This window comes from Plectropomus leopardus, chromosome 12, assembly GCF_026936395.1.
Source record: "Plectropomus leopardus strain MGB_pleo_1.0 chromosome 12, ASM2693639v1, whole genome shotgun sequence".
Classification (NCBI taxonomy): Eukaryota; Metazoa; Chordata; class Actinopteri; order Perciformes; family Serranidae; genus Plectropomus; species Plectropomus leopardus.
The window spans coordinates 14,003,071-14,224,835 of NC_142187.1; the positions used below are offsets into that span (position 1 = coordinate 14,003,071).

General features: G+C 38.6%; 13 protein-coding genes across 18 annotated transcripts; 11 read left to right on the plus strand and 2 right to left on the minus strand.

The window, feature by feature from the left end:
* The first annotated feature begins 71,334 nt into the window (after nucleotides 1-71,334).
* Nucleotides 71,335-79,330, plus strand: rgs18 (regulator of G protein signaling 18). The gene is made up of 5 exons (XM_042498017.2): nucleotides 71,335-71,612; nucleotides 72,099-72,203; nucleotides 72,409-72,470; nucleotides 73,897-74,063; nucleotides 76,557-79,330. The coding sequence occupies exons 1-5, from the start codon at nucleotides 71,491-71,493 to the stop codon at nucleotides 76,809-76,811; spliced, it is 711 nt and encodes a 236-aa protein (XP_042353951.1). The 5' UTR covers nucleotides 71,335-71,490; the 3' UTR covers nucleotides 76,812-79,330.
* Nucleotides 79,331-84,626: 5,296 nt separating this feature from the next.
* On the plus strand, nucleotides 84,627-87,213 carry LOC121951939 (regulator of G protein signaling 21). The gene is made up of 4 exons (XM_088085194.1): nucleotides 84,627-84,789; nucleotides 85,008-85,092; nucleotides 85,176-85,342; nucleotides 86,524-87,213. Exons 1-4 carry the CDS (start codon nucleotides 84,757-84,759, stop codon nucleotides 86,698-86,700), a joined length of 462 nt encoding a protein of 153 aa, XP_087941320.1. The 5' UTR covers nucleotides 84,627-84,756; the 3' UTR covers nucleotides 86,701-87,213.
* Nucleotides 87,214-92,637: 5,424 nt separating this feature from the next.
* On the plus strand, nucleotides 92,638-94,400 carry rgs13a (regulator of G protein signaling 13a). The gene is made up of 5 exons (XM_042498320.2): nucleotides 92,638-92,796; nucleotides 92,912-92,971; nucleotides 93,064-93,125; nucleotides 93,212-93,378; nucleotides 93,481-94,400. Exons 1-5 carry the CDS (start codon nucleotides 92,726-92,728, stop codon nucleotides 93,664-93,666), a joined length of 546 nt encoding a protein of 181 aa, XP_042354254.2. The 5' UTR covers nucleotides 92,638-92,725; the 3' UTR covers nucleotides 93,667-94,400.
* Nucleotides 94,401-102,102: 7,702 nt separating this feature from the next.
* LOC121951821 (regulator of G protein signaling 21-like) lies at nucleotides 102,103-106,064 on the plus strand. The gene is made up of 5 exons (XM_042498304.2): nucleotides 102,103-102,741; nucleotides 103,528-103,596; nucleotides 103,705-103,766; nucleotides 103,857-104,023; nucleotides 105,011-106,064. The coding sequence occupies exons 1-5, from the start codon at nucleotides 102,632-102,634 to the stop codon at nucleotides 105,281-105,283; spliced, it is 681 nt and encodes a 226-aa protein (XP_042354238.1). The 5' UTR covers nucleotides 102,103-102,631; the 3' UTR covers nucleotides 105,284-106,064.
* Nucleotides 106,065-107,855: 1,791 nt separating this feature from the next.
* ro60 (Ro60, Y RNA binding protein) lies at nucleotides 107,856-116,449 on the plus strand. Of its 2 annotated transcripts, none has more exons than XM_042497626.2 (9): nucleotides 107,856-107,977; nucleotides 108,911-109,514; nucleotides 110,195-110,415; nucleotides 110,549-110,695; nucleotides 110,796-110,933; nucleotides 111,035-111,151; nucleotides 111,465-111,581; nucleotides 113,283-113,429; nucleotides 114,542-116,449. In XM_042497626.2, the coding sequence occupies exons 2-9, from the start codon at nucleotides 108,929-108,931 to the stop codon at nucleotides 114,692-114,694; spliced, it is 1,626 nt and encodes a 541-aa protein (XP_042353560.2). In that variant the 5' UTR covers nucleotides 107,856-107,977; nucleotides 108,911-108,928; the 3' UTR covers nucleotides 114,695-116,449. The 2 variants fall into 2 exon arrangements, with proteins under 2 accessions (XP_042353560.2, XP_042353562.2); XM_042497628.2 differs by lacking the exon at nucleotides 107,856-107,977 and adding an exon at nucleotides 108,084-108,249.
* A 1,191-nt stretch (nucleotides 116,450-117,640) lies between these two features.
* cdc73 (cell division cycle 73, Paf1/RNA polymerase II complex component, homolog (S. cerevisiae)) lies at nucleotides 117,641-145,271 on the plus strand. Its single transcript, XM_042497637.2, has 17 exons — nucleotides 117,641-117,810; nucleotides 118,718-118,823; nucleotides 119,018-119,087; nucleotides 119,604-119,666; nucleotides 119,926-119,978; nucleotides 121,245-121,333; nucleotides 121,852-122,065; nucleotides 123,605-123,703; nucleotides 124,191-124,269; nucleotides 125,683-125,747; nucleotides 136,241-136,298; nucleotides 139,912-139,947; nucleotides 140,144-140,231; nucleotides 140,770-140,931; nucleotides 142,755-142,855; nucleotides 144,128-144,269; nucleotides 144,408-145,271. Exons 1-17 carry the CDS (start codon nucleotides 117,680-117,682, stop codon nucleotides 144,442-144,444), a joined length of 1,593 nt encoding a protein of 530 aa, XP_042353571.1. The 5' UTR covers nucleotides 117,641-117,679; the 3' UTR covers nucleotides 144,445-145,271.
* On the minus strand, nucleotides 128,658-133,025 carry LOC121951351 (beta-1,3-galactosyltransferase 2-like). Its single transcript, XM_042497638.2, has 2 exons — nucleotides 132,132-133,025; nucleotides 128,658-130,555 (listed from the first exon to the last, which is right to left on the minus strand). Exon 2 carries the CDS (start codon nucleotides 130,329-130,331, stop codon nucleotides 129,063-129,065), a length of 1,269 nt encoding a protein of 422 aa, XP_042353572.1. The 5' UTR covers nucleotides 130,332-130,555; nucleotides 132,132-133,025; the 3' UTR covers nucleotides 128,658-129,062.
* A 120-nt stretch (nucleotides 145,272-145,391) lies between the features above and the next one.
* On the plus strand, nucleotides 145,392-151,613 carry LOC148188055 (uncharacterized). Its single transcript, XM_088085198.1, has 5 exons — nucleotides 145,392-145,491; nucleotides 145,993-146,213; nucleotides 150,010-150,196; nucleotides 150,296-150,428; nucleotides 151,598-151,613. The coding sequence occupies exons 1-3, from the start codon at nucleotides 145,482-145,484 to the stop codon at nucleotides 150,127-150,129; spliced, it is 351 nt and encodes a 116-aa protein (XP_087941324.1). The 5' UTR covers nucleotides 145,392-145,481; the 3' UTR covers nucleotides 150,130-150,196; nucleotides 150,296-150,428; nucleotides 151,598-151,613.
* On the plus strand, nucleotides 151,525-158,670 carry LOC121951426 (complement factor H-like). Of its 2 annotated transcripts, XM_042497748.2 has the most exons (12): nucleotides 151,525-151,674; nucleotides 151,762-151,953; nucleotides 153,499-153,675; nucleotides 153,835-154,026; nucleotides 155,023-155,049; nucleotides 155,156-155,254; nucleotides 155,488-155,586; nucleotides 156,128-156,184; nucleotides 156,764-156,925; nucleotides 157,027-157,188; nucleotides 158,204-158,229; nucleotides 158,393-158,670. In XM_042497748.2, the coding sequence occupies exons 1-12, from the start codon at nucleotides 151,617-151,619 to the stop codon at nucleotides 158,417-158,419; spliced, it is 1,278 nt and encodes a 425-aa protein (XP_042353682.2). In that variant the 5' UTR covers nucleotides 151,525-151,616; the 3' UTR covers nucleotides 158,420-158,670. The 2 variants fall into 2 exon arrangements, with proteins under 2 accessions (XP_042353682.2, XP_042353683.2); XM_042497749.2 differs by lacking the exon at nucleotides 155,023-155,049 and having other exon boundaries at nucleotides 151,598-151,674.
* A 1,502-nt stretch (nucleotides 158,671-160,172) lies between these two features.
* Nucleotides 160,173-166,322, plus strand: LOC121951425 (complement factor H-related protein 1-like). 3 transcript variants are annotated; one of them, XM_042497746.2, is made up of 14 exons: nucleotides 160,173-160,314; nucleotides 160,418-160,609; nucleotides 161,016-161,195; nucleotides 161,337-161,528; nucleotides 161,651-161,707; nucleotides 161,938-162,099; nucleotides 162,191-162,352; nucleotides 162,999-163,085; nucleotides 163,187-163,245; nucleotides 163,662-163,760; nucleotides 163,949-164,012; nucleotides 165,267-165,428; nucleotides 165,895-165,920; nucleotides 166,083-166,322. In XM_042497746.2, exons 1-14 carry the CDS (start codon nucleotides 160,254-160,256, stop codon nucleotides 166,107-166,109), a joined length of 1,530 nt encoding a protein of 509 aa, XP_042353680.2. In that variant the 5' UTR covers nucleotides 160,173-160,253; the 3' UTR covers nucleotides 166,110-166,322. The 3 variants fall into 3 exon arrangements, with proteins under 3 accessions (XP_042353680.2, XP_042353681.2, XP_087941323.1); XM_042497747.2 differs by having other exon boundaries at nucleotides 162,999-163,079; XM_088085197.1 differs by lacking the exons at nucleotides 165,895-165,920; nucleotides 166,083-166,322 and adding an exon at nucleotides 165,012-165,127 and having other exon boundaries at nucleotides 165,267-165,421.
* A 491-nt stretch (nucleotides 166,323-166,813) lies between these two features.
* On the plus strand, nucleotides 166,814-171,251 carry LOC121951428 (complement factor H-like). Its single transcript, XM_042497750.2, has 11 exons — nucleotides 166,814-167,120; nucleotides 167,206-167,397; nucleotides 167,636-167,815; nucleotides 167,910-168,101; nucleotides 168,939-168,992; nucleotides 169,109-169,192; nucleotides 169,357-169,413; nucleotides 169,826-169,987; nucleotides 170,073-170,243; nucleotides 170,756-170,781; nucleotides 170,966-171,251. Exons 1-11 carry the CDS (start codon nucleotides 166,979-166,981, stop codon nucleotides 170,975-170,977), a joined length of 1,272 nt encoding a protein of 423 aa, XP_042353684.2. The 5' UTR covers nucleotides 166,814-166,978; the 3' UTR covers nucleotides 170,978-171,251.
* Nucleotides 171,252-171,403: 152 nt separating this feature from the next.
* On the minus strand, nucleotides 171,404-183,780 carry zbtb41 (zinc finger and BTB domain containing 41). The gene is made up of 11 exons (XM_042497745.2): nucleotides 183,436-183,780; nucleotides 180,833-182,095; nucleotides 180,229-180,436; nucleotides 178,728-178,797; nucleotides 178,442-178,589; nucleotides 177,599-177,728; nucleotides 177,340-177,435; nucleotides 177,120-177,226; nucleotides 175,888-175,993; nucleotides 175,703-175,791; nucleotides 171,404-174,095 (listed from the first exon to the last, which is right to left on the minus strand). The coding sequence occupies exons 2-11, from the start codon at nucleotides 182,061-182,063 to the stop codon at nucleotides 173,461-173,463; spliced, it is 2,820 nt and encodes a 939-aa protein (XP_042353679.2). The 5' UTR covers nucleotides 182,064-182,095; nucleotides 183,436-183,780; the 3' UTR covers nucleotides 171,404-173,460.
* LOC121964406 (protein crumbs homolog 1-like) lies at nucleotides 174,783-200,880 on the plus strand. Of its 2 annotated transcripts, XM_088085195.1 has the most exons (10): nucleotides 174,783-174,981; nucleotides 177,331-177,386; nucleotides 179,626-179,822; nucleotides 186,123-187,088; nucleotides 189,468-190,018; nucleotides 190,166-190,331; nucleotides 192,863-193,781; nucleotides 193,897-193,938; nucleotides 194,053-194,175; nucleotides 199,988-200,880. In XM_088085195.1, exons 3-10 carry the CDS (start codon nucleotides 179,723-179,725, stop codon nucleotides 200,238-200,240), a joined length of 3,120 nt encoding a protein of 1,039 aa, XP_087941321.1. In that variant the 5' UTR covers nucleotides 174,783-174,981; nucleotides 177,331-177,386; nucleotides 179,626-179,722; the 3' UTR covers nucleotides 200,241-200,880. The 2 variants fall into 2 exon arrangements, with proteins under 2 accessions (XP_087941321.1, XP_087941322.1); XM_088085196.1 differs by lacking the exons at nucleotides 174,783-174,981; nucleotides 177,331-177,386; nucleotides 179,626-179,822 and adding an exon at nucleotides 185,651-185,805.
* Nucleotides 200,881-221,765: the final 20,885 nt, after the last annotated feature.

Sequence of the window (221,765 nt, forward strand, 5' to 3'; positions counted from 1 at the left end):
CAGCAACATCACAACTACTTGATGCGCAGTTGACAAATCTCTCAGACGTGTGAGAGCTGAATGACGTTAGAGGGAAGTTAGCTGCCACAAGCCTTCAAATTAGGGTGGAGGAGGTAGCTGGGATGAAGCTGTGTGTGTGTGTGTGTGTTTGGGGGTCGACAGGTACAGCAGATGAATCTCTAATTAGACTCCAGTGTCTGCTCTTCGGGGACTATACAATGAAGAAAAAGCTAAATTCCTCAGCCAGAAGTTGTTTGATGTTGGGGCAATTATACTTTATGTTTGCTAGGAGAAGCTTTTGTCTGGCACTTTCTAGCCATCTTGTCATTATGCTTGTCATTCACACTGAAAACCGGATTGACAAAGGCCTCCCTGTGTTAAATGGGCTGCGAGGAGAGTGTCTGTTATCCATGATGGGGTTGAATCAATAGCCTGCTTCCATTGATTCCCTTTTGCTTTAATGTTATTTGGCAAGCTCCCCTCCGGATGCCAGGGGACGTCTTGTTTTTTTTTTTCTTTTTTCTTTCAAGTTCAAATTAAGACAGTCAGTTCAATAACCAGGGATCACATCTTCAAAGCCTAAATAGCTGTAGTCACCGTCGGTGCAGCTGACCATCTCAATCACCTGAAACACTTTGAAATTTAAAGCAGGGGAAAGTGTTTTTCCTGTAATCTTCCAGCAGAAGCATCTGACTCCCCTGGTACCTGATCTTGGGACATCTATAATGATACAGAAGCCTGCGTTTTGCTTGTGCAACAAAAGGATCGCATTAAATATTCCAACTTGTAATTTGTGTGGAGAAAGGATAGGAGAAATGAAGGAGGCTAAATGAGCTTTTCCCTCCGGGCTGCAGACTGTTATAGTCTCTTGAAATCTGGGTCTTTGTTGTCTGTGTGTGCTGTAATTGAAAAGTTCCAGCCCCCCCGTTCCTCTCTTCCTTCCTTTGCTTTCCTCTCTCTATCCTAGTTTCCCAGCCTGACATCCCTCACTTCCCTTCCACCACCCCGAAACCAGCAGTCTCTCCTTTTCTTTCGGCGTCTTTGCTTCTTCGCTCTATTTGAATTCTCTGTCATCTCTCGTTTGACTCATTCCCTCCCCCCTCCATCTTCCCTCCGCTCCTCGGCCGCCTGCTGAGCTTTAGGACGAATGTAGCCGATTCTGATCATTTGCGCCCCAGCCGTACCGCTGAATCAACCTCTCCCGGGCGGATGAGAAAAGGGCGGGGAAACTCAGAATTGTCCAGGAAGATGATGTGAAAGGGCTTGACGTGGCGGTGGTGTCAATATGCCTCAACACAAATGCCTGTAGCCCGGTAACATGCAATGTGCCAAAGTAATCACAAGTCAGGGATGACATTGTGATTTCCTCCCACATTAGGGAGTCAGGGGAAAGAGGTTCAGCTGCACCTCATGACATGAAGGCTTTGGCATGAAACAGGACTGTCTGTGTGCATGTGAAGCTTGGCTTCGTCTCTGTTGACATGACATAAAAATGACTAATTTTTCTCAAGAGCTCTGGCATCTCTCACAGAGCTCTGCACACTTCTTTCTGTTTCAACTGATAACACCCCCTCCCCGACAACAAATGTGTTTTTACTAAGTAATTACTTTTCCTGCACCTTTTATTGTGAAAGAATGAATTGAAGTTGATGAGCACAGTGTAAAGCAGATCATAGACACACTGTGTGCCGCGTGCCCATTGTTCTTTGAAAGTCTCTCCAAAATGGAAAGGCTACGCAACTTGGCAGGTGGTGAATGTGAAAGCACGAACAAAACGGAACGGATGATGATGAGGTCTCGGCTTTGTTAATTCCATTTAACCCCGGAGTGAAGACGGCGATTGGACCGAAACCTCTCTAGTGTGAGTAATTGGACAGGCATTACAGAGAAGATGTTTGGAAGCGAAACAGCAAATGCCCCCCTGCGCTTGCTTGCGAGTGCGAGTGGGGCAGAGGCACATTAGCAACCGTCTCAGCACATTAAACATGATCGCAACGCTGAAATTTATTAAAATAAATGAATTCAGGTTTGATTAGCTTCCCTTTTGTTTTGTGAGTGAACAAAATAGTGTGTCAGCTCTGCTCCTGCTCTTGCCGAAAGTTGGGGGAGCAAACAACAAATGAAAAGTGCCGATGGATGTGAAAAGAAAAATAGTGTTATTTTCCAAACGCGTCCGGGGCCTACCTGGTTGAGCGCTCCGCAGCTCTCTTGGTTATTCAGGTCAGGGAACACACATGTCCGAGGCTTTGTCAAAGCTTTGGCTTCTGTGGCCCAGCTGCTATTTTTGCTTCTTCCCTGTACATGCCCTTTCATTCTTGAGTCACACCGGAGCATTGGAGGGCTGACCTAGAATACTGAAAGCTTGTCACACAACAGGACGGGAACATATGTGCTCAGAAAGGTAACTAAATAGCAAAACCACTCAGGAAATAAAACTGCTTTTCCATCTATTGAATAGCCACATGATACAATAGTCATGCTGATAAAATGTACTCGGAGATGATTGGTGCCTTTGAATGACATTGGAAAAATGTGCAAAAATGCACTTTGTGGCCTCGCTGGGTAATTATTTATTGAGTGCCACAGTTCAATCTGCTGCTTATGAGGACTTTTATAAAGTGGTGGCACTTCTCATAAGCACTTAATATTGTTTTTCAGCTTATGTTTCTCTGGTAATGTGGTGAAAACCAAACAGACCCGCTTTAATCTGTATATGGAAATGAGTTTAATTTAGAGGCAGTGTGTTTATTTACACACTCCTGTTACTGTTGAATAAATAAGAGTCTCTTAGTCACTGTGAGGTTATGGCACATAATGAGAGCCAAAGGGTCAGGACATTCCTGATAAATATCCGCAAAAATGCCTGGAGAAATTAAGCTCAGGAATTTTAGAATTTTAGCACAATTTACATCAAAAAAATGTGGTAGACTAGGTCTTGTGGCATGTTTTGGTTTTAATTAAATTTTTAACTCATGCCACCAGCCCACTTTTCCACTCATCACACAAATTGCCATTGTCCAATTAAAAAGGAATTCAGTATATTTCCAACGCTTTGCAGGCACGGTGCAATCATTTTGAAACCACATGTGCAGCAGACGCTACTACTAACACTACTGCACTGTCTGAGCCATTGCAGGATTACAATTTCCATTTAATATTTTTTATATTTCAGTTAACCAGCAGATAAGCAAAGTTCACGGTTCGCAGTTTGTTAGGACCCTCAGCTAGTGTTTGATAGCTAGCTGTTACCATGTGGTATGTAAATTTGCACACAACCCACATTGATTGTATTCTCAATGATTCTCCATTAGTTAGCTGACTAGCGTGCTATCTCACAACACTGCACATTTTTTATATATATGTGTGTATATATATTATATATATATACTGTATATACATGTAATTTTGGGCCTTTTTGCCTTTATTTGATAAGATAGCTTAAACATGAAAGGGGGAGAGAGAGGGGAGCTAATGGGCGTCCCACTTGAATGTAATTTGACAAATTAATGGATTTATTTGGCAAATATCTGCTGATGATATTTTAAATAGTTTGTCTCTAACTGCATTGTAAATACAGAGTTTTACTAGAAATCGGCAACCCCTGCCTCCAGTTTTCATGCTAGCTAAGCTAACCAGCTGCTGGTGGTATAGCTCCATGTTCAGCGTACAGCCACTGGCACTGACTCAGACAAATATCAACTAAGTAAATTTCCTAAATGTCAAACTTTTCCTTTGACATCTTTAATTAACTCATCTCTTTGTATGTCGGCGTGTCTTTTTGTTTGGAGGAGTATAAATAATTTATGCAGAGGTAACCTTTTCTAATGTGAGAACTTTAAATTGCTGACAAATGTTTAAGTTCAAAGTCACTTACAAGCAAGTTACAGAGTTACTGTGCTCTGAAAAAAATCATTTAAAGCAATAGGAGCATAAGGTTTGGAAGGAAAATGAATAAAAAGAAACTGAACGTACTTTGCCATTATGTAAATTCTCTCTCACTGGGACGCCCATGCAGTCACCAGAGTTCAGGAGAGGACAATATAGTTACTGTGAGTCACTTTTGTGTTCAGAGGAGTTTTTTTTTTCTTTGTTCCCTATACCTCTTTTAATGTGATCATTATTGGGAAATTGGCTGTTAATTTTACTGCATTTAAAAAAATAATGAAAAGCTAGTAAAAAGCCAGTTAATTCTTCCATTCCTGTTTCGTTATATAACTGAAACCTAATTTGAATGGACTGAATGTAAAGTAATTTGAAAGTTTTCTAAAAAAAAGAAATGCATGCATGACTCCTTGCCGTAAGAGCCTATTCTATGGTGAAAAGATTCAAAAAGTCACATTTTTTTGAAGGTACACACCAAACAGCCAGAGCCTTGTGTGCTACCTTTTGGCATATTTTATTATATTTCTGTAAGGCTTCAACATTTTGTTTAACAGAATAAATTAAAGCTATTTTCCTGTTAGAAGATGAACAGTCACCATGACCTAAGGCCCATGCCAGGGTTGTTTTATTGTTCCTTATATAAAAGAAAAATTCAGCACTGTTGAATTTCAGTTTTGGGTTACTAGGAAAAAAAATAACTATTCATCTAATACTTGTCAAGCAGAGATCATTCCCGACATGGAGACAATGAATGAAATAAGCAATTGATGTTCATCAGTTAACACAAATTCTGCTCTTTTCACTCTCAGTCGACAAAACAGAGTAAAAAAAAAACAGTGCATGATAATAACCATTTTAGGTTTTCTGTCATTGGTACAAAGGCATGTCCTCTGCTGTATCACGTCTCATTGCAGACGTTTTTGTTGTGTGTTTTAGCTTACAAATGTGCATTTTATATTTAGATTTTTTTTTTTGTTTTTACTATGATCAGTTAGTCACTTATTTCCATTAATTTTTAGTCAATATGAAATACAAATTGTACATTACCTTGCACTTCTCAGTGACCCTTCATTCTATAACCTTGATATTGTTGGGATCAGTGAGTGTTTAATACATGCTAAATACTCTCACTATTTCATAGTTTGTGTTTTTTGGGAAAAAAAATTCTCATTGAAATGCTCTTTTTTAAATGATATCTAATTGAATTTGTAAGAATTTAATGATAGACTGAAAGATTTTTATTTTGGCCGTTTGGCTGTGAGCTATTTGTGAACCACTGACATATTAGCACTATTTTTTATTGATGGGGCAAACTTGTTAGAAAACAGTTGCCTATTTAGACATCTAACAGTTTCGAAACAAAAACACATTCCCATCCTGAGTTTTCAACTATTGACACTTTTTTGTGCCTTTGGCGTGTGACATTGACGCTAAAGGCACCCTTTGGTGTCTTAATGTGATACACCCTTTAATGTCTGCATGTGACCAACAGCTATCTCCCGGGTAAATCTCAGGCTTTTTAGGTTTAAAAACACACATTTTTGGGGGGTTAATATAAGTAAGTAACATGATGTAAATATGTCTACTGTCACCAGTGCTTGACAGATGGACATACATTACGTTGTCTTAGTTTTAAACACCACTGGCTTTTGGTTTAAAATAAAATAAAAACATGGACCTTAGAAACATTATTAAACATTATTACATACAGTGAGATGGGTAAGAGCAATAGAATCCAAGGCTATAGTAAGTTTTTCCTACTTTCCTGAATCCTTTTATCCCATATTAGTACTGGCAAAGTTTACCTTTAAATATGTTATAGTTATACTGCTGTTTAAAGATTTAAAAAACTGGCGTATCAAATATTTTATGAGAACTTTTTTTATTCCGTTGGTTTACTAATTCATTCATTTGTTAGACTGCATCCGGTTGTCCCAGAAGCTATAAATATGATTTTTTCATGCTTTCCACTTTGAGCTGTGAAGAAGCACTCTGTTGCAGAAATGTCAGCTTATGAAATAAAGTCTTTACGCTTCATACCTGTCATTTTAAAGTGCTTCCTCTGCATTCCTCTCAAGTGACTGCACTTGTTTTTTCCTTAAAGTTCAACATGCTTTCGAACAATATCCCATGACAGCTACCATCTTGTGTGCTTTTTGTCTCTGTTGATTTATCATCATGGGATAACGCAGCTGTAAGTGCGGCTTGATTTAAAAGCTCTGCACTGCATTACAACGTTGACTTAACCTTGGCAAAAACAACAGCACATACAGTGTGATGTTCACGGTGATGGATTATTGATCTCAGGCAGGCTACACATCTCTGCGAGTTTTTATATCAAAGAGACAACAGTGGCGTCAGATGGCTGTGTGGAAGGAGGTAAAAAGTACAAATACACCTGATTTGTAAAGAAGCTAAAACATGCACAAACACTGGCATAGTCTTACAGCCATAGCTCCTCATCAATAAATAACTTGTGCTTTTTCTTTTTTTCTTTTTTTTTAAACTTTAAATCATTTCAAATCATTACTGCTCAGTTGCGACTGTGAAACACTAATGAACTTGCACTTCCCATGCTGGGCCGCTCCATTGATTGGCACAGTTGACCTCAGAATCAGGGTCGAGCTCGCCGGGTGTTTGAGTCAGACAGCCGACCACTCAGAGACACAAAGAGAGCCACTGAGGATTATTTGATGGACTATTCCGTACTATAAGGAAGAACAAAGTCATCATTTGATTATTATATAAGATGAATGTTATGAGTGCTCTATCTGACAGCCTTGCAATGCTCCTCATGCATCATAATTGCTCATAATGTATTTTTGTGAGCCTTAGCACAGGAAAAGCTTTGCAGTGAATGTGTAATGATTCCTCGGTCAGTGGCGCATTAACACGTGGAAAGAAAACATCATGAGCATTTTTTCCAGGGCGGTGCCATTTGAATACATCACATCACGTCTAATCCAAACAATTGCTAATATATCCATCCTCACTGTGGGCAAAGCTGTGTACACACTCTGAAACCTCTCGCGCCGTTTCCAAATAAACCAGATTGCTGGCTCTCCTGGGCCACTCCAAACTTTTTTCAAACTGTACAGGTGGCAGTTTTCTGAAACAAAGTGTGACCTTCAGCTCTCATTATATTTGGTAGTGTTAGTAATTTGCTCGAGATGGGGAATTCAGTTGCCAAAAACTCTCCTGCAAGAGACACCCACTGGCTCATTACACCAAAAGAATATATAATGATGTATTCTAGCGGCAAGGTCAGACTTATTGTCTACCCTTTGGTCAGAGGAGACAGATAAACATTTTTTTCTCCTGTCATGGTTTTATAACGTCCTCTTAGTTTGATTTTAACGATGTTGTGATGCTTTGTTCGTATTGTCAAAGTTGCCAAAGGACCATTGTTTGTACTTTTTAACCACATTATGACATGTCTCAAGGGAAGACCATGTTGAAATATCCCAGCAACTATTGAAAGGATTGTCCAAAAATTGTGTACATGCATTCATGGTCCCAGAGGATGAAACCTAATGACTTTGGGACTGATGTTTCCACTAATGCCACCATGAAGTTCACATTTCTAATGCTTAAAGAAATGTCTCCAAAAACTATTGGATGGATTGTCATGACATTTGGTTCAGTCACATCCTCCTCAGGATAAACTGTAATAACTTTGTTGATCCCTCAACCTTTCATCTAGCACAAAGTTTCCATTTTCCCCATACTTAGTGCTTTATGACTATAAATATTTTTCCAATGTAAATGTTCATTTAGAAGTCTCAGCAGAATAAAAGTCAGCTACTTTAATATGCGATTTACTGTTTCAGAGCTATATTTTACATCTGTGCTTCAGTGCTGGTATTTGAAGGGATAATCACACAGAGAAGCAATGCAAATGTCAGCATTCAGTGATTGAAACTATGGAACGTTGTTTTGATATGCATTTCCATGGTAGCATGTTGCACTTTTATTGATGTTTTTTTATTTATAGTACAAAGGTTTAGGTGTAGAGAGTGATAGAGCTGTTTACATTATGATAGGTATGCATTTGTATTTATTTATATGGTTATTCTAACATTTGAGATTTAAGGTACGTGTGTTTCTCAGTACTCCTCTCTTTACAATAAAGTACAGTAATACAATAAACTGCTGAACTCTGCACACTAAACAGAGAGACTGTTTAATAATGGACGTAGCTACTGTGACGTCACTCATTGGTTTGATGAATGCTGTTTTGAAGCCTTGAGTTTGGCATTTCAGCCGTTGCTGTCTTGGTTTTTTGAGGCCAGAAGTGCCCATGTTTTGGATGAGAGGTCGGCGCTGTGGAAGAACGAGGGATGGATCTGACTCCGCCTGGCAGACAGCTATAGAGACCAAATCTGTTTTTTTTGCCACTTATTTCTGCTATAAAGTTGGGCGTTTTAATATGGGGGACTATGAGGATGGACTCGGTTTTTGAGCCAGCCCCCAGTGACCATTGGAGGAACTGCAGTTTTTGGCACCTTTACATTGGCTTCATTTTTCAGCCTCGGAGGTTGCCGCTTGGCTAAACATCAACATTTTGTCACTGAGCATGTTAGCATGCTAACACTAGCAAGTACAGACTTGCAGAACCACTGGCATGACTGTAGACTGGTAATCTTTTTTGTATTTCATTTTAATAAAGCACATTTTTGCTTCTCAAGCAAGTTAAGTCCTTGTTTCAGAACAATACATGGGGCACATTTACACCAGGAGATCATGTTACATTTTATATTTGGCAATGAATTATGCAGACTCCACAAAATACGACCACATAGGCTATTACAGTTATGACTATGTTTGCGCTAGCATCATCTTACAATACATATTTAGGCTTTGTTTATTGCAGCGTCTAGTGGCTGTAATGATCATGATGACAGCAAAGGAGAAAGTCAGATCATATAATATAAAGAGCAACAAAATCAACACAGGGATGAGGTGTTGGGGGATGGGTCCAACAAATATAGGACTTTGACCCATTACACAGCTATTCTTGTTCTGTGTGAAACCAGAGGTCAACAATGAGTTGACCGAGGCTATTTTAGCGTACTTAGCTTAAATCATGTACTTAACATTAAGTATGTAACGTTAGGTTATGTTTTTATGTAGCTGTTTATTATGTACCTTAAGTTATGTCACAAACATATTTTAACCCAAACCCTTATCTTTTTCTAAAGCTTACAAGATGAAACCCAACCACAGACATTTCATTTTAACCACTTGTTTAAAAATGCGTCCATTCATGTTGTTTTTGTGTTGATCTCCTGCTCAATTTTAGAGTGCAAATTCAAGTAATGCTGCAGTGGGTGGGTAGAAACAAACAACTTACGTGGGTTGGAGGACTTGTTGGTTATGCCACTGTTATTGACGTGAGGAATTGTTGGGTTTTGTGCTGAAAGACAGACACGACATTCACTCTGACCTCCTTGCTGTCAGGATAATCTGCCCTGTCAGCTTTCATAAAGAACCAAAGGACACTAAAAAGAGTCTTTTGACTCAAACTAAGCCTCTTACTTGAATTTTAAGTCTTTGCTCTTTTCATGTGCTCTTCCTCTCCCATTTCCCGTCTCTGTGTATATCTGTCTGTCTACTTATCTATTAATCTCTGCCCTGCAGCCTCTCACACTTAAACCTTTCTGAAACGTGTTTGAGGAGAGAGCAAATTTGTTGTAAACACCCCGATTCACTTTGCAGAGGTTAGTTAAAAATCCGTAAGCATCTGTGCCCAGATGCAATGTTTTCTGTCGCTCAGTGCTCCTCCTGTCTGCAGCACACCTCTCATTATATGGAAATCACTCCCTCCCTGTCACCATTACCTGTGTATGAGCCGCTGGTCCTCATTAACCTCTTCAGCTGCAGTCGTCTGTTTGTCATGACAACTCTAGCACCGCACATACCATGCATGACACCCGTGCTTTCATGTACTCAGTTCTTAGGGAGTTGGAGACAGCGGATGTGAGATTACGCTGTCCAGTGGATGAAGTGTGTCCAATCCTGGAAAAGAGATCGAGAAAGAGAGAGGCAGACTGTGTGTGTGAGGGTGTTTGCATGTGTGTTTGCGTGTGTGTGTGTGTGTGTGTGTGTGTGTGTGTGTGTGTGTGTGTGTGTGTGTGTGTGTGTGTGTGTGTGTGGACTAGTTTTGTTTTGCTTGAGCGTGTCATTTGGAGCTTTGGACTTTTGGGGGAAGTGAGGTCATTTTGGCCAGTCCTCAATTCACCCCGGTCCACTTGGTAGTGGAGGATTAGGATTTTTGGATTAAGGATTAATTTTGAAATTAGGTTTTTTTCTGGGTAAGAATTCACGGCAAGAATAAACTAGAGAAGTAATGTTAAACACCTGCACATCGAAGTAGTTTACATTCATCAGTAGGTCCTCCACTTCACTTGCTTTGGCTTTATTAGTTATTGCAATAGAGAAGTGTGCATTTTTTGCTGCATGCTCCATTTTTAATGTGTAGTTATAATTACTGTACAAGAAACGTCAATAAAAACCTCAGGCTTCAGACTCTGCTGGAAACTCTATAGTTTTTCTTTTACTATTGAAATGTCAGACAGGGAAACATGTCATCTTAGCTGTTAATGTTATTAATTTCTCCCCAGTTTCGGATCACATTCCTGCTGGAACATGTACAGTTGTGTTTAGAAGCTTTACTTGGTCATTTTTTTCAAGCTATACTTCATTACAGTCTACAAGACACATCAAGATGTAAAAGACCTGGAAATGCTGACCAGTCAGAGCAAACCATGGATGTATTAAGAGAACTGGTTACAGAGTTGAACACGGGGCTGCGTTCATTCCTATGAGAGTTGCTCAGTGTTGCATGATGTCAAAATGGTTCAAATGCTGCTTATAAAATTAGCCAGATGATTCTGGGGTGTGGCCAATAAATCATGCGCAGCTAACTACTGCTGGCTGAAAGGCCAACCTCAGGTCTTTTGCTCTGCTAACTTGGATGCGTTTAACTGTTTGGCTCTTCTAGATTTTTGAAATGTTACGGTATTGAATAGATCCAATCTTAGTAGGAAAAAAGTCATTCTGCTGGCATTGACCTCAAAGCACTACTGTGCCTGAATGCAGCCTTACAGAGCTTAAAATGAAAATATGTAATTATTTATTTAGTATTTTCCACCAGAATTGTGTTAAATAATTGAGCAGTTAAATAGTAAATAAAATATTCTGATTTTTTTCATCATTTTATAGTTTGGTTGTTGGCTAGTCGAACAACATCTTGTGTACAAAGTTCTACTGGAGGGAATTTTGGACTCATTATTTCAGTATTTCTCAAACCGAAGTGCCTTTTAGAGAAATATTGTGGTATGGGTTAAATGTCTGGAGTCAAATAAACCAAGAGTTCAAGTTGCCTAAACCTAAAAACGTAGAATGTGTACTCAAGTTCTGTGCATTGTAAGAAAAATATAAACACAAGGCAGCAAATAAATTCATTCCAAAATGCATGTGGAAAATCATAAAAAGTAGAATATGAATGTATTTTGTCTGAGACAGAGTTGTTATGTGTTAGACCCCTATCTGGCCCTCAGGCCTCTGAGCTGCACACTCTGTGTGGGTTAATGAGTCATGATAGTCCAAGAAGTGGAGTCTGGATCTACATCAGCTGGACTGTGTCCACTCTGCAGCCTCTGCATTTTAATAGACAGGTTCACTGTAGGACAGTGTTATCACCCAAATACAAATAAAGAGACTGGAGTCTATCCGTCTGAATTATGAGCCACACTGATAAGTGTGTTTCAGTGGGTGCTATTATGCTCATTTTCAGGTTCATATTTGTATTTTGGGTTTCTACCAGAACATGTTTACATGCTCTAATGTTCAAAAGCACTTTATTTTCCTCTTTCTGTCTGTGCTGGAACATCTGTGTTCATGCTCTGTCTGAAATGCTCTGTTTTAGTGCCTGTCTTTTAAGCCCTTCTCCTGAAAAAGCCCAGTATACTCTGATTGGTCAGCGTTTTCAGGTCGCCTGCATCTTGGCGCCTCTGCACTGGGAAATGACTGTGGCGGAGAATAAAGGCGCCTTCAACCCTGAAAAATTACAACCGGAAAACAAAACACAACCGGGCATGTTAATTTCCAAAATCTGGAAGAAACTTACAACATTGACAGCCAAGATTCCATATTCCCCTGACATCAGCATATACCCACATGTAGCCACATGCAGCATGGTATTTGTAGTCCAGAGGTAACTGTCGACCGTGAAAAACCACTATTAAAATCTAACAAAACTGGACATGTTCCAACAAGATTATGATTCAGAAGTAGGGAGAAATTAACAACACTGACAACCAATATTACAGGTTTCCCAGATGATAGCATGTATAGGCACATGCAGCATGGTACTTGCAGTCAGGAAATGACTGTAGCAGATAATAGCAGTACTTTCTATCATGAACTATTACCAATAAAATCTCTAAATACAACCATACATGTTCCAGCAGGAATATTATGTAAAATCAGTGCGAAATTAACAACACTTGGATTAAACATTTCTATGACGTTAGCATGTAGCTACATTGTTTTTGCAGTCAGGGAATGACTTTGATGGTGAATAGTGGCACTTTTTATCATTGGAAAAATCACCAATTAAAGCTTCTAAACATAACTGGACCTTCCAGGGACTCACAGGGATTACTTTTATATACATTTACCTTGTTATCTGAATCTTTGGCCACATTTAAAATGAACAGCTGACATTGTAACGTTATGTGACATCTAAAGGCATATCAGGTCAACTTTAAAAAGGCCAGCGATGCATTAATTCAGGTTATTATTAGTTACTTTTTATCAAAAAGGAGGAAGATCTTCTGCTGCTGAGTTGTTAACGGCTGACCTGAGATTACTCATTTCCCAAGGGCATACACTAACACATCTTATTACTTCTAAAGAGTGCAGTCACACGGTATTTTGATATCTGAATGCTTTCAGGTGTAATGTCAGCTTCACCAAAGGTCTCTTTGATTGCTAGTTGTCAGTTATTACTGCTGATGTTGACTTTACGGTGACCAGCATACAGATCAGAGCCCTGGTCTGGAGGTGATGTGAGACTGCTGACATGACACTTGTGGAAATGAAACGAGAAAGCGCCATCACCTTTATTGTCAGGGGTTACATAGAATGAAACATTAGTTGTATTGGCGTCGAATACTGGAATCTGAACCGAATGAAAGCGCTTGAAGATTTGGAGATATTAAACACAGGCTTTCAGATAAAAGAAGACTTGTGATTCGTTACAATAGCATGCGATGGCCTGTTTACTGCAACTCTCTGATCAAAAGGATTCTAATTTTTACAGCTTTAGTTATTAAGATTAACAAACTTAATATTAAAATGTAAGTGATGATATAAATAGAAGGGGATCAAAGTGTTGTTTTTTTTGTTCTTTGTTTTGAAGTGGGATGCTTTCATAAGCCCCTTGGGTTTTTAATATCACCTGCACTAGTTTCACTCTATTTCCCCTCTGTGCATTTTTTTCCCCCTGCCACTGTATTTTAATCGTGTTTTTCCTCTAACTTTGTCCCTGTTGCGATAAAATGATCTAAACTTGTTAACCTTGGTTGAGCACTCTTCAGCACCACTGATATGACAGATCATCCCACACAGCTGAAACCTGACAAAGTTCAGCAGCACTTTAAGGTAAATTTCCACCTCGCTTTCAACCTTTTGTCTAAGATGGCACTCTTGTATGTATAAGTGGATTTCAAGGGCCTTTCGTGGCATTGAGTGCATAAAGCCGCAGACATTTTTCAGAGCGAGTATCTCATTTCACGGTGAGTTTGTGGTGTGCGTTTTTTTTATTTTTTTTGTCTCTTGGCTGTTGGAGGCTGGAGGAGAGGTGGCAGGGACTCAGAGCGCAGGTCATCGATCCCTCTCAACTGGATCCCTGGGAGCTCTGGAGACTGAGAGTACATCTGAGGGGAGTGTGTGTGTGTGTGTGCGTGTGTGTGCGTGTGTGTGCGTGGGTGTGTGTGTGTGTGTGTGTGTGTGTGTGTGTGTGCGAGTGTGTGTGCGAGTGTGTGTGCGTGCACTGACAATATACATGCCTGTGTCTGTATGATGGGGAGTAGGTGGGTGCAGTCTAGCTTGCAGTGCCTCAAAATAGAGTGAAATTCCTTCTGGGATGTTAGAACAAATATTAGTTCAGAGAGATGTGACACTCAGCAGCTCAGCACTGATTTTAATGTGAAAGTGAGGCAGCAGTTTAACGTTAAAGCAACACTGCCCTGGAGGAAACATGAGTCCACTTATCACAGGACTTTGCAAGCTATCACACCTAATGACAAGATATCTATCTGCATATCTATATTGGAAAGTCTGAGCTTATTAAGGTTATCCAACTGGTCTGTGTCAACATATTTCTGTGTCTTGCCTCTGAGCACCATATCTGTTGTAATAGAAACTCATTTACTGATACCTCATTAAGACTAAGCCAAACAGCAAGTGCTAAAACACCAGCAGTGAAGCTCATCTGCATTCCAAATGTGCAATACAAATGGGAGTATGAAATGAACACCGGCACAAGGCGTGAGTCCCCATGCTTCACTAAGCTAAATTAAAGAATTTTTGCGCGCGCGCGCACACACACACACACACACACACACACACACACACACACACACACACACACACACACACACACACACACACACACACACACACATATGTGCCACTCACGCAATTTCAGCTTCCCCGACACAAACAGATATTGACGCACAAACATGAACGCACACTTGCGATTTGTCTGCAGCTTAAAAAGAAACCCATCAAAATATTTCTTATAGCCATGGAAGCCACACGATCAATATCGAAAGTGGTGGAGTGGAAAACTATGAGAAAATAAAGAAGAATGCAGTTCAGAAGAGGAATGTTTTTGTGTTTTTTTTCAACTGTATTGACAGCTTTGGCGTGGCAGGAATCTGTATTTCTGTCTCTCACATTGCAGTATTGATTTGGCTGTAATCATGTGGGCTTCATATCTTGTGAGTTCTCATCACATTAATTATTTAGTCCACTGGCCTAAAGATACCTGGAAGCAACAGATCTGACTGCAGCCACTGACTCCAGGATATTACACACAGTTTCTTTATCAGTGGTGCCGATGAATTGTTGGCACAAAAGATTGATTTTCCACTAAACTTCTCAGTTGGTTTTATTTGATCAACAGTTTGAGGCGCAAAGAGATAAAGTTATTTTCCAAAAAAGAGAGTAAAAAATAAAGCTTGTACAAATTTGTCTAGCCATATCTTTTTTTTCTGTCCTACCTCAATAATCATTATATGAACCCATTGATTTATTTTGTGACCCTTGGGTCGGGGCCTGACCTTTGGGTTGGCAACTGTTGGACTAAACTTTCTTGTAGAGTTGCAGGTGGGAGGAGGCACAGTTGGATCACTTCAGAGCTTGGATGCAAATGACACTTGAACACTAGTTGATTCAGTACAACAACTTAAAAACTGTGTTAGATGATAGCTGTTTTTTTTAATAAGAAGTTGAAAAAACAATTGCAGGACTATGACTGTGCAATTTGAAAAGAAATGTCCAATCAGAAAGCTTTAAAATTCTATTAAATACTGTACATATCAGTATGGAGGCTAGGAATGACCCCGTTAAGAAAACTACATTTACTATTTACAGTTTAAATAAATTCTTTCGGATTCTGGGTCGATTTTGATTCTCCAAATATAGCGTGCTATGTTTTGTTTACAAATTTAATGATGAAGCGTCTTGAATTTGCTTTCAGTCTGATTAGTGCCTCTCGCTGGCTTCTTCTCCATTGCAGTGGGTTCAGGGTTCCAACAGTCATGGAAACTTGTTTTCCAGGTGTGGGAAAATCCTAAAAATAGTTGATCCTTCAAAAGGTTTTGGAAAAGTCACAGAATTGTTTTTTTTTGTGTCATGACATTAATTTTTGCTTTAATCTTCCATTCATGTAATGTAATAACTGCAAGATTTATTCTCTGTAGCTGCTGACACAGTGAAGGTCTCATATTGGACATTTTGTTTGCCATCATGTATTTTTCTTCATTTTCTCCCCACGTTTGTTTTGTCTTTCCATCCATATATGTCAACCACATGCTATTGTGTTTGGATAGAATTTTAATCTGATATTTTTGAATAAGAGAAAGCTAATATTGTGACAGTGTCATTTAACAAGTAGGGTCATGAATAATGAAGTTTTCATATGTATGCTATGCCCCACTACTAAATTGTAAACTGCATTTTTGGGATACTGCAATGCATCATACATTGTGAATACTCATGGAAATTTTATTATGGGTCCTCGAAAAGTCATGGCAAAGTTTTGGAATTTTGTCCATGAAAATGTGTAAGAGCCCTGTATGGGTAGTGTAGCATTTAGAACATAATGGACAAACCATAATTTCTCAGAAACAAAGCTGAAATAATTCCAGCTGGGGCCCATATCATAAACCTATAGGACTGTTACAATACCTAAAGGAGACCGCTGTTTTTCTATGTTAAGCAACATTAAGGAAATCCTAAACAAAAGTATCTGAAATAGGAATTCAGTAGGGGGAAAACTCTTAAGGGACCAGAGGCTCCTCCTATGTTACAAACTTATTGTACATGGTGAAATTAGAATTTGCTCCACCATGACCAGCTACACTGGTACAATGTTACTTAGGCAATGCTTCGGTACCAATCGATCAATGTAATTTACTGTATAAAAATGCAACACATACGGTGGGCATTATTGTGATTAAACTAATGTTATTCTTTAAATTTAGGATACATGAAGGTGTTCATTTTAATCAAATTGTATTTTAATACTGGTCTTTAACTTGTAAAGTATTTTTTAATTGCTTTATTGGCACTTTGACCTGAATAAGGAATCTGAATACTTATTCCACCACTGCTATGTATTCTTCTCGTGAATGACTTCTGGCTGATGAATGTGAATGACCTTGATCTGCATGTAAACATGAGTCATTATTTTCACCGATTAGACCCCATTGTCTTTTGAGTCATGCTCAACACACTTTAGGGTTGATATTTACATTGTGAGGCAGACGCCATCAAGGTCCAAGAGTCTCAGTAAGTGCAGCAGGTAAACAGATCCTTTCAACAGTCATCACTTGAAGCGAAGCCGCTGCACTCAGGTCTCTTTCTTTACATTTGTGACTGTCGATGCCAGCAGGAGGTAGTTATCAAGGCACAAAGCGTTGTTTCAGATCATTTCGTCTCTCAGTCTCTGTTGATTGAACTGGGTTCAGATCTATGTGTCGTCTTGCATACAAACACTTTCGCTTAGAATGATTTTGATTAACAAAACAAGAACAAGGATTTGCAATGAAATCGTGTATGATATATTCAGAACAAGACAAGGTTAAAACCCAGTATATGGCTGGACCTTGTAAAGTGGTTCCCAATCTTTTCCTTTGGGGACTTCTTTACTGCCATTAAGTAAACACGGCTGTTACTTAAACTGATAAGGTGATTCTTTCTCTCCTCCGTCCAAAACTGACACAACGACCGCGGATGGCTAATTAACGGTGTATATTGCTGTTTCCATTATGCTGCCATGTTACACTGGTTACAGAGAATGAGGAATAATGTTACAGTACTACAGACTGTCAGCGTCTGTCCACCTGTCCACCTGTCCACCTGTCCACCTTGTCCGTGCCTATTTATTTTAAAAGAACAACAGAGAAACAGCAATGTCACACCATTACTCACTGACCAATACTACAACTTCATCACTCACTCACGCACAGAGTTTAGCATTTTTAGGGCTGGCCTTGCATGTTGCAGTCCAGCTGAAAATATCCTCTATTTTTCCAAAATAGAGACTTATTTTTCCCTTTCAAAGATGTATATTTTGTCCTTGTCCAGTGACATTTTAAGTAATTAAACAACAAATGTCATTCACACATTAATTTTGTGTTTGGAAACCTTGACATAATGGCATACATGATGAATATGAGTTGTAAAAATTGTTCATAGCTTGGATGCCTAAAGGCTGAAAAAGCTATTTTCACCTTGAAAAACATCTTGTTTCTTTTTTGTGTCTTTTATGAATGTTTATTTGCCGAGCAAATAAGACACCTCGACTGTCCTTTCCAATTCATTATGAAACAATTGCCTGAGGGGATAAGAAAGAAATAGCTGCAAATAATTCATTTAAACTAAAAGAAAAACCCATCTCAGTTCTGGCTCACTGCTAGCAACAAAGGCAGAGATAACAACCTGATGGCAGCGATTAGAAACCATGTGCAGGAAAAGAAGAGACAAAGGAGCTCAGCTATAACAAAGACTAAAAAAAATAATGCAGAATCCTCTCCTTAGATCAGTGTCAAACTATTCTCTGTGTCTTTTTTTTTTTTTTACAAATTAGACTAACTTGGCCAATACAACCCTTTACAGAGTGTAATTTACCTGCTTACGGGCGTCACAAAGTGAATTTTGTCCGGAAGTGAGTATTAGGATAAAGAATGCAAAAGCATACAATTATGTTGTCTCTTGCAATTTGCATTTGTTATTTATTAACAGATCATAAATGCAGCTACCGTACAATTATAATGACTGCAGAAATCAGCTCTTGGTGTGACTTGTGTTCTCTGGGAAGGGAAAGCACACTTTTAATGTGATTGATGTCAAAGTTTCACCATTAATTAATGTATTGTGATTTTATAGCGTTAGAGCTTTGGCAGCACTGGGGTTCATAGCACCATATGTTCAGCACTGAGATCTCATGATGTTTTTATAGCTCAGAGTGTGCAACAACCTGGAATGATTATTATGTAGTAAATGGTTGAAGTGTCTCGGAAATAAGCAGGCAGTACTCATGTGTCACTGGTTTGGTCAGAGGGTTTGTCACAGACAAAGCAACCAGAAAAGGTATTTTTCTCCTTTGACAGACAGAATGATCTGCTGCTGTCTGGATGATTACTTAGAGGTCACAAAGTTATTGACACTAAAATTGAAAAGTTTGAGTCAACAATTGCTTCAAAGCTGTTAAGATGCAGGGTCACTTTTAGCTTCAGTGTAGTCTAAATGAAAATAGACTGCTGCTGCGTTTCTAAAGCTACAAGTCAACAGATTGTATGTCAGCCTGGCCTCATACCGAGGGTATCAAATAGGGCAGCTCAGTCAGTGGGTGTTGGCGTTTGTTTCCGACGCACAAGGCACCATTTAGGTTGCATCCTCACCCAATCAGTGATTAGCTGCAAGGCTGTGCCGCGCTATGGGGGTGTCACCTAAATGGCCTATTGGTGGGGGAGTGATGGAGGAAGAAAAAGCCGTTCTCCCCATATCAGCAACTGAGTATTCAGCCCTTTTTACACAGAGATTGCACTATAGGGCCAATATAAAGTCCCTTCCTTACGCTGCTTTTGCAATTATGCACAGAACCAAACATCAGGAGCATCATGCTGCTTTCAAGCTGTGATTTTTACACAACTTGCCAGCATCACAGAAGCAAAAGAGGCACCATGTTTAACACAACAGCATCATTATTATTTGGCAGCTGATCTTTTCCTCTGCTTGGAGGGTAAGGAGCTCCCCGACCTAATTTTTTTCCCAATTTGTGGACATTTATGCTGCTGCAGTCAGTGTAAAAGGGGCTTTAATCTTCAGTAAGTTTGTTTGTGTTAGCTTAAAAGATCTGTAGAATTCCCTTTGATTATTACCCACTATAATATTAGAAGAGAGATAGAGACTGTAGTACTTGGTGGTCAGCAGACGTCTTTCTGGTCTGATCTCTGGTTACATGACATGTATATCATGTCACATACATCAGGCATCATGTGACATACTACTTACTTAATTTCCATAAAAATTTAAATTATTTGAACCCAAACCATAGTCTTCTTTCTAAACCAACTTATTACTTTTTTTTTGCCTAAACCTAGATATGTTTTGTCCCAAAACTTTCATCAGAAGATGTTTCATAGTATCATATAACTACCCCCGGGGTAGTTACAAACATATAACTACCCCCGGGGTAGTTACATGATACTATGAGTACCAAAAGTGCCAAAAAACTGCAGTACCTTTAATGGCCACTTGAGGCTGGCTCCAGAAGCAATACAACACATATAAACCCCCTGGATAAAATGTCCAATTTACAGCAGAAAAAGCATCTTTAAAGCCTGGTACAAGCAACAGTTTTGGTCCCAATAACTAATTTCCTCGGTTAACACACTGTGCTAGAGGTAAATTTTTAAATAACTCACTTATTTGAATTTTATTGACTTGAAGTTAACCATTAATAAGGGCAGGGCTGGGTCTATTATTTTTACACAGTCTTTAGTTGAGAATGAGACGGTGTTGTGTATGTTACTAGTTAGTTTGGATATCAGACATATCAGAAACAAAAGGACACTGTGTTCAGTTTTCCTCAACTTCTATACCCAGAAAGCAACATTTGGAATTGGTTTTGTCGGTAGCTGAAGGAATTCTCAACACACCAGTAGTTGGTTTTTAGCAGAAGGACATATTTTGATCGCACAAAATAGCTGTCTAATATAATTTGTTGGATACTGTTGGTACTCCATTAGTGAGAAAAAACCTGAACTTTACCGTTGAGTTTATCCTTCCTGAGACTGAAGGAGTTCATTGTGTGATGTCAGCCCGCCTGTAGCACCATTTTCTCAATTATTACATTTTCAGTTCTAAAAAGTGACATCCAGTTGCAAGGATTTCATCAGCAAGGACAGTGTGTCATATTTTCCCCCTTGAACCCATTCAGCAACAGCATTTTTGTATTAATACACAGCACTGTGTTACACAAATGCATGGTTGGCACCTAACCTAAAAAAAATATTCTTAAATAGTGTATGTAGGCTTATTCATAATAAAACAGTTTCACCTTGCTCTGTTGCTGTTACTATTGCTGAAAGACAAACTATAGGACTAAGTAGTGTTCGTAAACAAACATGCGCATACAAAGTACTGATGGGCAAAACCACTTTCATCACACAAAATATAACTCGAGCAAAGCAGGGCGTGGTCATGGCGAGCTGTCACGCTGCACAATCCATGACGTGAACCTAAGTTAAAGTGTGACACTGATGTAACCAGTTAGAACTCAAAGTTGCAACGTGGGCCTAAATTGTAGGCTGTAGAAAGTGTCTTCAAAAAGGTCTTAAAAGGTTTAACTTTAGGATTCCTGCATACAGCTACCCCGTCTTCCTTCTTTCAAACATATCAAATAGTTTATTTTTGATGGAGCAAACATTTTGCCCTTGTCTATCATGTAATGTTTAATCCTTAATACAGCTGATGCAACTGTATAGTCTAATGGGCTGTTTGGTGACAGGTGACAACCCTATCAATAAAAAAAATGTACAGTTTTTATATAAGTAATATTAAAGTAGAAATGGACTACTTGAGCATTCAACATTTTAAGTTATTTTTCTTTAACTTAAAATGTTTAATGCTCAATGAAATGGCTAATGAACCATTGGTGTTTAGATTGGTTCCCTATAAGCCTCGCTTTCACTATGCAGGTCTGTCTGCTACCAGCAGGTACAATCTCCTAGGGAAATAAAAGGCTGGATTCAACCACTGTGCAACCAAAAAAGGGGAGGATAGCGCTTTAGTTTTCCCCAATTGCCATAGAGTATCAATAGTTACAGTTTCATGCACACTGAAATTCCCCCATTATTGTAAATATGACAATAATCTGAATTTGATGCAGGTCACATAAACAGCATGTTCGTGTGAATATTCTGAATTAGGCAGTTTTTTCAATTCAGCATTTTTTCATAAAGACTCAAGACTTTCCAGGTTTTACGAGCGTTATTTGTACTTGTAGACAGCCAATTTGGAATATGCATCATAACTGGAGTTTGTACTGCAGTTTGCAACACAAGGCCTCTCCTTTTTTAAGGTAAAAACTTGGATATCAGCAGGTTTTTGGATAGACACAGCTATAGCAGCACAGACCTTTTTTAGAGGGTGAAGGAGGGAAATACTATTATATACTACTATTGTACTATTTTGGTACAAAGAAGCAAAATGACAAGCAGCTCCAGCTGTTGTACTATCCCATATTTTGACATGAGAAATAACATGTTAGGGCAAGCTTCCATGTAAACATAAATATTAATTTTCATTAGTCATGTAAACAGAGTAGTAGGACTATTGCCTTTTTTCAGAATAACGGCAAGAAATGGACTGTTTTGTGCATGTTAACATACTCAGTGTAAGTTCTTTGCAGTAATTATCCCCAGTAGTGGAAATAATGGACGGTAGAACAACAGAAGTAACTGTAGCGGTGTCTCTGTTATCACCTGGATGTTGCAGGTTCAGCAGAATTCAAAGGAATACAAGCAAAGGCATCAACTGACCCAATACATTCATTTGTCTACTAGAGACCTTTGCAGCAGCAGCCTTTGCATTCAAAAGAATTATTCTACTCTGTTTTGATCACACACACACACACACACACACACACACACACACACACACACACACACACACACACAATGTGTTTTAGAGCTGTACTTTCACTTTCTTAGAGAAACACTTCTCTTCCCCTTGGCCCACTATGTCATTATTCTTCTGAGTGTAACTGAATAAAGAAATATTTTTGAATAAAGAAATGTCTCACTTTGAGAACTAAAGGGCTTCTCACTTCTCAAATGATTTTCTTTTCACTGCTTTATGACTTCTGTCTCCTTATTTCATTTATTCAAACTTTTGATAATAAGAAACTTAAATTTACTTTCAGTGACATTGTGTCAAGGCAGACCTCAAGGCTGCACATTGGTCATAATGTTCCCCCAAGCAGAGTTAGCATATTCTTTCTTTGTTTGGGTTGCTTTCTCTGCATTCATTTTTCAGACATATCCCCTTAAGTATTTGGAACACTATTGCCCTTGAGCAAGGCATTGCCTTGAGTGCTGCAACATGGCTAAACCAACGTTTTGTTTTCTTCGTGTGTAGCATAAAGAGGTTACATTTCATTGTGCAACTCTGCATTGTAGAATGACAACAAATGGACCTTGTAACCTTTTGTAACCTCAGGATAAGTCAAATGCAGAGGAAAAATATGACCCATGACCACGGAAGTATAAAGAGAACTGGAGGTGGGGCCTGATTCATTCCTATAAAAGTTGCTCAGTGGCGCATAAAGCCAAAAAAGTTTGACTTCAAGGTACAAAACTTGCTCCGCTCGGGGGGGCACTTTTGCAAAGTGACAGGAGGTCACGAGCCACACGCACCAGCTCGGCATAGGTCAGGTGTAGCCAGGGGCATTTTTAAGAATTGAGGATATTCGGTGCTCAGAGTCGCCCTCTGTCAGGGCGTCTAGGGGCTCCTCTCTGGCACCATATAATCATACAAAAAAAAGGCCGGTGTAATCAATTTATTTTCATTATAAATTAGAAAATGGTTGGTGACCCACCTAGCGCCCAACCAAAAGTTGTAGTTCCACAGTTTGGCCACTATTCCAAATTGGCCTCAAAGCCCGACTCTGTTCCTGGGGGCTTGATGTAGATAAGGGTGGCGACATACCAAGCTGATTGTTCGTGAGCACTTGCAGACTTTATTGCCGCGATGCGGCATGCACTATTAGCCCTCGTTGACCCATGTCTGCTTTTTCCCCGCAGATTCAGCATGCCGAATTGGCGGTAGTGGTCGTGGAGCCTTTTGGTGAATGAAATCACCAGGGAGGTTGAAACAAACTTTTTATATGAGGTAAGATTGTTTTTCTTTAATCATTGAACTCTTAAAAAAAAATTCCTGCTGGTTTGTGTTATTCAGTGGTGCACAGTGAATATGCTTCATTCTTTAAATATTGGTAATGTGCTGACTGGCTAACTAGAGTCATGGTGGTTTTCTGATTTCTCAGTTTGAAAGACTACTTCAGACGACTGCTGTCTGATGGTACTGAGGTGCATCTCCTCTCATGCAGAGGCAGAATATACAGTATGTGCTTGTTGGTTGTTTGGCGATGCAGCGGGGGGCTTTTGTCGCTGCTACCTCTCGGATGTCAGCTTGGTGTGTATGGTTCAGATTTAGATGTATGCCCATTAATGTGAGCTGTCTTCAGTAATGATTGTGAAATAAACCAAATATGTGAGAAATATTCTGACATTTTGAGAAAATCATTTGCTCTTTAGTTGAGAGGTTGACGAGACAAGAATAAAGACTTGAACCAGGAGGGTTTTACACTTTGGTTTTTGTGTGGATACAAAAAAAGTATTTGTAATATTAATTAAGTGAGCTTTAGAGTTGATGGTGGGTGGATTTTGTTAGACAGAGCAAGGCTAGTTGCTTCCCCTTCTTGACTTTCTGCTAAACTAAGAGTCTCCTGGCTATATGATTAACTTACAGATGAGGAAGTGGTATTGATCTTCTCAACCAACTCTTGGAAAGGAAGAAAATAAGCATATTTTCTAAAATATCAAACTAATATTTTAAAATTACTCATCTGTTTTTATTTCCCATATCTAAACCAGATTTCCAGAAATATTCCCACAAGAATGCGCATGCAAGAGTTAGACTTCAGACAGGGCAGATATCGCTGTAACAGCAGTGCAGAGGGATTAAAAGAAAAGCCCATTACTTATTAGATTCAAAAGAAATACATCCAAAGTCCAATAAGAACTGAAACCAACAAGACTGAGCAAGTCAGTTCAGTAAAACACATGGACACACAGTGAGAAAAAAAACCTACGCTAAATATAGATTGTCTTCTTGCTGTGTTGTGGAAATACTTAGACCTAAAATCTTCACTCATGTCTCTGTTGTCACTTTAGGTATGACAATTTTTGTTCAAGAACATGCCACTGTGTTGCAAAGTTTTACTATAACCAGGTTATTGCACTGCATGTAAATGCGTTTTCTGATTTCTTACCTTAACCTGATTTCTCCCAGTAACATGATTTTATGTGCACACATAAATGTAGTCATCAACTCCATAGTTAATTTGCATATTTGTGTTGTTGTTTTGGCATTTCCAGCATCTGTGGTGTGATTTAAAATTAGCCGCAAAAGGATTGTAAAAAAAAGTAAAAACATTTTCCCGGTCATTACCGTATTTTTATGCATCGTTGTCAAGAAAAGGAAATAGTATGACTTGACAAGACATTTCCTGTTCTCTCACACATGCATGAACACACACACACAGCATTAACATGTAGGCGTGTGAATTTTATTACCATCTGCTTCGCCATTTCACGGGCACATAAAAAGTGGCAGCATCCCTCATACATATAAACATGCCCTCATCAGGTATTCCTCCGATGCAGGATTATGTGTTAACTTTCTAGACCCCAAGGTAAATTCCACCTTTGCCGTCTCTGCTCATGGGTTCGGCCATTTAATGTTAATTTAGTTACTGCGCTGACATTAACTCCAGTGCTGCTGTGATTTGTCACGGGGTGGAGAGCCAAAACTAAACTTCAAATGCTCTGATGCAACCCTCCCATATATCAAATCAGTCCGCTCACCAACTTCTCCTTCTTTTTGACCCACTTTTCCCGATAGTTACTTGATGCCTTTTGAATAATGACATTGAAGTGATGGATGCAGCCATCAGTCACACGCTAACATTCAAGTAGGCCACTGCCCACATAAACCCTGCATTCATCAATTGCCTCATGTTGCCATTTTAGGCCAAACACAGATTGGAAATTGAAAAAAAAATGACATAACTTGTGGAGGTCAGGGGGGATGTCTGTGTGTTGGGATCATAATCCGCACTGTTTATCACTCGTTGGTGATAAAGTTCACGTGAGGTCAAAGCCGTTTTCTGCACAACCCAATTGCTTGAATACATGTTGGCATCGTACGTTTCAGCAAACTATGGAAACATTACATTTGTAGCTTCTTATTTAGCAGGTTTGTTAAAACTTTAAGTTTCCCAGGGTTTCAACGATGCTGTGCTGTATTTATTTATTTGTTTTATTTAAAAGGGACCATGTTAAGTTTCAAAATGTTACCATTTGATGCACCGAACCAGATTATAGTTTAGAACAAATCTGCATCTGCACGCCCTTAGCAGGTCAGAGCAAAGACAGAGCACAACGACATGATAATATAAAGTTGAACAAGGAGGAGAGAAAAACACACACACACACACACACACACACACACACACACACAAGACAAACAACACAAACAATAGCACATGATATAAAGTGATACAAAGAGGAAGACAATGCAAAATAAAAACAAAAGCACAAAACAGAATAAAAGGCTATACACAGTAATGCTTCACAAGTGAGCAGGTTAAGATATTTTCGGCTAAAAATATCAAGTTTTGGTGCCACAATCGCCACTGGAAATGCAGCAATTATTTGCTAAAAATCACCTAGACAGTCCTAGCAGGATATGCAGAGATTTCTTGCTAAAAACAGCCAGTTTTGATGCCTCAATTGCTGCTGGAAATTTGGTAATGTCTAACTAGAAATCACCAAGTTTTGGTGCCATAATGATGTGCAGCAATGTTTCGCTATAATCATTCAGTTTTGGTGCCACAGTCGCTGCTGGAAATGCAGTGATGGTGCAGTTCTTCTGGCGACTGGGGTTCTAAAATCCACGAGCAGTCTAGCTGGAGGTGCACTAAAGGAGCTGTGATGGATGGATGTGGACCCAAAAGCAAGGTCTCGTGCCATGTATTCTCAATGACACTGCACAGTGTTACAGCATGTGGCCATGTAGACACAGTGGCAGGTAAAGCCACTAACAAATGACAAATGAAGCTGTGAAGTTGAAGGGCAAAACTGTCATCACTCATCGTGTTAATTTAACAGTTTGACACTGATATCCATCAGCTGCTCGTGTAGTGAAATCTGTGACATGGATTACAATGTTACATTTTAAATCAGTTTCAGTTACTTACAGGAAATGTAAGTGCATCGGGATCAGTAAAACACGCAGGAGCTCAGCCTGGTGGTGCATGTTAATGTACAGCTCACAGGGGATCAATTATTGCAATTTTTAAATGATACTGTGTTGTATCATTTCTAGCAGCCAAATGCTGTTGCCTGTTTAGGCTCGATTTATGGACAGTTATAAGTGTTTCGTCATTACATATTTGTTTCATTTTACATTTTGGCAGTATTACACACATGCACACACAGATACACACACACTCCGCACCACACACCCACATACATTTACCCACTGAATAGACTCTTCACAGATATTTCATCAAACATTATGTTTTTATCTGTACTGAATAGTTCTATTGAAGCTGTATATTTGTATTGATGCTGTATATTTCTATATTGTACATAGTTTATTATTTTGTTATCTCTCATGATATGTTTTTATTTTATTCTTTTCTTATACTCTTATATTTTTCACCAGTCATACCTTGTGTTTCATTGTTAAAATGGCATTCAGAGTGGAGGGCAAAGGAAGAATTTCATCAAACAGGGAAACCTGTTTCTAAGTGTGCATATGACAGTAATCACCATATGAGAGTAGTCACCTTGACTTTTCATTCAGCCTCAGTTGAAAGTGTCTGATAAAGACACGGTTCATTTGGGCTCTTTTAAATCTCTGTTACATTGGATTTTTTCATCTAGCTCTAGATTTAACTCTAGCATTGTGGCAACATGGACCATCACAGACACAAAACGCATAAGTGGAATAATCCTTAAACCCCAAAGATTCAAGAAATATATATTCCATCCATATTATGTGTGGGTGTAAAATACTCTCTATTTTCAGCCACAATCTCAAATTACAGCACTTGAATAAAGAATGAAGATGTGGTTGGGTGGATGTCAGATAAAGCAAGGGCAGAAAAGTCATGCAATAAAATATTTTCATTATGAAACCTTTCAAGCATAATTACAAATTCCCCTCAGCAGTTCCCAAAATCAAGTGATACCTCCAAACTGTATTTTGTACCACAAAAAATCCCCCCCCAAAATAAAACAACAAAAAAAAAAAAAGGAAATTAAAGCTCCCCTTGGATCCATTGTTGTGATTTTGACGAAATGCTATAATGTAATAATAATGTGTTGCATCATTTCCCACAGCCATTATGCAGTTGTGAAAAGGCTCATTTCCTCATGTTTCTAGAATATTAAACTGGCAGCTTCAATGATGCTATATGTGATGGACGGCAGAGTAAAAATGTGTGTAGACCTTCCTTTGGGTCACAGAGTGTAAGATCAGGATTAACAAGCATGTTTGATTTACGCCTGCTGAACCTGAATGTGAGTAATTATACAAACACTTTCTGATGGATTGCAGCAGTAAAAATCCCCTGGTCTCTCTTTCCCTTCCCTCTGTCTGACTCATCTGTATAAAAAAACAGTAATGTCACAGCCACAATGAACTGTTTGATTTATGATTTATACAGTTGTTCTGCCTGGCGAGTTATGGGCCTGTTAAAAGTGGCATCTGTCAAAGCGGGGGTGAAGGCTGAACCCCATTGCTTTCACATGGTGACTCAGTCTGGATGTCTGGCTCCCTGCTGCGCACAGATCCTATTCACCATTAGCACCAACATGGGTGATCTGATTACCAGAGTGAAACTCCAAACAGCTTGAGAGATGTAATGAGAACACAAATTAATCCCAAAGACTGTATAAATACAGGACATAGTTACTGTGACATTACCTATTGGTTTGTGGGCTCCTGCTTTGAACCCTCTGGTTCAGTATTTCGACCATTGCCATCTTGGTTTTTTAGAGCCAGAAGTGACCACATTTGGATGACAGGGTGAAGCTGTGGAGGAGTGAGGGTTTAATCTGGTTTATAGACTGTTGCAATACCATGCTGACGGCCTGTTGTGCAAGTGACCCTGCCCTTAGATATGAGGAACTTCAAAAGGACAGTTCACCCAAAAGTGAATTTCAGTCATTTTCTCACCATCATGCTGATGGAAAGTCGGATGAAGTTTTTTAGTCCACAAAACACTGCCGGAGCTATACAAGGAAAAGGCGCACTCATCTCCCAAACAACAGGAGCTACAGGCTACAACAAGGCTAAACACACGCCAGTGATGTTTTTCAAAACTTGGCGTGTCAGGGCTTGAGGACACTTGTGGTTTTATTATGTTTTTTTTTTTTTTAACATTTAGATCCTGGTCGCCATTTGTCTCAATTGTTTGGTAGACGAGTGCTTGGGGGGTCCATTCGGATTGACTGTTTTGAAGTCAGCCTCAAGTGGCCATTGGAGAAACTGCAGTTTTCGGCACTTCCGTGTTGGCTTAATCTTTAAGCCTCTGAGGTTTTATTATGCTGTTTTGATTGTTTTATGATGGAGTTTTAACTAAATCCAATTCAATACAACTTAACACAGCAAGGTCATGTGATTTTGAGCAAGTATGTTCTACCCCCACGATGTCATGGGCCTTTGTTCTGACCTGCTGCTCATAAAATGAAGCTAAGGTTCGGTGGGGCACTCGAGTGACTTTGAAACACAGAATACTGTAGATGGAGTTATCAGTTGATACTGTTGGATGTATTTTTGGATATTGCATAAATTGAGTCTCCTGAGGAACATTGGTGTGCGTTCTTAATGATAGTTTCTGGGTTTTGCTCAAACTTTAAGGTGTTAAAAAAAGATGATACCAAGATATTTATACTTGTCCGCAACATCCACCTCCTCGCTGTGCACAGCTCAGTGGTAGATGTTGTGAACCAGAATAAAGTCTCTCAAAGTCTCATATTCACATTGGCCTGTTGTTTTTTATTGTCCTTCCTCTGAAACTACTTTGTGCAGCCTGCTGAAAAGGTTGCTTTAGTAGGTGCACAAACAACTTCTTCTACAAGACACACAGACTTTGCGGTGGTTTTGCCAGTTTGTGTAGTTATTTTGTATCTCTTCACAGTTCCTTTGCATCTCTTTTTAGTCTGCTTGATTTCACTGCAGTATTTAAAAAAAATTAAATGCGGGTGGAAAGACACTGCATGAGCAAGTGAAAATTGCAAAAAAAGATTGCATTTTTAAAAAAAGTGTATTCATTACACACACACACACACTCTTCACACACACAGGCAAGCACACTTCTATCACTTGGTGATTTCTTCTAACGTGACCACTTGATTCTTTTGGCACGTTGTAGGTCTGGATGCAACAGCCTCTATCATGGGGATTTTGTCTTGTCTGTTGACTACGTGCTTCAGTCATTCTCAGTTTTTGCGGTAAAAATAGATTTGTGTTCCACCACAACATTGTATGAAGTGTATACCCGCTTAACCTGCTTCATTCACAGCACACAAACATTCATTGCTGCAAGCGAGTTGGCCGACTTGCTTTATGTCTGCTATAAAGCGTGTTTTTTTTTCTGATCTATAAGTTAAGTGAAAATTTATGATATTGTGCCACCACACATCAAGGATGATGGCACAATAACATGCAAGACAGTAAGTAAATTAGTGATGAATCAACCTCATGTATGAATCATACATCTGTAATAGCCGGCTGGCATGCATAATCCAATGATGAGGAAGACAAAAAAATAGCAATGCATCAGAAAAATTGCGTATTGTCCCTCCCACCCCACCCTGCAACCGCAACCGCAACCCCCAACCCACCCCACCCCACCCTGCAACCGCACCCCCCAGGAAGAGACTTAAAATGACTACAAAGAGATGCAAGGAAACTACAGACACCAAAAACACCAAACAACCAAAAAAGGAACAAATTCACCTTAAAGAGACCAAAAACAACTACAAAAAAGGCAACCACAAGAAGAATCAAAATGACTTCAAAGACAAAAATATCTCGGAGACCTAAACAGTGCTACAAAGATACAAAACAACCACAAAGAGACACGAAAACCACCAAAGTATTATCAATCATCTTGTCTAACTCTCACCAAGTGAATGAGTGTCGACCTATTCCTTCAAATTGTGTTAATTGAAATCATTGAATTCCCTTTGAATACTAATAATCAGAATGTTTAATTAGGATTAAATACCTAGGAAATATTGATAAAATGTAACGCATCCTATATTTTGATTCAATAACTGTATTTACGACATAGGAAATGTTTTTCTTTTAGCAGAGCCTTTTACTGTAGTTGTTCTCAGTCATCGTTGGTGTAATTTTGGCATGTAAAAAAGATGCACTTTCAAATGAAGAAAGATGTAATTTCTGGCAGATTTTATTCTGGCAGATAATTTGAAACAGTCTCATTATCATTTCTTGTCTTAGCTGTACTGTAGATATCAAGTAAGACTGTCATAGATTATGTGCAGATTCTTGAGACAGATGATATGGACACAGTTGGTTGAAGACAGAACGGTGTCATCCAGGCAAACATTTTTAATGAGACACAAACAGAGATGTGGTTGAGAGGTGACTGAATGCTGCCTGCCTGCCGATGTGCAGCAGGAAGAACATCTGTGTTCAACTGTGTGTGTGTGTGTGTGTCTGTGTGTGTCTGTGTGTGGTGCTGATGCTGCTGGAGTGTAAAATTTACAACGAAAACTTGAGCGGGGATTCCAATTTTAGGATTCCTTTGTCTTTCCTGAAGATGACCAGAATATCATCCAAAACTGAATTAAAATAAATATCACATGGTTATTTCATAATTTGCATCTGCGGGTTTTCTCTGTTTGAGGAAAAATTTGGCATCGATGGTCGCTGATGATGTGACAAGTGTGACATTTACACACAAATCTCTTGGGGCTGTGAGAAAGCACAGACACATTTTCTTTCCTGACAAACTTTGATGAAAGCCAAGAAGACACAATTGATCGTCTCCTGCTGCGTGTCTCGGCGTTGGTGTCGGCATCTGTTTTCTGTGTCAGCTTCCGTCTTGTCACTCTGTGTCTCGTGTGATGCTCACCTTCAAGCTGGCAGACTGATCTGTGTCCATGTAAACCTTTTACTTCCAGTCTGCCAAAGCAGCTGAGAACAAGGTCTTGATTGCTTGTGCTTTTTCCAGACCATGTTTCACCAGATGGCTCCCTCTCCATTATAACAGGAGCTCTCTCATCCCTGTTCCAGACCTTTTTCTATCTATTGTAATCACACAGATTAGATGCAGTACAGTTTTTTGACATGCTGTTTGCAACCCTATTTCCGTATGTTCCACTATTCTGGTGGGTAAAATCATACATACTTTTTTCTACTCTGGTACTTTAATAAAAATATGTGCACACATTGCTGTGTGCTATTACTACCGAGAGCAGTTCTTTCCTATGACAGGAAATACATAATTTTCTTGCAAAATGAATGCGATTAACCAAATAGGTTATAGGAGGAGCACTGGAGCCCTCCAGTACTTGTTTTCTAGAGGAGACCCTATAGAGACAGTCCTTTAAAAAAAACACACACTTGAGTAGCAGAGTGCCTGCTGTGCTTTCAAGCACGCTTTAACTCTGTAATTTCTTCCTAAATGTTTTCTTTTCACATGTCGAGTCATGCGGTTCCTTGGCTGAGTTCACTGTTGTAATGACAGAAGTGGAAATAGTCTTGATAATGACTGATCAGCAAGGCATCAAATGCTGAAAAAAAGGGGAATTATAGATGAGAAGATGCAAAGGAGCAATTTCCTCCAGGCCCCCTGTAAGCATGATTTTCACAGCAGTTGAAGCCTCACGTACAATTATGATGTACAATTATGGACCATATATGAAGTAGAACAAAGTATCTGTGCCCATTGTAAGGTGCAGCAGCATAAAAGGCATTCACTGCAGGGATCAGAAAACTTAAAGGAATATGCCACCCCCAACCATCTGTATATACAATACCATACAATACCATACCATACCATCTGTATATTCTTATCCAAAGTTGTCATATATTGCTGCTTTACAGTGGGCTTCCACGTCTACATATTATGTTTTAGGAATCCTTTTGTATGTGCTGTTTAAGTTCCCGGATTGCGCTACCATATCAATAAATTCATATGGTGGAATGACGCTGCTCGTGGTTACGTTTAGGCAACACGTACATGCGAATCAACACTGGGACGACATCAAAAGCACATGCTGGCACATATGATTAGGATTAGGCAACAAGGGCACAGATAGTTAGGTTTAGGGAAAGGAGGCACATGATAAGATGTAGATTAAAACATCACATTCAAACAGGCAGTGAACACAGCACTCCTGCATGAAAGTCTGGCGTCCTCCGTGTGCTAAGCATGGAGAAAAACTATGGTGGCTGATGTGAAAACGCAAATCTAAAGCCAGTGTTTGGTTTGTCCATTCTGGGCTACTGTAGAAACAACGTAGAGGAGATAAACATATTTCCGTAACTAATAATGCACGACAGCCCAACACAGGTAGTGTGCCAAAAGCAACTTAAAAGGGTAGGCCTATCTATTAGTTACACATTTAGTTCAGATCCTTCTTAGAAAGAGCTGTCTGGGAATTACTAAGCATTGCACGAGTTTTTAAAAAGAAGTTTTGATGTAGTTTTGCTTTTGTTAAACATGAACCCCTTTGCTGGATTTTTGGATTATTTGTACTGGAGGGATGTAAGAAACAAGCTTTCTTCACAAATTTATTGTAACATGGGGTGAGTAACTGATATAAAAATGATCGTTTGGGAGATGAAGCGTTCCATAAATGCATTTGAGGTTTCCTGTTGTCACTTAAATGTATATATGTACTAATTTAGTTATTGTGTTTTTCATTCTTAAGTCCATACGTCTCTGTATTTTGAGTTTAAGTTAAGAAATACAATTTAACATGCAGAACAGAAGCAGAACATATTCTGTATTGCCAACATGGGATTGGGTTGGTTACAAGACATTTGTGCTTTATTTAGACGGGCTTCCTCTTTAGCAATCTGTCACTGCAGACAGAAACCGTACTGCCATCATCCTCGCAGCATGGACTGCAGAGAAAGATGCAGTCATGTGGCCATGTCCCCTCGCCTACTGCCATCTGGAGACACTGTCAAATACAGACGGACTCCAGTGATTAGAGTTGGATCTGCAGCCAAACAGCCATATCTTAATTTTATTATTATACTGCGTGAGTTGGCCATGATGTTCGCCCGGATGTTCAGAGTTCATATCGAGGAGAATACTTGACCCAATCTGCCAGTCTCAAAATCTGCATGAGCTCAACACTCTGACCTTTCCTGCCACGCTGTCAGCTCAGGGTGCAAAAATAAGGCAGAGTAAGATTAGAGTGCATAATATATATCAGGTGAACTGCTGTTTGTTGAGTTGCTATGTTTTGGTAGGGGTTCGGTTTTTGACCTTAATGCCAAAGTATGCTGACATGAGGCACAACTAATCATTGCTTACTCACAGAAGTCCCCAGAGAGTAGTGTTATTATGAAATGTGAGAGAAAATTACAAACCCTTCAGAGAGGAAAGTGATGCATCTTTTTTGGGTGTATGGAAAGTGCAGCAGCAGGAAGCAAGGGTTAGATACTCATAACCTGAAAAAAACTTGCATCTTGGGTAGCAATCTGATCTCTAAAAGCTAAGTGTAAATGCATCTAAGAGGCATTTGAGAAGGACTGAAATTTGATGCCTAAACCCCCCCTGGGAGGTGGTGTGCATCATTCTAGCCAGATGTTGTAAAGGCGTAAGTGCATCCCTCTCACCAAGTCACATACACAGTCAATACTCCTCCCAATAAGCATTGAACAATTCCCTAAAAATGTTCACATACTGTAACCCTTTTAGAATTACGCATGCAGGTACAACCTTTTTCCCTAGCCCATATCTTTGTTCTCTAGTAGACTTATTAATGTACGTTGCTTTGACGATAAAAAAAATTAAAATTCCAATCCAATATCCAATTAAAAAATTTTAAAGGGATAGTTCACTCCCAAATAGAAAATATGTACTGTTCCTTTTAACTGTAGTGCTATTTATTAGTCTAGATTGTTTTAGTGTGAGTTGCCAAGTGCTGAGATAATGGCTGTTAAGTTGTCTGCCTCCTCTCCAATATAATGTGACCCGGCACTTGACTTTTAGTGCTCAAAGAGCCAAAAAAATACATTTGAAAAACTCAACAGCAACCATTCTTTTCAGAAATCATGACCACATTACTCAAGATAATCCACTGACTTTCTTGTGAGCTCTGTGCAGGAACTATTTTCTTTCTACTGAACTACACCCATCAATCAAATCACTGCGCAGAGGGAAGCATCTGCTGCTTTAGCGCACCTAGCACCAGTGAGTATTACAGCTCAGCTGAGGTCTACCCAGAGTCCTGTTTCTTCAAAAATACACACACAAAAATACACAAGATAAATCCAGTCACCAGAGAAAATTTCATTGTGTGTTTCTGTAAACCACGCATGAATTATTTCTCAGTAAGTTTGTCAATAAATTTTAGCTAAATGTCTGGTTAGGTTTATTATGGTTTAAAATACTCACATTTAGCAGCATGTGAATTACTTGAAAAGAAGGGATGGGTCGATGAGAAACACCTTGGATCGTTGGTTCAGAGGCTGCTGAGAAACTTAAATTAATGGAAAAGATGGTGCATTTTGGGTAGATGGTAGTAGATGGATGCTCCCTTCTGATTAGGTTGGTGGGTGTGGTTCAGAAGAAAGAAAAAAGTTCCTATATGAACCTGCTCACAACAAGGTCTGTGGATTATCTTGAGGAACCGGCTCGTGATTTCTGGAAAGAGTCATTGCTGTTGAACATTTTCAACAATCAATATTGATAAATACTGCCACAGGTAAAGGGAAACATATGTATTTTTGATTTGGGGTGCACTGTCCCTTTAACAATCCCAGAGAAAATGTTTTAATAAGAATTTTAAAATAAATTATATTATGAAAAATTTCATTGCAATTACTTATACTGCTCTGGTTTCCTGTTTTTCTCTAAGTTGTTATCCGTAAATGATATTACTGTTACTTTGTAATTATTAAATAAGTACTCAATAATTAAAAAATGCAGCCTAATTTGTTTCTGTCCATCTTTATACACAGCTGCTACACCCTTATTAACTGACCTCTTGTCTTCTTCCAGTGTACTTAACGTGTTAATTACAATGTTATTTGTAAGATGAAATCCAAAGCCTGTATTATATTGGCTTTATTTTCTACTTTCAGTCCTTGGGTTTCATCATATTTCAGAACAGAAGAACACGTTGCACATCTATTTCATAACTGGTGCGTAGGAGAGGGACGAGCTGGACAAAATTTTCAGACAATTTTCTGCACACTAACTTGCAAATAAAAATCTAACAAAAAATGACAAGGTCTAGCACTGAAGCATCACGATAAATATATGTCTATATTACAATGCAAGTAAGACTGTGCTGGAGTTTGTCTGCAAATGTTGTCCTTTTCATCATATTTCAAAACATCTCAAAGTGCATGAGCATCTATACCAGAGTATCCTGGTGTGGCACTGCTGTTGCATACCCTAATTCAACATGTGGCGTGCCAGCAGCTTCAGCACTCACATCCGTGGTGAAAAACGACAAATGGTTGTTTGCAGTCCCACACATTTGATACAGAAAGACACAAATAAAGTCTAAAGTAGGTTGTCAGCATTTATATTGTTCCAGCTGTGTTAGCATCATTTAAAATCAGCATGCCGCCCAAGTAAACATGAGCAATGCGTAATGACGATCAGTTCCAGCCTGCAGGAGTTAACAAGGAGAAGAATTACAGCTCAGGTGTTCTGCGTTTTGAGAGCGCCGTTGGAGATAATGAGCACATCTCGTAGAGAGGATAACAGAGTCGAAACCAACACGCACTGTAGGTGTCATTAGTCCTTCTACAAGCACCACCAGGGAAGTGAAATAAAAGCAAAGAGTGGCAACCAGTCATTTGAGCCTCGGAAAACTATTGACAGAACTATAGTCTATAAATAGAGAGAGGTTAAGGTTCAGGTGCACTCAGCTCCGTCTCTCTCTCTGTGCCTTCAGGCCTGCGTTCAGACCCCGAGGCTCAGATGTTTGAGTCTGAATCAGGGCAAATTACGATAAGCCCGGGGCTAATTTTGTACATGCAGATTTTTCCTGTCTCATTGTGGCTTTACACTGTGATTTTTATAGAACGGGAGAAACTGTGGTGCTGAAGATAGGGGGATTTGAATTCCTCTCAATAGTTGTTCATTTTTATTATCGGGCAGGACTTAATTTTAGGTGGCCATCTGCACAGCGCTAATTAGTCCTTTCATTTTATCTTGTTGAAGGAAGACACCAATTGAGTCATCTTGGGTCAAAGTGATTTTGTATGCATTTTTTATGCTTGTGAATCCGTCCTTTAGGCCCTTCAAATGTGAACATCAGAAAGCTGTTTACCCCACAGAGGACAACAATCTATCTACAGAACCGCCTTCTGTACGTACTCCCAAGGCATGATTTCCCTGTTCTAGAGCTGCACCATAATTTGATTATAGCTTATCTTCCCTGCACAACATAGCAAAAATCAAATTGGATTGGGGTTGGGTTTTATTGTTTGCACACAGTCCACCTGCTACACAAACAAACTACAGTATGATTTGGCACAGACATATGATCCCTTTCCCAGTTGATTGAGTGAACATCTGAGCCCTTGTGTTTGAGCAGCTCCAACTTTAGAAAACTTTTAACATGATACGCCTCAGTGCTCTGGGAACAGTTTCATCTCCGATCTAAAGAAATTCCCTCTAAAAGTAAAAAAGAATGAAAAACATTGAGCTCTCATTTTGCTGAACAGTATTGTGGGGTTTTTGTATTAATTTTTACTAGCTTTGGCATCAGTGGCTGAAAGACACTGCAGCTTAAGAAAACACATCCAAAAAAATAAAAAATAAAAGCAAATAAAAGTTTTTCGTCATCTTGAGAGCCCATATGTGGCATAAAAAAGCTTTAAGGCTACAACGTAGGCAAGGACGTTTCCAGTCTGTCTTTCAGTTCTGCTTAATTTTGTCAAATTTGAGCTAGATGTTTTAACTATTGGTGATGATTTTTGAAGTTGGTGGACAGTGGTGCTGTGTGTCTGCAAGTCCCTCATCTGGAAATCAACTTGTGAGTCTATAAACTCTCCTCCTGCCAAGCTCTGCAAGCTGGCCAGGTTGAGGTTTTCAAATGAAAATAGAGGAAAAGATGGGAAAGTTTGGCACCAGCTGAACTAGCATCTTGGAAGCTACTGTACAGCCGAAATACTGGACGACCTCTATGCCTGCATCGGTTTCCAACAGCTATCAGTCAGAGTGATATCCTGTGTATCACCAAAACTAAAGTCTGGCTAAATTCTGGACCGCACCATTCAACCAGGTGACTCTTTTTCCATGTGCCAATCTGACAGAGCAGAAGACTCTGGCCAGAGAAGGGGAGGACGTGTCTGCTTGAAGGCTCAGACATACTTGCCGCATTAAATGTCTGCCGAAAGGTGCGCTCACACAGACACACACACGCCATCACCAGTAAACCGGAGAGCTGGGAGGTTCCCTTCTGCACCAGAAGGGGAATAAATACTTTAAACCGCTGCTTAACGCCATTCAGAGGCAGCTACAGAGCATTGCTGCTCATGTTCCTGAGGATCGACCATGTGGCCACCTTGCTGAGTTCAACATATGTACAAAACTACGATGCATGCCCTCGCTGACGAGAGAGATGGAGTCATTCACATTCCAGGACCCCACTGTTGAAATCCCCAAAGACAGCAAATTGATGGATTTAATTTGCAAAACAGCAGGAGAAACTTTGCTCAAAACTACGGTTAAGTTGTTTCACAACCAGAAAATATGGATCACTAGAGCTATCCAGGATGGATAAACACAAGCGCTGCAGCCAGTGAGAAAACAAGGAGGACAGCCTACAATGAAAGAAGAGGCCAAAGAGGACCAAATTACAGTGCACAAGCTGATGGAGCTGACAGGATCGCATTTCAACCTTCACTGAGTTCAACCTTTACTGAAAAAAGAGAATTGTTACTAATTACTGCAGTCGGTAACACATAAATGAATTAGGTTTTCTCAACTTGTTTTCCAAGCAGTTGTGTTTATTGAACTTGACAGCTTAATTCATGTATGGGTTACCTACTGAAGTAGTTGTTAGTATAACATATAACGTTTTCAGGTGCAAACCTCGTATCTCGACATTTCACTGTTTTCATTTTTTCTTTAAATTTATTCTATTAGTCCCACTGTACGTCTGTCAGTGGGTTTTACCATTTCTCAACTCATGAAATGCAATTTAAAAAAGCTTTTGACTAAACCTCCTATCTCCACTGGATCCTTTTAAAAACACAGTGTTTTTTCTGATTTCTATAAAAAATTGTAATTTTGGAGATAGCAGCAATCATTTTTTGACATGTTTTTAATGACATGTAAGTGATTAAACTGGATTGTGCATGTCATGTTGCATTATGTTTTGCTTCAAATGCAAGCTCATGCACACTGCATTTTATATGAATCTATGCACCAGGCAGAAAAAAATGAGCATTATGATGCATAATAAGGTAAACTACCTACTTATATCTCCAGACTTGAATCTTTTCTAAACAGCAGCTTTTGCACTCCATCGACAAATTAGATTCTTCTAAATGTTGACAGGGTGCACTCGGATCTTTGTAAAACTGCTCTCTCTCTCTCTTTTTGCACCCTTGGCATGTAACAATCTCCTAAATGTCATTATCTTAGAAGTAATCCTTCCTTTGAATGCTTTAAAGGTCTTTTACAAACTTCCCTGAAGGAAACTTGTAGCAGTTTTACATAATCTTCGACTTTGGTAAAATGTGTTACAGTGTATCAGTATGGCCTGTATACGTCTCTTTTTTTAGGTGCTTTTATGTATTCCATTATGTAAACTTGTTTTTGTTTTTTTTAATGAAACTGAATATGCTGCCGTTTTGACAAGGAATCTGTGGAAGAAATCATCTTGTTTCTCAATAAGTACTTTCTGGCTTAAAAAAGAATAAACAAATCAAACATAATATTACATGGTCTTGATCAGTGGATCATCAGTGATTTCTGATGCATAACAGTTTAGTTTGCTCTTCACAAAATCCGTCACAACTTAGTACACCCTAACTACTCATGAAAACCTTGTGAGTGGAACTTGAGTTGGGATTGTTTTACAAAACACAAAAACAGAGGAAAGTAAAAACCCGACAGACGTGCTTGGAGGTCGGTCACAAAAGGGAGCTAGTGGTTTTTATTCTAATAAAATGATAGTATGATTCTGATTTTTAAAAAAACTTTATTTAATCAGGGATTCTTATTGAAATCAAGATTTTTTTTGCAACAGGGACCTGAATGCAGCAGCACAACTAAAAAAGAGATGACACGCAATAAAAACACACCCAACATCAAACACATGTCTAAAAACGTTCAAAATTAAAAGTTTAAATTCAGCCAGTGGGGGATGAAACTTTCAAGTTTCTGTGTTTTTTTAAGTTAATTCCACTTCTATGGTGTAAAGTACCGGAAGGCAGTCTAACCAAGTTCAGCACTTACTTGCGGGTTATAAAAAGTTACGCAGTCCTGGGATCAACACTGATGAACTGTGGTTCTAAATTTGAGAGGAGATGGTATGCATTTGTAAAAGCCATGATATTATTTATATGATACTTGAAATATGGACTCTTTATCCAGTGTTAACCCTAATCACAAAATTTTTACTAAGGCTTCTCATAGGAACCTGTGTTTTCCTGTTTGCAGTGCATTATGGACTTTTGGGCCACCTAGGGGCAGCACAACAAGCAGTTCTCATTTAAATGAAGCTAATTCGGAAGTGCCAAAAACTGCAGGTCATACTCTGATGGCCACTTGAGGTTGGCTCCACAGACAATCCACGAGAAAAGCCCCAAAGACCCCCATGTTAAAATGGTGAACTTCACAGCAGAAATAAACCCATTTACAGCCTGATAGAAAAAAACGTTTTTGTAGTTAATTCCCCAGTTTATGAGAACTGTGTATTATTTTATTACTCCCCCATTAAAGCTTAAAATATTGTATGATTGAGGGACTTGCTGCTTCAGGCTCTCAGTCAGATCCACCCCTCACTGATGCCATGACTATTTCATGTCCATTATTTTTATCCAGTCTTTGGTTTATATAGCTTACAGTTGGCAGTTGCCTATTAAAGTATCCAGCAGATAAGGGGAGCAACGTTAGCATTTAGCATTAGCTGTGTTTCTCTTCACCTGCCAAATGTTAAGTCCAGTGCTCACAGCTGAGGGAAATATGTCTCTTTTGTTGATAAATGCAAATCTATATTTAACAACTAGTTGCTATCAACTTTATCTTTAGCTGCTTGGTCCAGTGGGTTTTTATACCTTTTTCTCTGAAAACAGCTGTGATGAGATCAATGGGACTGAACCAAACAGTATTTGCCATAAAACCAACTCTGATTGTAAAAGAAGTCACTTCCATCCAAACTTAGTGCAAATTTGAAATGAATTTTCACAAAAGCAAATAGATGTATGTGCCTTTTTACGCTTTGTGCAAATTTTGAGATTCTGTTAATTCTGATAAGCGATAGGTGGCGCTAATTCTCCAGCTAGAAGTCTGCAGAAAACTAGGGGCACAACAAGATAATGTGATTTAAAAAGCACCACTCAAATTTCTAACAAAAGCAAAACAATGGATGCAATAAAAGGGATCATATTGGACAATGGAAACAGAGTTTTGAACAACTATGGTAATATTATAGCTAGGGTATGTAGTCCTGGAAGAGGTCTGGTACAGCCCTGTGTGCATACATAAAGCAGCTTTCACACTTTCACATTGTAACCGCCTTGACAACCGTCTACCTTCATGAGCGTTCCCTCAAAAAATCAAAGCCTTTTCTGCTGCTGCTACAGTCCGCGGATACGATGACAGGAGGTGGCTTTGGTGAATGCTGGCAGAATTGCAAGCTAGCTTGTAGCTGCATGCTGTAGCAAGACAAAAGAGATCACTGAAATTCCCAAAGATTTATACATATTTGGACAATTTACCAGTCATCTTAAGTTTGGTGGAAATGTTTTTCCAGGCCCAGTTTTTCATGTAGTTGTCCTGATAAGTTGATAGCACCATGATTCCCTGTATTCCATGTAATTTCTGACAACAACATGATCAGCTTCTCCATCTTATCTTCCTTCTGCTTTCGTGATGCTGCTGTTTAATCGGCTAAAGCCAGGTAGAAAGTGGCAGGAGTTAAACACTCTGAGCGAAGTCTGCGTGTGTGGGTGGCAACTGCTTCATATCTCTGCCGTGTTTAAAAACTGCTCCTGTCCTGCCGCCCTCTTCTCATGGCAGCGGGTTAACATGCAGTGGTGTTAAAGCACCAAAGTCGTATCAAAAGCCATTCTGAGACAACTAGAGAGAGCTTGCAGTGGAATATTTGCAATGACAGTGCGTCATGACGCCGTCATTTTTTGCTGAATCTGTTTCCATTAAACTTAGTCACATTTACCTTTAATTGATACATCAACTACAACACTAAGTGTAAAAACATCTTTGTGATATTTTAGCATTCCTTTGAATGTTTGGCTTTTCCACGCAGGTTTTTTCTATGCACATATTAAGCATGTGCATAAAAACAGGTAGACAGAACACACCGTCACTCTGCAGAGCTGAGTGCGGAATAATTGTTATTGCAAGTGATCGCTGTCACACACACTTGTTAATATTGATTAAAGCAGCTTTAATTAGATTTCCGTTTTTCAGGATTTCCTCTTAATGCAATACATGTGTGATCTGTGGTGAGGACCCGTCATAAACTCTTGTTTCTGACGGGTCCTCTTGTTGGATTCAGAAAAAAATGTATTCAATTTTTGTCCAAACCACTGTCATCTTTGTGTCAGACCTGATGCCACATTACCCCCAGAGACCCCTCACTCACTCACCGTGCATTATGTGTTCCCAAAGCAGTGCCCTTTAAACAGATGAGATGTTTGTTCCTGTGAACCCGCCAGGAGCCGCCACCGCTCACTGCTGCAGTGAGGAGGGAAAATAATGACATGTCATCTGATAATGGCTGCATTGCGGACGAACCAGCCCTTTTAATGGATTTATAATTAATGCTTGTGTGTTGGCCGATGCCACTGATGGCTGCGGAGAGGCAGGATAATGTTCTGGAACTACAAAGTCATTTTAGATCAGTGTGGATCAAGCCGAGGCCACAGAATCAGAGATAAGAGGTGCATTTTTATTCTATGAGAGGTGCTGGGCTGCCAGCTGCAGCCCAGAGAGCTTTCTGTCCCTCTTCTCTTTCCCCTTCATCTCGTACTCCTCTCAGTCACTGCATTAGAGGCCAATGACTCTCCAGGCTGCTCAATACTTACATCTTTAAGGACTGGGGGTCGTTGTTGTTCATGTTTTTAAGGTCAGTGATTCATACCTGAATAAACATAGTCATAATTGGTCTGCGTGGAAGGATAAGATTTCAGAAACTTCTATATCCTTGTTACAGGCAGAGTCAGATAAGGGAGTTTGTATATTGAGGTCTGAGGTTGTGTTCAGGGCTTTCCTCCCTCAAAAGGGTCTTTTTTAATGAGCAGAGATAAAAGGCACAGGCAATAAAAGAGAGAGGTTTTTGTGGCCATCTGGTGTCCCGTGGTACAGTCTACTGTACAAAGACAGGCTCGAGAGGCTGCCTGATTCTTTGATATCGTCTAGATTTATTTCAACCGCTGTTGAGCACATTCAGTCCAAGGTTAACTGGACCTGTGGCTCCCAAAGTGAGTGCCTTGACACTTTGGGGTGCCTTGAGGACAGACCAAGGGTCCCACAAGATTTATTGTTGGCACCATTTACGTTAACTACATTATTTTTGTTAGATCTTCAAACTACAGAAGCAGAAGTAGTGAATATTAAAATAACTGTATTGTAAAAATGACAACTCGCAGATTTTTCAGCAAAGAGACATCGGAACAAGCTAAACAATGCTTAAACATGATGACCCCCCCATTCCCAAATGACTCACCGCTTGTGACCAAGACCCCCAAACCAGCACCAAGATTTGAAGCCAACTTTACATAGTGGCCAAAAGTGGAATTTCACAGTCACGTAATACCATTGGTCACAAAAATATTTTTTCTTAAAGGCTTTCATTGGGAAAAAGATATCTGTAATTTAGTGAAAACTTTTGTTTTAACGTCAAAACCCGTAGTATTGGTATTTGATCAATTCTGTCTGATAAAATTTCGAAAACCTAGAAGAGCTGCAAGATTAAATCAATTTATCCCAATTCAAGTTAGTGGAGTGCTAAACTGAAATTTAGCCACTCGGCAAAAAAAAAAAAAAAAAAAAACATAAAATAAAATAACATTTTAAAAAAATGAGAAAGAAGTCTGACATACTTTAATGGACAGATTTTGGCTGCCTCTGGTACAACAGCGCAATCACTGTATTGTGATTCCTAACATCATATATATGTGCATATATATGTGTGATCTGGCTCTTTGATCCCTGGATCACATGAAACAAGACAAGAAACTGTCAGTGGAATCAGACCTGTGGGTTGTTCTCTCTCTCCTCACATCAACAGTGTGCTCACATGTCTCATTAAAAAGCCTACGACCTTTTGTATTGCTTGAGGCAATTTAAATTTAGAAGAAAATAACAGATATACATCTCATATATCAGCATATTGAATCACATTCATTGTTTGCTTTAAGTGAAATATTTATCTGTAAATCTATAGAGCACCTGGTGGCTTTTAGTCTGATTGAGAAATTATATTGTTTAACTTAAAAATGCATCTAAAGTTAAAAACTGTAAGCATTCAGATTTATGCTTGTTACAATATATTGGGGTTTTGGTGGCTCAGTGTACCATTTTAATAATTTACTTCTGCAGGGGTGCTGTGGAACCACTCAAGTAGAGAGTGCATATCTCTGCCAAGGCTGCACAATTGTCAAAGTTTAGCATTTTAAGAAAAGAACATTTAAGCATTTGGATACAGATTTGCATCAAAATGCCGATGGTGAAACATAGTGAAGACTGTCAGAGAATATCGAAATCCTGAGAATATAAAGGCTTGTGTAAGAATAGATAGTCCATGACAAATATATGCACCAAACAACAGGAGCTCCTTGCTGGAGGTAATAATTAATTTGGAGGAAGATTACACTGACAATGACACAAAAATTATATGCAATTAGGAAAGAAAAAAAACTGTTTTTCATACATCAGCAAAATCACCCACATGACACAGTTTCAGATTAAAGTCTAAATAGATTTATGACTTTTAGTGGAAGTTGTGGCATTTGAACAGCTGTCATAGAGAGGTCACACTTGAATAAGTAAATAAGAGATGGATGCCAAGAAGTGAGCAGCTATGATTATATCTGATTAAAGAAATCAGTTCACATTTTATAGTATCATATAGTATTGTCATCTGCTGTATTACCTACAGCAGATGACGGTCGGCACAACCTCAGTTTGGAGAAGCAGGCAGGAGTACCGCCACTGACGCCACCTAAAGAATTTTTCTATTCTAACCACGAACCAAGAAAATCCATATTTGTTTAGGTGTACACTATATTTAAATGATATTTTCACTTTACTTTACTTTACTTTACCTTTCCATCTAACACAGTCTCACCTCCAACTCTTTAAAAACAACACTTGGTCAGGGGCACGGCAGGTCAAAATATGACGTACTGAGTTCCCTTCCTGCATCAGTTTTGGACGTTAAGGGACAGTGTGTCAATTTATGCTTGTTGCAGGCATTGTGTGTTTTCAAAACAAACTTCAGTTTTCACAGGAAATTTACAGTTTCAGTTTGTTAAATGCATGCGGTCTTTTCCAAAATAAACTTAAATCATAGGTCAAAAAATTGTGCAGACTTTCATCTACTGTATGTAATACACTGACATTAGAAAAGTACCTCATACAGTCCCACTTATTAAAAATCCAAACTACCTTTCTGAATTCCCAGATTTGTGGATTGATCATTTCATTTCATTGTGTATTTGATCAGTGAGGTTGGAGGCACAAACAATGCAGATGTGGCTTATTTATTAGCACTGCGACTTCTAGCTATTTGTAGACACTTAAACGTAATTCCTTTGAGAGGTTGCGAGCTCTGTGTAATCAAAACTCCTGTATGTAAAATCCAGCTCTTTACATGGCATTTGTTGCACGTGCTGTTTGGATTGTGTGTATTATCTACTATAGAAATCAAACGTTGATGACTGTGTTATTCCTAGCACTTTTAGACTTCTTCTAGCCACACACACACTCACACACACTTTTTGTCTCAGCACACAGACCCCATCTCTGCCCCTGAATCTCAAATATCTCCTGCTTCATCACATAAACTTATTTTCAGAGCTTTCGGATGCTGCGCCCTCCTTTGATGCACAACAGCAGGCTCACCCTTTTTATGACTGAAGGAGTGACAGGTGTGCAAATGTTTCCCTCTCTCATCTTGTCGGAGGCACGTCAGACTGGAATGAGGCGCGCCGGTGTCGACGCCGGTCAGTGAAACTCGGTGAATACTTAAGACACATTCGCAGCCTTTTATCCTGTGTTGTTGAAACAATAATGTCAGCAGAGACCCTCGTCCCCCCACCCCAACATCTGAGAGAATATGTGTGCTTCATCTACATGACTTGCCACATTTCAGCATATGAGATAGAAGGTTGCATCACTTAACTTCCTCAAAACAGCTCAAAGGCTTCATCATTTGACTGGCAAGAATGCGCTGCCAAGGAGTACAGCAGTGACACCAGCCTGTAATATGAAATGGGATTTTTTTTTTTTTAGCAGTGATGGGATGTGTTCTTGATGATCAGTGCCAAGAGTCGAGGGTGAGGAGAGTGTAACTCCTCACCTACCCTGCCCACATTTTCCCATCCAGTCTGAGGGTTTGAACCTTTGAATGTCTGAGCATCTTCTCTCACCTTTAGGCAGTCGTCAGTCAACTACGGCGTGTTTTCTATTCATGTTTTCACATACCAGCGCAAGGCGTTCCAGATTCTCCCAGTGGAGATCCTTTCTAGGACACGCACTCCTTCCTAGATCAAAAAGACTACAGCAACGATTTGGCCCTATAGCAAGCATGAAAAACACTTTTGTTTCAACTTTTCCCTCACGATGAACAAAGTACAAAAAACAAGCGGGGCATAATTCCAAATTTAGCCCTTTAAACACTTTTCACAGAGCAATTGTGAATTTTATATCTTTTTTCATCATTTGTTATTTGAACTTCTTTTTCTTAAGATTTAAGTGAACATATTTTATGCACACTTATTCTTGTTTGAAGCATATTAATGTGTTTAACCTTCAAATGAAGGATGGCAAAATCTCTGACTAAACATTGGACGTTTCTCCTTACTTTATCCTTTAAAATCCCCGAGCACCCAGTTTAAATTTCAAACAGGATCAAACTGAAAGCCCATCTGCTCGATATGCACCACAACGCACCCAAACATGACTTATTTTTAGTTTAGTTAAGTTGAGTTTTAGTTGTAATATACTTCAGATTATTCTCTTTCATTTTTCATACTGACTTATTTCTCTTCAGGGGACAGAGGGGTTTGGCATAATAAAGAAAGCTACCTTTTAAAAGCAAACTGCACTCAGATACAACATGGAACTGTGAGTATCAACATTATTTCTTGGCCTAATTTTGCTCATTTGCATTTAAAGCTGCATTTTGCATTATTTTTGTAAAAACGGTCCATCAAATGACTATGTTAATTTGAAAGGGGATGCAGTGACAAACTCAGAGAGAATTATTACCCAAATCTGCAGTTAGCACCAGCTCTACAGAGCATTTTAGTGTCTTATAGGTCATTGTTTTGGTTTTACAGTCAATAGCTGTAATGTTTTGGTCCACTCTATCATATCTCATCGGCTTAGTTTCAAGGCAACGCAGGCTGCTGTTTTCAGTAAAAACAAAATGATGCGCCTGATATCAAAACCAAAACAGTTTGCTGGGGGGTGAACATAGTGGAATATTTATTAGCTACACAGCCAGATATTTCCTCTGGAGTTTGATTAAGATCAAAAACATAGCCAAAAGGAAAGACTATTGGACTTTTATTTGTCAGGTGGCCAGAAATGCGAGTTTTTCATATAAACTTTATTTGTCTTTTAATGCTTGTTGCACTGCACTCAAATAGACACAAAGACAAAGCAGCAGTAATCAGTATTTTTATGATAACATTGTATGAAATTACAAAAAAAAAAACCCCAAAAAACAATGTGACATCTGAATCTACTGCTTCCCACAACTTTACAGAGCTATATAGTGAGTTTGAGCTCATTGTTTATCTGTCCAGCCCACAATTTCACTGTTTTGGGCGATCCAATCACCAAGATAAATTTGGCATTGTACGTTTCTGAAATCAATGAGGACATAACCTTTGTTTGCTTATGGTTAGGAAAAAGTCATGTTTATGCTCAAAACACCTAAACGCCCAAAACAGAGTGAGTGGTATGTTGGACTTCCACTCATCAGGTGGCCAGAAACACGACTCTAAATGAATGCTGCTATAACTGCTGGATGTGTAGGTAACAAACTGTTTGTGAACGAGTTCACCAAAGCAGCATCAGATGATTTAACAAAGCTGTGTTCATAATTATTTTCTAAAAGTGGCCAAACCCTTACTGACACAGTTAAACTTTGCTTGTGAAATTTTGTGGGAATAATGACAAAGAGATGTTTGACTGTAATTAAAAGTACGTTTTTAGAAACTTAACCCATTTGCATTAATTGTAATTTAAAACACTGTTTCGCGGCAACCCCAATGCTATGTAGTATAATAGCTCTGTACTGTCATTAATCAAACTATTTTTAGCTGTTGTATAACACATCATAAATTTTCTCTGTCATATAATGACAGGCCTCATATTAGAAAACCTCAATTAATAATTTTCTGATTGATGGATTATATATTTGGTCCAATAAATCTCTGGATAAATAAAGCTGTGATTATACATTTGACCTTTAAGGAACTTCAAAACAGTTTTGAATGTCCTATTTTCATTTCAGATTCAACAATCCAACATTTATCATTTTTATGAGATAAAGTTTTTAGGCTTAATCATTTTCAAGTTGCATCCATAACATTACAGCACCCACACATCTGTTTCTGTAATTTTCTACAGTCAATTTATAATGTCTTCCTATCAAAACTGCATAAAGTTTTCCCATAAATAGAATTAAAATTACTTCAGCGGTGCTTGGAGCACAAACATATCTCTCTGTAGAGCAAACCACACTTAGCAAGGTTCAATATGGAAACTTTATATCTGTTGTTTTGACTCAGAGGCCGGTTTTCTTAATCAGTTAACTTACAGAGGATCAGTCTCTGCTTGTTATCTACCCTCGCTTTTCTGTGAGTTGAATCTAAAACAGCCACATGTGATAGAAGTCTGGGAAACGGCAGGAAAGATTTACAGTTTGTTGAAAGCTTAACGATATATCTGGATTGCTTTAATTCGTATAAGTGTGTGGTCAAAAGCTGACAAGCTCTAAGTATAGCCTTTGGTGTGGGGTGAAAAGTTAATTGTTAAATCAGTCGAACAGTCCCACAAACATTATCAACTGCATGCAAAACCCGTCTTGTTTATCAGTTGTCAGAAAGTCCGTGCTGAAAAACAGACATTCTGATTAAAGGTTTAAAGCTGATTTATTGATTGTGCTCCTTTCTTCTGTCAGTGAGCGATATGGCTGCATTTTGAAGATCTCTGCAACTGATCTATTCCTCCTTTAGATAGCAAACACCTGAATTACTTATTCATTACTCAAGTGCTTGACTGACACACAGTTTGAAGTACTGACTAATTCACTTTGCACAAAAAAAATCTATTGGGCACAAACTGACATTTTCAGGATGAGTGGTCTCTGCAAGTCTTTTGAATTGAATAGAATGAATATTTGAGGCTGAATGTTTTTGCTGCCTGTTAATTAGTTCTTATAACAGGAATGTGGGAAATGAAGGGTGTCCTCTATCACACCCAGAGTTAATCCTCCTGAATATTAGGAGGGAGGAACCTCGATGGGTCCCTCATGGGCTCACATGAATACCAAAGATGGACTTTTTTGAAGAGGAGAAGAATGCCTCACCTATCTAATTTCCTGTTTTTTGTGATAGCGGTTTGCTCCATTGAAAGTAAATCACGTTGTATGATGCTCCCCCCCCCCTCCGCTCTCTCCACATGCACAGACAAAGAAACAAAAAGAGCAGAAGGAAACTGGCAGACTGATGCACAAGTCATCGATTCATAAGCGGGCTCTGACGTGCTTCGGTCCTGTGTCGCCTCAGTTGGCCAGACTCCGAGTTATACAATTGGTAAACCACCCAGTGTGTTGTTCTTTTACCCTTGACTTAAAACGGGGAAGATTGTGTCCTGAAGACAAATGAGGCTGACTGCTGGCACAGAATGAAAGGTATCGTTTAATCTCGGCCTCGGATACAATCTAAGTGGGTTAATTAGGGCAAAACACCACTCCTTCCACCACAGGGAAGATGTTGTGTTGATACATCTCAACAAGGGCAGCATTTGAAATGCATAGTTATGGAGGTGATTTGCATAGATGTTTTTCAAGTTCAAATGTAATCTGAAAAATATAAAGAATGAGGCATCATTCACCAAGTTTTGTGATCCACCAGTGTTAAATGTGTGACCTCATCGACCTGATGTATAACTTCTCCAACTTTGTGTGGATAGACTCTACTATATCAAATGACCAAAAACTTCAAAGCAGATTCCAGCTCAACAAAACCACTCCATCTGCTTGATACAATGTGTCTGAACTGTGAAACAACTTTATCAGTGATTTGCCTTTCTGGATTTCCAAAGAACTGAGAGATTTTTTTAATGAGGACTATAGCCAATTGAAAGCTGCATGACAGTAATACCCCTTTTCCAAAAAAACTTTTTAAACATGGGTAAACCTGCTGAAAATAGGCTAGAGACACCTTCCCCATAGAAGACCCCAGTAATGACCTCCAGCACCTCCAGTCCCCTCCTCTCAAAGTCAGAGGGGTTTTTGAATGGGTTTTCAGTGAGAAGCCTTAAACAAGGTCTGTGGTTTAACACTAGCAAGAGACTTTCACGTTTTGTTCTACGACTTTAAATCCATCAATAAATACCCCACTTGTAAATTTTGAAGCTTTTGTGTGTCTTAAAAGAGGGTTGCTAACAAGTGGCTAAATGAGACTGCAAAACATTGTAACTTTATTTTCTGCAGTTATCCAAAATCCAATGGAAAAATCCCTAAGGCAACTTTAGCTTCAGGGTTGGCTTACAGAAAAACATCTTTGCTGGCGCACACTACTGCCAGTAGAGCAGAGCTGTGTACATGGCTCTACAGTAGACAAGTATGAGATTTTTAGGTGTGTGACACACCAAATGTTGTTGACATCATGGACAGCCCTGAACACAGGTTAAGAGGTAAACAGTAGAAAGCAGCATCAACGCCTGTGGTGGTTTCTTCTTTTTAGTAATCTGCTTCAAGCTCATTGCTAACTAATATGGATTGATGTTTCAGCGCGGCTTGGATGGAGAGGGATGGTATTTTGTGGTGGTACATCATTGTATCTTGCCAGTAACAGGGCTAAAATGAGCAAATTTACTCGGATGTTGTGTTTCCATTAATGCCAATCAGAGCCAGAGACGATAAATATCAATGATGACATTCATTAGTTATTGTGGTTATTTCTATTTGTCTGACAGACATTTATTATTTCCAATGTGGCTAAAGCTTAAGGACATCAGCCTGACGTGTCTGTATCACACTGTAGGAGTCGGGAAGAAAGATGTCAAGCTGAACTGTTGTTTAATATCTGAATTTCCACTATTAGGTAAAAGTTTGTTTTGGAGTTTCTTTCTAAAGATGTTCTTCAGTAAGCGTGGGCTGATGCCTCGCCCAGCATGAACTGGACAGGAGCAGAGGGCTCTTCACAGGTCATTGTCCACACACACATACACACACACACACACACACACACACACACACACACACACACACACACACACACTTTGACTCGCACTCATTTTTGCAATTTAGAGTCTGCAGTCTGCACTTCTCGACTTGCAAGACTTTGGTATGTGGGAGAAAAGTGCAGCACCTACACAAAGGAAGCCCACATGGATGCAGGAAGAATATAGATTTTTTTAAAGTCTATACATATTGCATTCATGTTAAAAATGACCTTTATCACTGTGAACACTCTTTGAACGCACAATGATAGGCTAGCTGATATAGTTTTGTGTGAGTATGTGGGAGTGAATAGTACAACTTGCCATTGTCCTTTGGCCTCTCATGTCTGTGGCTATGAATCACCAGGTATAGTGCTGCTGTAATAGAGCAACATTTAAATTGATACACTGTGAAAAGACAGGCTGCATTAGAGATATATTATTGGGAATATATTATGAGATATGCTGCTTTAATTAATTAACATTGAAAAAGATAATTTCTGACATCACAGTGGGACTTAAATTCAACCATTCATTTATAAGAGGAAGTTACATAGTCTCGCTTCAGTGTGCTAACTCCTTTACTGACTCTTTTTCACTCTTTTACTCCCAGAGAAAGTTAACCAAGGGTGCTACATGCTGGGAATTAATATCCATTCATTACACTTTCAGGGGGAGGGGGGCTGCTAGAGTCTGTCCCAGCATGCCCTGATCTGGTGTCGCCAGTCTATCAAGGTTAATGCATACAGGACAGGTAAAAAAACTTGCACTCTCACATTCACTCTTAAAGGGCAACCTACATGTCAAGCCCAGTCGCCATGAGAAAATGTTGGCATTGTACTTTCCTGCAAACCATAAATCGATTATATTTGGATTTTTCATACAGACTCTATATTCCATAGACTATATGTAATGGATGTAGCTACTCTGATGAAACCCATTGGTTTGTGGACTGCCATTTTGAAGCCTTGAGTTTGGCATTTCGGATGTCTTTATCTTGGTTTTGTGGAGCCCAAACTGACCATATTTGGAGAGAGGTAGGAGCTGTGGAGGATTGAGGGCCTTAATAAAATGTAAACCATTGAGTTATGGAGAAAAAAACACCCCACACACAGTTATCATTAAAGTTGAAATTGGCTGTAGAGACAACAAACTTTTTTTTTTTTTTCTCAAGCTGGGCGTTTTAACATGGGGGTCTGTGGGGATTAACTATGTTTTGGAGCCAGCAGTTTAAGGCACTTCTCTGTGTGCTTCGTTTTTCAGCTTCAGAAGCTGCAGCTTGGGATCACATCTGTTATTAACTGACATAGTTATCAGTTATTAACTGACATATCCCTGATTACATGTTGATGAGCTGACGTTCTCCACGTGAGGTGGAAGTGATAGCGGATGACGTGATGCCTTATGGTTGCCAAGCTGTTTGAGATTAACAAACAAAAAAATGCTTTCTTTAGCAAGACATTGTCAGCCTTTCCAGTGAAAGGCCATCAAAAGTGGATGCTGCACAGAGTGCTGATGGTTGTTTATTCACAGTTTTTTTTACTATTGAACGTGTTGCGTGTCCAACCCCCACCCACCCCACCCCCCAAAGGCCTTACTCTCTAACCTCTGGGCTACTGTGCTGCTAACAGTCTTATTTTACCTTTAAAAGAACTAATTCTTACCATAGTCAGCTCTGCAACCATGAAAATGGCACAGAGGGCCAAAATGTCAGGGGCCCCACTGGCCTTCACCTGTAAAATGTCAAATAAACATCTACTAGCCAGGAAGAGACTTGAAATGGCTACAGAAAGACAGAAAAAAGCAACAGAGAGATGCAAACAAACTGCAAAGAGAAAATAACTAAAAGCAACAAAACAAACAACTAACAACAAATTTAGGCAAAACATAGACCTAAAACACAATGAAAGACACAAAATTCCCTCAAAGACACCCAGACAACTACAAGAAGACACAAAACAACCAAAAGGAAACACAAAATGACAACAAAGACACACAAAAGACAAACACACAAAACTACCTCAGAGACATAAAAAACACAAAAGAAGATGCATAATGACGACAAAGAGATACAGAACCACAGAGTATGTGTGTCTTGCCCCTGTGTAGGAGAGGTGGCAGGGCCCTCTGCATATCTGTGCCCAGGGGCCCATTGTCTCATAATCCACCCATGAATGTGGGACATCATCAGTGTAATGTGGGTGAACTTTAAATTATATGAAGCTGTTTGAGTTGAGGTTTAGAGGTGATGGATACAGAAAGTTGCTCTCTCTGTCGGGGCACAGACACACTCACATCATTATCTGTTGAACTTGCTTAACCTTTCTTTGATTTTGCAGTCAGCACTTAATAGATGGTCTATTTTTAGACTTGTTTTCAGACTGCAAGAACACGTAATTAGCATGAGCCACCAAATCAAAACTGAGCAGATCATTTGTAAATCTAACATGGCTTACAGTAAATGACAGGGCGGCATATCCTCTGTTGTATTTCTGGAACTTGCTCATTTAAATAAATTAAATAGAATCATAACTAAATTAGAGTCAGGTCAGTGATCGTTTAATTCCCAAAATGCAAATTGGGTATACGATGTATTAAAACTTGACAAGGCCGCTGATATATACTCATGGTAGCGATGTTAATTTACCTTTTTTTTAAATTGAAATAGCACAAGTCATTAAAAGTAATGACATACAAATTCACAGGGTCAGTTTGAAATAATGAGGAGTTGGATCCATAAATGTGAACCCACCTGTAGTATCTTTTTTTCTCTCACAGTGAATGAAACTGCATATTGTGTGCAGGTATTTACTTTATATGGGATGTAATTACAATAAGAAGCACACTGTAAACAAGCCACTTTTCACTTGATGTTCATTAGGTTTTTAAATGGATTTGTGCACATTCATGGTAATCAGCCAGGATCAGCCTACACTTAAACTGCTGGTGATGCTAATGATGTTCTCAACTATCACAGGTCACTACAGCAGCACATTAAGTCGCTTCTTTAGTCATTATAAACACTTTAATGAGACCCAAATGAATTGTGTTAACTAGAGCAAGAGCTACTCAGACTCACTAATAAGATGAACTGCTGTATCGTGGGCTGGCGATGAAAACAAAAAGTGCAAAGTAAACATTGTTATTATTCTATAACATCATGAGTTTAGCTGTTCTTAGCTACTGCAAGAGGAACGATGTTCCTGGTATCTAAGGTGTTTCTACAGGTTGGACATTTAGGTTTATAACTCAATATAAACACTACTAAGGAGTCAAAGGGACCCACATTATAGTAAAAGTCCAGCCCAAAATTAAAGTTGCACATGATTATCTCTACAATACTTTATAACTCAGTTTTGATGTGTTAGTTTGAACCAGTTTCTGCCCAGCTGGTCTTGCATAGCCAGACTGCACTGTTTCAACTTGAGACACAGGTTTGGGACAAGTGTCAACCTCCGATGCTGAAAAATGAAGCCAAGTGCTGAAAACTGCAGTTGAACAATCGGCCACTAGAGGCTGGCTCCATAACAAAGTAAATCCCTATAGACCCCCATTTTAAAATACCAAACGTTTCAGCAGATATAAACATGTTTACAGCTAATTTCAACATCCATGACAACTGTACATGGGGTGATCTTTTTTTTAGTTTTTATACCTCACTCGTTGAGGTTAAAAACCCCAAATTATATATACTTAAGGTTGGGGCTGCTTGAGTGACAGACTGTCTGCTGATAGTGTCCTTGGCCTCAAGCCAGATCCAATCCTTCACTTCATTCATCTCCACAGCTCCAATCATGTTTCCAAATACTTCATACTATGGCCATTCATTTTTATATTCTTTGGTTTAAAGCCATTATCATTCTGGTATAGGGGGAAAATGCTCTGGCTTATTTGAATATCTTTAAAATGGTCATGGGCAGTGCTAAGTCCAGGATGTAGCGATGGTGCTGTGGCAAAATAGTGTGGAGAGGAACTTGTGTAGGGAGGAACTTTGATGGAAGATTTGCACGTGGGGAGGTGAGCACTGTGTGATTCAGCTTTTAGTGATAAAAAAGACAAACATAATTTGATAACGGGTGCCCTGGAGGTGAAGCCTAACTATACTTTAGCTCTGGAGGAGCCCCTGGACCCATTAAAACTGCAGACGATTTGCTGGCTTTTTGTGGCTCTTGCAGATCATTATGACAATATCACAGATATTTGTGTGAAGTGAAACTGATCATTACTTTCATCAGTGTCACTGGCACATGCTGCTGCAAGAGTTAAAAGATGTGGTTAATTCATTTCAAGTGGATGTGTCCTGCAGACTGAGTCTGGGCTTTTCCAGGGTGCGTTCACAAGCTGTTTAAGTGGTTGTAGATCTTAACAATAATTCATCTAAAGAGCAAAGCTGGCATACCGCATTGTACGATCGTCATCAAAACTTGTCATTTTTAGCATTAAAGTTGTTTCTTAGGAGATAATTGTTGTTGTTTCTCGAACGAAGAGAATTTTGTACATGCAGACAGCAAAGGGGGTGGGGGGGGTACTGGCCTAAATAGCCAGCCAGTGGGAGGTTTATAGCCATAGTCTATATCCGATGAGTCAGACTACTGTCCAGTCGGAGTAGGAGGATGAACTTTAATGATGGTGTTGTCGTCTAGGAGTGATTCCTGTCTCTTCAGTGAAAAACGTATCATTACTCAAGCCCTTTCCTCCCTTTTTTACTGTTATCAGGCCTGTAAAGTTGCTCACTCACTGTTGCAGCTTCCAGTTATTATAATGGCCGATTTTATTATTTTATTATTGGTATCTACCTACAATGAGTTAATTTCAGACCAGTGATAAAAGCGTATGAACATAATGTTCATAATGTTAAGTAACTTATGTACGTGACATACTTTGATTTACACCATGTAACATACTTATTTTAACACAAAACATGATCTTCTTAAAAACCTTAAACCTTAAAGTATTTTGTTGCCTAACCCCGCTGTGACCGTTTGACAGTGTTAACTACATGTTACAACATCTCTCACCCGGAGACAGCTGTGCGTTACATGCAGATGCTTAAAGATGCCTTGTGTGTCAGTATATGAAGCAGAGGGGGCATGGCAAAGCGTTGGTAATTGACCATCTGGGAATGATAACAGGTTGCGTTATGAGAGGATTAACTCTGAAAAGTGTAACTGAAGACATCCATTATACAAGCCTTTGTAAAGACAATTTTGTGTTTGTTTTTCTCTGTTCTGCATTGCTATTAGAGACATATTTGAGTCCCTCCGACTAATTTAATGATTTGATGGCGGATGACTACCGTGGTTGTTGATGCGTCCCTTTCAAAACAGATGTTTACCAGCCCTTAAACAAATACAACTATAAGTTAATTATTAAATAAATGATATTGATAGAACCTTTAAAGGATTAACATAATCCTTGACTAAACATTCACAGCCTGTTTAGCTACAGCTTATTGCCTCTGTATAAAAATGCGTATTTTTAAATGTTTTAACAAATAGTCAGTAATACACTTAATGACACTGTTCAGAATCAAAAGCGGAGACCACAGCAACCCCCCCCCCCCAGTAGGAGTCTCCAGTTTGACCGATGGATAGTTTTATCTGTGACCTGGTTTCCTTGCATATTAATCACGCCTCCATCCTCGTCTGCTCCCAGGCAGAGGGATTTCACAGATAACAGTCTGTTTATAGTACACTGATAATTGCCGCAATGTGTTTCACAGACCATCAGCCAAATAATTCACTCTAATTAGACTTGCCTCATACAAAGTGAGAGCAGGAGAACTGAACTTTCAGAGATTGTGGGCCACTGGGATGAGAGACAGAGAGGGAAGGGGGATGAAGAGGGGCAGGGTGACCTCAATGATGAGTCATGAAACATTCAAACCTTCGCAAGGGTTCAGAGAAAGAGAGGGGGAGAGAGGAAGGACACAAAGCAGGTGGCACTGTGGCAGCATTTCACGATTTACCATAAATACTCCAAATGAAAATATGAGGATGTACCCTCTGTAATTACAGATACAATAGTATGCAGTGGGATGAATGTGACTCACTTGGTCCTACATGGCCAAGAACAGATCTGACATTGCATTGGATATTTATGCAAACCAACATTGTTTAATAAAGATTTAAATTTAATCAAGTCCAGTCACCAGAAGAAAATCTTGTATGTTTATGAAATGTGCCCAACATAATCTTTTGACTTTTAGACACTTTGCAGAGCAATTACCATCCTTTCTAAAAAACAAGTTACAAACTCAAGACACTCAGTGGATGAAAGAATAATAATTAATGCAAGATATTGCTGGGGTATATTGAGAAGAAGTGTACCTGGGGTGACTTTTGGCCAGCAGGGTGGCACACTGAGCAGGGTTACCGACCTTAATTCCAGAGGACTCTGCAAGAGACAATCTTACCAAGATGACCTTGGGAGTGTCACTAAATCCCCACCAGCTCTAGAACTACTGGCCTGTGGCTGACTCTGACCTCTGACCTCAGACAGAGGGGAGTAAGTGAATCAAAAAAATCTCCCTGCTTTTAGGTGATACACTATCTGCTTCCCCCCCGGCTGCACGGATGAGATAGCACTGCTCAAACAAATTCAGTGAGAAGCAGCAGCACTCTGAAATATGCAAGAATTTTGAGCATGTGAGGGATTATTTTTCTGTTCGCAGAGGCTAAATTGACACACATTGGTATTCATACCTAAAATAATAATGACAGAAAAATACAGAAAAATAATCAAGTCCATTTCCCAAAGTCCATTTCTGGCAATAATCCGTTCACCTTAGTGTTAAAATGATTACTTGAGGAAGCATGGCAGGGGATGAATATGTTTTACATAAAAAACAAATATTACTGATATAAAATAGGACAGCTGGAGATTGCTCAAACTGCTGGTCCTGCACAAAGGCTCTTCACAATTCGAACTCCAATCTGTGTCACAGCGTGAGTCTGTTCTCTCATAGTCCAGCAGTCAAACATGTATTACATTACTTGCTATGGAGCTGCACTGAGGTCGAATGTGAAATATCAAGCGCCTGTCTGCAAAGTTTTAGCAGTCCAGCAGCGTGCAGGCGTGCTCCGACATCTGTCAAGGCTGAAATAGGGCAACTTCCTCCTCATCCAACCTGAGGAGCAGGGCTATTTGTTGCTTTCCTCTGTGGCTTAATCAGCGACGCAAATGCTTTCAGCTAACTGATTAAAATGATCTCTGTATTTTACAGCGATGGCATTAGCATACTTCTAATTCTGGCAGCTGCCGCAACCACTTCTACCTGCATTTGGTCTGTGTCTAGCGGTCGATTCTTGTCTGCGCTAAGATTTAAAAGTATACACGCTGATGTGACAAAAGGAGATTTTGTTTATGTGCATTGACAGAAAATATCTGCTGTGAGGTCATCCCATTTATGCATTTTCTCATGTATCAACAGAAAGTTTGATTTGATTACAAAGACAGGCCTGCAGATGCAGTCTCTCCTCGGGGGTAAATGTTTATTGATCAAGAAAGATCTCGGCATGTAAATTCTGATTTGTATGTGTGTGTTGTCTGGGCCGCAGAGTAGAATCCATCACTATTGGCATGTGGACCTGATTACTGGAGAGACTCTGAAAGTCTCATAGACCTATGATAAAGAACTCTGTCCAGGCCTCTTTACAACCACATCACTCAGGGTGTCTGCACAAAGGAACAGTGCATTGCAACAACAACAACATAAAAAAGTCCTCCTCTTATTGCAAACCTCGTCTTGGCACAATCGCCTTAACTCGGCTCCATCCCAGCAGAGATTCTTGTTTCTGGCCTGCAGGAGCACATCTCCAAAAGGCATCATTTAAGGAAGAAAAATAAACATGAATTGGATAAGAACCTAAGCTTAAAAATCACTTTAAAACATAAATGTCTTGAAAAATGTGTGTGAAAACAGATGTAATATTCATGAAGGGAGGCAGAGTGGGGGAATCTGACTTGCATTTGATTTTCATTTGAAATGGAAGTAAGATGCTGCGGCAGAGCCAATTTGTTCACGAGAGTAGGAGGGGTGGTCCATTTTGATTTCAAACACCACGCTGGCAAAGTAGAAAAATAAAATGTGAAAAACGATCTTTCCAGCAGCAGGTATGGTAATCAGGACAGAGTTAGCATTTTGCAACTGCAGGCAGAAAAGCCCGGTCTGACTAAACTGCTGGCTCACAGAGCAGGTACAGACAGTGCATCTTATATGTGTTTCTGGTTACGGACATAGAGATACATCATTCTGTTTAGAGTCTCCACCCATCCAACTGAGGAAAATATCTGTTCATGTTCCACAGTTGCATGAAAACTGGATTACTCAAAAGAACGTGCAACTTGGTTTCACATTGTGTTGACGATGCTCATCTTTTCATTATATTATGATTACTCAATGTGTCATGAGGTGGCGGCATTGAGTCCGTTTTGACTGTCAAAGCATCTCACACAAAACTGTCTTTACTGCAAACAAATACCTGCTGGGCTGTGTTCATTAAGGTCGATCAGAGGGCAATCATTAGAAATAGATGACCACTGATAGATAATACACATCCATATTATTGTGAAATTAGAGCTGCAAGTAATTTGGTTCATTACTGGTAAATCTGACAATAAATTATTTAAAATAAATGTACCTGGGACAATTTTCTTAAGCTCAAGATGATCAAATTGATTCTTTTGTCTGAACAACACTCCAAGCCTAAAGTTATCCTAAAGTTTTTAATCATATAAGACAACGTTTTTGACTTGTGACCTCTCCAAATAAAGCAGTGTCGACTTGTGACACCTCATTGCAAGTTTCAGAAGTCCGCAAATTACAAATTTTAACCTCTAATCTTCCTATATTGTCTAATTTTAATACATTATCAAGGTCCAAAGAGGTAAACTAAAGTAATAAAGACTGGAGATAAGAATTTAAGCTTAAAACTGCAGAGACAAATTAATTGTAATATCCATAGATGACTCCTTCTCTTTCAGAACAAATTATTATTTTACAGTCAGTTACTGTGAATGACTAGCTTTTGTGATGCTATCATTAAATATTCTGATGCTGTAAAGACAACCTTGTACATTGAATCATATTTTTAACAATATGTCATGGCTTTACCCATCGGTCGAACCAGATATTGCTGTTTAAAACAAATATTCAGGGAAGTTATGACAATTTTGACAGCTGAAGATTTTCATCTTCCTTCATACATAGCAAATTCCTGCAAATGTATTCACTATTTTGTTTGCGGGAAATTACGTATTATGTTTTTAATAGTCAACTGCTATTACATTTGTGGGGAAGTTATTATGTTTGTGGGATAATTACATTAAATTGAATTATGCACTGTACTGTACACAGAGCTATGTGGAAATGAGTTCATCCAGAACAAATGAATATTTTTTTTACAGTCAGTTACTGTAAGTGACTAACTAATCTGACACCATCATGAAATAAAAATGATGCGGTAAACCCCACCTCGTAGCTTTAAACAAATTTTAACAATATTTATAACAATATTTGAGAAAAATACCTCACTTCCTGATTCGGATGTTGTTGCTGCAGTACCAGAGAACCAACACATTCTGAATATGTTTGAGTCATTTCCCATATCACAGCCATTTCACAGTTAACCAGAGCAAACACTTTTTTTCTGTGCTTTACTGTACATTCCCCATTCACTTCATGCTGTGAGCTGACAATTTGCACTGAAACGCGATGAGCCTTTCTTCTCTGGAGGGAGCACCTGTGTGACTCACTGACAGGGAAATGATGTCATCTGTCTGCAGCCATGTTGCTGTGTGTACAGTCTGCTTCTCAGACACATAAACTAAACGCGGAGCTTGTTTCCTGGAAACTCTCAGCCTTCTTGTAAAGTCTATTGAGGGGGATCCCACGCCTGATCGCAAAGCTGTGATCCAATCAAACCCGTGGAAACCATTTAACACATACAGTGTATGTGAAAAGATTTGAACCTTAAAGCAAGCGTGCTGCATATTAACTTAACCTACAAAAGACAGGAAACCAACTAATGCTATTACACATTGTGATATTATTCAAACTTTCTTTGTCAGGTTGTGTTATTTAGGTTTATTTCTCTCTATTTTTGGAGGGATCCATACTCTCTAGTTTATATACATCTTGTAAGATCTTGTAAAATTAAAATTTATCACAAGTAAGGCTACCCCTTGAAAGTCGGAATTGAAATAACATTTGGAGACCCCTCAGTCGACTGAGACTGCTTCAAGTTGAGCAGTTTTTTTGGGGGTTTTTTTTGCCAGTCAGTGTGATGTGTACTGTACTTCGGGGACATTTTGGTCCCCAGATTTTGCTGCGCAGTGTGCACTCTTGACTTTCAAACTGCTCTTTGGCACAAGAAGCCCTGGATATGCCAAGTAGCATGGAGGGAGAGAGAGAGACAGCAGTGTAAGGTGAAGAAGTGGTGAATTTATGGCTCACAGCAACTTAATACAATACACTCTCTGGCTTTCGTTTCACATCTTGTGATTGTTGCACATTTGCAATCTTTTGTTAGCGCCATTAGCTTATTTACTATGCTAAAAGAATGCCACTGTCACCCTGACCATCAAACTTTAAAACTTTATATTTATATTTAGGCCCTAATCACAGGTTATAACATGATATTTTAATATAGATCCCCTTGCTTTTCAATCAGTCAATCAGACTTTATTTATATAGCACTTTTCATACAAGCAAAACTGTAACACAAAGTGCTCCATACAATAAAAACAAAATTTCCATTTGTTCTTTTGGTGTTCTGTCTGCTAGTAATAATGACTGGGATTATTAAATAGTCACTGAGTGTAGGTTGACTGCAGGGGGAGTTAGTGGCACTTTGGAGGGTAGTGCGGAGTGTACATGGATCATGTGAGGTTGGTAGTCAGTCACGTGAAGCGGTGGATGATGAAAATGATAATGATAAGCAAAGCTGGTTTGCAGCAAGCTGATTGTCCATGTGGTGCAAAATTGTAGTTTGTATTGGCAGAAAGCAGCCACAATCCTCGAAGATTTAGATGGAGGCCATCGCATGCAAAAGAGTCCTTGCGTTCCCATAAAAGATTAAAATTGTCAATAAAAACAACACCGTGCCCTCGGCAGGCGGTGGAGAGCCAGGTACTGAGGTTAAGAAGCCTGGAGAACCGCGCTATCCCGCGGCCTGAAGTCAGGACAGGACCGGAGATGAAAACTCTCATTCTGGATTGTTGCAGGATGTTAAAGAGACATGAACCACCACCATTCATCAAGGGGTGTGCCTCCAGTGCACCGCGGATCTTGGCAGCTATGTAATTGACGGTGGCACCAGGGAAACACAGAGTGGTGGAGGATTGTGTTTTCACATGCCTGATAATGGAGTCCCTGATGATGATGGTAGTGGAACCAAGCCGAAAACCCAGACCACAGCAGCGGTGTGGTGGAGGCAGCCGAGGGCTCCGGTTTGGCTGCGACTCTCTGGTGGTGGAGGTAACGGTGAGGTGAGGCCAGGCTGGGTGGAGGACCCGCTGGAAGGAGGTGATGACCATGGGCTGGACACATGGCAGTCTGATGACCCAGCCATAAGAGGATTTACCCGTGCGGTACAAAAGAGAGCACTAGCAATGTGATTGGCAGCGGTGTGAGCCGCCAGAGTGGAGTCTGCCGTGTGCTGTCTGCAAGCCCAGGGAGGACCTCCTGAGTATCTGTTGACAGCCTCCTGCAGCATCCTCCGGCGGTTCCTAGTTGTGGTGGAGTCACTGCTAAACCAGTATAGTTCACAGTTGGAGTCTGTGCAGGGTGGAGCCGCTGGAGCCACGACTGCTGGGACATCGCCAGGTTGGGCAGGAGCCATGTCCACCAGAGAGGTCACGCGGTTTGTGATGGTTAAAGGAGTTAAAGTTGATTGCCCCAATCAACTCACTCTTAGGGCCACAGCGCCCCACCTCTGTCTAGGATGGCTGGGTGGCTTCGGAGTGGAGCTGTGAGCCGGTGCCATGGGCTTAGTTTCCGTGCCAGCCTCCGGATCATCTGGCACTGTGTTGTCTGGGTCCAGAGGAGCAGTGGTGTTCGGGCCCAGTGCCCCTGCATTCAGCGTTTGCATGCTGGCCTCTGCTGCTGGACCCTCCGCGTGGGCAGTGTAAATGCAGGCATGCGTCGAGGGCAGCCAGGGAAGGGTTACCGCAGAAGCTGAGATGATAGATGACACTGAGGAGCAGAACGATTGAGTTCGACAGCCAGACTGGGAGTAGGAGATATGCTTTGCTTTAGCAGCGGCTACGGTGACAAATCTGTCCAACAGCCAGTCCTTCTCCCGAAGCTCCGACTTTAGGCACTGGATGTCCTCCTTTAAAAGTGAACTCTCCGGTGCGTGCACTTTTCCACGTGAGGTCAATCGAGGCAAGTCCATGAAACAGGTTAAAAATCCAAGTCCAATGACTAAAATCCTTCATCCAGTTAAAAAGTATAGTTAAAATGACCAAGGTTTAAAAGTACATATGGTGTAAAACTTGATAAAAGCTGGATAAAAAGTCAAATTGCTCTTATCTCTCTGTATGTCCACGCTGCTCTGCATCTCCCTCATTCGCAGTGCTTTCTATGTGTCTACTGTGAATACACATAGTCATGTGATGTGTAAGTGAAAAATTGGCTATATCCATTATGGAACTAGTGTGTTTCTGTATGGTAACCCAGCTTGAAACCATAAACTGAGAACACTGGGCAGAGTTGGCAGATGGTCCAGCCATATAAATACATGTAGGCCTGTTTGATTTGAAGAAAAAATTACTTTGAATAGAGATAATATCATCTATATAATTTATAATATATTATGTAATTCAAGAAGCAAGACCTAGCCAACATATCTATGTGATGGGGCTCATTTGTCCACAAACTCCATAATGCAGATGCTTCATAACAGCCTGTGATTTGCTAATGGAGCTAAGGAGCCTCAAGTCGGGCCCATGTGAATAAAGCCCAGGCCTCACATGGACTGCTCACACCTCCATTTAATTGGGCTTATGTTTCAAACGATGAACCCTGCAATGCCCATTAGGTTACATATACAATTTTTGTTTTTGCATTCACTGCACAAGCAAGTCAACCACCCAGTAGGAGTCATTAGTGCAGCAACACCATCTGCACAGATTGCAAGACTGAAGCCGAAAAGCACCACAAATGGGTATTGAGTGGTGGGCAAATGTTCCTGTGCACCATACAGCCAGGATTTTGCTTGTGCAAGCAATCAGTGTTGAAATACAGCTTGGTTAGGAGTGGGAAAGAATTGCAAATAAATTTTATTTTCAGTTTGGATTTCCACGCTAGTTAACTGTACAGAAACTCATGTGTAGCCCTCATAGTAACCAAAAGAAATCTTACTTATTGGTCACTTTTGTCATAAGAGCTACACATCTTGTTAGTGACCAACCAGCTCAGTCTCCAGAAAAGAAGTTTGGCATTGAATTTCTGCAAAGCACTGATTTTTTTACATTTGTATATTTTATACACACAGTGTAGTTCAGATTACCTGTATATGAGCTGAATCTCAGGTGGAAAAGGGGATAATAAATGGCATGAGATCTAGGTGAGACCTTCAAACAGCAGACTGTTGAGACGGACCAAAAGGAGTATTTTTTTCATGAGACGTTAGGATATTAAAAGCAGTGTTTGTAGTGACAAAAGTAAAGTATTTTTTGATAAGAGTTCAGGCCATTTCCATCCATGTCTGCAATGACAAAAGTGATTTTTTTTACTTGAGTTTGGGACATGTCCATCCATGTTTAGCATCAAAAGCAAGTATTCTTTTAACAAAAGTGTGGGACGTGAATACTGTCATGTTTGTAATGACAAAAGCAGGTATTTTTTAACATGACTTTGGGACATTTCCAGCTATGTTTGTAGCAACAAAGGTAGGTGTTTTTTTAAACAAAAGTTTGGGACATGTACAGCCACCTTTGTAGCAATAAAACCAGGTATTTTTTAATGAGAGGTTACGATATCTCCAGCCTTGTCTGTAGTGACAAAAGTGGATATTTTTTACCCTGAGTTTGACAACAACAAAGGCGGGTATTTTTAATATGACTTTGGGACATGTATAGCTGTGAATTCAGGACTTGAATTCAGTCCACAATAGAAGCTTGCAGTGTAATAACAAGTAGTGTAGAGTGAACACTGACTTCAGTTGTGTGATGGCCCACAACACAAACTCTAGTCTCCTTTGTAAAAGTCAGATGTAATACAGCTACCATAAAAGGCTCACTGTTTTCTGCATTTGCTGAACTTTGACAATAGAGGTACATAATGTGGTGCAGAATTGTCCAGAATAAACATAATTCCTAGGAGAGTGGGCTGCAGTCAGTTAACCACGCCAAACCTAGATCATATTTATCAAAATACTGAAACATAAAAACATTTTTAAACTTAACATTGACTCAAAACACCCAGCGTCTATGACGCCACACTATTATTTGAAATCAAGCTTGGGTGAATGGCGAATTGTCATTTTCAGTCTGACATACATTTCCAGAGAACTTTTCCTTTTTAAATCATTCAATGAATGAATGAGTGGATAGCACAATTTTGACATCAAAAAAATGGATAGAAAGTGATAATAATTCAAAGCTGATGTCATTAAATAGAATGACTAATTTGGCAAATGATGGGCAGAAACAGAGGAAGTTCTTCAGTCATCCATTCTGGTTTGACATACTGTACCCTCTTGGGAAAGATCAAGGCCTTATCGATGCCCAGCCTCTCTGCTCAGCACCCAAATGCCTTTCTCTTCATCACACTTGCAGTGTCCCATTTTTAGATGAAAGCAATCCCACTGAGGCGCATTGTTCATTTGGCATTTGAATGCATGAACTCTGATGGAATGTTGCAAATTATTTTGAAGAAATTTCAGACCTTAACTTTGTTTCCATGTTTGTTTATGTGTGTGTGTGTGTGTGTGTGTGTGTGTGTGTGCAGACATGCCAGGCAAGCAGACAAGACCTACGTGAACAGATGTTTTTAGACAGGAAGTAACAACACCCTCCTTCCCCCTTAACCGCATCAGCAGTTTTAACGTCATCACTTCCCCTTTCACCAAACAACATCTAGCACAAAATAATTAAGAAATATTTACATATTATCGCTACCTACAGATGTACAGTTGTGTTTTGTGATGCCGTAATACAGGAACAAAAAATGAGGACAGTCGTGCAATGCTGGGTACACAGAGACCGTGTGATTTCCTATTAGTGTAACTGACAATATTTAATGCTTAGTTCAGTGACACTTCAGACAAACTGTTTATCCCTGAGCTAAATTGCTTTTAGACAAACCTCTTCTCAAACATTAAATGCAGTGGCACTCTTTTTTTCCTTCAGTCTTTGCTAACAATGTATTATTGCATTGTATGGTGAACCAAACACAGGGCTTGGTGCTCGTAGTTACATAATTAAAACTGTAAATGGGAATATTATTTCAAAATGATCAAATAACACAATCCTAATCTTTTGTGCCCAGCTGGCGGGAGAACCTCCTTGGCTCTGTGTGTGTGTATTGATTTTGTTGGTTCTCTCATCTGGTATGTTGACAAGAGGCAAATACATACAGCGAAGCTAAATGACTGCTATTTAATTTGGTTTTAGTGATTCAGCAGCCAGTTGTTTACCTGAAGGGAAAGGATACTGCAGCCTCAGTTTATCGGCCCACTGGGTTGTAGCTGCACGCATGCCTTTGCAGTGCAGAATTTGTCTCTTCTAATCAATGGGTTTTGTTTGAGGAGAGAGAAGGGCTTAGATTTAGCCTGCGGTTACACGGGTCTATGACAAGTAGATCTTGCTGTAGTCGTGCCCCTTTGACCACTGAACTGTTTGTGCAGGCTTTGCTGGTTAGCTACAGCTACAAAGTTGATCTAACCTAAAATAATCTTGGTAACCGATTCCCTAAAAAATGGAAGTAAATATAACTAATCTTAATTTATGTGTAATTTATAGATAAGTGTGACGTTTACCTAAAATTTAGCTGTATTTACTTAATTTTATGAAGTTGTTGCAACTTAAAAATGACAAGTGAAATAATCTTGTTCTTTTTAAGTGTCAGAAACTTCAGTAAACCAAATTAGAATGACTTAACTTGATTATCACAAACAGGACTTTGCCAGTGATGAAGTCAGGAGAGAGTTTTATATTTTAAACATTTTAAAGAATATACAGATATGACTGACCAGTTTGCAACCAGCAGAGTGCAGATATAAAGTACACTATACTTGGTTTACTGAAGTTGTTAAAACTTAGAAAGATTTATTTAATGGAAATAGTCATTTTTAAGTTGGAATAACTTCACAAAATTAAGTAAATATAATTCAGTATTCAATATAAACATTTTATAAGGCAATCAGTTTCCTAGATTTTTTAAAAGTAAAATCAACTTCTCAGATTTTATAGTTTTACAGTGTTGGCTGCTAGCTTGGTAGCATATGCACTAACCCTCTGTGTGTGTGTGTGTGTGTGTGTGTGTGTGTGTGTGTGTGTGTGTGTGTGTGTGTGTGTGTGTGTGTGTGTGTGTGTGTGACAGCTCAAAACTTACCAGGAAGTCCATTTTTTCCTAAATTTTCCACTACACTCCTCTCTCTCTTTCTCTTTTCCATATAGTTTTTGAAGGACGCTTCAAGTTTCACATATGGTCAAATGGGCAAATTTGTCATATTTGGTCATGTATGACTTCACATTTAATCATAATATTATGATTATAATTGAATATTACATATTTACGTTGTATGCTGCTGTGCTCCTTCATTAATGTGCATAAAACTAATGTGACTTTGCCTCTGTCACTTCTAATTTGTTGCAGTGTACCTCTGTGATAATGTGGTCACTGGGAATCTCATACAAGGACTCTAGTGATGCACAGGTCGTCTCACGGCCCATGGTTAACCCACAGGTCAGGTAGTTTGGTAAAGCTTATTAGAAATATTGTGTTCTGAGTAAGTTATGAATAACTCTGAGAAACACCCACCTTCTCTTCCCCTTTCCCCATATCTTTCTTCATCTCTCTCTCTTTCTGTCTGTCTCACACAGTAAGCAGCTTTAGCATCAGTGTTGCTGCACTTAAAGGCTTTCCATTATTCGGCTTTTGACCAGGAAACTCCATTGAAGTTTGACTTACTTAAATCTCTCTAGTCATACTGTACACTGTGTGCAACACAGCCAGTGGTTTGAGGTGTCTGGGCCTTTACATGCTCAATCTAGATGCTGTCATCAGGGAGGAGGTTTAGTGTCCCCAAAGGTAGCACTATAAGATACAGATTGTCCTTTATTACATCTGCTATTGTTCATTTAAAATAAATAGTAACCCTGGGTGGCGTGCCATTGTGCCTTCTTTTTTCAGAGTCACTCAGTGTAGGAGATATGGATTTTATGCCGTGTTGTGTATATTGTATCGTATGTTGGTGTGGTGGACTGCTATCTGTAAAGCAAAGTGCCTCAAAATCATGCTCAAATGTACATGTCTCAAAATCCGATTTGAGGTGAGTATAAAGAAAACAGCCTTCTAGTGTCAAACTCTGCAAGGAGAAAGTCAAACATCCAAGTGAAACAAAACATGCTGAGTTGAGGGGGACTTTGAGGAACGGGTGATCTTGCTCATTATGGTAGACCTGCAGTTTTTGCCTCCAGCACTTTATTTATTGATTGTCAGACGTAAAGAAACATTGTCAAGGTCCTCTACTAGTATTTCTAAAGACAGTTTCAGTTTCTCTCTAACAGAGACATCACATTTGTCTCCATCTGCCCCAGAACACACATATTCCCTTTTGCTTTCCACTGTGTCACAGTGAATTTGTCTTTCTCCATTAAGGCTCTGATGCTCTGGAAAGAGCTAAGTCTGGACTCTGCGCAGACACATTTTATTATTCATTACATTTCATTCTTTCCATCTCTGCAGTGTCTGTCCTTGCTGGTGGTGCAAAAGGAAACACAGAATAAGCCCGATCTGTCTCATAATGCCCAGGATCTCACACTTAAAGAGGACATTTATCAGCAAGAGGTATTCATTAAACAATGCCAATCATGTCATCTCATTGCAGCGAGGTAAGTGTATGAACACCACAGAACCCAAGGACAGAGTTTTTATATCAATATTGGGGGCCACACATATGAAAGGAGGGGGAAGAGTCTTTCCCCAGAAATTTTCAATGTCAAACACTTAAGGGCTCATTTATGCTGAAAAGTACATACGGAGACAGATTGAGCCCTCTGTCCATACTCTATAGTCCGTTTGCATGTTTCTTGAAAGCTTGTTGATACAGATAGAGGCAGTATAGCATAGTTCAAGCAAGCGCAGGACACGACAAAGAAAATCGAATAATGGCAGAATGGAATGAATCAATGATATTTAATAATATGTAGTGAAAACAGTTAAAAGAGTTCTCCGTCCACAAGTAGTGATGTATTTAATGGCAGCAGAGACCTCCACTGTCAACAACGTTGCCTCCTTTTACAGGTACAATATTACAACCTTTCTCATCATCGTCTCTTTTGTTGTCATTGGATGTATCTATGCCATCATAAAGGACTCATTCTGAAGTAGTCAAATACTGTTACTTTTGCAGTGCTTTTGGTGTAAGATCTCTACGCTAAAAGCCGCCTTTCGTATCAGCATGATACGCTGCTGAAAGGTGTAAGCTTAGAATACGTCTGCACAGAACCATTCGCAGTGTTATTATACACAGGCAGAAGGTACGTGCTGTGGCAGCATAACATGCAGACAGTCAGCATTAGTTGTGAACGCGGCCAGGACCTGTCACGTCCACATGATATGCTGATGGATGGCACCAGGTTGAAATGCTGCCGGTAAAGATGTAATATAGGGATTGCAAGAGTGCTTAAAGGGCGGGCAGCAGGGTTGGTGGATGGGTCCAACAAACCCTGGACTTTCATGCAGGAGTCTGGTGTTCACTTCCCATCTGAATGTGATGGGTTTTTTTCTACATCTACATCTTACTATGTGCCCTTTTGTTTTATCCTAACCATCCCTGCCAGCATGCGATTTTGTTGACATCTGGCGTTGATTGCCATGTGCTCATGTTTTCTAAATATAACCACATGCAGCGTTATCCCACCATGTGCATTTGTTGACATCATGGTAGCAGCATCTGGGAATGTCAGATGCACAGAAGGACACTAGGAGCATAACCTGTAGATGTGGAAGTCCATTGCAAAGCTGCAATATGTGACAACCTGGCACAAGAATGTGTTGAAAGGACGCGTAGAAGTTTGACAACAGTGACGTTTACAACATTTGAAATGTACAAATCTATTTTCTTACGTAAAAAGAGTATAAGTTCACTTTAATTCCCTGCATTCTAGTGAATTTTTATGCCTGAATTTATGGTGAAAATGTCTTTTATTTCTGCAAATGAAAAGTCTTCTGCTACTGTCTTGTTTTTATTAGGGGGGACAAATGCACATCTTCTAAATTGATTGGGATGTGTACCCTGCTTTCCCCCAAAATCTACACCTTTTACAGAACCCACAGAAATCCAATGCCAGAGGTTTGTTATGTTACCTTGGTTGTTTGGTTATAACAGCATCAATACAATGTGTTGTTGTATAACTACAAGATATCACCTTAAGTAATAACAAAAAAAATTGAAGTGTAATGAGTGTAGCCAGCTGTCCTCCTCAAATTTCTAAGTAAACACCTGACAGGATGTTGAACTCGGGGGGGGTTTCTTTATCACTGATGGAGCTGTTCACAGTAAATGGTTACACCATTACAGGAAGTAGAGCAAAAGGTGTGGGAAATGAAAAGCGAGCATGGTTTATAAAAGACGAGGTGGTTCATTGAGTGATGGGTTTGAAAAAAAAAAATCAGAGAGCTATTTGTGGCCTGTTGCTTCGCAGACAGACACAGACAGAACGGCATGGAGACACTTCTTTTTCTATTTCCTCAATTCAACTACATGGCCCCAAAGGAGGAAGCGTATTTCAGAATGCTTGGTCCAGAGGACTTGCATGCACTAAAGATGAAGGACGATACTAGCAGGTTGGTGTGTGAAACTAGGTTGTTTTTTTGGATTTTAACTTGATTTGGGATCATTTCATAGTGTGCTTTAGTAAATGTTAGCTAATGTCGGAAATGTGACTAAATGAAACTTTTATCGTGAGAAAAGAGATGAAGCAACAGTTTCTTTGTGTTTAGAAAAGCTTACTTTACTCAAAAGCTGCATAACACCATTTTAGCTAGGTTATGTTTCATAATAGCTTTAAATGTCACCACAGCTAACACCATGTAAGACTGACTTTTAAAGGCTGTCACTTCTGTCTTTTTGTTAAAACACGTGCAAACAAGACTTGCAATTTGTATTGGACCACAAAGACATTGTGTAATTTATAGCTCGTCTTGTAAGCCAGTTTAGAAATGCGTCTGTGAGCAGTCATTCTCTGATAAGTTGCTGATTTGGTGAACTGTGCCACAGTTGCACGTACAGACAGTTTGTGGAAGTTGATGTATTTTCTCCTCTGTTTGCAGACAGAAAGACAAGGAGAGGAAGAGCCGACTAAGCCTTTTTCTCACCAAGTCAGGCTCTCATGAAAACGTCAGTCCCCATAAAAAGACAAATACGACATCCAGCAAGTGAGGCAAAACCCATTAATTTCATATACATGCAAAGTTGTGTTTGACAAGTATTATTAATCTTTAACCTTAGTTTCCAGCACCTTCCATGACTCTCTGCACTCTTACAGAAACATGGCATGTAGACGTGTCACAAGAATCCAAAACATTTCTCGCTGCATCGTTAGGGAAGAGCTGACCATAACTTTTTTCTTCTTTTGTGCAGCATCACTCCAGAGGCCGCTTTGCAATGGAGCGACTCCTTTGAAGAGCTGCTGAAGCACTCAGGTCAGATTAATGCCCAAAACTCCTCAAGAACGTTGAGTCAAACTGCCGCCAAAAACAGTTTCTTCTGCTGTCAAACAATTTGCTCCATTTGAATTGTAAACTGTTAAGAAGTGCTGGTGGCAATAAATAGTTAATGGGGAGAGCAGTGAGAGTTTCACTACATCTTTTAATGTTTGTTATAGCACAGATAGCAATACAGAAACTGTGCAACTTCCTCATGAGCACAGAAGTTGCATTTTAGTGCCTCACTGAAACACTCTAAACCTCTGTATTTGCTCATTTGGGAATGTTTATATAGTCAGTGCTATATTGTGAGGGCAATAACACCATGCAAGTATATTTCAACTATTAAAGTTCTCTGTATGATGTAATCATTTGTACAGTCGGGCCATTTTAGCCACATGGGAGTTATAGTGAGTCCATGCCTCTTTAAAGGGACATTTTATCCCCCAAATCAAAAATACATATTTGTCCTCTTACCTGTCATGTTATTTATTCATCTAGATTGTTTTGGTATGAGTTGCAGAGTGTTTGAGATATTGGCCGTAGAGATAATTGCCTTCTCACCAACATAAGGGAACTAGATGGCACGGCTTGTGTTGCTCAAAATCTACTGCTAGCTCATGTAGCACCACTGAGCTAGCTAATGTTACAACTCTGCCGAGGAAGACGCTATTAATTTTTATATCTTTCGCTGTCAGAAGCATGAGTCTCGAGTCCATGACTAGATGCAGAATTCCCTCTGTGTGATGATACTGTTGGCGGGCTGCAATATGGTAGAAAGAAAATAGTTCCTACAGGAAACTATTCACAACAAGGTTTGTGTATTATCTTGAGTAACTGGGTCATGATTTCTGGAAAGGACGTTGCTGTTGAGTTTTACAAATGTATGTTTTGGCGCTCTGAGCACCACAAGCCGAGTGCCATCCAGTTCCATTATATTTGAGAGAAGGCAGACATCATGCTGTATATGGAGACTGACATACGCATGCTGACAAAGACGTTTCACAACACAAACACTACATCAATTAAAAACTGATGAAAAGGCAATTCCACTGAGATGACTGTGTCCGCTGCCATGTTGCTGTTTATGGTGGGTTTAAATTGACAAACAGCTCAATGGTGCTACGTGAGCTAGCAGTAGATTTTATGCAAAACAAGCCGAGCCATCTAGTTCCCTTATATTGGTAAGTAGGCAAACATCTCTACGGGCAATATCGCCAACGCTCGGCAACTCACACCAAAACAATCTAGATTAAGAAATACTACAAGTAAAAGGGAACAATATGTATTTTTACATTTTGGGGTGAACTGTCCCTTTAACACACCCTCCTAAAATCAAATGTAGGCTGTGTTTACCCACAAAATACTGCTTTGCTTTGTGTCACTGTGACACTGTGTCTCTGTCTCTGTTCCTCTCTATCAGATGGGGTGGAAAGCTTCTCTCAGTTCCTCAGGACAGAGTTCAGTGAGGAAAACATTGAGTTCTGGTTGGCCTGTGAAGAATACAAGACCATTGATTCTGAGACGAAGCTGCTGTCCAAAGCCAAATATATTTATGCGGTTTATATTGAATCGGAGGCCCCTAAAGAGGTACGGCGTGGCATGTTTATTTTTCATAAACTGCACAGATGTAGTGCTGCATAATGGGCTATAAAGTGGAGCTGCAAAGGCTCAAACAACCCCTGCGGTTCAGAATTTTCTTTGGCTTTTTGTTTTTTTGTCACTTAGTGCTGTTGGAGGTTTGAAATATTTATGTCATTGTATAAAAATAACAGTGGGCGAATTCTTAAGCACTGCATAGTCATGAGCCTGCAGCAGGTTGACCTTTGTGAACAGTGGTTAGGAGCAGCAGCTCGCTGAGGTCATGCATCTAGTGCATGCACTGCTCTGAAGCAGGTCGGGTTATTTCTGTGCGAGAGCTGCAGATTCAAAGGTTTCCATTCCCTTTACAAAGATGAGGCGACCACCAACCGATATGCTTTCATGGCCTGCAGCAGATCTGACCGTTAAGAGTTTAGTGTCTGGTTTGAGGTTTTTGACATTCCTCTGCAGAACTGGAGAGAGCGTCACCCACACACTTTCAGTCTGTGTAAATATGGAGCATGCTGCACTAACATGAAAGCACATATCAGCTCAAGTGATTTGCAGAGAGATTCAAATGTAAATGAATGTAACCTTCAATATTGATGCTGGGGAGCTGCAGTTTGATACACATGCATATTTTTAAAGCTGTGCTACTGTTTATTATTTTTATTGCTGTATAAAAAAGCTTCAACACTGTTAGTCTTTCAAAGAACAACTCCTAAAGACAATTCACAGTCAAAAACTCCCATAACTCCCTTTGTCCTAATTAGTATTTTTAAACAAACAACTCATTCACAAAAGCAGGCACCAGATAATTAACATCCATATCTGTCATAATATTCAGGGAGCTGATGTGTGAGTGATTGATTGTTTGAGCTGTAAACTCAAATTAGCTTTGGGTCACTTGGTGCCAACAAAACAGAGAATTTCTGCTTATCGAGTCCCAGTCTTATCTATCACCAAAAAGAGCAGTACCATAAATAACACAGATTTTTAGCTTTGATTCACACGATTCTACCTTTAGAAAAAAAACATCAAATCCAAGAATGTCAAGTTGATGCTTGTCTCAAGAGAAGAGGCATCAGAAGCATCTCGACATTCTGACATGAATGAAATATGCAGTAATGGAATGCGAAACTTCATGTTTGATATGTGATCTTTTAAAACATGCAGATGTTGATTTTCCGGGTTTCAAGCAGCTCTACTTTACACTGCTCTCTGTCGACCTTTGGGGTTTCCCCTGTCTTGTCAACACCATCTCATGTATTCTCAACAAATCTACTTGGCCCTCTATGCAACATGTGCTCTGTTATTGTGTTGCTGTAAACTTTATTCAAATCCTGACACAAAACCCTAAATCATGCATTCAGATCCACACAAAAGTGTGCATCATCATCAACTCATCTTCATACCTAAGAGACCAAAAAGGTAATTTGCCACTGACTCCCAAAACAACAAATATAACGGTACCGTACCAGCAACAGGCGCATATACAGCAGTTGCGGTTTTAAGTGAAGACTTAGTTAGGTTAAGTTTATATTGTATGTGAGGTAACTCAAAGGACTGGTCCATCTGCATTCTGTTCTGGGTTTTTCAAATTAAAACGCCCACTCAGCCGTTATCAAATAGCAGTGGGAATTTCCACATACTGTTCACTGACAGTGTAAGCATGGACAGTAAAAAAAATGTTATCTTGGAAGATTTGAACGTGGAAATGGAAAATGCTGCTATTAAACCTATTTTGTAACTCCTCATTTTCCCTGAAGTAAAATTACTGTTTTTGGATCTGGTGCCTGTGGACAAAAGCAGCAACAAAATGTATTTTAAGCTCCCGATAAAAGAAGCCCCCCAAAAATATCAATATCAGTTTAAGTGTAAGCTATATTACGATTATTTCACCACTTTGCCTTGCCGTCAGACAGCCCTTTCCGTGGGGAGCTGAAGCTGTTGTCTGCGCTCTCTTCAAAGTCACCAGACTCTATTAAGAGAAACTGTAATTTCACCTCACAGCACACGGGAGTTGCTGGTCTACTGCAGATTCATTTGTTTGTTATTGTGCGACTTTTGGAACTGAACAAATGTGGCGTACACAGCAGTATTTGGGTTAATATGTAGCAACGAAATTTGTAGAAACTCACATCAGGTGATAGTTTAGGCATACTTTGACCAGATTTGAGCTTTTGGATTTGAATGCATCAGGAACACCACAGGAAAGCTGCAGAATAATATAAAAACGTAAACCTTTGTCAGTCGTTATACTGTACTGTCACCTGACTACCAACTTTGGTCCTGTCATAATTAATACAGCCATTGAGATTGCAGCCTAACAATAAATGTAAAAACATGCGTTGTAATAAGCAGCTTGCACAGACAACCTATATGGCCGTTTTCTTAGTAAGGCTGGTCATTCTTTTAATATAGATTTCCTGTATGCAGTTGATGTGCCATGTCATTTTTCTGCATGTTTTTTTCATTATGTTATAATTTCTTTCCCCTCAGGTCAACATTGACTACAACACCAAGATGGCCATTCAGAAGGTCATAGCACAGCCCACAAAGAGCTGTTTTGAAGCAGCCCAGATGAAAGTCTACAGCCTGATGAAAAAGGACTCCTACCCCAGGTTCCTCCACTCTGACATTTATCTGCGTCTCACCAGGAGGAAAGGCCCCGGGGCCACCATGTTTCGCAGAAGGTCACGCTCCTGTGTATTCAACGACAGAGGCGAGGCCACAAACGAACCTACAGCCTGGTAGTGGTAATTGCTAAGACGCTCACTCTGTAAATGATTATATTAATATATAGGAGATTATCCATAATTAGCAGCATGATTATTGAAACTTAATGTGTTGTGCAGAGGCTTATTATCCACAGGTTTGCTTCTGCAGACAGTGTTATTTTTTCATAACCACAGGGGTCACTTTGGATTATTTCTCATACTTATTATCATGGCAGCTTGGCAATGGTTAACAATTATAAATAGTTCGACATTTTGGAAAATACACTGATTTACTTTCCTGCAAAGAGTTAGATGAAATTTTTTAGACCAATTTCATGTAAAATATGATGCACAGTTTGCCTATCACTACTCAATGATTTGACAATGACTTCTTGGAGTCTTCTCTCACAGTGATGACAAGACCCCAGCAAGTTACTGCAACTGACCAAGAAATAGGCCATCACATTATACCCTGTAAAGCCATAATTTGTAATTCTTACACTTTTGCACACATTAAGCCCTACTTTCAGTCTTTATGCTAAGCTCCGTTAACCGGCTGTTGGCTGTAGTTTAGTAGGCTAAATAAAAATCTACCGCCAGAAGCTTATTAGCTTAGCTTTTTCTAGAGACTCATTGTGAGGTTGTCAGGCAAACAGGAGAGATGTTGAAGATGATGAAGTCCTCATGTTCACACAACAGCGCGTACTGTTACGATGGTTAGGATTAGGTACCAAAGGCACCGATGGTTAGGTTTAGGCAAAAGAGGCATATGGTAAGGTATAGAAAACACACACACGCACACACACACACACACACACACACACACACACACACACACACACACACACACAAAAGTCACTCTATAAGCCCACTCACGTTTCATATGTTACATGGTTACCGGCAGTGTTATTACCTGACACTGTCCTTCAATGTTTCAGGCGCACGCAACTGATTTTTTCCAGCTGCGTTATCCTCTGATGCATCTGTGCATGTTGCATGTAAACACGGAACGTGGCTTTAGGCGTCACAGTCCTACGCTTGGTCAGTGACCTTACGCGTAAGAGTGGGACGCCTAAAGCCACGCTCCAGGTTCCCAGTGACAATGGGTTGAACATTGAGGTGCAAAGAATAGCAAAAAATATAGCTAACAGTAGGTGCAAAATATAGAAAACAATAAGTATGCTCATAGGTTTTGCATAGATTAAACAAAAAAGGTATAACATGTTAATCAGTGATCTTTAGAGGTGCTGTAAGAAGGAGTTTGTAATCATAGGACTGAGCCAGGCAAGCTGTTTCCCTCTCTTTCCAGATTTAATGCTAAGCTAAACTAACCAGTCAAATGTAGCTGCACTTTACCCTCAAACTGGTCATTAAGTAAAGAGCTAGAGTCAGGAGGTGGTTAGCTTGGCTGAGCATAAAGACTGGAAGCAGAGAAAACAACTAGCTTGGCCCTGTCCAAAGCTTAAAAATATGCCGTGTGTATAACTATTTCTTGATAAAAACACCCAACACTTCCATGACACGTCTTGACGCCTGGCAACCTCACCGTGACCACAAGACTCTGGGAAGTCTTTTTGCCCACCAGTAAATGGATATAGCAAGTACAAATAAAACAAATAAGATGCAATGTGTAGTAAGCTTTAGGCCTTCTAGCTCTAGCTTGAACACGTGAGGAGATTAATCTTCTCATCTTCTTATCTCTGCAAGAAAGTGAATAAGCATATTTCCTAGGATGTCAAACAACACAGCTGGATAACAGCAGACGCAAACAGCCTTTCAGCAATAAAAGATGAAGTTCAGAAATGTTATGAGGCCACAACTTTAGAGCCATGTGGTTATCTGAAAATAATGGACACCCTCTGGCCAATCAGAACCGAGTGTCCTCTGTGGCTGTGGTATAAAACCAGAGAATTCAGTTTGCACTTGTGGAACAACATCACTTTCTCGGAGGCACTGCGCTGCTTGTGGATTGAACTTTTATTTATGATTTTTTAAAATTTCCTAAAATCGTGAAGCAAAACTTGACCATAAGTAAGGCAGTTAGAGACAGAATCTGAAGAGCCGCCACGCTGCTGACAGCATGCAGCCAGCCGTAAAGGTGGCCACACTGAGGGCACTGGCCTGCCCTAAGAACAGTACACTTGATTTGCTTTGTCAATCCAGCAGAAGCACCTTAAATAACCTTGATACAGCTGATATGGCACACAAGTTAATTTGACCATATCTCATTAAAACGGATTCATGATTTTTATCCCTCGCACTGTCCAACCCCCTCCAGACTAACTTGCAGTGAAAGCCTGCAGCCACGGTGACTGCAAAGCACCGAAACTTTTTAATGAGGGATACACTAGATCTCTAATATGAATTCAAATGTATCCAATTTTCACACACAGACAATGCATTCATCTTATTTGAATACTAATATGACTTTATATTAATTATGATTGCTGTTTTTCAGTTCGCTACCATCTAATATAATTTATGTATATGCTCATATGTGTGCCTTGCTGTTGTAAAATGTACATACTGAACTTGAATAAACACTTTCTTATAGGAGCAGTTTTAATGAGGTCTTTTTAGTGTTGTTAATTTGTTTGAATGATCACATCTAAATATGACAAATGGAGACTTAATATGTGCTTATTACAAGAGTGGGAAAATTGTGATCATGTGTAGCTCCCTATTCCATATCACTGAAAAATTAATAGACCTTATCAACTCCCAGCACCCCAGCACAGAATTATTCATGTTACTGTATATGTATGCACAAGCTATACTTCTTGCAAAGACAAATACGCATTAATTGGAAACTCTTGGTGATCCCACTGAGTTCACCGCCAAACTCTTGAGTATGTATGCAAAAAAAAAATACAGTTAATACATGCACACAGAATAAAGCTGCATATACACACAGAGTTATCTCATTAACACAGATGTCAGAGTTTCTAGTAGCCTTCAGAGGGATAAAGTCCTTCTGAGCACAAATTACTACAATTTTACAACAAAAAAACGGCATTGAATGCCTCACAGTTTACATTAATTATGCATCCGTGTCGACAGCAGTGGCATGCACGCGCTGCAGTTCCTGCTGTCCTCACACAAATAGTCAGAGAAGAGAGGGGAAACGTAATGATGTGTTAACAAAGGTAGGAGCTCAGCTGGCCTGCCAAATTCATCACAGCTTAAGATTAGTTGCCCGCTAAGAATTCTGCTGGCAGATTTCTTGTTTCTCTCCCATTGGTATTTAAATTTGTGACTCAGTCGGCACTAAAAGCCTCTGAAATCATCCACAAGTTAAAGATGTATTGTGGAGCTGCTGAAGGGAAACAAAAGAGTAAGAAAGCACTTTGCCTGGAGATATGAGGCTTGTAAAACAAGATGAATACCGGCCTAAGAGGAGTTTAAAACAAAGAAGCTTATTGTAAGGTGTCTAATGGTGGAGTTTTACACAGATTTTCTCAAACAAATGTTCCTTTTTAGAAGATTTCCTCAATCTATGCCCAAGTCTGTCAGTAGTTTGGCACCTTTGGGCTCTGGTATCCAAACTTTTATGCCACAAGTTTCCATTTTATGAACCAGGTTTTGTCTCATTTCAGAAGCTTTTATTGAACACTACGCGAGCCAGATTTAGTAACAGACTTGCTGACTCCCAGGCTCAGATATTGAGTTGTGAAATTTCCCCCGAACAAATCCGTTTGCACTCAATGCTGTTGGCTTGCAACAATATTGACAGACCTGAATAAAATTTCAGTGCAACTCTGAACAGAAAGGCCGTGCTCAGTTGATGAAAGTATCAAGGTGAGAGTTTGTACCCTCTATTTTTAATGCCATGCTTCAGCTCAAGTGTTTGGAGCATATTTAGAGGCTTGTGTTGATTATTTGAGGAAAATAAGATAGAGTTGAATGCCTGATGGACAACTTCCGTCAATTCTAAATGGTCGTCGATGAATAGGTGAAGAACTCTTAAGAATCTCTGCAGGCTGAAGGCTAAATATCATTCAAACCAATTCTGTGAGGAAGACTCTACAGCCTGTCAGCAGCGTTGCACTGAAAAAAAAAAATCTACTATTATATCGACTATTTTCATCATTGTGATTTCCACTGAGGTTGAGAATGCTTGGCCTAGAGTTTTTCTATCGGCTTAATACATTATTTAAGGGCCATCAGATATTGGACACAATTTACCGCTGAAAGGTGAAAGACATTAAAAAAGAAAGGAAGGTCACTTCAGGATTCTGCTGCTCACTGTTTTTCAGATACAAGTTGAGAGAAGAGATGGGACTTTCTAATTAAATCAAAGGCATACTTACTGATTTGCTTTCAGGGGTTCGAAATCTAATTTAAATAGGTTTTTTGGTTACATTAGCACTCTTTATTAACCGACGCCCTGCAGCAAAAGGGTCAAAACCCAAGTTAATGATCAAATGAATGAAGCAAGCAGGACCAACAGCGAAGAGAAACAAATTCAATGCTGTCAATTACAGAGAAAGGTGGACACAAGATGCAATTGTAAAATAGAGATAGAGGGCCAGGAGAGGTATGGAGTGCCACCCTGTGCACGGTGAGAAAACTGCAACTTGGTATGACGTGCATTGCTGTGTGAGACTCAGTACAATTCATTGTAGATGTTAGTAAACAAATCAATGCTCCTTTACAAAATGAGGCTTTGCAGAGTTTGTTCTTGGACAGCAACACTGACCGCTCAGCATTTGATTTATGAACATAAAAGACTAAAACCACAGCAAGACAAAGGAGCTCTTATAATCTGCAGTGAGTGCACAAAGACGGCACTCCTCAGTGCAGTCCTCATATCTTTCCTGCCTTTTTTGAAAAACAAATCCCTCGACCTGGTGCGTCTACACACATGCAAATAGGGGCAGCCTGGGTGTTTTCCATCACCTGCTGTGATTTACATTCTTGGTTTGTTTGGGCGCATCACATCTCCACCGGTGGTCAGGAAGGTCAGGACAGGTTAAAATGCTCTGGATATGCTTAGGATTATATATGTATTGCAACTCACTGTGTGACGCAACATGAATACACCCAACTGATCGAGGGAACAGAGGACAATCCTCCGCATATACCTGCTGATCACATGACCAGAGGTGCCACCAAGGGGTGGTCATGCCCACAGTCGTACAATCACAGTCCCCCCTTTTGTGAAAATAGTCATAAATAATAAGAGGCTTCTGTACAGGGTTTTCAAAGTTGAGAGGGCTTGTTCTTTACAATCATCTGAAGTTTCTAGATATACATAGTTGTTTTAACTTATTTATTTTATTATTTTCTGTTGCACTACCATGGACTAGGATTACAGCATTTTGTTTTTCTTATGTGTGCAGAAACATAAGAAAAATGACTAAATCTTGATGAATTCCTTCAAATCAAAGCTGTGTATTTGGAACTCAAATTTTTAAGCATGTCATTGTTAATTAGATAATTAGTAACATGAACAGCAAAATAAGAAACCAAACATCGGATGTTTTCACAGGCAATATAAAACAAGTCACTTAGAATTAAGAAAATCCAAATAAATTGTGAGGAAAAAATTACTTTAGTTATTGATGTTGGGAAGCTCAAAAAAAGAAATCCCGTCAATGAAGGTTATTGTGGAAAAGACCCTCTGAGACGCTGTTTCAAAATGATGGCGTGTTTTGTGTCGTAACTGTTAGTAAGCACTGTCTTTGATTGAAAGTAGTGCAATGTTGTCTTATTTAATTAATTTATTATTCATTAATTGGAATATTTTATTATTGGATTGTTGAGATTTTGTCATCCATCACATGATTACCACTTTTTCTGATCACGAAATGTGCTTGAATCTTAAAACACAAAATACATAAAAATTGGAAAAAATTCCAAAAGGCTTTTGGTTTTATGTGTGCCACCCCAAAATTTTCAGTGGCCCTATTTTGTCACCCCAGTGGAACATTTCTGTGGGGAACCACTACACATGACTGTGTATTGATATTGATATTAATATTGATATTGATATTGATATTGATATTGATAGATATTGATATTGATATTGATATTGATATTGATATTGATATTATTGTGGTGTTACATCAGAAATATCTAACTAGTGTTACTATTTTAAATGCTCTTATAAAAAAAAACGTAGAAGCAAAGTCTGTCACACATTCTGCATTATCTTAGCAAAGTATTTTACTGAAGACTAAATCATGTAAAGCAAACATCCTTTTATGGGAACAGATGCTATGCATATCGCTGCTGACTCAGTTGCAGCAGTAGTTAATCAGACAACTGAGAATGTGTGGGGTGAAAAATGAATTTAATGTTTTGCCTGGTGTTTTCACTTGTATTAAAACAATAATTAACTTTATTTATATGGCGCTTTTCAAACCACAGTTACAAAGTGCTTTACAATAAAATCAAACACACTTAAAACACAAAGAAAATGAAACAAACTGAAAGATGAAACACATAATAAAATGCAATGAGCAAAACAAACTAAATTGTCATAAAATATCATCAACAGAAATCCCACTGACTTTGTTGATCCCCCAACTTTTACTGTACCACCACCAGCAGGTTGGCTTTGTTGTTATTTTGTTATGTCTTGACAATCATTGAACAGACAGGGATTTCCAATGACTTTAGTGATTCTCTGGCTTTTCCTGTTGGTGGCACTCCACCAACAGGTCGAGGTCAAGTTTTCATGCACATTATCACAGTGAAGCATAGCTGTAAATACACTGTGATAACCAGAATAGGAGGTAGCAGTATGGTTACCTCCACCCTCCCCAAAAAATCCAAGATGAAGCCTTTTGAAGCCTTGAGTGTGGCTATAATTTTATTCAGTACATGGAATTGTTTTTGGAAACAGCCTCAAGTGATGATTCCAGGAACTGCAGTTTTTGGCACTTCCATGTTGGCTTCATTTTTAGTCGTGGAGATTGTCGTTGATTGGGACTAAATTTGGTATATGACTTTAGTGATTCCCTTACTGTTGGGTTCACATTTATCATTTGCAGTAAAATGACTCAACAACCACTCAACAACCACCATTGCCATGGAATTTAGCACACACATTCATGTTTTCCTCAGTATGAACTGTAATAACTGTGGCGATCACTAAACATTTCCATATCATCATTACTTTTCTGTATTTCAAAGCCACTGCAGATTTGCACCAGAGGAAGATTAATCTACCAACGTTGGTAATTTCTGTCTAAATCAGAACCTTTTTGTTTCAAGGGTCAGTGATCACCTCCATCAACTGAAGTCTGAGACACGTTGATGAATCAGTGCTTGTTTATGCTTTTCATCACCTTGATGAATAAGGAACACTGCAGATATGCAAATGACAGGATGATGAGTGTTTTCCTTAATAGTGAATTTGTTTATGGGTATTTGTTTATGGTCAGGATCTCTCCCAGCACTTCCTGATCATTACTCATTGCTGGAGTTAAACCTTGCTCTCAGTTTGACATGTAGTGCTCCACCACAGCAGGCAATTATGTCTCCATATTCCTAGATATACCCATACGTTCTTACTGATGAATGAAAAGCTAAACTAGAATTTGTTGGTTTCAGCGATCTGAATTCGGTTTATTTCTATATAGATATGAACTATCTGCTGCCCTTAAATTGTCACATTCTGGTAAATGATAACCAGTATTTCAGACAACAGGTGCGGTCAGCTTAAATCACAGCCAGACTCCCTCTTCCTCAACAACAGACACGAAAGGATGCCCTGTCTCTCCCAACAACAGCGCTTTGCATACAGATTTCCATATATTCCATTCATGTTGGGTGATGTTGGGGGGGGGGTCGTTTAGATTTGTTCAGTCACTTGACTCCCTCGTTTCCAAACAATCACAACCCCATCTTCAGTCTGGCCGGATCTTATCTCTGTCTCCCTTTGTAGAGGACGCGGAGATGGCGATAAAGTGAGTTACTGCATATTTGATTATTGGGCCTTTACCATTTTCAGCAGGCAACAGCTTACAGCAGCCATGTGGAAACTACCGAGGAGGTTTTCACTCACTGTAAGTCTCACTTTGCATTGTGCCTTTATTTCTGGAGGGGCTCGCTGTCAGGTGCTCAATGCATTGAATTGTTTACAGGTCATCTTAAAATATATCACAAATATATCACATACCACAAATGCTCAATAACTTGGCTGGCCAGGGTGGTTTGCAGGTGGTACTTGCTATGGAGTCCACAGGTAACTGGGCTAGTGATAGATCTTGATGCTCTTTTCAAGGGTAGATTGTGTTGCTTTCCCAAGGATCCCCTGGAGGATGTTGAGACTTGGAGTGAGTCTGTGGACAAAGTCCTCAGTTGTAAAGGTGAGAGTCTCTTCTGATTGTGCATATATGTGATGGTACAAAGACACACTTCGTACGTGCTTACTGTTGTTTGCCATTTCCAGCCGGGCAGATAGCTTTCCGGGAGTTCCTGAAGTCCGAGTACAGCGAGGAGAACATTCTGTTTTGGCTCGCCTGTGAGGAGTATAAAAAAATCAAGACGGTGCCAGAGATGATCTCCTCTGCCAACAGGATCTACTCAGAGTTTGTCCATTCAGAAGCGCCCAGGCAGGTAAACAAGCTTTTATATAAGAATTCAAATTGCAAAAATGCACTGAGAGGGTAATTTATTTGTAATATGAATTTAGCAAGCCTATCGTCATATAGTAACTGCAAAAATATGATTTTAAATGTGTTTTGTAGGGGTAAAACTGCTGAAAATTACTTTAAAGGTTGACTTTGGTATTTCAAACCTGGACCATATTTCCAATGTTTTTGTGTCTATTTGACTAATCAGAACATTTTAGAGATTGGTCCATTATTGAGCAAGAGGGCTGTAACCGGCAGCCACAGTACAGGCTGCAATGTAATCGATTGGGGCATTGATGCACTGTCAATGTATGTCCACTAAAAGTGCTTGTTTTTCCACTAAAAGCCTCAAATTGGTATTGTAAATGTCTAGTAACATTATAGAGATGACCCCACAGAAATCCACCTCTTGTTAAAGGGAAAGATCTTTCTTGTCCAACCAGAAAGACCCCCAAAATCGCTATTGTCAAACTCACCAGACTCCATCTAAAATAACAGTAATTTTATCATTGTAAAGCACACTTCCTTTAAAAGTCGACAGAAACGGAAAATATGAAAAAAGTCACAAAAGCTGTCTTTGTTGGTCTTTTTGGAGCTTCAGCATCATGGACCGTGGTTGGGTTAGTAACAAACTCTTAATTAACCGTGTTAGATGTGAAAATATGCTGCCAATATATACATGCTAAAATCACTCTATTTAAATGCAGTCTGGTGAGTTTGGAAACAGTGATTTCAAAGGCTGTCTGGTTAAACAAAAAAGATCTTACTCTTTAAAAAATGTCTACCACTATAGGATTCTATAAGTTGTAAGACACTTATAATAACAATCTGAGCCTGTCAGTTGTGTGTTTAGTGGAAATAAATAGATTGATAAATACATGAATTAATAAATAAATTGACAGTCCTCAATTGGGCACATGAATTACATTGCAGCCTGTACTGCTGCGGGCTGCAGCCCTCTAACTCATTACTGGACCAGTTTCAAAATTGTTGTTCTCATCAGTCATTTAGACACAAAATCATGGGAAAAAAGGTTCCAGGTTGGATAAATACCAAAGTTACCCTTTTACTACAAACAAGTTGTTTCCCCAACAGAACATAAAAGTGAATGGCGATGAAAATAGTAGCTTTAAGACGCCCCTGGGCAATATTATTTGATTCCAGATCAACATAGATTGCGGTACCAGAGAAAACATAACAAAGAACATCTCCCAGCCTTCCCTGACTTCGTTTGATACGGCACAGAAGCTCATCTACAGTCTGATGGCCAGGGATTGCTACCCGCGCTTCCTAAAATCTGACATCTATCAGGGACTCCTGAGGAGAACCGATTCAAGGTGACTGTTTTAAAACTGACAGCCTCTCAGATGGAGGCTCCTGAAATCTTCCCTTCAGCTCTGATCTGCTGTAGCACTCTTTGATTTCAGTGTGGATAACAGGTTTACGCCATACAATCCAGATCCCAAGTGTAGCCGAAATCGCTTTTTCTCAGCCTGTGTGATTCAGTAGACAGTTGCAGCTCAAGAGAATTTGTGGCTTGTATTATACTTTATCTCTTTAATTATGTTAAGGTAAAAAAAAAAAAAAACAGTCTTTAAAGAGATTGTGCACATAACTCTAATTTAATTATCTATTTTCTCTCCCCCGCCCCATGAGGTTAATGATAAAAAGAATTCCTTCATTGTAAAGTATTATCAAGACTTAATCTAATTGATTATGCAAATATGAATCCTAATATGCTCTGAGAATTTCAACTTTCACATGCAAATAAATATGTGAGTGTATTGTTAAGCATCTGTCTATCTATGGTTTTGTGTTTTCTCGTCCTGGTTTTTGAAATATCTTAAAAAATGGTTGAATGACATCTTGGTGTGGTCCTTTTGAATGTGATGCAAATCACCTATGTTGTTGTCACACTTTGTATATGGTCATTGGTCAAACAATACACCAGATGGCAACAGAGTCCTTTAAGCCACGCCATTCAGTAAACAACAAAAAAAAAAAAAAAAAAAAAAAGAAGAAGAGAATAGAAAGGGGGAAAAAAGCTTTACACTTCTTCTCTCTGCATGTGGTGCATTTCTGCAACATCTCAGCTGCAGTTTGAAGAAGTTTGTACATTCAGAAGAGGAACTGTATGAATCAACTTTGTCTCAGTTAAATTTGCCAGACACACAGGGGGGCCGTGGGTGGGAGTGCACTTTCAGTGGCAATTCCGTTGGAGTTCATTCATCATGAAAAAGTATCTGAGAGAATTCAAATCACATTTTGGAGTTTAATGTGACGGGAAAATCCTCTTTAACTAAGCTCATTGTCCCTTATGAAGGCCTAAATCTCCCTTCAAAGAAAGATTAGTGTAGATTGCATCATGCTTAGTTAGAAAGTAGAAAGTACTTGACAGTATAAGATAGTATTTGCCATTTTATCAGTCTAGTTTTTGCCTTGTTGTGTCAACCGAGGACATGGTTGCCTTTACAAGCTGATCTAATCATCTATGTAAAAAGCATGCAAATACAAAAGAGCACAATAAAACAGGGCTCTCACATTTAGACATAATGTTCAGACCCACGACAAAGGGTAAACTGAGCATATACCATTTAATTTAAAGAACATACAGGTTAAAATGCATAACTTTATTTATATATCACCATTAAAACAGAGCTTACACAGTGCTTTGACAAACAAAGCAAAAGCAGAAATGGGATCTATAGAAGACAATGCAACAACAATCAAAGTCAAACATACTTACTGAACACAAGTGAGATAAAACTAGGGTGGAGTTAGGATAAAATTAAACAAGAGGACAGATACAATAAAAACAAACAGACCAAGAGCAACAAAAGCAATGAAGGCAATAAAACCACAAATAAAGTAAGGAAAATAAATAAAAATACATAAAATAGGAAAATAAATAAAAAGATGAAATAAAAAACCAACATCACATAAAAGCAAGTCTGTAAAAAATTGTTTTAAGGAGTGATTTAAAAGAAGTCACTAATTAGGTGAGTCTCATCTCCTCAGGCGGGTTGTTCCAAAGCCGAGGGGCTCTGAAGGCAAAGGCACAGCCACCTTTAAGCCTCGACTTTGGAAAAGCCAGAAGGCCTCAGAATCAAAGGCTGCAAACTGGCTCATATGGGATCAACATCTCCGATATGTAGCTTTGGGCCAGACAAGCTTGAAAGTGATCAGTAAAATCTTACAATCAATTTTAAAATGAAGGTACATTCTTCCCTTTTGCATGTCAAACCTTAACTTGTTTATTATCTGATGTGTTTTTTGTGTTTGGAAAGTGGAAGTAGGCACAGCGTGGTTTCTCCATGTGACTGCAGGGCGTGAGACACACATTTTGTTCTGTTTGTGTTGGTGGCATTCAATGCACGGGGGATTTATTTTAAGAGGTGCTGTAAAACACTCTGTGTTGTACAGACAGCTCACCACAACTTCCTCTAGCTTAGACAACTCTGGTTGTGTTCACCTCTTTGTGGGAGAAGGGTTAAATTCGTTGGGTGCTGTGAAAAGATTGCGTTTGACTGAACCGCATGTTTAATCTGCAATCGTTATTATGAAGCAACTGCAGCAGAAAAACTGCAGTAGCTTGCAGGAAGTGAGGAAGACATAAAAACGACAGAAACTGAGCAAAGTTATATTTCTCAGAGTGCGAGCAGTTGATGGAGGAAACTCACAGATGGGTGCTGTAGCCGATAAAGAAAATGTCTGAGATAACAGTTTGTGTCAATGCCGCAAGCCTTCAACAGCTGCCTTCTGACACAAAACGTTTCCTGTTGAGCAGACTAACATGAACACAGACAATGTGACAAAACAGTTCTTACCCAGGGTTCAAAAGCAGCTCATTAGGTTTACTTAAAAAACTTAAATAACAGGTTTGTTCTTTGATTTACATTTCATATATGTCACAACATTTATCAACCAAAAAAGCAATAGCTTTATTAAGATGTGTTGACTCAGTATCAATAAAAGTGTCATTCCATTTTTTTTAGCTCATGCATAATTGCATGTTCTCTACATTTCTTTCACAATATATATACATTTTTAAAAATTGAATTATGTTACCACGGTTTTCAGTTATTCCACAATGGTATGAAAATCTGCTTTTAGACAAACTTGAGATACTACATGCAGGGCTTCCCACATATTCATTTATTTGTGGCGGCCGACCACGACCAAACATCCAATTTCTTTGACTGGTCCATTCATTAGATGAGCTATTGGAATATATATATATATATATATATATATATATATCATTATTATTATATTATATTTAATTTTGCATTGCACCATACTGCTGGAGCGCAGAGTGTACTCTGGGAACCCAGGGAGTAGTAAAATGCCAGGCACAGTGAAAGTGAAACTTAACCGTTGACTGCACTGGGTGTAAAAAGTTTGCTTTCACTTACCTTGGTAGCAGCTGCTCCTCTCATACATCGATCTGATCAGCTCTGACAGGATCCACAGATCAGTTATTCAACCTGTGATTTAAACTCCTTAAGCTGTTCCTGAGGAAACAAAAAACTCAATGAGCCTGCGCTGCATTCACGGACCCACCAAACGGTCAGAACTTTGAGAGGGGACACTTTAGATACAGTCTGTTTCCCAGACTGAAATATCTGAACAACTGGATGGATGCCATAAAAGTTCATGGGTGTTCACAATTCCTAGAGGATGAATTTTTCTGACTTTGATCCCCTCATTTTCCCTGTAGCACCACCGTGGCATGACATTTGTGGTTTTAGTAAAATGTCTTGGCAACTGTTGGGGGGATTGACACGAAACAACATGCTGACATTCACATCCAGCTCAGTAAAAGCTCAGTACACAGTAAAAGCCTTAAATTGAGCCTAAGATTTGCATGGAACTACTGAAGGGATGCAACACTTAGAGTAATCTGCCCCCCTTTTTAATGCAGCAAGAAAACCTTAACAACTGCAGGACATTTTACTGTTGTCTGAGCAGAGAGGATTACACTAAATTAGTCCACATGAGATGTAAGAAAAGCATGCATGAAAGTTTCCAGGATTTTTCTCACGGATGAACTTGTCTTTAAAAATTTCATGAGCTGAGAGAAGCAGGTTTGCCGACTGTTTTGATCCTTTTCTGAGGGCAGGGATGCTGTTATATACAGCATCGGCATGACTGGGGAACAAATTGGGCCTCGTTGGCTGAAAATGTGGGAGTTCAAGCATTCTGCATCATGTATGAGGATCAGGAACTTACATGATGCATGAGGTTATTAGACATTCAGTGATGAAAGGGGTGTCCTATGCGCACTGCTGCCATAGTGTATTACCAGAACTACCAAAAGAGGGCTCAGTTTTGTTTTTCAAATCAAGATGTGCATTGATGAAAGCTGAAGTTCTCATATTTCATTTGATTAAAGCAGATAATTAAGCAGCTTGAGCATGAGTCATGAGCCGTAAAACCTGACTGAAGGGTTTTTTAAACTTAAAGATATCAGTCATAAAAAACATTAACAAGTCCTTCTAAAAAGTTTTGATCAGTGTTATAATGAGCGTGAAGAGGAACTGCAACTAAGACAATTATAAAACTATGAAAACAAAAGATAATGTTCTCTTTTTAAAAAGAGGGGAATGTCCAGATGACAGGTGAAAGCTTTTGTTTTGTTAAAACTTTCTGGCACCATAACAGGAAGTGAAAAACAGTCTTCAGTGACACAGATCACATCACTCAAGACAAATTGAGTGTGTTAGTGGTTTTACTCAATGGTGTTGACAAACTGGTTTGATCTAGTTCTCAGATTTTAGATACAGCACTTCAAGCCACACATATCTTATTTATATGACACAGAAATGGCTTTATACGTTCAGTGTCTACAAGCTTCACGCCTGCTTTAAGTGGAAACTCTGGGGCGGCTTAATCACCACATAACCACAGTGTCCCCAGTTTGGTTCCGGTGGGTGACTTGTGTTTCATGTCATCCCCCTCTCTGTTTCCCCCCATATTTCCTGTCTGCCCCTACTGTCAAAGATCAAGTAACGGCAAAAAGCTATATAAAAAAAAAAGCATTGAAGTCTGTAACACGTAGGCCTAATTACCAGAAAGCAAAGATTCAAATTGACCCAGAACAAGACTGAACTTTGCTGCAGAGTGGCACTAAATGATTCTGTCAGAGACAAAACAAGATAAAAAAGGGCTCCAAGATACAATAATCTTTGAACTGAACACAGAGGAAATTAATGCTGCAGGGAGGACGATTTTTGGTAGGCTTAAGTGAAAGTTTGTAGAGGACTGAAACCGACAAAAACAATAATAAATAAATAAATGTGTCAATGAATAAATGAAAATGCCAAAAATGACAATATTTATTTAATTTCCCATTTATTTTTTCATTTCATTCATCAATCTATTCCTTTCGCCCATTTAATTTTCCCTTTTATTAATCAATTTATTCATTTTTCATATTTATTTGCTTATTTATTTATGTATTATTTTCCATTTTATTTAATTTCCCATTTTATTTTCCATATTTAATTTTTATTTATTTATTTAATTAATTAATTAAATGTATTTATTTATTTTTGTAATTATTTATGCTTTTATTTATGCATTATTTTACCTCTTTGCCTCTTTGTGCAATGGGGTTGACAACTTTTTGTATTGCTTTAGGTTAATTAACTTGCTAACATCTGGCAACCAAAAGCTAGAGGTACCATACCAGGCCAAGTAAGGCTGAAGCAACAAAAACCTGTGTTTATCTGAACTGAGTGAGAATGCATTTTATTCTTATGACTTCAAATTTGTTTTCTACAAGGACTTATGTTTTATGTCTTCTGACAAAAGCAAGATTGTCTCACTTTAAAGAAAACAAAAGAAAAATAGTTGCTACTGTCATGATGCTAGTGCTTCTTTACTGGAAAGATGCGTTAGCTCTCACAAAGCTTCTGAGAATATTTTTACATGTTTTAGTTTAATTTGACTGTGGGTGAAATAGCCTCAGCATGTACTTCACCAAATGTTTCCAAAACCTATGAGCTGAAACAGTGGCATTGTTTCTCGAGGCAGCCTGCAACAAAAACTAAAGCATTTGCCTATCAGCTGCTGAATTTTCCACTGCCCCATTTGCATAGCCAGACTTTAAAACAAACAAGTAACAATGCAGGTCCGAGTACAGTACACACGCACTGTAGATGCAGTCAGCACACTTTTGCGTCATCCCCAACTTCCTCTTTTTCTGTGGTTAGCCCGGCATGATGCTGTGACGCTACTCACCAACCTCACTTCAAACTTCTGCTGTACATATAAGTTAAGCGGATTCATCAATCAGAAACAGCAGCAGTTGCAGAAGTCTCAGAGCGCAGCCCAACACAGTCACACATGAAGCATTGATGCCATGCCGAGTCTAGTCACGTCACCGCCAAGGGAGCTGCAGCAACTCAACATGGACAACGATAACAAGAAGAGGTAAATATCTGATAAAAACTGATGCAATTTATCTCCTTTTTTGTCATTGCTTATCAACATTTTAGTATAAGAAGAACATATCAGTGAAATATTTGGTTTGTGTGTGATTAACCAGGGGAGGAACCCTGAAGTCTCGACTGCAGTGTAGATCGTCTCAAACCACCAAAACTGAGGGGTAAGTGAAGAAAATTTATTCACTAAAAATGAAACTCTAAATTGTTAGCTAGTTGTTGCACATGTGTCTAATAGTGCCACTCTGTTTTACAGGCTTTGTTTCGAGGAAATGTCCCAGTGGTCGCACTCACTAGAGAGACTTCTATCATCAAAATGTAAGTTGATCAACACATAGTCCCATCGTCAATTTTTAAAGTCCTCCTCAACATTGTCTAACTGCTGATTTTTCCTATCTGTGTAGATGGTCTGAAGATATTCCAGGCCTTCTTGAAGTCAGAGTTCAGTGATGAAAACATTGAGTTTTGGCTGGTGTGTGAGGACTATAAGAAAATCAAGTCTTCCTTCAGGATGTCCTCCAGGGCCAAAAAGATCTTCAAACGCTACATTCAAGCTGAGGCTCCGAGAGAGGTAAGCCCAGAGGTGTTTTTAATACAGGTTTACTTATTTTTCACAATATATCCCTGCTACTTTTATTTGTAATCGTCCTCATTATTTTTCCTCTGCTTCCAGATCAATATTGATCACAAGACCAGAGACCTGATCAGGCGCAACATGAAGACGCCCACCACAGTTTGCTTCGACGATGCCCAGAGGATTGTCTACGGGCTAATGGAGAGGGACTCTTATCCACGTTTCCTCCGGTCTGACATCTATCAGGCTCTGCTGGAGTCCACATCTGAATCGGTCAAGATGTAAAGAAAACAGATACCAGAGACATTGTGTTTGTAGAAGCTGAAGCTGAGCCCAATGCTGGACTACCTGAGGGAAACTGTGATGTGTTTGGTTGACCCGGGAACACTGGTGGTGGTTCTTTAACACTGAAAGCACCAAAAACATGTTATTTTCGACACATTTATGCCTTCCTTCTGAGTTGGAAAAAACATGCTTTGGTGTTGGCCAGGGTCGCATATGACTATATTACACGGGAGAAGTTAGCTCTGTCTTTAAAAAGAGTAAAGGATGGGTAGAGGCTATAAATGGCTACATTAACAGATTCTGCGATAGCCGCTGTGAAGCAAAGGACTTCCCAGAGATGCCACGATCATGTAGTCAAAATGCAAGGGACTTTCTGTGCAAGGCGCCAGGAAGTCTATGTGGTGCAAACAACACCCTCCACCCAAGATGCAAGTGCATGAGCTGCAGGCTGTCTACATTTGCACACCATCTTGAGTTTATTGTTAACTCACTAAAGCAATAGCTAAGTAGATGTTAAATAGATGTGGATTTTTACGCACAGCATTCTGCATTTGACATTTTTACATTCTGACATCATTGCTGTCAAACTGTTGTTACATTATCTTTTTTTTTATAAGCTATGTTTTGTTGTATTCCACAGTTTGTGAGAATGTTTTATAAATGTGAATATTAATGTGGATTTGTACATATTTAATTAAAAAAAATACATATTTGCTTTGAAAATCTACATAAAACCAATTATTTTAAAGGCACTGTGTGTAACTCAGAGAAACCGGACCGAACCACTAATCCAACTAAAAGTGTATGTATTTGACGACCTGGTGATGAGATTCAGGAATCAACTATCTTTCTACAGAGAGACAGACAGCACTTTTAAGCATATAGTGCCACAATGACTAAAATCTGTTCTTATCAGATACAGACAGCCACAAACGAGGTCAGGTTCCCACAAAGCTTAAGATACGTACATCACCATAAGAATCCATGAAGCAACTTAGTTACGAATTCATCCATTCATTCATTTTTCGTTCATTCATATACTCACTCATTTACTGCCTTGTGGTTTTTATGAGTTCAGAAATGTGTACAGCAGCACAGTGTACCAGAAGTAGGCTGTTTAATATAATTTTATTTTCACCATACTTTACTTAAAGGAATTTTTTGACATTTTGGGAAATGGAAAATGTCAAATCATTCAACACGTAAGTGTTAAACATGGGGTGGCTAACACTCTTTCATAATGGCGAGGTGAACTAATTAGCTATTATTTACATAATACTGAAACAAAATGGCTAATTCGCTTTATTATCATTCCAAGTGTGCAGACATTCTTGTGAGCCACAATAGATCATTTTGTAATTTCGGGCAAGAGACCCTGATGTACTGTCCACCTCAGAAACCGCCAGTGAAAGTTCAGAGAGTGAGGCTATGCACCTAACCATGCTTCAGCTGCTGCTGATACAAAAGCCACAGGCCACTGCAAACAAGAGAGGACATGAAAATATAAGAGAATTATTTCAAGTGCAACTCAATTTTATATAGGTTAATATATGTAGTAGGGGGTCCCTGCTCCGTCTGTCTTTGAACCAAAGGGATGTTAGTGTGTAAAACACCAAAGACTCCTGCATTAACTCTTTTTTTTTTTTTTTAAACTTTCTTCTGCTTAAACAGCCTTAAATTTGGAGAAAAAAAAATCTTATGTCACATTATCTGACATTGTCAAATGTACTTTGTATTTTATCATCTTGTCTGTGCTCCTTATCAATAATACAATATTAGTTGTTTATCATGAGTGAAACACCATTGAGCCAAATTTAAAATCATTTAACATGTCTTGTAATTTATTTCTTGCACATTTCCCCAAAATTCAGCCTTGCAGATTTGGTATCTTTGGGAATTTCCACTACAGTCTAATTCATAGCTCTGTGGGTTTGTGTTTGGCAGAATAGCATAAGGTTGTAATGCTGATCAGTGAGGTTTGAAGGGTTAACAGCTTGGACCGCAGCGAGAAAAGCTGTCGCATACCTACGCAGCATCTTACATCAGATGCGTCATTGGCCTTCGATGCTTTTGAATGTGTTTCAAGCACATTCTTCAATTCATTGAGCTTTTGTTTAACCTTTCAGTCTCTCAGTAAGCAATCAAGCGTCAATTGTACTTAGTAGAAAAAAAAAGTTTTAGAACTGAAAGTGCATTTATGTTGCAAAAAAGCAGCAAAAGGGAAGTTTATAAGTGGGAAGCCATTAAGTATCACGCTGTTAAAGGTTACAGACATTTGGGAGAAGTGTTGAGACCCAACTGCTCTACCACATCCTCTTTTAATCTCACTAGTGCATCCTCGTGTTCATGCGAGCACACATACTGAGGCAGGTGAACATACAAATAACGACAATGAAACTCTTTTGTGCTTTTAGGGAGTAATAGACTTCAAATTGTCCAAATAAAGACAGTAATTTTGTGTTTTTACCAAAAAGGCTTTCAGCAGGATAAGAGCATCATTTTTATTTTTTCACACGTCTTTAGCTGTTTTTTTCACTCAGAAGCAGCTGAGGTATTAAACTGACGTGGATGGACCACTGCCTGACTAGTCATCATTTCCTTATTAGTAACATGATGATCCTATGATAGATTAGTCATATGACTTTGAGAAGCTAAAAACTGAAAAAATGAGGTCACATCTGAGACAGGATGTTCAAGTTGTCACGCACTGTGTGACACGTATTTAAGTTACTAATGTAAAACTTTGAGGATATCTTAAATACATACCAATTAGTTACTGCAAGCAAAGATTTAGCTGATATGTGTGTCATGAGACAGAAGTCATCCTTTTTCGAAACACATGGGCTGTATACAAGAGGTCACTGGATTACTGTGTGATGTTGCTCAACCAGTTCAACTCAAGGGAGGCTTTGTTTCCGGTCTATTTCAGAGCCAGGTGAAAAAAAAAGTTATGATGTGGAATTTTTCAGTCAGATAAAAATCTACATTAGTCATGTTAAAAAAGGTTGAGGTTAAAAAATCCCAGCAGTGTTAGATCAGCGTAAAATTAAAACAGAATAATTTTTAGCACTTGGGGACAGTAGGGCCTACTTTTCTTTTTCACAAAATGTATCTGAAAGAATAAAAAAAGGACAACTGGGTTAGAAAAGGGTCTGATATAACTAAGAGAAACAAGGAGAGGGCGGATGGGTCAAACAAACTCAGGACTTTCACCTGCAAGGCCACTGTTTGTGTCCTTTGTGTAACCAAAAGTCAAATTAATTATTACAATAACAACGTAGTGTTCTAATACATGTATTTCACATGACTTTACATGAACAGTAACAAACATACTTATTTTAAGCCAAACCATGATGTCTTTTTCTAGACCTAACAACATGCTTTTGTTGCCCACACCTAGGCGAGTAAACCTTAAAAATAAGTCTTTACCTGTCCTGTAAAAAGGAAGTTTATTTTGAAAAGACACAGAGCATGTACCAATCATACATTGACATGCCTTCCCTGAATGTCCAAATCTGACACTGTAGGCCTTATAGCTTAACATGCAGGGCCACCGAGTTAAAATGGAGAATGTGCATGGCACAAAACATTGGCACTTTCAACGTTCTGGGCTGCTTTAAAAAAAAAAAAAAAGGATGGCATAACCCATGTAATGCTATTTTTTTTTTTAATGTGGTAAGAAATGTCAATATCAACACCAACACGACTGTGTGTTTCCTCACAGTACAATGATATAATTTAGTTTACAGCTCAAAAACCCTCTTTAATCCATCAAATTTATCCCAGCATGCATCAGTTGGAAGACTGTAAGCCCAGTCTGCAGGTCATCAGACTGTGAGAGAAGACTACAGGGAAAACCCACCTGAAACGACATTAATTTTAACATGTTAAACCCAACAATTCATCCACGCCTAAACCAAGGAGCCACAACGCTGCCCAGAATTGCAAACCAAAGGTTATAAAACTATTTTCAACCTGCCAGAGCTGTATTATGTAAAACTAATATATAATGTTTACCACAGTGCCTTCAGTGCTCAAAGCCTGTGATGCAAATCTTTGCTCTATATTTACATCTACAGTTATATAACTTCTTTATTTCGAACAACATAATTTTGTATGCTGCAAAATTTACCGAATCATTTGTGAGCATCATGCAGGCTACAAAAGCTTAAAATGATGATGGTGACGAACAAAGATGATGCAGATCCACTCTGAGATTTATTAATATATCAAACGGTAACAGGTGTGTTGTCTCCTCGTCCCCTGTGGCCTATATATGTGTGACTACACAGGTTTTACGTAAGTAATGGTGTTAACACACATACAAAACCAGACCTAGATATCCTGTTTTGCTTCTCTGCTCTGCATGTGTTTACAAAACTTCCTTAGCAATGGCTTTAATGGTTCATCATGTGTGCTACAAAAATACAGTCATGTGGTTTCATTCTCAGTTTTTCAGTCAAATATTTTTTTTTAGAAAAGCTCATGTCTTAACACCCGGAAAGCTGGATTTTCAATGGATACAAATTTCAATTTTGATATCTGTAAGTGGTAAAAAACAACTTTTTTTTTTTAGATTTAATAATTAAGATATTTCTTAAAACGTACAGAATTTTATTGATTTATGTAAGACCTAAAATTGTGATTGATGCTTTGCCTCATTAAACCAGTGACAGTGTGACAGTATCAGAAAGGTGTCATCATTATGAGAGAACACTAAACACAGAGATCATAAGGGAGGGTTTAAAGGTGACCTGCAGTAAATGCAAATGGTTTTAAATATGAAGAGCTGGTACAAATGTCTGGCAGGGCATGAGGAGATAATGATAGCTGTGGTCTGGCAGCATCTACCACCAACATGTTGTCATCCCAAGTTGTCACATATTGCCGCTTTGCAGTGGACCTTCACGTCAACATATTACGCTCGAGGTATCATTCTGCCTCTGCTAATTAGGTTCCGGGATGCCGCCACACAGATGTCAACACAAGCATATGGTGAGATTACGCTGCATGTGGTTATATTTTGGCAACAACAGTACATTGCAACCAACACCAAGATGTCAATAAAAGAAAATAATAAATGCGGACCAATCTTACTCTAGTCCATCGTTAATTCTGCAAAATTTTACACTGGTTTGAGAGGTTTAAAAGATATTTCATAATTTTGATAAAAAAAACAATGCAATTTTTTTAAAAAGGTTGTTGATTTTTTTAGGTGGCAGTAATGGGCTTCCATGCACCGAAGAATGCAAAAATGACAAAGTATGATAACTTATAAATTAAAATATTAAAAAAGAATAAAATTCTGTCTTTGCTCAAAGCAGAAATACAAGCAGTGAGGCTGAGGTGCTGGTAAAACATGTTGGGAACTGTGGTGGTAACTAAAAAGTGAGTGTACTAGTAGGCCTAATATTGCACCCACTCAGTATATATAATCGTACATTACAGCATAGTTCCTGACACTGAGGTCATGTACTGATGTTTTGATTTGCTCTCTGTTATAACATAACTCAATTCAGTACATTTCTATTTTCTCACATCCCAGAACTCAATTTTCCCTCTCACCGTTACTTCCTGTTCAACACACAGCCCAGTCTGGTCCTGCAAACCACATGCTAATTCACATGCAGTCCTTGTTACAGTGGTGGGTTCCAGTTTAATCTTGTCTATACAGGTTTTGTGTTTTGGTTTCTGAGGTGTGTGTATCGCATTCACATTGACCTTCTGTCTAACAGTTCATATTTATTCCACTTACTATAACACACAAACTGATGTCTGTGAAGAGAACAATTGATAGCCTACATATTTAGATTGTAATGGTAGCCTAGTAATAGTTAGTTTTATGTGTTCTAACAAATGTGAGGTGAGAGTGGACATCTTTTGGATAAAGAGCCAGAAAAAAACGGGAAGCAATTGTCACTTTCAGATTCTGACATTGGACTTTGGCTATCATTACCTAACAGTGACGGTTGCAGTTTTTCTTTTTTCTTCTCTTTTTTTTAAGCTTGTGACTGAGACATTTTTAGCCCTGGTCATGTAGGTGTTGGGAGTTCTTCAGGCTTTTGGTTGACCATGTTGGTATGGACTGAAATATCTGGCAACTACTGAATGCTTTCACATGAAATTTTGTTCAGACATTTTGCCCTGGAGCATTGTCTTAAAGACTTAAGTAATTCACTGACTTTTCCTTTAGTGCCCGCAGCAGATTGACCTTATGTAACGTGTTTCTAAAGGAATGCTGTGAAATCTGGTACAGACGCTTATGTGCAAGATTTTGGTTTATAAATACCCTCCAAATGAATGACATTCCCATCATCCTCAGCTGTGCTTTGCCTTATTAGCAGATGGAAGCATGCTAACATACTAATATAAGATGGCAAAAATAACCTGCTAGCCTCAACAAGTTAGCATTGTATTAGCATTTTAGCATTAGCATTTAGCTCAAAGTAGCACTGTGATACATGCATTCTCACACAGCTGCTAGCTGTTGAGTCTTTGTGTTATATTCTTTGTTTAATAGTTATTATTAAAGATAGCAGCTAATTATGGTCCATTTTGGTCTGGACACTTTGAAAATGTAACACATTTGGCCTGGAGAAATGTATTGATACAATATTTTCAGTAGTCTGATATAACACTGGCATTGTCATTTACATTGCAATATGTCTTTACCATCACAATAAACAAAGTGATGTAAATGACATTAAGGCAATCCAGGCACTCAAAACATGGCAACATTTTAATATTTTTGGAGTGCCTTTATTGCCATCCTGTGTATCCTGTTTCCTGTTATCCTTGAGTGAGTTTTTGATCTACATTTCATTATGCTGAGCAACCAGCCATCTCTCTTTTTCTAAGTTTGATAGAAATAACTGAAAAATCTCATTTTAGCTTGCTAATGCCAATTTTAGTCTTGGCATTAAATATACAGAAAAACACTCAGTATAAGATATAGTTTTTTTCTATTATTTGTCCATACAATGGAAATATCACTATTACAGCCAACAAACAAAAACATATTCGTAAATATAACAAAAACCTAACTTTAAATTCAAAGTTACACAGGGTTTAATGTCCAAATCTAAGACAAAGGGACAAAAGAAACATTGCAAAAAACATCACACAAATGGTCACTTTATATACTAAAAGTAAATACTGATCTATGATTTTTTTTTTTTTTAATGTTTTTTTTGGGTGTCAAGTAAGTGTGACAAAAATACAAAATAAGAAATGTGGTTTTTTTTTTCTCTTTTTCTGAGACAAAAATTCAAATCATTGAAAAATCACTCAACTACATAAATTATATATGTAGGATAAGAAACAGATTTGGCTCTGAGCAATCTGCACATTTGTGTATATTACTGTATGTATCCTCTTCTGTCCTCTCTACAGTCACATAACTAATACTAAATATTGATGTGCAATGAACACTTGCTCTTAGCATTTTATCCTAATTGCTGTTTTTCTGGTGTTATTCCATCTCAATTCAAATAGATTAAATGGATTTATAACCCTACCAGTTATCTCAGTGTGTCTCAGTTTTGTTGTTGTCATTGTCATTAATAAGGTCCTTCCATTTTGGTGGATAGGTCATACAAGCATAGGACTTTGACCCAGGACTGGGGTTTGAGACAAACAAACAACAACATGGTTATAATATTTGTACCACTTAAAGACTGTATTTTTTTTAGCGACACCCACAATCTGCTCCTAATCAAAAGCAAGTAGGCTATTTTTGTTGCGTTAACCTAACTGCTGACTCTTTACCATCAGCCCCTTCTTCGTCAAAATGCAAAAGGCTCCCCCTGGCATCATAAATACAGTAGCTTCTACCCAAGCTGCAAAATATGATGAGTAGGGATCAGATCAAGTTGCTAACTCAAAGGTTTACTGTAGTTCAGTTGACACAATTATAAAAACATTCTTGAATTTCAGCCACATAATTGAACAAACAAAAGACTATAGTTATTCTGTATATGAAAACAAACTGTAGCTGTAATTTAATGGTCAATAATTACAGGTATTACTGCCTACTCCACAAACAACTTCAATCTATCGCAGTTGCTGTCTTGAAATAATATCACTCTCAATACACAGTTTCAAGTACACAAACACAATTATTTCAGTGATTCTATCAAAGTAATAATGAGGAAAGAGGCATGTAACTTTTAAATGGCAAAATGTTTTCAAGGAAAACAAACATTTAGCAGCAAATGTTGCTAAATGTGACGTTCTTTCAAAACAAGGCTGAACACTTATCAGTTTGTCACTGCCTTTTATTAAATCAAATAGTCATTTTTTACACCGCACTGTAACTTTTATTCTTGTATTTTATACCTGCCTTATTTTATTTTAGCACTTTGAATTGCCCTGTTGCTGAAATATGTTAAGTTACCTTGCCTTATAATGTAAGACTATGAAATTATCAGAGTTCTAAAAACAAAGCTCAAGTTTTATAAATTGTCAGAATATAAAGAACAAACACAGAGTCGATCCAGAATCTGTGAAAGAAAGAAGGAACTGCACAGAAAAAGCTAAACTGCTAAAAGAAACTTGTGACCACTTGACCCAATGTCTATGAATAGCCCAGACATGAATGGTGAGCCAAGTAACATAGAGACTAATGCCTTTAACTGCGGAGAATGTGACAGGGGTTGTGATACACAGCACAGTTTTGTTCTATTATTAAACATTAAGGAAGAGCGCACGGTTTGACGCACTTTGAGTATTCATGTGGCTCTTTCTAATTATGTAACAATCAGGCTGTGTGTCAACAGAGGTTAAAGATAGCAAGACAAAAGAACTGCTGAAACCTTTTACCTCAGGGAGGAACGTAGTCACAGTCGGATTCCACTCTGGATTTGGCCCTCACTGGTGAGAATAGGCAGTCAGGATCCAGAGGTGATGCTGTGAGGTTGGAAATCTGACTAAAATTTGATGAAAATTCTGTGGATTCAGTAACATCATGCCTTCTGTGAGCTCCCTTCAAAGTATGGTTCGCAGAGGAAGTAATTCAAATTCGACCATGAATGGGCTTTCCAAGACATCTTTGGACCTCGAGGACACAAAAAGAAGGTAAGTTTATGTCTGATTTGTACTGAGGCCTATTAGGGAGGCTCTTTGTTTGACAGTATGACTTTCTTAAAGGAATACCTCATCTCCCACAATGTCCATTTTTATATCAGTTACTCACCCCGTGTTACATTGAATTTGTGAATAAATCCTTGTTTTTCTCGCATGCCTCTACAGTGAACAATTCCAAAAATGGAAAATAAAATCTTGATGAATCAAAGTCATAAGATTCTGCATTTAACAACAGCAAAATTATATCAAAACTCTTCAGACTCCACTAACAAAAACAACAATTTTACCTCAGTTAACACTGGAGCTGTTCATCTGCCACTGCCTCGATCAGTTTTTGTGTGTGTGTGTGTGTGTGTTATTTTGTGACTTCGGTGAATCCAATATAACACTTAAATAAAACTAAGTCATACAATAACACAAACAATCTTATTTAGGCAGCGGTTGACCAGCAGCTCCAATGAGGTAAAATTATGTTTTTTGTCGATGGAGTCTTGCTTTGAAGAGAGCATTGATAAGTTTCACTTTTAGTTCAGTTCCCCGTCGAAAGGAGTGACTGTTTGGGAAGTACTGAGCATAGGACTGGATCAATGAGACTTAGATTTTACTGTATGATTTGTGTGAGATTTTGTCAGTGGATGTTTTTACATAATTTTGTTGTTGTTAAACACAAACCCCATTTACTGTAATCCTCAATTCAATGTAACGTATGGGTGAGTAAGTGATATACAAATAGACATTTGGGCAGTGAAGTATTCCTACTATCATGCTTTCTTGCAGACATAACGCATGGAAATCCAGAATACATAACTTCATCCAGAGTCCATTGCCTTGGAGGAAAATTAACAGGTATTCTTTTAATTTAATCATAATGCATATTATTATTGTGCTGTCTAATGTTTTCTTTAAAATGTGACCAAATCACAAAAAGCTTTTTTTTTTTCTCTCCGTCTGCAGACAGGAAACAAATGAAACAAGCCTACTGGGAGAATCTCTTGAGACGCTGCTTTCTCAGAAATGTAATTTTCATCCGCTTTCAAGCCACAAAACTAATATCATGGTTGGTTTCTGTTTTCTTTATAATGCAGTTATGCTCTCTTGTGTAAAAGGTGGACAAATAGCTTTTCGGGACTTTCTGAAATCAGAGTTCTGTGAGGAAAATCTGGACTTCTGGCTCGCCTGTCAAGAGTTCAAAACCTCTGACAGTGAAGAGGAGCTTACAAGGAGAGCAGCAAGTATTTATGAAGAGTTCATCAGGGCTGAGTCTCCAAAACAGGCAAGAACAAACTCTTTATTGTGACCCATCGAGGAGAGGTGTTTTTCCTGCCAAATATACTCAAACCTAAAAATATACATTACTCATACCTGTAATTTCTTCATCGATATAGATTGTTTTGGTGCCGAGTGTTGAAGATATTGGCTGTAGAAATGTCTGCCTTCTCTCCAATATAATGGAACTGGATGGCACTCGCAAAAAAATAACTGTTGTTAACAGTTTTATGTAGTATTTTGTTTCTGCCGAACTACACCTGCTAACTGTGGGGAAGAAAGCATGCATCTACAGCTAGCTTACCTAGCGCCACTGAGCTAGCTAATGCTACAGCTCAGGCGAGGAGGACGACATTAATGTTTACATCTCACGCTGTCAAAAGCTAGACCCTGGAGCCTCGCCTCCAATAGTGTGTTTAGTTCTCTTTATACATCTGTGGATACAAGCATGAACCTCTTGTCCATTAATAGATACATGCTTCCTTCTGTGTGGTGATACAGCTGGCAGGTATATTTCGGTAGAAAGAAAATAGTTCCTACATGAAACTGCTCACAACAAGGCCTGTGGATTATCTTGAGTACCCAGGTCATGAATTCTGGAGGGAAGCATTGCTGCTGAGAATTGAATTGAATTATTTAAAAAAAAAAAATATCGGGTGCTTTTAGCACCACAAGCCAAGTACCATCTTGTTCCATTATATTGGAGACAAGGCAGACATCTCTACAGCCGATATCTCTAACACTCTGGAACTCACTCCAAACAGACTAGAATGAAAATAGCACTACAGGTCAGAGGAAAAATTACTGTCATTTAATAAATAAAATGTACTGTACATCAACCACAGCAACCAGCATTTTATATAGTTACTTTCTGAATGTGGTAATGATGCAGGTGGCTGCACATATGTAGGCCTACATGCTGCATACAAAAGGTCTACATTTCAACAGAATGTTCAGTAATTCCAGCTTTGTTTTCCTTTACATGTCTTTGCAGGTAAACTTAGATTTCTACACAAGAGAGATCATCAGCCAGAGTCTCCAGCAACCAGCTCCATCATGTTTTGTTGTAGCACAAAAGAAAATCTACAGCCTGATGGAGAACGGCTCCTTCCCACGCTTCATTCAGTCAGAGCAATACAAAGTCCTGTCTGAAGCAGTTTCTAAGCAGAGAGGCCTCCGGAAGCAAAGAACGGCCTTGAAGATAAGGAGCACTGGAGATCTAATGCAGCATGATTCAAAACCAATCAGTTTGCAGTGTGAGCGCTAGCTGTTGCACAAGAGCTGACATCAGTGATGTTGGTGGTATAAAGTGTGTGCAAAGACACATGTTCAGGATCTGTTGTTGACAGATACTGTTGTTGACAGACACTTCTCAGCTTAGCAATGCCACGGCAACCACACAATGTCTGACAAGACTGAAAGCTGTGCCAGAGGAATAGACATATACACTGCAGGCGGTGCCATCTGATGCAAAGTGAGCACAGGGTATCACTGAAGGTTAAATTGTGGTTATTAACCCCATGGTGTTCCTGGCTGCACAGATAATGTCTTAAATAAAAACCTTGATATATTTATGGTTTTATACAAATGAAATACACACAACTGCAGAACTGTTGTGTATTTTGTGATTTTGCACATAAACAAGATTTATGGAATAATGAATGATTTTGCCATGTATGTATTGTAGCAGCACAGACTTTATTTTGTGTTTAATTCATACAAATTGTTAAACCCTTGCAAAAACTTTTGATATCTGCGTCTTCATGGGTGTCGTAACAATGCATCCTGTGTAATGACAGTTGATGTGCTACTGCCACCCAGTGGTGACTGTGGAAACTTACCATGAAAATTACATTTTGAGCTAAAGGTCTCAATATTTGCAGAAAAGCAGGTTTTTTAGGTTGTGTGTGATGATGGGGGGAAAGAAACAACTTTTGTGAGAGCGATAGAGGGTAATGATATTTATGATTAACTGTATTCTTTAATTTGTTGTATATCACTTATTGTCACCAGTTCCCACAAATAAACATGTCAGCTTATTATTTCAATGAGGTGTTCCTTAAAAATCTTTGAGAGAAATCCATTGAGTTTCAATCCCTTTGAAATCATGCAGCTAAAAAAAACTCCAGTAAATCTGTTCCCTTTTTGTCTTGTCCTTAACACAAAAAAGTGAGTGCAAAAGTGCATTCCGTAGGTCTTTAACCCACTGAAACCTGAGAAAATTGGCTTGATTTCTGTCAAAAGCATGGGAAGAGGAAGAAAATTAGATTACCTTTAAAAAAAGTATAACATACATATTCTTCCTGTAACAATTTAAAGTGTATAATAATAGTGATAATACTCATAACTAGTGTTTTGTGGACATTTTCCTTTTTTTTTTAATTTTAATAATACTCTCTTCCTCTTTTGCGGGGCAGGGCTTGCCAAATTACTGATTGCCTTTTCCCCTATTTTTTTGAAAGAATTCATACAGTTTGCTCATGTTTCAAAGGATTAAATGCTTGTGAAAGGCGTCTGAATGCAGCACAGGAAAACTATTGTAGATCTAGGTTTCAAACGATAAATTTTAAAATGATTTAAAAAAAAACAATTTTTTGCTTCACTTTTGTCATTTCAACATATGCGGATTTCTAAACTTAAACTGAAGCAGCTAAATTGAATACAGCCCCCACAGATTTTAGTACTTACACCTGAGCTTTTCCTTCTGCAAAAAAAAGCCCTTCAAATGTCCTCTGTGGTAACTGGCTTCATCAAAGCTCCTACTATACTTAAAAATGGAAATAACATTTAGAGGATGGCTACCAAAGTCACTGATAGGAGGACCAAAGAGTCCTCACACAATGAGCAATGGCAAGGTCAGTCAACATCATCAACTTCTCCTCTGTGCCTGCCTGATTATGGAAATAATGCTTAAAAACTGGCAGCATCAGGAGAAGGAGCAGGTAGGGAGGAACCTTCTCACATGTATCTGCCATTGCATCAGATGTTGTGGTGGTTGGTGAGTGGTCCAGCAAGATGTCTGTGAAAGGCAGTAGCCTGCACCTTTGACTCTAATTTAAATACCAACCAACCCTGAATACCACACTTGTGCAAACTTCCTTTTTGTATATTTGGCAGCCTAGGACACATTCACAGGTTGGTCTTAAGAGGCTTTCAACAACTTGGGATGCCCAAAAAGACGTCTAAACAAATTGCAAAGCACTGTGCAGCCATATATGGCAGTGACGCTGCTACTTATGTCCCTAAAAACTATGTATGATGTTATATTGTAAAAATCCATGTCACTGTCCATGATTTTGCAGATGTATTCTATTGCACCTCTATTAATATATTGGTGTTAATAATTTTACTTGAGGTCATTAAAGACACAATTAACACACATATCTATCAACCATCTATCTATCTATCTATCTATCTATCTATCTATCTATCTATCTATCTATCTACACAAACTCTCTCTCACACACACAATATATAGTTATATTATATATATATATATATATATATATATATATATATAAACACACTCACACAATATATAGCTATATATATATATATATATACACACACACACACACACACACTCACACACACATACATGCAGAATTGTATATAGTATACATTTATGTCTAAATGCACTGCATAAACATAGATAGGCCTAGTATTGTTTTTTTGTTTTTTTTTTTAACTAATATTATTATTCACATGATCTGTTGTTAATTTCATTCATTGTATTTTAATAGTAAGTGTGCTCTGGCAGCGCATGTCAAATGTCTGTTGAAAGCCTGTTGAATTGAGAGAGAGAGGGAGAGAGAGAGGGAGAGAGAGAGGGAGAGAGATGGTACTCTGTATCCCAGCATCCATCGCGGCACCGCCCCTGATTATCTCACTGACGGTCAGAGGGGAGGCCTCTTTGCTTCTTGCTACATCAAAAACTTTACCACTGTGCACATACATTGTGGTAAGTTCCACTAAATGTCATTTATTTGTTGAACGATATGCTTTCATGGGCAAACATCGTAGTTTTTTTTTTTTGTATGACAGCCAGCATAATTTAATGAAGGTTAGCGTATCTAGGTAACCAGCTGCCCATCCCAGGCGGCTGCATGAAGCAGCAGCTAGCCCAGCTTTCCGGTGTCCGGCTCGGAAAAAAGCTCAGCTGTGGGACTTGATAGCTTGTGGTTTGAGGAGACCGGGTGGCTAACATTACTATGAAGCTGCAGCTGAAGGACGGTAGGAGTATGTTGGATATTTCTCACTACGTAACAAGCTGGACACATATCTTCCATAGATTTATCATTTTTAAAATGGGCTAAGCCGTGGGGCTAACATTAGCTGACTTCGCATTGACCAGACAGCCCTCCTCTGCTAGCTTAACCAAGTTAGCAAACCTGAAATGGTAAACGTTATCTTACTGAATGCTGCCAGACTTGTTAGTTGGGTTTTTCTCGCATCCTTTATTAACAGATCATTGTTGCGTGCATCTGTCTGATGTGTATAATCATGTCATGTGATCGGCTTTAAGTTATTTTTGGCAGTGCAGTGAGGCAGTTAATATTGTTGCTAGCCGAGTTCACATTATCTTGCTTTAATGGAGGCTCTCTATATATCTAGCAGTTTTCTAGAGCTAAAACTTGTGGCAAACTTGGTGATGTTATGAAGCTGAATGAGTTGCATTGCTCCATGTTGCTTAATCCTTACACAAGAATCATTATTGTATAATTAACTCCCGCATTTTGCCATTAAATCTGAGCTGAGGTTGGTACATATAGTCAACTGATTATTTTTGATCCAGTTTGATCTGAAAATGGTACTTTCATTAAGTGTCAGCCAGTCATTTTGGCTATTGAATGCAAAAGTTATTAAAATTCCCTTTCACTTCTTTCTATTTCAGGCCTCCTCTAGTGTGACAATGGAGCCATCAGGAAGCACTACGATATCATCATCAAGCAACCACACCCTGAACTCAACAGGTGGCAACTGTCCATGGGAGGTTAGCGACAAGGCCAGACTGTGCCGCTTCCTCTGCTATGGCTCTGAGGGAGACATATACACTGCCAGAGAGGAGGGTCGTGCCAGCATGGATAGTGCAGGAGCTCTGCTGTCCCTCCTGCAGGAGGGCAGAGGTGCTGAGGTGGTGGAGGAGATAAAAAGGTTCTCTCAGGATGGGAGAGCAGTCAGTCTCGGCCCTTCCTTTTTTGCTTTGGCTGTGTGCTCCCAGCACTCGGAGCTGAAGACCAGACAGGCAGCATTCAAAGCCCTGAAGGAAGTTTGTCGGGACCCCGCCCACCTGTTTTCTTTCATCCAGAACAAGAAGGAGTTGAAAGAGGGTATGAAGTGTGGTATTTGGGGACGCGCCCTGAGGAAAGCAGTGTCTGACTGGTACAATGAGCAAGATGCCATGAGTCTGGCTGTGGCTGTGACCAAATGTAAACAGAGAGAGGGTTGGTCACATCAGGATCTGCTTAGGCTCTCTCACACTAAACCAGCTAATGAAGGTGAGTTTACACAGGCCGACATTATAAACAGCTATTTACTGGGGATGAGCAAAAACATCATCTGCCTGCTTCTCATTACTGTATCCCTGTCTTGCATTAAATAACTTGTGAAGGTCACAAGACAGTTTTTTTCCGGTTTTCTCGGCAAAGCAGTATGAATCAATTAAATGCAATGTTTACAAAATTGTTTGTAGAATTTCTAAAGAAATGTCCTGCCCAGTGTCTTTAGATAGGGCAATTTAGATATTTTTCAACTGGGACCCTATTTTTCCTTTCTTTTTTTCTTTCAAATTCACGTGTGTCCCCTTGTATCATTGTGTCCTCTCTCTAAATTCTGACATTTTTGTGGGTTCGTGAGCTCTCCATTAGTTATTTTTTTTCTGCAGCAGCAGTTAGTGACTTGCAGGTTGGATAACTTTAATATGATCTGTCAGTTCACTCAGAGTTGATCAGATAAACAGATGAGAGGTGCCGCTGCTGTGAATGAATGCAAACTTTAGACCCAGCAGAATGACCAGTTAATTACCTTGTTATTTACTGCATTGCTAATGTGTCTTATCCAAACCCTCAACATTTGTAAACGTGTCCTAACAAACTGTAAAATGTATACTTTAACTCTATGTCATGACTAAGATGAAAAACAGGCAACCTGAGCAACGGTTTAACTCTTGTGTTTTCAGCTATTGCCTTGATCAGTAAATATGTAACAAAAGGATGGAAGGAAGTCCAGCTTGCTTATTCTGACAAAGAGAAGTCAGAAGAGGTCGGCAAAGTGCTTTCGTATCTTGAAATGGTGGAGAAGGTCAAGCACAGTTGTGATGAAACAGAGGTCATCAATTTAATAGAGGAACACAAGCTGGAGAGGGAACAGCTGCTGACAGATCACCTGAAGTCCAAACAGGTGAGTGGTAGGGTTTGTGCTGTTGGGAAGCTCTGACTTCCAACACTGTAGAATCGGTTGAAAGACAGCATTAAGTCTGGTTTTTTGTCATCTGGACATTATTTGTTCAACTGAGAAAGTTTTTTTTCTGAAGGTATGGAGAGCTTTGTTGAAGGAAATGCCTCTCCAATCATTGCTAAGGATCTTGGGTAGGATGACGTCAAACAAAATTCTTGAACCAGGAAGCTCAGAAACACAAGCTGTATGTGACAGAATCCAGAGTGAGACGGCACTCACGAAGGTAGGACCCATGGATCTTTATAAATTGATTAACAGTTGTCTTATTAACTCACTCATTAACTCACTGATCAAGTACTTAATGTCTGTCTTGAAATCGCCAGGCAAAGATCCAACCTTTCAGCATACTCTTGTCCTCTGAAAACTACAAAAGAGGCCAAGGCTATCAGGGTAAAACAAAATGGGAACCAGACAGCAGCATCCTCAAAGCAATGGACTCTGCCTTTTACAAGAGTTTTATGGTAGGTTCTTTTTATTTTGACAGCTTCTCACAGACCTTCAAAGAAGACCGTAATCAGTAGCATCCGCTAACACTGAACCTCTGTTGCGATTCTGTCTCCAGAACGTGGAGCCTGTGGGTAAACGCTTCGTAGTGGCAGTAGATGTGGGCACATCACTGAGCAGCATTGTCCCAGGGACGTCAGTCAGCACGGCTGTCGCTGCTGCAGCTATTACCATGGTAAGACAATAATAGAGCTAGATATCTACATAGTGTGTGGGTAATTGCTGTCCCAGTTGGAACAGCTGCGCCTGTAAGCAGAGCTCGTGCTGCCCCGTCTTTCGGGTAAAGCCTGGCTCGAGGAAGTGGTCTGTTGACACATACTATAGATTCCTGTGAAATTCCTTCCGTAATGCGATTATCTTCGTCCACAGGCACTCCAGGAGTTATTAGTTGACAGACGTGACAGTTCGAATATTTGAGAATACTTGAGTGTGTAGTTGTGTGTATGTGTGATGTCATACTTTTCTTTTGACCTTGTTGTCTGGCACAGATTTTTGCAAGGACAGAGCCAGACACACAAGTGCTGGCCTACTCTGAAGGAGCTTTGGTTCCCTGCACCATCTCTGCTGACATGACTCTCCCACAAGCAACATTTGAACTGGTTAAGGTAAGTCACAGCATCAAAGAATAATAAATATATTATTGATTAGTATACTTTAGGAATAAGAGAATTTTACAACCGTCTGTGACTTCACACTACATTATCTTACAAATTGTATGATGATAAGTATTGGTCACTCTAGTGGCAAATTAGCATTGTGTTCATATTGACTTTAGCATTGACTGGTATCTATTTTTAAAATGCCTTCGTAACATTTCACTGGGGTATACAGTATATGGGAAGTTATTTTTTTGTGTAAAAATAAAACAGCCTACAAAGCCGAGCTGCTGTGACATTGTCTAACATGCAGTCAGCTAAATTACCAAGTCTTGCTGGGTTTAAACATTTATGGCCCATACAATAATAAATAGAAAGGAAATAAAGGTGGTCTTCCATAGTCTTGCAGGAAGACCCAGTGATATTTGTTGCTGCAATGAATATGACACATTAATGGGCTGAACGAAGATGATTAAGTGATTGCAATTACTATTGCAATTATGGTTAACAATTGATTGCAATTATGGTTAACTGTGACAATGTTAGTACTAATGCTAATTTTCACTTGTGAAAAACTGACCTCAAACTATTAAAACAAAATACTACCCAGAAAAAAGTAAGCATCCGACTCCTTTAAGGGTTTTTTAGTACAACCAATGGCTGTACAAGACTATTTGAGGCGACCAAATTACTATTTTAGTTTTTGGCACTTTTGCTTTGGCCTAATTTTTCATCTCCAGAGTTTGCTGCTTGGTGTTGGCTGGCTGACCTTTATCATCAATACTCAACACAAAATACTTAGGTTATTTATGTTATTTATTCATTTATTCTTTTTTAATATTCTGGTCCTGTAACATTATCCACACCACTTCAGTCGCCAGCTTTCTTAGCTCCGCTCCTTGTTCCATCAGTTAAGACTGACCTCTGGAGGCATGTACTGCACACTACACTATATCAAGGGCATCTCCATATAAGTTTTAGGGCTGTGCCCGACTCAGAATTGTCAATTGAATCATATTTGGCTGTTCAATATAGTCAACGTTTCGTTTGATTTTTTTTCTCTCATGTAAAGTTTCAAAGGGTTCAGCTGGACATTCAGAGCGACAGTAGCCTGAAGTAATTTAGTGAACAAGCTAACGGCAGATCAGCAGTGTGCTACAACATTTTATGCTGACATTGATATCAAATAAAAGCCAGTGACTGTGTTATATGTACTTATTGTGAGCTGTAAATTCATCACTTCTTAGCGGAAGAGAGAAGATAATGTTATCTCAGAGCCTCACAGTGCCGAGCTCTCCCCATCTGTGTCGCTGCCTGCATCTGTGCAGCAGCCTCTACCAAAGAGTAGCATGAAAAACAAGAGTTCTCACTCTGCTCCAAATTCTGGGGATCAAAACTTCTCCAGAATTTAACTGCATTGCGCACTGGCGAGCAAAAAAACAAAATGGTTACTTGACTTGAAGCAGTCTTGGTCGACTGAGGGGTCTCTGACTGATGAGTTGAATCTCTGACTTTCAAGGTCCCTAATCAGTTTAATAGAAGAAGGAGTTGGCATTGAAACAAGACGGCATTGAAAATCATACGTTTGGGATTTCCAAAAACTCTTTAATGCTGTGATACTGTGATACCACCCAAGCCGAATTCAGTTTACTTAATATATCTTGCTTTTGAGTTCTGTTTCTGACCTTTCCACCATACTGTATGTTCCAGATCCCAGGTGGAAACACAGACTGTACCCTCCCCATCACATGGGCCATAGAGAACGGGAAAGCTGTAGATGTGTTCATCATTCTGACCAACAACCCATTGTGGACGTTTACAGCCAGCCCGGTGGAGTCTCTAAAGAAGCATAGACAAGTAAATTTATTCATCTATGTTTGCTAAGGGTATTTAATTGAATAATGTCCACTGTGATAAAGATTGGTTTAGAAAACAGGCCAAACACCAGGTAAAATGCATTTGCAAAATAATGTGAACAGACTTAATCAGGCAAATAGAATGAGGTTCCTTTTCACATTTATATTAATGATATTCCTGTGCTCTCATCATCAGAATGACTTGGCATTTCAACAGTACAGTTTATCATGAAGTTGTGTTTTTCGGGTTATGTTATATAGACACTTGTAAAAGGGCTGAGCCATAGGACTCATTCACTTTTCTGTTATTTTATGAGGGATGCTAAGACACTGTCAGCTGCTCACTTTAAAATCTTGTCTTTTTGACTATAAGAAAAGTGTAAAAGTTTGAGCCAAAATTGGCTTCCATTAGAAACAAGAACAAAGAGCAACAAAGAGCTGAAGAAATACTTCTCCCCTAAATTGCCCAGCTATTTGTCGCTCATCCCATCTTATGTTGAATTCATGAAAAAAACGTTGTTTTTCTCACATGCCTCCATAGTGAACGAGGAATCCTAAAACTGAGAAAATTCTTGATGAAAGGGGGTATGCATTTAACCACAGCAGAACTATATGACAACATCCGTTAACAAACTCACACAACTTGTGCAGTATAATCCGAGCCTCATTAGTATATTGTACCATATCATTTATCCAGTGGTATGCACAGTACTTTAAAAATACTTACATTTTTGCTTAAACTGTGCTATTTAAAACACCTCTGTATAAAGTATCTTGCACGTACGAATAGTGCACCTGGACTTGGATTACACTACACACGTGAGAGTTTGTAAACTGATGTTTTGATACTGTTTTGCTTTTGTGAAACACAGCCCCATTTACTTCAGTTTTCTGCTTTTGGATTCTTTGTTCATCATGGAGTCATGCGAAAAAAACTATGGTTTTATTTTCATAAATTTTACATAAGAGGGTGAGTAATTGCTAAACAAATAATCATTTTTTCGGTGGCAGTATTGAATAAATTTTTTAGTAAATAAGAATGTACATACACATGCTTCCTGTAAAAACAAATACCAGCAAATAAGTTAATCTTGTATGTGTATTTTTCAACAGAAAACGGGAGCCCATTCCAAGCTGGTCATGTGTGGACTGACCTCCATTGGACACACCATCGCAGACACAGAAGACAGGGGTTTACTGAGCATCTGTGGCTTTGACCTCGGAGCTTTGAGTGTCATTCGTAACCTAGCCCAGGATCTGATTTGATTAAGTATTGGGACAATCTCTCAATCGTGACTTAGAGCACAAAAGGAAGGCACAAAGTGTACCAAGGCGGCTCACTTAGCATTTAGAGTGCCCTAAAACAGCACTTATCCAAAAGATGTTGACATTTACAATTCCAATTTCTCTTTTTGTATTATGTCGCTTACGAGTCAATTGACAAAGTGTCCAGCGGGCTGGACAACACTAAAGAATTGTTATGTGCATATATTTTTTTTTCTAAAATTGGAAGTGATAAGACATGATGTGCCAGTGCATGTCATGCTGTCAAGAGTTTAAGTGCAAACAGCACTCAGTATGTTAAGTGCTTTGATGGCTCTTGGTGAGACGGTAACCCAATGAACAATAAATTCCAGTCAATTATAGGAAGAAGTTGTCAGATTAAATAAGAGGAACAGTGTAAGAGTAAGAATGTTTGAGGCTTAGTGCAACTGTAGGTTTATTTTAAGGGGATTTACTGTCGTTTTTGTATGTATCTATAGTATGATTTTAGCAAGTTTGATATGATGGTAGAAGCATTTTAAATTTGAAAGCCTGTCTCCGTCTCATGTAGCATTATTATAAATAAGTAACAGATATACTGTAAAAGAGAGAAGTTGAAGCAAAGCACCAAACGTGAACTGAAGTGTGTCTGTTGGTTTTTCAAATTCTTTGATTTCTTTGGTCACAAGTTTTTTTTTTTTGGTTTTTTTTTTGAGTGATACTAATGTGTAGGATTCCATTTACACAACTCTTGCCTTTAGCCTAGATACCATTTTTAGTTGTTTTAACATTTGTTTTCCCCTAAGCCAATTATATTTAAAACTGTTCTGCTGTTGTCGATTTATCCTATAAAAAAAAAACCCTTGGTGCTCTTAAATGTGATGATACATTTTGGGGGGGATTTTTTGGCGGATTTTTTCTTTGGTGACACAATAATGCCAATGTTTGGGACTGTAAGTCAGTTTACTGTAAATTGGAGAAATTGACTTATTCTTATATTTTACTCTGAATTCTATGCATCACAATTTTGAGTTCACTGTCTTATTATGTCCAGGAAGGACAAATTATAGCTATTTAACAACTGTTTACTAAGACTGAATCTGCTAGCACTGTAATACTTCTGTATTTTTGATGTAAGAATGTCTGTTATGCAAAAACTCACAGATAATTGCGACCTTCCTGGAATAAAACAAATTGAATGTACTTTTGTAAAACCTGTTACTGTAGAGATTTAAATTACAATGCTTGATATTTCTTCAAACAATAAATACACACTGCTGCTTACAGTGTATAAGCTTTAGGGGCCAATTAATTTGGGGGGGAGCAAACAACTACAGAGGTGTTTCCTGTTTAAGTCAACAGTAAATTGACTAGTATTGAAATTGAATAGTACTGAAAGCATTCACTAAACTTGCCACTCAACTCTGTTGTAATTCACTTTCTGTAGAGGAATAAATTCCTGACCATGTTACTGTGAAGGATGTTTGTCCACACATGCCGATACTGTCGTTTTCAGTGGTTAGACAATGTCCTCTGTTCGGCCAAAATGCTATAAAGCTAAAATATGATTGTTGTTATGTTTGTAGTTGAAAGTCTGACACGAGATAGTTGTATGAGTTATGTTAGCTCACAGTGTTTCACCACCATGATTAACTTCTTTTTCATCATATTGTCTGTTGCATCCATTGTGCTTAACATGTGAGTACATGACTGTAGTGGCAGTGTAAACCCCTAATAAACACTTTGCTGCTCTTGAAATATTGTTGTTTGGCTTTCTTCCTTAAAAAAAGTTTCCATGGTCATTGAAAACCTGGAAAAGTCATGGGCTTTCACTATCACATTTTCCAGACCCAGAAAAGTAATTGAATTAGTACACGTCATTGATTATTGATTAATGCCCCATGTAATGAATAATAAGAGCAAATGTATGATCTGTAGCTGAAAACATAACAAAGCTCTAATATGTGACGTTATGTGTACAATCACGTATGTTTCCTGATCGTCTCTGCCTCAGTGTATGCCAGCTAGCTGAAATTGTGTTTGAACAGAGTCTGGATCTGATATGTTTGAAAAAGCCTGAGCAAGTGGAACAAGGAAAAAACAATTATGGGTCCTTGGAAAGTCATGAGAAGGTTTTTAAATTTTGTCTATGAAAATGAGTGGCAACCCTGAAAAAATCTACAAAAACATACAATTTATCATAGACAGAAACTGTGAAATATAGTTATTCATGGTAGCTGGAGGGTTCTTTTTTAATTTGTGTTTATTAACAGTTTTGAAACAGTTCATTCAGTGGTCAATAATTTCAGTTTGTATGGAAGTGGCAATTAATGACCAAAATTAATAAATGAGAATAATAAGACAAGTATATATCATACAATCAAATCATTACTTCAGTAACAGTGATGGAATTGTACAAAGCCAGACAGACAAACAATACATGAAATAGACACAAGTATTAACACATGCAGGGGTTTACCTAATAGCTGAAACAATGATTTAAATAAATCTATTGTTTTTTGTCATTTTTAAGTTTGATATTGTTTTAAGATATGTATCTAGATCTGGTTTTTTTTTCAATGTGTATATGAGGGCAATTTCTTTAAATATTTTGTATTATGAATATAAAATGTTGCTAAAAAATAATAATTTCTGATTATATTCTGTTCAGTCATGCAGATTTTTTTTTTTTAATTTTGTTATTAATTATTATTACAATATAATTAATATTATATTTCAATAATTGAGTCAAATGTTCTTGTCTAGCTCTGGGTAGGGTTATGATATAACAAAAAAAAAAATTATAATAAAAAATAAAAAGTAGTTACACCCCAGCTACCCAGATACTCTGAAATAAATAAAGCACAGTTTCTTACTTTTGTCTTTTACAGTTGTTGTGTAAAGTTTGATTAAGATCAGGCGTCCTGCGAGGCCACATGATGTTGATAACTGGGGGCCTACAAACACACTACATCAAGACAAGTGAAGATGGCGGATGTGTTGAGTGTTCTTCGTCAGTATAACATCCAGAAAAAAGAAATCGTCGCCAAAGGAGATGAAGTTATTTTTGGAGAGTTCTCCTGGCCGAAAAATGTCAAGACCAACTACATAATCTGGGGGTATGTAAGTGCTAAAATATGTTTAAATCGCTTCTGCAGGCCCGCTGCTGGAGCTCAGCGGTGCCTTATGGTGCTCCTAACAGCGGAAGGCTCGCTGGCTAGCTGCTAAGATGCTAACATAACTCCCCCCTCGCTTGTTGTACTGCGACTTAAAACTTTAAGCGCTCTTTAGGTACTTTGGCGTGATACTTAAGTATTGTGTCATAGACCGCATGATTTCTTGTCTTGCCTCTATGCGTTTCAGTTGATATTTTTTCAACTTACAAGGTGTTTATGAGAGATGTAGCTACAGCTAAACTTGCAGTAGTGATGTGATGCTAACTGTGTAGCGGCGCTAGCTAGCGCTGAGTTGTGTTCCCATGGAGTCAGGGATCCAGTGGGTCAAGCGGAAAGACTTGTGTTTCTGGAGTCACTTATGACTTAAAAAGCAGCTTTGTTTACCGTGTAAAAAGCAAACTTTGCTCATGTAACGCAGGAAATTAGGCTGCCGAAGGATTAGTAGATTAGCTAACGGGATAACTGTTGATAGTTCCGCGTTAGATCGATTTCAGAGCCACTGTTTCGTCACTTTGAGAATGTAACTTTACTATATTTCAGGGTTGGAAATTAACTTTTTTGACCTCCTGCCACTGTGGCTGATGGCCTACTAAATCTACCAGCCACTCAATAGATTACAATAATTTTTTGGTTGCCGAGTGAAGCAAATATAGCAGCCACTTTTTTGTTTTTACCAGTCTTTGGCAGGTGCTAATTTCCATACCTGTAATATAGACTGAAACACCTCACATGAGCTTAAATGTGCAACCTTCAGTAGTCAGTGTACATTTTAGTCATATATGATGATGATCAAATAAACATGAGTGATTGAGTGATTGTTTTTTTCTTTGCTTGTGTTTCTACCCTTCAGTACTGGTAAAGAGGGCCAGCCCAAAGAGTACTATACTTTGGACTCTATCTTGTTCTTGCTCAACAATGTGCATCTCCCGCATCCATCCTATGTGCGAAGAGCTGCAGTAAGTGGTTTGGAATAATATCAAAGTACCTTTAGCTGTCAGTACTAGTCTTTCGCTGTCAGTACTAGTGTTATTTGAAGACACTCTGCTATGCTATCCTCTTTTTTTGTCTTATCTGTAGCATATTTTAATTATTTTATACTCACAAATGCCTGGAAGCCTTTTTGGGTGACATAATTGTATTGTGTTTACAGACAGAGAACATCCCTGTTGTCAGACGACCTGATCGAAAAGGCTTGCTGTCATATCTCAATGGGGATAGTTGTAAGTAACATTTTGGAGATCTGTGGTGATTATATGTTGTGTTTGCTATTGTGTGCAGGATATTAAGAATTTGTTCATGTGCCCTTCTATCTATTAAAGTTTACATCTTTTGTAAGGGCATTGCATGGGGCACTTATCCATAGTCAGTGTATTACCTACAGTAGAAGTCTGTTGGTACACCACCAGTTTGGAGAAGCAGGCAGGAGTGCGAGCACGGAAGCAGTGCACTGTTGTGGATGGGGGCAGCAACAAAAACTATTTTCATCACCTACTAAAATTCCCACCTAAAAAAAAACAGTCCATAACAGTTTAAGTCTACACTGACTCTAGTCAGAATCAGAATTTGTTTTGTTGCTGCTATAACACTTTGTCCTAGTTTCTCAATTATTCTTTTATTGAGTAAAACATTATACATTAATGCTAGATTTCATTGATGAAACCCTACAAGGAGGAGCCTAGCTGTAGATGTTTGATTGATTACTTGTTAATCCGGTTTCTGATTTTGTCTTTTCACAGCTACATCGACAAGTATTGACAGAAGTGCACCTATAGAAATAGGTTTGCAAAGGCCAACACAAGGTAAGTGTCGACCATATTTGTTGCACAGAGTTTGAAGAGGTATTTCATTCCGCACTAATAACTATTTTCTAGGTTAATTTTTGAAAACCATGACCAAAATGTAATACATTGTATCTTGCTGTTATTTTTTTATCTGCTATTTCTGAGGCTGGATCATATTTTCACAAATTTTTCAACTTTAAGTATTGCAGTCAGGAAAGTTGGTATAAAGCCAAATGGACTCTGTGCAGTGAAATAATACCACTTCTCTGTTTCTTAGTCAAAAGAGCAGCTGATGAAGTATCTTCTGAAGCCAAAAAACCAAGGATTGAGGTAAACTGACGTGAAATATCTTCCATGAACAGCTGCTTAGTATAAACACTATACTCACATGTTGGTCAGTGCAGCTCTGTAGTATTTACTTCCTTTATTTAGTGAGCAGGAACAGTTCCAGTACACTGAGACTCTTTTACGTAGGGGGATGTTTTGTGGATTTTTGGTAACTGTTGGATAATCAATAGATTCCACTGTAGTGAACCAATACAAATGTTAGTATTTTAACCACATTCAAATTGAATTAGACCAAAACTACTTAGAACAACGTAAAAGAACAGAACTATTTGTATCTAAGATGACTGTTAAATTTTGATTGAAGGTAATTTATTAAGCATAGCGTAAAAAAAACCCACTTCCTCCGGGGATTTTGGTTATTGAAACATTTTAATCCATTTGATTTGGCTAAAATGGAACAATCTCTGTGTTCCATTAGTAATTAATGAATTTTGTTGAAGTCACACAACTCAATTATAAAAGCGAGAGGTGGGAAAAAAAATCTGTTCTTACATGCATCACGATGCAGATGTGGACAATTTGACATCGATTCACAAATGTCAGCAATTGATTTTCTAAATGTTACTTAATCATGTGATGTTGACGGAACGAAAGACGCAGAACCAAAAGAGCAGAGTAGCACCATTACAATCTACAGCGCAGACACGTTAACCTGTCAAGTAATTCAACTTCACAAAAGGCAGAATCTGCAAGTATGTTCAATTATTATCATTATTATCATTATCATTTATTCATTTTCATTCATTAATTGAGCATTAAACAACTTAAACCATCTCAGTGGTGAAGAAATTAACTCAGTGCTCAGTCTGTTTCACCTCAGAAACCCTGTCACAACCTGTTCAGCATCTTTGCTTTTTCTGTAGCTCACACTGCAGCAGAGAGGCTGCTCTTAAAACATTTAAACCACACAGTGCAGCACGCTGCCTCCATCTCATTTTTTTACTCTCACACCGACAGGAGACTGTACAGTGATTTCAAATTACTCATTAATTAATACAGTTAAACAAAAAGGCTGCAGAGCATTTATCTTAATTGCCTGTTATCTTTCATGTTGTATTCCAGTGTGTGGTTTGCCATCACGATGTATTGGTAATCATTTTATAATCGTAGCCCTTGGAATCATAATTGAATCGTGCGGTGTCCAGAGATTCCCACTCCTAGTCATGGCTGACCTGATAAATGATCAGATATTACATCTCGTTTCATTCTGTAGTTTGCTAATGTTGTTTACACTGCTCTCCTCTGAAGGATGAAGAGCGGGTGCGTCTGGATAAGGAGCGTCTGGCTGCCCGTCTGGAGGGCCACAAAGAGGGCATCGTGCAGACAGACCAGATTAGGTATGATGGATTTGCATCTATTGCATTTGTACATAATATGCTTTCTGAATGATAGTATATATCAACCCACCGAGCAGGAGTCTCATTTATAAACATTGCGTATGCACAAAACAAGCCCTGAAAGAGGCATATGCCAATTGCAATGCAAAAGTTGTGATCTGTTAAAACAAACTTGACAGGAGAATGTGGGCACCTGTACAGAAACTCTGACCCACGTGTACAAATTATTTTGGAGACGGGGGAAATTGCCATGTCAGATGGAAATATGATGAATTGAAGCCAGATTGTCGAAAATATATGTGAGCGGCATTAATATACCTATAATGATACTTCTCACATTTAATTTCGCCTCCTATCGCACGTTACTTGTAGATCCACTTTATCATAAACATTCAGTCCAGCAGTTTTTTTTTTTTTACACTTTTAGTATAGATCCTACGCACTGTTTTAGAAATGAGACTCCAGATCATTGAAGCAGTGAGCGGTTTAGTTGATCCCAACATCTTTCTCTCCTCCAGATCACTGTCTGAAGCCATGTCAGTGGAGAAAATCGCAGCCATCAAAGCCAAGATTATGGCCAAGAAACGTTCCACCATCAAAACAGATCTGGACGATGACATCACCCTGAAGCAGAGAAGCTTTGTGGACGCTGAGGTGGATGTCACCAGAGATATTGTCAGCAGAGAGAGGGTCTGGAGGACCAGGACAACCATTCTCCAGAGCACTGGAAAGGTCAGAGTCCACTTTGGCAGCAGTCAATTGTATTTCCTTAAATGTGGCTTTTCAACAATGCTCTCATTTTAGAAGGTTCATACTGATGTAGACTTTCACCAGGCATGCATTTTTTGATTGTTAGCTGGTAATGTTGTGCCATTATTCAGCCTCATGATTCAGTATAAAATGGTCCAATCACAGAATGAGGGGACAGAGATATTCTGCCTTTTTCTGCAGTGGAGGTACTGGATGGGACAGGTGTGACAGGTGTGACATTTTAATAACCGGTAGATTTTTATGCTATAAAATCACACCCTGGAGCACATTAAGCGGCTGTTGTTTTGTTTTGTTTTTAAATAGCAAAAACAGAATAATGAAAGATCTTTGTTTCGGCAGAATTGCAGGATCTCTGTGTAGAAAGGACTACTGTAATCTCATTGGTAAAGAATCATATTTCAGACCTACATTTGGAGCTTAACTCAAGACCACTTTAACATTCATACTTGAATTTGAGAGCAGCTGGTCTATTTTACCAAACCTGCTGAACACTCGGGGAAAATGGCCTTGTGGGAAAAACTTCAGGATAGCCTGTGTGAATTCACTCACTGTGTGAATACCCTGAGTGTTGCGAGGTGAAAATATCAAACACTAGATGGCAGCAATAGAATGATTTTCATCCAGTGTGTATTTATCTACTCTCAAAATATGTTTTCCACTGAAGGACTCAACATGCTAATCTTCAAGCTAATAAAGAGTTGATTGGCTGGATGCCTGGAGTAAATCTTTCTGGCATCCTATAAATAATTTTTCAAATCCAATGTCCGATGGCTAGATTTAAAAACATATCTCTTCTCCTCTGTTTTTGGATGTTATTCCTTTAAGATGGGCCCTAAAAGTCACAAAAAAAGTGTGACTGTGTAAAGGACAACTTTGTGTTTATTCTCACAACATTTCTTTAATTTTAAAGTTGCAGTTGACTAATGTATGTAAATTTGCCACATAGGTGATCATATAACATAACTTAATGCTGCTAACGCATGTGTTTCATATGTGTCTTCCGGTCCTTAAACAAATAACATTACACCCCTGCTTTTAAATGCATAGTCTGTAAGCTTGTACTGTATATATTAGTATGGTAAATTTAATAAAAAAGGAATGAATGATAATCAAATTGTATTAAATATGTCTTATCGAAACATGAAAATTAAAATAACTTGTAATAACAGACTATGAATTTTAAGATCCTGTGTACCATGGACAGTGAGATAGTCTAGCACAAACTCTGCAGTAGATGGCACTGAAGAGTGTATTCAAAGTGTTTCCTTATGTAATATTAGATACTTGAAAGCATATAGTATTACTATCCAGTTGCATTTTAAACAATTCTAATAAAGGGCAGTTTTGGGAGTTTCATCTGTTTATGTCTAATCCTTCTGGTATTGATCCTGAAACCTTCATGTATTTCACTTACTGCTGTTTTCCAGATGATGAGAAAAGCAATCATTTAGTGTCAGGGTGTTAAACTCATCTTGTCCTTTTTACACTGCTCTTCTGCAGAACTTCTCCAAGAACATCTTCGCCATCCTTCAGTCGGTGAAAGCCAGAGAAGAGGGGCGAGCACCAGAGCAGAGACCAGCACAGAACACAACTCAAGTGGTAAGAACAACTCTCTGCGTGCAGCATATGTTCGTTAATGTTTTCCAGTTTCTTCAAGGTAGTTTAAATTTGGCCCAGACACAAGTCGAAATCAATGTTAATGTTTGTGCTAATAGCTGTATGCTAACAGAGCATGACTTGGATGAACCTGTCATTGTTACTTTTCCTTTCTCATTCCTTTCTCAAATAAATCAAGCTTTTAATGAACTGGAAGGTTGACAGTTGTTATTAAAGTCACTATGGGTAACAGCAGCCATTTAAAATAAACACACACACACACACACACACAAAGATATTGTTCAGGACGCTGTACAACATGATGGAAAAAATACTACAACCTGCTCATGAACGCGTATATTGGCAGGGCACGTCATTGTTCCCTTTTAAAGCAGCAGCAAGTCTATAAATGGCTGCTAAGGTTTTGAATAAACGTTGTACTGACAGGTTTGTACAGTAATGAATTGTTTGTGTATTGTGTTATTTCCAGGACCCGTCCCTAAGGAACAAGCAGCCTGTCCAAGCCGCTTACAACAGATACGATCAGGAGCGATTCAAAGGAAAAGAGGGTGAGTTTGATTTTTGCTCCTATAGCTAATTATAGTCTTGATTTACTATTGGTATCAAGAAAGATAATGAGAGGTGTGATGCACGCAGAGCACATTGCATCTACAAGACCACCTTTAGAACCAGAAGTGCCGGTGGATGTCAGGCAGGTAAAATAAAAGTGGAGCCCTCACAGCAGCATTGCTTTGCTGGCCCCAAGGCACAAAAGCTTGGCATAACTAATATATATATATATATATATATATATATATATATATATATATATATATATATATATATATATATTCATCACAATACAGATTTAAGCCTGTCCAATATTATATAATAAACAATAACAAAAACATTAACATACACTAACATTGTTCAGTACTGGGATGATGATATGACTTGCAATAAATAAACAAATATGATAGACCCCAAACATTGAATAGCGAAAAAAGACATAAATTATTCTGAACCTTCGTATTTTTACAAGCCAAAATTGATGCACATTGGGTATAACTTTTGTATTTAATTATTTTAAAAATAGTACCGTAAAACAATTTAAAAATTGGGTATTTGGGGACACTTTGTATTATCGTGGAGTTTTCTGACAATTCGATTTATTTATTTTTTTTCATAATATGCTTACGTATGCCCATGTAGAAATGAATGTTGTGTTTGTTGCTACTGCTCGGTCTTTGTGTCATCAGGTGTAGGATGCATAAAGGGCGGTGAATAGAGCCTTTGTTTGCAATACAGGGAGGCCGAACCAGAAGCAAATGAGCAAATGCATTAGAGCTTCATTTTCATGCAGCATGACATAATGTATCTTTATAGAATATTGCCTATTGTGTAGGTCCCATCTGTTCATAATTTAAAATGAAGTACTGATTTAGTGCTGAGCTGGCAAAAACATATCGTCCAGGTATTGTATGTTCATTGCTGGATTCATGTGAGAATCCCAGGATCACCAGATCACACACAAATCCCTCTTGTCAGGCTTCAAGTAAGGTGTTTGTGTGTCTGAGGGGGGTGGGTACGCTCTGTGCTCTGAAATTGTGGTGCAATAAGTAACCACATGTTATATTCCAATAGTGCTATAAAATCTCTTTGTGGAGACAGATGTTTTAATTGTGGCGGTAACCCTATACTCCACGTCTCTTGTTGGTGCTCTCATCTCTTGCAGTCGTACCACAGCATCATCTCTGAGTACAGCAGTAATTATCCTCTGAGCTCTTCTGTTTATTTTTGTAACAGGGATTTTACTTTTTTAGCAAATACATCAAATAGGGGCAACATACAATGAAAAATTAGTAGAGATGGGGTTGAAAATATGTTTTGATTAAATGTAAGAACTGAAAAAGGCAAATTTGTTACATGTTTCTAACATTATATTTTATTCAGCTTATCCTTTGTTGTTTTTTTTGTTTTAGAAACGGAGGGTTTCAAGATCGATACCATGGGCACCTACCACGGCATGACCCTGAAGTCAGTGACGGTAAGAACAAATTCTGCTGTTCGCTGATAGTGTTGTAAGAATCCCAGAGCTACACTGCATATGAGTTTCCCTTTGCATATTTTGAGTAAATACCCAATTCTAATTATTGCTATCTGCTAGAGCAGCTGTTAACCAAAGCCTCAGTGCGACCTATTTAATGAGGACTGTGTTTTTAAAGCAGTAAATGCAAAAGTCTTTAGCTTATATTTCCTGTGATATTATTGCCATGTTATGACTCACAGTATCAGTCAGTTGACATCGACTTTGTCTTTGTTTCTCATGGAGGAAAATTAATTTTGTAAAAATAATCACATTTTTAAGATAAAATAGAGTAATTCTATGAAAAAAATATTGCTGGTCGGGCTGCACAATATATCGATTCAGCATCAACATTGCAATGTGCACATGCGCAATTGTCACATTGCAGGACATGCAATATCAAGTAAAGTAAATTAATTCCAACACATCATGCTACAAATTTTTTGCTGCTTGATACAAAAGGAAAGAGTTACTTGTGTATACGATAAAATCTGGTGCCATTTATTTGTTATGCAAAGTGAGGTTTTCCTTGTGTGTGAAAGTACTGTGCACCAGTCTGACACAGTGAAGTGCATGCTTTCCCAAAGGTACAATAGTCAGGAGAAAGTGTCAAGCTCTGGTCTCAGTATAACGACTGTAAAAAGCTCCTTGTTTTGTTATTGCTTCCCAGAAGAAGTTATTTTTAATGTAACGCTATCACAATGTTTCAGACCTTTCTTCATCGCAGAGTTGCCAGTCTGTAAGAGCTAGTTACCAGCTATGAGCCTGGCTAAATGAATAAGCCTAAAGAGACCAGAAATCTCCCATCTACAGTTTAGAGCTGCAAGGCTGGAAAGTTAATGTTAATCTAGAGAAAAGTCTGTCTGATAATCAACTGAAGCACACTCCGCTAGTAGTCAACCACAACCTAAAAATGAGCAAGGAACAGGAGCGGAGCAACGTAAGGGGGCCCCCTAATATTACTTTACGTGTAGGTTCATTGGCCCTCATCTATAAATCTGTCATACGTACCAGTGCAGCTCTGAGCGCAGAAATCATCCTACGACAGGTTTCGCGTGTGATGTACGAAACGTTCTTGTCTTGCCAATCACAGCTTAGGAATGACCCGCTATTGAGAAATGTGGCCACTGAAAACAGTTGTCACTTACATATCCCATCTCAATATGTTATTGGTTCAGAGGCCTCGAACGGAGAATTTACAACATGAAGAGATTTATTACGGCCAAGAGAAGAAAACTTCTCTTAGCTCAAAATGGAAACACAGATGCACTGCAGGTTCAATTAAGCCAAGTGGTTCTATTTGCAGCCTGAAAAGTGACATAAAAGAAAGTCATAAAAACGCAGTAGCTTATCGAAAGAAATAATTGCTGCAGTCAACAGGGATGCAGTGAACAACATTTACTATATAGGTCTGTGATATGTACTGACCTACAGCCTACATATATTGATAATATTCATTGCTATTATAATACTAAATCAAAAAGCTTATAATTGACCCAGACTGAGGAGCATGTGGCCATGTGTCTCAGGTCTGCTTCCATTTTGGGCATGACAGGTGGCTGAAGAGACACAGAAACACCACCTGTATCTGACCGGACGCCGGTAAAAGTTTGACCACCTAGGCTAGTAGTATTTACACTTTTGTAGGGTTTTTAATTGACGATTTATTGATAAATGATATAAATATGCTTTGGCTTGTCGATGTTTAAAAAAGAGAGTTTCAGATGAATCAGACCCGGGCATCACCGGCGTTCAGCCTGCAGCCCGTCCCACAGAGCCGGGCAACTGCCAACAGTGAGAAAGCGTGTCCATGTGGCTGTTATACATTTTTAGGTGATTAATATGTAGCTTCAGATGCTTAGATACAAGTCAGAATATGGTCTTCTAAGAATTCTCCAACTCAGCCAGATTCATTTTGCTGCACTGCCAGTCCACCCTGTCTCAAACTTGTGCACATGATCTCAGACTTGACGTGAGATTTGATCGTAGCCTCTGTTTACATCCACATTGATAAAAGCCAAGGTTTACTTGGAAATAATTGGATACCCATTTTTCTGTCATACTTTCATTTAAAATGAGGGCCATTGACTTTAGTCTGGAGTGTTAGAAGAGCATTACCTGAATACAGTGGTTGCTGTTATTATTATCATTATTATTATTATTATTAATATTACTAGAATGGTTATATATTGTTATTATTTTCTATGCAGATCCATTCCCTTACAAAATAGCCCCAATAATTCAAAATTATTTTCCAATAGAGCTATTTAAGCCATCTGGTGAAGATTCCTGTGTTTTTCAAACCGCAGTATATTAGGGGTGGGAATCCCCAGAGGCCCCACAATGAAATATGACAATGATACTAATCGCAATACTGTATAGTACTTTTAAATGTTAGGCGGTACACTGAGCATTACAATAACATATATTGCAATTTATTACCTTTTTTTAGCTGGAAATTATTTCCCCAAAGGAAAAGTCTCTATAAATCAGTTTTCAAGTCAGTTTGTTTCACTTCATTTTCATTACAATGAAATATATAATGTGGACTGAAAAGGCAATTAACTTTATTATTCTAGTGGATTACTAAAAGTTTAATTTGTATTTCTAAAATTGTTGATTTATTGGTTTAAAAAAAACGTATACTTGGCGTCTGTGTATCGATAAGATATTGCCATGCAAAAATATCCCAGTACTGTGCTGTGTCAACCGCCATGAGGCAGTATGTCACTCAAGGAATCTGTCATTTCCAGATTATATGTTTTGGTCATTTGATTCACAAAAACTGGCCGGTCCTGCATTTGTTGTCAATGTTACAATCTTTAAGCACTGACATCATGTTTTCTTGTCTTTTGAAAAGACTTCATTGACTTTTTGATACACATGTGGAAACTTTTATTGTCACTGAACCCTCTCTACTCCAGTTTTAGAGTAGCCTGTATCTGTAAGGCAGCATATATAAAACACATACAGTAGATCTTACATTATTACTGAAACGTAGCCTCTGCACCACAGTGAAACACAGCTTATTCTTTTGTAAAATAGAACTGTACATAAAATCTCCAGTGGTTTGACTCAGACATATAAACCTTTTTCATATCATCTGTACAAAATTGTCAATAATTGTAGCACATTTCATCAGTTAATACACAAGACTTATGCAGAGGTTTGTGTTGTGTTCCCATGTGGATAAATTATGGATCAATCCATTGATGTTGAGAACAGAAATGTCTGAGATATCTATCATTATTTGTATCTAACAAGGATAATTGTCAGTTACTGAGCTGGTCTCTCTCTGTTCATTCTGCTTGAGTGTGTCCTGCCTGCTCTCAGTGTGTTGATGCAGGCGTTGCGTTTGTTGCTCTGCAGGTGGTGCCAGTATTTCAGCAGTTCATTGGGATGAAACCCATGTGATGTTATTAGATGGCTGTATTTGCAGCTGGAATAAGACACCCGCCAGTGGTTGAATAGGAACTCATTGGGTGGAGGAGTGGGCTCGATCCGTAGCTCGGCCAGGCATATTCCCACATACACATCCTCCAAATGCAGGCGACTGATTCTTAGCGATGCACAATAGATTTTTCTTGCCAAGTCTCCAGAGAATACATAACCAGTCCCAGAGCAGAAGGTGGGATACTTCTCACCTGGGTACAGCTCAGGGGGCATGTACCATTTGCTATTTTTGTTTCGGTTGGGTGCAAAGCCTCTCATGTTATTGCCTGTGAAGTAGTTCTTTTTAGGCTGCAGTTCTGGCCTGAGGAGCTTGTAAATGAGGTACTCTGTGTTGACGAACATGTCGCTGTCTGTCTTCATGACATAGCTGGCTTGTGGGCAGTGCATTCCCACCCAGTTCATTCCCATTAATGTCTTTATGGTCAGGTTTTTGTAGGAATCGAGAAAGTCCTGCTGAATGATGTCATGGTATCTCCGGCTCTCTGCCTCTAACATCCGCTGCTGTAAAAGTCCCAGCTCTCCCTCATTTTTACCCAGCAGAAACAGCCGGATGAATCCTAGAGCTGGGGCCACACTCTCGTTGCCCCATGTCTGCCGTATGGCATTTCTTGCTTCCACCTGCCGAGCCTCAGTGGCTATCAGCAACACCAGAAAAGGTGCAGATCTGCTTTTTGTACATTTGTTTGGCTCGTTGATGATATAAGGGAACGGCCCATGGGTTATATTGTCGCCAAGATCTCCTTTCACACTTTGGCTCGTATTGGCTGCCAGAGTGTTCTCAAAAGTTGGGTCTCCTTGAGGAGACAAGACACCCTCCTTCTCAGGGGAGCTGACGTTAGCATCAGCCTTGAAAGTCGACTGAGGGACAATGACAAACCTCCATGCTGAATGTGGGGCACTCGTGTTCCATTTGGCTTTGGTTGTATGAAATTCACCACCTCCGTACACCAGAGGATGGCCTCTCCACCGTGGCATACCTGTAAGTTTAGGCAGCCACACCTGGTGTACCAGAAAAACCAGTAGACCTAACAATGAGAGGAGATAGAGAAATTTAGCTGTGTGTGTACAGCAGTGGCGTCGTCTCCACTGCATGGTTTCAGCAGGACGAATTCACTCAGTCAGTCGTCACGCTTGTAAGGCCGACTGTCAGCAGCTTCTGACCCGTCCTTGATCCCTTGTGGCAAAGTGAAGTGTGTTTGGTGGGTTCCTTAAGGGATCCAATGTTGATCTCTCATTTTAGAAGTAAATCATTTGACAGTCACAGATGATGCTGCCTGATAACGCAGCTGTACGATGTGAATCCGCTCTAATGTTGCCTAGTAGACAGAGGAGAAGAAGGGACATGTTTAAGCAGTGAGATGGATACAGAATGTTACATAAAAGCTCCTATACTCAGTATTTTTATGTTGACAACCAATTAATTAACAACATATATGTGAAAGGCATCGCTCTTCATAATGAACACCGAGAGTTTTGACCCGGCTCTACGGCCCCCCCCCACTGTATGGGATGTTTTATTATTTTTGATTTTATGGCCTTCAACTTCACTGTTCACTTTAACTGCTCTCATCAAGTAGCTTTTTTTTAGTAAATAATAACCGAAATAGTCGCTGCGCAGCACCATATGGCAGACAAAGTTAGGAAGGAGCCGGTGAACACTGTGGATCATTTAGCAGCCAGTAAGTAAGTAAGTGTAGCAGTAAGTGGCTTCATTTTGACCACAAACCCATTTTAGCATTGTTAACTATGTTAGCACTAGAAGCTGTGCTAATAGTGATAACGTAGTCAACAATACTAAAGGGGTTTTATGGTTCAAAACTGAGCCGCTTACTCACCGGGGCGAGCTGGGGGCAACCAGAGGGCGGGCATAATTGTCTCACAGCGAATTGTCTGTTTGAAGTGCAGATAACTGAAGAGTTTCAAAATTAACCAGTAGATCTACATGTTAAATGTCACATCCCCAAGCAGTGGCATTGCCTATTTCTCGCTGCAGAAATACATTCGTGTGGATTGTCTAGGCAAAATAATAATAAATTTATGAGCTGGCTGCCATGTTGTTTCTAAAAAGAGTACGTCACCAGTGGGAAGTGCATGAAGCGGCCAGTTGAGTAGAGCAGTGCGTCCCCTAGCGTCCTCACTGGTTCTGATGAAAATGCTGTGCCATTCCTTCACCACTCTTCACAGATGATTAACATTATAATGTTAAAATACTAGTTACAAATTACGACAAGCCAACTGGCTTTTCTATATCAATGTCTACATCAGCACTTTACAAACTCCCATCCCAGAAAACTCACAAACAGTGCGCACATTTTTAGTATTCAGTGTTGTCGTGTTTGCACAGCAGGCTAATGTAGAACAATATAAAATTTGTATAGTGTTGATTGTTAAAGTTACTTTCACATCGTTTACTGAACTTTGTTTCAGGCCACGTGATTGTCAGTTTTTCGGTTTTAGTTTGAAAGGAATATTTCATGTTGCTTTTCAAACAAGAATAAACAACCATGTTCTGCTTTCTCAACTCAACATTCTTTTGCTGTTGAAGAGCATCCAGATAAGGACTGGTTTTAGAAAGAACAGCTTATGTTTGCGTGCTGCTAGCACCCTGAACTGCAGTGTGGTCTCTCAGTTTTTTACTGAATTACACACTACCCTCTTAAAGGACCCCAACAAGACAAAGAGTGGTTTGTGAGAGCTCACAGGAGCACTGAAAAGACTTCTGTTAGCTCTCTTGCATGCATCAACAGAAATAGAAGTGAGAGTTTCCCTTACAAAGGCACACCCTTTACATCCTGTCTGCTGTGTAAAAAAACTGCGTTTTGATTCTGCAGCATAAATTATTTGCCCAGCATTGTGTTGATGTGCGTTTGCATTTTAACTGCAAAAACTCACCCATTTGAATTTCAGTACTCGTCTTTTTCTGGTATCCATCGTTTCTGACTGTGATGAATTACAATCCTCACACACTGATCGTCCTCTTGGTCACTGCTCCTACCGTGCCTTAGTCAAATCACATACAGGTCCGGTTTGATGGCTCATGTTCTCATTTATTTCCTCTACAATTTGCGACATATCATCCTCTTCTTTTAACCCAACCCACATGTGGCTGTTACGCAGAAAGACAGGGAAATCTGGTCCTCTTCCAGGCACTCATAGCTATCTACCACATGCCTGCACAAGTGTCTGCATGTGCATGCATGGGCAGAGCATGTGTCAGAGCTCCAGTGTTGCAGCCTCTCCATCTGCCTTGGCGCATTGTCCCCAGAGGCTTGATGCTAACGGTGTTGCTGCTGTTGCCTTTGGCCAAAGGGAGTAGAGAGTCAGTGGCTGACAGTTAGCTGCAGCTGTGGGTCCTTCCGCCGCCCTCGCCTGTCGTATTGTATATATCACAGCAGCAGCGCATTGACGGGGATCATGGCTGGATGATACACAAGCCTTGCATGTCCCCGTTTGTTCAGCTTCTCTTCTATTTCCATGCTGATTTCCATTTCCTCTCGCTCTTCCTCTTTAAATCACATGCTTTCATGTTAACTTCCCTCCCCCTCCCATGTGCCTTGCTCTCCTTTTTTTTGTTTCCACTTTCCTTGTCCTCACCCTCTTCATTCAGCAGCCCATCGCACTCTGCTCTGCGCTGTCCGCTGTGTTGTCTGCAAGAGGGCTGGAGGGGTGAGAGCAGCGGGGGTGGAGGAAGATGAACGGGAGGTAGCGCTGCGAGTTGTGTGTTTTTGTTCTGATAGGCAGCTCCAGGCTTGGTGGCAGCACGTTCTTCCACCACATCACGCCGTCTCTGCTGCTGTTGCTGCCTGCTCTGTTAAAGGGGAGGGGGTGCGGGGGGGGGGGGTTGGGCTGCTGACCTATTTGTATTCACGCCCACTCTCCAGAAAGAGGAATGAAGCATTATCTCAATTTGGCGTGCTGTGAAGTAAGAGGAGAAGGGAGAGAAGCCTTCACAACGGCACCTCTACGAATATCAGGGGTTTGCGGCTTGCCTTAAATGTCAGGATGCATCTTATTGTGCAGTGATGGACAGTGCAACTCAAAAGCCTGTTCAGTCACAGTCTTTATTGGGTCTTCTGCCAATCTCTTGTATTGGATGATAATTAGAACACAGATAATTACAACAATGTTTCCACTATGCTCATTGAGCCGTGGTGATCTGCAACGGCTGAATTTTCATATTTAGGCATTGTCATTTTAATTCTGCCACAGCGTGACTGGGAGCACTATTTTCTTCCAGAAGAGGGAGGGGGAAGAGGGATGCTGTTTTTTTTTTTCATGTGTGCCTATGGGCAATAATGATCCTTTCAGATGCCCAGCTTTTATTAGGCTCAAGATTAAACTCTTTATAAATTGAAAGTTAGATTAAGAGAAGAGGTTGGAAAAGGAAAAGTTGTAACTTCCATTCACAGAAAAAATTAAATAGTAGCTTTCTTAGCAAACATGTATTTGCTGGGAGCTGTATTATTTACAGAGCTAATAAATGGATACAGTCATCCTGCAAAAAAGTGAAATACGGCTCAACTTGAGCCACAACGCAATGCAACGTTATCAGGCAAGACACTGCACAGGCCAAGGCAGCAAGCTGATTATGTTTGGGTTGTGGCCAAAACAAGACATTTGACATCATCCTGGGCTTTGGAAAACACTCATCAACATATTCTGACATTGCATAGACCAGACAACTAAACGAGAAACCTACAGTGCAAATAAACATTATTTGCAGCGCTATTAGCAATTCAGATGTGTTCTATTCTATTAAAGGATTGTAAAATCTTGTATATGTGATTTAGTCCATGTGTCTATCATTGTTTGACCATAAAAGTAAGTCCAGCTGTTGAGCACAAACTACTTTACTTGTACTGTTTTATCTGTTATTATTTCAATGACCATGCTGTACCCACCTAATAAGTGCAGTATTGCAATGCCAGTCTATTGAGGATCCAACCGCAGGAGATGGCAAGCAACCGCAACTATGTTCTTAATTCCTGCAAGCAACATTAGAAATTTCTTAATCACATCTCTATTGCTGATTAGGTGACTCTTTCCTTGTTGTAGTCCTTTAAATACTGTATTGTAAAGCAGAGTGTATGTTGGTGCAAAGTGTACTGTCACTGAAGTACAACCACCGAAGCTGCTGCTGATCTGCAGACAATCCGTTTATCTGTAACTGACAGTGATCCTGCAGTGTTGCTAATAGACTCTGCCCTGCAGCTAGTGGGATGGGAGGAGAGTAGATAAATTTGATACTCATCAACAGACCTTGGTGCCCACTAACAGCTTTTAGTGTTTACTTTATTTCTATTATTGGCAAAGAGCTTTTCTTTCTCAGTGCTCATTTTTGATAGCAGAGTTGCTTTGATTGGCAGGACTGAACTGTCCTGCTAATCAGTTAACTGGATGGGGACGAGTCTTACTAGCGCCTTCATAGTAATTTCATTGCTTATGCGATTGAGGATATTCTAAATGGCTCTTATAAAGTCTTCACAATCTGTTCATTACTTGTACTGAGGAAACATGGCTTGAATAATGTATTTCAAGAGACCTACTGAGCACGATAACAAAGCATGTATTACAGTTTGAGGCTTCGCTTTTTAGATTCTTCAGCAACATCATGGTCCAACCAAAAAGAAAAGGATATGGATATTTCCATTGATTGATGTCTGAGACGTTATACACTTAGAATTCAAGCACATGCACCTTGAACTGCAAATTGAATGAAGACTATGATTTTAAAAAGAAAACTGCTTCACTGATGGTGTCAGCCTGTGGTCTTTTCAAAGAAGAAGTGGTGATAGAAATCATTCAGTGGGTTGGACAGACAGTTTCTCATGGACATTTTGTAGTAAGGGCAACAGTCGGCTTTGTGCGTCTCTCCTGTCACAGAGAGAGTGAGTGAAATCAAGGTGTGCTAAAATGGTTAGTCAACTTATCAATTAGTCGATCCACTGAAAATTAATCGCCAACAAACTTGATATCTGACTAATAATGTAAGGAATTCAATGGGACAGTTCATCCTAAAATAAAAATTAAAACATATTTTTCCTCATACCCTAACTGCTTTGTATCAGTCTAGATTTTTAGTTTTGGTGCGAGTTGCTGAGTTTTAAAATGTAGTTTGGTAGAAAGAAAAAAGTTCAGTCATGACAACAGCTCATAACAAGAATTCAGGTGATGTTTCCTGGAAAGAGACATTGCTGTTGAGTATTTCAAATTTAATTTTGGTGCTCTGAGCACCACAAGCAGAGTGCCATCTAATTCCGTTATACTGGAGAGAAGGCAGACGTCTTCGCAGCAGATATCACCAACACTCGACGACACACCAGAAATATCTAGATTGATGAGTAGCACTACAGGCAAGAGGAAAAATATGTATTTCTGATTTGGGGGTGAACTGTTCCTTTAAGAAGCAAAAATGCTTCTGTTGCAGATTTGGGTGCTTTTCTCTGTTTTACATTTTTTCGTAAACTGTCTTTTGTATTTTAGACTGTCAATCAGACAACATTAGCAAGTTCAAGGCTTCACACAGCTCTGGGAAGTCTTGATGGGTAGTTTCCACAAACTGCACAAGGTTTGCATGTTTCTGTAGCTCCTGTCAGCGTGAGCTCCAGCCTGCAGGAATGTCATTGGATGATTGATTACTGCGGGACTGTGACCCTTAGCGTGGCTGCGTTTAAAGCCTCTGACTTCCTATCTGCCACAGGCACACATACACAAACACTCATGCACACACTTACTTCTCCGTTAGGGAATCATAGTGACCTGGCAGGAGTGGAAGGCGGAGCAGCTGTCATCAAAGCACTTTAATGGGGGGAATTCAATAAACGTGAAAGAGGGTCAGAGTTTTTTAATGGAACTTCTCTCATTTTTCTGTGACTTGTTTCTTAATCTATATTTTCTTCTTAGACTATTTTTAAGTCTTATTTTTGTTTCTGCAGTGTTTGCTTGGTTAAAGGCATAGCATGTTTATGAATATGACCCTTGGGTGTTGTTTTGTTTTGCAGGAAGGAGCATCTGCTCGGAAGGCCCAGACTCCAGCGCTGCAGCCTGTCCCACGTCCAGGTTGGTGATAAATTCAAAAATCCACATTCATCCAAGCATATGTCTGCTTACAATGTTTTTTTGCAAAGGTTACATGATGCTCATTCATTCTGATAACTGCTTGTGTCTGAGTCTACATGCTGTTCTTTATCAGAGAGAGTGAGAGGAATTTTTGGAGTTGTTTTCTCAAAGAATAGCCTTGGTAGCAGAGGATTGTTGACAACAGCAGAGCTCTTCAAAATCTGGATGTTAGAATAATTTGCCATAAAAAACAGATGCATCCTAAAAGATTGTAGGGCAGCATGACATGACCCTTAAAAAATCTCCAGAGTATGTATTGACACAAAGTGGCATTTTTTCCCATGTGCAGTTTCACAGTAACTTCCTCTTTTTCTGCTAATTACGCAAGGGTCAAAAAAAGTTGAATCTATGTTCCCCCTCAAAAAGTGTGATTCAATTTAAAAGTGATGTTTTCACCTCTGAAGAAAGATAGTTGATTATTGAGTCTCATTCCCTGGTCATAAAATACAGAAGCTTTGGGTTGGTGATTCAGTGTGACTACTTGTAATTTAAAGTATTTAAAGATTCACTTCACTTTCTATCATTAACCTCTGTATCCTTGACCTGAGTGACACGTGGCTGAGTGTGATTTTCACCACATCCTGGCTGAGAGAGGTTTCACTGCCTTTTAGTATATGTGGAGCAGCTGTCTGCATGTGTCCATCACTTGGACCCACAGCTGCTACAGGGACAGTGAGAGGAGAAAATCATCAGACACTAGCAGCCGTTTTGTATTTTCAGGGGATTTTCTTTATTTTTTTTCTTTTTCTATCTATTAAAAGAGATAAAAAGAAATGCAATATCATATATTCTATTTAGAACATTTGCTCCCCACCCCACCACCACTGATAAAAACATGAAAGTTTTATTTTGAAGGACTTCTAGAATGCGACTCACTTGCAACAATGCCTCTGGTAAAGTAGGTGACAGTGTGGTTGCAAGCTGTAATAAAACAAAAAAGAGTAGAAGAATTAGTGATGTTGATGCTCCGCTCTGACAGATGGTGCAGGGAGAGCAGGCTGCTGCTGCAGCAGGGTGAGTGCTGGAGGAGGACTGGAGTAAACATGGCAACAGCTGCTCTAATACAGCCACAGACTTGTGAATAAGATAACTCAAAGATGGAGTTATACTTTGTCATGGACAGACTATCAACACCAGTGTTAGAGAAAAAAAGTGCTTTAAGATTTAGAGATTTAAGTCTTAATATTATGAGTAAAAAAGTAAGTCCTATTTTGAGAATAAAGTCATATAATATATACATATAATCGGTTCCTGTAACTATTATGTGCATGTTTTAGCATTTTCTGACTATCCATAGGCTACTGTAGCCGACAGTATTTTGAGTTGTAAAAAGTTTGGACTACAGTGGGGCATCTTTCACTGGTAAACTTGGGGAAGCAGCTGTGAGTTTCACTGAATCTGAAGTGGTAGATTTTGTATTTGTGTGGACCATAAACCACACAGTAATGAGATTTATGCCTGATCAGGGGTGTTTTCAATTAGTTTGGGTTTTCTTAAGGTATTATAACTTTATTCTCATTAAATTATAACTTCAGTATTCTAATATTAAAACTTTTTTTTCTCAAAATGTTAAAACATTATTCTTCCAGAGAACATAGATATGTGGGACACATTTAAAATGTGCAGAAAGTTTTAAACAAGATCAGAAATCTTGCTGAAAGGCATGTGAGTGTCCAGGGCTTAAAGAATTCATTTATCATTGATGTGTATAGGGGCCACATGCATAATTAAAGAATAAACAAAAGACACAAAAGAGGAGGGACCAGCAAATCATGCCTACATGTGTGTTGACTGTAGCAGAGGTAACAGTGAATGAGAAAAGTTGATCTACAGGTGAGAAAAGTAGAGTGAGATACAAAATGCCTGAGGGCCTCACTGCAGTTAATTCCATTGTATTAAATTTACTTGTAATGTTTTCCTTTACACAACAAGACATTTTCACGAGAAACTGGTGCTTAAAATTTCACCAGAAAGCAGGAAATGAAATATGTGTGACACTCAAAAAGTTTCAAGGGTTTCCTGGGTTTCAAAGTTTCCACAATGTTAAAATTTACATGACCAAAGTGTAATTTAACATTGTAAGAAAAACAAAATCTAGATTTTTTTGATTAGGGTTGCACCAAACAGAAAAAAAAACAGTTTAATAGAACAAATATTGTTTTTATCAATTTGATAGAGCAATTGTTTTTTTCAATTAGTTGATTACTATAATGATGTATCTATTATTTTCAAGATTATTTTTTTTATTACATTATATTATCTAACAATTTATCACCCCCAAATAAATATTAAACCTATCTCACTTATATTTAAATATTTGATTCACTTATCTCTCTTTAAAACAGCTGCATATTTTAAAATATCTGCTCTGTTATGACATTAATAATGATAATAGACCGCTTTTGCCTGATCAAAACTCATAAGCTGTGATGTATACATTAATTTAATCACTGCATGTTACAGCAGAACTTTCCTTGACCTGGATATCAGTTTTTTACTCAAGTACATACATGACTTGAAACTTAAGTGGATATAACACGGGTTTATTTTATCACTGTAGTATTATGTAGTTTAGATCAATACTGGCAAATTCATTTTTGCATCGGTGTGTGGGCCACGGAAAGTAATTAAAATTATTTACAGACTGTAACAACTGTATTACTAAATAAAGCCATTTTCTCCCTCCTACATGGGCGTTAAAGTAAACACAAAATATCACATTTAAGCTGCAGCTTGTTCTCCAGAGGAATCAATGCTTTGAGCGAGTGCAACTCATTTCACTGAGATGTGTCAACCCACATTTTACAAATCGTTGTATTCCTGTAACTAATGGTGTCGATTGCACTGCTTAATCGCTGCAGCTCCATCTGTGATCAGATTTCATACTCTCATTTCTCACAACCTCGCTTCGCTTTCCTTTCACTCATCTGCAGAGAAAAAATGATAAGGAACTTCACTCAGCCTTGAGCATAAAACTGCTTGGTCAGTTTTTTGTAGTATTGACTTCTGCAACACATGACTATACCATAGAAAATATGCACATGATTTCCGGGTGAAACTGCTTGTGTGAAAGGGACTTTTGTTTGGAGACAAGAATCAGAAGTCTGTTTTGCTCCTCAGAAATTATGGGCCCAACTGGTTGACTGTGATACATTTCTCCCAAAGGAATTCATTCTCTTGAGCAGCTCAATGACAGATGAAGAAGCTTTAAATAAGAACGCACCTCCTGCAGACTAAATGGTGTATTTGCAGCCTGGGCTCTTTTACGTCTTTGATTTTATTTAAGCTTTTCAAGTGAGCAAGTTCTCAGTGAATAATTTCACAGAATCACGTAGTTAAACCTTCAGCTGAAGCATTTCATGTCATACTTGTTATATTGCAGTTTAGTAGTTCGTGGAGCCCTCCAGTCCAACCCTGATGCTTACTGTTGTTGGTGGAAAAACAGTTGTAACAGGAGTAACCTGTGACAGGTTAACAGTATTAAAGCCATTTATAAATGTGATAATGAAAACATGAATTTTCCACATTTTTCATGTGTCTTTCTCCCTTTTAGTTTCACAAGCCAGACCGCCACCGAATCAGAAGAAAGGTACTCTACTTTCATTCAGTCAGATACATGTTTTTGGCGTTCGTATAAAATAAAGTCTACAGTACATAATGTTATAGAAATAAGCATTTTTTTATAGAACTATGTCTATTTTTTCTGTTACATAACTGCCTTCTTATTTGACTGTCTTTGCAACACTGCCTGTGTTTAAGACCTTTTATCATGAATTTCTTGACAGGGTCGCGGACACCAATCGTCATCATCCCCGCCGCCACCACATCACTCATCACCATGCTTAATGCTAAAGATCTCCTGCAGGATCTAAAGTATGTGCACAATGAGAACATTTAAGGAGAGAGATTGAAGTTATTGTTTTCTTAGTTATAGCTCAAGCTAAAACTTTTCATCATCAGAGCATTTTGCAAATGTTTATTACATTACGTCACGCTCATGCAAACATCACAGCTTAGCATGATGCTGCATGACGTTTTGAAGTTAAGTCATAAATTCAGTGCAGGTGTTGCGGTTTGCAAACGTAAGCCAGTTGTTTTCCTCCCTGGTTGTTCAATTAATTTTAAAAAGGTACACTTGTCAGCATCATTTACTTATGTGGAAATTGGCTATAATCATATATATAATCTATAATTCATCTAACATGCAATCTCTCTTCTTATTACATCACACAAACCGACCTGAAAAACCTTAAAAACATGGTTTTGTATCTTTCTTTGTTTCTCCATAATATTAAATATATTTTGAGAAATTACTGTGCCTTCAAGGTCTTGTAAGTATGTATGTTTAGCTTCTATGAAATATTGTTAATGAGATACAATAATAGTATGACTTTTGTTTGTACCATATCAGGTTTGTTACGCCAGAAGAGAAGAAGAAGCAGGGCATCCAGCGCGATAATGAGGTTCTGCTTCAGAGGCGCAAAGACCAGATCCAGCCTGGCGGCACAACACTGAGTGTCACTGTGCCATATCGTATCATCGATCAGCCCCTCAAATTGGCTCCACAGGACTGGTGAGCATTAAACCTCTTGAACTCCCTTTCTACCACAGACTCATTTTTGTCTTTTTTAGGGGGAGATAGCAGTTCGGCAGTATATGCCACATAGCAGCACTGTGTGTAACCTTTTTCTAGTCATAAATATGTGGTAAATATTGTATTTTGGTTAGGTGCCTTTTCTTTCAAAAATTGGTGCAGCCTTGCCTGAGTTATCTCTAGAGCTGAATTTCAGTGAATGGATATTTTCGTCCTCTAAATATCTTTTGCCCGGATTAGGCTCTTAGGCTACACTTATTTATTACTCTTATGGCTTTTTTGCTTGCAGGGCTTTTGTTGCATTCTGCACTAATGTCTGCCTCTCCTCTGCTCGCAGTGAAGCAGCATGCGCCATAGATGACAGCAAAATGCAAGAGACTCTCTGAAATAAAACCAGTGATTATCACTCAAGTAAATGACATAAATGAACAGTGTCATGCTGCGTTTTGGTGTTTTTCATGGCATGTGGTGTTTCACAGGGGCTCTTACCCACACAGGAGCTCAGCAGAGTGGAGGAGAGACAGATAGTGGAGAGCTTTAGAGTTGATGACGGCTGTGTGTGTGTTGCATTCCTGTGCATAAAGGTTTCGCATATAAAAACACCCGTGTGACAGCTGGCGTACAACAAAGAATTGGATCGGGCTATAAATAGTTCAGTATAGCCGATTCTGATCAGTTAAAAAATGCTTTGATAGGCTGCAATACAAATCTCTGAGATAGTATCAGGTTTGTACAGTAATGCCCAAAAAGGGTGGAACCCTTCTCTAAAAAGAGAGACATTGATTACATAATTTATTTATGTTTAATAAAAATGTTATTTTAAATGAGAATTAGCCTCTTTGCTTTAAGTGAAGTCCTTGAAAATGAAAAAAAAATGCTTAAAAGTGAAAACTGAGGAAGGATCCCTCTCTTTGGACAGTTAGACATTCAGAATAATCAACCTGATCAATGTACTGTAGAAACAATACAGATGACAAATATTATATATATAACCCTGAGCTATCCAATGAATTTCTGTTTTCTGTCTTTCTAGGAATGACAAGTTGTTATTGTACAGCCGGTTGTTTGCTTTAATCACAGCATGAAACAGCCTCGCATTAGTCCTCTCCTCAGATGGCTCAGCTGTTGACACCAGCGTCTGTGAGATTGAGTCATTAGCGTTTGATAAATATGAATCAGGATTGCACATGCAGCTGGTGTGACATGTACAAGCTTTGTGTTTGAGGATATTTCAGAAAAAGTGTTTCAATTGGTGCAAAATTCTGGCTGCTATGTAATCTCATTTTTTTTAGTTTCATCAGGGAGGGAGAGGGCTGTGTGTCTTTTTCTTTCCGACACAGTTGTCAAACCCATTGCTCTTACTGTATATTATATAGAACGATGTTTAATTTGAATGTCAACCCTCGGTACACAAACCAAAGTATATAGAGCAATAAATCTACCAGCTAACAACAAGACCGTTCAAACATAAACACATCACGTCACATCGCTCATGATATCTTGGTATGATATCAAGCGACATTGCAGCACCTTTAGTAGTAACTGGAGGCAGCAGAATGACACCCAATAAGAATACACTGAATAAATAAAACTATATTTTGCAATTTACATGACCTAGTTTTCCCAAGATGCTCCCTTCACTTCTGCCCACCAGCTGGAAGTTTTAAGGTTTTTTTTTTATCAACTGAAATAACGTTTATGCTATCACAGAGAGAATAAAGTATTGACAAAAGTCACCTTTAGGTACCAGAATCTGTTCAATGTGAACGGTACCCAACTCAAGTGAATGTGTCTTCCTGCAGGGACCGAGTGGTGGCTGTGTTTGTGCAGGGCCCTGCCTGGCAGTTCAAAGGCTGGCCGTGGCTGCTGCCTGATGGATCTCCTGTTGACATTTTCGCCAAAAGTAAGTAATGTAGACTCTATAGCACTTTAGAAACGGTTGCCATATTTGTAGAGTCATCAGAAAATGGTTGCTAATTCTGACAGACTGGTTATGATACTATATTATTGGTCCAGTGTATTAGTGTTTTGTTTCCCACCATCTTTAAATCACATTGACTTTAGAAATCAGTATAACATGTCTATACTTCTCAGTCTGGAGTAGCCTCAGTATAGGCCTCTCATGTAAATATAGACATACCAGGACCTGGATGAATGAAAATCTCAACAGACAAAGCTCATGTGAAGGTCTGTTTTTTCTAATTGCTTATTACGCCTGTCAGTGAAGTAATTATGGATTTGAAAAAAAATCTGCAACTATTTTGAGAACCAGTTAAACATTTGGTTCAAGGGGTTCCCGATAGATCAGTGGATGGACCAGGCGCCCCATGTATGAAGGCAGTGTCCTTGCTGCAGCGGCTGCGGGTTCGATTTCGGCTCGTGGCCCTTTGCTGCATGTTGCCCCCTCTCCTCTCCCCCCTGTTCACAGTATCTCTGCCCTATGAAATAAAGGCAAAAATGCCCAAAAATAAACTAAACTAAAAAACTAAAAAAAACATTTGGTTAAGATTGTGCTTGTTCCTGATCCTGCAATTTGAGGATTTCCCGCCTGTCTCCTGTTTATACTATCACTTTGGGGTTTTAGGTTGTTGATCAGACTGAGCAAGACATTTGAAAATGTCACCTTGAACAAAAGACAAAAGTGATGGACATTGTTGTCATTTGTTGACGTTTATAAAAACCATGTTTTAATACTAACACTTACAGAGAAAATAAGCTCGAGGTTGGTTATGACAGCTTTGTTAGAAGAAAAAAAACAAAATGTCTGTGTGCGTTCAATTAAACCTAGCTGCCATTAGTTGGGACTGGAGAAAATGTATTCTCCTATGAATAATCTCCCAGTTAAAAAACAAACAGCACGGTTGCCTAACAGCAGACTTTCCCTGCCATGTCTCAGACACGACTTCAGTAAAGAAACATAAAGTCGACACTGAGGTTTTGCTGCTGCAGGAACATTGAAATTTTAATACATTTTCACTAAAAAAAAAAAGAAACGGTTGCATTTGCCTTGTTTTTCTGCAAATTCTTTATTTTATTTATTTATTACTTATTTGATACGAGATGAAGCTGGCCCTTCAGGTTTATGCACATAATCTGCCCCCCCACCCCTCCACCCTTCAAAAAGTTTGGACATCCCTGATCTATACGAAAGTGTGCATGCATGTTTGCCCACCAGTTCGAGCCTTTCATTTGAAGTATGACGAGGCAAAGACAGACCCCAACGTGCAGAAGTGGGATGTGACCGTCCTGGAGCTGAGCCGCCACAGGCGCCATCTGGACCGGCCCGTCTTCCTGCGCTTCTGGGAAACCCTCGACAGGTCTGTCTTTATTCTTGTGCATGTTAATGCCCACCCATCATTTTTTTTGTCCCGTGCTGCTGTTACCTGCTCATGAACAGTAAAGACGATGTCGTTGCACCAACTCACCTGTCGTCTCCTCTCTTTCTCGTTTATCAGATACATGGTGAAACACAAATCTCACCTCAGGTTCTGAGCCGTCATCACAGCGTCCATCTCCAGAAATCCTACAAATGAATTCTTTGACCTTCCAAATTTCCTCGGTCTCCCTCTTGCAGAGGTAGCCCATCTCATCCAAGCTGCCATCTTTCAACATGATCCCCGTTTTAACACGTTATCCAGTGGGCTTCCTTCAACACTTCCTCTCAATGCAATGCGCTGGATATGTTACTCTGGACACTGGAGAGGAGATTTAGGGGATTTTTGTGTTTTTGCTGTAATTGTTTTCTAATGTTTTCATGTAGTTAAACAAAAATACCAAAATAAGTTTTATATAAAAAATGCAACATACTGTGGAAACAAGTTAAATGAGATATTAAGCAGCATAACGGGGTCGGAGGTTTTCATTTTTGTCAATGGTTAAGAGGGAAATATTTTGAATCCAGAACTGTTTGGAACGAGAGAAACGTGAAAATGACTCTCGGTACAAACAAGACTGCCACTGAGTTTGGGGAAAGAGACTTCCTTTACACTTTACTTTTTTGGGGGGGTGGGGTTTGTGCTCTAAATGTACATACAGTATACGATATGATCAAACCTGTCTGATCCAGAGCTCTTTGAGCACAGAGGAGGATGCAGGTAAGTATGATATGTTAATACTCTGCTCTGCAACAGTGAGATGATCTCAGTCCAGCAGTCAGTTCCCTAGCTAAGTTTTTGATGGATCAGCACATCTCCCGGTCATGCAATGACCTTGTTAAAGTCTGTTCTTTCTTTGTTGGTGTTGTGATAGGGGAGAGAAATGATGGGAAGGATTGCTTTAAGTTGTCACATGAAAATAGACAATAAAGCCTCAGAGAAACACATCTGTGTTCTGCCTATTGTAGATGATTAGAGATCACTTCAAATAATATATAATTATGATATTATCATTATGATATAATGTATATCAGATTCTTTTCTCCTGTAGTTTCATGTTGGTTTTATTTGGTCATAAAGAATTGTTACATCCAAAGGCGACTTGACGGAGAGGAGTCCCGTCTTTAGGAGACAGGAAACAAGACTGCGTTACCAATGGGGCAAGGTTGGTTGTTTTTCGTTAACTTTGTTGTAAATTTGGGAATTTGCACCACTGAATTACAACATTAGCTAGTTCCAGAAATGATGCACAATACCGTGGACTTGCCGTTAATACATTCATATTGAAATGATTTGTTGAATCAAATATGAACCAAGCTTCTGTTATTGAATTTGCTATTTCTTGCCAAAATGTCTTCAGAAACATATTTTAGCTTACAAGATTGTTTAACAGCCGGTAACAACAGATAAACTTGAATAATGTCACCCACCAACAAAAGCATCTATTGGTGCAGTGCAGTGTGGTCCATTACTGGTAGTTTTGAAGAAATTTGTATCTCTCTACTGTATAGATAGTTCCCTTTGATGATAAGACCACCTTTCCAGCAAGGAAATACTTTTTTTTAAATCTTCTGCAATGTAGCGTAGCACTCAGATGTTTATCTCAAGGTTGTTCTGAGTTTCACAGAATGTGTTTGCAACCTGATTCACTTTGGTGATTTGACAGGAAGCTGCTGTTGTGGTTGCTCTCTGAGGAGGACGCATCGTTGCCATGGCCCTCCGCTTATCATGCTCCAGTCAGAGGTGTCAGTATTAACAGCAACTGCCTCAGAGGGCGAGCCCCCACCACCACCACCCCCGCCGGCCTTCACTCCATCTGCTGCTTCACAGTGCCAAGCAGGCAGCCACGTCAGCCAGTGGTCTCAGACTCACATCACATGGCTCGAGGTACCATCACACTTCTGAAAAATTGACTGTCTTTGCATCCGTTTGCCTCTGTGTGTGTTATGACAGTGTAGAGTGTATCGCACACTCATAGGAAGAAATATTAACCTCATGAACCACAGTTTTTGGTGGCCTACAGCCAGAGCTATTCTGTTGCTCAGAGATTAGGGAAGAAACAATGCATTTCAAGCCTTAAAAATAACCCTAAACTTTTCAGTTAACTTTGGCTGACAGCTTCCTACTGTAAGGACGAGATGAACTTTTGATGTATAAACTTCTGCTGCAGCGAGGCAAACACTCTATCATGTTTCTTTCTCTTGTCTTTGACAGTAAATGCAGGCTAGCTGCAAGGCTTCTGTAGCAAATCCTGACTGGGTCTCCTGGTGTTCAAACCCCAGCAATTATTCTCCAGCTGTATTTGCAGATGAAGTCTGTAGGGGATGTTTCCTAAATGAAGAGCAATGAGCACTTCATCAGCGCTGCTCAGTCCACACAGTGGGTGTTTAAGTAGCTGCTTTCAAGGCTTAAACAGGCAGAAATATCAAATATGAAGAGTCTGGAGGTAATTTGCACAAATTAAAAGGCAGAAAATAAAATTAAAGACCCATCTCAAGATCTCATGATTCTTGTTTTCCTGAGCTCCACCAAGCATTAATTTCATTATGTCATCAAGGTCATTTTTCCATTCACTTGTATTAAAGTCTCTTTATTATTTCTTTCTTCAACTCGCTTGTTTTCACTTCACTGCATTTGAATTGGATGGTTTGTGTACATGTGAGGAGAAATGTAGGACGAAGGAAGGTGTAGTGTAGCGAGATGCATGAGGAACAGAAAGAGAAAAACCTGACAAATGAGTTTCCTTATCAATCGGCAAGGGCAGGACAAAATTGGAAGGGCAGATAGTGGCGAGACAAATCAATACAGACCTCTAGAGGCTGCGGGACTCGCACACAGAAGCGGACAAATTGCATGAAGACCTCCCTTCTCTTTAAAAACATCCCACCCTTCAACTCTGCCTCACTTCTTGAAGTTGCCCTCAGCAAAGATACAGTACTGTTTGTGGGTCATTAGTTGGATTTTTCTGTTTTTTTGGGGGATTTTTTATGTTAATGTCCAGCGAGACACTGGAAGTTAAACTGACAAATGATGTCAAGCACTCCCTAGCAGTGCCAGTACCATAAGATGTAAATGCACAATAATGAAAGTAACCTAGCTGAAAAAACATGCTTAAAAAAACCCCAAAAAACTGAAACAGATGAAATTATCAGAAACAACTTAATTCACTTGAGCTCTCAAAGGTGAGTGTTGTCCCCTGAAGTGCCTGTGGAGGCCCCTACATGTACAGAAACAACCCTATTAAAGGGCAAGTCCAGTGTTTTACAACCTTGATGGAGATGTTTCCCTTTTTATATTTTTATTTTTGTTTATTTATTTATTTTCTGTGAAAGTATATAGGAATATAATAGGAATAACAGTTGAAACTGTTAAATTTAGGATTAATTTCAATCAAACCAGACTTGGTGATTGTTGCATCAGTAGAAAGACAAACCAAGCAGGTTTTTGTGAGGTTTTTTTTTTTTTTTTTGTATCTGTCAATTTTGAATGAAGTTTGTTTTATGATGATAAAAATAACGTTTATTTATAAGGTGTGATTCTCAGATTGTTGTCAGACACTTAAAATGACAATCTGAGCCCGTCAGTGACAAAAACAAGCACATTTAGTGGATGCACGCTGATGGTGCAAACATTCCCTGAGTAGTTACATTGCAGCCCTTTTCAATGCTGCGGCAGTCTCACTCACTTTTGGACCAATTTAAAAAATTGTCCTTCCCATCAGCCACTTTTAGACACAAAAATAAGGGAAAATAAGGAACAGGTTGAAAACTTAAGAATTTACTCTTAAACACATTCCATCCACGGTGTTGTTCTGTTTTACCCATCAGGGCTACCATACAACAATTTCCAGTGTATGCATTTTACATTCACTAATCAGAAACCGTTTTTGGCCTCAGCTGTTTAATATATGTGTCCCCTGAGCACTGCTGCTGTAGTTTCAGTATGAAGCGATAGTATCTCTGCAGCTTTGCAAGTTCAAAAGTGTTAAAATGTGGCTCAGATAAAGACGTGTCTTGTTTTTTGTTTTTTTTTAAATAAAAAAAAAATCCCCACAGGCTAAAGATTCATGTGAGGAAGGTAAGAATCAAATATAATTATTTTGTTTTTCTTTTTATGCCTGCATAAGAGAAGCTTTGCCTTGAGAAATGGCTTATCAAAAGGGAAGAAGAATGGGAGTATTAGAAAACACATTTGTGTGCACATTTCCATTAAAATTAATTTTAGTGCAAACCCTTCAAACAACTAAGCATAAGGCAAATTTCTTGATATGCACAATAAATGCATATCAACTTAGAAATGTAATTCTCATTAATTCTGCAGTCTGATTAAAATGCTTCTTTAAAACAAAGACAACTGTATTTTTTTTAGCTAGTTTAAGTATACAGAAAATGAATGAAGTTAAAGAACTGAGCACTTACTGTAACCTGCTCTGCCACTAGCCCATACATTTGCAGATGCATTACACTATACCTTTAATATTAGTGTCCTTGTATGCATTGTTTATATGTAGACGTAAATAAATTGTTAACAGTTACTGTAATGTTTAATTCTACATTCTGATTGAAAGGCACCTTTAAATCATAGAAAATGAAACAGATATTATAGAAGTGATCACTTACTGTAGATCATCTGCGTGCTGATGATGCTTGTGTTCACTTGACCCAGAGAGAAGAAGCTTTCTTAAACCATGTGTGGTGGCAGTGATGCATTCAGACTCTCGGCCTCTTTAAAAACAGTCTTACTAAATGTGTATTTGAAATACTGAATATCTAAACTAAATGCTGTATAAAGCCTCTATATATAATGTTTTTGTTGCTTTTTTAGATTTCCCTTATCATTTTGAAAAAAAAAAAAAGAATGCTTGTTGCATTTATACACAATAAAATAATGGAGGTAGCCACTGTGATGTCACCAACTGGTTTATTGACTCCTATTTGAAGTCTCAAGTTACACATTTTGGCATTCGCCATTTTTGATTTTTGGAGCCAGATGTGACCATATTCGGGCGAAAGGCCCCTAAATGTGCGTAACTTTAAGCCTTAATAAAATGTAAATGGATGAGTTTGTCATGAATAATGAAGTTGCATTTAGAGACTAAAACCATTATTTTGTACCAGTCTGTAAACATGTCTGTAAAGTTAGGCATGTAAACGTGGAGGTCCGTGTGGATTCATTCTGTTTTGAGCCAACCTCAAGAGGTCATTTGATGAACAGCAGTTTTTGGCACTTCATCGTTGGTTTCATTTTTTTGCCCCTGAGGTTGCCACTTGAAAGAAATTTCTCTTCGATGTTTACATTTCTTTTTAAAGCCTTTACGTGTCTTTTTTTTCTTTTTTGTTTGTAAAAAAAAGTGTCCCTAACTGTTCTGGAGAAAAAAGAAACATAACTAGTTGCACTGCACTTAAGTTATCTTTAAAATACACACTATGTAACAAACTATGTAATACTCAAAGTTAAATTTGGCTATAAAATAGAAAATACAAATTTCTACTAAAATGATTTATACAACATAAAAGTTGTAAAAGCAGCATACTTTAGGAAGTCTAAGTTTGTCTTTTCCCATGAAGACAAATTACTCAGTATTGGTAGAAAATACCCCCCATTTTCACAAACTTTTACAACAATTTGAGCAGTTTTGTAAGCAGTTTTGAGATACTGCATGTCCCTATTTCCCCTCTGCTAGAACTATAAAAGGCCTGAGAGCTGTTGGTCACAGCACGCTGCTCTGACACGCTGTGTGATGATGACTGGAGGATGTGATGCAGAGCACGTGAGGGTCCAGCAGATGGCGATCACAGACTGACGTGGAGCTCAGAGACAGACAGCACCATGACCTCATAGTCATCAGTAACAACATAGGCTAAGTGACTGTAATACACTACAACATGACTCCTTGTCTGTTTCTGCTTTATAGTCAAATGTTTTTTGGGTTTATTCTTTGTTTTGTTTTTGTCTTTTGTCTTTTACAGAATTGCCCGCCCTTACAGCAGTCCGACCTTCATCCTGACTGTGTTTGTTATTTCACAACGCTGACTTCTGATCGCAGCAGTCCGGGAAATCATTTTGAAATGTTGACTCTACACAAATAAATCACTATTGCAGGTGCTGCTCTGTGCAAACAAACATAGAAGAAACACTGCAGAAAGCTTCAACATTTGCTGGAATGCAAACTTCACAATGTACTTAGTTTCTGAATGCAAATTACATGACAATTTTTGTAAAAAATAAGTAGCATCATCCATTGGATTACAAAAGAAGAAATTGTTATCTAATCTGAAAGACTGAAAATGTTGCACCTTTGTAAAAAAGAAAAAAAAAGGATGCAGCCCCAAAAATTTGAGTTCCACTAATTAATAGACTGCTGATGTTTGAACCGTCCGTCTTGACTCGACACTACCTTTCTAAGAAACCACATATGTCAGACGCACTAATAGAGCATTGTTATCATAAACAAAAAAGTTTCATAATTTTAAAATTATCTGTTAGAGATGTAATAAAAAATAATTAAGTAATTCATATTAATGTAACCATAAGCTAAATGATTTTTTTCGTGTCTTTTCTGATTACAGTTACTTATTTTTTGTAGCCTGATTATGAAATCTTGATTACATGTAATCTATTACTACCCAACCCTGCTTAAATATCACAAACGTAAAATCTACAGAATTATGTAAACGTAAATCGCCATATGTACAAAATCATTGTTGATCTTTAATTTCGTTTCTTCTTAAACCACGTTTAAGGAGAAATGACGAATAAATCTACCTTGTACCTTGAAAGCAACAGCTATCCCAACGTTGACTTTGTGATCAGACAAAAGTGTTGATGAAATCACAATATGGAGACATCTTTTTTTCATAATTAAGATAAAAACATATTAATGAGGTTAATATAGATAGATATTACTTGGTGTTTGTGTCGTAACTCTGACTTACGATCACAACATTATGAGAAAACATTTGGAATTAGTCATATTACGAGACATAAAAAAACAGGCGGTGTTTATTTAATTGAATCTTTTTAGAAACGAGCAAAGTGTTATTCCATGCTGTGTATTTCAAATGTATCTCTGACACCAGTTTGCAGAGTATTTGTGATGTAAATGTCTGTCGCATGTTGTCGGCGTATTGGCGTCAGTTCCACAGTGAGATGTCACAGTCACAGTGAGACAGTGTTTACTCCACATTTCTTAACTTTTGGGGGAAATGCCCTGGACAATTATTAACTGGTTCAGATGTTAACTGAGCTCTTTTCTCTGCTGTGTCTTTTAGTATTTTAATTCCTGACAAAATGTGCTTGAGAAACCTCGGTTTTGTTTTTCTGGTTTGGTTTCCAGGAGTGCTGCAGGGTAAGAGCAATTAATTCTTTCCATATGATTTTAATTTGTTGTTTTTGAGAAGTGTCTCTCTATGATGCTCTCTGCTGTCTGTTTCAGCACAAGATGAAGCTCAGCCCTGTAGTGCTCCCAATGTGATCGGTGGTTATTTGGTCCCCAAACAAGAAGCTTACTCTCATGAAGCAGATCTCACTTACGGCTGTGATGACGGATTTAAACCAGTAGTGGAGGGTTGGTGGGCAACAAGTACATGTCAAAATGGCACATGGTCTCCTGAACCACAGTGTATAGGTAAGTGTTTTAAAATCACGAGTCGCTAAAAGCCCGCAGGAGTATTTTTCAGCGTGAAGTGTGTGTCACCATTTTTGTTTTTTCAATTTTTTATTTACCCTCTAAAAACTTTAAGACTTGCTTAATTCAGTTTTTCAAATACTTAAAAAAGGCTAAGTCGACCCTCTGTTGCTGAATGACACTTTAGGATACAACAGAACATTTCTTTATTATACTGTTCAATGTTGAGCCTAACAAAATGTATATGAACGATGGAAATTGTTAAATCTTTTGAGTGTATGAAGCATCCAAATCATCCCGTGACACTGTAAAATGAAAATTCCTCCTGTTTTGCGTTTACTGAAATATTAACAGCACGGCCAAAAGTAATGTCACAGGGCCCTGATATAACTCTGTACATCACTTCATAAAGGTGCTAAAAATAGACTTATGGGGGATTTCTAGTTACTCAAGGCTAAGTGTCTGCAACATTTACTATTAAGAGAGCCATTTTTGGTCCCCAAAACATAAAGTCTGTCTGAAGATCTAAAATATACTTGATTTTTATAATGAAGCTTATTAAATCTACAATAGTCTCAACATTACTAATAGGTCTAAATGAGTATTAAATATGTTTTACCACAAGGTGGCTACAGTGTTGTGGACTATTAAAGATTATTTGTTGATTAAATTTTGCAGTGTAAGGAAGTGCAAGCATGCTTATCTGTCCAGGCACTATTATGTTCTTTATTTTAATTTGAGACTTTTCCTATTTTGGATTTGGAATCTACAGCCAGCCATGCTAGGGAGACTCAAGACCTTTCACCACTATTGAGGGTCAGCAAAATTTATAGGAAATGTGCATGGCTGGTGACTTGTGATGCACATTTTAGTTGAACAAATGTCAAAAAAAAAAATAAATCACTGTATAGGCTAAACTTTTACAAATCACTTTAGGCCTTTACAAATAACAGTTAAAATGTAAAAAGAATGACTGTTATTCATTTCCCAATACATTTTCGTCTAAGCCACAGGAAGCCCCATGAGAGGGACTCCAGAGCCACAGGTTGCCTCCACCTGCTCTCAGCCTGTTTCACTGAGCTGTAACAAACAGTGGTACCCCCAAGGGGGACATGGCCTCCCTGATACAATCGCTGAACCTGTGGTTTTTAAGATAGCAGCAACCTCAGACGTCCATTGGTACCAACAATGTCATGCTAGTTTGTCGGGAAGAGGGTTTTAATTAAAACTCCAAAGTTGTTGTTAAGGTTAACAAGAGAACAACAGGCATGGTGATCTTCAGAGGGGTCCCTTGAACTCTCACCTCAAGACATCTGGATGAAAATGGGCTCTATGACAACCCATGAGTCTCCCCTAAACTTATCAAATGCGGAATAATCATTCTGGAATAATAATATAGCAAGTCCAGCATATAGCAAGATATTTGTTGCAATAATACATCCTTGGACATAATGTCAATGCAAATAATGGCATTCTAAAAATAGCAGTATGGATACAAACTGTCACCATGTTAAAAATGTGTTTTTGTTTCTCTTTCCCCCTCAGATGAAAAAGCCTGCATGCCACCAGATATACCCAATGCAAAATACACACAAAATGCTTGGTATAAGGATGGACTAAAGATTAGGGTAACATGTGACAACGGATATGAACCCAAGGACCACAGTCATATCACAGCCACATGTGTAAATGGGACGTGGTCCTCTGTTCCGGTCTGTGAGAGTAAGTCTTTCCTGTTTTGTACGAGCAAGCTTTAAAAATAATATCATGCGCACTTCTTACATTTGAATTCTCATCAGCTACACCAATCGAGCAAAACAAGTAGCCTCTCATCTGAGTTCCTGTAATTCTTTTTCATGACAAATATGCTCATTTTTACAGAACGTGTTGATGCATGTAGTGAGCCCCCTAAAATCCCCCATGCAGTCATCATTCATCAGGAATACGAGGAGGTCTTTCCTGACGGTACAACACTGCAGTATGAATGTGAAAAGGGATATACTGTAGAGGGAGTAGACACCAAAAGCACCATCATTTGCATTTTTGGAAGCTGGACTGAAAGCCTAACGTGCAGTAAGTGCTGAGAAATGCAGTGAGTGATAGTTGTTTTTGCTTTCTTTTCTGAATGGACCATTGAATTCTAATGTAATCTACTGTAAATGTAAATGGACCGACTGGTTAGGACACAGACTCCTGTGACAATGAGTCTTACTCTCAGTCATTAAGCGTTATATCATATCGGTAGCCGTCAAGTGCATAATTAAGACCTTTAACAGACTTCTCCTCAGCAGGAGATGGAGCAAACCACACACAGAGTTTTAGAATAACTCATGCTAGCTAACAACAGCTGCTAAAATCTGCTAGCTAGAACAATAAAATTACAGTATTTGACAAATACGAAATGATTTTGGTTGTCAAATTTGCCACAGCTGTTATTGTAAACTCCATTGTGTCCAGTGAGACAGTGACGGGATTAGGACTGTTGTTGAGATTCACTATGAGCTACCTTTTCGATTTAGTAAATTACATGTGCAGTCTTTACCACCAGTTATTGTTGTATTATGTTCCAATCCTTCTTACAGTTTGAAGAGTTCATTGCAACAGAAGTTATTTTCCTTTTTCTAGAAAAAAATCTCATCCCCGAAAACCTGTGGAAACTCTATGATCGACCCTGGGATAATGTACTCCCAAATGTTAGCAATGTACATTTCCCTCTATCTAAAAACAGACATCTTACCAAAATATGTATTATTATTATTATTAGTAGTAGTAGTAGTAGTAGTAGTAGTAGTAGTAGTAGTAGTAGTAGTAGTAGTAGTAGTAGTAGTAGTAGTAGTAGTATTTAATTAAATTTATTTAGTAAATTAAATACAATAATTATTGAATATATGGAACATGTACACCAGGACAATTAAGAATAAAGAACTATGTCTATTTAAAGCCTGTTTCAAATAAAAATGATGCTTATTGCTGTTGGTAAATTTGAGAATTTACGATATACCCATTATATCAAATATCTCTCTCTACAGTATGCTGTTTGTATAATAATAATAATATTTTTCCACTTAGGCAAACAAATTGGACCAGAAGGTGGAGGTAGGGTATTGATCTGTATTGAATATGAATGAGTAAATCCTCAAATCTAAACTAAATATGTATATACGGTACAGTATGTATAATGTCTTTTCTTATTTCCTCTTAGGCAGCAGACCAGGTACTGGACAAGGAGGCTCCACAATGGGAGGAGCAGGCGGGGGCGACACTACATCTGTTGCAAGTGGGAAACAACCCCAAGGTGGAGGTGGGTAACTGATCTGTTTTAAATACACATCTGCACATCCTTCCACCCATTTTCAATTTTCAGTTCTGATGTCCATCCAAACCGAAGCGCTACAGTTGCACCCTGAGAATCCTGTTCATGAATTTCACAAACAGAACTGATGACAAGTGTTTTAAATATGAATGATTAAATCCATTGATATCATCTCTCCATAAAACATCTATATATTTAAAGCACTTCCCCTTTCCACTTAGACACCAGACCAGATACTGGACATGACGGCTCCACAGTGGGCAGAGAAGGGGGGGGGCAAACTACAACAACTGGCAGTGGGACACAACCTGCAGGTGGAGGTAAGTTATTGACTGAAAGTTAAATTTACAATCTTTAATTTTCAAAAAAGAAAAAGGGAAAATTGTTTAGACATTACGCCGAATCAGAATCAGAGAGTCTTCTGTTTGTGTGTGTGTGTGTGTGTGTGTGTGTGTGTGTGTGTGTGTGTTTATTTATTTCTCAGTCTCTTTTTTTAAGCTACAAAGTATTCAGAGAACTTATGCAATGCATCAAAACATTTAAAAAACAGGACAAAACTGTACTGATACTGTACACATATTTCCTATATGTTCTGGTTGTATTCTAACAAAGAGACCTCTTAGAAATGAATTTGTATGATCATTATAACCTTGCTAAAATAAGTTTAAGGTGGCCTTAGACATCTTAAATGTTAGAGTAATTGGAGTTTGTCAGTTTATTATAAGTAGTTTATGGGTCTATAATTATTTGCCCATGATAATAACAAGATGTGCAATGTCACAAAAAGTGCATAGAAAGGTCTTTGAACCCAACACCTCGGGGGTTTGAGTTGGTCCAATCTTGCTGCTCTGTGTCTCACAGGATCGTCAACCACCTCTGCCTCAAATGAGAGAGACAGCAGACCTTTGGTGACATCGGGTAAATCATTCTGATTCCCTGTTCCTCCTCTTATGTCACATGAACCAGACATAGTTTAACTTTTTTTTAATACTTCCTTCCTTGCTGAGCAGTTACTGTCATTAAAAAATAACAGTAGACTTTATAATGGATTTTATTTCTGAGAAAGCTGAATTTATAGCCATTGGCTACTAAAAAGAAATCTGTATTTATTTAACACAGCCTCACTGAGTGGTTTTGGGATAGCTTGGGTTGAAGCTTTTGCCTATTGCTGCAGAGACCTGATTTTCAATTACAATATGACCTTTAGGCTGCCCCTTCACTGAAGAAAACATCATGGGGTGCGTGGTGCCCGTCCACGAGATAAAATGTAATGTGTTGCCTTTTCAGTGGAGAAAAAGTGATGACGTGCTCTCAAATGTGCCCCTTCAGTTATAAAACTGGAGCCCCACTGTATGCAGCTGGTGCCCTTCTCAGCTTTTTCTGCCACTGCCATCAACTATAATTAGCAGTGTTTTATTACAATTGGTTATGTTTTTTCTGACGTGATTAATATTTCATTGAAATATATGACAATGTTAAATCATCTTTTTATTTCAGTTAACCACTGCGGAGCTCACCCAAAAGTTCCACACGGTGATGTTGTGCAAAAGAATCAAATGTATCTGAAATACCAGTGCAGTGCCTTTTACAAACTCACTGGTCCAGACACTGTGGTGTGTTACAGTGATGGCAGCTGGTCAGAACTGCCAATCTGCAAAGGTATAAACAAGCCAATACTCACAATTTTCATTTTAAACGGCTTTTTAAGATGTTGCCCAAATAATTCTACATACTTTTTTCTGTCTGTTAATTTTGTGCAGAGGCATTCTGTGTCATAGATCCTGCTCAGTATCGTGTGAATGGTGTTCAGCTGTCTGGAGTTGAATATATAAAGGAAGGAGAGAACAAGTATATTCCATGTATTTGGCACAATACCAGCAGCCATGTTAAGTGTACTGATGGAATACTACATTATACACAGTGTAAGTATATAAGTAAGAGCTTTACATTTTAGTTTTCACCATGCTTTAAGGTTCAGTATTTTATTGTGAGATAACATATATGAATTTGAACTTTACAGGATCAGATTCACTATAAGTCAGATAATTTGAGTAAGAATGAAAAGCCTGTCATAATATTTATGTCTTTGCATGATTTTTGCAAATTTCAGGTCATCTCCACATGGTTTAATGCACTTATTGTAAACTGACTGGATAAAAGCATTAGCTTAATTAAAGTAATGTAAATACACAGAAATGAGCCACACTATTGCACTCTGTCACTTCATTAGGATGAACATGACCACTGTAATTTATTTTGACTCCATTACTCCCGATCCAGCCTGCAGCAAAATTTCGCCAGAAGCCAAAGTTGTTGTACTGGTTCATTGTAGACCAACACTCTGTCAGACACCCTGCGATCAACAGGCAGTGCTGAAGATGCCCCACATGCAAATATATAATAGCTAGCTTAGCACCTTAGCACAGCCTGACACGGCTCCATATGTCTGACTGGACAGTTGCTTTTTTTCAGTGTGTTTCTGATATTTGTTTTATTTGAAACTGCACTAACGCCAAACTATGCCAACTTTATAAAGTCTCCGTATGCACTCCTCGAGCCAGCTTCTTCACTGCTCCTGTATGTCTGGTAGATTTTCCCAGTGCCACTTTCATGCAGAACATAAATGACGTCATCACACCACAGTAGAGCTGCTTCAAAGCTGTTCAGCTCTCTCTGTTTTCTCTGCAAAATCTGTGGCCAACAGGTCCAAAAAGGCAAGGATTATAACTAGTGAAATACCTAAAAACACCTGTAAAAATCAAATTGTGATGGAATGTGCTGACAGCAGATAAAATGATAGAAAAACACAAGTGTTGTCCTTTAAGAACAGAAGCGATATTTCTGTGAAGGTTCAGCCATCAGACCTCAGTAACAACACTTTGTGTGAATTAAACTACTGAAATATTCACTGCTGCTCTGTGATTGTATTATTTTTAGGTTGTTGGAATTCTGACCTTCAGCGGGTAAGTGTTCTTCTCGGATTTTTTTCCCAACAAATTACATTATTATTCAGTTGCTTTGGATGTTCAGTGTTAGAAAGTATTATATTTGAACTTTATATTTAATCATTTTTACATGAAATAATAAACTGTTAACTTCATTGTCTTTTGTTTGTCTTGTAATCAGGGAGCTTGCTGGTATTACACAGCATGAGAATCACTGCTGGAACAACAACGAAAGCCAAGTTGGATACTTTTGTACTTTCTCCACCAGAAAACAACAACACCCAAAAAAAAATGATGTCACATTTGATTTAAAGTTTTGATTATTCTGATTGAAAATTCATACATGCAATGTTGGAGCTGATTGTTGTTCAAGAGTCAGCTTGTATCTTTTTGTGACTAATACTTTAAATAAAAATAAAGTTCATGTAGCAGCTGGGAAAATGTTACCCACCATATAAATCTCATCAGTGATCTTTATATTATTTTATCTACAAATTGTGTAGCACAGTCTTTTGACTAAATATGGCTATATATATCAGTAAAAATGAGTTGTTCTTATGTTTAAGAAGATTAATTGTTCAGGTTTAGTAAATATAACAGTAACAGACCTTAATGACTTCACCAAAAAAAGTCTTTGCTCCGAGCATCTCTGAGAGTGTGTCAAGCTGTCATTTTATAGTGAAACAGACATTAGAGAGTAACAACAAACATGTGATTTTAGATATTCTGATAATCCTGAAGTAGTGGCGACCTCAATAGATAAATAACTAAATCAGACAAAAGACTGACCTCAGATCGCAGCAGTCTGGGAAGCAACTGTTAAATTTGATTTTAAATCAAACAGACTTTTGTAGAGAAAGTTATATAACAATTGATCAGAGGCTATCTGGTTGTTCTGGACAAATGAATCATGTCCTTCCCTTAAATAAATGTGCAGGTTTAGTTTATTGGCATTCTCAAAATAATTAACAAATGTTAATTTAATCCAGTATATACGAAAAATGCTGCTTCTCCTGGAGTTTCAAAATGTGAGAGTAAATGAACAGTATTACTGAGGTCAAGAGATAGTACTGACCACAAAACAATAAAATAATGTTTGTTAGGAGCCTCGTTTAAAAAAAGGTGCTTTTGCAAAAGTGACCTATCTGAATCTGGAGTGATCCAAATATTTTCCTTCTCACAACAACAACAACAACAACAACAACAACAACAACAACATGCATTCTGTATGAATTAAAAGAGAAAGGAAGACCCTTCTGGTGGATGAAGTACCTGAAAGCCATTGTTGAGTAAAAGTACAGCTATTGCACCAAAAAATTATTTTGGTAGAAGTTAAAGTGACCTATTATAATATTACATACATATAATATAATATTATTATAGTAAAGGTCTTAAAGTATCCAATATTAACTGTATTTGGTGTCTAAAGTAATTCTAGGCTGTTAAATGTACTAAAGTATCAAAAGTATTTAATTTGATATTAAATGTACTCAAGACTTGAAACTAAAAGTACAAGTAAATGCTGTAAATTTAAAAAAAAAACAAGCGGTCAGAATTTTTAGTAGCATACATCTTTTTTTACAACTTTTGTTATGGAAAATAATCCAGTTTTGTTTCCTTCCCTCCTGATCGATCCTTTGTTTGTCTGTCCCTTTCTTGCTGATTTTGTAGTAAGTAACAAAGACTCTTGGGGAAAAGTAGTGGAGTAAAAGTATACATTATATTCAGGAAAAGTAGTGGAGTAAAAGTGAAAGTTGATAGAAACATAAAAACACAAGTAAAGCAAAGATACTCCCATGAAATACTTTAGTATTGCAACAAAGTATTATTACTTTGTTACATTACACCGCTGCTTTTCAGTATGTGTTTTCTCCATTCCTGTAGATGTGTCTGTGGGTATGAAACCAATTTGGTCGTCTTTCTTTTGGCTCCAGAGTGTTTACTCCACAAACATTTTTTAGGTACGTCCCTCAATAATGATTAACTGCTTCTGATCTGGACTCAGCTCACAGCTCCACTTTGTTGGTTTCATTCCTAATAAAATGTGCATCAGACGTCTTAGAATTGCTCTTCTTCTAACTGTGTTTCCTGGAGCGCCACATGGTGAGAATATTGAATACTTTTACAAACAACCATTTGAATCGGTCCAAAAAAACAAATGCAGTTTACTGTAGAGTGATCTTGCTTATTTTTGTTTCTCTTGTAGCGCAAAGTGCTGCACAGTCGTGTCATGCTCCCAAACTGGATGGTGGTTTCTTTTCCCCAAAGCAAGAGACTTATTCTGACGGAGCAAAGCTGACCTACGCCTGTGATGAAGGACTTAAACCAACAGTGAAGGGTTGGTGGGCAACAAGCACATGCCAAAATGGAAAATGGTCTCATAAACCACAATGTATAGGTAAGTGTTCCTAAATATTTCTTCTTTTACTCTTGGTTGCACTGTCCTTTGATTTTCAGTGTCAGTCTGTCAGTCCACTACTTTGGTCCTGACTGAAACATTCAACAACTATTGCCATGAAAGTTTGTGCAGATATTCATGTTCTCCTGAGGAAGAATTAATTGTAGAACTTTACCATTTAATTTGTTGAATAATTTGGTTAAAAACTAAATATCTGCAAAACTCATCATATTGTCATTAGCTGAGTGCTAATTTTTGGACAATATTTTAAGTGGACCATTACCTTTATAAGGGAGTCTTTAAAATTACAGTCACTCCTTGAAGATGATTTTCATGCATATAAGGGTATTTCAAAAAGAGATAAACAGAGTCACCACGATATAAATTTGTTTTTGTTTCCCCTCAGATCAAAACGACTGCTTCCCACCAGATTTACCCAACGCAAAATACAAAGAAAACCCAAGTGGCTGGTATAGGAACGGACATAGAATTAGGATAACATGTGATAATGGATATGAACCTAAAAGCCGGCATGTCATAGCCACATGTGTCCGTGGAACATGGCGCAGTGTACCGATCTGTGAGAGTAAGTTCTGCACAAACATGCAAAGTAACAAATACACATTGATCTTATGTTTGAATTCTCACCAGCTACAACAAACTAACAAACCAAGTAACCATTAATCTTACTCCTTTAACATTTCTTTTTGATGTGCTCATTTTACAGAACATGTTGATGCATGTGGTGAGCCCCCTAAAATCCCCCATGCAGTCATCATACAACAGGAATACCAGGAGGTTTTTGCTCCAGATTCAGAAGTGCAGTTTGAATGTGAAGGTGGATATACTGTAGAGGGAACAGACACCAAAAACAGCATCATGTGCATTTTTGGAAACTGGACTGAGGGCCCAACGTGCAGTAAGTAGACAATGTGCTCAGATATGCAGCACTAAAGACACTTTTTATGATTACCGGGTACTGGACAAAGTGATACTAACTGGTGTGTCTTCTGTTTTCTTTATCTGCTCTGTATCAAACAGTATCCTCCAGCACCTCTGGCTCAAAGGAGAGAGACAGTACAACTCTAATTACAACAGGTAAATCATTCAGATTCATTGCTGCTCTCATATCATATTTATTAGACTCAGTTCATGTATGTACTCAGTGGGAATCCCCAATTACTTGTGGCAAAATGCTGTCTCTAAACTGTATGTGATGGTGATTTCTTGATGTCACAGTAGGTTGTGCTGTTGCTGCTGTGATCACCATTTTGTTGAGATTGGATGACAATATTAAATAATCTCTTTTACTTTTGTTTTTATTTCAGTTGACAACTGTGGAGCATATCCAGTCGTTTCAAATGGTGATGTTGTGGAAAAGGATCAAAATTTTTTGAAATATCAATGTAATGCCTTTTACAAACTCGCCGGTTCAGACACTGTGGCGTGTTACAGTGATGGCAGTTGGTCACAACTACCCATCTGCAAAGGTATAAATGACTGAATATCAATATTTTAATTCCAAAAGTCTGCCATAGGTTTTACCCCAATAATTCTGTGTCTTTCTGTCAATTTGCGCAGAGGCATTCTGTGTCCTCGATCCTGCTGAACACGATGAAGCCAGTTTTAGACTATCTGGAGTTGAATACCTAAAGGACGGCGAGGAGAAGGATATTCCGTGTATCCAGCAAGATCACAGTAGCCGTGTTCAGTGCACAAACGGAAAACTATTTTATAACAAGTGTAAGTATAAGTAAGTTGTCAATATATAAATTTGCCATGCTGTTTTTTATATTAGAATTTTTGATGAATTGCTTATGCAACTGTATATGAAAATACATTTTCCAGGATCTGAAATAATTGTCATCCATATCATTATGTAGTTTTCCTGTCCCACAGAAAGAATCAAAACCAACCATGTAAATATCGATGTGCCACTGTTGGAGTATTTTACACATATATACTACCATATTAAAATTCATACGACTCATAACAGTGACCATTCTGATCATTTTCAAGTTTCACCTTCTGGTGTCTTTTCAGAAAGGTGAAAGCTGATGTGAAATCTTGTCAAATAGAGGTCTGTGATGGGCCCTTGCCACAAAAAAAGTCACTGCTCTACCCCCCAAAATCTATTTATAAAAATCCCTGACATAACCTGGAATACTACGACTTGAATTATGAGCCAAAGTTCATGGTCACAATCTAAAAATCTGTTAACTATACATTTCCGATGGAGGAAATGAAGAATAAAGGCCTGTGTCCAGTCAAAGCCTGTTTTACAAAATAATTTGGTCCTTATTGCTGGTAAATTCATGGATATGGGTATTTTCATTTTATCAAATTCTCTTTCACAATGTTTACATAGTAATGATAATGTTTTGACCAGGTGCTGAAAAGGCGGGTTCTGCAGAGGTAGAAACTGCTGCAGGAAACGCAACATCCACTGAGAATGGGGCACAAACTGAAGGTGGAGGTCGTTTATTAATCATTGATGATATATAAATGAGAAAATATTGATCTCTAATCCCTCTATAGATTACAGATGTCTGATGTCTTTTATTTTTTCCACTGAAGCTGTGCACGTGGGGGACAGATTACAGCTACTGCCAGAGTGGCTAAGCCAGTGGATGAAGGTAGGTTTGATTTGTATGAGATATGAATGAAGAATATAATATATTAAATTTTAAATAAGAATCAAATTTCCTATTGCCAGGAAAACATTTTCAAATTTTAGAAAGTACAATCATTATGGAAAAATGTTCAGACATTCTTAAAGAATTGCAAAAAACAACATCTCAGTGCCATACTAACTTGTGTGTCCACGGTATCGTCCAGGGTGTGCTTACAGCTCCCGATTGGATGATAAATAGACTTAACCTCAAATCACAACATGTAAATCCTTTTATTCATGTTTCATTTTACTTAATATAATAAACACAACCTGGAGGTGGAGATATGTTATCGATCTGTCTAAAATATGAATGAATAATCAAATCCATTGATCTAATCCTTTAATACAATATGTATATTTTTTCTCATTTCCACTTAGGTAGCAGAGCAGATACTGGGCACAGAGGCTCCACAATCAGAGAAGCAGGCGGGGGACACACTACATCAACTGGCAGTGGGACACAACCTGCAGGTGGAGGTAAGTTAGTGACCTTTATATAACAGATTGAAAGTTAAATTTACCTTACAATTTTCAGTCTTTGATTTTAAAACAGCCTTTATGGGAAATGTGTTTGGGTGTTAATCAGATATAAATGGATGCCAAAGAACATCCAAGATACACTGTATGGAGTGTCTTCTTTTGTATATACCTTACCTGCTCTGTAGCCCACAGGCTCGTCGAACACCTCTGGCTCAAATGAAAGCGACAGTAAACCTCTAATCACATCAGGTAAACCATTCTGATTCATAGCTCCTTTTACATCACATGTATCAGACCTGGTTTATGTATTTACCTGGTTTTCCTAAATCCTTCTTCCTTTGCTGAGCAGTTACTGTTATTAAAAAATAACAATAAGCTTAATAAAAAAAAATATTTGTAGAATACCTTTTACACAGGGTGTGTAAAAACAGGCAAATTAGAGCAAGGGTAAATATTAGGAAACAAAAACCAAGGAATGACATGTATAACAAACAAAAAAGGCAGCACATAGCAAGAACTGGTAGAAATAATACAACGTGTGAGGTTTAAAACCAAGAAAGACACGTGAAGAACAGGATAAATAAAAGAAAAGTAATAGTTAAAGGTAATGCTGAACTTTTCTATTGTTTAACAGAGCTTGCACCTTCTATGGTCTTTGGGAGAAAATTTGATCATATTGGTGCATATCTAAAAAAAAAATTTAAAAAAGCTGAGCTGCCAACTGTGTGGAATTTTTTTATAAAAAACAAAACAAAAGATAAACAAACAGCAGACAAATTGGTGCACAGCTAAAAAAGTTGGTAAGGATAATGTCCTCCCGACTGCCACACACCTTTTGTCCTCTGGGGTCATTCTGACCCCGCCCTGTTTTCACACTTATTTAAAGCATATTGTATAAATTGTTAATCAATTCTGTGTTACACTTTGAGTCTTTCTTCAGTCCCACCCATTACCACACATTTTTCCCTTCGTTTTGGAATTTAGGGCCAATAGACATTTTTTGATGCCAAAAGATTTCATTTGGGGTCAGAATGTCAACAAGGACAACATGAGGGTTAAAACGACAAGGAATTTGTAAAAAAGCAGAGTTTATAACTATTCAGAGAAATCTGTATGGGTTCAGTACTGCCTTACTGTATGGTTTGGGGAACAGCATATCACAATAGGTTGTTCTATTGCTACGGTAATCACAACTTTCTTTTTAGATACTGTGATAAAGACACTATACATAACTTTTTTTTTTTTCAGTTGACCACTGCGGAGCTTACCCAAAAGTTCCACATGGTGATGTTGTGCAAAACCATCGAATGTATCTGAAATACCAGTGCAGTGCCTTTTACACACACACTGGTCCAGACACTGTGGTGTGTTACAGTGATGGCAGCTGGTCAGAACTGCCAATCTGCAAACAAGCCAATACCGATAATTTTCATTTTAAACGGCTTTTTAAGATGTTGCCCAAATAATTCTACATACTTTTTTCTGTCTGTTAATTTTGTGCAGAGACATTCTGTGTCATAGATCCTGTTCAGTATCGTGTGCATCGTGTTCGGTTGTCTGGAGTTGAATATATAAAGGAAGGAGAGAACAAGCATATTCGATGTATTTGGCACGATTACAGCAGCCATGTCAAGTGTACTAATGGAATACTACATTATACACAGTGTAAGTATATAAGTAAGAGCTTTACATTTTAGTTTTCACCATGCTTTAAGTTTCAGCATTTTATTGTGAGATAACATATATGAATTTGAACTTTACAGGATCAGATTCACTATAAGTCAGATCATTTGAGTAAGAATGAAAAGCCTGGCATAATATTTATGTCTTTGTATGATTTTTGCAATTTTCAGGTCATATCCACATGGATTAATGCACTTATTGTAAACTGTCTGGATAAAAGCATTAGCTTAATTAAAGTAATACGAGTAAATACAAGTATATTAGCCACACTATTGCACTGGGTCACTTCATTAAGATGGATTTATTGACAGCAGATAAAAAGTGTTGTCCTTTAAGAACAGAGGCGATATTTCTGTGAAGGTTCAGCCATCAGACCTCAGTAACAACAGTTTGTGTGAATTAAACTACTGAAATATTCACTGCTGCTCTGTGATTGTATTATTTTTAGGTTGTCAGCGTTATGACCATCTGCGGGTAAGTGTTCTTCTCAGATTTTTTTTCCAACAAATTACATTATTATTCAGTTGCTTTGTGTGTTCAGTGTTTTAAGTATTTTATTTGAACTTTATATTTAATCAATTTTGCATGAAATGATATGCTGTTAACTTCATTGTCTTTTGTTTGTCTCGCAATCAGGGAGTTTGCAGGTATTACACAGTATGAGAATCACTGCTGGAACAACAACAAAAGCCAAGTTGGATACTTTTGTACTTTCTCCACCGGAAAACAACACCCCCAAAAAAATGATGTCACATTTGATTTAACGTTTTCTTGTTACTGACTGTTGTTCAACAGTCAGCTTTAATCTTTTTGTGACTAATACTTTAAATAAAAATAAAGTTCATGTAGTTGCTGGAAAAATGTTCACCATAAAAATCCTAAAAATCTATAGGTCATAAAGCCCACCCCTCCATGTTCGTGAATGGGACATAGGCCAAAATAAAAACTGAAAGTACACGCCAAATAATTTTTTCCCATAGATGGTTCTGTCACTAAAGATAGTTCTCTTCACCCATGATGTTTGTTGAAGAGGTTGTTTTTATTTTATTATCCTTCTCTGAAGTCTGTTGAGACTGTGTGTGTGACCTCTGATCACATCAGTCTGGGGAGTCAATTTGAAATCTGGACTATAAACAGTGTCATAGATTTTTGCAGAAAATGAACAGAATGAGTCATTTTGGGCTTTTCTTGAACACATTAAAATGTGATACAAGTGCAGTGTTTTGACCTTGCTCTTATATATGTTTATGGTGTACACTGCAGTGTGTACCAAGATGGGAAACATGATTAAAAACAGACAGGAAGACAGGAAATTAAGCAACAGCTGTACATAATACCGATCTGTGCACTTTGTTTACTTTTGTAAGGAACCTGATTTGAGCAAGAAACTTTTACAAAATGTGACTGATCTGACTAGAGTACACAATATTTGTTTGTCCTCTAACGTGTCCAGCAGGGTGACAGTAACTGGTGTAATGTTTACTATTTCCTAACTTCTTCGTTTTTTTTTTTTTTTCTGCTTCTTTCGGGAAATGCCCTCAACAATTATTAACTGGTTTATATTTGAACTGGGCTCTTTGCTGTGCTTTGTCTCGGGTGATTTTATTCCTGACAAAATGTGCACGAGATATGTTGGATTTGCTCTCCTCGTTTGGTTTCCAGGAGTACTGTGTGGTAAGAACATTCAGTTCTGTCACTTAGAAACATCTTAATTTATCAAATACAGGTTTAATATGTGCTTTTGTATGTTGTATTTCAGCACAAAGTGCAGCTCAGCCTTGTCGTACTCCCAGACTGAAAGGGGGTTTTTTTGTCCCTGAACAAGAAGCTTACTCTCATGAAACAGAGCTCACGTATGCCTGTGATGACGGACTTAAACCGGTAGTGGAGGGTTGGTGGGCAACAAGCACATGCCAAAATGGCACATGGTCTCATGAACCACAGTGTATAGGTAAGTGTTTCAATCTTTACTCGGTTGTCCGAAGGTGCTTTCAATCTTTTAACGTCACAAGGCCTAAAAAATAAAGAAAAATTCAAATTAATCTGAAGAGGAAACATCCATCTCCACTGCTTGAAATCTGTCATTAGGGTTCATAATTATATAATACTAAAGTATTATATCCTAAGCTGTAGAAGTTGTTAGAAAAAGTCCTAAAATGTTGATTGTGGTTTTCTTCTTCTTTCTTCAGACGAAAACGCCTGTCTACCACCAACTATCCCCAATGCAAAATACACTGTAAACAGAAATGGTTGGTATGAGAACAGAGAAACAATCAGGATAACATGTGAGAAAGGATATGATTACAAAAACAGGGACGCCACAGCTGAATGTATAAATGGAACATGGTCCTCTGTGCCGGTCTGTGAGAGTAAGTTTGTCAGATTTGTTACTCCAGTAATCAGAGTTATCAATATGGACATCCTTCTTCTGTCCCTAATCATGCTTTATTTTCTTATCAACAGGAAGTATTAATGCATGTGGTGAGCCCCCTAAATTCCCCCATGCTGTCATCATCCATCAAGGATACCAGGATTTGTTTCCTGTAGATTCAGAAGTGCAGTATGAATGTGAAGATGAATATACTTTAGATGGAACAGAAACCAAAAAATCCACCTACTGCATATCTGGAAACTGGACTACAGGCCCAACATGTAGTAAGTAGACAATGTTAGGAGATATATGAAGTGATAAACCTAATTCTTATGAACTGGTATTGAAGACTAATCAATATTTTCAATATTCTGTCGCTCTTAAAGCTGCTATAATCAAAATGTGTATATTATTTGGCTGTCAGTGTTAACGCTTTAATTGTGATTAAAGTTCGTACTTTTTTTTAAAAAAATCTGGTAACCACGGGTATATCGACATCCCTCTTTAAGAGGCTGTGCGGGCTGAGGTGTTAAGTGAGAGCAATAATACTGGTGTCATATGAAACTCAAAGACCTAAGAAATTTGCTGGTAACGGTTATGTTATACTAGCTTCAGGCTAACACAGCCAGTTCTGTCAGCAATGTTGCCGTTGTTAGCACTGTTCACAACTGAATGTGGTTACATGTACACGAATAACCTACTGATGACGGAGTTTTTGGAGTATCCCGTTTATGTGTTTGAGCGTATAAACACTATATTCTGTTTCTGAGTAATCTGAGTGTGCTAGCTTGACTACTCTGAAAGAAACTGGGATGTATACGAGGAGTATCAAAAATCTGATTTCTCTGTGCTCATGTTAACACCTTAATATGATCATAACCGAGATAAGCCTCATGAATGGGTTATTCATGTGAATGTTACTGTACTCACTGTTAGCATCCTTAGCTGCTAGCCACTGGCTCTGCAGCCACCTCCATGTTTAGAGCCGTGTGCAGACAACCTCTAAGTCATAGTAGATACGCTTTGAATGTTGTGCAATGCTTCTTAAAAGAAAACCACTCACTTGGAGATCCATAAAAATGAATATATTGTATTAATATGTAATGTTTTTTTCCTCTCAGGCAGAGAAACCAGACCAGGTACTGGACATGGTGGCTCTGCAGTGGGGGGATCAGGTGGGAGGCACACTACATCATCCAGCAGTGGGACACAGCCCGAGGGTGGAGGTTGTTTATTGAAATTTATTAAAGATAAATGAGTAAACTCATTGATCTGGGGTCTTTCCACTTAGGCAGCAGACCGGATTCTGGACAGGGTGGATCTGCAGGTGGGGGACACACAACATCTGGTAGTGGGACAAAGCCTACGGGTGGAGGTAGGGTTTGATGTATATGAAATATTAATTAAGAATAAAACATATTTAAGAAGATTCTATCTTCAAATATTAGAAAGTATTACTGCCAAAATGTATCTTCGCAGAATTGCATAAAAACAACATCCCAGTGTGATAATAGCTGGTGTGTCCGATGTATCCTCCAGGGTCTTCTAGCAGCTCCGGAGAGGATGGGAAAGAGACTCAAGTTCAAATCACAACAAGTAAATAAGTTGATTCATTTTTCCTTTTATAAAATTAATTAAAAAGCAGATTTAAAAAAAAAATAATTCAGTGGTTTACAGGGCTGAAACAGGATTAGAACATTGCAGGTCAGCAACAAAGCAGGCACATCACATGTACCAGATAATATCTCAGCCACCTCAGTGTTATTTGGTCAAAAATATTGTTGTTGTTTTTTTTTCAATTTCTAATCAGTTACTTACAATGATGAATTTACAGCTATTTCTCAATAACATGATTAAGTGATACGTGTATAGATGAGGTCTATCAGTGAGGCAGCCAGTAAAAAGACGAGGAAATCAAAATGTGGGGTGAAACTTTAGTTGACTTACTCTGCTGTGACAGCTTGACATAGTTTTTTTCCAGAAATGTTTTTATATTTTATCATTTCAGTTACGAACTGTGGAAAACATCCTGTCGTTCCTAATGGTGATGTTGTGAGAAAAAGTCCATTGTTTTTGAGGTACCAGTGTGCTTCTTTTTACAAACGAGTGGGTCCAGACACAGTGATGTGTTATAGCACCGGCATGTGGTCAGACATTCCCACCTGCAAAGGTAAGAACAAGTCCATACTAATTTAAGGAAGTCAAAAACTTTAACTGTGAAATTACTGAATTATTTTGCTGTATCTTTCCTGCAGCTGCCTTCTGTTCTGTGAACACTGATGAATATCCTGCGTTAATACCTGCTGGAGTAAAATTTTTAAGAGATGGTGAGAGGGCGACATTAGAATGTGTGAAACTGGATCACTGGTGGACGGATCATTATTCTGTGGCCCGATGCATTAATGGAAAAACAATACTTTCCAGATGTAAGTATCACTTTAAGCTCATTAAAAATGAAAATGCTATTACAAGAAATTTATCAGCATTGCTTTCCATAATCACTGTCTGCTATGGTGCAGTTTTTGTGCGGACTATAATTTTGAAGATAATCTTAATGCTAAACCAAGATAACCTCTGTGCTAGCTTCATAGTTAGTTATAAAGACATAAAATGGTGTCAGATTTGTCATCTAACCCTCAAGTAAGTACTTTACCCAAAATGGCCCAGATTTAGAATAAAGATCCTTTCAGATCCTTCCACTGCACGGGAACAGTGCATGTTCAGTGATTCGTTCACTGATGGTACTACAAAGTGAACAAGAACCCTGAGAAAGTCACTGAAGCTCGCCCCTTTCCCTCTCATGACCTAAAGTCTCAAAACTGGAAGTTGTAACAAATATTTTATTTATAGATAAGTACATAAATATACTATACTATACTTAAGTATAGTTAATATACGTGCTTTACATACATAATACATTTGTTCTTTTATTTTCCAGGTTGTGGCTGGTTCGATCTTAGGAGGGTGAGTGTAACTCCTGAATCTACTTTTTAAAGAAATATATTTACGTTGATGTTGTCTCACATTAAGCACTACCACTGTTTATCATTATTTTTATCAACTTTTATAATTATAATTATGCATTACTTGATTTATATTATATTTGACCATTTTACATTTGCGTTTCAAACCTCTGCATTGTAACCAGGGTGTTTGCTGAGGCTGCCTTACCAAGAGGAAGATACTGCTGCCTTTGGATTTGTCACTGAAAACACCCTGAAAACGTTACAGACACAACTACGCTATGATTATGCTGTGAAACATTTTCAGGTTATTCAACAATTCATTTCTGGCTTTTCATATATTAATCTATGACTGCCTACATAATTTAGGTGAAAATTCTCTGGTGCTTAAAGCTGCAAAAAATATGGTGTGTAATAGATATGCAGACCTCAATAAAGTCTTCAGCTGAAGTTTCAGCACTGATCTTTCTAGACTGTGTCTGCAACGTTTCTGTGTCTAAATCACCCCAAATTCATCAGTCCATCTGTTGTCTATACCCACTCATTGTGTTTAGGGTCATAGGTGGCTGAAGGCTCTGCTACATACTGCCAGTCAGTCACAGGCCTAAAAACATACAAGCATCAATATTTTCACATCTGATTTTATTGTTCAAGACACAAAGTTTGATGAATTGTTTGAAATTAAGCTAACCAACAATTAATTGTGGAAAAATGTCTGTACCTACTACATAACTGAAATCCACCAGCAAAAACCCTGCAGGGTGCAACAGTTAACGACGTGACGTCTTAACCATTCCATCTTACAGTTTTTCTCTCTTTTTTTCCTCTCCTATGTTACTAAAAACAGATTATTTTCCAATCTGAAAATAGGGCAAATTTTTGAAACCACACTTTAAGTGACTCCACGTCTGTTTATAAAACAAAGTTCTTACACACATACATATATATGTATATATATATATATATTCACCTCTAGTCACTGTGCTCATGTACACAGCAAAAGTAAAAAAAAATCAAAACTTTCTGCAGCCTAATCACCAGAATAAAATGTTGACACTTTCTCTCCCTGCAAACCACAGATACATTACATTTTTATGTAATGTTTTATGTTTATGTCAAAACTGGGTATTTTTCAACAAAACATTTCCAGCCAAGGTTGTTGTGACAAAACCAGTTATTTTTTGGGAACATACTGTACATACAGCAAAAAACTGCATGCAAAGGAGAGACTCATGGGTTCCCATTAAACCCATTTTCAGTGTCGTGTCTTGAGGTTAGAAGTCAAGGGACCCCTGTGTTTTTTCATCATCAAAATTTAGCTCAATTTTGGAGTGTTATTCTGCCCCTTTGCTGATAGACTAGCATGGCATTGCATGACATTATGTTATCACTGGATTTCTCGGGTCTTCTAGTTTCATATGATACATGCATTATCACTCTAGCTTTAAACTCAACCCGGTACAGCCTCCTAAATACAGGAATGTTGGCCGGTGATGCGATTTAAATTAAAAAAAAAACAAACACTTTATGTACAGATCTTAATCAAATCACGATAAACAAAACCTAGAGAACCTAATCCCAAAGACATGTAAAGTTTCAACATATCACCTACATATGAAATGTACAGATGTTATATACCCTTGCTTTGCAGAAATGTACAATTCCCCTTTTTATTCAGGCGACTGGATTGACTTCAACGGTCAATCCTGAAAGGTGGCATTTTTTAAAAAATCTTGTACGCACAAGATAGTAACTTGTGCTCATAAGCTGTTATCCTGTGGGAAAAAAAATAATGATCTTGTGGCAAGGAGTTATTATCCTATGTGCACAAGACTGTGTGTAGACTTCAGAGTGACACACTGTACAGGCAGTATTCAAGTTACAACGTAGATTAAGGCCACAGTTTAAGTTTACTCGGTATTACAAGGATGCCAGTATTGATTTGTTTGAGTATCGATCGATGGACATTTATTTTCAATTTGTTTTAAATAACGACCATTTCTCACAAGTTACCAAAACCAAAATTAAGACACTAGGACCAGCAAATGATTTCAGTGATTCATTACTTTGTCGTCAGTTACTTTTCTGCAAATCATCTGATCCCTTAAAAAGCACTGCTCTGTCTCTATACAATGCAATGCAAAACAAAAAAATGACAAGTTATTCTGTGCCAGTAAAAATCGAACCAATCAGCAAGAACCAGAGATTCGTGTTGACAGGGACCGGCTGAAAAGTGTTGAAGGAGCGTTTAAGAGAAGCAGTATAACACATACTGTATACAATCATCCAGCATCTGCTAATGGAAAATTTATTTTTTCAACTCATACACTGATTAATTGGCAGCCACACCTGTCTTTTTCACTTTGAGTTCAGCTTTTTTGAATTATATAGTATAGACAGCTGTAACAACAGCTTTTTTTGACCATGAACAATTTGTTTTGGTGCCATTGAGACATAAATATTCAGTGAGATCAGGCTGAACATCAGAGGTTAGCCCTTCTGTACCGGAGCCAAAATCAATCAAGGGCAGTTGTGTCGTCTTTGTCTTAAATTTAATCGTTTAACATTTAACTTGGATGACAATAATTGCCCTATATCTTGAATTATATATATATATTAGTAGTGAATACTGTAGCTCTTTATCTGATTATAATATGACTAAATTTGTTATTTTGTGGCATCAGTGTGCATGATCAGAGTTGGAGATGTTCTGCATAGAGGAAGCTGAATCCAGTCCCAGCAGCGTGCCCAGGTACGACTGCTCTCTGGGGTCCAGCATCTGGTCGGGCCTCACAGGGTGGACGATGTTGGCAGGCTGCGGTGTCAGAGTGTACTTTTCCAAAAATGCCAGGTCTGTAGTGGCTTGGTAGCCAGAGTTGTGCTGTTGTCCTTGAGCTTGCATGCTCACAACACTGTGAGTCTGAGAGGAGATAGACGAGGCTCTGTGAGCGTTCAGGTTGCCCTGAGCTCCTCCTGCAATCTGGACAGGAACTAAAGTGACGGGCACACAGACATTTGTCGGAGGAGGGGTGCTCTGGAGTGCTGACTTGGGTTCAGCACGATATACCTTAGATTGCTCCTCAAAAGGAATGGAGACTATTTTGTCCTCGCCGAGTGTGCCGAGGGGTTGCTCGGTTAACCGGTTGCTGTGCACGTGGTCGACGTGGTACTTGAGCTTGTCTTTTCGTTTAAAGGTGGCGCTGCAGTGGGGGCAATTAAAAGGACGAGCGTCTGAGTGAATCACCATATGCTTTGTCAAGGTCTTCTTGATCCGAAATGTCTGGTTGCACTCGGGGCATCTGTGGGGCTTCTCACCTGTCAACGTGAACACGAGAACATTTAAAAAGTTTAGCCATTTTTATTGCAGCCTTTGTTTTAGGGATAATAGTCAACCTTTTTGATGAATCCCGCCCCAGAACAGCTTAAGTCAAGCTTTGGAAACACAAAGATTAAGGGCTCTGACAAGAGCAATGCTTTATATCTGTAGAGTTTAGAGGGTGGTGTCTTTTGTTATCACCTTCCCAAAACCAAAAACTCTGGAGCAAAGGAGTAACGAACTGATTAAATTCGGTTTTACTGTTCTACCCATGATTAGTTTACAGCTATAATAGCAGCTCTGTCATGTTCTTTATTTGGTTTGGGGAAGTTTACACTCTAGATTTGAAACAACTGGATCTGCACACCACGTAGTCGCTGTTAGGATTTTAATGCTATGAAACGCTTTGTTTGCTCAAAACAATACACAGCATTTAATCCTTCTGACATTTATTTCAAGTCTACCAGATATTTCTTTCATCCAGAATCTAATCCATAGCGCACTGAGATGTGTGTCTTTTATATGATTTCTGAAGTTTACCCTCCAGCAACCCCAAGCAAAAACTTTGTTGCATAGCATTAAGTTTGCTAAGACTGTGACACACCAGGCGGACGTTTGGCCGTCGGTCCATGTGTTGCCTTTAATAAGCGTCTGTGGCCCTAGTCTTTGCGGTGTGTCCCACACTGTTGGCCCTTGTTGGCCCTCATCAACTTTTTTTTTCTGTCATTTCAGCATGTTGAATAGGTGGCTGAGACAACAGAGGCTGCTGGTCGATGAAATCACGGATTGGCTGTTCAGCTCAACGCACGAGAAGACAAACTGAAGTAAGAAATGTGAAAAGGGCGTAAGTCAAGATGGAGTGAGACCATTACGTTGTTATATGAGGTAAGATTGTATTTCTTTAGTTACTTTTAAGCTCTTAAACAGAAATGTCTCCTGACGGTTTGTGTTTTTGTTCAGTGGGACACAGTAAGTAAGCTTTGTCCTTCCATCATTGAAGTGTGTTGTTAATGTGCTAACTTGCTAACTAACGTCAAGACGGGCTTCCGGTTTCCCGTATTTAATAGGGATTAGACATTACCTGGGTCGGCTAGTATAGAGAGATATTTCCTTTCAATCAGATGCAGAACGTGCGTGCTTGTTGGCAGTCAATTTTGCGTGTTCGAATGCAACTTTCTGGCTAAGACACAGCGACATGAGGTGACGCAGCAGGGGGCTTTCAGTGCCGTTAGTCCTCTGATGTTGGTTTGGTGCGGCTGTGCCTCTAAAATGCATGATCAAATCCTGTTCTCTGGTAAACATGAAACATTTAATAAATGTTTACATATAACATTTTAAAAATATCATCAAACACTGTTGCATTTTCATCCAAACCATCCAAGGGTTATGCTAGAACAAATAAAAATTATTTTCTCTTTTTTAATAAGCCAACTAGCTCTAAACTGCCATATACAAACTATGCTGATTCTTCACTTTGATGCCTTCCAAATTGATCTGCTATTGTCATCACTGTGAACTGCATAAACGTGGTGGATAAGAAAGTTTGACAAACATTTAAAACACTGTTTCTAAGCAGATATATTCATTAACTTCTTTATTTCCATACCTGAGTGGGTCCTGAAGTGCATTTCTAGACTGGACTTTCCTTTAAATTCTTTCTTGCAAACGTCACATTGATGCAAAGCAGTTTTGTACCTGTGAAGAAAATCCTCATTAACAGAGACGTCAACCAAAAACACAAGAGCAGCTCAGGGAAATATTAATAATCCAACCAAAAAGAGAATAACATACTTCTGCCAAACTTTCTCTCCCAAGTGAATGCTTTTGTAGTGGACCGTCAGATGATCATGGCGTCTGAAACACTTCCCGCATTCTTCACACTGGTGTGCTTTCTCACCTGTAACAAACATGGGTTAACTTAAGGGGGTGGTTTGGATTTTTTTAAGTGGGGTGGTATGAGGTACTCATCCATAGTCGGTCTGTTGCCTACACTAGATGGGGCTGTCTGACAGCAAAGTAAAGTAGTGGAGATATCCTAAATATAGCATACACTAAAATACATAGAGTTTTTTGTTTTGTGGTGGCTAAAACATTTTGTTGCTTCCCCCTGTTCACAGCAGTACATTGCGTCGATTCTGTGTCGTTACTCCTGTCTGCTTCTCCAAACTGGGAGCTCACTAACCGTCATCTACTGTATGTAATACACTGAATATGAAGAAGTGCCTCATACAACCCTACTTCAAAAAAATCCAAACTATCCCTTTAAGTTAAGGTAAATACTGGCAGGAGACAGTGAAAGGTTTACAGTATTTCACACTGTGCTGTATTGTAATAAGAAGCAAAATGTCTGAATGAGATGAAACAGATTCTAAAATAAAAGCACCAAAAACACGCCCAAGAATCCAAATGCTGTTTGTCTTCAGGCCCTGATACGCCGAGCCAACAGTCGGCTATCAGTCAGTGTTGGGCTGTTTGTGAGTGTCGATGGACCTCGTCACTGCATTGTGTCCTGCACCACAATAATCAGGCTTTTTCCACTGATTCAGCATTTAGAATCAGCTGCGGCACGCGCTGGTCAGTGAAATCACTCTGACTAGCTGTTCAGCTCAGTGAACGACAAGAGAAACGTGAGTGAGGATAGTAAACAAAGGGCTAAAGTCAAGAAGGAGTGAGGTCAAAACAAACGCGTTGCATAAGTTAAGGCTGTTTTTCTTTTGCAATTTAGCTCAAGCAGAAAAGTTTCCTTATAGTTTGTGTTGTTGTTCACTTGCACACGCTAAATTTGCTTTGTACTTTCAAAATTAGATTGTGTTGTGTGCTAACTGGCGTCATAGCAGTGTTTCTGTTTTCCTTTTTGAATGATGATTACAGACAAACACACTCCACACTGGTATGAAAGGGTATCTCCTCTCACACATTCACAGAACGCGTGCTAGTTGACTTTTTGGCAACTTTTTCTAACAGCCTAACATGCCACCAGTTCTCTGACGTCGGTTTGGTCTGCGTCAGCCTTTATACTGTACCAGAGTGTATTTTCTGATGTTTGGTCAGGTGATCATGGCGTATGAAGGTTTTTCCACATTCGTCACATTCGTAGCGTTTGTCGTCATGGTGGACTCTGAGGTGGAGCCTGTCCAGGGAAAAGTTCATTCAGTACAGCTAATACCATAAATAATGCAGACAATGGATCTGTGAGCTTAAAACATTCACCATCACCTTCTTCTTTTTTCTCAGCAGACCTACCTGTAGGAACTGCCATGACGGAAACTTTGGCCACAGATACTACAGAGGTGAGGCTTCTCCCCACTGTGGATCCTCAAGTGCTCTCTCAATGTAGTCCTATAGGAAGAGAACACACCCCTCAATAAAGCAACACCGGGTTAAACATTTTTTTGCATGTCAAAATAAAGAGTTTAGGCTTTAATAATACATAATGTAAACACTGAATCAGCCAAAGCAACATGGTGCTGTTACAGAGAAGTTTAGGGACAGACAGACATACCTTTCCCTCACAGATTTCCCACAAACGAAGCAGGTCCACTTTCTTTTTCCTCCATGCGTACACTCTATGTGCCTCTTTCTGTTGCCTGTATCATTAAACTGTCGGCCACAAATTTCACAGGGAAAGGGACCTGAAAATAGTGTAAGATACAAACTATTATCTAATGCATTGATTGCAACAGAAACGTGGTTTAGAGTTACAGTTGTGACATCATTTTAAGGTTTAAATGACAGCTTTACTATTGGACAAACACAAAAACACAAGATTTTTTCTCTAATTTAAAGCTGAGTTGTTGAAAACATTTCCATTGGCAAGAGTGAAAATTTATTTTTAAACCTTGGAGCTTAAAGGGACAGTTTACCTCAAAATCAAGTACATATTCTTCCTCTTACCTGAAGTGCTGTTTATCAGTTTAGATTGTTGTGGTGTGAGTTGTCGAGTGTTGCAGACACTGTGTCAACTGTAGAAATGCCTTCCTTCTCTCCAGTATAACAGAACTAGATGGCACTTGGCTTGTGGTGCTCAAAGCACCAAATAAATAGTTGAAAAACTCAACAGCAATGTCTTTTACCAGAAATCCTACAGGTAGTAGTTCATTCTGATAGATACGTGTACCTGATAGAATAACCCACTCCACATTTAATTACATTTATGCACGCAGTTGTGCATTGTGCTATTTATTTCTGCTACAAATGTGCATCACCAGCAAGCATCTACTGCAGGCTCACCTAGCACCGCTGAGCTAGCTAACATTACAGTTAATCTGAGGAGGATGCCATTCATGTATTTCTGATTTTGGGGTAAACTGTCCTTTTAAGAATTTATTCAGTGTTTATTTCTCACCTAAGTGGTTCTTTTCTTGGTGCTTCAGCCTGGCAAACCTGGACTTGAAGTATTCATCACAGAAGGAGCATTTAAAGGGCCGGTCCTGGGTGTGCAGGATCATGTGCTCCTGCAGGTGAGGCCTGCGGCTAAAGGTCTTCAGACAAATCTGGTTCAGAAAGTTTAAAGGTCACAGAAAATATAATGTAAAATATATTAATTCCAAAAACAAATTCATCAACATTCAACATCTACTTGGGATCAACTTCCATAATCAGGCGAAATATTGACTAAAGCAAATTCTTACAGCACATTTCCAGCCTTCACTCTTCCTCTTCCTCTTGGTAAGAAACTCCTGGATGTGGTCTGGATGAAACCTGGCAGGACAGTGAAAATATATGATATCATCTGCATATAATATGACTGTAGCAACCACGGCTGTTGCCATAATAGAGATCTAGTGGAGAGATAGCTCTACAATTTTTCTTTCAAAAACGTATAAATCACAGTTGAAAGGAATGGACACCACATTTTTCTACATTCCATCATTCTAGGAAGTTTACTACAAATAAAACTAAATGACTTTGGTCAGAAATTTAATATCCGAACAGACTCAGGATATATTGTTCTAACTTTGGTGATTCCTTTACTTTCCCTCTAGTGCTACAATTAGATCAAAATTTTTATTTGACCAGCACTTTGGCTTATGGGCAAACCCTGCAAAATGTATGTTTCCAAAAAGCTAATCATTTCACTTAAACAAACAATTCTTTAAATTTTTTTTATTTCCTTAATTCTGCCAGCAAAATATTTTATCACGGCAACTGAAATGGTGCAATAACTATGCAGTAGTAAGACAAGCTTTTATTAGATAGACAGGGTTTTAAATACCGAATAGAATCACTAAGGTGTATTTTCTGCTGTCTGTGATCATGTAATTACACTGTGTAGTCTGACCTCAGGTAAACTTGATGACCAAACATACGTAGCTTTGATTGAGCCCAAACTCAGGCCTGACCCTACATAATCCCAAACAGTGTCTGTGCAAGCCTGAGCCTGAACCATGCAAGCAGTTTTGTGGCCACTGCCCAGTTAAAACCCCAATTCCCACTGTAAAAAAGTGTACATTCAAATACTTTCTGGCAATACTTTTTGCCAAGGGTTGTTCCCATACACCACTTCTCTTCCTCTTTTTTTGTTTCAAGAGTCTTTCATCAGCTCTGCATCGTGTGCACAACAGTTTCAGCAGAGCGGGCTGCACCATTTGGATGTATCCTGGTATTCGTGTGAGCACAGCGGTCCATGTCGATGCGGTGGGCAGATGATGATCACCTCTCTATGCTGCACGTTACGCTCATCTCTCCTACTGCTGGGAACGCAGAGGCTAACACTGCTAACCGAGGTACCTTGCAACCCGTCTCTCTTATTTTCTTCCCAGTCTATTGCAACTCTTGCCATTTCTGCATGAGGATTGTCAGTTTAACACATCTGCTGTCCAGTGCTCTGGAGTTTGTGTACGGTACGTGAGGAAATGACCCCCTGATTCTGATGTTTTATCAGATAATGTGTCATTCTAAATTTCAACTTTTTCATTAATGATAATAGTTGGTACATTATTCATGACATTACACCGACCATAAGGTAAAAAACAACAACAAAAAAACAGGGAAATTGGCGTCTAGATTCAATTTTGAAAAAATTACAGACAAATTAGGTTCAGAAAGAGACTCAAAGCTTGGAGGTAAACTGTTCTTCACCAGAATAATGAGCAGAGATAGTGAGGATTTTGTGATACTGCAGTGTCTTACCTTCTGACGTGCTTTGCCAGGGTCTTCTTGCTGGCGTGGAGTTTGTTACAGAAGGGGCATTTGTGCTCCTTCTTCTGGAAGGGCGCGTCGCTGGCATGCTTCTTCTTGTGTACAGTCAGGTTTGACTTGGTGGAGTAGCGCTGAAGGCAGATGTCACACTGGAATGGTTTCTCTCCTGTGTGCACTCTGGTGTGACTCTCATATTTCCCTAAAAGATGCAGGTCAGGTCCGTGAGTTATTATACAGTATCAGTAACACACTTGAGACATGAGTGTAGTTACTGTTAGGAAACATGGCACTGCTATGAATATGCATTTTACACTCTGTTACCATCACGGTTGAAGGAAATCTATTGACAGTCCAAAGCAAACTTAAAATGATGTTCTTATTTTTTTAGACCAAATGATTAATCGTTTGATTGAAAATAAACAGACAGCAGATTCATCGCACTGAACACGCTGGAGTCCAAGAATTCTGACTCTTTTTTTCTTTAAAATTTACTCGGACCGATTAATTATCAAAAAAGTTGGTAATTCTTTTTATAGTTGACAATAACTGATTAATCATCGCAGCTCTAATCTAGACCTTACTCCATGGTTCCCACCTGCGCGGTCAAAGGTCTTGTTACATTTGGGGCATTTGAGAGTCTTCTTGCTGGAGGTTTGAATGATGACTGGAGCCAGACCCTCTGGGTACACGGGACTCTGGGTAGAGCTTCCTGCTGCTGGCACTTCAACCTCTCCATCAGCCTGGTGCTCCGCCCTTTCTACATCCGAACCCTGCTGACCTGCGCTCTTGTCAGCTGCACAAACCTCAACCACTGTCCTCTGGATAACCACTTCCTCGTTCATGTCCCCTTCCTCTTCCTCCTCGTCCACTGGATCCTCAGCTGGTTTAGATGTTTCGTTTACGTCTGATGTGGGCAGTTGCTTTTCCACAACCACCTTTCCTGCTTCTTCCATTTTTTTTCCGTCCGGCTCTCTTGGTGACACAGTGCTTTGTTTTTCCTCAGGAGTGTTGACAGTGCACTCCACATTGTCTCTCTGATACTTGGTGGGTGTTCTCCTCCTGCGGGCTGATCTCCGCGTGGTCGCAGTCCTCTGAGTTGCTGTCTTCTCTTTCTCTGTTGATGTTTCCTGCTGTGCGTCAGTGTGACTCTCAGCGAACTGGTTCTGTAAGGAGTTTTCCGTGCTAAACTGGCAACTGCTCATGGTGCACTGCACATCACATGGGCTCTGGATGTCTGTATCACCTGCTGGTGAGTCGCTGGATGTCATTTCCACCTCAGGAGACCCTCTGATCTCATCCTGTGCCTGGATGACACAGACTGTGCTGTTGTCCCCTTCTTTACACAGTAGCTTTAGTATATCCATCATGTCCAGGAATCGAGCTGCTTCAGTTAGGGCTGGGAGGTCCCCCTCTGCGACAACGCACTCAGAGGTGTACAAAAAGCCAAGCAAGTGCTGAAAAACGGAGTCCTCCACATGGTCCAGAGTCACGTGTGCTGTAGCAGGGTTCTTGGACAACTCAGCGTGAAAGTAGCTGCTGCCATGGGCCAACACCACCTTGTGGGCTCTGTAGAGCTTCCCACCCACAGACACAGTCACATCGCAGAACTTCTGTCGGGTTCGGTCCTCATTCAAGAACTTGAGGAGGTTGTGACTGTGCTGAGACATAGCCAGGTGTCTGATCTGTGAGGTTGACGCTGGAACAGTTTCTGAGTTTGGAGGAGCGTTGGAGTCGAGCACGGTGCCCGGCTCTGCAGCACATTCACTGCTGGCAGTGACCTGCCTGCTGCGTTTGGGACGCAGTGGATTACAAGGTTTTTTCTTCATTGGTGAGTTGGTTGGGTGACCATGAATCACTCCTGAAAATCAGAGGATTGCAAACAGTGCTTAGATTGAACATGCATAAGTCATATCTCATTTATAACTCGTATTTGATAGCATTAGCATGTAAATGTACCTGATCTTAAAGGGTAACTTCTGTATTTTGTACCTGGACATTATTTTCATATGTTTGTGTCTGAGTTACAAATGGAAACAACAGTTTTTTTTATAATTAGTCCAGTATTGTGAGAGAGCGCTGCAGCCAGCAACAGCAAAACAGGCTCTAACCACTCTGGGCATGTTTGCACCATCAATAACATCCACTAAAAGTATTCTTGTGACAATGACAGGCTCAGGTTATTTTTTTTAAGTTTCTAAAAACATTATGAACAGGAACCTTACAGAGAAAGACCTTTTGTTTAGGAGTAAGTTCATTTTTGTTTAACCAGAAACAGACTTGAAATCATTATATGGCCAAACTCACCAAACTACATTTAAATAGAGTGATTTTATCATAGTAAAACACACCTCATTTAAAACTGACAGAAACAAAACTCACAAAAACCATCTTGCTTCCTCTTTCCATTGTACCAACAATCACCAGCTCTGGTTTGGTTGAAATAAACTCTTAATTTACACAGTCAAATGGGAAAATGCGCTTTTTTTCTATACACATTACAGTGACAGTCATGTTGTGTTTTTCATTTAACAAAAAGGCCTGTCACTGTAGACTCCTATCCGTTATGCTGTAAGATACTTATAATAACAATCTATGCCTGTCAGTGGCAGAAACAAGCATTTTTAGTAGATGTACATTGATGGTGCCAAATGCCCTGATGGGTGACACTGCAGCCTGTTCAGCCTGTGCAGGTGGCTCGCTAAATACTGGACTAATTCTTTAAAAAAATGTGGCTCCAATACATCACCGAGAAACAATAACATCGGAAAAAATGATCGAGACTGAATACCATCTAAGTTACCCTTTAATAGCACAACTGCAACCTTACAGCATAAAGCTGACCTGAGGATGATGCATGCAAAGATGCACAATAATGACTTACTGCGAACCACTGAGGTGTTTTCTCTCATGAATTACAACAAAGCAGAATGAGCAGCTAAGTGTTATGAACGCTGACCTCAATAGGCATTACAGGCCTGACGAGGATGTAATACTTATAGTGACCGCACTGATGTCCTGAATTAATTACGGTCAACACGGTCGTATTTGCAAATTGGCTCTCCACCTCAAGGACCCCCAACGTTATGTTAACAGTCTGACGGTCGGCCCCCCTCCGAGGAGAGTGTTGACAAACGACCCTTACTGCTACCCCGGAAATCGACGTATACGTCGGGTCATTTATTTGAAGCTAAATCTTACCTTAGAGACACAATCCGCGTTTATAAAGCACTGTACAATCCGTCTGAAAGAAATGATTTGGAAAATAAACGGAGGAATAATAATTTCCTGGGTATCTGTAACGCCCCACCTTCCCCATCCTCCATAAATGTCTGACACCGAAACAAAGCGCTCGCTCATTGGCTGTTCGAGCTTTTGTCCTCTGAAACTCTCGTTTAGAGACGCAAACAGAAGTAAACATTCACGAAAGACAGACAGGAATACAAACTTTGATTTCTCTGTTAAAGTACGATGTCAAAAAGTCAAACGCGAATTAAACGAAGAAGACCTGTTGTCGGGCAGTATCATAAGGTTCACGACAGGGTTCATGATAGGAGAGCATCATGGGTAATGTAGTTTATTATTGTAGGGGGACGTCAGGTAATATGGGCCTTGACTTCACTATATTACATCCATGGGTATGGTAGGAAAAATGAAGTTTTACATCTGGAGCTCTTTAAATATTTTGGCATATTTAAATATTGTTATTGCAGTGTTATTACAAATGTGCTTTATATAAAACAGGCATTTTTTTTTATCTCTTTGGTCATAGAACTTCCAGGGAAAGCCATGTCACATGTTTATTATCTCATGTTGGTAATAAGAGTACTGCAGCGACTGGTCTATTGTAACTAAACTTAATTTTAACTCCACTACATTTCTAACAGGTAGCCTAAAGTTGTAGGTGAGCACAAGGATCATGTGATGTACAATGCATTGTTATACAGTAATAGAAACCACCCAATATTATATACGATGAGTTTAATCACCTCTGTTGTGGCCAGTTACAACATTTATTCAGAAAAAAAGAGCAGATTTTTTTCCCTCATAAAAATGTTTCTCATAATTATGAGATAGTAATCTAATTAATTTAGAAAATCAGGGCAAATATATTTCTTGAGGAAAAAATATTATGCCTTATTATTGCCTTATTACATTATATATCTAAAACTTTGTAATTCTCATTAGTGATGGGTTCACATGTAGGCAGCATACAGTAATAAATTCAGAAATTCTTATTTTTCTGAATTAATAAATGTTTTGTCTTGTTAACTGAAAAAAAAAGCTTTTACCATTAGGATAATTTTACACTTTTTAAATAATGTAACACTGACAAGATCCATTCTGGCTGCATAGTAAGTACATTTACTTTTAAATTGTCAGCACATTTTGTTGATGGTACTTACCTAACTTTACTTAGTTAAATTTTGAATGCAGCACTTAAACTTGTGACAAAGTATTTTAACATTTTGATGGTGCTACTTTTAGTGAAATATTTTATGACTTTTTCCATCTCTGGTCTTTTATTCTAGTCTTTTCAGACTTTATTATATCTAAATTTTGCTTTAAATATATGTGAAAATGCACCAGCTATATTTACATACGTACACACACTTTCAAAATATAGCCTAATGATAAACTTTAGTTATTTGTATTTCACATGTTGGATCATGGACTTAAATCCTGGACTATAACGTACTGAGCATGCCACTGAGAAACTTGAGCCAGAGCAACTGCAAAACAAGTAACACTAAAAAGTACATTAAGTATTATTAACGAGCTGATTGAACGCTCTTAAAGCTCTTCGGAGAAATTACTAGTCATGACGTCAGTGACGTTTTAATGACAGAGATACCTCCTAGATTAGAATCACCAGAGTACCTCTCTCAGAGACTGGGCCTTAGTCCAGCCAACTGCTGCAGCCAAATAGTACTCAACTGAGGACACGCTCTGTAGTACACATGTACATGCATGTGCACTCGTGCATTATATGTTTACGTGCGTATTTATAGCGGAATTGTGGGAACATTTCCTTTAACAGAGAACTTAAGTACTAAAGAGAGACTAAATTGTAGTTTGTGCCTCTGCTAAGGTGAGGTTCACCATTTTTTTTAATCCAATTCAATTTGCTTTATTGTCATGAATGTTTGTAAAACAATATTGCCAAAGCCTCAGATTCTCCATCTCTCACATCCCGTGGTTTCCATCACATGGGCCATGTTGTCACTTATATAAGTGTACATTAGACTTCTTTCTGTGGAGGATTTTTGGAGTTGCTCAAATTAGCCTACTGGATGAACCCCTCCCTTTGCCAACACATTTAATGTGTAAGACATTGTAAGTGCATTAGCCTAATCCCTCCTATCTGGCTTGGATCGCTCTGAGCATTTCAGTAAACACACACATGCACAGAGGAGCAGAGCTGAGGATGGAGCTGCACACACAAGTGTTCCCCGCCTGTCTCTGACCTGAAATGAAGATATTGCCAAACATCTATTAAATTGGAGGACTTTATGAGGACAATGTTGAGATTCAGTGTGCATGTGTGGATGTTATGGTTGCTTTATGCAGGTAAAGTTATGTATGTTACAATCAGAGATGAGATTATATGCACGTTTATCTAGTCTTGCTGTGTTGTCCAACAAGTGTATAATGTGCTGCACAACATGCATTTGTACAGTTGATTTAAATTCTAGATTGATCCAAATTTTAAATTTAGCAGTTATTAACAGCATTTTACATTAATTTGTTTTTTGTTTCTCATCTTTATTCCGAAGGTTTATTTACTTTTACACACATATTTGTGACTGTATCGTGAAATTTACTGACACATATTTAAATTTTGCATGCAGTTTGAAGTAATATTGGATTGTTATTTGTCTCTCTAGGCACTTTCTCAGAGGAGAACATGAACGGATGTGAACAGCAGCCATGCCAAAATGGTGGTCTGTGTGAAAGCCACAATGGAGGTTTTAGATGCCTTTGCTCCCAACAAAGCCAAAACGGTCGCCTATATGGAGGAGAGAACTGCACAACTGCACTTTCAGGCTGTGATGGCAACCGATGTGAGAACGGAGGAATATGCTCTCCCTTACTTATTAATGATCAGCACACTTTTACATGCATCTGCCTTGCTGGCTTCACAGGCCCTAAATGCCAGAACTCCACCGTCTTCTCATTTGAGTCCAGAGGCTACATGTACATAGAGACTCAGCTACTAGACCCAGAGGCTCCTCTTAACGTGACATTCAGCTTCAAGACAACGAGAGCAGTTGGGACTCTCTTGCAGCGCAGAGTGGATGACCTGCTCCTCAGCATTGAGCTGATGGACGGGCATCTCTGCCTCCGCAGCCTGAGGGGTCAAGGCTCCAGCACGCTGGTTCAGGAGCTTCCAGAGTTTTTGTCCAGCAACAAGTGGCACATGGTGGAAGCATCACTAGGCGGTGTGGTCAGCCTCATCAGGTTACTCTGCACTGAAGGAAACTGCATCAAAGACTCCAACACTGAAGTCCAGCTGCTTAAGCAAGCCTCTGCTCTCCCCGAGCCAGGAACAGTTCGTCAGAGCCTCTTCATAGGAGCAGTTGGGGGGGACTGGGGTTCAGGCAGAGCAACGAATGACACAGACTACCAGCCAGCTTTTCTGGGCTGCTTCAGAGATGTGTTTGTAGACTCACATCTGGTGTTGCCCGCTACAGAAGATTCAGACGTGCAGGAAAACATCACAGTGGGATGCAGTGATAAAGACAAGTGTGCTGACAGCCCGTGTCAGAACCGAGGGCGCTGTGTGAGCCAGGGCTGGAGGAGCTACATGTGTGAGTGCCATAGGCCATATGAAGGGAACAACTGTGCAGAGGGTAAGATGTATACACACACACACACACACACACACACACACACACACACACACACACACACACACACACACACACACAGAGTATCTTTTCTTCCTTTTTGTCTCATTCCCCAAGGAAAACCTGAGCAAACTTAAAGAAATGTTTAAAATGACCATATGTATATCTCTCATTCAACCTGTGTTACAGTAAGTAAGAAAACTTTGCTTTCCTCAATAGTGAACGAAAAATCTGCAACATATTCTTGATGGGGTCTGTGTTTAACAACGGTAAAACTATATCAAAACGTCATTTTACAAACCCTCTCACAACTCCTGCAGTATAATTCAAGTCTCATTTAATGCAGTTTTATGCTCCTTACTTCCCAAACTGACAACCCTTACCAACCAGAGTCTGAATTGAAAGTCAAACAAATCTATGCTCTCCTGAAAGCCAGACTCCATTGACAAAAACAATAATTTTACCTCACTGAATAAAGGGGCTGCAGGTCCATCACTGCCCTGATCAGTTACTTTGTTGGTGTTATTGTGTGACTTTTGTGAAACTAATCCTTTAAAACACTAAAGTGACACAATAACACAAAATAACTAACTGATCAGGCAGGGATAGACCAGCTGCTCCCATGTTCAGCGAGGTCAAGCTATTGTTTTTGTCAGTGGATTTTGGCTTTGAAGAGAACATAGATTAAGTTTTAATTTTAGCTCAGTCTCTTGTTGCAAGGGTGTGTCTGGGAACTACTGAGCATACCACTGGATAAGTGAGACTTGGATTATACTGCACGAGACCTGTGAGAGTTTAGAAACAGATATTTTGAAACAGATTTACTGTTGTTGAATTAGATTTGCATTAAACATAATGCTTAACTGCACAAACACATATAATAAATATATAAATTATTTTGACCAATTTTGAAATGCCATGTGTGGAGTATTTTCATTAATTGCAGCATTCAAATGACACTGCTGTCAATAGAAACACTGAAAAACATGCTGTCAGAACAGGTAAAGGTCAAGTCAAGTTCAAGCTGGGTCGCGCCGGTGCAGAAATCTGCAGCTCAAAGACAGCCACGCGGCAGAATGATAAAATTAGTCAGTAGACTTAAAAGGAGCTTACAGAGCCAGTAGAAATAGCACTGTGTTCAGCCATGCAGTCATGCAACCAGGAGGCATGCGGCAACACCTGGGCTGAGGATTTAAAAAACGTGGGTTTCAACAGCTGACCTGGCACACCTTTGCATTGGCAAGTCAGGAAGTATTATTGGCTCACGCCACTTAAAGGTATTTTTATTGGTTGGTTTTCTCAGCAGCTTCTTCTTTTTAATGAACAGCTAGCACTCCTTGTTGTTAAAACAATGACCTGAATAGTCTATAAAATGTAACAACAAGCTTTTATTGTGTGAAAGATTTAGGAGCATCTATTGGCAGAAATGGTATATAATATTCATTACTATGTTTTTATTAGTTTATAATCACCTCAGAAGCGTTGTGTTTTTATTAACTTAGAATGAGCTGTTTATATACAGAGTAGGTCCTCTTCCACGGAGTCAGCAGTTGTGTTCTACAGCAGCCATGAACGGAGAAACACGGGTCATTGAGGTTTTTGCCTTGGCCACTGTAGCTCTCCTACATGCTTGGCACACAGGGGAAGCTTCAGTTTGACAACCTCACCACTAGATGCCACTAAATCCTACATACTTAACTTATAAGTTAAATTGACAACTGAAATGAAATTGAATGTTTTATTTACTAAAAGGAATAATTTGGCATTTCGGTAAAACTACTATTTGGAAATACTCCTAATTGCTTTTTGGTATGGTGACGAAAAGATCAAGAAAACCCAAAAGACACATCAGTCTGTTAAATAGCCACAGCCAAAGTAAAAATGACAAATGGCATTATGTCTCTGGCTATTTCTTGGCTGTGGATACTCTTGAAGTTACTCTACCAAGCCAAGAAATAGTCAAGGTTCAAGATTCAACACTGAGTTGCACACCAAACTGCAGTTGTAGCCCCTTTATGCTACACACACAAAAAGACCAATCGTGCATTGCTGTAGCCATTACGTGTAGCACCTATCCCCATATTATGGCTAACTGCCCTGTTTACTCCTCCATTTTTGTACAGATTAAACACAAAATATAATGAGATATTTAGTGAGCATTAGAGTTCCTGGCAGGTGGATTTTGTTACCACTGGACATAGCCACACTTCTGTTTCTTCCTTTTCCTCCTCTTTAAGCCAAGATAGTCAGCTGCTGACTGTAGCTTCATATAGAAATATGTTATTTTCCAAAATGTCATACTGTTCCTGTTACATGTGCTTTTCATTGTTTTTTGTTTAAGTTCATTCATACCCTTTCTTTCTCTTCCCTTTACCCATGCAGAGTATATCACAGCAAGGTTTGGAAGCAAAGACCTGGATAGTTACGCTTTATTCTCACTGGACAGTGACCCAGGTGATACTGTGACCATATCCATGTTCATTCGCACCAGACAGTCCAGAGGCCTGCTCCTTATCCTGGCCAACAGCACCAGCCAGTACCTCCGCCTGTGGCTGGAAGAGGGCAGGGTCAGAGTTCAGGTCAACAACTTTGAGACCCTTGTTGGACGGTCTGCGGTCAATGACGGCCATTTCCATCTAGTGACTGTGAGGCTGGAAGGAACAACGGCCACATTGTTCCAGTCAGCCCAGAACCAGGGCTCAATGTCTGTTAGGCCCATCCAGGCCCATCCTGGAGATCTGGTTTACATTGGGGGGCTTCCAGACTCAAGAGCCTCTGCTTCGTTTGGGGGCTACTTTAAAGGATGTGTCCAGGATCTGAGGATTAACAGCAAACGACTGCAGTTCTATCGCATTGCAGCTCCTGTGGAATCTTACAGCCTGGACCACCTCAGCAACGTCGCACAAGGATGTAGCAGTGACGATGCCTGCGCTGTTAGTTATATCAATGTTCTTGTGTTTATTATATTGTCTTCAATGAGCTAGTGAGATATTTTCATTCCTTCTCTTCACTAACAATAATTGAGGATACTGTAGAACTGACATGAGGGATTTTTTTTCTACTTTTTTTCTCTTTAATAGGTCAAACCCTGTCTCAACGGAGGAGTGTGTTACTCCATGTGGGACGATTTCATCTGTAATTGCCCCCCCAACACTGCAGGGCAGCGCTGTGAAGAGGTGAAATGGTGTGAACTGTCTCCCTGCCCTACCACTGCTGTTTGTCAACCCCGCTCTCAGGGCTTTGAATGTGAGTATCCTGATATCAGGACCTGTTGTTTCATTATCTGGCCAAAATGTAGCATATGAACACACTGCAAAGACTACAGTCAACAACCAAACTAGTACGTATATTCTGCACCTGTGTGAAAGGATATACCTCTACATACCAGCAGGGGGCGATAATCGTTATGCATTCAAAATAAGAAAATAAGAGGACTGACAGAATGGATTGAAGACGCCAGTTTAGCACGTTAACAGCGCAATCCAATGTTAAAAGAACAAAGGATATTTACTGGGTGTCAGCAAACAACACCACAAACAATTACGAAATGCTAAGTGGCTAAAAATATAATCTTACTATTGTTTTGACCTCACTTCCTCTTGACTTAAGCAGTCTGGGTTTTGCAAACTGTCAGGTTGCATCAGGTCTACCAGCATATCGACAGGCTTAATCATCTGAGAAACAGCTGACAAAGGCAACATGTGCCAATGGTGCTGGAAACATCACAAAAACTAGGGTGACAGATTCTCCTCAATGTCCCAGCGTTGACATCGACTTGGTATGTCAGGGCCCTTTGAGAAAACATTGTGTTAAAGTGGAAACAGACAATTTATCAACCCCCGCAGACCCCTTTAGTGACTTTATTTCTAAAATAAAAAGTGGCTGTCAGCAAATTTAATAATCTTATTCAGACCCTAAGGAAAAAAAAAACAAGAAAAATGTTTTGATATATCACATTGTAATTCATTTTCATGCATGCTGCGCAGAGTAATCATCGTCCATGGCTCTTCAACCAATAGCCAGGTCCCCCCTACACCCATTTTATATTTACCTATTATTTACTTTATTGATTCATCTAATGTTTTACTCTTATTTTTAAGTTGTTTTTCTGTTAAATTATAATTAGAGATCAAGTAAATCCACTGTGCTGAAGTTAATGAGTAATCATGTCATATAATCAGGATTTCAAAATTGGCCACAATGATGGTGACTGTGATTTTTGCCATAGTCGAGCAACCCTGTTTGATACACTTCCAAGTAATGCTGTCATTATATTAGTCTGTAGTGATAGTTACATAAATCAATCCACATTAATCTCTGTGGTTGAAGCAAATAAAAGTATCCTTCCCATCTCAAAGATTATCTTAGAATGACCAAAGAATAGGATCTATGCTCTGAATAGTGTTATGTGTGCAGCCACTGTTGTTGTTTCTGCCCCTGGCACGTGAAAATATTGCCTAGAAAAAGGATCCATATGTGTAAGTCTTTTATTATACTCGCCCATTTTTGATTTCGGTTTGTATCCACTGGAGGGACTGTGTGCGGTCTCGCTGGTGCAGGCACTGATTAATTACAGCTTGGCTGATTACAGGAGGGAACAGAGTTGAGGCAGAGATCCTGCATAGGATTCCTCTAAGACGTGGTAATCCCTGGTCAGATTAAGTCTACATGCCTGTGGAAGTTTATGATGACAAGTCCTCTTGGAGATGTCACATGTCCACATAGAGAAAAGGAGGGGAGCCGCTAATCCAGAGCAGTTGCCAGTCTAAGCCTTTTTTTCTGTGTTTTTAATGCCATCAAGTGGTCATATATTTACACATATTTAGCACATTAACTTGCTGCAGTCATGGCTTTTTCTCTACTTCTCTTTGAGTTGTTACCAACACATTTTGAGAGCACTTTATCTCTGTTCTTTTGTGAATTTGTAGATGTCACATCTACTTCATTGTTTGCTGTTCAGTCAGGAGTATTTTATGTTATTAGGAAAGACTTCTAGACTAACTTTAATTTGGAGCGCAGAACTTTTTTCTCCTGCCAGTGGGAGTAGTTACACACTCTGTGTCCTCATGATGTATGCCTGTAGGTAAGCTCACCGCATCTCATCTGCCCTCTGTAGCTCTCTGTTCATGTGTCTTTTTTCTTTTAATCCTTCCTCTGAACACAGAGTTTCATTTTTATCTAGATCATCCACTCCAGAAACATTTATACATTTCTTGGGATTTATCTTTTGCCATACCAGCTGCTGCACCACCACTACGATCTTTCCCAATTCTTTTTGTCCTTATCTTTATCTCAAAATTGTCAACATACATAGTATCAGAAGAAAACTTCAGTCATGCACATAGAAATAAAGGGAAAAAAATGCTAAGCAGTGCCAAGTACAACAAATCTAACATAAAATAAATTAATTCATCCCTCTGGCTGCTTAAAATGCATCATTTCTAGTGTACATGCATGGTAAAGTCAGCATGGATGCCTGACACCAAAACTCTGCTAATACAGAGAGCGTTCCCTGGCATGGATTGGACTGTCATGGACTGTGTGAACTTGCTTGCCAAGGGGCTTGCACGTTGTGGATGATCATTTATATGTGAAAGTTCAGCACTTAATGCCCCTTTAAATCTTGTCTTTGGTTACCTCCAGTGGTTTATGCAGTGATGTACAGGTTTAGTTTAGGACACTACAAGGCTTTTTGATATGTTTTATTATTTGTAATTTTGTTTTTTGCAAAACAGTGTTCAGGCACTCATTAAGTCTCTTTTATTTCTCTCCTTTAGGTTTGTCTAACGTGACATTTCGGGTTGAAAGCAGCATTTTGCACTACAGGAGCAACGGGAAGATTAAGCGCAGTCTCAACAGTGTCTCCCTCAGCCTCCGCACAAGACAGTCCACTGCCACCTTACTGCATGCACAGAAGGACTCACACTACCTCACTGTCTCCCTCCTAGACTCTCATGTGGTCCTGGAGCTCCAGTCTGGGGCTGACAAGGATCCCCTCAAGGTGACAGTTAGAAGCCCAAGTTTAGTCAGTGATGGAGAGTGGCACACTGTGGAGCTCAGTATGGAGAGCCAGACACCCCAGACCTCCAGGTGGATCATGACTGTGGATGGAGGCAAAAAGGAGCCAGGAATGTCCAAATCAGCCACTGGGGACTTGGATTTTCTTCAGGAGGGAGCAGACATCTTCCTTGGGGGACTGAGCCTGGATGCTGGAGTAAACCTGTCTGGCTGTCTGGGCCCAGTGGAGATTGGAGGTCTTGCTCTTCCTTTGCACTTGGACACAGAGTTGAACCTCCCCAGACCTCAGGAGGAGCAGTTTGTTAGGATCAATAGTGATGCTGCCCCACGTTATGGCTGCTGGGGAGCCAGTGTGTGTGCACCAAACCCTTGCAAGAACGAGGGCACGTGTGAGGACCTGTTTGACCTGCACCATTGCACATGTCCCTCTGAATGGATGGGCCCACTGTGTCAAGACCGAACTGACACCTGCATCTCTAGCCCCTGCATCTACGGTAACTGCATCGACCTACCTGGGGGATTCGAGTGTTTGTGTGAGCCGGGGTACAGTGGTAAACAGTGTGAAGTAGAAGTCGATATGTGTGAAAACAGTAATTGCAGCGAAGGCTCCACGTGCCTCAAAGGTCTCCAGAGCTACGCGTGCCTCTGCCCTCAAAATCTGACGGGCCAATACTGCGAGTGAGTTCATCCACAGTTTATTAATATCTCTTTGACACCAAACTTACCGTAGTACTCACCTGTATTAAGCTGACAAGCTCTGAGCTGTACTGATATACAAACTGGTGTCTTACAGGGAGAAAATTCCTGAAATCCCATGGTACATTGAGACAAATCCGTGAGTGACTACTAAAACATTTCCATTGTTTTACTAAAGCATGTGAATATTCCATATATATTATTCCACCAGTACCAAAATGGAGGGCATTCACATGTTCTTTTGTCTTTTCAGACTTCCTCAGTTGCCTGTATCTACATGCACAGGTACAAGGTGGAACTACAGCTGCTTTAATGGAGGGAACTGCTCTGAAGCAGACAACACCTGCTACTGCCTGCCTGGTTTCACGGGACAGTGGTAGGACATACATAATAATATTTAATCTTCTTTGCTGACCTTGAGGTTTCTCAACCCTGGGGTCAGCACCTAAAGGCCCCACATGGGGTCGTTAGATATCCTCAGATATGATTTACTGCATATGGCACCTCAGTCATACACTTTTAAATTAAATGTACTAGAATTGTTTATTAGTATTTAAACGTAGCATAACTGCCATGAGATTGATTTGTGAAAAATAAGGGTCGGAAAATAATTACCTAACGGTTTAGACCCCCTAAGTTCAACATCAGTGTTGTTATTGATGGGAGCTATGGTCTGAAAAAGCAAACAAACAAAAAAAGAATAGGTAGAAAACTCCCACTGCTTCCTGCCTAGCACCAAACTACAGACAGACATAGTTAGTCACTACCATTTAAACACTTGACAGTGCAAGCTATCCACTGTCTGCAGGTTGGCTCAGTTGATGTAATGTATCTTTAGCTATGCAGAGAATTGTGAGTCAGAGTAACCAGAACAGCATGCTGGCTTGCATACTCAGTGTTGGGATTCTACTTTTGAAGCATCATTTTGCAAGCTACACATTATTTTACACCAGAGAAAAAATGAACTACAACAAAGCTAACCTCAGGAGGAATCCAGTTAACTAAAGCGACTTTGAAAAAGTAGTTCAAAAAATCTTGTAAAAAAAAAAAAAAAAAGACAACTAACTAAAATGACAATGTACACCTGGAAAAAAATACAACAAAATATCGTACAAAAAATGTCACATGCCAGCAAAAAAATGCATTGCTATTGAGTTGATTGCAGAAAAGTGTTCACTTGTTCACAGGTCATACATAAACAAAACAACAACAAGAAATACCCTCCTATTTATGGGAAAGTCAAAGGAAACTCAGCTTTGGACTTTTATATGAATTGTATTAAAATATCAACCATAGTATAGTTTGCCATAAAAAAATCCATTAAAAGTCATCGTGTAAGTAAAACATGAGAAAACATGTAAAACATGTCATAGTATAGATTGTCATAAAAGTTTTAATAGGCCTATAAGATGCTGTCATGGTAGAGTATATGATAAAAAGTCATAGTATATCATAAAAGTCATAGTATAGTATGTCAGAAGAAAAGTCATAGTATATTACATAAAACTATGTCAGATAAAAGTCACAGTATAGTATCATGTCATGAAGAAGTCCCAAAAATGTAATACAAATGTAATAGTATATAATATGAAAAACAATCATACTTGGCTTATATGTGATAAACAAAAGTCACAATATAGTTTGTCTATGTGACTAAAACAAAGTCATAGTGTAGTTTGTGGCAAAAACTCATGGAATAAAATGTCTACAAAAGTATTTAAAATGTGGTTAAAAAAGTCATTGTATAGAATGTTTTGAGAAAAGTCATAATATACTATGTCATAAAAATCCTACTATATTATGTGATGAAGAAAGTCATAGTATACTATGTGATCAGGAAGTCATGAAAAAGTAATTAAAAGTGTAAAAAAAAGTTATGTATACATTGTCATTAAATGTAGAGTAGGCCAATAGTATGTCATAAAAAGCCATAATACAGTGTCATTAAAAGTCACAGGAGAAAAATTGTTGTTGAAAAAACACACACAGGAATTTGTATTTATGGAAGTTATAGTATAGTATGTGATAAAAAAGTCATACTGTAGTTTATCATAAAAGTCATAGTATAGTACGTCATTTAAAAAAAGTCATAGTATATTTTCACATAATAGTATGTCACCAGACCCCTTATGATGAATGACACAAATGGTCCAAAGTTTCCCTCGCCCATGGGTGGGTCACCCATGGGGCCCAGCCAGGCAAAGCCCAAAGAGGCAACATGGCACCTCCTTCCCGTGGGCTTACCATCCATAGGAGGGAACAAAGGGGTCGGGTGCGCTGTGAGTTGGGTGGCAGCCGAAGGCGGGGACCATGGCGGTCGGATCCTCGGCTGCAGAAGCTAGCTCTAGGGACGTGGAATGTCACCTCTCTGGTGGGGAAGGAGCCTGAACTGGTGCACGAGGTTGAGAAGTTCTGACTAGATATAGTCGGCCTCACCTCGACACATAGCTTGGGCTCTGGAACCAGTCTTCTCGAGAGGGGTTGGACTCTCTTCCACTCTGGAGTTGCCACTGGTGAGAGGTGCCGGGCAGGGGTGGCAATACTTATTGCCCTCCGGCTGGGTGCCTGTATGTTGGAGTTTACCCTGGTGAACGAGAAGGTAGCCTCCCTCAGCCTTCGGGTGGGGGGATGGATCCTGACTGTTGTTTCTGCCTATGGTCCAAACAGCAGGTCAGAGTATCCACCCTTTTTGGAGTCCTTAGAGGGAGTGCTCCTTCTGGGGACTCCTTCGTTCTGCTGGGGGACTTCAACGCTCACGTTGGCAGCGACAGTGAGACCTGGCAGGGCGTGATCGGGAGTAATGGCCCCCCTGATCTGAACCCGAGTGGTGTTTTGTTATTGGACTTCTGTGCTCACCACAGATTGTCCATAACAAACACCATGTTCAACCATAAGGGTGTCCATATGTGCACTTGGCATCAGGACACCCTAGGCTGCAGTTCGATGATCGACTTTGTAGTCATGTCGTTGGACTTGCGGCCGCATGTCTTGGACTCTCGGCTGAAGAGAGGGGCGGAGCTGTCACCGATCACCACCTGGTGGTGAGTTGGGTCTGATGGTGGGGGAGGATGGCGGTCAGACCTGGCAGACCCAAGCGCATTGTGAGGGTCTGCTGGGAACGTCTGGCAGAGTCTCCCGTCCCCATCAGGGAAAGCTTCGACCATGTCCCAGGGGAGGCGGGGACATTGAGTCCCAGTGGGCCATGTTCTATGCCTCCGTTGTTGAGGCGGCCGATTGGTGCTGTGGCCGTAAGGTGGTTGGTGCCTGTTGTGGCAGCAACACCTGAACTCGATGGTGGACACCGGTGGTGAGGGATGCTGTCAAGCTGAAGAAGGAGTCCTGCCGGGCCTTCTTAGCCTGTTGGACCCTGGAGGCAGCAGACAGGTACCGGCAGGCCAAGCGGAGTGCAGCTACGGCGGTTGCCGAACCAAAAACCTGGGCATGGGAGGAGTTTGGTGGGGCCATGAAGAACAACTTCCGGACAGCTTTGAAGAGGTTCTGGACAACCATTCGGCGTTTCAGGCAGTGCCCTGTCAACACTGTGTACGGTGGGGATGGTGCGCTGCTGACCTCGACGCGGGACGTTGTGGATCGGTGGAAGGAATACTTCGAAGACCTCCTCAATCCCACCGACACGCCTTCCGGTGAGGAAGCAGGGCCTGGGGACTCGGGAGTGGGCTCTCCCATCTCTGGGGCTGAGGTTGCCTAGGTGTCAAAAAGCTCCTTGGTGGCAGGGCCCCGGGGGTGGATGAGAGAGAGAGAGATGAGAGCCGGAGCTTGGTCCACATTGCCGGCAGTAAGTCAGACTTGTTTCCAGTGAATGTTGGACTCTGCCCTTTGTCACCTGTTCATAACTTTTATGGACAGAATTTCTAGCCGCAGCCAGGGCGTTGACGGGGACTGGTTTAGTGACCTCAGGATTGGGTCGCTGCTTTTTGCAGATGATGTGGTCCTGTTGGCTTCATTAGGGTAGGACCTTCAGCTCTTGCTGGATCAGTTCGCAGCCGAGTGTGAAGCGGCCAGAATGAGAATCAGCACCTCCAAATCCGAGGCCATGGTTCTCAGACGGAAAAGGGTGGAGTGCCCTCTCCAGATCGGGGAGGAGATCCTGCCCCAAGTGGAGGAGTTTAAGTACCTCGGGGTCTTGTTCACGAGTGAGGGATGGATGGAGCGGGAGATTGAAAGGCGGATCGGTGTGGCGTCTGCAGTAATGCGGACTCTGCACCAATCTGTTGTGGTGAAGAGGGAGCTGAGCCAAAAGGCAAAGCCCTGATTTACCGGTCAATCTTTGTTCCTTCCCTCACCTATGGTACACGAGCTTTGGGTAGTGACCGAAAGAACAAGGTCGCGGGTACAAGCAGCTGAAAAGTGAGCTTCCTCCCTAAGGTGGCTGGGCTCTCCCTTATAGATAGGGTGAGAAGCTTGGTCATCCGGGAGTAGTTTGGAGTAGAGCCGCAGCTCGTTGAGAAGAGCCTGATGAGGTGGCTCGGGCATCTAATTAGGATGCCTCAGCGATGCCTCCCTGGTGAGGTGTTCAGGGCACGTCCTACCGGTAGGAGGCCCCAGGGAAGACCCAGGACACGCTGGAGAGACTGTCTCCCAGCCGGCCTGGGAACGCCTTGGGATCCCCTGGGAAAAGCTAGACGAAGTGGCCGGGGAGAGAGAAGTCTGGGCTTCCGTGCTTAGGCTGCTGCCCCTGTGACCCGACCCCAGATAAGCGGCAGACAATGGATGGATGGATGGAGAATGTCATGAAAAGTCCAAAAAAGTCATCATATACTATGTTATGGAGAAATCCTCAAAAATCTAACACATGGGTCAAAATTTAAAGCAGCCCTACAGTATGTGATAAACAAAAGTAACAGTGCAGTTCGTCAATGTGATTTTAAAAAGTCATGGTATAGTATGTCATAAAATTGTCATAAGAAGTCATAGTATAAAATGCGATGACACAACTCATGGAATAATATGTCTTTAGTATGTGATAAAAATCGTCTTGGTATAAAATGTCATTAAAAAAGTAATTGAAAATGTAAAAAGAAAAATGGTCATAGTATAGAATATTATAAAAGAATTAGAAGGCCTACAGTGTGTTTTAAAAGTCATCATACTATATAACATAAAAACACACCGTATAGTATGTCAAACAAAAATCATAGTATAGTTTGCCATTAAAATATCATAAACAAGTGTCAAGAAAATAGAAGTATACTGTGTCATAAGAAAGGGCATTAAAAAGTAATTGTATAGTATGTGATAGAATGGTTGTAGTATAGTATGTTGTCAATGAGTCACTAAAGAGTATGTAAGAGTTTGTAGTATAAAATGTCGTAAAAGTTATAGAGATAATGTGTCAAAACAAGTTATTGTATATTGTGTCATAAAAAAGTATTGTATGTGATAAAAGTCATAGTTACAGTATAGTATGTTGTCCAAATTTGCATCAAAAAAGTCATGCTATAGCATGTCGTCCAAAGTAGTGTAAAAAAAATCATAGTATGGCATTAGTATGGCATTTTGTCCAAATGGCAAAAAAAAGTCATACATCGTCCAAAATAGCTTGAAAAGTTAATGTGAAGTATGTCTTCAAAAATAGCATAAAAAAAGTCTAAATGTATCATGTCGACAAAAGAAAATAAAGTCAAAGTACAGTATGTGTATAAAACTTCTCAAAAGGGCATAGTTTATTATGTAAAAAAAAAAAATCACAGTGTAGCATTTCGAAAAACAGTCATGTAAAGAAACTGCTGTGCATGTCATCGTATAGAATTACAAAAAAACCTGAGAAAAAATCATAATATATCACATAAGATAGCAGTTAAAACAGTCATAGTATAGCAGGTCAAAACAGGTTCTTCTGTAGCCTGTCCAAAAAACTTCTAATATGGTCACAGTATAGTATGTTTACCAAAAAAGTAATAGCATAGCATGCCGGAAAAAATATAATAATTTATTCACTTGCATGTTGAAAATGGTCATAGTATAGCGCGTTGAGAAAAGTCTTAGTGTGGTACATTACATACATATTTTTTTTTATTATATCATGTTTAATATACCATGTCAAATAAAGTCATATGTCATATATGGCACAGTATATTATGTTACATTACATGTAGTTACTTGGCTTATGTTTTACATTCTGCCTTTCCTTTTTTAATTTTTTATTCTGTGCTCATGTTTCTTTCCAGGTGTGAGAAGGATGTGGATGAATGTGTCTCCGAACCATGTATGAACGGAGGCTTCTGTATCAACTATGTGAACAGTTTTGAGTGTGTGTGCGATATGAATCACTCAGGAGTACACTGCCAAATGGATGTCAGCGACTTTTATCTGTACCTCTTCTTGGGTCTGTGGCAGAACCTCTTCCAGCTGCTGTCGTACCTTGTCATGCGCCTTGATGATGAGCCAGAGATTGAGTGGGGATTCCACATCAATGATTAGGCCCCTTATTGTCTACTATATTAAACTGGACAAAACTTTGTGGACCCTAAATGGACTATATTTGAACAAATTTAGTACTGAAAATCATGTAATGTGTTACAAAAGCAGGTTTCTGATGCTACATACTAAAAACAGGATCATTCAGCTTTTTCTGGTTTTTAACGTTAAAGCGATAGTTTGGAGCTTTTCAAAGTGGGATTGTATGAGATTGTTGTGATCATTTTTCTTGATGAAGTTAAACCCACGTCACCTTTTTTTTTAAATCTCACCTCAATAAATGAGTTAACAGGAAGAAATAGGGAACAACTGCACTTAATATACATCATGTGTTAAATTGTATATGACTACATCTAGTGTCCCGAGAAGGTTAGTCATAGAAATGTGTCTGTTGTAAACAGATTTACGTGGTGATAAATATTGTATATTTCTCCACATTGATACAGTACATTTTTACGTGTGATCTGGTTCTCATACTGAAAACCACAAATTAGAGAGTTTGTCTTGTGCCTTAAATTTACTCTTTTTTTCTGGAGCACTGATTTCTAATCTGTGTAAGTATGTTTTATAACTGTTAAGCGACAGACTCACATGCAGTTACAATCTATTGGATATGAATAAAATACCTGTGTATAGCAAGGAAGTTGTGTGTTTACAAATGTGCACGTACCCAAATGAAGTGATGGAGGCTATTCTGCATGCAATGCAAACAGTACAGGATCTGTATGATCAAAGCATAATATAAATGTTATGAAATGTCTGCACTCATTTAAGTTACATAATTATGTATTAAAGTCATCAAAAAGTCAAAGAATTGTATGTGTAAAAGTCATAATACAGTATGACAAAAATAAGTCTTAAAAAACATAGCATAGCATGTTGTCCAAAATCGTGTCAATAAGTCATACTAAAGCACGTCGTCCAAAATCCTGCAAAAAAGTCATACTATGTCACAGTGGTTCTCAAACGTAACTCATTTATGTACCCCCTTTGAAATATTTTTTCAGCCAACAACCCCCTGACCAGCGCAAAACATTTTTGGTAGAAAAAAAGTAGTACAACACAGCGGTGTGCCATCACTGTCTGATTTGTTAGACAATACGTTAACTGAAAAAGAATAACTTTCAAATTTGGGGGTTGCAACTCTGACGTAAATCCCTAATCCCGTAAAACATGTCGTTTTTAATCATTTCTTAAAGGTGCTGAATTATAACGTTAATGGCCCTTTTTTTCTAACTTCATATGATATGAGGCATCTCTGCAAGCTATATGTTGTTTTAAGCCATTTTCATGACGTCAAAATTTGACATGTTTTGACATACTGCCATTTTTGCCAAAAATGCTAAATCATGATGTTTTTGACCTTTTTTTTTGCCTTTATCTCCAATTTCTATACTATGCTGTGTCTCTACAAGGTATATTTTGTTGTTTTAAGCAATTTCATGCCATGTCAAAATTTGACATTTTTTGACACACTGTACTATTGCATACATTATTACATTCAATGTAATGGCATGTCATAATATTTTATGCCATTTTGAGGTGTTTTCAGCTGTTTTTGGAACATGTCAAATTTTGACATTTTTGCCATACTATAGCCTTGCTTTTTTGGTCATTTTTTCGACATGCTAAATTATGCTGTTTTTCATCGTTTTCGCAAATTTAAATGCTACGGCGTGTCTCAGCAGACTATTTTAAGCCATTTTGAGGTGTTTTCAGCTGTTTTTGGAACATGTCAAATTTTGACATTTTTCGCCATACTATAGCCTTGCTTTTTTGGTCATTTTTTTGACGTGCCAAATTATGGTGTTTTGGGCCTTTTTCGCAAATTTAAATGCTATGGCATGTCTCAGCACGCTATTCTATGCCATTTTGAGGTGTTTTCAGCTGATTTGAAACATGTCAAATTTTGACATTTTTGCCATACTACAGCCTTGCTTTTTTGGTCATTTTTTCGACATGCCAAAATATGCTGTTTTTGATCGTTTTCACACATTTAAATGCTATGGCGTGTCTCAGCAGCTTATTTTATGCCATTTTGAGGTGTTTTCAGGAGTTTTTGGAACATGTCAAATTTTGACATTTTTGCAATACTATAGCCTTGCTTTTTTGGTCATTTTTTCGACATGCCAAATTGTGGTGTTTGGGGCCTTTTTCATCAATTTAAATGCTATGGCGTGTCTCAGCAGACTATTTTAAGCCATTTTGAGGTGTTTTCAGCTGTTTTTGAAACATGTCAAATTTTGACATTTTTGCCATACTATAGCCTTGCTTTTTTGGTCATTTTTTCGACATGCTAAATTATGCTGTTATTGATCGTTTTCGCAAATTTAAGTGCTATGGCGTGTCTCAGCAGACTATTTTATGTCATTTTGAAGTGTTTTCAGCTGTTTTTGAAACATGTCAAATTTTGACATTTTCGCCATACTATAGCCTTGCTTTCTTGGTCATTTTTTCGACATGCCAAATTATGGTGTTTTGGGCCTTTTTCATCAATTTAAATGCTATGGCGTGTCTCAGCAGACTATTTTAAGCCATTTTGAGGTGTTTTCAGCTGTTTTTGGAACATGTCAAATTTTGACATTTTTGCCATACTATAGCCTTGCTTTCTTGGTCATGTTTTGGACATGCCAAATTATGGCGTTTTGGGTCTTTTTCGCAAATTTAAATGCTATGGCGTGTCTCAGCACGCTATTTTATGCCATTTTGAGGTGTTTTCAGCTGTTTTTGGAACATGTCAAATTTTGACATTTTCGCCATACTATAGCCTTGCTTTCTTGGTCATTTTTTCAACATGCCAAATTATGGTGTTTGGGGCCTTTTTCATCAATTTAAATGCTATGGCGTGTCTCAGCAGACTATTTTAAGCCATTTTGAGGTGTTTTCAGCTGTTTTTGAAACATGTCAAATTTTGACATTTTTGCCATACTATAGCCTTGCTTTTTTGGTCATTTTTTCGACATGCTAAATTATGCTGTTTTCATCGTTTTCGCAAATTTAAATGCTATGGCGTGTCTCAGCAGACTATTTTATGCCATTTTGAGGTGTTTTCAGCTGTTTTTGAAACATGTCAAATTTTGACATTTTTGCCATACTATAGCCTTGCTTTTTTGGTCATTTTTTCGACATGCTAAATTATGCTGTTTTTGATCATTTTCGCAAATTTAAGTGCTATGGCGTGTCTCAGCAGACTATTTTATGTCATTTTGAAGTGTTTTCAGCTGTTTTTGAAACATGTCAAATTTTGACATTTTCGCCATACTATAGCCTTGCTTTTTTGGTCATTTTTTCGACATGCCAAAATATGTTGTTTTTCATCGTTTTCGCAAATTTAAATGCTATGGCGTGTCTCAGCAGACTATTTTATGCCATTTTGAGGTGTTTTCAGCTGTTTTTGGAACATGTCAAATTTTGACATTTTTGCCATACTATAGCCTTGCTTTTTTGGTCATTTTTTCGACATGCCAAAATATGCTGTTTTTCATCGTTTTCGCAAATTTAAATGCTATGGCGTGTCTCAGCAGACTATTTTCTGCCATTTTGAGGTGTTTTCAGCTGTTTTTGGAACATGTCAAATTTTGACATTTTTGCCATACTATAGCCTTGCTTTTTTGGTCATTTTTTCGACATGCTAAATTATGCTGTTTTTCATCGTTTCATAAATTTAAATGCTATGGCGTGTCTCAGCAGACTGTTTTATGCCATTTTGAGGTGTTTTCAGCTGTTTTTGGAACATGTCAAATTTTGACATTTTTGCCATACTATAGCCTTGCTTTCCTGGTCATTTTTTCGACATGCCAAATTATGGTGTTTTGGGCCTTTTTCGTAAATTTAATTGCTATGGCGTGTCTCAGCAGACTGTTTTAAGCCATTTTGAGGTGTTTTCAGCTGTTTTTGAAACATGTCAAATTTTGACATTTTTGCCATACTATAGCCTTGCTTTTTTGGTCATCTTTTCGACATGCTAAATTATGCTGTTTGGGGCCTTTTTCGTAAATTTAAATGCTATGGCGTGTCTCAGCAGACTATTTCATGTCATTTTGAAGTGTTTTCAGCTGTTTTTGAAACATGTCAAATTTTGACATTTTCGCCATACTATAGCCTTGCTTTTTGGTCATTTTTTCGACATGCCAAAATATGCTGTTTTTCATCATTTTCGCAAATTTAAATGCTATGGCGTGTCTCAGCAGACTATTTTATGTCATTTTGAAGTGTTTTCAGCTGTTTTTGGAACATGTCAAATTTTGACATTTTTGCCATACTATAGCCTTGCTTTCTTGGTCATTTTTTCGACATGCTAAATTATGCTGTTTTTCATCGTTTTCGCAAATTTAAATGCTATGGCGTGTCTCAGCAGACTATTTTATGCCATTTTGAGGTGTTTTCAGCTGTTTTTGAAACATGTCAAATTTTGACATTTTTGCCATACTATAGCCTTGCTTTTTTGGTCATTTTTTCGACATGCTAAATTATGCTGTTTTTGATCATTTTCGCAAATTTAAGTGCTATGGCGTGTCTCAGCAGACTATTTTATGTCATTTTGAAGTGTTTTCAGCTGTTTTTGAAACATGTCAAATTTTGACATTTTCGCCATACTATAGCCTTGCTTTTTTGGTCATTTTTTCGACATGCCAAAATATGCTGTTTTTCATCGTTTTCGCAAATTTAAATGCTATGGCGTGTCTCAGCAGACTATTTTCTGCCATTTTGAGGTGTTTTCAGCTGTTTTTGGAACATGTCAAATTTTGACATTTTTGCCATACTATAGCCTTGCTTTTTTGGTCATTTTTTCGACATGCCAAAATATGCTGTTTTTCATCGTTTTCGCAAATTTAAATGCTATGGCGTGTCTCAGCAGACTATTTTCTGCCATTTTGAGGTGTTTTCAGCTGTTTTTGGAACATGTCAAATTTTGATATTTTTGCCATACTATAGCCTTGCTTTTTTGGTCATTTTTTCGACATGCTAAATTATGCTGTTTTTCATCGTTTTCGCAAATTTAAATGCTATGGCGTGTCTCAGCAGACTATTTTATGTCATTTTGAAGTGTTTTCAGCTGTTTTTGAAACATGTCAAATTTTGACATTTTCGCCATACTATAGCCTTGCTTTTTTGGTCATTTTTTCGACATGCCAAAATATGCTGTTTTTCATCATTTTCGCAAATTTAAATGCTATGGCGTGTCTCAGCAGACTATTTTATGCCATTTTGAGGTGTTTTCAGCTGTTTTTGAAACATGTCAAATTTTGACATTTTCGCCATACTATAGCCTTGCTTTCTTGGTCATTTTTTCGACATGCCAAATTATGGTGTTTGGGGCCTTTTTCATCAATTTAAATGCTATGACGTGTCTCAGCAGACTATTTTATGTCATTTTGAAGTGTTTTCAGCTGTTTTTGAAACATGTCAAATTTTGACATTTTTGCCATACTATAGCCTTGCTTTTTTGGTCATTTTTTCGACATGCTAAATTATGCTGTTTTTGATCGTTTTCGCAAATTTAAATGCTATGGCGTGTCTCAGCAGACTATTTTATGTCATTTTGAAGTGTTTTCAGCTGTTTTTGAAACATGTCAAATTTTGACATTTTCGCCATACTATAGCCTTGCTTTTTTGGTCATTTTTTCGACATGCCAAAATATGCTGTTTTTCATCGTTTTCGCAAATTTAAATGCTATGGCGTGTCTCAGCAGACTATTTTATGCCATTTTGAGGTGTTTTCAGCTGTTTTTGGAACATGTCAAATTTTGACATTTTTGCCATACTATAGCCTTGCTTTTTTGGTCATTTTTTCGACATGCCAAAATATGCTGTTTTTCATCGTTTTCGCAAATTTAAATGCTATGGCGTGTCTCAGCAGACTATTTTCTGCCATTTTGAGGTGTTTTCAGCTGTTTTTGGAACATGTCAAATTTTGACATTTTTGCCATACTATAGCCTTGCTTTTTTGGTCATTTTTTCGACATGCTAAATTATGCTGTTTTTGATCGTTTTTGCAAATTTAAATGCTATGGCATGTCTCAGCAGACTATTTTAAGTCATTTTGAAGTGTTTTCAGCTGTTTTTGAAACATGTCAAATTTTGACATTTTCGCCATACTATAGCCTTGCCTTTGTGGTCATTTTTTCGACATGCTAAAATATGCTGTTTTTGATCGTTTTCGCAAATTTAAATGCTATGGCGTGTCTCAGCAGACTATTTTATGCCATTTTGAGGTGTTTTCAGCTGTTTTTGGAACATGTCAAATTTTGACATTTTTGCCATACTATAGCCTTGCTTTTTTGGTCATTTTTTCGACATGCCAAATTATGGTGTTTTGGGCCTTTTTCGTAAATTTAATTGCTATGGTGTGTCTCAGCACGCTATTTTATGCCATTTTGAGGTGTTTTCAGCTGTTTTTGGAACATGTCAAATTTTGACATTTTTGCCATACTATAGCCTTGCTTTCTTGGTCATTTTTTCGACATGCCAAAATATGCTGTTTTTCATCGTTTTCATCAATTTAAATGCTATGGCGTGTCTCAGCAGACTATTTAAAGCCATTTTGAGGTGTTTTCAGCTGTTTTTGAAACATGTCAAATTTTGACATTTTTGCCATACTATAGCCTTGCTTTTTTGGTCATTTTTTCGACATGCCAAAATATGCTGTTTTTCATCATTTTCAAATTTAAATGCTATGGCGTGTCTCAGCAGACTATTTTATGTCATTTTGAGGTGTTTTCAGCTGTTTTTGGAACATGTCAAATTTTGACATTTTTGCCATACTATAGCCTTGCTTTCTTGGTCATTTTTTCGACATGCTAAATTATGCTGTTTTTCATCGTTTTCGCAAATTTAAATGCTATGGCGTGTCTCAGCAGACTATTTTATGCCATTTTGAGGTGTTTTCAGCTGTTTTTGAAACATGTCAAATTTTGACATTTTTGCCATACTATAGCCTTGCTTTTTTGGTCATTTTTTCGACATGCTAAATTATGCTGTTTTGATCATTTTCATAAATTTAAATGCTATGGCGTGTCTCAGCAGACTATTTTATGTCATTTTGAAGTGTTTTCAGCTGTTTTTGAAACATGTCAAATTTTGACATTTTTGCCATACTATAGCCTTGCTTTTTGGTCATTTTTTCGACATGCCAAAATATGCTGTTTTTCATCGTTTTCGCAAATTTAAATGCTATGGCGTGTCTCAGCAGACTATTTTATGCCATTTTGAGGTGTTTTCAGCTGTTTTTGGAACATGTCAAATTTTGACATTTTTGCCATACTATAGCCTTGCTTTTTTGGTCATTTTTTCGACATGCCAAAATATGCTGTTTTTCATCGTTTTCGCAAATTTAAATGCTATGGCGTGTCTCAGCAGACTATTTTCTGCCATTTTGAGGTGTTTTCAGCTGTTTTTGGAACATGTCAAATTTTGACATTTTTGCCATACTATAGCCTTGCTTTTTTGGTCATTTTTTCGACATGCTAAATTATGCTGTTTTTCATCGTTTTCGCAAATTTAAATGCTATGGCGTGTCTCAGCAGACTATTTTATGTCATTTTGAAGTGTTTTCAGCTGTTTTTGAAACATGTCAAATTTTGACATTTTCGCCATACTATAGCCTTGCTTTTTTGGTCATTTGTTCGACATGCCAAAATATGCTGTTTTTCATCATTTTCGCAAATTTAAATGCTATGGCGTGTCTCAGCAGACTATTTTATGCCATTTTGAGGTGTTTTCAGCTGTTTTTGGAACATGTCAAATTTTGACATTTTTGCCATACTATAGCCTTGCTTTCTTGGTCATTTTTTCGACATGCCAAATTATGGTGTTTTGGGCCTTTTTCGTAAATTTAATTGCTATGGCGTGTCTCAGCAGACTATTTTATGCCATTTTGAGGTGTTTTCAGCTGTTTTTGAAACATGTCAAATTTTGACATTTTTGCCATACTATAGCCTTGCTTTTTTGGTCATTTTTTCGACATGCCAAAATATGCTGTTTTTCATCGTTTTCGCAAATTTAAATGCTATGGCGTGTCTCAGCAGACTATTTTATGCCATTTTGAGGTGTTTTCAGCTGTTTTTGGAACATGTCAAATTTTGACATTTTTGCCATACTATAGCCTTGCTTTTTGGTCATTTTTCGACATGCCAAAATATGCTGTTTTTCATCGTTTTCACAAATTTAAATGCTATGGCGTGTCTCAGCAGACTATTTTCTGCCATTTTGAGGTGTTTTCAGCTGTTTTTGGAACATGTCAAATTTTGACATTTTTGCCATACTATAGCCTTGCTTTTTTGGTCATTTTTTCGACATGCTAAATTATGCTGTTTTTCATCGTTTTCGCAAATTTAAATGCTATGGCGTGTCTCAGCAGACTATTTTATGTCATTTTGAAGTGTTTTCAGCTGTTTTTGAAACATGTCAAATTTTGACATTTTCGCCATACTATAGCCTTGCTTTTTTGGTCATTTGTTCGACATGCCAAAATATGCTGTTTTTGATCATTTTCGCAAATTTAAATGCTATGGCGTGTCTCAGCAGACTATTTTATGCCATTTTGAGGTGTTTTCAGCTGTTTTTGGAACATGTCAAATTTTGACATTTTTGCCATACTATAGCCTTGCTTTTTTGGTCATTTTTTCGACATGCCAAAATATGCTGTTTTTCATCGTTTTTCAAATTTAAATGCTATGGCGTGTCTCAGCAGACTATTTCAAGCCATTTTGAGGTGTTTTCAGCTGTTTTTGGAACATGTCAAATTTTGACATTTTTGCCATACTATAGCCTTGCTTTTTTGGTCATTTTTTCGACATGCCAAAATATGCTGTTTTTCATCATTTTCGCAAATTTAAATGCTATGGCGTGTCTCAGCAGACTATTTTATGCCATTTTGAGGTGTTTTCAGCTGTTTTTGAAACATGTCAAATTTTGACATTTTTGCCATACTATAGCCTTGCTTTTTTGGTCATTTTTTCGACATGCTAAATTATGCTGTTTTGGGTCTTTTTCGCAAATTTAAATGCTATGGCGTGTCTCAGCAGACTATTTTATGTCATTTTGAAGTGTTTTCAGCTGTTTTTGAAACATGTCAAATTTTGACATTTTCGCCATACTATAGCCTTGCTTTTTTGGTCATTTTTTCGACATGCCAAAATATGCTGTTTTTCATCGTTTTTAAAATTTAAATGCTATGGCGTGTCTCAGCAGACTATTTTATGCCATTTTGAGGTGTTTTCAGCTGTTTTTGGAACATGTCAAATTTTGACATTTTGCCATACTATAGCCTTGCTTTTTTGGTCATTTTTTCGACATGCCAAAATATGCTGTTTTTCATCGTTTTCGCAAATTTAAATGCTATGGCGTGTCTCAGCAGACTATTTTCTGCCATTTTGAGGTGTTTTCAGCTGTTTTTGGAACATGTCAAATTTTGACATTTTTGCCATACTATAGCCTTGCTTTTTTGGTCATTTTTTCGACATGCTAAATTATGCTGTTTTTGATCGTTTCATAAATTTAAATGCTATGGCGTGTCTCAGCAGACTATTTTATGTCATTTTGAAGTGTTTTCAGCTGTTTTTGAAACATGTCAAATTTTGACATTTTGCCATACTATAGCCTTGCTTTTTGGTCATTTTTTCGACATGCCAAAATATGCTGTTTTTCATCATTTTCGCAAATTTAAATGCTATGGCGTGTCTCAGCAGACTATTTTATGCCATTTTGAGGTGTTTTCAGCTGTTTTTGGTACATGTCAAATTTTGACATTTTTGCCATACTATAGCCTTGCTTTCTTGGTCATTTTTTCGACATGCCAAATTATGGTGTTTTGGGCCTTTTTCGTAAATTTAAATGCTATGGCGTGTCTCAGCACGCTATTTTATGCCATTTTGAGGTGTTTTCAGCTGTTTTTGAAACATGTCAAATTTTGACATTTTTGCCATACTATAGCCTTGCTTTTTTGGTCATTTTTTCGACATGCCAAAATATGCTGTTTTTCATCATTTTCGCAAATTTAAATGCTATGGCGTGTCTCAGCAGACTATTTTATGTCATTTTGAAGTGTTTTCAGCTGTTTTTGAAACATGTCAAATTTTGACATTTTTGCCATACTATAGCCTTGCTTTCTTGGTCATTTTTCGACATGCTAAATTATGCTGTTTTTCATCGTTTTCGCAAATTTAAATGCTATGACGTGTCTCAGCAGACTATTTTATGTCATTTTGAGGTGTTTTCAGCTGTTTTTGGAACATGTCAAATTTTGACATTTTTGCCATACTATAACCTTGCTTTTTTGGTCATTTTTTCGACATGCTAAATTATGCTGTTTTTGATCGTTTTCGCAAATTTAAATGCTATGGCGTGTCTCAGCAGACTATTTTATGTCATTTTGAAGTGTTTTCAGCTGTTTTTGAAACATGTCAAATTTTGACATTTTCGTCATACTATAGCCTTGCTTTCTTGGTCATTTTTTCGACATGCCAAAATATGCTGTTTTTCATCGTTTTCGCAAATTTAAATGCTATGGCGTGTCTCAGCAGACTATTTTATGCCATTTTGAGGTGTTTTCAGCTGTTTTTGGAACATGTCAAATTTTGACATTTTTGCCATACTATAGCCTTGCTTTTTTGGTCATTTTTTCGACATGCCAAAATATGCTGTTTTTCATCGTTTTCGCAAATTTAAATGCTATGGCGTGTCTCAGCAGACTATTTTCTGCCATTTTGAGGTGTTTTCAGCTGTTTTTGGAACATGTCAAATTTTGACATTTTTGCCATACTATAGCCTTGCTTTTTTGGTCATTTTTTCGACATGCTAAATTATGCTGTTTTTGATCGTTTTCGCAAATTTAAATGCTATGGCGTGTCTCAGCAGACTATTTTATGTCATTTTGAGGTGTTTTCAGCTGTTTTTGGAACATGTCAAATTTTGACATTTTTGCCATACTATAGCCTTGCTTTTTTGGTCATTTTTTCGACATGCCAAAATATGCTGTTTTTCATCGTTTTCGCAAATTTAAATGCTATGGCGTGTCTCAGCAGACTATTTTCTGCCATTTTGAGGTGTTTTCAGCTGTTTTTGGAACATGTCAAATTTTGACATTTTTGCCATACTATAGCCTTGCTTTTTTGGTCATTTTGTCGACATGCTAAATTATGCTGTTTTTCATCGTTTTCGCAAATTTAAATGCTATGGCGTGTCTCAGCAGACTATTTTATGCCATTTTGAGGTGTTTTCAGCTGTTTTTGGAACATGTCAAATTTTGACATTTTTGCCATACTATAGCCTTGCTTTCTTGGTCATTTTTTCGACATGCCAAATTATGGTGTTTTGGGCCTTTTTCGTAAATTTAAATGCTATGGCGTGTCTCAGCACGCTATTTTATGCCATTTTGAGGTGTTTTCAGCTGTTTTTGGAACATGTCAAATTTTGACATTTTTGCCATACTATAGCCTTGCTTTCTTGGTCATTTTTTCGACATGCCAAAATATGCTGTTTTTCATCGTTTCATAAATTTAAATGCTATGGCGTGTCTCAGCAGACTATTTTAAGCCATTTTGAGGTGTTTTCAGCTGTTTTTGGAACATGTCAAATTTTGACATTTTTGCCATACTATAGCCTTGCTTTTTTGGTCATTTTTTCGACATGCCAAAATATGCTGTTTTTCATCATTTTCGCAAATTTAAATGCTATGGCGTGTCTCAGCAGACTATTTTATGTCATTTTGAGGTGTTTTCAGCTGTTTTTGGAACATGTCAAATTTTGACATTTTTGCCATACTATAGCCTTGCTTTCTTGGTCATTTTTTCGACATGCCAAATTATGGTGTTTGGGGCCTTTTTCATCAATTTAAATGCTATGGTGTGTCTCAGCAGACTATTTTAAGCCATTTTGAGGTGTTTTCAGCTGTTTTTGAAACATGTCAAATTTTGACATTTTTGCCATACTATAGCCTTGCTTTTTTGGTCATTTTTTCGACATGCTAAATTATGCTGTTTTTCATCGTTTTCGCAAATTTAAATGCTATGGCGTGTCTCAGCAGACTATTTTATGTCATTTTGAGGTGTTTTCAGCTGTTTTTGAAACATGTCAAATTTTGACATTTTTGCCATACTATAGCCTTGCTTTCTTGGTCATTTTTTCGACATGCCAAATTATGGTGTTTGGGGCCTTTTTCATCAATTTAAATGCTATGGTGTGTCTCAGCAGACTATTTTATGTCATTTTGAGGTGTTTTCAGCTGTTTTTGAAACATGTCAAATTTTGACATTTTTGCCATACTATAGCCTTGCGTTTTGGTCATTTTTTCGACATGCCAAAATATGCTGTTTTTCATCATTTTCGCAAATTTAAATGCTATGGCGTGTCTCAGCAGACTACTTTATGTCATTTTGAGGTGTTTTCAGCTGTTTTTGGTACATGTCAAATTTTGACATTTTTGCCATACTATAGCCTTGCTTTTTTGGTCATTTTTTCGACATGCCAAAATATGCTGTTTTTCATCATTTTCGCAAATTTAAATGCTATGGCGTGTCTCAGCAGACTATTTTATGTCATTTTGAGGTGTTTTCAGCTGTTTTTGGAACATGTCAAATTTTGACATTTTTGCCATACTATAGCCTTGCTTTTTTGGTCATTTTTTCGACATGCCAAAATATGCTGTTTTTCATCGTTTTAAGAATTTAAATGCTATGGCGTGTCTCAGCAGACTATTTTAAGCCATTTTGAGGTGTTTTCAGCTGTTTTTGAAACATGTCAAATTTTGACATTTTTGCCATACTATAGCCTTGCTTTTTTGGTCATTTTTTCGACATGCCAAAATATGCTGTTTTTCATCATTTTCGCAAATTTAAATGCTATGGCGTGTCTCAGCAGACTATTTTATGCCATTTTGAGGTGTTTTCAGCTGTTTTTGGAACATGTCAAATTTTGACATTTTTGCCATACTATAGCCTTGCTTTTTTGGTCATTTTTTCGACATGCTAAATTATGCTGTTTTTGATCGTTTTCACAAATTTAAATGCTATGGCATGTCTCAGCAGACTATTTTATGTCATTTTGAAGTGTTTTCAGCTGTTTTTGGAACATGTCAAATTTTGACATTTTTGCCATACTATAGCCTTGCCTTTGTGGTCATTTTTTCGACATGCCAAAATATGCTGTTTTTCATCGTTTTCGCAAATTTAAATGCTATGGCGTGTCTCAGCAGACTATTTTATGCCATTTTGAGGTGTTTTCAGCTGTTTTTGGAACATGTCAAATTTTGACATTTTTGCCATACTATAGCCTTGCTTTTTTGGTCATTTTTTCGACATGCCAAATTATGGTGTTTGGGGCCTTTTTCATCAATTTAAATGCTATGGTGTGTCTCAGCAGACTATTTTAAGCCATTTTGAGGTGTTTTCAGCTGTTTTTGAAACATGTCAAATTTTGACATTTTTGCCATACTATAGCCTTGCTCTTTTGGTCATTTTTTCGACATGCCAAAATATGCTGTTTTTCATAATTTTCGCAAATTTAAATGCTATGGTGTGTCTCAGCAGACTATTTAAAGCCATTTTGAGGTGTTTTCAGCTGTTTTTGAAACATGTCAAATTTTGACATTTTTGCCATACTATAGCCTTGCTTTTTTGGTCATTTTTTCGACATGCTAAATTATGCTGTTTTTGATCGTTTTCACAAATTTAAATGCTATGGCATGTCTCAGCAGACTATTTTATGCCATTTTGAGGTGTTTTCAGCTGTTTTTGAAACATGTCAAATTTTGACATTTTTGCCATACTATAGCCTTGCCTTTGTGGTCATTTTTTCGACATGCCAAAATATGCTGTTTTTCATCGTTTTCGCAAATTTAAATGCTATGGCGTGTCTCAGCAGACTATTTTATGCCATTTTGAGGTGTTTTCAGCTGTTTTTGGAACATGTCAAATTTTGACATTTTTGCCATACTATAGCCTTGCTTTTTTGGTCATTTTTTCGACATGCCAAATTATGGTGTTTGGGGCCTTTTTCATCAATTTAAATGCTATGGTGTGTCTCAGCAGACTATTTTAAGCCATTTTGAGGTGTTTTCAGCTGTTTTTGAAACATGTCAAATTTTGACATTTTTGCCATACTATAGCCTTGCTCTTTTGGTCATTTTTTCGACATGCCAAAATATGCTGTTTTTCATAATTTTCGCAAATTTAAATGCTATGGTGTGTCTCAGCAGACTATTTTAAGCCATTTTGAGGTGTTTTCAGCTGTTTTTGAAACATGTCAAATTTTGACATTTTTGCCATACTATAGCCTTGCTTTTTTGGTCATTTTTTCGACATGCTAAATTATGCTGTTTTTCATCGTTTTCGCAAATTTAAATGCTATGGCGTGTCTCAGCAGACTATTTTATGTCATTTTGAGGTGTTTTCAGCTGTTTTTGAAACATGTCAAATTTTGACATTTTTGCCATACTATAGCCTTGCTTTTTTGGTCATTTTTTCGACATGCTAAATTATGGTGTTTTGGGCCTTTTTCGCAAATTTAAATGCTATGGCGTGTCTCAGCACGCTATTTTATGCCATTTTGAGGTGTTTTCAGCTGTTTTTGGAACATGTCAAATTTTGACATTTTTGCCATACTATAGCCTTGCTTTTTTGGTCATTTTTTCGACATGCCAAAATATGCTGTTTTTCATCGTTTTCGCAAATTTAAATGCTATGGCGTGTCTCAGCAGACTATTTCAAGCCATTTTGAGGTGTTTTCAGCTGTTTTTGGAACATGTCAAATTTTGACATTTTTGCCATACTATAGCCTTGCTTTTTTGGTCATTTTTTCGACATGCCAAAATATGCTGTTTTTCATCATTTTCAGAATTTAATTGCTATGGCGTGTCTCAGCAGACTATTTTATGCCATTTTGAGGTGTTTTCAGCTGTTTTTGGAACATGTCAAATTTTGACATTTTTGCCATACTATAGCCTTGCTTTTTTGGTCATTTTTTCGACATGCTAAATTATGCTGTTTTGGGTCTTTTTCGCAAATTTAAATGCTATGGCGTGTCTCAGCAGACTATTTTATGCCATTTTGAGGTGTTTTCAGCTGTTTTTGAAACATGTCAAATTTTGACATTTTTGCCATACTATAGCCTTGCTTTTTTGGTCATTTTTTCGACATGCCAAATTATGGTGTTTTGGGCCTTTTTCGTAAATTTAAATGCTATGGCGTGTCTCAGCACGCTATTTTATGCCATTTTGAGGTGTTTTCAGCTGTTTTTGGAACATGTCAAATTTTGACATTTTTGCCATACTATAGCCTTGCCTTTGTGGTCATTTTTTCGACATGCCAAATTATGGTGTTTTGGGCCTTTTTCGTAAATTTAAATGCTATGGCGTGTCTCAGCAGACTATTTTATGCCATTTTGAGGTGTTTTCAGCTGTTTTTGGAACATGTCAAATTTTGACATTTTTGCCATACTATAGCCTTGCTTTTTTGGTCATTTTTTCGACATGCTAAATTATGCTGTTTTTCATCGTTTTCACAAATTTAAATGCTATGGCATGTCTCAGCAGACTATTTTATGTCATTTTGAAGTGTTTTCAGCTGTTTTTGAAACGTCAAATTTTGACATTTTCGCCATACTATAGCCTTGCTTTCTTGGTCATTTTTTCAACATGCCAAATTATGGTGTTTGGGGCCTTTTCAGAATTTAAATGCTATGGCGTGTCTCAGCAGACTAATTTATTTCATTTTGAAGTGTTTTCAGCTGTTTTTGGAACATGTCAAATTTTGACATTTTTGCCATACTATAGCCTTGCTTTTTTGGTCATTTTTTCGACATGCCAAAATATGCTGTTTTTCATCGTTTTCGCAAATTTAAATGCTATGGCGTGTCTCAGCAGACTATTTTCTGCCATTTTGAGGTGTTTTCAGCTGTTTTTGGAACATGTCAAATTTTGACATTTTTGCCATACTATAGCCTTGCTTTTTTGGTCATTTTTTCGACATGCCAAATTATGGTGTTTTGGGCCTTTTTCGTAAATTTAAATGCTATGGCGTGTCTCAGCACGCTATTTTATGCCATTTTGAGGTGTTTTCAGCTGTTTTTGGAACATGTCAAATTTTGACATTTTTGCCATACTATAGCCTTGCTTTTTTGGTCATTTTTTCGACATGCCAAATTATGGTGTTTTGGGCCTTTTTCGCAAATTTAAATGCTATGGCGTGTCTCAGCAGACTATTTTATGCCATTTTGAGGTGTTTTCAGCTGTTTTTGGAACATGTCAAATTTTGACATTTTTGCCATACTATAGCCTTGCTTTTTTGGTCATTTTTTCGACATGCCAAAATATGCTGTTTTTCATCGTTTTTCATAAATTTAAATGCTATGGCGTGTCTCAGCAGACTATTTAATGCCATTTTGAGGTGTTTTCAGCTGTTTTTGAAACATGTCAAATTTTGACATTTTTGCCATACTATAGCCTTGCTTTTTTGGTCATTTTTTCGACATGCCAAATTATGGTGTTTGGGGCCTTTTTCATCAATTTAAATGCTATGGTGTGTCTCAGCAGACTATTTTATGCCATTTTGAGGTGTTTTCAGGAGTTTTTGGAACATGTCAAATTTTGACATTTTTGCCATACTATAGCCTTGCTCTTTTGGTCATTTTTTCGACATGCCAAAATATGCTGTTTTTCATAATTTCCGCAAATTTAAATGCTATGGCGTGTCTCAGCAGACTATTTAAAGCCATTTTGAGGTGTTTTCAGCTGTTTTTGAAACATGTCAAATTTTGACATTTTTGCCATACTATAGCCTTGCTTTTTTGGTCATTTTTTCGACATGCCAAAATATGCTGTTTTTCATCGTTTTCGCAAATTTAAATGCTATGGCGTGTCTCAGCAGACTATTTTATGTCATTTTGAGGTGTTTTCAGCTGTTTTTGAAACATGTCAAATTTTGACATTTTTGCCATACTATAGCCTTGCTTTTTGGTCATTTTTTCGACATGCCAAATTATGGTGTTTTTCATCGTTTTCATCAATTTAAATGCTATGGCGTGTCTCAGCAGACTATTTTATGCCATTTTGAGGTGTTTTCAGCTGTTTTTGAAACATGTCAAATTTTGACATTTTTGCCATACTATAGCCTTGCTTTTTTGGTCATTTTTCGACATGCCAAATTATGGTGTTTTGGCCTTTTTCATCAATTTAAATGCTATGATGTCTCAGCAGACTATTTTCTGCCATTTTGAGGTGTTTTCAGCTGTTTTTGGAACATGTCAAATTTTGACATTTTTGCCATACTATAGCCTTGCTTTTTTGGTCATTTTTTCGACATGCTAAATTATGCTGTTTTTGATCGTTTTCGCAAATTTAAATGCTATGGCGTGTCTCAGCAGACTATTTTATGTCATTTTGAGGTGTTTTCAGCTGTTTTTGGAACATGTCAAATTTTGACATTTTTGCCATACTATAGCCTTGCTTTTTTGGTCATTTTTTCGACATGCCAAAATATGCTGTTTTTTCATCGTTTTCGCAAATTTAAATGCTATGGCGTGTCTCAGCAGACTATTTTATGCCATTTTGAGGTGTTTTCAGCTGTTTTTGGAACATGTCAAATTTTGACATTTTTGCCATACTATAGCCTTGCTTTCTTGGTCATTTTTTCGACATGCCAAATTATGGTGTTTGGGGCCTTTTTCATCAATTTAAATGCTATGGCGTGTCTCAGCAGACTATTTTAAGCCATTTTGAGGTGTTTTCAGCTGTTTTTGAAACATGTCAAATTTTGACATTTTTGCCATACTATAGCCTTGCTGTTTTGGTCATTTTTTCGACATGCTAAATTATGCTGTTTTTCATCGTTTTCATCAATTTAAATGCTATGACGTGTCTCAGCAGACTATTTTATGTCATTTTGAGGTGTTTTCAGCTGTTTTTGAAACATGTCAAATTTTGACATTTTTGCCATACTATAGCCTTGCGTTTTGGTCATTTTTTCGACATGCCAAATTATGGTGTTTGGGGCCTTTTTCATCAATTTAAATGCTATGGCGTGTCTCAGCAGACTATTTTATGTCATTTTGAAGTGTTTTCAGCTGTTTTTGAAACATGTCAAATTTTGACATTTTTGCCATACTATAGCCTTGCTTTCTTGGTCATTTTTTCGACATGCCAAATTATGCTGTTTTTCATCGTTTTCGCAAATTTAAATGCTGTGGCGTGTCTCAGCAGACTATTTTATGCCATTTTGAGGTGTTTTCAGCTGTTTTTGGTACATGTCAAATTTTGACATTTTTGCCATACTATAGCCTTGCTTTCTTGGTCATTTTTTCGACATGCCAAATTATGGTGTTTTGGGCCTTTTTCGTAAATTTAAATGCTATGGCGTGTCTCAGCACGCTATTTTATGCCATTTTGAGGTGTTTTCAGCTGTTTTTGGAACATGTCAAATTTTGACATTTTTGCCATACTATAGCCTTGCCTTTGTGGTCATTTTTTCGACATGCCAAAATATGCTGTTTTTGATCGTTTTCGCAAATTTAAATGCTATGGCGTGTCTCAGCAGACTATTTTATGCCATTTTGAGGTGTTTTCAGCTGTTTTTGAAACATGTCAAATTTTGACATTTTTGCCATACTATAGCCTTGCTTTTTTGGTCATTTTTTCGACATGCCAAATTATGGTGTTTTGGGCCTTTTTCGCAAATTTAAATGCTATGGCGTGTCTCAGCAGACTATTTTATGCCATTTTGAGGTGTTTTCAGGAGTTTTTGGAACATGTCAAATTTTGACATTTTTGCCATACTATAGCCTTGCTTTTTTGGTCATTTTTTCGACATGCCAAAATATGCTGTTTTTCATAATTTCATAAATTTAAATGCTATGGCGTGTCTCAGCAGACTATTTTAAGCCATTTTGAGGTGTTTTCAGCTGTTTTTGAAACATGTCAAATTTTGACATTTTTGCCATACTATAGCCTTGCTTTTTTGGTCATTTTTTCGACATGCTAAATTATGCTGTTTTTGATCGTTTTCGCAAATTTAAATGCTATGGCGTGTCTCAGCAGACTATTTTATGCCATTTTGAGGTGTTTTCAGCTGTTTTTGAAACATGTCAAATTTTGACATTTTCGCCATACTATAGCCTTGCTTTCTTGGTCATTTTTTCGACATGCCAAATTATGGTGTTTTGGGCCTTTTTTCAGAATTTAAATGCTATGGCGTGTCTCAGCACGCTATTTTATGCCATTTTGAGGTGTTTTCAGCTGTTTTTGGAACATGTCAAATTTTGACATTTTTGCCATACTATAGCCTTGCTTTTTTGGTCATTTGTTCGACATGCCAAAATATGCTGTTTTTCATCGTTTTCACAAATTTAAATGCTATGGCGTGTCTCAGCAGACTATTTTATGCCATTTTGAGGTGTTTTCAGCTGTTTTTGGAACATGTCAAATTTTGACATTTTTGCCATACTATAGCCTTGCTTTTTTGGTCATTTTTTCGACATGCCAAAATATGCTGTTTTTCATCGTTTTCACAAATTTAAATGCTATGGCGTGTCTCAGCAGACTATTTTATGCCATTTTGAGGTGTTTTCAGCTGTTTTTGGAACATGTCAAATTTTGACATTTTTGCCATACTATAGCCTTGCTTTTTTGGTCATTTGTTCGACATGCCAAATTATGGTGTTTGGGGCCTTTTTCATCAATTTAAATGCTATGGCGTGTCTCAGCAGACTATTTTATGCCATTTTGAGGTGTTTTCAGCTGTTTTTGAAACATGTCAAATTTTGACATTTTTGCCATACTATAGCCTTGCCTTTGTGGTCATTTTTTTCGACATGCCAAAATATGCTGTTTTTCATCGTTTTTGCAAATTTAAATGCTATGGCGTGTCTCAGCAGACTATTTCAAGCCATTTTGAGGTGTTTTCAGCTGTTTTTGGAACATGTCAAATTTTGACATTTTTGCCATACTATAGCCTTGCTTTTTTGGTCATTTTTTCGACATGCCAAATTATGGTGTTTGGGGCCTTTTTCATCAATTTAAATGCTATGGCGTGTCTCAGCAGACTATTTTAAGCCATTTTGAGGTGTTTTCAGCTGTTTTTGAAACATGTCAAATTTTGACATTTTTGCCATACTATAGCCTTGCTTTTTTGGTCATTTTTTCGACATGCCAAAATATGCTGTTTTTCATAATTTTCGCAAATTTAAATGCTATGGCGTGTCTCAGCAGACTATTTAAAGCCATTTTGAGGTGTTTTCAGCTGTTTTTGAAACATGTCAAATTTTGACATTTTCGCCATACTATAGCCTTGCTTTCTTGGTCATTTTTTCGACATGCCAAATTATGGTGTTTGGGGCCTTTTTCAGAATTTAAATGCTATGGCGTGTCTCAGCAGACTATTTCAAGCCATTTTGAGGTGTTTTCAGCTGTTTTTGGAACATGTCAAATTTTGACATTTTCGCCATACTATAGCCTTGCTTTTTTGGTCATTTTTTCGACATGCCAAATTATGGTGTTTGGGGCCTTTTTCATCAATTTAAATGCTATGGTGTGTCTCAGCAGACTATTTAAAGCCATTTTGAGGTGTTTTCAGCTGTTTTTGAAACATGTCAAATTTTGACATTTTTGCCATACTATAGCCTTGCTTTTTTGGTCATTTTTTCGACATGCTAAATTATGCTGTTTTTCATCGTTTTCGCAAATTTAAATGCTATGGCGTGTCTCAGCAGACTATTTTATGTCATTTTGAAGTGTTTTCAGCTGTTTTTGAAACATGTCAAATTTTGACATTTTCGCCATACTATAGCCTTGCTTTCTTGGTCATTTTTTCGACATGCCAAATTATGGTGTTTTGGGCCTTTTTCGTAAATTTAAATGCTATGGCGTGTCTCAGCACGCTATTTTATGTCATTTTGAGGTGTTTTCAGCTGTTTTTGGAACATGTCAAATTTTGACATTTTTGCCATACTATAGCCTTGCTTTTTTGGTCATTTTTTCGACATGCCAAAATATGCTGTTTTTTCATCGTTTTCGCAAATTTAAATGCTATGGCGTGTCTCAGCAGACTATTTTCTGCCATTTTGAGGTGTTTTCAGCTGTTTTTGGAACATGTCAAATTTTGACATTTTTGCCATACTATAGCCTTGCTTTTTTGGTCATTTTTTCGACATGCCAAATTATGGTGTTTGGGGCCTTTTTCATCAATTTAAATGCTATGGCGTGTCTCAGCAGACTATTTTAAGCCATTTTGAGGTGTTTTCAGCTGTTTTTGAAACATGTCAAATTTTGACATTTTTGCCATACTATAGCCTTGCTTTTTTGGTCATTTTTTCGACATGCCAAAATATGCTGTTTTTCATCATTTTCGCAAAATTTAAATGCTATGGCGTGTCTCAGCAGACTATTTTATGTCATTTTGAGGTGTTTTCAGCTGTTTTTGGAACATGTCAAATTTTGACATTTTTGCCATACTATAGCCTTGCTTTTTTGGTCATTTTTTCGACATGCCAAATTATGGTGTTTGGGGCCTTTTTCATCAATTTAAATGCTATGGCGTGTCT

Bases quoted from the DNA above. Each gene is read 5' to 3' on its own strand.
- rgs18 (XM_042498017.2), top strand. From the start codon at position 71,491: ATGGAGACACTTCTTTTTCTATTTCCTCAATTCAACTACATGGCCCCA. The intron at 72,204-72,408 runs GTGAGGCAAAAC...TCTTTTGTGCAG, and splicing joins ACAAATACGACATCCAGCAA to CATCACTCCAGAGGCCGCTT. The intron at 74,064-76,556 runs GTACGGCGTGGC...CTTTCCCCTCAG, and splicing joins AATCGGAGGCCCCTAAAGAG to GTCAACATTGACTACAACAC.
- LOC121951939 (XM_088085194.1), top strand. From the start codon at position 84,757: ATGTGGAAACTACCGAGGAGGTTTTCACTCACT. The intron at 85,093-85,175 runs GTGAGAGTCTCT...TGCCATTTCCAG, and splicing joins CAAAGTCCTCAGTTGTAAAG to CCGGGCAGATAGCTTTCCGG. The intron at 85,343-86,523 runs GTAAACAAGCTT...ATTTGATTCCAG, and splicing joins ATTCAGAAGCGCCCAGGCAG to ATCAACATAGATTGCGGTAC.
- rgs13a (XM_042498320.2), top strand. From the start codon at position 92,726: ATGCCGAGTCTAGTCACGTCACCGCCAAGGGAGCTGCAGCAACTCAAC. The intron at 92,797-92,911 runs GTAAATATCTGA...GTGATTAACCAG, and splicing joins GACAACGATAACAAGAAGAG to GGGAGGAACCCTGAAGTCTC. The intron at 93,126-93,211 runs GTAAGTTGATCA...CTATCTGTGTAG, and splicing joins GAGACTTCTATCATCAAAAT to ATGGTCTGAAGATATTCCAG.
- LOC121951821 (XM_042498304.2), top strand. From the start codon at position 102,632: ATGCCTTCTGTGAGCTCCCTTCAAAGTATGGTTCGCAGAGGAAGTAAT. The intron at 103,597-103,704 runs GTATTCTTTTAA...CTCCGTCTGCAG, and splicing joins CCTTGGAGGAAAATTAACAG to ACAGGAAACAAATGAAACAA. The intron at 103,767-103,856 runs GTAATTTTCATC...CTTGTGTAAAAG, and splicing joins GACGCTGCTTTCTCAGAAAT to GTGGACAAATAGCTTTTCGG.
- ro60 (XM_042497626.2), top strand. From the start codon at position 108,929: ATGGAGCCATCAGGAAGCACTACGATATCATCATCAAGCAACCACACC. The intron at 109,515-110,194 runs GTGAGTTTACAC...TTGTGTTTTCAG, and splicing joins CACTAAACCAGCTAATGAAG to CTATTGCCTTGATCAGTAAA. The intron at 111,152-111,464 runs GTAAGACAATAA...TGTCTGGCACAG, and splicing joins CTGCTGCAGCTATTACCATG to ATTTTTGCAAGGACAGAGCC.
- cdc73 (XM_042497637.2), top strand. From the start codon at position 117,680: ATGGCGGATGTGTTGAGTGTTCTTCGTCAGTATAACATCCAGAAAAAA. The intron at 119,088-119,603 runs GTAAGTAACATT...GTCTTTTCACAG, and splicing joins ATATCTCAATGGGGATAGTT to CTACATCGACAAGTATTGAC. The intron at 125,748-136,240 runs GTAAGAACAAAT...TTTGTTTTGCAG, and splicing joins TGACCCTGAAGTCAGTGACG to GAAGGAGCATCTGCTCGGAA.
- LOC121951351 (XM_042497638.2), bottom strand. From the start codon at position 130,331: ATGCAGTGGAGACGACGCCACTGCTGTACACACACAGCTAAATTTCTC.
- LOC148188055 (XM_088085198.1), top strand. The intron at 146,214-150,009 runs GTACCATCACAC...CCCCTCTGCTAG, and splicing joins CTCACATCACATGGCTCGAG to AACTATAAAAGGCCTGAGAG.
- LOC121951426 (XM_042497748.2), top strand. From the start codon at position 151,617: ATGTGCTTGAGAAACCTCGGTTTTGTTTTTCTGGTTTGGTTTCCAGGA. The intron at 155,255-155,487 runs GTGGGTAACTGA...CTTTCCACTTAG, and splicing joins GAAACAACCCCAAGGTGGAG to ACACCAGACCAGATACTGGA. The intron at 156,926-157,026 runs GTATAAACAAGC...AATTTTGTGCAG, and splicing joins AGAACTGCCAATCTGCAAAG to AGGCATTCTGTGTCATAGAT.
- LOC121951425 (XM_042497746.2), top strand. From the start codon at position 160,254: ATGTGCATCAGACGTCTTAGAATTGCTCTTCTTCTAACTGTGTTTCCT. The intron at 160,610-161,015 runs GTAAGTGTTCCT...GTTTCCCCTCAG, and splicing joins TCATAAACCACAATGTATAG to ATCAAAACGACTGCTTCCCA. The intron at 161,529-161,650 runs GTAAGTAGACAA...TGTATCAAACAG, and splicing joins GACTGAGGGCCCAACGTGCA to TATCCTCCAGCACCTCTGGC.
- LOC121951428 (XM_042497750.2), top strand. From the start codon at position 166,979: ATGCCCTCAACAATTATTAACTGGTTTATATTTGAACTGGGCTCTTTG. The intron at 167,816-167,909 runs GTAAGTTTGTCA...TCTTATCAACAG, and splicing joins CTCTGTGCCGGTCTGTGAGA to GAAGTATTAATGCATGTGGT. The intron at 169,414-169,825 runs GTAAATAAGTTG...TTATCATTTCAG, and splicing joins TCAAGTTCAAATCACAACAA to TTACGAACTGTGGAAAACAT.
- LOC121964406 (XM_088085195.1), top strand. From the start codon at position 179,723: ATGTCGATGCGGTGGGCAGATGATGATCACCTCTCTATGCTGCACGTT. The intron at 190,019-190,165 runs GTTAGTTATATC...TCTCTTTAATAG, and splicing joins GCAGTGACGATGCCTGCGCT to GTCAAACCCTGTCTCAACGG. The intron at 193,939-194,052 runs GTGAGTGACTAC...TTGTCTTTTCAG, and splicing joins TGGTACATTGAGACAAATCC to ACTTCCTCAGTTGCCTGTAT.
- zbtb41 (XM_042497745.2), bottom strand. From the start codon at position 182,063: ATGAAGAAAAAACCTTGTAATCCACTGCGTCCCAAACGCAGCAGGCAG. The intron at 177,436-177,598 runs GTATGTCTGTCT...CTCTTCCTATAG, and splicing joins GGGAAATCTGTGAGGGAAAG to GACTACATTGAGAGAGCACT. The intron at 174,096-175,702 runs GTATGGAAATAA...TCACGTTGACAG, and splicing joins GCACTTCAGGACCCACTCAG to GTGAGAAGCCCCACAGATGC.